The following is a 281,434-nucleotide window of genomic DNA, read 5'->3' on the forward strand; positions in this document are numbered from 1 at the left end:
TCGGCAAGCGGTACATCAATGTCCTGCAGGTCTGCTGTCATCTCGTGGCCATGAGCTCGGCATGTTACAACCCCTTCATCTACGCCTCGTTGCACAGCAAGGTGCGCATCCACCTGAAAGGCTACTTCTGTCCCATCTACCGGAGGGCAGTGGTGGACAGAGCATCATCTAGGAGCTAATCTGCAGAACAATGATTATAATGTCCAAAAAGAAAATGACAACTGCACAATAGTTTCCTGTTTATACAATATTTTGTCACTTTAAAGCATTCATTTACTTTATTTTGGTGTTTAGAAGAGTTTTCTGTAGGTTTCTGTTAATCTGCCATATCTGGATAAGAGGCTAAACACACCGTGATGCTTCAGAACTTGCCCAGAGCAAATAAACTGGACAACACAGAGATTCATACAAGATAGATGGGAATGGGAATGTTAGTTTGAGTTGGGTTGCCAAAATAGAAAGGACATGTGTGTCAGATTTACATTTTGCATTGAAATTTTATTTTATTGCATTCTAAAATAAAAAAACAACTGGGATTCACCAGCTTCACCAGTGTGAGTCAACTGACAGACTGATGCTGTTATTAAAATCCAGATAGTAGAGGGCTGATGGCACAAACTGGTCTTTTTAGCAATTGCTGTCATGCGTTTATTGGTGTAATCCCATTAGTCTATGATAGATTTTGTAAAGACAATAATTTTACAGTCCATTTTACACTTCCTTCTGTAATAGTATTGTATTTTTTAAGTGTAAAGTTGAGTCTGGATGGTTGATTCCTTAAGAAAAGACAAACACTTCATGCCAGTGCCTTGCCTTTGTGGTTGTAATGATTGTCTTTGAAATGTCAAATTTTAAATGGATGTCAAAAGTTAATTCATAGCCTTGTCACCAACAGCTCTTCGCTAAAACAACATCTGGGCCCTCTGCTTTTCTGTCAGTTGGTTTTGGGAATTTCAAATCCACGGCTTCCATTATGAAAATCGGTGCTGATGTTTTCTGGTCCTCATATAAACAGATCTATGGCCAACTTCATGTGAGAGCCAACATTGGCTCAGGCTATCCTTCCCTTGAGTTCAGGTTGACCAGGTAAATGGCGCCTGTGTCGCAGGCTGGAAGGAAAATCTGATTAAACTTTAGTAACCAATGAGTGACTCCAGGAAGATGAACATGAGACCAGCATTCCCAGAAACAGGCAAGAGAGGAGGATGTGCTAAAGACACAGTTTTAAATGTCTGTGTAAAGGACACTATTTATTTTTAGCATACTTCTGTTCCCAGTGTTGTGCAGTGTTCCCTCTCCACACTAAATAACTGTCATCTGTGCAGGAGGATTAATGTGTCTTGTTTCTGTGTAACGTGTACAGTTAATCTGGAACTTCTGTGTCAACATAATCCTCATGAAATAATAAAAAAGAATTAATGCTGAGAATAAAACTCATTAACTCTCAAAAGTTATTTCAAAAGTAAAAAGAATTCATGTTGAGTGTCTCTAAGTCGGTCTAATAGCTCGACCGCAGCAGAGCGTTGGCGCCAACGACGGTCGCCATGTCACGTTTTAAATGTGTCATCTGTGAAGACTCAGCAGAGATAATGCTGCCGCTTTTACAAGCATAATTTAAGCATGTCATCTGTAAGTGCTGTACAGTGCTGCAGTTGATTTAATTAATAACAAGCCTTCAACGGCCAGTCAACTCAGGAATCAAATATTTCAGAGTAACTTCAGTCCAAACTGATGAGTGCAGGCTCCTGAGGCCCAAATATCACGTTCAACAATCAGATTATTTTGCCTGTTGCTCAACAACTTGCCCCGATGACTCTCTGTCAGTGAATCTTGAGGCTTCATTCAGCTCGACTGGGTGTTTGCCTTGATTTTGCCCTCAGAAAAGAGTTAAAGTTTCATTTAAATTGATGATGCGGCTTCCTGCACACTCGCTAAAAGGTTCTTCATTTTCCTTCCGTCATACTCAAATAGACGTTCTCTGGTATTTTATCACCAGGCAAATCTAAGTTCAAATTCAGTCGATGAGAAAATAAATAATGATTGCTGCACCCGATTGGTGCAATTTCGCCGAGTGAAATTTCAGACATTCAGCTCCCTGTACTCACTTGAATGTAATTGCAGTGGGTCTCACAGCATGTGTACATTATTATTTCTCTCCTGCTGCAGGTTGCTGCGCCAGCTCTCCTTAGCATTTCATACAATGAAATGTTTTCTTGCATTTTAAAGCTACTAAATGATGTAAATTGAGGTTTGTGCATCAGGAAACTGCATAAACAGGAAATCCTCCATTGGTGAAAAAAGCCACAGTACAGATGTGTTTTCCTGGATCCGATCGCTGTTGAGGGGAACGTCTCAGATTTGATGCAGCCTGATCAGTTGCTTCTCCATTTTGTCCCAAAGGGCAGAAATCCCAAAATGCCTTTGAGTGAATAGATAGTAAAGGATTGATAGTTGGATTTGTTAAATGCTGAGTTAATTATCTTGAGTTAAACCCTCGGTGGAAACTTGGTTTTGACACAAATGTCGAAGGTTGTGTTTTGAGTCTTCCTATGGGCAGCTCTAAATGGAGTTTGTTTGTTCTGTCTGGGGGGGGGGGGGGGCAAGAGGAAGTTTGTCTCCTGCAAATGTCTGTTTTCTTCTTCTTCCCCTAGATGTGCTGAACTCATGGAAACTGATTTTATGAGTCAGGCATCTCAGAATGATTTGTGACAGTTTGCAAACCATCGCTGGGGCATTTAGCAGACGCAGACAAGTGTGGTGAGGAATCTTACCGCTTCCACAGGCCAGGACTGTTTGTTTATACAGAACATAATACAGCGTTCCATTAGCCAACAAGGGAGAGAGGGAGAGAAGCTAATTTCTTAAAAAATGGACTGTTTCAAATGTGGAGCCAAAACAAATTATCAGGCAAGACAGTTGTGGCAAGCTTTGACTGCTCAGAGTGCTGGATAATGTGGAGAAAATCCTAAGGGACAAAAGATTCTGCAGAGTGGATCACCTTGAAAGGCTGCCGTCAATCACCAGTTTCTATTTGTCGTTTTGCTGCTTCAGAAGTTCACTGTGTAAATTAATATTTTATTGGTTTCATTAAGACACAAAGAACCCAGCGTAATATTTAAACCCTGACAAGAGTGTACATATATTTAGTTTATGATGCATAATTAATTAAAAACAGTAGTTTTTTTAGTATCGTATCTGCTTAATATTATTGTGTTTTGCTCCAACCACCTCAACTTTTTTTTAAAAAGGTAGTTAAAGGAGCCATATGTACACAATGTATTCAAAGTAATGATAGAATGGCCCTGATATGTCACCAGACATTAAGGAATCATGTTAATTTCATATCAACAATAACCCAGGCAGAATATTTTTCATTTTAAAAGCAAAGTGTCAGCCCATAGATTGCGTTGATGCCATTTTGTGTTTTGGCCTGTTGCTCCCCCTCCTCCAATCGATGAAGTCTGTATTGTCCAGGTTTCCAGATACCACTGAGCTTCTACTACAAACATGTTTGGATTAAAAGTGTCGTTCAAGCATCTTGAACGTACTGTGGTACTGCCATTGCAGTACCACTTTTGGCCACAGACATACATATAGAACCTGCTAAATTTCATATACAATTATTTGTATCCCCTGTATCTTCTCTTGTGTGGTTACACTAAATAAACTAAAACTATTTGAACCCTTTCAGGGGAATGCACAACACATTTATGTGCAAATGCATAGAAGTGTCTTTTTATATGTTGGACCAAGCGACCCTGCTAACCAAACAAATGTTAACAACAGTAACTAAGCGCTTGACAAAGGGTGTCTGGCAAGCGTTGGCTTCTTGAGCTAAATGCATTCACCAGATTTGCAAATCCGATTAAACATATCTACAACATTTGAGTGATGTCTTAATTTCTTTCTTCCCAAAACCGAAAATGCAACATGGAGAAATGACGAATATGGACTATTCAGCATGGAAGATGTCACTTGCAGCTGAATCCACGTTTGCTCCGAGGTTTAATGGTAATGCTAATGAGCATGCAATCCTTATCTACAAGTCAAGCAGATTAATTAAAAGTTACTAATGTTTTAACATCAAGTTAGCATGATAGGTACAACTTCATGCTAAAAAAAATAAAAAAATAAACTACAGTATTTATTCAATGTATTGCTCAAACTGATGGCATGGAAATAATATTGGTACATGATATTTTAGCTCGTCATCCATGTTTAATTGGTCTCCCCGATCTCTTGTCTGCCTGTATTAGCAGATTGTCATTTACTGGACATCTGAGATCTATTTGAGGGCTTCAACTTGGTCAGAATAGCTGTAGCTGTGGAGTATTTGGTAGATGTGCCATGAAGGAAGTCTGGCGTTGCTCGGGTGCCTGGTTTGTATCCTCTTCTATTGATTTAGACAGAGCAGAGAGCCTCACCAAACCAGGCTGAATGTCAGATTATTCTGTTAGCCGTGTGATGCTCCTGCACCCAATTTCTGCACTCCATAGCATTGTTAGTCTGAGCTGTTGGGCGAGATGTCAACCTTCTCTGGCCTAAAACTACAGTTCCTCTTTTGACCGCTAGGGAGAGACAAACAAAGACTTTTAAAATGCCCAAAATGACTAAAAACATTTTTTAGCGTAAACAATAAGTATTTTATTATTTTGTAACATACAGTTTCCATTCCTACACGAATACAGAGATCAAAAACATGAATGTAAGTTTATGCAGTTATCCAATGAAAAGTCATTATTGGGGCAGTTTTAGCGTGGGCCGGGGCTCGGGATTCAGTTCTCTGATGGCTCTTAATGGTTTTCCAGATTGCAGGAGTGCAAAACTGTTAAAAGGGTTCAAAAATGACTTCATAAATATGTTAATTTTCTCCTCCTTTTTTTATAATTTGAATGAAAAGTGGACTGATTTGTAATTCTTTACGCTTTAAACTCGAACTCTGCCACTACATGTTTTATGTAACGTGTAAGTCAAAATATACTCGGAGTACATGTTATTTAGAGCTGCACTGATGACAGTTTAATAGTTTGCGGGCTGAGCGATGAAGAGCCAGCTGGCTGAGGCTGTGAAAGCTGCTTGAATACATTTAGAAGTGTGTGTTCAGAGGCAGACTTTGCAATTGCAGCAGTCCTCTATATGCTTGTGCATCTTTAAAGATACGTCACCACAGGTTGCCCAACAACTCTCTTGCAGGAGTTTTGTATTCCAGATTCATTCACTCATTCAGAAGCAGCAACCGTCAGAACATTAAATTAAATTTCACATTGAGAAAAAAGTAAAAACAGACACAACATAAACATAAGCTCCAAAAGAGAGAGGAAGTCATACACCTATGTACTTTTTCGCTGCAGAACAAGATACTGAATATCTATTTTAACAACATGCATTTGCTGTTGCTGCTGTTTGCACGCCTTTTCCTTGTTTGTCTCTTCGGTGTAGAGTGTCACCGCTGTCTGTTTATTCATCACACGCTCTGATGTCTTGATGAGATACCATGTCACGTCTCTAATTTTTATGTGCTGGAGGAGGCGAAGATGAATTTCACTTCGGGTTGACAATAAAGTCAGTCTAATTTGCATGCCGCTGAAGAGAAGGGTCCATCTTGGGTCCAGAATCGAGTGTGTTTACACAGATTTGTCAACATCACTTGGGTCCCGCCTCAGGTTTGGATGGTTGGCATGTTTATTACCAGGGTGCGTCTTCCAGGAAATGAATACACACGGTCTAGCTGGAGAGGTTTAACACATACTGGCGTGCAACACTGCACTCATTTATGAAGATTCCTTTTCTATTGTTGGATGTTGGATCTTATCAATTCCCTAATCTTATCCTCCCTATAAACCTACTGTACATCTACTGCCAACTACTAAAAAAAACTGACCATAGTCATTTCTCCATAAATATCCTCATCATGTGGTCAAAACACTACTGTATTTAGATTTACTGACCCTGTCACAATGACAGCGCAGTCATGCTAATGTCAGCTTATTTTCATGGCATGCTTTAGAATGATGCACATCAAACCGTACCAAGCTCGTACAGCCGCGCATGTGAAGTCTTTGCTTACATTGGCGGGGCGGGAGTGAAAGGGCTTTTCAAGTCTGTCGTACAAAACTCCAACCCAGAAGAGACCACTGGAGGACTGAAGAGTGTGTTTCAATTACAGAATGCCTTCCAGATGCATGTTAAAGAGCCATCCCCTCTATACTGTGCAGGGTGTGCAGGGGGTAATTATTGTCTGTATGTAGAGGGTTAGGGTCGTGTGTGTGTGTGTCTGTGCACAAGTCCAAACTCAGCCTCTTCATTCACTTAAATAACATTTGCATTTGCTTTTCCTCTTTTAGACACAGTTAAAGCACACTCGGTGTCTGTCTTTGTACTTCTGGGCCACCTGAAAAACTGCTTCACTTCGTCTTGGACGCCATTGCTGACCAACACATACAGCACAGGGTCCACCATGCAGTTCAGACTGGACAGGGCCAGAGTGAATGAGAAGAAAAAGTGTATTTTTTGTTCAAACTGGCAGTAACTTCCATTATGAGACAGGTCATCGCTGTAATAGTAGAAGAAGAGTGAGCGAATGAGGAGGAGGATGTGATACGGCGCGAAGCAAAACGAGAAGATTCCAATTACTCCATAGGACAGCAGACGGACCTTCCTCTTTGTCTGGCTGTTTAGGCCCGGACTCTGGTCCACCGTTGCCAGCACCCTCCAGTAGCTCACGGCCAACACCAGCAGGGGCAGAAAGAAGCCGATGCCCACTCTGAGCATGTTGAACAAGGCGATGGGTCTCTTCATCGGGTAGGTCTCGTAACAGCGGTCGTTGTTGTTGAGGTCATCGTGGGCGTCTTTGAGGTTGTCATTGGCCAGCACTAAGATGTGCAGCACCACCACCACAACGTAAACAGCTGAACACTGTATCCAGGTGCAGCGTGTGGAGCGATGGGTCTTCGGGCGGAGCGGGTAGCTGACCACGATGCAGCGGTCCACAGAGATGCAACACAGCAGGTAGATGCTGATGTACATGTTGGAGTAGTAGAAGAAGCCTGCTATGCTACAGGAAAGGACCCCAAGCTGCCAGTGGTGGTTCTGAAAGTAGTAGTTGATCCACAGGGGTATGGTGAAGATGAAGAGCATGTCGGAGATGGACAGGTTCAGGAGGAAGATGCCCAGGATGTTCTGCCGCCGCATCTGCTGCCAAATAGGGCCGAGGGTCAGGATGTTGAAAATCAAGCCGAGGACGAAGGCAATGGCGTATACGGAGATCAAGAGGTCGCTGATTGCGCTGTCCCCAATTTGAACACACACAGAAGTGAGGTTGACAGTTGTGGTTGGCAGAGTGACGTTCATGTTTCCGTCTTGTTTTGCGTCAGTATCTGTGCTGAAACCTATGAGTAAAAGCATCAATGTCAGAGGAAAATAAGCGTCATTGGAAACATAAAATACTGAGGGAGCCTGATGTATACCATCGTATTTTCAGAGGCACCCTTCACTGATAAGCCAGATTTAAGTGGTCCCTGAGGAACAGTGAGCGATATGACCTCCATACCTCTAAATGAATTAAACATTTTCATTCCTTCCCTTGTTGCAGTCATGAAAGCCTTTGTCACACAGACAAAACATGTTTGCCATTTTTCAGTTTAAAACATCAGGCGCCTTCTTTTCACTGAAAGTTTCCTTTTGAGTGCTCTGAGTTCTCTGTAAAAAGAAGGAAATCATCCTCTCTGAGCAGATTTTCATTTTTGTTCCCATGTTTTATTTAATCACTCAGCCCTGGTCCTGGTGTGTTTATGGGCACAGGAAGCAGCTAATGCCATTAGGGTCTGGAGAGCGATTTGTTGTCCCATCCAAACCCAATAATGGAGAAGCCATTTGGAGATCATCTTTGGCGAGGCGTAATGTGTTGCCTGCACTGCTGCCTCTGATTGTACGGGCATCATTTCATGGATTATTGATAAACCATTTCAAGGAATTTTGGTTGGGAAAACACACTAACCGATTTCCCAGAAATCATAAATCAGATTTTTTTTTTTATTATTCATCACCTTCTACTTGATCTCTGTGACCTTCTCTGACCAAATCCGACCAATATTCCCCTCCCTCCTTTTTATAGGTTCCTGTTTTCCACCTGGAATGTAATTAATTCTCTTGCATAACCCCTGATGCAAGCTTCCACAGCTGCTCCAAGTATCTGTCCTGCAGTTCTGAGCCAACTATTAGTTTGACATTATACGCTCAGCTAAGCCCAGCTGTCAGCACAGGCTCGGAGAGAGGGGCGCCGTGTGTAATGTATGTATGATTTCATGTTTCAGCTCCCCATCTTTTCTAAAACTCTTTAGTCCATATTCCCCTTCGTGTTCACATTCCCACTGCTGTTGCTGTGCTCGCCACTTTGAGAAAACACTCAAATCTGGACATAATCAGCACGTCTCTCCTGTTGTTCTGGTAAGGTTGAGTCACACATTTTCTGACTGGTCTTTACTTAAACCGTATGCTAGCGGATCACTTCAGTTTAGACTGTGGAGTTAAATAAAGACCCTAAAATAATGTCTTGTTTTTACTTTTACTTATAAATAAGTTACAAATATAAACAAATTGTCCTTTTGTTGATCTATAGCACTGTCATGGTGGCCTCACCTCTGTTGAAGCGTCCTTTGATGTCAAATGTGAACGGTCCGGTGTCCAAAGCTTTCCACCACTTTCTGACACATCCCAAAGCTGCCAAACATTTGGCAGAGTTCAGTCCGTTAGGCACTCCTCTGAATTGCTGTCATGAGGTGAAGTGACGGCCAAACATGACACCTTCCTCGACGAGAGACGATCAGCCGGCGACGTAAGCCCACGCTGCAAAGGTTGTAATGTGTGACTCTTTTTTTCCCCCCCTCTACTTCCCAGCTCAGACAGTTCCCGTCTGGACGGCTGCAGCTGAAATGTCAATAAGGAGTGCGTGAGGACAGGGTGAGGTTAAGTATTACAAGGGGAAGGCACGTGTAGGAGGAGGGAGGTTTGGTTTTTGCACACGGGCACGGAGGAAGTAGGCTTCAGGGGTGGGGAGAGACACTTGAATGTTCATACATGGTTGCTTCAGCAGCTAAGAAATGACATCATGTACTGGACGATCACTTGGATCCTGGCTCAATAAATTTAGGATAAGAGACCTGAGACAGATTTACAATCAATCTGCTTTAACTGCAGTATTTTACTCAGTCTGATATCCTTGACTGTACAGGCTGTGTGATTGATGGTCAGGGCCAATCTGTTAATGTGCTGAGTAAAGGTATGCTTCAGCTGCCCGGGTCGTTTATGGAGGGAGGGTGAATAAATGAGGTCGGTGGCGTCGGATGGAAGGAAGATTGAAAAATGAGACGGTCAATACTTTTCCTTGGGGAGAAGACAATTTACGGCTGGCTCTTTAAGCATTTCAGACATTGACACTCCTAATCAATAATCACATCAAGAAAAAGGTTACAACCAACCAACCATATGAAACATGCAAACTCCCCCTCCATGTAAAAAGTTTTTTGAAATGCGATGAATCAAACGGGGAGTTTCCCAGAGATAAATGGAGCTCAGCTTTCACTTTCAGTATAGGCATGTGCACACATCCCACAACCTGTATCGCATTTTACAGTGGAGAATAAAAAGCAATAAAAGGTCTTTACCCTCACAGATATTTTCCACTTTTTTGCTTGTGTAAAGTGAGTTAACCTTTTACCCTCCACATCGTCCACTGGACCGGAAAAGATTACAGGAATAAGACACAGGTACATCTGCTTAAAATACCATCCTCACTGACTGGTTGCAGCATCAATCTAGACCAATGCTTCAATGGATGTATTCACATATGATTATACATCTGAATAAATGATATAAGTTAATATGAATTCCCCATGGAGGGGGAACATATCTGGGCGTGTGGCGTGTGCTGTTGTAATTCATGTGGCGATCTGCACATCTGGTTTCTAGCCATTTCCAGACACTTATCATCAGATGATTGCTTTTGCTACCCCAGAAGAGCCAGATCTCTTGGTGGTCTGTTCCTTGGTTAATACTGTTGTGTTTGTTTGTAAATATGTTTATAGAGATAGTTATCAGAACTGTTTTAGTTGTGTTTAGATATTAGAGAGAGTTCGCATTTAATCCTGCTTAACTAGTTAATTTTACTTATAGTACAGGGTTGACTTTTGGTACTTATAGGCTATGGTTGTAGCAAGGGTTGTTGGGATAGTTTGACAGTAGTAAAGACGGCTCATATCTGTCTTAAAGCAAACCTGGTCTTGTTTTGTCGTTCAATAATAGGAACAGAACAAATTAAACTCCTGCTTACAGGAAGCTGCATGTTCCTCAACAATCATCTGCCAATTATCACTTTTTACACATGAAATGAAAACTGACAATGAAATCGAGAACTAGGTTGTGATACATGGAACAACTGAATTTTCCCCACAGTCAAATATTTTCTGGAAATAAGATGAATCAAACGTGGACTTTCCCAGAAACACAGGTGAGAGGAAATGACCGAGATTGATATTAAACGCTTTTGTTTTCAGTAATAGCATGTGACACAAACTGTAATGGAGATGTCTCTCCCCCACCCTGTTAACCACATTTTACAAGGGAGATTTGCAACCTTTAGTTCCCAAATGAAAAGAGTAGGACCAACATCAACAATATCAAACCCAGCCCACCCCAGTAGTTGCTCTAGGTTATTCCATATGTACACCAATTTGCAGTTTTCATATAGTTCCTACTTCTTTTTCAGTGCCAATCCCAGCATGTCCTCACTTCTAACTGTATAAGACGCAATATAAATAAAGATTGATTGATTGATTAGCTGTTTTTATTGGCCGCGAAAGTACAACAAACTAATCTTTATCTAATTAATTGCATAGAGAATGACCGTGCATTATTATATGTTACTTTTGTGTCATTTGGACAAATATAAAGTGTCGGCGGAAGCTTTTCACTGTCTCACATGAGGGTCAGTGCTTTTAGACACCGGGAAGACCAAGAAAGCTGCAGAAAGTGAATACTGCTCCAGAGATGAGTGATGTGAACTCATACATTGGTATTCTGGAAACCCTTAGGTTTAGATTAGCCTGGGAGGCTGCTGCTTAGAGATTATTGGAGTTCATTTACAATGATGCAAACACAAGAATCCTTGACTTTTTGATCACATGAGCTAATGTGATTCAATATATCAAGTGAAAAAGCAGATGATTCAGAAGAGTTTCTAGTCCTACCAAGCCACGCTGATGATTTTTTGAAATCATCAGCAAAGGCCTGCTGCTGTGCCCCCTCCACAGGATCAGCCTGGATAACTCCCTGCTTGACAAAATGATAAATTAGATTTTACTTCCCACTAAGCTATAAATAAAGACTGCGAATCTCTCTGAAGTTTGGCCTATCCCTCATTGCTCCCACACCCTCTTGCTGTGGTGAAGACAGTATGCAGGTCAGCAAAGAGCACCTGATGGAATAGTGACAAAGCTGCCTGCTCTCCAGAGACATAAAAGCTGCCCGAAAGAGCAAATGTAACAACTCTCATTGTTTTCCAGCGATGATGGATGTTATCCAGCAGGACTGAGGATGTACTCTGAGCTGAGTAGCTGGCTTAAGGGCACTTCTCACAGAATGGAACCGTTCTCTCACTTTGCCTCCATAGCCACAGGATCCTCTTGAATACCACTTAGCACAATGAAATAAAGGTCTCTTTTCCTCTGATAATTGAGAATATTTGCTTTTGTGTGAGCACATTATAACACATGTTGCATTAATCAAATATAACTGTCTTGAATTAAAAAAGCATAAAGGGAGAATTTCAGAGGGGTCCATGAATGCATCAGTTACACATTAATAGAAGAAACTTTCAACACAAAATTATTGTTCAAGTTCTGTATTATCTCCTTTACAATGCTAAAGCCATGCTTCGGTTGGCATTTAAAATCTCTACACATATATGACAACTACATAAAGTTTGGATTACATGTATATATTGGACCTTTATACTACAGTATGTTTGACGTCATATCTCCATATACCTACTTCACAGAAACATGCAACATATAAAGTGATCAATAATCAAGCTACATACAATCTCTGCCCCCACAAAGCGAATCTTTTAGTTGCACATGTGGTACTTCGGACCTCCTGACAGCAGAGATCTGTACTTCTTTCACAACAACGAACGTGGAGTTGTGTAAAATCCTTGAGCAGTAACGACGAAATAAAAACATCATGAATTTTTTAATACTCTCTGGACAGTCCTGCTTTCATTTAAAACCGCAATACATGGCGTTAAGTGCGTGAGTTGTTTTTTTTCTGAGAACCCTTCCGGTGGCTTCGGATGAGTGGCGGATTAGCTGTCACCGCATAAATGCTTTCCCGTACTTCGGTATTCCTTATATCCAACAGAACTGCATTTACAGAAAAGAGTAAGTGCCCGCTGATGGTTTTGACCCCACGCTGACAAATATGATTACCAGCACAAACCTACAGTTCACCAGGTTTTCAGGCTGATCACTGGTGCAGTCATGCTATTTCCTGTTTGGCTTGAGAGCAGAAGGACATCTGGAGCAGAGAACTGTAATTTATTGATGGAAAATGAAGTCCTGCCACATTGACCGTGTGCTGTGAAAGTCGCATCATTAGCTTCAGACCCATCCGAGCCCTCCTTCCTTCCATTCCTCGATCCGAAGCATCACCTGCTTTGTCTCCACATTTCTAAATGCGTCCTGAGGACCTCTGGTCAGAGGATGCTGACTCTCTCCGTGAGGCACTGCACGTCTGCATCCTCCCCTCCCTCATCATCGGAGGCCGGCGCGGGGGGAGGAGGCACCAAGTGGGCGGGGTAAGGCAGCGTGTGCTCCTGGGCGAAGGCCTGCCAGCGGCTGTCGTCGCTCTCGTGGGTGATGTAACGCTCTCCCAGTTTGGTCTCCAGCTCTCGCAGATCCAGCCATGCCTGATAGTCCTGAGCAGTGAGAAGAGGGGATGAAGTTACAGCCGCAGGCGCTTCAGATCATGGCAAATGGGCTTTTATTGCATTTAGAGGGCATCATTCGATATTCAGCTTTTCCGTATATACCGGGAAGAACTTGAACGACCCTTTACTGCTCTACATGTTTCACCCAAATAGGGAAGCTGCGAGATGGGACACCTGTTTAAAGTTGCAGCGAATCATAAATAATCTGCAATCAGCAGCTCATTTATTTCCAAAAACATATGCCTTTGGAGGCTGCTGGCTTACATCTGTTTAGTACTTACTTTGCTATTTACATTTTCAAGTAACACCACACTCCAAAAGGTTGCCATATTTGGATAGAACATCAGCAAAGATAAACTTTAAACAATGTTCCTGGCGACAGTGCAGGTTTCTGTGAATGTGGCTGGAGTTCGATGCCCCACCTGTAAGTAGACGTGGCTGAGACTCTTGTCCACGCTGTAGCGCTTCCTCATCTTGACCTGCAGCAGGTTGTTGATCAAGTCAATGGCTGAAGGAGATGGAGAGAGATCAGCCGTTGATGATGAGTCATACAGATCAACCGTTGATGATAAGTCAAATACATAAATTACTCTGTAAAGCCACAAAATCCCCTCCCAACTCTTACCATCACTTGAGATCTGTTTCCATGGGTTGGGAGGGTACATGAAGGCAGCATTGTGGATCTGGTCGTTGATGTCTTCATCCTCGTTAAATGGAAATGTCCCGCTCAGGCTGACGTACATGATGACACCAACCGACCACATGTCCAGTGAGCGGTTGTAGCCCTGGTTGAGCAGAACCTCCGGCGCCAGGTAAGCTGGGGTCCCGACCACAGAGCGACGGAAGGACTTTTCGCCGATGATGCGTGCAAATCCAAAGTCACACAGCTTGACCTGGAAAAAAAAAGAAGGGAGAATTCATACTTACAAAATAGAGGCTATTTTTACACATCAACTTGGTGGCACAAAAAAATAAGAATTCTATGATTTCCATCACAGGAGCGCTGCCGTTGCTGGCAAAGTTGGGCTCAGCTGTCAATTTCTCCATGTTATTATAACATTAAACACATCATTAAAACCTAATTAGGAAGATGAATAAATAATTTAACATTTATCAGCTTGATGAGAACTACCTAAATAGACCCCCGTTAACCATCACTAATTCCTGATCAAAGTCACAAGTGATGCTTGAGTTCATCCCTGGAGACGTGGGGAGACAGACAGGAATAGAGAGCCCATTAGGCAGGTCGCTAGTGTTTTTCAGAGCACTCAGTTGATTCACTCATGCCAATTTGGAGTTTTTAATTACTGTTGTGGTAATTTCTTTGGATTGTGGGGAGAATGTTCCAAAGAAAAGGCATAGAAAGACCAATATAATAATAATAATTACTATGAGCATCATTGGGTTCAGTGTTTTGTGGTGTGTTTGCTAGGTATATGCTACTTTTCCATCAGACTAAGTGACCTCAGTCATGCAGTTAGCAATGCAATCTAAGGCAATAAAAGCTCAGAAGACTGTGGTGAGCAGATACCATCACCGATACATCATAGCTGATAGTACTGTGATAAAATCCTTCACAGCCTCGTTCGTTATGTTCTTTTATATATGATTTCCTGACTCAGATTAAATTCATAAGATAAGAGTTGTCCAATTTACTCTTTTTGTGAACCTCATCTCATTACCACAAGAAAATGCATCGCTATGATAGGATATCTTGCTAAAATCGCACTGTGTTATGGAATAATAAATTCAAGCCATGTTTATTAATTTGTTTCAAATGATAATTATGTCATATTGTGGAGTGACTAAAAACAATGAAGGGTTTTTAACTGAAACAAATTTGAGAAACTTTACCAGTCTTCAAGGCAAAATCTTGACTACCGGTAACTGCAGGTCCACCCAGACTTGTGGTCCAGACATACGATGGCATGTGGTGAACTGACGAAGGAGGACGTTTTGGTCCTAAAACTATGTGTAAAATGTCACTGAGCCCCCGCAGCTCTCACTCTAAAGTGTGATGTATGTCAGTATAAGGGTTATGTGCAGCAGAACAAGTGTCAAAACCTTTGCATGTGTGTACCTGTGGGAAGGGATCCGCAGAGGCGAGCAGCACGTTTTCTGGTTTCAGGTCACAGTGAACAATGTTCTTAAAGTGCAGGTGCCTCAATGCTACGAGAATCTAGCCGTGAAAGTACACAAACAGGATATGAAAGTTTAAAAAAAAAAAAATCAAAAGTGGAGTGGTGACGTGTGGAAACCCAAAGTCTGTTGGCATCTACAAAAACCACCAGCGCACCTGTGTGATGAGGAACTTGGTGAGCCTCTCGGGGAGTCTGCCTTTTTCACTGGAGAGGATCATCTCCAGCATGTCGCCATGGAGCTTCTCCATCACAACAAACACTTTCTCCGGGGTCTCAAACATGCGCTCCAGGTTCACGATGCCTAAGTGACGTAAACCCTGGCGGAGGGTTGTGAGGGGGAAAAGAAGAGGGCAGGTCATGTCAAATGTTTGAAAAATGGGGTGAATGAATTTGGTGTGAAAGGGTAAGAAAGAGAAACCAAATACCGCAGAGACATTTAACACAGGGGAAGGATGTCGGGTCAGAGCCATAAAATGTGTTTGGACCACATCCAAGAGTAAGTGTCTCCACCTGCTGGTCAACTACACTGATTTCTGTTCTCATTAATGCAGCAGTTGTCTTCATTTTGGTCGCACAGTAAAAATGAATAATACTATTAAAGATAATAATAGTAAAAACTGAAGTGAAATAACTCTGATGTAAATGTTGTCCTCTAAAACTATTGGTTCAGTGGCAGCACAGTGGATGTAAGGAAAGTTGCAGATAAAGTAGGAGCATACATGATCATTTAAGCTTTTTTATCTGCCAAACAGGCAGGTGATCATGTTCAAACCAGTTGTTAAACGATAAACAGCAAGCAAAGATTTATAAAACGTTTTGTTGCGAAATAATAGCAATAAATTGAGTGTTGCAACCATTGTTTTCCAGTTTAAAATTCAACTTTCATAAATGCCGTACTGACAGATGATATAAGGCGGGGGGGGGGGGGGGGGGGGGTTAAAAGCAGGAGAGATCCCGTTGGGATGCACCTTAAGACGATCCTTTAATTAAACAGACAGCAAGTTTGCTCTGGTTTTCCTCACCAGAAATATGAAACATACACATGCCCTAATTTTTATTAATCCCATCTATTACATTGGAAGGGTGACCCACATGGCACCATGATGCCTGGTACCACAATAAAAATTTGTCAGGGTTTCATTCAGCGTTATGATTGAGGGAATTACTCTTCTCCACAAAAGGTTAAAGGGATTTCTCAGACGCTTAATGAAATAGTTTTCTAGAGAAAAAGTATTTTACACTTCCTTGGAAAATTACTTAGTTGATGTTGTGGTTGTCTGGCATCATGACTCATGTCTACCAACATCACATGTGTCATCATCATTATGTTACAAAATATCTGCTGCTCAGGGCCACCGGCAAACCTGCACTGATGGTGTGTTTTTACCTGCAGTATGGCCACTTCGTTCCTCAGCTGGCTCTCCTGCTTGGTGGGGAAGCGAAGCTTGTCAATGACTTTGACGGCTACATCCCTGCCCGTCATCCTGTGCTTTCCTAATGGACAGTAGAAGTTTGTGTGTTTAATGCACGTGAGATATTTTAATGAAGCTAACATAAGGCAGCTAGTATTAGCTCAGACAGCGTCATTACACTTACCTCCATAAACCACTCCAAATTGGCCAGATCCCAGGACTTCATCAGCAAAGATCTGGTAGACTGTACCAATGTCCTATAAGAGAGCATTCAGAACTCAATCTAATGGATTTTTGAAGCTTGTGATAAGTTCCAAAGATGAACAAAAAGGTCGTACCACGTTCTCCTGTATTTGACTGTTGGACACAGATATGCTGATGGAAGCTTGTCCTGAAAATAAATGAGATTGGTTTTACAGTTGCTACCTTCAAAGTGTACCGTAAGTTCCACAAACCTTCTGATCAGCTAAAACAAAAGACCAGAAAGTATATCTCCAAAAACTAAAACAGATGGGAGGTGGCCAAAAAACTGCATTTTCACATCTTATTGTTCATCAGGAATTATATAAAAGCCAATATGAATGTAGTTCAAATGTCAGTAATAGTTTATTCAGTGGTGGGCTCTCAGGGCATTCGAGGCCTTCTCTGCTGGCCTAAAAAGTATCCTAATCACATTAATTATATTTTTTTATACTTAAAAAATAATTCTAAATGGTCTGTCTAGTTCTATTTCCTTTTATTGTGTTTCCGATGGTGATGCTGCTTCTGGACATGTATTTTCATATTGGATGATTTAACCAATCACATTTCCGCTATCCTTTGTTGCCAGGCTGGGTCAAAGTCAAAGGCCTTCACTATCCGTTCTGCAGGCCCTCTAAAGTGAAATCAATGTTGTTGCAGAACGAGACTTTGTTTGTTTGTTTATTCAGTTGAGGTATTTATTGTGGCTACAGAAATGTTCAATATGCAACATAAGGCTCATTTATGCATAATAAACTGGGGTTGTTTTTATAACAAAATGGTTAATGAGGGGTTGAGTGATTCAGACGGAGCACTACTGAAGGCCTAGGTGTGAAATGCACGGTTCGCCACTGAGTTTATTAGTGTTAAAATGTTTACACGGTCCTTCAGTGTAACACTGTTATTTTTTACAATTTTGGTGTGTTTTTGTCCTTGTAAAGTACTTTTATGTTTCTCAACCTTGCAGATTTACTCACTATGAGTTGTGTTTCCTGCAGCCGGCGGCGCATCCTGAAAGCTGACAGGCATGAGGGCTTGGTGGATGGCACTGGCCCACGCCTTGGCCACCTCCCGGCCCACGCCGCTGTTGGGAGCGACCTGGCTCGGGGAGGGAGGGGTCGGGGGCAGAGTCTGTGAGTTGCTCGGGGGCAGAGGAGGGAGGGTGTTGGGGTCCTCCCCGACAAAGTAGCACATGGTGCCAGTAATGAGCTCGAAGCAGTGAGGGTTCGTGCCCGCCGGGACCAGAGCAAAGTTTCTGGCAGGACGCACCTCCAGGATCTCTGACAAAGGAATCTCCTATGGGAGGGATGTAGAGGGTGATGTAGCGGACAGTCGGACAAGTGAAGCAGGTGTGATCATAGCTGTTTTTACCTTGTAGTACTTGTTGGAGTTGTTGTTCTGGAAAAGTATGATGCATTTACAGTCCAGACGCCAGTAGTGCCTCTTTCTCTGTTGAAGTTGGACAAGGACGGGATGAGGACGGGAACTGAAGCTATGGCAGCGCATTTAGAGTTTGCAGAAAGAGGAGGAGAGCGGTGATGTTCAGGGATCACCGAGAAGGCAAAGACGAGGAGGACGAGCAGGAGCTGCAGGTGAGGAGGAGATGGTGGAAACAAAGAAAGGATGGACAAAAGCAGAAGAAAAGACAGCTGTTAGTGAAGCCAGAAAGGACAGATGAGCAGAGAGAGACAGTGGAACGTTTCTCTGAGGTCAGACAAGTTAGGAGCCAGAACAGACTTTGGCTGGGTTTCTTTCAGTGCGCAGGAGAGCGCCGTCGCCGATAAATTCAGACTTTCTTTGACAGACGTACACTCACATGTGAAACCAAATCAATTTAGCTGCAAAGCACAGAAAGAACAAAGCAGAAAGGCGGCTGAGGACCTCAAGGCCATTTCTGTATCTACTGCAGCCTCAGAAAACAAACAACAAGCATCGGAATTCTCTATGGCGGCGTTTTATCTTTAAGTGGGATTATTACAACATTTAGCAAAATGTGGAAGCAAAACAATAATGGGGGAGAATGGCACTGCGGCAGATTTACCACACCAGGATAAAGATTTGTGCATAAGATCTGATGATATGCTGCCAGTTTGTTCCAACTGGAGGAGTTCAAGAGTGACTCATTTGTTCTACAACAATAAATAATGAAATCTGCCCCATAAAACCATGTGTTTGCAGATTACAATGGGCGTTTCTATGCTCCGCTACTAATATGAAACCAATTGAAACACACTGGGAAGAAAAGTCCCACTTTTGTTCACTGGAAAGTTCCTAATTATAATGAATGCTCATTGTGATGAAAAATAAACATAAAGCTGATTTTTAAACAGCAAGACTGATTATTGTATGTCCTTTATTGAATATGTGAGATTGACGCTACAAAGATTATTTGTGGTGCCCTCTAGTGGTCACCGTTTAACAGTTCCCCAATAGGCGGGAACAGATTACAGGGTTTAGGATGGGCACAATATTTTGCCCAAAGTGGGCAAATGTACTCTTTTTTTCTTAACCATGCCAAGGAGTCGTCAGCACCACTTTAAATTATGACTAAAATTCACTTCTTGCAGAAATATTCACTTCATTTTCTACATTGACTTTGTCAGAGATTAGAATGCGAATCAACCCAGTGTGAAAGATCTTACCAGTGTGTCTTTATCGCTGTAGTGAACCATCCATCCTTCCTTGATGGCCGTGCTGGACCGGCGTGTTGTCTGTCTCACCGACTGCACCACCCTCATTAGTGGAATGTAAACACTGGGGGGGGGGAGAACAGACCTCAGGCGATCAGTGGGGGAAACAACCATCCTTGGCTTCCAGGTTTATCTGAAAAGCCAAAACGTCCTACTTTTGATCGCCGCTGACTCCATTCTGGCTGTTGTCAGGAGAGAAGGACCCAGGGATGCTGCAGGCCTCATCAGAATCATCGATCGAAGACTTGTCCGAGGCATCATACTCGGTGCTGTAGTCCATGGGGACCTCAGGGTCTGCACTGGGACTCAACATGTCTGGGGCACATAAACCAGGACAGCAATTATGCACATCGACGTGTAAAATCTGGTGGAAAACGACGCCCTATAATCGCCATGGTGATGACTCAGGTGACCTTCACACGCATGGCTGCTGAGTACAGAGGATACTCACCAGTGTTACTTCTGTTTTCTGAGAAGATAAAAAGATCGAGTTTCAGTCATGTTAGATAGTGTTATAATGGTTAAGAAACTAGGTAAATGCATTTTGCATTAAGGAAACATGCATATGAGGAAACAACATTGTTACAATTCATGCAGGGCTAACACGCACTCGCTATCACAATGGAAAAATTGTATCTTTATTATCCCTCACCTCCGATGGTTTCCCCAAGGCAGTCATTGGGAACTTTGTACGCACAGCGTTTATGGCAGTTGAACTTGCAGTCTAATAAAACAAAGCACTTACTATAATTGTGTGAAATATGACTGATTAGGTGTCACATTGATATTCTTTGGCACCTTTGCACTGAAGGCCCTGCCGGAACAGCCCCCGCAGGAGCCGCTTGCAGTACTGGCACACGGTCGGGCGTGTGTACGAGTGGACCGCGAACGTGTGGGGCACCTTCACCTTGCTCATCAGGATTTTGTCCAAATGGACAGGCCGACCTGTGTAGAAGCGCCGCGCCTCACTGGGGGTCCGCGGCTAGCAGAGAGAGGCCATGTTGATTATTATAAAGTTCAAAACAATATCGGACTTTTTGTGTATTTACTCTTGCTTTCCACCTGAAAACCTGATAAATTCAGGGACAAACGTAGATTGATGTGATGGCCTTTACAACAACAAATGAATGGATTAGTACCATTTGTGTGTGTGAGCGGATGAGGCTGCTCTCCTCGGTGCAGGTTGAAGTCGTCCCCACACTGTACCCCGAATCGGTGATGGAGAGACGCAGGGACTGGCTGCTGCCCAGGGAGGTGGTGGACAGGCGCCGCTTGCGAGCTCCACTGCAGTTGTTCGGGATGCTGAATGCACAGCGCTTGTGGTAGTTCAGGCCGCAACCTGCAGGGGGCGGCATGTATCATAGTACCGGCAAGATGGATTCGTCAAAGTCAGAGTTCTTGTTTCACAGTCTTTGGAAGCCTCACCATCACATTTGAGCCCTTGTCTGACGAGTCCAAACAGCATCTCTCCGCAGTGGTCACAGAAGGCCGGAGCTCGGTACGAGTGCACGTTGAGCGCATGAGGACGAATCTGGAAATCTTCAAAGGTGGCTGCAGCTGAAAGGAGTTGCAAAGGACGAATGAGGTCACAGTGGGTGGTACAATACAATATACTGGCACGAGGGATTAAAATGATAAATAGTCTTCTACAGGGGTGTGACACACACTGAGAGCAGCAGCTTGCTTACCAGAGAGCACCACCTCCACCAGATCTCCCTCCTGGATATCACCGGCATTTTTGACAAGTTGCAGGATGTTGTTGGTGGATGTGTCGTGTTTGAACAACAAAATCTTGTCATAGATGCCGTAAAAGCCGCACTCAGGAAACTATGAAGACAGAAAAAGAGAAAACTGACAAGTGAGGAGGGTCAACTGACAGATGTTGCACAATCACAAAAGTTTTATATGAGAGAAGTCAGCCAATTCAGTCTGATCGAGAAGTGTTTCAGTTCCCGATGTGACCCCTGTAAACATCAGGAAGTTCAAACGTCGATGACTGAATTTTACACAGTAAAAAGTATTACCGAGAATATGAGGATTTTTGGTGTTATTCAGCAGCAAGCACAACAAAACAGGCAGTAATAGGGAAACTCTGCACTCCTGAATAGTTAACACACACACACACACACACACACACACACACACACACACACACACACACACACCTATGGAAAAGCAACTCATCTATCCACTGTTCCTTGTTGTTGTTTTTCTTTTGGAGGATACAAGATTTAGACCAGATTCTAAGAATTTACAGGAAAGGAACCTCGGTCTTCATCTTGGAAACTCACACACACACCTCCTCTTCACAACAGACACACCCGGAAGAATACAACCACGCTCCCCATTTCCTTTCATTTCCGCACATGGGTGCGCACACACACACACACACACACACACACGCACACACACACACACACACACACACACACTCCACATTGCCTTTTTCAGAGTCCAGGCCTGGTCTCAGCGCTTGCCAGGCGACACAGTACCATCCGCGCCTCCCAAATGGGCCCCTGAACGCACCATCAACACACACAAAGTGGCCTTTATTCTTTATAACCTGCTAAAGCTTCTCATATGATTTCACAAACATCGAGGACCGGGAGAATTACAAGCTCAGTTAAAAGATCAACCCATTGCAGCATTTCCATATACTGTAAACACGATTCATGCATGATAAAAAAGGTACAATAATTATTTAGAGAAGTCAGGAGGTTACAAAGGTAACTAAGAGGAACTGTGAATTTGGCCTGGTCAGACTTCTGCACGGTTTATGACCTCTGCAACCAGACTGATTTATATTTTGATACCAGACTTTAAAACTTTTATCAGATGGATTCTTAGTTCCTGATGTACAGCATTTCTCTTTAAATAAATCAGGGACAGCAAAGCACATGTTAGCCTTGAAAGGATTTTCATCCTCGGGAATGTAAGAATAGGCTGTTTGAGATGCACCCAGCATCTCTTTTAACATGAATAATCCATCAAGTTCAGCATTTAATATTAACAGTTTTGAAAACATCTCCCGTGAACTGAGGCAGCAAGAGAGGATAATATCTAATGAGGAAGTCAAATTCAAATCAAAATGACTGTCCCTTCGAATGGCTACCTCAAGTAAGAAAAGTGTGTTCGCTTGTAGGGATTTCTTTCAATTTCTAGCTTGCGAACAAGCTTTTAAACCCACCAGACGCCAACACAAATGTCAGTAAATTAGACAACGCAGACGCTAATGAGAGGAGTCTCCAAGCGTCTCCCAAGTCCAGACTGAAAACCCACAGCTACCATTGCATAATAAGTGCACGCATGGCGGCCCTGCCTCTAACTGCAAACACCATCAAAGCTGGGATCAGCGGAGCACCCCGCCCAGCTCGGGAACGACCCCTCAGCATCGCGCTGGTATTGGTAGACCTCGCTCTTTCCTGGGCATTTCAAAAACAAATGTTATTATCTTGCGTCTCCACAGCAGACCACAAGCGCAGCTGCCACATCTGTGCTGCCCACGAGCCTCCGCAGCTCGGCCCAAAAGCAAAATATGCGCGAAAACTTGTTTGACCTCAGGGAAAATGACCTTTTTTTCCTCCCCGTCTTTCTGTTTTGCAGTGGCAGTGCAGGGTGGGGTGGATGCACGGGTCTTAATGTTCATGCTGGAAGGAGTGAAAAATGGCACAATTGGCGCCGTGATTTCATCGTCACCTGTGCACGTTCGCTGTAGACGTGGGGAGATGCTTGGAGAGCTGCAGGGGCTGCACAGTGCAGAGCAACGTGCGGTTTGCCTGGAGACAGGCCTGTCACAGGCCACTTTCTTTGGTTTACCACAAAACAAGTTGCTCCACATTGGCTGCACTATTCTTGCAGCTCGGTGCAGCCATGATGAATTACAGACTAAACACTTTTCACCCCTCCCTCAACATCCCCTGGTTGTTTTTATCCTTCCCTGCTGTTTTCTTTCAGACGTCAACCTTGGAGATACAGTTTGTTTTATGGCCATGTGAGGAAGAGCACAACCTTTACAGTTGAGAGAAAAGTATTCTGTGTAGTTTCTTGAGCTATATTTTCAAAGGTAGCCCATGAAAGGATGAAAGGTGGAAGGTCAGTAAATCTGTGGCCATAATTACATCATGAACAAAGGTGTGATTCAAGGTATTCTGTGTCCTCCCAAACACGTGCATATTAAGTTGAGCTGAGACTCCCAGCTGATGGCGAAACATCTCCTGTTCGTCTTCCTGTTGCTTTCCTGGTGGCTACTGGGAGACACTCCAACATCTCCATTATGGGAACCTGGCCTGTCTCAGTTTATCTTTCATTTTGACCATATTTGGTATTTCCAGTACTTTTTAACATACCAATATTATTGAAAAGATTGCACCTTTTCATGTTTCCAGTTAATTATAATCTGTAGATCTATTCATGTCACTAAATTACCTAAATGAACCAATACTACTAACAAGGGGAGAACTTAATTTATTCCACGTTAGCGAACTACAGCAGCAGAGAAAGATGCAGAAGCCAACTGGCAGGTTTCATATTTATGTAGTTTTGTGCGTGCAAAATTCATGTGTGAAATTCCAACAGTGATATAGAGCTGTGTTATTGACCAGGAGTTTAACACAATAATACTTACCTAATATAGTAAAACATATCATATTATTTCTAAAAATCTATACAAACACTGCATTATATAAACAAGTGAATGATCCCTACAGTACTGTATCAGAATACTGTATTACCCAGTAATTTGTATATAAAATTAAAATGTATTTTGGGGCCGTTTAAAAATGCATGCATGAAGACTTTTATGTCCTGCAGAGCCATACTCTTGCTTCTGCTTTTCATCTTCCCCATCACTTCCCCTGCTCTCTCACAAACACACACACACACACACACACACACACACACACAAAATGCTTCGCTGCAATAAGCACAGGCAATAACGACCTGATTCTTGAGATGTAACCTACGCTCCACCTGCTCTTCTAGCTGTTTTATGACATCATGGCTTTATTGTTTATCCTACATAAATGAGGGGAAACTCCACAAGTTCTCCAAAACAAAGGAGACATGTTCCCAAGCGCCCTGGGCCACGAGGCCTTCGTTCTCACAACACCGCTGGACTTCTGCATCCTTAAACAGTGTTGACCACAAACCCATATCTTTGTTTTTCACGTTGAGTTATTACCAATAACCATGTTGCCACAACGACATAGGAAACGGCAACCTGATGCTATAAATGCAGTCTGGGTCTTTTCTAAAAAGTGTGAAGTCACGTGTAAAAACATAAAAGCATAGGTCTGAGGGGAAAGGGCTAAAAAAGGATGCAGAAGACACACATGCATGAACACAGAGGAGAATTCTCTGCATCAAAGCAATACAATTTCTGCTCGGTAGCAACAGGAGGAGTGTGAGGATTTACAGGGCGACAGGACCTGGATTTGTGTTTACACAGTGGAGGAGGTTATAGAAACACTGCAGGCCTGCTGCAGTTCTTCTGCGTCCAGAACAGGAGGACGTAGCGCGTGATCAGCAGGCGAGAGGCATCATGCGACGCGTGAGACGACTCTGTGACCTCCATAGCCTTACATGGTCGTCCACGCCGAGGTGCATCTGAACAGCACAGGGAACCTAATCCATCCATTTCACACGTCACGTGCCTTTAAACTATAGACGCATGAAAGCATGGTGCACGCCAATCGGCCCCATCTCGACAGAAGGCTCGGGAAGAGCCGAGCACCCTTCTCTGCAAGCGAAGAAGTGTTTAATGAGGGGTTACCTTGGAAACAGGTATGCAAAGACGTCAACACTCTGCCCTCATTAGATCCTGACAACAGCTTTAGGCAACGCAGGAATTTTTTTTCCCCCTTCTAGTGCCGACGGTTGGAGATGGAACAAAAGAATTTCCATCCTGACACTATTTTTAACCCCAGTGAGGTCACACGCTGACAACAAGGCGGAATAGATGACAAAATCTGACACCTAAACACCTGTAGAATCTTTGCTACAGGCCATGAGAGGGGAAAAAGAAACACTTTTGTTGTTAAAAGATGAACGTGACGCAGTCGAATGCAGGGGAGATTGACAGCTCTGTGGCAGCAGATTAAGAAAAGAGAGCACTTCCGTGACATCATGCGTGAGCTGGGTTTGGCCGCAGGCGGAGGACAACAAGGAGACAGAGTGTATACGCAGGGATGGCCTGAAGAATGAAGTGACGTCAAAGCCAGGTTTTGTAGATCTGAATCATTGATTTGTTGAATCTTTTTAGTCCTGTTAATCTTTCACACATAGACTGACAAAGCACACACAAACACATACACACACACACACACACAGGTGGGAAACTAGGTGACTGCACAAAGGTCAGAACTTCTAAATGGTCTGACATACTGACTGAGGAGGAATCACTCTGTGTTCCACTTTGTGCTAATGAGCTAAATTTGTAGCATCTTTTCGTTTGTACTTTCATTTTGTGAAAATATGAATCAATACAGATTGATTCAATATTGACCTTTGCGCACTCGGACGTTGTGAAATATTGTAGTCTCATACTTTCATGTTTTCCGTGTGTGAGTGTTTGTGTGCGTGTGTGAGTGTGAGTGAGAGACAGATATATACACAGATATTTAACCCCTCACCTCCTCCAGTCTCACAGGTTTCATGCAATTGTAGCATCTCTGGTATGTTGACAACAACCAGGTCAGGAATTTAAAGCTTTCTCTCTCTCTCTTTTTCTCTCCCTCTCTCTCTCACAAACTTCCCTCCTCTGTCTCTCTCTCCCTCTCCCTCTCTCTCTCTGTCACACGCACACACACAAAGACGCGTGTCCCATCTGTGTAAAAACAGATAAAATCTCCCTGTAACTAGTAACAGTATCCACACAGAGCAGTGAAGGAGGGAGCGATTGCAGCTCTGATGCTGGCATTGATTGTTAAACTTTTTTCCCAAGATGATATCACCAGTTTTCAAATTCCTTGCGGTGGATGAAGATGACAAGGTGGAAAATTGGCACACACTCGGTTTTCTAGTCACTCTAAATGTGAATTCACAGGCCTGAAAAAACTGAACGCAATATGTGCAAAATTGTGGTTGTCTAATAGGAAAAATAATCATTCCAACGCTCCAAAGGAATCTGGAACTTTATAGGTGTGTGATGGGATTGAGTGAAAACACACACCCAACCATCCACAACTGATTCTGTGATCTGAATGGTCAAAATAAGAGTAAAGGCTACTTTTTATTTGGGAAATCACAACGCTTGATAACGCTGGGTGGATAAAGTATATAAGTATGTCAAAAAAGTGTCGGTCGTCATGACTTTTGACGACTTTGTGGTAAAAATCAAAGAAAAATAAATCATTTGTATGCGTGTTTATGCACGAACACGGTGGATGACACATGAAATTAGATCAGACCCGTGTGTGTGTGTGTGTGTGTGTGTGTGTGTGTGTGTGTGTGTGCGTGCGTGTGTGCGTGCAAGCGTGTGTGTGTATTCGAGAGCAGGAGCAGAGAGACAAAGCCTTTCATTCTGCTTGAAGCTTGGAGGAGGAAAGGGAGGTAACACGAGCGCCGTGACCAGGCAGAAGAGAGGGGTTTGGGGATAAAGGAGACATACGCTGCTATTCTAGAGCCAGGCTTTGTTAGTAGACAGACCCCCTCCTCATCTTCCTCCTCCCACTCCTCCTCCCCTCTTTTGGCTTGGTTCTGAGTAGGTAAGTTGATAGGAAACCTTGGACTGGGTCCACTTTGCAAAACGAACAAGCCAGTGATTCGTGGCAGGAGAGCGAGACAGAGCACAGGCTTCGTTCGAGAGAGCAGAACTCACGTCCGTACACAAGCAGAACATTCTTTACTAATTACAGAATAAAATAATTGAAATTCGGCATCGTTCTTCTGTTGAGCGGTTAAAGGTTTAAGATTTGTTTGCGCTTTTATTTTGAAGAAAACAGAAGCGTTTGTATTCACCTGTGCATTATATTCTATGTTTACAGGAGTTCTATATGTTTATGACTGCGGGTCAATGGTGCGTTTGAGGTTAAGGTGGCTTCTGTACAGGGTTTTGTGTTTGGGGACCGCAAGGCATCCAATAAAATTTGATATTTTCCTGATTATCATTCTGCATATTATACTCAAACAGCCACATTTCTATGAGATGGCACACAAATATCCATAGTTTCATTTGTGTGCGACTACTCTTTAAGATTTTTATGTGATGGTGGAGCGAAACAGCTGCACAAAAACCAGAAATGTTCAGAAAAGAAGGGAAATAAATGCCATGTTTTTATTTCTTGATTAGAAAAGACTTCCCTTTGTGGTAATATGGCAACATAGTAATAGATCGAGTCATATTTCACTTCTTTCAGACCATTTATCTGACACGCTGCCTGTTGCCTGAGGACAGAAATGACTGTTTTTCATCCTCTGTGGCCTCATGTTGATCCACAGATTCCGTCATTTCATCATATTGCTGCTTCGGACTGAGACACATTAATAACTGCTCAATCTTCTGCTTTAATAGAAAAGATTAAAACTATTATTAGTGTGAACCTACAAAATCACCTAAAGGACATTTCTTTGTTTCACAATTTAAAATATTTGTACATCATTAAGCAAATAAATCTGCATGTTGAGACACACACACACACACACACACACACAGTGGGCACATTGCTGCGCTCTGAGTCATTCCCTCTCTTGTGGACCCCCATTTCTCCCCTGATGTCCTCTTTTCAAATTCAATTCTAACAGAGAACAAACGCTAGAGGCTGAGCTCCAGTCATATGACAAACACGTGGCCGCGTCTGTTTGAAATCCTTTCAAACAGGACTCTTTTATATTGAACAATCTACTCGACTGTGATTTATTGTGTTTTGCTCCATGCAAACACTCCATCCAAACATACAGAGGACACCTGTTTTTCTGTAGTCTGCAGCCGGCTTAGACAGAAAACTGCTGATATGACTTTAAAGTGAAGTGATCTGAGAAGGTGAATTGATCCACTTTAGGAATTTAATGTTAATGTTCTGCAGCTTGGTACATTTAGCCTCACTTACCATCGAATGTTAACATAATAAAATTTTGTTTCATCATTCTAGATAAAGAATGGGGTGGGAGAGGTGTGCAGGTCTGCTGGCATGTTGTTCTGGAGCCTCACGCATGTTTACAACATGCAAACACATTCAGGCTCAAAAGAAAATCCTACAAGAGTTCTTCAAAGCTGTTTTTTGGTTTTTGAAATGTCACTAAACCAAAGTGTAGAGAGGTGATTTCAAGGAAGCAAATGTCCGAACAAGGAGAGCTATGCAATCTGAGTAAATATATAGTCTGTGCGTGTCAGCGTTTGTGATCATCCATTTGCTGTGTCTCCCCACTCTCAAAGAGCTCTTTTGTTGGGCCGTTTCTGACATAACCAATCTTTAGCCAACTGGTACAAAGTCTCCACGTGGATACTTCCCACAAATGCTGCTCGCTTGCCACTACTCCGGGCTCTTAGCAGGATTACGGCACAGAACCGTTCGGACCGTCGCTAATCTCCAGATTATGTTATCATGAGGTCTCTTTGCACCGATGCTGGAACCCTAAAAGCACGTGAACTTTGCCAATCAAGCATCTTACAGCAAGTGATTAGCACGCATTTAAATCAAAACACTGCAGACCTACATATTTTTTGGATTATTTTTCTGTCAATACAAACCTTTGGGAACAGTTAAATGGGGGGGATGGGGGGGGGGGGGGGTTAATTAGTATCATTGAATGCAGTATTAGCCTACATATTTAAATCCAGTCTATCCTTCCATCTTTTCTTCCCTCACGCACACACACACACCTGGCACTGGGTAGCGTTGTGTTATTTGACTGATCAGGTATCTCTGCGTGCACCCAGCTTCCTAAACAATACAAAGCCAGCGGACAGAAGACACCAGGCATGGTCGATCATGCAAAGCTGTTCAGCTAGCATGCAAATGCACCAGAGGCACACACACACATACACACACACACACACACACACACACACACACACACACACAAAGGGCACGGTACATGAAAACTGACACCATTTCCTTTATAGCATTAATATTGTCGCGTGTATTTTCCAACTGAAACCCCACCTGCTAGCGTCTGCCAAATCCAACGGTAAATACTCATCAAAAGGCTCAGGACAGTGAAAGGACCGTCTTTGAATGGCTGTTGAATGGCTTTTTAATTAATTGATTGATTTTTTTTTTTTAGACATCAGGAATCTCCTGACATCAGCTCACCGTCTGACTGAAATACAGGGGAATGGAATATGCATCCACCGCCACCACAGGTTTCACACAAACAATAAAGATACTGGGCCTTTATCTGGAAAGTCAGGGCCAGCTATCGTTTTACAAGGTGTGTATGTGCACATATGTGCACGTACACGGAATTAAAGTGCAAGAGAGTGAGGTAAACAGGAGGTGATGTGTATGATCCCATTCCCAAGGTCAAAGTGCTCCTCTAGGGAAAGAGATAAAGAAAAGGGCCCTTCCAAAACGGAGGTGGAAACAATGGCCAAGGGTGTGTGTGTGTGTGTGCATGTGCATGTGTGATATTCCTTTGTGTTTCTGTGAACTAATTTGAAAAACCACCTGTTTGACTTGGCTGAAATGCAGTTTTACAGTAAAGCTCAGATGTTTAAACATGTGCCACAGGTTTCAGTATGCTCTCAGGATGTGTGTTTTTTTTCTTTTAGAAAGTCCAGCACCTCCAAAAAGAAGCGGGATGGACTATATTTTACCCTGTGGTGGTTTCATGGGTGACCAGTTCCCAACAGACCAAAAAAGATGTTTGTGTTGGACCCTGCGGGTTCGCTACCGGTGCCAGGAGGTCACTGCAACTTTAAAATAAATAAATAAATACACCTTTCCTACCCTGTTTCTTAGTTCAGCCTACGGGTTGACCGAGGACCTCAAGTGTATTTATACATTCCTGTATAAAAAAATGTGTATTTAAGAGCTTTTTATTCTGTAAGAATGTTCCACGTTGCCCAAATGTGGCACTTTTCTGTCAGTGATGCGAGTTTCTACCCAGGTATTAACTGTTATCATGTAGTTTCCATCCTGGAATCCGACAGCGTTTCGAAAGGATTTTCCGTTCGATTCGCAGCCGTGAGGCTCAGCCGCCCTTTTTAACGCATCCTCCGGACGACGCGCGTTTCTCCACAGTCGGGGGTAGGACTGTCAGCCTCACTGAAGCCCATCGAAATGTTAAATATTGCCACAGTTAAACACAAACTGCTCTGGCAAAACCTGCATTCCCACCCACGCCGGCCCAGACTCCCTGATGTTTATCAGATAGGTACAGCATTAAGATCAGAGCAGGGCTTTAATCTAATCCAAGAATTTCCCACTTTTCTCCTAACTTAGAATTATATTTCAATTCGCAACCAGTGACACATTTTCATGGGTCTGAGCAAGAATTCGATCGCATATTCGGCCATGACAAACGCCGCCGCTGCTACTGAAGCATGACGCCGCTCACAGTCCATTAGATGTGTCGTCAAACCACAGAAATGTTTCCAGTAACGTGACTCGGGCTCGCACCAACGCAGCTCGACAAGTCCGTGCTTGCGTTCGCACATGGGCTGCAACACACCCACTAACGTCACGCTAACAGCCGCCCGTCAACGGTGACTTCAAGTGGCACGTTGTTGGAAAAATAGGACTCATTAGACTGACACACCTTCGGGAGTTGGAGCAGAAGACAAAGTAAACACACCCAAACCTGAGTGTGCTGTTCTGCAAGGTCTGAATTCACTGAGGGAAAGTGGGGATGAACTGGTGGCGGAATGAGAAGGAAGCTGGAGCTCCATTGGCAGGGAGCGGAAGTAAAGAGGCGATAGTAGGTAAAGAGGGAGGGGCAGGACAGGAAGTAGAGGAGGGGGCAGTTTTCCCAATGAGGGTCAGAGGAATCAGATCAAAATTGAAAAGAAAGATAATATTGGGACTGATAGCGACATCCAAATGAGCAGAGGAAGTAGCGACTGTAATGAAGATGTGAGCGGGGCCTAAGCAGCGGGTCGCAGGGAGATGGACCTCTGGTTCTAGGCTAGATTCTAGGATGGGTCATGGCGCAGAGAATGGCCATGTGGACAAAAGGTGCTCCTCAGGGATTTGAAAGGTGGGAGTCAACGCCGAGATCCCAATTCTGCTGAAAATATAAGTCTGGGAGCTGCTCGCTGGCTGAGAATCGGATGGAAAAACGTGTCAGTGGAACACAAGGAGCCCGTGAATAAACAGCAGCGGTGACTCACCCTTTCTGGGACGGGAGGTGACTGGGCGGGGGCGGTGGGGTTCCCAAACGGCTTTCACAGCCCCTCTAAATACACCAATGAAAGCAGTCATGCATGTGCACAGGGTCCAGTTCATGTGTCACATGCAGTCAGCGGGACGGGGACAAGCTGTCTATTGTTCAGTTGTCATACCTAGAAGTTGGACCTCCTCGCTCAGCAGGAGTTCAGCATGGAGGAGATTTGGGGGGAGTTGCGTAGCTTCCTCAATACCCATGAACAGGCCATCAGACTTGGAGCAAACTTTTCTGTCTGGCTTCGGGAGTCTTTATCTTTATGTACAGCAGATGCCGCCGAACACGGCCTGCTAATTTGTGCCGAATGTTTACAAAATAAATACAGAAGACGTTGAGTCTTGATTGGACAGGACATCCATAATAGAGCTGTGACATTGCTTGTTTAGTACTTTCACTCTGCATGTCGAACTGACCTTTCGACTTTCTGCTACCTACCGGCTTCTTTTCCAACATGCTAGCATGTAATAAGAACTACATACGAAACTCTCACGCATGTGAAAAACTGTTTATCTGGGATTATTGGCATAACGACCCTTAGAAACCAACTAAAACTAAAAACGATTTGCTTTCATCTTCAAAAATAAAACTTGGCTACATTAAAATCCATTAATCCCTAAAGTTGGTTTCAGCCGGAGTTTGTTTGAGTTCAGCGCGTTTGTCTTTAATCAATCACTGAATATTCTCCAAGCAACAAAGGCCACAGACAAGCTGGCCCAGGGCAGGCGACCAATCATATGAGAGGGACAAACAAAGCCCACGTCAGGGCGAATTAGTAGGGCAGCTAAGGTGGCTGCTGAGGGCGCCGAACGTTTCCCGGATGTGTTGGCGCTGGACAGTTTACCAAAACCACTCTGAGAATGAAAACTGGTGGCCCATCTCCCATGATGCCATTACTTCCTGTTTTAAAAAGGACATTATCACTTAACTGGTTGATAACGAAGTTCTGTTATAGGTATAAAAAGCATGCACACCAGGGAGTAAAACTGAAATCTTCTGACATAAATGGTTATTCAAATTGGACAGAAGGAATCGCTGGAGCGTAAAAGGCCAAATTCGCCCAGATGTGCGCTTGCGATAAATATGCAAAACAGCCTAAACATCTTGATTTGCAGAGGAGTCACAACCTTCATCTGCATGGCTGACTCCCACCGCACCCATGCCCTGCGTTTCAACTCCCCATAGTGCTGAAATCACCCTGATGCCTTTAAAAACATTTAGCTGCACATCTTTTTGATATTTTTAACCAAATAGAAAAATAAACAACACCAGTGAGGGAAGTCGTGCCACAGGACAATGACTTTGTTGACGTTGGTGTGAGCTGACAACATCCCTATCCTGCTCCGCGCTGCTAGATGTGGCATGACAAAACCAACTGAGCTGCCGTTCTCTGCCCACTGTGTGAATGGGAATAACTAATTGCTGTAATTACAACCAAAAAATGTGGTTTTCATGCGCTTGAGTGCCGCAGCTGCTAGGTTCGCTTTTCCTGCTTCGGAGACTAAAACGCTTCCATTCACCTGTAAACAAACGATTTTGTGCCCACTTCCTTTGACACCCAGACCCACACGCACTTTCTACCTTGGTGTCGACGATGGAGCAGGCAATCTGTTTCACATAGGCCAGGTCAGCAGTCAGGGGCATCAGGACCGATTCTCTGGTCAGGCCGATCTGGATGATGAAGGAGACGCCGGCTGGAGTGGGAGGTAAAGATGGCATCACGACGCCGCCGGGACCCTGCCCGGACGACAGGTCCATAGCTGGGAAAGTGCCCTGCACGGGCATAGGAGCCACGGGTATGGGTGTTCCTTGCTGCATCACAGATGAAACGGGCGGCGAGGAGCCCCCGGGAGGAAAGAAGACCTGGGTCATGGCCCCTGAGGACATACAGGGGCTCGCGTTAGCCATTCAGAGTCCTGTCTGCAGCTCAACGCGCTCACAAAGACATGCCAGGGTGTAGTCTGGTCACAGTCATTCAAACTGTCTTAGTGGAGCCAGAAACACACAATGACACATGGAAACACACACACACACACACAAACAGACACGCTGAGGAACTGGCTGGGGGCTCCTGCGCGTCCTGTGTCCACAAAGAAAGTCTTTTCCTGTACGCTGTGTGAATCCTTTCGAGCTGCTTCTCTTGACTCTTCGGTCCGGTTGCTCCTGTTATTGCAGAGGCATCTCAAGCATGAGCAGCGCGTGAAGGTTCCTGAAGAGACGGATAGTGAGTCTGTGGCGGGGAGGAGGCTCTACCAACCTCCCACCTTCTGCCTTCTCTTGGCTCTCGTGTTCCAAAATGAAAGTTGCCCAGCAGAGGAGAAAGTCCAAAGTTGAAACTCGCCCGGCGAAGGAAGGAGGGGGGAGGGGGGCTGGGGAGAGAGAGAGAGGGAGGGAGGGGGTGTTAGCACAAACCAAAACAAACTTAGCTGTGCCTCCAAGCAGAGTTACAAAATGGCTTCCTTAAACAGGAAACAGTAAGAATGAAGGAGAGCAAGAGTGCTGCTCTGCTTTTACAAGACTTACCCTTTTTCAGTTTCAACCCTAGTTCAATGGGGGTTTTTTTTATGAAAAAAGAAAAAAGCTCAGAGAGGGCACCTCCCTCTTCCTCCTCCTCCTCCTCTCCGGTGTGCTTTTAGCCAAGGAGGAAGTGAAGCGACCACCGCAGCCTGAAGCCAGTAGGTTCTGATAAAGTCCCTCTGTTTGAGTCCTTTACTACCAGCCTTCTTCCTCCCTCCCCTCATTTCCTCCCTTCCTTGAGTTTTGTTTGCTCTCTCCCTGAGTTGAAGCCATCAAAGGATCCCCTTACACTGCCCGAGGGGCCATTCCAATCCACACACAGGGGGGAAAAAGTACTACCTCTCCATCCCTTCCTTATCATCCCATCCTCTTTTTCCTCTTTAACACATTTTCTCTTTGTGTATTTAAGTGGACATGTCTGTGGCAGACTGCAGGCCAAAATCACCCTGTTGGAGCTGTTAGGAACAGAAACAAATCTGGCATATTTATTTACCCACGCAGCAAGATATATAGCATGTTTAACAGGCAAAGCTGAGAATCGGAGATATCATCACCCTGTAATGGAGCCGCTGAAGTTTCAGGTCATTCCCTGAAACAATAAACCCGAGAGGAATAGGGAAATGTTGCCACTAGAGGGAGCTGTTAACAGATTTTGGTTACATGTTTATCAACGACAAATGTACAGAGAGGAAAGGGAAAATGCAGCCTGTGTGTTTGACAAAATCGTAAGAGATCTGCAGTATTTCCTCAAAAAAGAACCGCACTAAGCTCTACGGTCATCTTATCCAGTGTAAAGGACTTTTTTAAATCAGGGTTTGACTGACAAGATGGGTTATTCATCAGCCACCTGGAGGCAATGTATTGGCACTGCAATTGCATTTTTAAGCAATTAAGCATTTTAAAGATTTTTTGTCATATTTAAGGAATTTGAGATTCTAGTTTCTTCATTATAGTAAATTGTTGTCAAGAAACTAAAGTTGAAGTAATCTCAGACCCTTAGATCATCTGGGCTGTCACCAATATTATTAGAACTTTTATTACAAGGAAAGAAAAGACTCCAATGCCTTGAGTATCATGGTTTAAGGTTTGAATGACTTTCGGTAGAAGTGGTCAAAGACTGCACTGTTCCATTAGGGAATGTGTTTAAATTGCAAGAGATATAGTTCTGTATCCCTTGTTGGGCTGTAAAAAGACTACACACACATCATTCTCCTGTACAAAATCTTTTTTTTCCGTTTCATCCTTAATGACATACAACAGGACCCGTAAACAAAAACAGTCATTTGATACAAGCTAGAATGCAGTTCAAAAATAGATAATAAAACAAAAGTAATAAAAGCAGGTCTCTCATCCCTTGTAGATGCAGGAAATTGTTTGAATACAGCTTAATATGATGTACAAAGTATCACACAGTGATAAATTGCTAATAAAAAAATAAAAACAAAGAAATGAGTCCTTTACCTTGGCCTCTGACTGGTAACATTTTTTTTTTACTTTTCTGATTATTTTTACAAGCTATACATTGCCATTATCAATCACAAGCAAGTTCTATGCCTAAGCAAGGAAGAATGATTCACTTATGATACTACAGCATTCTTACATCTTATTAATCATATTCAAAATTTAAAAAAAAAAAAAAAAGCAAAAAATAAAATAAAATTGATGGACACTGACAGCACATAATGGCATCTCTAGTCATCATTTACAAACTGTTTTCTTTTTTTTTCCCTCCCACTGATTTGTCTTGATCCTTGCAGAGAATGAAGAGCAGCCCAGAGTTTAAGGAGTGCGACAGCTCGGCCGTCTGCAGCTCTGGACAGAATGTTCCCAGAAGGTTCCGTCCTTTTAGGATCGACTACAGGTTGTAGAAGAAATACCTGCAAATGGTTATTTCTGCACCCTGTCTGCAACCGCTCGCCGCTCCTTGTGAGGTGTAGTGCAAAGTGAAGCCAAAACAACATTTAAATGAGATAGCAGGGTGTTACAGCTAGCAGCAGTACAGCGCTCGTGCACTTAACGATGTAGTTGTTCGTTTCAGTTGACCCTGTTTTAGTGGAAACATGAAGGCTAACGACGAGGAACTGAAACAGTGTTTTCTTCTACGCTACTTAGTAGTAAGATCTGACCTCTGACCTCCCACCCTGACCCTGTAAGAAGGGAAACACGGCTTAAATCATCCAACACCAAATTTCCGACAAAGTCATTTGAACTTCAGCCCTCTAAAATGAAATGATCCTACACAACAGACATGAGTGAACACTGTTTTGACTTCAGTCGGGTTGAGAACAGCAGAACCAGAATTGAGCAGTTCAAATCAATCTTTCCTGTTTTCCACCTGGGAGCAGCCTCTTCACAAGAGGTCCCTCCCATCATACGGTGTGACCATGCAACTGATGCACGGCAACGGGCCGCGACACACAACCTGAATAAATAAAAAACTACACGTAACACACACGTATCCAACCCTCCCGACATGATCAGAGCTGTTCTCATCTGGTCACCATCAGACCACGCAATTTCTCGCAATTTCACTTTTAAATGTGACCACAATCGAAATGAATCATTGATGAAATGTTGGTATAACTCACGCAGAACTGGTCCCTGATTCTGATGAGGTCTTTCATAGCACCGTGTTTTAACTAGTGCATAAATGCACGCACTCCCTCCTGTACAATAAAAAGCACTAAATGACGGCGGCGTCATTTGCCGAGCGTCACGCACCTCCGCGGCCTTTAGTGTCTATCTTTAGTCGGTTAATGTGGCATGAGAGCATTGGTCCACAGACCGGCGCATCTGGAAAAATAGGCCCGTGACGACGTGGGTTCACCCGCCTCGCGTGGAAAGAGAGGACGATTATTGTTACGCTGACAAAACAGGGACGGATTAAAACGCGCACACACACACGCCATGAGACCGTAAATTTAAAATTAAAGCTTTTTGTTCCAACACTGGTTAGTGGCTGTCTGGCGCTTCACCACGTCACACATCCCTATGTTCAACATCCTCCAACTGAAAATATAAAACACACGCACACACACACACGCTACCCGGAGTCCTTGGAATGTAATACTTTGATTTCCAAGAACGGGAGGTCAGCCGACTGGTGCCAACACTTTCTGGTAAAGGCCACATCAAATCCTGCTGCCTACACATGTATGTCATCCAAACGCAATTAGTTAGTGACTCAAAATATCTGCACGCCGCTGAAAGGACTGGGGTGCGCTATGCAATCCGAGGTTATACTTGGTGAAATGTGAGCAGTGTATCAGCAAGCTCAAGCGCACGAACACACGCGCGGCGCCAAGTTATATTCGGTACACTGAAATTTAAAAAAAAAGGTAGAACAGAGAATTGTAGTGTAGGAAAGTGTTGATTCAAAGACGATTATCTGAAAGCAGAGCCCCCAGGACTAGAAAAGTTATAAAAAAGCAACATGATTAGTATTACAAGAAGTCACTGAGGCGTCAGACCAGTGAGGGAGAGTGGGGGCAGTTGACGTCCCGCAGCGATGACCCAGCCAGTGGGGCGCAGGACAAATGTGTGCAAGTGCATGTGAAAGCTGGGGATGTTTGTCTGGGGTGGTTCTCTTCAGTCTCTTTTGGCCCAGCTTCTTTTGTAGGACTCTAGAAGCAGAAAGTGACAGTAGAGGCAGAGAATTTAAATAAAACCCAAGGCTTTTGAGGTCAATGTCATGTCAGCTCTGGAGGAAAGGAGTCCTCCATTTCATCAGGAAGCCCTGAAGTGTCTCATTAATAAATGTAACGCCACTCTTTCAAGTTGGGCTGCTTTGGAAAGATTTAAAAAATGAATTATCAAAATCAAAAAGCTGAAGTTCTCAGAGTGCAACTCAAGTTTTAGAAACTCTACAGCACATATTTCTGTCGGCATCTCCTCGTGTGGGTTGCAAGTAATCACCAGAATGACGGGAGCAGTGTCAGACAAAGATTTTGGCGAGTGCATCTGCACCAGCACTGGCGATGAAGGGCTGGGACGGGTGGAACGCCACGTCGTGAATGGCCTCGTCGTGTTTCTTCCGGTGGGCTGTGATCTCCTGCACACAGGTCCTGTTATCCAGCATCCACAGGCGCACTGAGCAATCGTGGCCTGCAGGTGGCAGAGTGGGCACAAAAAAAGCTGACTTGAAGCACACTGGGGGGTTTAAATTAGGATCCTAAAGTACAGAGGCTGAGTGCTACTTACTGCCAGAGATGAGGTAAGTGCCTTTAGGGTCGGTGGTGAGACAGGTGACGGCGTCCAGATGAGCCACCATCGAGTGGACAACTTTTCCTGTTTCGATGCGCAACACGAACTTATTTAGCTGCATTCAGTCACCCTGTGCAGATATTTAACCCTGCTGTACACACCTGACTTGTTGTCTAGGAAGCGAATGGTGCGGTTCTCGTGTGCAGTGATGGAGACGGGCTCAGTCGGGTGACTGACCACACGGTTGATCAGCTCGCTGCCTGTAGAGGCAACAGGGAATTCGCTGAACGTCTGATATTATTTGGCTGCCGCAGATTTGGACAGGAACGTACCATCCTTGGTCTGCGTCTCTAGCGCTGTGGCGCTCTGCTCTGTGGTGAGGTCATACAGCACCGTCTCGCCGCCGTCAAAAGACACCACGACCTGATTGGGGTCGGTAGCCACGAAGGCCACCGAAGTGGGCGTGCCGTGCTCTGCGAGAAACAGAAAGTGGTGAAGTGGTAAAAGTTAAACACGCAAACGTGACCCAGTCACAGATGGTCTACCTCTCTCCTTGTTGAAGACAGAAAGGCAGGGCTCCGAGTTCTGCGGGTCCCAGATGCGAACGGTGCCGTCAGCCGAGCAGGAGGCCAGACGGTGGTGAAACGGCGAGTAAGTCAGACCCCACACGCTGTCCTCGTGACCTGCGAGCACGCTGCTCTCGATGCCGGGATCTGGTTGGAGCGACAGACAGGTTAAGTCACGACTGACAGACGACTTTGAAGGCTAAACTGCGGCGGGAGGGACGGCTAACCGTAGTTATCGTAAGGATCCACGTTGAGATCCGGCATCTTCCAACACCTGACGGACCCATCAAGACCTCCACTGTAGCAGGAGTCTCCGTTTTCACCCATCGTCAGTGACAGAACGGCTCCGCTAAAAACCACATGCAGATTTTAATGGGATTTCTCGCCGAGTTGCTGCTTTTTGTGCACCATGAGGACAAAACAACAAAAAGGTGTGCAGCGTACCTGTGTGCTCTAAAAGTGTAAATGGGCTCAACATCCAAAGCAGCATTCCTGAGGAGGGACAGGGATATTTTAAATGCTCTTTGTGGGACTGAAACTTTTCAAGGCTCCCTAAATGATCCCTTCTTACTTCTTAGAGTGCATGGCCTTGTTCAGATTCCAGAGTTTTAGCGTTCCGTCCTCAGAGGCTGTCAGCAACACCGCCTGGCCCGGGTGAAAGGTCAGCGCGCGGATGGCGTCGAAGTGGCTGCGTAGCGTAAAACGGGGGTTCCACGTCTTCTTGAACTCCTCCCTGTTGTCTTGCATCTGATGGGACAAACAAGGTTCACGCATCTGTCAGACTGTGGGATGGAACACATCCTATGCATTATTCCAGAACAGAGGTGTAATTACATCCATGGAGAGGTCGTTGTCATTGGCAACAGTCAGGTCTGCCAGTTCGCCCAGGTTCATATCCCCTCCTCCAACAGCATCCATAATGAAGACTTCAGAGGAGAAACCTAGGGCGCCACCTGCACGTCAGGGAAGGAAACGCAAGAGTTATTGAGGCATCCTGACAAAATACCACACCACCAAAAGAAGCCGAGACCAGTGGAAAAAAATATCCATGACCGTGCGACCTCTCCCGTTTCATTACTCCCACACTGTGTTCCAGAGATTATATTTATAGGCACAGAAACAACTTCACCCCTACGCAGGTTTCATCAGGGAAAACTTAGATGTGATAGCTGGTAAATCTGGGATGCAAGTCTGAATTACAGTCAGTGGAGAAGTCTTACCTTCCCCTGAGCGAGACTGTGCTGATACAGAGGGAGGTTTGGCAGGTTTAGAGGGAAAGTCCGACATCATGCCCTGTAACTTGTTCCTGTGGTTCTCTGAACCCGACAAGGGAGACACAAAACATCCAGTAATGCAGAGATGTAAAGAAGAAAGGGTGAGGCAGGTGACACACAGGGAGGTGACAGACAGGCTTCATTGTTTGGATACAGTACGCTCGGTTTTGGAAAGGCTCTTTGTGGACGGGTAGGAAATCAAAGCAAAGGCACACATGGTAAAGATGATTGGCTATGTAATGTGGACGCTTTGAAAAGAAGGTGGCATGCATGTTGGCAGCGCTGTCACATGACCTTGGGTACACATCACGAGAACATTCACAAGACAGAGATGACGCTACAAAACTGCAGAGATTCACAGAACGACAGCTTGTGAAACAGAACAGAGAGACGGGTGGTTGGGAAAAGACTTTGGTTTTATTCACAGAAGGAGACACAATGAGAAGTAACAGATAAGGTGAGCAGAGGGGAAAGCAAAAAAAAACAAAAAACAGATACACTTGTGGCAGTGATTCTAGCAAGGGCTTATGGGTGTCACTATGGCAACAGCGTACCTAGCTCCCGTCCATCCCCTGAGATCCGGGCCTCTCCCGCCCCCTCCCCATCCTCCCCCGAGCCTAGGAAGTCAAACTCTCCGAGGGCGTCCTCGGAGTCGTCTTCGTCTTCCTCGTCTTCGGGGTCCAGGTCTGTGGTCATGGGTTCTGAAGCCATCTGCAAACAAAGCGCGGAATCTGGCATCAGCTAACCCAGCCGCTGGACGCGAGCGCGGCTTAGATTAAACTCTCCCCGACCTTTACACGAGACTTCTTGTTTTTACGCGGTCCGTCAATGCAGTCGGTGGCCATGCCCTGGAAGTCGTCTTCTTCGTCGCTGTCGTCTTCATCGTCATCCTCACAGCCGTGCAGAAAGGGGATCTTATCGAGCACCGAGCCCCCCAGACGCTCTTTGGTGCTCTCCTTACCCGCGTTCCTACAAATGCAATGCAATGTTATGTGGAATTATTATAAATGTGAACACGCAGCGATCGGTCGGTGGAGGTTTGATAACCCGGATACCCTGTATGCGTAAACAAAGATATTTCTGCCGGCGTGTTTGAATATAGCCGAGCACACAGAGTGTGCAGAGTGCTCTGTTGGCTGTGCATGAGTGGAAAAAACACAAATACCCGAGGCTGCAAAAGAGAGAGATATTTACACTATGATAACAAAAGACTTTTTCATCTCGATAGATGAAAAGCTCCCTGAGCTGCAGCGCACACCGATACGTCACCAGCCTCACCTCTTGATTTGCTCCTCTATCTGTCTCACTAACAAAGACTCTCCGCCTGCGTGGGGCTCGGGCTCTTGACACGTTTCTGCGGGTGGTGGGCCGTTGGACTCGGGGCTACTCCTTCCAAGCAGGGACCTGACGCGTTTGGAACGCATGTCCAGGATGGTGTCTGAATAACCGACTTCCTCCAGATATCTACAGCGGCAAAAAATAAAATGCTCAGAAATGTAAATTTAGAAAGGGATTGATTCACTCTGACAACCCGCAGAGCATAAAAAAAGAAGAAGCCGATGGCCAAGGGGGTCTTACTTGCGTAATAGCTGGCGTCCCTCCTTCCAGGACATCTGATTGGCTGGTTCGGAGTCTGGCTCGGCTGGTCCATTGGGAACTACAGTAAAACAGATTTATTGATAACAGTGCAACAGAAAACAAACTAAATATGTGTTGTATTGAGGAACGCGGCCGCCAACGTTCCTCAATACAGTGTTTGAATTTACTTTGGTCCGACTCGGCCTCTGTCTTTTTGTCTCCGGGACTCTGGTCACTTCCTGTCTTGAGCTTCTGGTGCTTGGCCCTGCAACCACGGAAACGACCACAAGAGGGCAGGATGTCAAAGGAACAGAAGAGCGAGGCAGCGAACTGGGTACCAGAGGAGGCGATCTTACCTCTCCTGTTTGAGGGCATATTCTAGCATTTTGATCCGCCTGACTAGGTCCTGTTTCATACTCTCCTGGCCTTTCCTCTCACCCTGCAGGAACGCCACTTGAGCCTGCAAACACACACAGAAGGCTAAGGAACCCAAGTAGAGCAATTATGGGATGATGACGAGCCGCCATAGCACAACAGTCACAACATAAAGGCCAGAATAAGAGCAGGGTTGTGAAAACTTGGTTCATATTTTTAACTTCTCAGTGAAGTAATAACGCAGGCTGGTCGAATTCAAAAACCCTCTTTGAAAGGCACATCCTTCCTTTGTGTGCTTCCTCTCTACATTTCCAGCAGTTTCCTTCCTCACTTTGCTGATGAAATGACTCTACCTCAAAGAGAGATGCTCATTGCTTATTAGTCCTTGCAATTACATTTGTTTTGTACGGGGGAAAAAAGTGTTAACGGGGGCGAAATCACAGGTTTTACATCAGGTTATATTCAGACAGCCAGATTTTTGTACCAATTCATTTTTTTTGCATCTCAAAAAACATGGCTGAAGGGACAGAAAAAAAATTATCACACGTGTTTTTAACATATAAAGTTACACCGTAATTCAACCACCAGTTTGTTTCTGGATAGTGTAGATTAAAAACAATCTTTAAAGGTGTAATTGTGGGAACAATGTTTCTCTCTCTTCTCTTCTCGCTCATTTTCTTTCTGGGCTGAAAGGTACTGGAGCATTAATGCTGATTGTTTTCCAGTCCATTTCTCCTCTGCGAATCCCAGTCTGTGTCTGGGAGTCTGCTCCCACACACATACGCCTATACGTCAAACTAGCACAGTCTAAAAACGCTACCTCACGGGGCAGGCGCTTGAACTATGAGAGAAGAGTCACTCATCCAGGAACAAGCTAGGATGGCTAGGATCACAAATATGATGAGGCTTGCTGTGCTGAATACACCTGATTAATTAAATGCTTTTGTTAGCGATTATCTGAGATAAACTGGAAGCAGATAGCAGGCTTGAGCTGCCAGCGTGCATTATACATAAAACCTAATTTGCTTTACACATGTCAATAGGAGGAGCAGTAGCTCAAATAGTAAAATATAACATATTAACTGTTGTTGTGACTGACACTGCATCTATTTAACAAGCAAGCAGATTTGTAAACCGAAATAAAAGTTCTAACCCTTGTTAAAACCTACTATCAGCAGCAGAGAACAGCTGATTTTATGGCAACAGAACACTATTTGTTTCTCTTGTTCTCATATTCATATATTATAAAGTTATTTGATTGTGGTGTTGGGAGCTGATGTAACATTTTCTCAATTAAAAAGGAAACAAACCATCCACAATTAACACCAGACAACACTGGTTTAATTAGAGTGAGAAATGCAAATGTATTCCAAATACATTCCTCTCAAGATGCCGACTCATTAGCATCACTGGTGATATTCAGCCCTGCTGCGGCTCCATTTCTATGTAAAAACTCAATGTGTTGGCAGGTAGAGACGTAGCTGTCACTGGCTGATGCATAACCGAGCCGGTGTTTATGAATTCTTAAAGATACAATCAAAGTGGTTTATTCGTTTCCTCCTCATCATTCTTCAGGGGTGGGGCACAGATTTCTCCATCTATTCATGTACGGACGAGCTATAACCTGCTCAAACACGCAGATGATATCACATCCTTGTGCTACAGTGTAACACCGTGTCAATACTTCAAAATCCATCTAATTCTATTGCGCCGCTTTGTTAGCAGAGAACAAAACGTGTTTACACACCTCTAAAGGCTAAAATATAAAGCCCCTAATAGCCATTATGTAACACAAGATTATATGATAGATATGCAATTGTCATTAAACAGGAGAAATTTTAAAAATCTGTATGAATAGAACCCCTAACGATTAATATTATGGTTTAGTTAGCAACAAGCTACACTCACTGAGACACTGCACAGTGTTCCCGGTCTGACTCAGACTGGAATATGTCTGATGGACTATGTCTCTATTTTACAGATAAGAAAGAGAGGGCCAGCTGCAGTGCTCCATTAAGAGGTGCCCCCCCCCACCCCAAAGAATATCACAAGAACAGCCAAAATGGAAGAGTGGGACCAAAAATCATTAGAATATTTCTATTATCATCAAGTGAAATCGAAATTTCCTTCTGCGAGGTAAAAAAATGTAAGTTTATGGTGTCGTTCTACAACAAAAATACTGAGGCTATTTTACCAGTTAGGCTGGTAAATTATGAAAACAAGAAGCATGGGTGCGTCTGATCACAGCCTACCGCTCCCAGCCAACCGCTCCCGACCTCTTTGAGCCTGATGGAGAACGGACACGTTTGGACTGTTCTGTCAGCAGCTCGACGTTTGCTGAAGCATGTATAAGACGAAGGAAAATACACCCGAACACATGACAACATTAGCAGCACTATTTGTTAGATGGAATCTTGGATGGCATTTTAAAAACCATCGTAAACACACACAACAACAATAAGGCAGTGCACATGGATGCCACATTTATGGGGATGCATTAATCAGAGCAGGGTAACCAGGGACCACATACTGTACAAGGATGATGTCACGCAGCTCAACGGTGGCCTAGTCTGTCCGACTGTGGATTACCAAACCTGAAATATTTGAAAATGAGTATAAACCAGTTGGAGATGTGGGTAAAGTCTGCCTCTTAATCATGTTACTGACCTGGCTGTGTATCTTCTACACACTCTGTTTTATTCAAATCTGATGAAGATCTGGCAAAAGATGACTTAACTCCTTTGGTCGTGTTTAGACACACTCCAGGAGCAGTTAGGTTTTGTTTGGTTTTTAACAGACTTGGAACTAGTTTAATATGTGTAAGAGCAGGAGGAATAAAGCATGGGACATATTGTGTCTTGTCCACTGGTTGCACTAAGACGTCCCACCTATGCTGGCCCTGTCACTGTGGACATACAACCACAGGTGTCCTTTCATGCTGACATGGAGACAGCACATGTTTCACAGGGTACACACACACACACACACACAATTCCCCATTGTCTGGCACAGCGTCGTAACATTTTAGCATTAATTTCTGTGAAGCTTTTCGTGCAACCTTCTGACTCACCTTATGGAGGTGATAAAGGCGTAAACTGCCTCGCGTGGGAGAGGTGAGAGCAGGAAATAGCTGCCAACTTTGTTGGACAAGACCAGGAGGAGGACATGCTGACTGGCACGTCGAGAGCCCTGCGAGCAAGCTGGCAACAAAAGCCAGGGCTCTGTGTGGCCCGTGGGTGTGAAAATGTAAGCTAGGTCATTTTTTTCCCAGCCTGACAATCCACTGATCCTTACTTTCACTAAGCACAGGCCGCAGCGCTAATTGTAACCATGAAACTAGATCGTGTCAAACGAAGCACACATGCAAGGCTTCCATAGCGAGGGCTAATGGCATATCGGACGCTGCGGTGCCCTGCTTCTGACTTCCGCTCCCGCTCTTCCCCACATACGACAATAAGCGGGAGGCACGGCGCGTTTGTTGTTGTTCATCCATATTTTATCAGGCTCCTATTTATAACTACATAGGTTTGAGTACTGCAGGAAAAGTGGCGAGCTGGTGTGAAGCTTGTAAACGGTCCACTGTAGTTCAACATAGATGGACCAGAACGTGTAGGAAAGGAGGGAAAACCTGTGAATTTAGGAATGAAATGATTGACTCTTAACTTCAAAAAAGAATTCAAATGTGTTTGTGTCGCAGTGCAACCTCTTATTTAGGTTCTTCTCTGAAGAAATGCAATTATTGGAGGAAGTGGGACTGTCTCAAAGGCATTCCTACAACAGAGCCAGACTTTTCAGGAAGTCAAATGAATGACCTTTAAAAACACACGCCTGCGCCTCCAACACAAAACACTGATTTATACGCTTGCTTGGATATGGGACAGAAATAAATAGCTCAAAATCGACCACAGCGTTCCAGAGACGAGCCGGCCATGTTTTCCCACCACATCCCTGACTCATCAGACTCTGTGACAGGTCACAACATTTCAGTAATTCCCAAATTCCACTCCGATGCTTACAAACATGCATCCAGTAACGCTACACAAGAAAAACTAGCCTTAGATGTAAAAATTGCTTCTGGTTTGACCACGTCTGTCGGGATTATTTTAACATTAGGAAAGTAGTGGAAGAGGTTTGGTAAGAGTCCCATACGGCAGGCATTGCTGCTAAATAGAATGATGTCAAAAGGAGATCACGCTTGTCTGCACGGTTGTTGTTTTTTAAAGAACTGCATTGCAACCACGGATCATTTCGATGTATTTCCGAGAACATGAAAATTCTACTACAGCAATGTCTGACATTTATATTCCCACTGGTGTCAAATAGTGGCTGCAAGGTAGCCACACCTAATCCTTGTTTACCTATTTCTTTGTAGGTTAACTTCTTTACTTATAGAATGTCCCCTATATCCCCGCGTGTGTACATTTGATCTCAGTTTAGCCTGTTTGCATGAGCATTTGAGGGGCAAAATACCTGTTCTGAGTCAGTGCCGACGGGTCATGATAGAACCTGGTCAAAGGAACGTGATGGAATAATGTTAGCCCCGTTAGCACCGTGTCACCCAGATTTTTTTTTACGGCCAGGGTGTTGCAAAGCTACGCTGAAGCAGCTTCGGTGGTAACCACTCCAGTCTTTATTCAATGGTAACGGTGGAAAACCAGACTAGAATGTGGTCAGATTTACCCTGAGTTCGTCTCTCTCCGCCTCCCAGCGGTATTTCTCGGCCTGGAAGCGTCCCCACTCGTACTGGATGAAGTGCAGGATCCCAGGAAGCGTCATGCCCGAGTCCCCGTCTTGAAGTTCCCGAGTGTGGGACGTTCCGGGCATGGCCCCTGCTGCCGCTGCTGCTGCCATCGGTCCGGTCGCGGTAGCTGATGTCGCCTGGCCCGGTGCTGCTTTGGGCCCGTTAGCGTTGCGCCCCGCTCCGCTGTTACCGCCGCCTCCGGGGTTCGTATTCGGTCCTCCGCCGGATCTGTCCGCCTCCATTTTAGTCGTTTAACCTTTCGCCAGGATAGTGAGGTGGAAACCCGCGATAAGCGAAGGATAATAACCAAAAAGTAGCCCGTGCCCTCCTTTCAATACCGCAGCACTTCAATCCCAGCGACCCTCTTTTCTTCTTTTTCTTACACGATTGGAGCAAAACCCCTATTCAGCTGGTAAAACACTTTACTTCCGCTTTCAAGCTTTCAAGATAAAACGCGGTCTAATGACATCTTTGTGCCGTCGCGGCTTGTTTATAGACTAATAATTTAGGTTACCTACTAAAATTTACATTGATGCGCTCAACGAGGATCGTTATAATTAAAATTAGTACGTGCACGTCACAGTTTTGTTACCCCAAATACGATTTTTTTTCGTTTGCCTCTTATTCTTTACGCCAACGGAAGTGTAATCTTCTCTTGTGTTTGCCTTTAAAGTACAAACTGTGGGTGGCAAATAGAGCGTCGTGTTTTCTGTAATACATATTACCTGTGTCAATAAAAGACTTCATTTCCTGCCATATAATGAGCAAGGCTCCTTGAATCCATCGAAGTTGCGATCTTTTTCAATATTTTGCTTCCGGTTTGACGGCTAATGTTTTTTAGGTAGTGTTTTGCGACGAACATCAATGGCGCTAAAATTTACGGAGGACCCTGAGCATATGTAAAAGTTACTACCGCTGTAAATATGTAAGTCCTAACTACTATATTCAGGTATGAATTTAATCTCAACAAACCAGACGCTGGATCTTTTATTCTGAAGGACCCAAAGCCGGAAGCTATTTACAACAGAGTACAGTGTCAGCATGTTAGCCAAATGGTACATTTGTGTTGTTGGTTTTCGTGGTCAGTTGTGTTGCAAAGCATTATTGCGCGGGCTGGTATTTTTGAATTTAAATATGCGTAGATGAAGACTGAATATTAAGTCCTGCCTCAAAAAAAAGCGCGGCTCACAACGCAGATGGTTTGTTTTCGTGCGCTTGCTGCAGCGCTACAACAGCTGTCCCGAATGGGGCATGAAAGCAGTACAATGCATGCTTAATTATTTTTGTTAAAGATCCTTTTAACGCACAGTGTGTTGAAATGCACGCTACGATGTGATGGGCGACGATCAAAAGCTGACACATCCAAATGTCGGTGAGTTTGTGTGTTTGCATTGATTTATGTTGCAGCTAACTATTGTCTGTGCCTGATAGGAAGCCTTTTTAAAGATAAGACTGCCTCTAGATTTGATGTTAGGTTTTCTGTATTGAAATCGCCTCTTAAAGACCTAATATGCACCCGTTATTAATGCAGCAAAAATCCTGTGATCTCTCTGTGCAGGTCCCGTATAGGTCCTGTTCCCCTGCAGCATCACCGATGGGAACATAAAACCCATCCCTTTTCAACGACAAAGTCTCCCAAGAGCCACAGGAAAGTACCATTTAGCTGCCATGCGGATCAGTCTCTGCCAGGGCCTGTTAACCGGTGCCATCGTCCTTAACCTTCTCATTCTCTACTACGTGTCCCGGGCCCAGCAGCAGATGATGGAGAAGAGGAAAGAACTAGGCAGGGGCACACGGAGGGCTGCACTTCCAGTTCCAGGTCTGGGAGTATTTATTGGAGCTGGAGGTGGTCCTGGACTGGCTGGAGTCGAGGGACATAATCGTGGGCCACGCGTAACTGTTGTCCTCCGGGAATTTGAAAACTTTGAGAATTACGTCAGGGACGTGGCGAATTCCTTCCTGCACCAAAGACCAGAGCTTCCCTTCCTTGCCGTGGCTGACACCACTCCGTATCCTCCACTGGTGCTGCCAGATGGTGCAAGGCTTCTTGTTCTCTCTCCTGCCCCGGACCAACCACCCCAAGCTCACAGGCCCGAGTTCCACATCCAGACAGAATTTGTGCTTTTGGTGCCTGACGGTGTGGAGCTGGAACAACCTCGTTCTATAGAGAGGCTGATTAAGGAATTAGAAGGTGAGGGTGGAGGGCCTGTGAGAGTAGTTGCAGCGCCCGTGTGGGCCCGATCTTCAGTGCAGTGTCTCCACCTACGGGTGAACCTAAAGGAGTGGACAGCCACTTATTCCCCAGCTGCATCTGGAAGTAGTGGAAGTGTGTGTACGGCCTTACAAGGGGACGCAGTTATCCTCATACGCACCGAAGACCTTTTTAATCTCTCAGTTCCTCTGGGACGGCCCCTGTTCTCCTCACTGTTTGTCCAGACATCTTTGAGAGGGTGGAAGGTCAAGCTCCTGGAGAGTCCTTGTTTCGCTGCAGTCCACCGGCCTCTTTTCAGCTCCGCTCATAACCAGTGGAAAGCTGACATGTGCCTAAAGGACACCACGGGGAAGCTCATGAAAAGCTTTGGTCTTAAGCGCCTCCTGCTACCTGATGGGAAGGAACAGTGGTACGGGTGCAGCAAAGAGACACCTCGCTGCTTTGGTACTGTGCAGGATGACACTCCTGATTACTTGTATCTTGACCGCTGGACACCTCCCTGCTGTTTGCGAGCTCTCAGAGAAACCACCAAGTATGTCATCAACATCCTAGAAACTTCAGGTGTGCGCTACTGGCTAGAAGGTGGGACTCTGTTGGGTGCCGTCCGCCATCAGGACGTCATCCCATGGGATTACGATGTCGACCTAGGTATTTACTTGGAGGACATACCGAACTGTGATCACTTGAAGAACCTGGACTCAGGCTCCCTTGTGGATGCTAACGGCTATGTGTGGGAACGGGCAGTGGAAGGAGACTTCTACAGAGTCCAGTACAGCGAAGCCAACCACCTGCACGTGGACCTGTGGCCGTTCTATCCACGGAACGGGGTCATGACCAAAGACACATGGACGGAGCACAAACAAGACGTGGAATTCCCTGAGCACTTCCTACAGCCACTAGTGCCCCTGTCCTTTGCTGGCATGACAGCTTATGGACCCAACAACCCCAGAGCGTTCTTGGAGCTCAAGTTTGGAGAGGGCGTTGTTGAGAACCCCCAGTATCCCAACCCTGTAAAGAAGAGGCTGGATCGAAGCAAACTGTAGAAGAAATGTGCAAAATTAATTAGTGGCATGCTGTGTTTTAGAACAAATTGTGCCAGCTGTTAATTTTTTTAAGGAAATGTATAACTTCACATCAAGTGTATTCAACACAACTATTGAGCCAATGGTTGGTTTTCTGTTTATCAAAGCAGAATATTTTCATATAAGCTGCAGCGTTCGTGATGAGTGGTCACAATTATTTAAAAATAAATGTGGAATGCACGTGTGGTGAATGAGAAATGCCGGTCATTTATCCTGTCTGTGGTGGAATGTACATTACAAATGTGTATTAATGTGTTACTACTGAACAACAATCAGATTATTTCATATACAAGCAATGTTTTCTAAGAAGTTGCACATAGAATCCATTGCCCATGTGTGTATTGATGTGTTACTTGTGTGTAAATATTGCCTCTCATTTAACTTCATGAGAAGTTTGAATAAAGTTTTTGTCACGAAGTTTTTTTGTTCTAGCAAAGTTCTAAGTGGACACTAGGTGGCGCAGCAGTTCTTCATCGCCCATAAATGGGTTTTAAAGGGGAAGATGACGGACTTGTCAGCCTCTCGTCTGCATCACAGAAAGTTGAACACGGGGTCGGTTTAGTTTTTCAAAAAAAGCTTTATTTCAAAAAAAAAATACAGTAAATAACAAACTGCAGAATTTCCTTTGCAGCCTCGCTAACAAAAAAACACACTGTCATCAAGAAAACAAACAGAACTGGGAGTTTGGAACCTGAACCTGAGGCACTCCAGGCTATGAACAGTACGTAGTAGAGATTGATAAAGTATTGTTTATACATTTTGTATTTAACATGCACTGTTAAAATATTGCCACCATTTGGTAAAGCTTTAAGTAGTTATGACTTCACGTTTGTGTGTTGTTGATGAAAATACATCACTACAGACTTATCCATGGAATGTCTATTCATCAATTGTACACTGCAAAACTAAAAAACACCCATCTGACAACACTTCCTACATGTATGTGTAGATCCTCTCTCATAAAGTATTAAGAGTAATATGACACTAAAAAGAATTGACAACCATTTTAAAAAACCAGCAAGAACAGTCACTAAAATGATAAATAACAGTATTCTTTGTATTGTCTAGGAAAATATATGACATTTGTGTAATATGTGCTCCCACCGTCACATCGTCCAGCTTAGATTATTTAAATCAAACAACATAGATACAAGTAAAAAATAACTATTGTGGAGTTACAGGGTCTTAGACGGATTAATGCTATGAACAGTAAGTGGAACAGCGTCACGTTTTCAAAAAGTGAGGTCATTTGGTGTAGTATAATCATCCCATAATGGAGAGAAAAGGTAACAGTCTTAAAGCCTTTGTAAAACCTGAGTTGATGTGTGTCCTCTGACACCACGACAGCAGCAGAAGCTAAAGCTCTACTGTCAGAATATATCATTCTGAAGGATAAAATGCTGTGAAGAGGTTTGTCATGATAGAGGTATTAGAGCAGAATAACAACAGAATGATTGGAAAATGATTTTAACCCCCAAAAAAGGGAATAAATAAATTGTACTTGCATCTTTACAGCCATTTCCATACAGAAATGACCGAAATAGTTAAAACGCCGATTGATTGATACTCTTTAAAACTATAACTATGTACAAAGATATTTTTCCTCCCCAGAATATATGGTTGTTTTCCTAAAATGATATTTTAAAAGTAACAGAAACATTCTGAAAACACGAATTATGGGAGCTCAGTACGTTATAAATCTTTGGCTTGCTATTAGAGAAGATGCAGCAAACTGTTGTCACGGCAACTTAAAGTCAGAATTTTTTATGTCACTCTTAGAGTTTAGGTGATAGCAGGAAAGTTGGTTACATGATTAATATTCCACTTTCCCAGAATGAATAATTACTTTGAAGTATTTCTAAATTTGAAATGTGCTTTGTGCAACCTGGCAAAAGAAATAAAATTCTATACAACTAATGCTCCTTTCAAAGAGTAAAGCAATCTGTGCTTATCATAGATCTGTAGTTTCCTCATTGTTTTGCATCGGCCCAGAAGACGACTGAGATCTTGGTCTTGAATTGTTTTTGCATTCTATTAACGGATAAATATTTTTTTCTATGTTCCTGTCTTCATGCCAGGGGCAGAAAAGTGGGGCTCAAATGTCAGCTGTCAGTTGTCGTGAGAGTCACGTCTGCATAGAAGATCTTTGACAGCAGCAGCTCTATCACATGGCCGACTCGGACAGGTCCACCTTTGCATCATCCGCACCGCTCCGGTCTCTCAAACCCCGTTTTTCTATGAGCGGCGAGCATTCAGGGACAGGTAAGGAATGGTCCGATTTGACGTCTCTCAGTTCGGATGCTCGCTCTTTTTCAGCCGTGCGGTCCACAAAGAACTGCAGGAGGCCGGCCCCAAAGGCGTCTCCCTCTACATTCAGCACCGTGCAGGTGCGGTCACTGAAGAGAGGATGATTTTTACATTAAAAACTGAGCACATTCTGAAATCCTTCAGACAGATTTTCTTTACTTACACAAGCCAGTCAACAGCCAGGACGAGAGAAATGTCGTTGGTGGGCAGGCCCACCGCCTCCAGGATGATGGCGAGAGTCAGAATCCCACCAGCTGGTATCCCCGCTGCTCCAACGCTGGACGCTGTGGCCGTCACACTGACAGGGAAGAATCAAAGTTAGTAAAACTCTTACAACTTTTTACAACAAATGTTGCATCTTTTATCAAAGCGGGCACTGTGCTGCATGGTCCATTAACGTGCTGTCCAGACAGCCTACAGGCCCTCACTCTCTCAATAAGAAAAAAAAAATTGTTTTCACACTCAAGAGGACAACTTGTTAATTGATATACTGTACATATACGAGAGAACAGTAAACAATTTGTTGTTATTGCTCCTGTTGTTGTGACAGAAGGTTTATTTTTATTTTTTGCTAAACTTACTGCTACCTTAGCATGAGATGTTTAGCAACTGTTACTGTTCAGACATAAATGTGAACAGTCTAATGTATAATGTCACTGGACTGGTGCCAGGCAGGTAAATGGGTGGGGACTCACAGGATAGTGATGATCTGGATGAAGTTGAGAGGAAAGTCGTTGAGCTGAGCGATAAAAACTGTAGCCACACACTGGAAAAGAGCCGCGCCGTCCATGTTGACCGTCGCCCCGATGGGCAGGATGAAGCGGCTGATTTGCTTGGAGACACCGTTCTTTTCCTCCACGCACTTCATCATCAAGGGGAGCGTGGCAGAGCTGAGAAATAATGAGCAGGGCGTGAGTCAGGGTATCCATCACAGCCGAGAACAAACAAGCGTTGGGTTACCTGGAGCTTGTTCCAAACGCGGTTGCGAGAGCCGTGAATATTCCCCAGAGGAAGGTGTACGGGTTCTTCCTCGTAATAACGAAATAAATGGCAGGCAGCACCAGTAAACCATGGATGGCATGACCAATGATGCAGCAGGCTATGTATTTTCCCAGACTGGCAAAGAGCGCACCCACATTTTCCATCTCCACGATCTTGCCAGCAACTAGGAACATGATACCGAGAGGTGCATACCTGCAAACAAACAGAAGGGATGTGGGTTTATTAAGGCTCTGAATGAAAGGACGTGGTGCCGTGTTTCTAACTGACCCACAGATATGGAGGCCGCTCTTACCACATGATCCAGGACACCAACACCATGGTGGCTTCATTGAAGCTGTTGAAGAACTTGATGAGTATTTCACCATCCTCCCCCAGCTTCCGTAAAGCTATACCAAACACGATGGCAAACACGACCAGGCCCAGAATGTTCATGCCGTCTTGGTCTGTTCCGACCGGGACCTTCCAGATTTGTCCGTCAGTAACCACAAATATACACTCCTTTATGTTCTGGATGCTTTTGAATGCTCACCTTCTCCTGTGTGATGTTGAAGCTCCCATCAGTGGCATTCCTGAGAATCGTCTTGTAGCTAGTTGCATACTGGACGGAGAAATGGACGCAAACATTTAGCAAAACTACTGAAAATATTAAAATAATACCCTTTTAACTGAAATGAGACACAATACTCACTGACTGAAAGGCAGCAGACACCAGGTTTGATGGGAAAACGTTTCTGTAGGCCAGCGAGAAGGAAAAGAATTACCATACATCCACTTCCAGGAACAATCAATAACATGTGGAGGGTTGTTATCAATTTATCTCTTGTAAAACCAATCTAGATCAAAGTTATGTGGAAGAGCACATCTAATTGGCTTTAAACACCACACATAAAATGAGCTAAAGGGAGCACATGGTTGATGTCACATGGTTGATCACATGAGATTAGTTGAGAGAGTTCAACTAATAATCTTCCCTCATTCCATCGACAAACACGCATATAGAATAACTCCAGTTATCTGCACCAATGTGCCGTTTTGTTCAAAATCAGAATATGAACTGTCCAAACTACCCCGACCTACTGAGCCCTTCCATTAGACACGGCGTGGATCTAGTTTCATGTGATGCCCCGGCGGCGCTGCGGGCCGCATTCATCCAGATCTGGTGCCTGCGGTCCAAAATAATACTCGTCTTTGGAGTTTGATATTTGGTTATCCTGACAGAGTCGGCCAAGCTCAACAAAACTCGTGCACGTGTGCAACGTCAGAGTGACAGTGATGTTCTGGGCGTGGAGATAATAGACTGGAAAAAGAATAGATGCAACGCGTCCAGATATTTACAAGCCTGAATCATCAATGAAATGCAAGCAAACCCAGAGCGTACGTAATCCAGCACCGGTCCGGCTTGCTTTCACGGGTGATGTGGCAAAAAATAAACATACAATAAACAGAAGATGGAACTATGACAAAGCTCAACAAGGATTTACTGAACCGCCTCCTGTCCGAGTAAGATTCCTATCATTTTTTTTCTTCAAATAGCGCGTCATCGCTGAACAATGAAAGGGCCACTTTCACACCCTAATGAGCAGCCCTTCAGTGGAATAAAAACATCACGCTGACTTTGTTGTCAAAACTAACTGGGACACCAGCCGAGAGGCCTCGGTCTAATAATGGGCTCATGGCCACAACGTGTGTGAGCGCGGCACTGGCTCCAGTCCTGCACGAATTAATCCCCCCCTCTCGTATTTTGTTTGCTCATCAAGCCTTTGTGTTTATAGCTTTTAGAAACTGTTATGTAACATATCAGAGAGAAGCCCCAGAAAATTCCATCTATGGAGTAGGTTGATATACATGTGTCTGTGTGTGTCTGTGTTTGATTCCAGTTTCCAAGCAATGTTAACAGGGCTGGATCCAACTGCTGCTGGCAGAGGAACAAAGTGGGCTGAGGTTTAACCCCCACGTATTAATAATGCACAATTACGCAACTATTCAGAGTTGAACCAATGAATCCCAAACTTTGGGAGCACTGCTCTGCACATACCTGCAGATCACACAAATGCTAACGGTGTAATAACAGCATAGTTAGCAGTGTAGCGGCTGGCAAAAATCAGCGACAACAGAACGAGCTGCCACATGTGCGCAAAGTGCTCAAAGCAGAGCGGGAAACCGGGAAACCGGGAAACCAGGAAATGCGTGCGACCAAAACTCGGTAGGCTGCGTCTCGGAAACCAAAACTCGTCTCGGAAGGATGTCATGCCTCCCAACCAAAACTCCCTTCCCACCACTTCTCAAAGTACACGAAACTTCCACCTCTGTATACTTCCTCAGGGGACCACGTTTGGCTTCCCTGGTGCGCTGTTGCACGGCGGAAGTACTGCGCACAAGCTTCCTTTGTACCATAAGCACGTTGGAAGGGTCCATGCGCCCCCCTAAATTACTCTCTCTCCCCAAGCTGCCCACAACGGGGCAGTTGTTACGCAATACGTGTCTTCGCACGGGAACCCGAGGCGCGCCGAATTCACAAACATTTCAACATTAGTGAGCAGCGGAAGTGGAGACAAACGCAATATATATACACTGAAGTCTATGCACGATCCTTGACGGTGGTGCTCGGAAGTGGCGCCAGGCTGAGCTGATGCAACCGGTCGTGGTGGTTACAGCACGCGTAAACGTATAGGACATAATCGGCCTTAGTTTCCGTGAGGGGCTGGCGGGGCTGGATGGAAAATCTTGTGTCAACTGATTTGTGTAAAGAATAAAACTGCCGGTATGTGTACGTTTCAAGCAGCTCGTCAGAGCTGCGACTCACCTGATCAGATCTAAAAACGAGTCGATCACTTCTTTGGGAGCAGGGACGTCGTCATCCAGGCCTTCCACCTTGGGGGTGCTCAGTGACCCCGACCCCGGGGCTAATATGTAGGCCATCACAACTCCGATGGAGGACGCGATTAAGGTGGTCACCAGAAAGAAGAGCATGGCCCAGCCACCAAGTTTGCCCAGGGCTTTAGGGTCGAGGCTGGCGGAGCCGGAGACGAGGCTGCACACCACCAGAGGAATGATGATCATCTTCAGCAGGCGGATCAGCAGCTCACCCGGGAAGCCGATGTAGATGACCTGGGTTCTGGTGAGCGACACGTTGCGGACGCCGAGTCCGATGAAGACCCCGACGATGACTCCGGCCACAGTCAGAATCACCAGCAGGTTGGACATCACGACCCTCTTGACCCGGCGAGACAGCGGCTCCGGTGCGCTCTTTGGGCTGCTCAGTCCATTAGGAAGAGGGTCTCCGTTGGATCCCGTCACTGCCTCCATGTCGATCTTCTCGGCCATTGTGCAGCTTTAAAAGTTACTAAAGATCTACCCTGAAAAAGTATTTAAAAAGCAAAACGACAGTGAAAACGGATGTTACCTATCAGCAGCTACCATGACGCGCCGGCTCTCCTCTGCTACTGCTGCATAATCCTGTTTATCTAGCTCCCACGGCGGTGACGTAGGCAAATTGGGCGTGGTCAGGGCTGTACGTTTATTTTGAACTTTACGTTGCCGCATCGGCTTATATGCGTAAAGCATTGATTAGGATTAGGATTGAAGGTCCTGTTCATAAAATATGTTTAAATACAGCATTCCTAGTCTAACTCTTTTGCCTATATCACACATTTTCTTTCAGTCAATCCCTGAACATGGAGTTGAGGATTATAAAAGGCTGTACAGAAATAAACGAGCCGGACGCTTTAGTTCCTTGATGTTTTCTTTTTAAGATTAAGATTAAGATGTACTTTATTCATCCCCGTAGGGAAATTCAATTGGAGTAGCAACCTATACAAAGTATAGAAACAGAATAGATAAATACAAATAAGATTTTATATATATATACCGGTATATATTATAAGCATTATAAGCATATATACATAAATATAGAATAAAATAGAAATAGAATTACAGCATGACCTGTCAGGTCGACCACAGGTCAGGTTTTCAAGGTTATACAGGGTATGTTAGTAAAAAACATGGTATGTCTGTAATTGTAATTTTTTTTTAAATTCTATTTTATCTTATACCGCCTAAAATGTGTCTGCAGGAAGTGGGTAAAAACACCGTGGTTTGCAAAACGAGGATTCAATATGCTGTGTCAGAATTACGCAGGACCCTGAGCTGCCTAAAGTCCCATAAAGAGAGATACTGTATGAGCTCCCAAAGGCAGTAAAATCATACATCTGTGGAGGTATTTTTACATTTTTCAATGTAATGAGTATTATTTATCTTAATGTGAGCAACAGAAAATAAAGATGTTTGCACCCACTCTGTCACGCGTTCGCGACACTTTAGGCTGCACTTCAGCAGCAAACCATCACTGGGTGCAGTAGAAAATTGCACATAAACTATGACCACTGGGAGGACGTCCTCGACCTCTCTGTTGCTAAATCACAAAACACCAAGACTAAAAGAAAAAATGAAGTCCAATATTTAAAAACAGAAACATAAAAGAAATGTGCAAAATCTAAGAAATGCAAACACGTTTTAAAAGTTTAGGGTCATTGGTCGCCCCCCACATCCCACTGCAACTTGTTTTTAAAAACCTCTGTTTGTGGGTCTTTTCTGGGCTGAATTAGGTTCCAGAAGAAACTAAAGGACTCCTATTTGAGTCATCAGTCCAGAGCAACTGCTGCCATTTTTCTGCACCCCAGTTCGGACGTTTTCATGCATATTTTATTAGCAACTCTTCGCTGATGACCACTTCTGACCAGACTTCCCAGGACAGTTGAAGGGTCTACCTGGGTCCCACTGGTTTCTACAAGTTCTGAAATGATGGCCTAGCTGGACAACTTCCAATTTTCAAAGGGAAACAAGCTTGATGCATTCTTCTTGGCTGACCACGGCATCTCAACGGTGCCCCTTTTTCAAAAGAGCTTAAACAGCACATTGTAAAACGCCAGCTGGCTTTGAAATGTTTGTCCGATGTTACCTTGTGTCTTGGTGCCATGATCGTTTCTTTCTTTCCTTTTTCATCCCTGCTTTATTCTATTCGGGGGAGTCATCGGGAGGATACTGGAGACTATCCAGCTGCATATGGGTACATCCCTGAATGAGTCGCCAGCTCACTACACTGCCCCATGTGAGCATTAAGGGTTTGGCCACCTTGCTTAAGGGTACCTCAGCAGCTTTCTGACGGTGTCCTGGCACCGCCCCCCTTCAACAAGAATGCCTCCCAAGTTTTGTTCACTTTTCAGCCCAGTTCTGGGACATGACACTGTTCCACAGCATTAACACACCTGCCTACAACGTTTGTACGGTACTGATACATTGACCGACTGTCGGGCCCCTCTGGGCTCAGGGCCCTAGGCAATTGGGTCGCCTGCTTCATTGCAGCAGCTCTGGACAGCAGAGATCAGAACCATGGACAGCGCAGTTTGGGCGTTGGGATGATGTGTGTCTGTCCTCATACACCAAAACCCTTCAAACCATTTTCACATGATTAGCATTACAAATAGATGCCAGTATTGTTTTACCTCTGTGTTGATATTAAGAAATAATGAACCTTTGACTTGTGTCTGTTACACACTCGTGCACACAGTTGGGATGGACTGCTACCCTGATCTTGAACTTTGACCCTTTTGACCTATTTCTACCTGAGCAGAGGATTATGGGTAAGAACAATAGCCTGCCAGGTTCGTACACTAGAAATACATTTTTTTCACCCATCTGCTTTATGAAAAAATCAAATGGAGGGGTACGTGTTTTGTTTTTACTAAATCCAGAATAAAGACATCTGCTCTCTGCAGCTGTGTCTTTCTACATTCCTTCATTTGGGTTTTTTCTCTATTTCTCTTTGTGGCAGACCCTATTTCTGATGTAATATACAATCAGAAAAATGTGTGAAACAAAAAACATGACATGTTGCAGGTAGTTGTTGAGAGTTTACCAAACTCTTAAACAATTTATTGATAAAGCTTCACGATATAAAGTCAAAGTCCTGAAGGTGGTTTATTATCCAGGTTTTTCAGGTTTCATTCTCATATTTGCAGATTTTAAAAGTCATGGCAGTGATCCTGATTGCACATTTCCTTTGGATCTGCTTGACAAAACATAGACCAACATGCAGCGCTTGGCTGCTCACAGGAAGTGGAGTTATGCTGTCTGCAGAATCCTGCCCCCTGGTATAAAGTCATTATAATTGCTACTTCTTTAAGTTATTATTTAGAGTTTTCTGACGATGGAGCACTCGCCAGTTGGACAGCATTGCTTTCTCTAAACTTGTCTCTCATTGTTGTTTATTTTAGATTAATATGGGAATAGTAACACACTATAGAGCTCAAGCTCAAAACCGAAAATATAGCAAAAGTCTTTGTAATACACAAAAATCTAACTACGGACATGATCTCAGCTTGCATAGATCCACTCGAAAATCTGGGAAAGAGTGAACATACTGGTTCATATCTAATCGATCCACCACGATGGAAGGAAACTGCAGAAAGAAAATATTATTAGCAAGCGGTAAAAAGGAATACAAGAAGGACTTGTGGACTTACAAAAAGCACTTGACACCAGTGACCACAACTTTTTAATGAGGAATCTGGAAAGATATCAGATCAGGTGTGTTGCAAATACAGGGCTGAAGAATATCTCAATAATATACAACATATGCAGCTAAATAATGAAAAATCTGAAATATTGAGGGTTACATGTGGGGTCCCATAAGGTTCTGTGCTGGGTCCAAAGTTATTTATTATATACAATAATTATTGTTTTGCTGATTAGCTTTGCTCTGGTAAAGATCTGATGCACCTTCTAGACACAGTGTAGAGAGAACTTGGAACCATTAAAAATGGTTTGACATTAATAGTGTCAATAAAGGTAAAGAAATCTAAATATATAACATTTGACAAGTTTAAATCAGAATTATGGGAGATGAGATATTGAAATATAAATCACAATCTAAGCTGGAATCCACACACTAATCATATATGCAAAATATCAAAATGTATTGCAAAAATCAAAAAACATGTTGATGAGCTTATGTAGAAATTTGTGGACACACATAAAACAATTAAAAAACAATTTTCATATTAGTTAAGAGCAATGAGGATAATCAACAAGGATATTTCAGACTCAAACTAATAGATATGAACCAATATATTTTCCTTTGTACACAAAAGCAGAGGTGTGAATAAATGTAAAACAAAGATGAATATTATTAGCTTTACCGTTTAATCCGTTTGTCAGACACGCAGGTAAATTGTTTGGCAAATAACTGACATCGTAGAAGCATGTAAGGTATGTCCACAACAAATTACCAATCTGTCTGACACAAATTTTAGAAAGTAAATCTATTGAAAAACAGACATAGTTGGAATAAGATGTATATCAATATAGGGATTCAATCTATGGAATATTTTACAAATGGAAATGAAAATATGTAGCACACAATAAATGTCAAAACTTTAAAAAAAAACAAGTACTGGATTATGAACAACCTGGTGTATATTATTATACACCAGGATTTACAGTATATTATAATGTTTTTCATTAGTTGGTTTTATTGGTGTGTAACCTTGACCTAAATCAACCCACTGAATTAAAAAAACTACAAACAATTTAGGGCAGAAAGGTTAGGAAGAGCTTAAAAAGAAGAGCTTGAATGTCAGATATCAGTTGCCAGGAGGGTTACGCCTGCAGAGGGCATCTTGAACGTCAACGCCTCGATCACGTGACCTACTCAGACAGGTCCACGTTTGAGTCATCCGCAGCGCTCTGGTCAGTCAAACCTTGTTTTTCTCCAAGCGACGAACACTCGGGGGCAGGGATTAAACCGTCCGTTTTGACGTCTCTCAGCTCGGATGCTCGCTCTTTTTCAGCCGTGCGGTCCACAAAGAACTGCAGGAGGCCGGCCCCAAAGGCGTCTCCCTCTACATTCAGCACCGTGTTGATGCGGTCACTGAAGAGAGAGTGAATACAGTATATATTCAAATGTGAGCAATTACGTCATTAATTTTCAGATTTGTCTTACTTACATAAGCCAGTCAACAGCCAGGATAAGAGAAATGTCGTTGGTGGGCAGGCCCACCGCCTCCAGGACGATGGCCAGAGTCAAAATCCCACCAGCTGGTATCCCCGCTGCTCCAACGCTGGACGCTGTTGCCGCCACACTAACAAACAAAAAGGAAAAAGATTATTAATAACCACTGAGTCACTCAGCTAAAGTTTATACTATAGATTAATTCACAGAGACCGATATATTTGAGGCGTTAGTTTGATTGAATTTTGATGATTTAGGCTTACCCCAAATTCATTGTCTCTGAAAATCAGAATTTTCCTCGGCTAAGTAAAGAATTTTATTGAAGAAATGTATAAGTTTGTACATGTTTCATTCATTCTTGGCACTGCTGACGCATTAGCTCATGTTACTATTATGGGGGCCCTCAGCTCTTGTGCATTGTTGGGTTTGATGTCGTCCTCTACAAAACACTCCGTAGAAGCTCTTTCATGTTTAGGTCAGGTGAGTTTGCTGGCCAAGGGTCCCTAAATCAGGTATAGTTTAGGCAGGGTGGTCCTGTCTCTGGTGCTTTTGTAAGTTTTCTATCATTTACTTCTTTTCAACTTCCCACGATGGTGCTGGGAGCCCTCGGAGAACAGCCAGCTTCTTTAACACTGACCTCATGTTGCACTGACCACCTTATGCAGTGTCAAAACTCCCAGGTCAGGATTCTTCCCCATGATTGTGGAGCCAACTGAAACAGCCTGAGCCTGAATTTCTGTATTTAATTAGCTGTGAGCCATAACCATCAAAATTCAAACAAGCACTTGAAAATTGTCAGTCTGTGTATGTAGTGATTCTACATAATATACAGCTTTTTTAACTTAACTACTAAATTAAATCAGCTTTTTCTTATGGTCGCAAGAAATAACTGCCCTTTAGCAGGAGGAAACCTTGTGCAGGACCATGGTCATGTGGCAACACCCTCCTGGTATACTGTCGAGACTGCAAGTAAATGGGTGGGGACTCACAGGATAGTGATGATCTGGATGAAGTTGAGAGGAAAGTCGTTGAGCTGAGCGATAAAAACTGTAGCCACACACTGGAAAAGAGCCGCGCCGTCCATGTTGACCGTCGCCCCGATGGGCAGGATGAAGCGGCTGATTTGCTTGGAGACGCCGTTCTTTTCCTCCACACATTTCATCATCAAGGGGAGCGTGGCAGAGCTGAGAATTGCAGAAGGCAGAGTTGAGTATGTGTATAATTGATGCGATTCTTTTTGCCTGTTCATAGATTTTATCACTGGAGAGAACAAAAGTGTGTGTAACCTGGAGCCTGTTCCAAATGCAGTTGCAAGAGCCGTGAATATCCCCCAGAGGAAGGGATAAGGGTTCTTCCTTGTAAAAATGAAGTAAATGCCAGGCAGCACCAGTAAACCATGGATGGTATGACCAATGATGCAGCAGGCTATGTATTTTCCCAGACTGGCGAAGAGCGCACCCACATTTTTCATCTCAGTGATCTTTCCGGCGACTAGGAACATGATACCGAGAGGTGCATACCTGCAAACAAACAGAAGGGATGTGGGTTTATTAAGGCTCTGAATGAAAGGACGTGGTGCCGTGTTTCTAACTGACCCACAGATATGGAGGCCGCTCTTACCACATGATCCAGGACACCAACACCATGGTGGCTTCATTGAAGCTGTTGAAGAACTTGATGAGTATTTCACCATCCTCCCCCAGCTTCCGTAAAGCTATACCAAACACGATGGCAAACACGACCAGGCCCAGAATGTTCATGCCTTCTTGGTCTGTTCCGATCGGGACCTTCCAGATTTGTCCGTAAGTAACCAAAAGTATACACTCCTTTATGTTCTGGATGCTTTTGAATGCTCACCTTCTCCTGTGTGATGTTGAAGCTCTCATCAGTGGCATTCCTGAGAATCGTCTTGTAGCTAGTTGCATACTGGACGGAGAAATGGACGCAAACATCTAGCAAAGCTCATCAAAATATTGACAAATGGGTTTTTAATAGGACTGAGACGCAATACCCACTGACTGAAAGGCAGCAGACACCAAGTTTGATGGAAAAATGTTTCTGTAGGCCAGAGAGAAAGAAAATGAACAGATGACTCTTTGCATATCTAGATTTAAATGTATGTAAAATTATGTTGTCTGCTCTACTTTGGAGTTGTTTCTTTTTTCACTTTTCTGCTGTTATAAAAAAGTGCCTTAAAAAAAAACTAGCTATAAAAATGTTCCAAAGAAGTTTGTTGTGGTGTGGTTACATTTACACTTCTAAGGGATACAATTAAAAAATTTTAGGTTAGAGGAGTCCTATGTATGAAATGTCTTTTTAGTAATCATTAGATGGCCGGTATGTCAGCAGACATTAAGGAATAACGTTCATTTCAAATACTCATATCACTGACAACAGTAGTCCAGCCAGAAGAGTCTAGTGGCAGCCAAGTAAAAATTGATGTCATTTCATTTTTTGTGTTTCCTGCATGTTGCGCCACCCTCCAGGTTGCCAGTCACCACTGCGCTTCTGCTACAACCCTTTTAAGTCACAAATATCAGGCGTTACTAAACCTAAAAGGCCTCGCTCTGAGTCTTTACACAGCAAATTTCCCCCAGGGCAGATAAGCTTTAGCTAAGTTGAGCTAATTTCATTGTACTTAATGTTGGCAAATTTTAAATTTTCTAGAGACGAATAACATCATGCTCGTTCATTCATAGTACCCTAGCACATATGCTAGTGGGTCAGCAACGTTCTTGCTGGATCCTGCAAAGTGACTGGTAATGTTTTCTCTGGGGGATGGGGAGGGATACACTGCAGTACCAGTTTGGTCACATACTTACGTACAACCCCATTAAAAAACTCTCAGTGATGTAAGACTCAAAGCTAAAGAGCCAGGAGTGACTCTATGTTGACTGTTGCCATTATGTCCAAAAGCTAAAAAATCTAAGAATTTTGGATGATAATTGGAATTTTATGGTTGTGTAGCATCAGCTTATGATGTCTGGGTACAGAGTGGAAAAAAAACTTGACGTGATCTGGCTCCAAGCCTATGCAGAGAGGGAAACATCAGAGCTGCGACTCACCTGATCAGATCTAAAAACGAGTCGATCACTTCTTTGGGAGCAGGGACGTCGTCATCCAGGCCTTCCACCTTGGGGGTGCTCAGTGACCCCGACCCCGGGTTTATTATGTAGGCCATCACAACCCCGATGGAAGACGCGATCAAGGTGGTCACCAGAAAGAAGAGCATGGCCCAGCCACCAAGTTTGCCCAGGGCTTTAGGGTCGAGGCTGGCGGCGCCGGAGACGAGGCTGCACACCACCAGAGGAATGATGATCATCTTCAGCAGGCGGATCAGCAGCTCACCCGGGAAGCCGATGTAGATGACCTGGGTCGCCGTGAGAGGCACATTGCGGATACCGAGTCCGATGAAGACCCCGACGATGACTCCGGCCACAGTCAGAATCACCAAAGGGTTCGCCATCAATACCTTCTTGACTTTGCCAGACAGCGACTCTGCAGTGCTATCTCGGCTTCTCGATCCATTAGGAAGAGGGTCGCCATTGGCTCCCATCGCTGATTTCATCTCGATCTTCTCGACCATTGTGTGCTTTTAAAGTTTCTGCAGTTATACCCTGGAAACAAGTATTTTAGAGAATCCGTTATCAGCAGCTATCATAATGGGTTGTCGCTCCTCTGCCACTGCTGTCTCTGACACATCCTACTTATCCATCCCCATGGCTCTGTTGCAATCGACTGGGTGTCATTTTGAGTTAGGAATTACTGCATAAGCACATTACAGGCTGAAGTTTTTGTACTGTCTGCTCATGTCAATTATGTTCAAATACATTTTTCTTTGTGTCTCTTCATTTTTTTGACTACTGAGTAAAAGTAAATACTAAAATCTTTGCAAAAACAAAATTTAGGGGACACTTGATATATTTTCGCTCATTTGTGGAAGGAAAAATCTCAAGGGCCAAAATCCAACAGGGTTTTCTGATATACCAGCGAGACAAATCTCACCTGGGTTTCCACAGCCCAGGGGTTTAATTACCGAGGTGTCTTCTTCTTAAAGGAAAATGGAGGGAAACAAACAGGAAAATTACATTTGGGCTGTAAATACTTGAGTTTGTGAGATCAATATTGCCTCAAACAGCAAATTCCATCTCTACCTCTACTGTATAGAGAAGGTTTCACCATGGATTAATTTAATAGAAATGAACCTGATGGTGCCCGACGGTGTTTCTGTCCCGTTTCGTTTACCTGAACCCTCGTGTTGTGCAAAGTTCTTACCACCATGTGATGGAAATGTTTTAAAATCATCTAGAGTTGAACTGCAATGAAATGGCTGATCATCCTAGCAAGTTTAACAAGACACAACTGCAAGTGAATTAATTTGACCCTAAATTTGCAAACAAGAATTATTTTAAAAAATGCAGATACAAGAAAAATAACTGGGGGGACATTGGATGTGACCTCCTTTCTGTCATTCTGGTGAGGATAAAATAACAGGAAAAGAAAAATACACCCTGTTGTTCTTTCATTAAATTACAAAATCGGTTGAGCAAAAAAAAAAAATTGAGCAATAAAGAAACTGCGATTCTAATTTTACAAAAAAAAAACAGTTTTAAGTTCCTTTTTCTATAGGACATTCACTTGAATCAGGAAGGAGGTCGTGTTGGTTTGTGTTTCCAAGCACTGTCTTTGTTCCCCCCACTGGGTCAATGATTTCAGGGCTTGCAGTTATTCCACGAAACACTGCCTCCCCCTGTGAGAGAGGGCAAGATCAATGGGTGAACCTACGAGTGCAGAAAGTCTGGAGTTTATCTAGAGAAGCCCCACCTATGAAAACACAGACACATGTGCGCCACAGATGCCCCGAAACTAGTCCCAGTGGTTTACTGAACGGCAGTGGGTTTTCAGCTTAATTAGTTCCTCCTTAAATTGTTAAACTAATGTCTTGTCTGTTCTTCAGTCCAGTTAATTTATTGTTATACAGGTTTTGTCCGGCAGACCCTAACTATTATATCTATATACGTCAAATTAGGGCCTATATAAGGATTTTGAACTGGTCTTCAAACTAAAGAAGTTTTTTAAAAACAGGAAGAAAATGTGGACTGGCTGATGAGGTGTTGGGTGGTGGATAACATAACATGAATAATGTTAAGCTGTTTGTTGAATATACTCGCACGGCTGACTTTTCATAGCCATGACAAGGTGGAGGAGGAAGCTGGGTGGAACATGGGAGTCTAGCATAGTAGCCACAACACATTCCGTGCGAAGCAACAACGCAAAGAGAGAGTGAATAGTGCTCAGACTGTAGATCTAACAAAATCTGATTGGACGGTTGTATGAGGTCGTCTCAGGTGTCGTGAGAACAACCAGATGAGAGAAGCCTCGACAAAGAAAGTTGGACAGAGAGAGGAAAGATAATACAGCGCTGCTGTGTGCCAGGGCCTCTACAATCATTACAGTTGTGCTGCTAATTCACAAGATTATAAAGGTGGAAAAAACAGCTTGTCTGATGACTGCATAACAGCCCTGCACACACACACACACACACACACACATACACACACACACACACACACAGACTGCATTTCAGTCTTATGTATTAAAACTTTTTTTTTTAAAAAGCTCTGCTAATATGTCACTACATGTGGTGTGAAACCACTGTGAGTCTACTAAAATGATTGACAGCATAACAGTAAAGCTCACAATCTGTCCCCACCACCATCCATTACCAGTTCAATCCAGCATTTCTTGTACAGAGTTCACCGATCAGTGATTGGGGTGAAATCTAATCACCAACATTGCTTTTATTGTGCAACCTTTAATATTGCATGGTTCAGAATGTGCTGTTCACCAGGAGGAGCTTCCATTACCCTCGCCTCTCCTCTAAGATGCGTTATTACGACACTTGCATGCTGATGACTTCCCTCTTAACTTCCCTCTTATCTGTCACAGCCGAGCTGGGAATTTTTAGATTTAGTGGTCGTTTAAAGAGAGATGGGTCATGGTGTCATGGTGGCCTCAGTGCGGTGCTTTTCTGATTGTGAGGGCAAAAAAGCAGGCACCGAGTTGAGAGTCGACACGTGTAGTTCATGTCCTGCAGGAATCCAAAATTATGTAACAACCTAAAGATTACTTGGTTTTTGTAGGAAAGTCAGAGTGACACATTTACACACTTGCCCTCCTCCCTCTGAGACCTTTGCAGCACCTGGCAACACAACGAAGAGCCCCATGTGTCGGACAGCTGCTTTTGGGCCCCATATTGGGGATGCAGCACAGCGTTTCCTGCACCCGCTGATGTGTGAACAAAATCTTTAAATCCAGACAGGCTTTTCAACATTTCTGCTTGTTTAGTATAATTGTTAATCCATTTTGCCTTTATCTCCATGTCAAATAGTCCCTTCTTTCCTTTTAAACAGCATGTTCCAAATATCTTAGAAAATAATTCCTAAATATTGATTAAAAAATGCGTTAATCTCCTACAGCCTCATAACTCTCTCATTACTGTGCGTCCTCGCCACCTATTCGTGGATTTGGTATCCTTCCTCCTTTTATCAAGGGCTGTAAATGTCAGTGGAATAATGTCACCAGTGTGTGAGAGAATGGAAGAATCCACAGAACAATCACCAGACTATGACAAGGAAAGTTCAGGTCCAAGGGAACCTAATCCCGACTGAGGGAGAGAGTGTTCTTATTGGCTGGGAGAAATAGTCCCTTCTGGTTAAGTCCCACCCCTCCTTTACTTACAGTCCCACTGTGTCATATGATCTAAAGCAGATAAAATCAGAATCTTCTGTTACCCAGCCCACCCCACTACATTCTTCCGACCCTCTTTAATTGGCACAAAGAACGCCAAGATCTGAGGAAAACCTGCAAAATCTCCTTCTGCTGCTGCATTTTATGGCTCCTCTGAAGTCTGAAACTTTAGAAATGGCACAAGTTTCTCGGTCTGAGCGAATCTTAATCAGTTTAGGAGGAACAGTCACTCAGTGCTGGAAGGATTGTGATGAGGACACTTTAACTGTGAGCTGTATTTACAGTGTAAACAGTGTGTGCGTCAAACTGTACACACACTTGCCCTCCGAAGATCCTTCTATGTTTCCTCTTTGAGGGCTGAAGGAAAATGAACAACCAAATAGAATAGTCTGTATCAGGTGGACGCACTCAATGAGATTGTATCATAAGACATAGCTTCCTTTTAATACATGCGTTATATACGTGTGACCATGCAGATGTTGCGATCACAGACGTGCAGCTTTACCAAAAACACATCATACCTATTGGTATTTACCTAAGACTGAGCCTATTGTTGCTCGACCTATAGAGGCAAAGTCTTTCACATCCGCCACCTATGAGTGTTTGAGCTAGATAAGCAGCGCTGAAGGTGTGACCGTCCTGCTGCGTTGTCCTTCGCACAGCCTTGACAACAACATGGTCCCATTAAAGCGATTCGCACAGAGGTGGAAGCCCGTAGAGGATCTTTGTGCAGAAGAAAATCCCATAATCGCCCTGACTGTAACTATTGTGTCAGCTTATCTAAAGGATTCTGCAATAAATGTAATCACACAGTTGGGGGGGTCTGTATCCTAAAGTTGCAGGTAATAAACTGTTAATACCTCATTGCCGTGGGAACCCAGTGTTGTGCAGAGACAGGGAGAGCCTGTTCAAATTAAAAACATATCTCTTAATGTCTCATTGCTCAAACTCCAGATTAACCTGCTCATTCCCTGCATTTTTCACATCATCACCCCCCCCCCCCCCCCCCCCCCCCCCCATTCCCCTTCCTTCCCTCCCTCAATCAGCAAATAAACCATTCTAGCTGCTTAATCCTCTCCTGCAGCTACTAATGCCTGTCGGCTCTGGCTTTTGGCTGCAGTAGTAGATTAAAGTGAGCAGGGTGCAGCCTGCTCTTCTCATACTGGCCCAGTTCCCTGATCTCAGAAGCCACCGGGAAAGATGTTCACTCCACATATTTGCTGTCAAATTCGACAAATTTGACTCATTTTAGAGCTGACTTTCTGAAGATTTCGTAGCATCCTGTGTGTAAACGTGACCTGGTATTACAATAAATGTTCCTTGAGTCCTTAAAGGGGTTGAACAGAAGCAAATGTTTCATAATCACTACAGCAACATGACATCCCACCAACTGTAGCCACACATGAAAATTGAATTCTGTTAAATTTTGCGGAAGGCTACTAAAAACAAAGAAACACGATCTACAAACAGGAAAATTATGACCGGCCTCCCTCCAGCTTTGTTTGCATGACATTTCCTTACACAACACTGCTACTTTTATTATTCTATTAGCATTTCTATCACATTAACTGATGATTTAGACAGGTCTGGGCTTTTGTCTTGTACAGTGCCCATTTGGCACAGTTTAAGAAGTGGCAAACATAATTTAGGCATTCCCTCCTGCTTTATTAAAAAACAAATTTGGACTAATCCAGGAGTCAGGGGGGCTTTAAGAGGCACCAGCAAGTGGGGCCCAGTGGAGGGACCCGGCAGAGGTCAGACGGGGGGAGCATTGAGCTGATCTAAGCCTGAGCTGTGTTGGAGATGCCTCTGGGAAAGGTGCTCAAACAGGTCCCATGAGAACCACCACAATGTGAACTCAGGGACGCGGCACGCGTTGGTGTATGAGCGGGACTCAGCCGACCATCCAGGTCTGTCATTTCACTGTCAAAATGGACATTAAAAGCACATGCAGAAAGCGTGACTGTTCACGTGTCCGTGACATGTATGTGACGTCCTTGTGTCTTCATGTACACATGAATACTACCTCACTAGATACTAACGTGAGCAGAAGCCTATTGATTTTTACAGGCTAAACCTGGCCCTTCTATCTATAATAAATCAATTATTCTGACGTATATCATGGGGAAGATCAATTGCCATGGCAACACCAGGTGTCACCTTCAAGTAGGGGACACGAAGCATGAAGCGTTAAATAAATGGTTACATTTTCAAAATCAGAGCAGCATCTCATCATTCCAACGGTTTAAAAACACCTAAAGCACCTCATGTTCAGGGTCTGACGCGGCACCTGACAGGTGGAAGTGTTAGCTTTGTGGTAATTTTCAATTTATATGCTAACTCCATGGACAGTTTAGAGCTTTTTCAGGCTAAACCTTCATTTCTGGTGTCTCCTCCTCTGCAGTCACATCACAGGTTGGTAATTGACAAAGGAAGGCTTTGACCGTCCCACACCTAGTCCCAGGAATCAATCTCATGTGAGGTGTGCCAAGTACCGACTCAATCGCCATGGCAACTAGGTGTGACATGGGACTAGAGGAGAGAGTAGAGGTCATTCTTGCAGATCAGAATGTGATGCACGCCTGGACGAGACAGCAAATCCTCACAGCTACACTGTAACACTGTGCAGGATCCAAAAACCATTGAGTAAAAACTCATCTTTGAGCCATAAAGTTGTCTACAAATAGTGGTTGATTGAAAATACCTGTTGTTGAACAGAAAGATTAAAGATTACTGAAAACAAATAGGGAAGGCACAACAGTAAATTGATATTTAAATGTGCTATTTGGAAGACGTAAAGCAAAAATAAAGTTAGTATTCGCAGGAAACAAAAAAATAAAAACTCCACGTTAATTTTGTTTTATGCTATAACAGCCGAGGGTAGTTGGGTTAACGTGACAAGCTCGTGCCAAGTTTCACTGATGTCTCAACCAGCGCTTATAGCCTAAGATATTTTGGATGGTTAGAAATATGGAAGTGTGCAGTTTTGAAGGGAAGCAAAAGTCCAAATCCAAAACTGACCCTGCAAAGACTCAGGTCTGCAGCCTGTTATGAACAAATTCCCCCTTTAATTCGGAGAGAGAGAGCATATAAACTACACCTGTGGAGTAGAACAGCCATTCAGCGTCGAGCAAGAGTTTAAAGGATTGCATCACCGCAACCTGAGATCAGTCAAACCCTAAACTGGGTGACCAGGCAACAGAACACCAAACAGGTAGAGACTGTTTCCGTTTCATAGATGAGGAAGAGTTTAGGTATTTATTAGTATTTATAGCTCTTCTTTTTCGTCAACTCCCCAACTCGTGTGTAATACTCATTAATGATTACTTGATTAATTGATTGGTTGGTAGCATTTCATTACAGTGAGTGGACTGCAAATAATAATTTATAAGACAAAAACAACACTGAAAACACAACACAACAAGGCCGTCATGTCAAATATCCAAACTCGAGTTAAAGCAACTGGGCCGGTGTTGAGTTTCTGCACATACTTTTCTCTGACTGCACCTGCTAATATCACATGCACTGCATATGTGTGTATGTGTGTGTAGGGGGAGGGGAGGTCTCACCACCCTATACAGTCTCTCACAGGCACATGTGCAAGTGTAAGAAACAACTTGTCTGCATAGTTCCACACTGGGGCCATTAATAGTGACACGTGAGTAGGTTTGCTCAGAGCCAACTCCCCATTAAGGAAATACCCTATTGGCTGTCAAACAAAGTCGCTACAAGTGAAGAAGAGTGACTCAGGGGACTCAAAATGTGAGCAAAAAATACCTTAAATATTTTCTGAAGTGCAAAAAGACATCTTATATGTTGATTCTGTTTGGTGTTTTTCTATTTGACCATTGAAATGGCTCAACTTTACATTAAAACTTCATATGAGTACATTTCAATTTTTCCTTTTTAACTGAATGATAAATTGATTAAAAAGACTGTGGGGGTGACATTGCAGATGTTACACACCCAACCATCTCCTTTATCTTGCCTCCCCCACATAGCCAAAACATATATTTGTTCAGGAGCCCTCCAGACATACAGAAGGAGCAAAAACAATTAATAAATATACATTGTTTGCTTGCCCTTCGTCCCTGTATTTTAGTAGAGGATAGAACAAGATTATACAAGTTATTTTCACTCAAGTCTTACGATACCTTCCTGTATTCTGAATTTCCGTGGTTACTGACTGTGGTTACCAGCTACCAGTAGATGCCAGTAGTATGAGCAGTGTATTTTTCCTTTGATTAGTGTAGATGTATGACAATGCATAATAGACAAGGATAATAGATGCCATTGGAACTAAATAGTACGTATTATAACGTGGCATATGTCAGAAGCTGACATAAAAACGCCTTCGATCTTTAGACTGTGTTACCTTCAAAATGTTAAACATGATTTATGATTCATGGCTCAGCGGCGGTGTTGCGCATGCGCGGTGCTGGATGCTTCTCCACCCAGACCACGGACTCCTGCGGGAGGCTGCTAGGAGCCTGGAGCCCGGAAGTGCTTTGAAACGGACGAGGAGCTGACTGCAGCACTCGCTGACAGCAACTAACAGCGGAACTATACGTGCTTTTACGTCAGTCTCCAAAAGAGCAGAAAAGTGTCAAACGACACCAGAGAAATTCGCCAGATAAAATTAAGTCACAAAGGCGATTTGTAAGAATCTTAGGTGTCGGCACAAGACGTTCTGGCTTCTACTGCCATCTAGCGGCTAGTTCTAGCACTACAGGAGCAGCCAGGACTCGTGTGCTGTGACCCAAAAGAACAAAATCCTGGGTCTTCACGTTGACTCTCCTGAAAAGAGACCAACCCTAACTTAATTTTGGCAAGGGTACGTCGGTCTCTACAGAGGTTGAGGGATCTCTTAATATACTCGACCCTCCACAGAAAAACACAACTCAAATTTTACTTTAGTATGAATTTTGAACCATATAATCTGTTCAATTACACACATTTTAATCAAATGGGACTATGGATGCCTGTTCAGCGTGACCTCTCCGTCCCTCCTTGTAAAGGAGGTTCAGCATGACCTTTACCACGTCACATTGTTGTCCAGGTTAGTCGATTTGCAGATGACATTTGATTTGTTTTTCCTGATGCACATCATCTGAACCCAACGTCTGACCCGGGGTCAGTGTGTTCTGACATCGCTGTGATAAGATTGATTCCTGGAGCAGGATGATAATGAATATGTTAGGCTGCATTAAATAAAGATTTTAGCATTAAATGTAAATGTCAAATGTAATCAAAATAAAAACATCAAATGTAAAATATATATATATATTTATATTTATATATATATATGCAGTCGTATATATGCGTCAATGGAGTGCAGTCAGCTGCACTCCATGAACGCCTGGCAGCACAAATGAACCAGCTGCTAACATCAGGGGACCACCCAGAGTGGCTAACCCAAGGCCGGACAGTCCTCATAATGAAGGACCCCCAGAAGGGCACAATACCGTCCAACTACCGGCCCATAACCGGCCTCAGCACCACATGGAAGCTCCTATCAGGCATCATAGCGGCTAAGATCAGCAGGCACATGGATCAATACATGAGCAGAGCACAGAAAGGCATAGGGAGGTGCCAAACACCAGCTACTGGTCAACAGGGCAATCGCCCAGGACTGTAGGAGGCAGCACACCAACCTGTGCACTGCCTGGATTGATTACAAGAAAGCCTATGACTCAATGCCGCACACATGGATACTGGAGTGCCTAAAGCTGTATAACATCAACAGGACATTAAGAGAGTTCATCCAGAACTCCATGAAGCTGTGGAACACGACTCTGGAGGCCAACTCAAAGCCAGTTGCGCAGGTGAGCATCAGATGTGGCATATATCAAGGAGATGCTCTGTCCCCCCTGCTGTTCTGCATAGGCCTAAACCCCCTCAGCCAGATCATCACCAAGAGTGGTTATGGGTACCAGTTCCGAAGTGGAACAACCGTCAGCCACCTCCTCTACATGGACGACATCAAGCTGTATGCCAAGAACGAGCGTGACATCGACTCCCTGATCCACCTCACTAGGATCTACAGCAAAGACATCGGGATGTTATTCGGGCTAGACAAATGTGGGCGGATGATATCTAGAAGGGGAAAGGTGATCGCAACTGACGGGGTTGAACTACCTGAAGGGAACATCACAGATGTGCAGGACAGCTACAAATACCTGGGGATCCCGCAGGCAAATGGTAACCATGAGGAGGCAGCTAGGAGGTCAGCCACAGCCAAATACCTGCAGAGGTTAAGACAGGTCCTGAAAAGTCAGCTGAATGGTAAGCACAAGATCCAGGCCATAAACACCTACGCCCTGCCAGTAATCAGATACCCTGCTGGCATAATACCCTGGCCACTGGAAGAAATACAAGCCACTGACATAAAGACAAGGAAGCTCCTCACCATGCACGGAGGGTTTCACCGTAAGTCCAGTGTCCTGAGGCTGTATACAAAGCGAAAGAAAGGGGGCCGAGGACTAGTAAGTGTCCGAACTACTGTCCAGGAGGAAACAACAAGCCTCCAAGAATACATCTAGAAGATGGCCCCCACTGACGCACTGCTGAGTGAATGCCTCAGGCAACAAAAGCCCACCAAGGAGGAGGAACCTGAGGGGCTATCATGGAAGGACAAGACCATGCATGGAATGTACCACCGACAAATTGAGGAAGTGGCTGATAAAGGCCGGGCTGAAAGACAGCACAGAGGCACTAATCATGGCTGCACAAGAACAGGCCCTGAGCACCAGAGCAATAGAGGCCAGGGTCTACCATACCAGACAAGACCCCAGGTGCAGACTGTGTGGAGATGCCCCTGAGACAGTCCAGCACCTCACAGCAGGGTGCAAGATGCTAGAAGGCAAGGCTTACATGGAACGGCATAACCAGGTGGCTGGCATAGTGTAAAGGAACATCTGCACTGAGTATGGGCTGGAGGTCCCAGGGACCAGGTGGGAGACACCCCCGAAAGTGGTGGAGAACGAGCATGACATAGTGGTGGTGGATAAACACCAGAAGACAGTGGTGGTGATAGATGTAGCAATCCCAAGTGATAGCAACATCAGGAAGAAGGAACACGAGAAGCTGGAGAAGTACCAAGGGCTGAAGGAGGAGATGGAGAGAATGTGGGGCATGAAGGCAACAGTGGTCCCAGTGGTGATCGGGACACTAGGGGCAGTAACACCCAACCTGAGTAGATGGCTCCAACAGATACCAGGAACCACACCAGAGATCTCTCCAGAAGAGCGCAGTCCTAGGAACAGCTAAGATCCTGCACAGAACCCTCAGACTCCCAGGCCTCTGGTAGAGGACCCGAGTCTGAAGGAAGGAGGCACCGCCCAGGAGGGCGAGGAAGAGATATTATATATATATATATCTATATATAAAGGTCATATATATATATAAAGGTCATATATATTACAATAGAGCATTTCAAAGATTAACAACATCATGCCACTTGTGTTTTTGTTTATGTGAAATTAGGGTATTTATATAAATAATCAATACAGGAAGCTTTTGGATATGATTGCTGATATTACTGATCAACTATAATCTAGTAGATTTGTAATATCTAAAACAAAATAGTCTGAATCCTAAATACACTATAAGGTTTTCAGCTCCTGCAATCTATATTCGTGCCACTAGATGGCACTACGTGTTTCTCATTGAGCAGGAATTGAGCGATAACCCGAGACACTAAAAAGTCTCCAGTGACACTTTTTCCGGACAGTAATACTGATTATGTATACTTTGGTATACAGAAGGACCAGGACATCCTGCTAGGCTGCTGCTAAAGGCTTTAAATATTTACCTTAGTTAATGATTAAATGGCTTAAGTTTCTGATTTCATGTTACTACTGAGCCCACAACCCTGCCCCCACCCCCAAAATAAATCAAATGCAAGTTTTTAATGTACAAAACCGATTTTAATTAAATAATCCAAACAAAAAAGAAATAAGGCATTTCATTTGTTCATTGTTTTAGGTTCCGTTTGGGCGACCGTATTATCCACAGTTGAAAAGCAATAATCTACATTTTCACTTAGTTAAACTCTGATTCACACATCACTTCCTAACAATAAAGTGCTTTGCTTCAATGTTCAAAAAAAAAAACTTCTATTCAATCATATATGCTGGCAAAACATCCGCAACCCTCGATGAGACGGTGGAAATAGTCACACACAAGCGGCCTACATCGAGTGTGTGTGCTTCATGCTGTAAAGTCTTGTGTGTTTCCATTTCAGACTATTAATCACACACAAGGACATTGACGCTTGCTCCGTTTTGATGTCTTTGTCAGTGCGTCCACATGGTGTTAAGATGATAACGAGGACTTCCTGTGAAGATGCATTTGATTTCGGCTCCTCGCGCTTTTCATTTTTTCCCCCCTCTTCTTTTGGCGTTGAAATAGAAACCCGAACAGATTTCAGCGTTTTGTAAGCACGCCAACCGACACACAAAAAATCTCCACTCAGATGAAATAAAACTAAATTTGTCTTTTTTTTTTTTTCCAGTTTGACATCTTTTCTAAGCGGGACGTCAGTGTCACTTTTGTTGTGAAGTGTGATCTCAGCGCTGCCGCACATTGTGCTCCATTGTGCTCTTTATGTGCGAAGCTTTGATCACATGGCGGCAAACGCTGCATCGCGAACCCGTGAGATGGATCCAAGATGGACGCCGACAGCTCGCTGGAGTCTCCTACACGCTCCCGACGCTCCTTCACAGCGGAGGAAGGCACTTTATTATTTCTAGGTGTTCTCCAGTCGCTTAATGGGATTTACGTCCTGCTGCTTTGAGTGACAGGCACTTGAACACCTTTCTGCCCTGTTGCTATGGACGAGAGAGAAAATGTCACCATCCTTTAATAAAATATCTGAGACTGATGCACAAATGATTCCACTTGCGGAGAACTTACCCAGTTTGTACTTCTCCTTAGCTTCAGCTCTCTCTTTGGCATCAAAGTACCAGACGGTGATAGCGTATCTGCAAGACCAGACAAAAACATCTAAATAACTCGCAGATTACAGATAATCTCTGTGGTCAATCGGAAATCATTGAATATTTGCAATGGTGCTATAGGAGAGAAAATTATCCAACGATATATAAGGCTTCAAAATAATAATTAAATACTAATAATTTTCCACTTAACTCACTGAGCTAGCCTGACAGTTCACCTCTAAAGTCTTGTGCTAACGGCTTACAAATAGATGACCTCTAACAACTTTTAGTGGAGAGTTAACTTCCCCTGTTCTGGACGCTCCTGTGGGGCTGCGTTGTTTATTCCTGTCTGCCGTGTCTGCACTTCTCCAGCACGAGTCTTGCAATTGAAACCCCCCCCCCTCCCTCCTGCAGAAGCCCTCAGGAAACACATACTTCCTGATCACGGCTCCACCTCACCCGTGAGCAACGACACGGACGGGAGGAGAGGAAATGCTCTCTGACTTGTCTCATGCATCATCAAGCGATGTAAACCAGCATGGGGGCAAGTGTTCAAGTCAGCGTCACCTCCATGAGTCTTGTATTTCTTTTGACTGAACCTGTGTGTGCGTGTGTGTGTGATACAGAGTGCGTTCACAAACGCTCGCTCACCGGGTGGCGAAGGCTGGCTTCACTTCATGGGGGTTCCTGCGATCGGACCAGAAGATGAGCAGCCGATCAAACAGAGGCTCGATGCTGGCCACCACATTTTTGCCTTCGGGGTAGATCTGCAACATCCCTCCTTGTGTCTGTGCACATACAGGCGGAGCAAAGAATGTACCAAGTACGGCACAAACGACTGAAGCTTGTGGGGCCGGTTGTCCTCACCGTCTTCTCAACCTACCTTAACATCCCAGTTCTTGTTGAGATAGTAGATACACGTGATGAAGCGTCCGTCGCCGTTAGGGTTATCGACATGCCGCACGTACCCTGCCCCGTTACCCGGGTAACAAGCAACCATAGCCTACCGAAAGACAAAGAATGAGACCTTTAGTGGTGCAAAAATTGACATTGTGATGGTATATGTTGTAGTTTTATGCATTTTTAAAGTAATGACATTAGCTTACGCGCTAATTGTTGTTTAATTGTAAAAAAAAAAAAAAGGGTTGGGAATATGTCAGGTCTGCGTTCGGGCAGGTGCATTTGTCACAAAGGATCAGTGGTTACAATATTCACAGTCAGCAGCCCAGTGCTGGCATTTCCTGTGCTCCACATCTAAACGTTGGTGTGAAAGCGGAGACGCTCCCGGGGATTGTGGGAGAGCCCAGGCCTGCTCAGGGCAGCCAGACTGTGCATTTCAATCCAGAACAACAGCAGCAGCACCTGACTACAATCACGCTACGAAACACAGAAATGTGCTCACGTTTTAGCGACAGACGTGACATCAGGCCGCACTAGCAGAGGATTCTGGGTGAAAGCCAGCGGATATTAAGCTGTAGATCAGCAGTGGGATCGTTCGTGACTAACAGCTGCAGCATCGAAGCGCCCGACGTCGAAGCTCCGTGTGAACATTTCCATCTTGAGGAACTCAAACAGCGCTCGCCTCCGCTCCTAGCAGGATGGCACCTGTTCTCAGGATCCTTCTCATGGAGCCTTTAGAACAAAGCAGCTAATTGTTGTCCTCATTCCTTCCTTGTTCGCGGCCAAGTGTGTGTTGGCTGTGTGTTAGAGGCCAAGCTGTCATCTGTCATTACTGAGCGACGCTCACAGTCGGAACTCATTAACCTTCACCTTTAGCGGCGTGTTCCATCTAACAGGCAGAGCTTCTGCTTCAGGATGAAGAGATGAGACGCACACAGGCACAGTCATGCAGACGGAATCTTCAGAAATCCTTTTGAAAACATTTCATTGTCTAAGAGTTGCAAAATATAAATAAAGCAAGCGTTCACTGATATCTAGGATGTATCATGAATGGGAAAAGGGTATTCTTTATACCAGGGGTCACCAACCTTTTTGAAACCAAGAGCTACATCACGGGCTACCGCTTGACACACTCCTCTAAAATAACAAATTGTGTGTGTGTGCGCGTGTGTGTGTGTATCAATAACTTAGAGTGGGTAACAGAAAGATCAATATTCAACACTTTATTATTATTAATCTCAGCAATTGTTCAGATGATCACTAGACCCTCTCAACCATAAGAAACTAAACCATTTTAACAATTCATAAACTATGTTGAACCATGTTTTAAAAAGTTATGCAACATTTAAAAAAAAAAACTTTCATATTGAATAAATCTTAACTGAACAAATCTACTGCAATTCTGCTCAAAATCTGTTCCATTTTATAAAGACACTTTTTAGCTCATGGGCCTTCTCTGACTGTAGAATGCTTCCCGGTGGGTCGTTAGCATTAGCATTGTAGCTTTCATGACGCATAGTGAAGCGTCGCTCCACATTGTGCCGCTTCGCCGTCATCACAGTCGCCCCACAAATGCAACATACACACCTTCCTTTCACAGTAGTAGAAATTACTCTTCCTCCCATTCACTTTGAAAATGATAAATTTAATTCTTCTTTTTGCCATGTTTTTGGGGTAGAAAATTGCACTCCAGAGCGGGGGACTGCATACTAACCGTTCCCAGATCAATTCTCTCTTTCCTTAATCTACCATCCTTCCTCCTCACTCTTTACCCCATTTATCCCCTTTCTTTCCCTCCCCGCTCTTCACTTTTTCCCAATGTCCTCCTCTGCTCTGTTCATCCTTCCACTTCCTGCTATGTGCCCCCCCTCCCGTCACCCCATCTGACACATTCCCTGGTTTATCCCCCTGCTACCAGGCTGGAAACCCAGTGGGAAGGAAAATGATACCTGAAGGCTCCAGGGGAGTGGGCGGCAGGCTGTGCCCTTGGTCAAGGTGTCTGACCTTTGCTAAGCCGGCTAAGCACCTCTCCCCAACCCCTGTCAGGGGAGAGGTCCGGGGTGTAGGCCAGGAAAGAGGGGTCAGACGAGGGGGACAGACGACGGCAGGGTGGGGGCGGTCCGCAGGGGCAACGTGTCCTCAAAAAACAAACCACCGCTTACACGTTTTCACTCCGAATATCATTTGTTGGTCTGTCCTTCCCTTCTCCTCAGTGGCCGTCCTCCCTTTTTCTATGTTTTCACAGCATGCGTCCATGAACACACTATATATTCCCTCTCACACTTCCCCTTCAACTCCTCACTCCATTTGCCCTTTTGGGTTGCCTCTCTTCCTCATCATAAAGCCCCTCTGGCCCCCTGCTCCCTCTCATCTTGTGGGGTAGGTAAACGCTCTGTTGTATGTTGAAGGTTTTGAATGTAATCTTCAATCATAAATAATTTCATTAGAATGCTGATGGCTTAGGCCGTGTTTGAGTTGATGTGATGGGTTAGGCCATCTGCTCAGCTGATAAGAACAGCTCTGTTTTATTAGCATCTCCACCAAAGCCTCAACTGTCTTGTTTACTGAGGCGATCCCAAGGCGAATTTCATTCCTACTGCACATTTAAACTCTATTTACACACTCAGACTCTCCTCCTCTTTACCACTCTCTCCTTTCCTCTCCTCTGTACCTCTCCTTTGTTTTCTTTTTTTCCTCATGTAATTGTCAGTCTACTTCTGTACATTTTTTCTCCCGCTCACGTTCTCCCCCCTCTGGCCTCCACTATTTATACTTATAGCTATCTATATTTGCCTTTTTATACCTGCAAGTATTTGTCCTATTTTTGCTCCGTGTCTTTGTCTGGCATTGACTCCCTGACCTCCATATTTGAGTCAGTTTTCTGTGGCTACAAAGTAACATGCTGATGTTACAATAATATTCCAGGCTTTGCCTTTTCTCCACATGTTGTTGCAGGGAGCTAAACCTTCCACTCTGGTTTTTCCTGTTTAGTCCTTCACCATATTCGATTTATCTGTACCGGTAGGTCAAATCTTATTCCAGTGGTGGGTTGGTTAACATTAGCAACAGTATTTAAAGAAAATAATAAATGAGTGCGAAATTTGTGTTAAGAAACTAAAATCCAAGTAACAGTACCTAAAGTGGTTCTGGAACCCCTTTTAATGCTGTGGCCGGTCTGCTTGGTCTCTATGTAAATTTTAGAGTGTGAATGAACAATGTGAAAGATTTAAAAAAAAATATATATTATTAAAAATAAAGACTGAAATGCACTTACAGTGGGATGCATTTGAGATTCAAATTTAGAGCACCTGAAGAGGGGGAGAGAGCTGAGAGAGACGCATTGTCCCCCTGAGAGTTACACTCCAGGGATCTGCGCAAAGAGAGCAGTCAGATATTCACACACACACGGAAAGAGGGAGAGAGAAGAGACACTCTCAGGTAGGGATTTGAAAGTGTGAGCAGAAGAAGATGGGTTCATGTGGGAAAATGCACTTGTATACAAAGAATACTCAGGCGCGCGCGTATGTGTGCGTGCGTGCATGCGTGTGTGTGTGTGTGTGTCTTTGTGTGATTGTGAGTGCGTGCTTGTGTGTAGTGTTACCTGTGAGAGGCCCAAGTAGATTGAAACTGTCTCTGAGATGTAGAGGAACCGTCCCTCGTGACTGACCACGAACACAAAGCCATCTAGAGACTGTGTGCATGTGCACAGACACATGTGTGCATGTGCACAGACACATGTGCGCACGTGGACACGCACACAAAAGGCAAACAGAAACAAGACAGACAAATTAGAGCAATTAGTGGGTATCGAACAAATTACAATGAGCTGGTGAGCAAACAGCCCATCACCCGTTGGCTTCTTCTTTAAATTTCTCACACTCTCCCTCTCTTGCTCACATGCACACACATGCACCTTTACAAGTGGGTAGACATGAAAGGACTCCCACAGATCCAAGCTGCATCTACAAACAACTGTCAACAAGAACTGCATCCATAAACAGACAGGAAGCAGCAGCTGATATAAAATATTGCCCACAGACAGACCAGAGCGATGTGACAAAATAGACTGGAGTCGAATCAATCAACTGTAATAAACTCAGAACCGCAGCTTTGTCCTGGATCTCCGTCCGTGTGTGCGCACACTTGCTCACGCACCTACGCAAACACATGTGAGACAGACGGATCCGCAGTCATTACGACCTCCTGTGATTCTAATGAGAAGTGAAAGGTGTACAGATAGACCATTAGAGAGGACTACTTCAGAGAATAATACTAATCGTCATAACAAGCATCCAGGAGTGAGCCGACGGTGCCTCTCACACGCACACACACACACACACACACACCTGGACCACTTTGCTCTGCAAGAATGATTGCTATTTTGGCAGGCCAGCGCTTAAAGTGGCAGCGGTAATTTATGCAACTGACACATCCAGTATGCAAATGTCTGGCCAGGGTGTGGGGCGTCATGTGTCGTCGTGAGAAACCAGCCGCCTGAATGTCGGGGAACTAAAGTGCAATTATCAGGCTATTATGGCAGGAGGACGGCTGGGAGTGAAGAATCATACAGTTTTTCTGGAACGTTAATTTGATTTCTATCAGCGGCGCTCCCTGAGCATCCGTTCCTCTTTAAAACGCTGGTGGAGAGCTGAGACGTATGTAACCTCTCTTTGTTTCAGCACAACACTTTCACTACCAAGCTCTCAACCTCTATACTCTCATTCTTTTCTTCACTGCCACATCAACAAGGTGTTTACTTAAATATATATATAGCGCCTTTCAACTTCACAACACATAAAAGCATTTTTCCTCATCCCATTCTACTACAAACTGTCTCCCCTTCCTCCTCCGGTCTAAAGTACAAACTGCAGTGTTACCTTCTTCCTCAGCCTTTGTAATTGGAATTTTATGGTTGTGTAGCATCAGCTTATGATGTCTGGGTACAGAGAGAGTGGAAAAAAACTTGACGTGATCTGGCTCCAAGCCTGTGCAGAGAGGGAAACATCAGAGCTGCGACTCACCTGATCAGATCTAAAAACGAGTCGATCACTTCTTTGGGAGCAGGGACGTCGTCATCCAGGCCTTCCACCCTGGGGGTGCTCAGTGACCCCGACCCCGGGGTTAATATGCCATCACAACTCCGATGGAGGACGCGATTAAGGTGGTCACCAGAAAGAAGAGCATGGCCCAGCCACAATGTTTGCCCAGGGCTTTAGGGTCGAGGCTGGCGGAGCCGGAGACGAGGCTGCACACCACCAGAGGAATGATGATCATCTTCAGCAGGCGGATCAGCAGCTCACCCGGGAAGCCGATGTAGATGACCTGGGTTCTGGTGAGCGACACGTTGCGGACGCCGAGTCCGATGAAGACCCCGACGATGACTCCGGCCACAGTCAGAATCACCAGCAGGTTGGACATCACGACCCTCTTGACCCGGCGAGACAGCGGCTCCGGTGCGCTCTTTGGGCTGCTCAGTCCATTAGGAAGAGGGTCTCCGTTGGATCCCGTCACTGCCTCCATGTCGATCTTCTCGGCCATTGTGCAGCTTTAAAAGTTACTAAAGATCTACCCTGAAAAAGTATTTAAAAAGCAAAACGACAGTGAAAACGGATGTTACCTATCAGCAGCTACCATGACGCGCCGGCTCTCCTCTGCTACTGCTGCATAATCCTGTTTATCTAGCTCCCACGGCGGTGACGTAGGCAAATTGGGCGTGGTCAGGGCTGTACGTGTATTTTGAACTTTACGTTGCCGCATCGGTTTATATGCGTAAAGCATTGATTAGGATTAGGATTGAAGGTCCTGTTCATAAAATATGTTTAAATACAGCATTCCTAGTCTAACTCTTTTGCCTATATCACACATTTTCTTTCAGTCAATCCCTGAACATGGAGTTGAGGATTATAAAAGGCTGTACAGAAATAAACGAGCCGGACGCTTTAGTTCCTTGATGTTTTCTTTTTAAGATTAAGATTAAGATGTACTTTATTCATCCCCGTAGGGAAATTCAATTGGAGTAGCAACCTATACAAAGTATAGAAACAGAAAAAATAAATACAAATAAGATTTTATATATATATACCGGTATATATTATAAGCATTATAAGCATATATACATAAATATAGAATAAAATAGAAATAGAATTACAGCATGACCTGTCAGGTCGACCACAGGTCAGGTTTTCAAGGTTATACAGGGTATGTTAGTAAAAAACATGGTATGTCTGTAATTGTAATTTTTTTTTAAAATTCTATTTTATCTTATACCGCCTAAAATGTGTCTGCAGGAAGTGGGTAAAAACACCGTGGTTTGCAAAACGAGGATTCAATATGCTGTGTCAGAATTACGCAGGAGCCTGAGCTGCCTAAAGTCCCATAAAGAGAGATACTGTATGAGCTCCCAAAGGCAGTAAAATCATACATCTGTGGAGGTATTTTTACATTTTTCAATGTAATGAGTATTATTTATCTTAATGTGAGCAACAGAAAATAAAGATGTTTGCACCCACTCTGTCACGCGTTCGCGACACTTTAGGCTGCACTTCAGCAGCAAACCATCACTGGGTGCAGTAGAAAATTGCACGTAAACTATGACCACTGGGAGGACGTCCTGGACCTCTCTGTTGCTAAATCACAAAACACCAAGACTAAAAGAAAAAATGAAGTCCAATATTTAAAAACAGAAACATAAAAGAAATGTGCAAAATCTAAGAAATGCAAACACGTTTTAAAAGTTTAGGGTCATTGGTCGCCCCCCACATCCCACTGCAACTTGTTTTTAAAAACCTCTGTTTGTGGGTCTTTTCTGGGCTGAATTAGGTTCCAGAAGAAACTAAAGGACTCCTATTTGAGTCATCAGTCCAGAGCAACTGCTGCCATTTTTCTGCACCCCAGTTCGGACGTTTTCATGCATATTTTATTAGCAACTCTTCGCTGATGACCACTTCTGACCAGACTTCCCAGGACAGTTGAAGGGTCTACCTGGGTCCCACTGGTTTCTACAAGTTCTGAAATGATGGCCTAGCTGGACAACTTCCAATTTTCAAAGGGAAACAAGCTTGATGCATTCTTCTTGGCTGACCACGGCATCTCAACGGTGCCCCTTTTTCAAAAGAGCTTAAACAGCACATTGTAAAACGCCAGCTGGCTTTGAAATGTTTGTCCGATGTTACCTTGTGTCTTGGTGCCATGCTCGTTTCTTTCTTTCCTTTTTCATCCCTGCTTTATTCTATTCGGGGGAGTCATCGGGAGGATACTGGAGACTATCCAGCTGCATATGGGTACATCCCTGAATGAGTCGCCAGCTCACTACACTGCCCCATGTGAGCATTAAGGGTTTGGCCACCTTGCTTAAGGGTACCTCAGCAGCTTTCTGACGGTGTCCTGGCACCGCCCCCCTTCAACAAGAATGCCTCCCAAGTTTTGTTCACTTTTCAGCCCAGTTCTGGGACATGACACTGTTCCACAGCATTAACACACCTACGTTTGTACGGTACTGATACATTGACCGACTGTCGGGCCCCTCTGGGCTCAGGGCCCTAGGCAATTGGGTCGCCTGCTTCATTGCAGCAGCTCTGGACAGCAGAGATCAGAACCATGGACAGCGCAGTTTGGGCGTTGGGATGATGTGTGTCTGTCCTCATACACCAAAACCCTTCAAACCATTTTCACATGATTGGCATTACAAATAGATGCCAGTATTGTTTTACCTCTGTGTTGATATTAACCTTTGACTTGTGTCTGTTACATACTTGTGCACACAGTTGGGATGGACTGCTACCCTGATCTTGAACTTTGACCCTTTTGACCTATTTCTACCTGAGCAGAGGATTATGGGTAAGAACAATAGCCTGCCAGGTTCGTACACTAGAAATACATTTTTTTCACCCATCTGCTTTATGAAAAAATCAAATGGAGGGGTACGTGTTTTGTTTTTACTAAATCCAGAATAAAGACATCTGATCTCTGCAGCTGTGTCTTTCTACATTCCTTCATTTGGGGTTTTTCTCTATTTCTCTTTGTGGCAGACCCTATTTCTGATATAATATACAATCAGAAAAATGTGTGAAACAAAAAACATGACATGTTGTTGAGAGTTTACCAAACTCTTAAACAATTTATTGATAAAGCTTCACGATATAAAGTCAAAGTCCTGAAGGTGGTTTATTATCCAGGTTTTTCAGGTTTCATTCTCATATTTGCAGATTTTAAAAGTCATGGCAGTGATCCTGATTGCACATTTCCTTTGGATCTGCTTGACAAAACATAGACCAACATGCAGCGCTTGGCTGCTCACAGGAAGTGGAGTTATGCTGTCTGCAGAATCCTGCCCCCTGGTATAAAGTCATTATAATTGCTACTTCTTTAAGTTATTATTTAGAGTTTTCTGACGATTGAGCACTCGCCAGTTGGACAGCATTGCTTTCTCTAAACTTGTCTCTCGTTGTTGTTTATTTTAGATTAATATGGGAATAGTAACACACTATAGAGCTCAAGCTCAAAACCGAAAATATAGCAAAAGTCTTTGTAATACACAAAAATCTAACTACGGACATGATCTCAGCTTGCATAGATCCACTCGAAAATCTGGGAAAGAGTGAACATACTGGTTCATATCTAATCGATCCACCACGATGGAAGGAAACTGCAGAAAGAAAATATTATTAGCAAGTGGTAAAAAGGAATACAAGAAGGACTTGTGGACTTACAAAAAGCACTTGACACCAGTGACCACAACTTTTTAATGAGGAATCTGGAAAGATATCAGATCAGGTGTGTTGCAAATACAGGGCTGAAGAATATCTCAATAATATACAACATATGCAGCTAAATAATGAAAAATCTGAAATATTGAGGGTTACATGTGGGGTCCCATAAGGTTCTGTGCTGGGTCCAAAGTTATTTATTATATACAATAATTATTGTTTTGCTGATTAGCTTTGCTCTGGTAAAGATCTGATGCACCTTCTAGACACAGTGTAGAGAGAACTTGGAACCATTAAAAATGGTTTGACATTAATAGTGTCAATAAAGGTAAAGAAATCTAAATATATAACATTTGACAAGTTTAAATCAGAATTATGGGAGATGAGATATTGAAATATAAATCACAATCTAAGATGGAATCCATACACTAATCATATATGCAAAATATCAAAATGTATTGCAAAAATCAAAAAACATGTTCATGAGCTTATGTAGAAATTTGTGGACACACATAAAACAATTAAAAAACAATTTTCATATTAGTTAAGAGCAATGAGGATAACCAACAAGGATATTTCAGACTCAAACTAATAGATATGAACCAATATATTTTCCTTTGTACACAAAAGCAGAGGTGTGAATAAATGTAAAACAAAGATGAATATTATTAGCTTTACCGTTTAATCCGTTTGTCAGACACGCAGGTAAATTGTTTGGCAAATAACTGACATCGTAGAAGCATGTAAGGTATGTCCACAACAAATTACCAATCTGTCTGACACAAACTTTAGAAAGTAAATCTATTGAAAAACAGACATAGTTGGAATAACTACTGCATTTTGTTGCTCTGTACCTGTACATGTGCAATAACAATAAAGTTGAATCTAATCTAATCTAATCTAATAAAATGTATATCAATATAGGGATTCAATCTATGGAATATTTTACAAATGGAAATGAAAATATGTAGCACACAATAAATGTCAAAACTTTTAAAAAAAACAAGTACTGGATTATGAACAACCTGGTGTATATTATTATACACCAGGATGTACAGTATATTATAATGTTTTTCATTAGTTGGTTTTATTGGTGTGTAACCTTGACCTAAATCAACCCACTGAATTAAAAAAACTACAAACAATTTAGGGCAGAAAGGTTAGGAAGAGCTTAAAAAGAAGAGCTTGAATGTCAGATATCAGTTGCCAGGAGGGTTACGCCTGCAGAGGGCATCTTGAACGTCAACGCCTCGATCACGTGACCTACTCAGACAGGTCCACGTTTGAGTCATCCGCAGCGCTCTGGTCACTCAAACCTTGTTTTTCTCCAAGCGACGAACACTCGGGGGCAGGGATTAAACCGTCCGTTTTGACGTCTCTCAGCTCAGATGCTCGCTCTTTTTCAGCCGTGCGGTCCACAAAGAACTGCAGGAGGCCGGCCCCAAAGGCGTCTCCCTCTACATTCAGCACCGTGCAGGTGCGGTCACTGAAGAGAGAGTGAATACAGTATATATTCAAATGTGAGCAATGATGTCATTAATTTTTAGATTTGTCTTACTTACATAAGCCAGTCAACAGCCAGGATAAGAGAAATGTCGTTGGTGGGCAGGCCCACCGCCTCCAGGATGATGGTCAGAGTCAAAATCCCACCAGCTGGTACGCCGGCTGTTCCAACACTGGATGCTGTTGCCGCCACACTAACAAACAAAAAGGAAAAAGATTATTAATAATCACTGAGTCACTCAGCTAAAGTTTATACTATAGATTAATTCACAGAGACCGATATATTTGAGGCGTTAGTTTGATTGAATTTTGATGATTTAGGCTTACCCCAAATTCATTGTCTCTGAAAATCAGAATTTTCCTTGTAAGTAAAGAAGTAAAGAATTTTATTGAAGAAATGTATAAGTTTGTACATGTTTCATTCATTCTTGGCACTGCTGACACATTAGCTCATGTTACTATTATGGGGGCCCTCAGCTCTTGTCCATTGTTGGGTTTGATGTCGTCCTCTACAAAACACTCCGTAGAAGCTCTTTCATGTTTAGGTCAGGTGAGTTTGCTGGCCAAGGGTCCCTAAATCAGGTATAGTTTAGGCAGGGTGGTCCTGTCTCTGGTGCTTTTGTAAATTTTCTATCATTTACTTCTTTTCAACTTCCCACGATGGTGCTGGGAGCCCTCGGAGAACAGCCAGCTTCCTTAACACTGACCTCATGTTGCTCTCCTTATGCAGTGTCAAAACTCCCAGGTCAGGATTCTTCCCCATGATTGTGGAGCCAACTGAAACAGCCTGAGCCTGAATTTCTGGATTTAATTAGCTGTGAGCCATAACCATCAAAATTCAAACAAGCACTTGAAAATTGTCAGTCTGTGTATGTAGTGATTCTACATAATATACAGCTTTTTTAGCTTTTTTAACTTAACTACTAAATTAAATCAGCTTTTTCTTATGGTCGCAAGAAATAACTGCCCTTTATCAGGAGGAAACCTTGTGCAGGACCATGGTCATGTGGCAACACCCTCCTGGTATACTGTCGAGACTGCAAGTAAATGGGTGGGGACTCACAGGATAGTGATGATCTGGATGAAGTTGAGAGGAAAGTCGTTGAGCTGAGCGATAAAAACTGTAGCCACACACTGGAAAAGAGCCGCGCCGTCCATGTTGACCGTCGCCCCGATGGGCAGGATGAAGCGGCTGATTTGCTTGGAGACGCCGTTCTTTTCCTCCACACATTTCATCATCAGGGGGAGCGTGGCAGAGCTGAGAATTGCAGAAGGCAGAGTTGAGTATGTGTATAATTGATGCGATTCTTTTTGCCTGTTCATATATTTTATCACTGGAGAGAACAAAAGTGTGTGTAACCTGGAGCCTGTTCCAAATGCAGTTGCAAGAGCCGTGAATATCCCCCAGAGGAAGGGATAAGGGTTCTTCCTTGTAAAAATGAAGTAAATGGCAGGCAGCACCAGTAAACCATGGATGGCATGACCAATGATGCAGCAGGCTATGTATTTTCCCAGACTGGCGAAGAGCGCACCCACATTTTTCATCTCAATGATCTTTCCGGCGACTAGGAACATGATACCGAGAGGTGCATACCTGCAAACAAACAGAAGGGATGCGGGTTTATTAAGGCTCTGAATGAAAGGACGTGGTGCCGTGTTTCTAACTGACCCACAGATATGGAGGCCGCTCTTACCACATGATCCAGGACACCAGCACCATGGTGGCTTCATTGAAGCTGTTGAAGAACTTGATGAGTATTTCACCATCCTCCCCCAGCTTCCGTAAAGCTATACCAAACACGATGGCAAACACGACCAGGCCCAGAATGTTCATGCCTTCTTGGTCTGTTCCGATCGGGACCTTCCAGATTTGTCCGTAAGTAACCAAAAGTATACACTCCTTTATGTTCTGGATGCTTTTGAATGCTCACCTTCTCCTGTGTGATGTTGAAGCTCTCATCAGTGGCAGTCCTGAGAATCGTCTTGTAGCTAGTTGCATACTGGACGGAGAAATGGACGCAAACATTTAGCAAAGCTCATCAAAATATTGACAAATAGGTTTTTAATAGGACTGAGACGCAATACCCACTGACTGAAAGGCAGCAGACACCAAGTTTGATGGAAAAATGTTTCTGTAGGCCAGAGAGAAAGAAAATGAACCAACAGATGACTCTTTGCATATCTAGATTTAAATGTATGTAAAATTACATTGGCTGCTCTACTTTGGAGTTGTTTCTTTTTTCACTTTTCTGCTGTTATAAAAAAGTGCCTTAAAAAAAACTAGCTATAAAAATGTTGGAGAGCCAGGAGTGACTCTATGTTGACTGTTGCCATTATGTCCAAAAGCTAAAAAATCTAAGAATTTTGGATGATAATTGGAATTTTATGGTTGTGTAGCATCAGCTTATGATGTCTGGGTACAGAGTGGAAAAAAAACTTGACGTGATCTGGCTCCAAGCCTGTGCAGAGAGGGAAACATCAGAGCTGCGACTCACCTGATCAGATCTAAAAACGAGTCGATCACTTCTTTGGGAGCAGGGACGTCGTCATCCAGGCCTTCCACCTTGGGGGTGCTCAGTGACCCCGACCCCGGGTTTATTATGTAGGCCATCACAACCCCGATGGAAGACGCGATCAAGGTGGTCACCAGAAAGAAGAGCATGGCCCAGCCACCAAGTTTGCCCAGGGCTTTAGGGTCGAGGCTGGCAGAGCCGGAGACGAGGCTGCACACCACCAGAGGAATGATGATCATCTTCAGCAGGCGGATCAGCAGCTCACCCGGGAAGCCGATGTAGATGACCTGGGTCGCCGTGAGAGGCACATTGCGGATACCGAGTCCGATGAAGACCCCGACGATGACTCCGGCCACAGTCAGAATCACCAAAGGGTTCGCCATCAATACCTTCTTGACTTTGCCAGACAGCGACTCTGCAGTGCTATCTCGGCTTCTCGATCCATTAGGAAGAGGGTCGCCATTGGCTCCCATCGCTGATTTCATCTCGATCTTCTCGACCATTGTGTGCTTTTAAAGTTTCTGCAGTTATACCCTGGAAACAAGTATTTTAGAGAATCCGTTATCAGCAGCTATCATAATGGGTTGTCGCTCCTCTGCCACTGCTGTCTCTGACACATCCTACTTATCCATCCCCATGGCTCTGTTGCAATCGACTGGGTGTCATTTTGAGTTAGGAATTACTGCATAAGCACATTACAGGCTGAAGTTTTTGTACTGTCTGCTCATGTCAATTATGTTCAAATACATTTTTCTTTGTGTCTCTTCATTTTTTTGACTACTGAGTAAAAGTAAATACTAAAATCTTTGCAAAAACAAAATTTAGGGGACACTTGATATATTTTCGCTCATTTGTGGAAGGAAAAATCTCGAGGGCCAAAATCCAACAGGGTTTTCTGATATACCAGCGAGACAAATCTCACCTGGGTTTCCACAGCCCAGGGGTTTAATTACCGAGGTGTCTTCTTCTTAAAGGAAAATGGAGGGAAACAAACAGGAAAATTACATTTGGGCTGTAAATACTTGAGTTTGTGAGATCAATATTGCCTCAAACAGCAAATTCCATCTCTACCTCTACTGTATAGAGAAGGTTTCACCATGGATTAATTTAATAGAAATGAACCTGATGGTGCCCGACGGTGTTTCTGTCCCGTTTCGTTTACCTGAACCCTCGTGTTGTGCAAAGTTCTTACCACCATGTGATGGAAATGTTTTAAAATCATCTAGAGTTGAACTGCAATGAAATGGCTGATCATCCTAGCAAGTTTAACAAGACACAACTGCAAGTGAATTAATTTGACCCTAAATTTGCAAACAAGAATTATTTTAAAAAATGCAGATACAAGAAAAATAACTGGGGGGACATTGGATGTGACCTCCTTTCTGTCATTCTGGTGAGGATAAAATAACAGGAAAAGAAAAATACACCCTGTTGTTCTTTCATTAAATTACAAAATCGGTTCAGCAAAAAAAAAAAATTGAGCAATAAAGAAACTGCGATTCTAATTTTACAAAAAAAAAACAGTTTTAAGTTCCTTTTTCTATAGGACATTCACTTGAATCAGGAAGGAGGTCGTGTTGGTTTGTGTTTCCAAGCACTGTCTTTGTTCCCCCCACTGGGTCAATGATTTCAGGGCTTGCAGTTATTCCACGAAACACTGCCTCCCCCTGTGAGAGAGGGCAAGATCAATGGGTGAACCTACGAGTGCAGAAAGTCTGGAGTTTATCTAGAGAAGCCCCACCTATGAAAACACAGACACATGTGCGCCACAGATGCCCCGAAACTAGTCCCAGTGGTTTACTGAACGGCAGTGGGTTTTCAGCTTAATTAGTTCCTCCTTAAATTGTTAAACTAATGTCTTGTCTGTTCTTCAGTCCAGTTAATTTATTGTTATACAGGTTTTGTCCGGCAGACCCTAACTATTATATCTATATACGTCAAATTAGGGCCTATATAAGGATTTTGAACTGGTCTTTAAACTAAAGAAGTTTTTTTAAAAAGAAAGGAAGAAAATGTGAACTGGGTGATGAGGTGTTGGGTGGTGGATAACATAACATGAATAATGTTAAGCTGTTTGTTGGATATACTCGCACGGCTGACTTTTCATAGCCATGACAAGGTGGAGGAGGGAGCAGGGTGGAACATGGGAGACTAGCATAGTAGCCACAACACATTCTGTTGTCGTGCGAAGCAACAACGCAAAGAGAGAGTGAATAGTGCTCGGACTGCAGATCTAACAAAATCCAATTGGACGGTTTTATGAGGTCGTCTCAGGTGTCGTGAGAACAACCAGGTGAGAGAAGCCTCGACAAAGAAAGTTGGACAGAGAGAGGAAAGATAATACAGCGCTGCTGTGTGCCAGGGCCTCTACAATCATTACAGTTGTGCTGCTGATTCACAAGATTATAAAGGTGGAAAAAACAGCTTGTCTGATGACTGCATAACAGCCCTGCACACACACACACACACACACACACACACACACACGCACACACACACACACACAGACTGTATTTCAGTCTTATGTATTAAAACTTTTTTTAAAAAAGCTCTGCTAATATGTCACTACATGTGGTGTGAAACCACTGTGGGTCTACTAAAATGATTGACAGCATAACAGTAAAGCTCACAATCTGTCCCCACCACCATCCATTACCGTTTCAATCCAGCATTTCTTGTACAGAGTTCACCGATCAGTGATTGGGGTGAAATCTAATCACCAACATTGCTTTTATTGTGCAACCTTTAATATTGCATGGTTCAGAATGTGCTGTTCACCAGGAGGAGCTTCCATTACCCTCGCCTCTCCTCTAAGATGCGTTATTACGACACTTGCATGCTGATGACTTCCCTCTTAACTTCCCTCTTATCTGTCACAGCCGAGCTGGGAATTTTTAGATTTAGCAAGTGGTCGTTTAAAGAGAGATGGGTCATGGTGTCATGGTGGCCTCAGTGCGGTGCTTTTCTGATTGTGAGGGCAAAAAAGCAGGCACCGAGTTGAGAGTCGACACGTGTAGTTCATGTCCTGCAGGAATCCAAAATTATGTAACAACCTAAAGATTACTTGGTTTTTGTAGGAAAGTCAGAGTGACACATTTACACACTTGCCCTCCTCCCTCTGAGACCTTTGCAGCACCTGGTAACACAACGAAGAGCCCCATGTGTCGGACAGCTGCTTTTGGGGCCCATATTGGGGATGCAGCACAGCGTTTCCTGCACCCGCTGATGTGTGAACAAAATCTTTAAATCCAGACAGGCTTTTCAACATTTCTGCTTGTTTAGTATAATTGTTAATCCATTTTGCCTTTATCTCCATGTCAAATAGTCCCTTCTTTCCTTTTAAACAGCATGTTCCAAATATCTTAGAAAATAATTCCTAAATATTGATTAAAAAATGCGTTAATCTCCTACAGCCTCATAACTCTCTCATTACTGTGCGTCCTCGCCACCTATTCGTGGATTTGGTATCCTTCCTCCTTTTATCAAGGGCTGTAAATGTCAGTGGAATAATGTCACCAGTGTGTGAGAGAATGGAAGAATCCACAGAACAATCACCAGACTATGACAAGGAAAGTTCAGGTCCAAGGGAACCTAATCCCAACTGAGGGAGAGAGTGTTCTTATTGGCTGGGAGAAATAGTCCCTTCTGGTTAAGTCCCACCCCTCCTTTACTTACAGTCCCACTGTGTCATATGATCTAAAGCAGATAAAATCAGAATCTTCTGTTACCCAGCCCACCCCACTACATTCTTCCGACCCTCTTTAATTGGCACAAAGAACGCCAAGATCTGAGGAAAACCTGCAAAATCTCCTTCTGCTGCTGCATTTTATGGCTCCTCTGAAGTCTGAAACTTTAGAAATGGCACAAGTTTCTCGGTCTGAGCGAATCTTAATCAGTTTAGGAGGAACAGTCACTCAGTGCTGGAAGGATTGTGATGAGGACACTTTAACTGTGAGCTGTATTTACAGTGTAAACAGTGTGTGCGTCAAACTGTACACACACTTGCCCTCCGAAGATCCTTCTATGTTTCCTCTTTGAGGGCTGAAGGAAAATGAACAACCAAATAGAATAGTCTGTATCAGGTGGACGCACTCAATGAGATTGTATCATAAGACATAGCTTCCTTTTAATACATGCGTTATATACGTGTGACCATGCAGATGTTGCGATCACAGACGTGCAGCTTTACCAAAAACACATCATACCTATCGGTATTTACCTAAGACTGAGCCGATTGTTGCTCGACCTATAGAGGCAAAGTCTTTCACATCCGCCACCTATGAGTGTTTGAGCTAGATAAGCAGCGCTGAAGGTGTGACCGTCCTGCTGCGTTGTCCTTCGCACAGCCTTGACAACAACATGGTCCCATTAAAGCGATTCGCACAGAGGTGGAAGCCCGTAGAGGATCTTTGTGCAGAAGAAAATCCCATAATCGCCCTGACTGTAACTATTGTGTCAGCTTATCTAAAGGATTCTGCAATAAATGTAATCACGCAGTTGGGGGGGGTCTGTATCCTAAAGTTGCAGGTAATAAACTGTTAATACCTCATTGCCGTGGGAACCCAGTGTTGTGCAGAGACAGGGAGAGCCTGTTCAAATTAAAAACATATCTCTTAATGTCTCATTGCTCAAACTCCAGATTAACCTGCTCATTCCCTGCATTTTTCACATCATCACCCCCCCCCCCCCCCCCCCCCATTCCCCTTCCTTCCCTCCCTCAATCAGCAAATAAACCATTCTAGCTGTTAATCCTCTCCTGCAGCTACTAATGCCTGTCGGCTCTGGCTTTTGGCTGCAGTAGTAGATTAAAGTGAGCAGGGTGCAGCCTGCTCTTCTCATACTGGCCCAGTTCCCTGATCTCAGAAGCCACCGGGAAAGATGTTCACTCCACATATTTGCTGTCAAATTCGACAAATTTGACTCATTTTAGAGCTGACTTTCTGAAGATTTCGTAGCATCCTGTGTGTAAACGTGACCTGGTATTACAATAAATGTTCCTTGAGTCCTTAAAGGGGTTGAACAGAAGCAAATGTTTCATAATCACTACAGCAACATGACATCCCACCAACTGTAGCCACACATGAAAATTGAATTCTGTTAAATTTTGAGGAAGGCTACTAAAAACAAAGAAACACGATCTACAAACAGGAAAATTATGACCGGCCTCCCTCCAGCTTTGTTTGCATGACATTTCCTTACACAACACTGCTACTTTTATTATTCTATTAGCATTTCTATCACATTAACTGATGATTTAGACAGGCCTGGGCTTTTGTCTTGTACAGTGCCCATTTGGCACAGTTTAAGAAGTGGCAAACATAATTTAGGCATTCCCTCCTGCTTTATTAAAAAACAAATTTGGACTAATCCAGGAGTCAGGGGGGCTTTAACAGGCACCAGCAAGTGGGGCCCAGTGGAGGGACCCTGGCAGAGGTCAGACGGGGGGAGCATTGAGCTGATCTAAGCCTGAGCTGTGTTGGAGATGCCTCTGGGAAAGGTGCTCAAACAGGTCCCATGAGAACCACCACAATGTGAACTCAGGGACGCGGCACGCGTTGGTGTATGAGCGGGACTCAGCCGACCATCCAGGTCTGTCATTTCACTGTCAAAATGGACATTAAAAGCACATGCAGAAAGCGTGACTGTTCACGTGTCCGTGACATGTATGTGACGTCCTTGTGTCTTCATGTACACATGAATACTACCTCACTAGATACTAACGTGAGCAGAAGCCTATTGATTTTTACAGGCTAAACCTGGCCCTTCTATCTATAATAAATCAATTATTCTGACGTATATCATGGGGAAGATCAATTGCCATGGCAACACCAGGTGTCACCTTCAAGTAGGGGACACGAAGCATGAAGCGTTAAATAAATGATTACATTTTCAAAATCAGAGCAGCATCTCATCATTCCAACGGTTTAAAAACACCTAAAGCACCTCATGTTCAGGGTCTGACGCGGCACCTGACAGGTGGAAGTGTTAGCTTTGTGGTAATTTTCAATTTATATGCTAACTCCATGGACAGTTTAGAGCTTTTTCAGGCTAAACCTTCATTTCTGGTGTCTCCTCCTCTGCAGTCACATCACAGGTTGGTAATTGACAAAGGAAGGCTTTGACCGTCCCACACCTAGACCCAGGAATCAATCTCATGTGAGGTGTGCCAAGTACCGACTCAATCGCCATGGCAACTAGGTGTGACATGGGACTAGAGGAGAGAGTAGAGGTCATTCTTGCAGATCAGAATGTGACGCACGCCTGGACGAGACAGCAAATCCTCACAGCTACACTGTAACACTGTGCAGGATCCAAAAACCATTGAGTAAAAACTCATCTTTGAGCCATAAAGTTGTCTACAAATAGTGGTTGATTGAAAATACCTGTTGTTGAACAGAAAGATTAAAGATTACTGAAAACAAATAGGGAAGGCACAACAGTAAATTGATATTTAAATGTGCTATTTGGAAGACGTAAAGCAAAAATAAAGTTAGTATTCGCAGGAAACAGGAATAAAAACTCCACGTTAATTTTGTTTTATGCTATAACAGCCGAGGGTAGTTGGGTTAACGTGACAAGCTCGTGCCAAGTTTCACTGATGTCTCAACCAAAAACGCTTATAGCCTAAGATATTTTGGATGGTTAGAAATATGGAAGTGTGCAGTTTTGAAGGGAAGCAAAAGTCCAAATCGAAAACTGTTTCCATTTCATAGATGAGGAAGAGTTTAGGTATTTATTAGTATTTATAGCTCTTCTTTTTCATCAACTCCCCAACTCGTGTGTAATACTCATTAATGATTACTTGATTAATTGATTGGTTGGTAGCATTTCATTCCAGTGAGTGGACTGCAAATAATAATTTATAAGACACACAACACAACAAGGCCGTCATGTCAAATATCCAAACTCGACTTAAAGCGACTGGGCCGGTGTTGAGTTTCTGCACATACTTTTCTCTGACTGCACCTGCTAATATCACATGCATTGTAATTGTGTGTATGTGTGTGTAGGGGGAGGGGGGGTCTCACCACCCTATACAGTCTCTCACAGGCACATGTGCAAGTGTAAGAAACAACTTGTCTGCATAGTTCCACACTGGGGCCATTAAAAGTGACACGTGAGTAGTTTTGCTCAGAGCCAACTCCCCATTAAGGAAATACCCTATTGGCTGTCAAACAAAGTCACTCCAAGTGAAGAAGAGTGACTCAGGGGACTCAAAATGTGAGCAAAAAATACCTTAAATATTTTCTGAAGTGCAAAAAGACATCTTATGTGTTGATTCTGTTTGGTGTTTTTCTATTTGACCATTGAAATGGCTCAACTTGACATTAAAACTTCATATGAGTACATTTCAATTTTTCCTTTTTAACTGAATGATAAATTGATTAAAAAGACTGTGGGGGTGAAATTGCAGATATTACACACCCAACCATCTCCTTTGTCTTGCCTCCCCCACATAGCCAAAACATGTATTTGTTCAGGAGCCCTCCAGACATACAGAAGGAGCAAAAACAATTAATAAATATACATTGTTTGCTTGCCCTTCGTCCCTGTATTTTAGATAGAACAAGATTACACAAGTTATTTTCACTCAAGTGTCTTACAATACCTTCCTGTATTCTGAATTTCCGTTACTGACTGTGGTTACCAGCTACCAGTAGATGCCAGTAGTATGAGCAGTGTATTTTTCCTTTGATTAGTGTAGATGTATGACAATGCATAATAGACAAGGATAATAGATGCCATTGGAACTAAATAGTACGTATTATAACGTGGCATATGTCAGAAGCTGACATAAAAACGCCTTCGATCTTTAGACTGTGTTACCTTCAAAATGTTAAACATGATTTATGATTCATGGCTCAGCGGCGGTGTTGCGCATGCGCGGTGCTGGATGCTTCTCCACCCAGACCACGGACTCCTGCGGGAGGCTGCTAGGAGCCTGGAGCCCGGAAGTGCTTTGAAACGGACGAGGAGCTGACTGCAGCACTCGCTGACAGCAACTAACAGCGGAACTATACGTGCTTTTACGTCAGTCTCCAAAAGAGCAGAAAAGTGTCAAACGACACCAGAGAAATTCGCCAGATAAAATTAAGTCACAAAGGCGATTTGTAAGAATCTTAGGTGTCGGCACAAGACGTTCTGGCTTCTACTGCCATCTAGCGGCTAGTCCTAGCACTACAGGAGCAGCCAGGACTCGTGTGCTGTGACCCAAAAGAACAAAATCCTGGGTCTTCACGTTGACTCTCCTGAAAAGAGACCAACCCTAACTTAATTTTGGCAAGGGTACGTCGGTCTCTACAGAGGTTGAGGGATCTCTTAATATACTCGACCCTCCACAGAAAAACACAACTCAAATTTTACTTTAGTATGAATTTTGAACCATATAATCTGTTTAATTACACAAATTTTAAACAAATGGGACTATGGATGCCTGTTCAGCGTGACCTCTCCGTCCCTCCTTGTAAAGGAGGTTCAGCATGACCTTTACCACGTCACATTATTGTCCAGGTTAGTCGATTTGCAGATGACATTTGATTTGTTTTTCCTGATGCACATCATCTGAACCCGACGTCTGACCCGGGGTCAGTGTGTTCTGACATCGCTGTGATAAGATTGATTCCTGGAGCAGGATGATAATGAATATGTTAGGCTGCATTAAATAAAGATTTTAGCATTAAATGTAAATGTCAAATGTAATCAAAATGTAAAAATCAAATGTAATATATATATATATTTATATTTATATTTATATTTATATATATATATATATATATATATATATATATATATATATATATATATATATATATGCAGTCGTATATATGCGTCAATGGAGTGCAGTCAGCTGCACTCCATGAACGCCTGGCAGCACAAATGAACCAGCTGCTAACATCAGGGGACCACCCAGAGTGGCTAACCCAAGGCCGGACAGTCCTCATAATGAAGGACCCCCAGAAGGGCACAATACCGTCCAACTACCGGCCCATAACCGGCCTCAGCACCACATGGAAGCTCCTATCAGGCATCATAGCGGCTAAGATCAGCAGGCACATGGATCAATACATGAGCAGAGCACAGAAAGGCATAGGGAGGTGCCAAACACCAGCTACTGGTCAACAGGGCAATCGCCCAGGACTGTAGGAGGCAGCACACCAACCTGTGCACTGCCTGGATTGATTACAAGAAAGCCTATGACTCAATGCCGCACACATGGATACCGGAGTGCCTAAAGCTGTATAACATCAACAGGACATTAAGAGAGTTCATCCAGAACTCCATGAAGCTGTGGAACACGACTCTGGAGGCCAACTCAAAGCCAATTGCGCAGGTGAGCATCAGATGTGGCATATATCAAGGAAATGCTCTGCCCCCCCTGCTGTTCTGCATAGGCCTAAACCCCCTCAGCCAGATCATCACCAAGAGTGGTTATGGGTACCAGTTCCGAAGTGGAACAACCGTCAGCCACCTCCTCTACATGGACGACATCAAGCTGTATGCCAAGAACGAGCGTGACATCGACTCCCTGATCCACCTCACTAGGATCTACAGCAAAGACATCGGGATGTCATTCGGGCTAGACAAATGTGGGCGGATGATATCTAGAAGGGGAAAGGTGATCACAACTGATGGGGTTGAACTACCTGAAGGGAACATCACAGATGTGCAGGACAGCTACAAATACCTGGGGATCCCGCAGGCAAATGGTAACCATGAGGAGGCAGCTAGGAGGTCAGCCACAGCCAAATACCTGCAGAGGTTAAGACAGGTCCTGAAAAGTCAGCTGAATGGTAAGCACAAGATCCAGGCCATAAACACCTACGCCCTGCCAGTAATCAGATACCCTGCTGGCATAATACCCTGGCCACTAGAAGAGATACAAGCCACTGACATAAAGACAAGGAAGCTCCTCACCATGCACGGAGGGTTTCACCGTAAGTCCAGTGTCCTGAGGCTGTATACAAAGCGAAAGAAAGGGGGCCGAGGACTAGTAAGTGTCCGAACTACTGTCCAGGAGGAAACAACAAGCCTCCAAGAATACATCTAGAAGATGGCCCCCACTGACGCACTGCTGAGTGAATGCCTCAGGCAACAAAAGCCCACCAAGGAGGAGGAACCTGAGGGGCTATCATGGAAGGACAAGCCCATGCATGGAATGTACCACCGACAAATTGAGGAAGTGGCTGATAAAGGCCGGGCTGAAAGACAGCACAGAGGCTCTACTCATGGCTGCACAAGAACAGGCCCTGAACACCAGAGCAATAGAGGCCAGGGTCTACCATACCAGACAAGACCCCAGGTGCAGACTGTGTGGAGATGCCCCTGAGACAGTCCAGCACCTCACAGCAGGGTGCAAGATGCTAGAAGGCAAGGCTTACATGGAACGGCATAACCAGGTGGCTGGCATAGTATACAGGAACATCTGCACTGAGTATGGGCTGGAGGTCCCAGGGACCAGGTGGGAGACACCTCCGAAAGTGGTGGAGAACGAGCAGGCCAAGATCCTGTGGGACTTCCAGATCCAGACTGACAAGATGGTGGTGGCCAACCAGCCTGACATAGTGGTGGTGGATAAACACCAGAAAACAGTGGTGGTGATAGATGTAGCAATCCCGAGTGATAGCAACATCAGGAAGAAGGAACACAAGAAGCTGGAGAAGTACCAAGGGCTGAAGGAGGAGATGGAGAGAATGTGGGGGATGAAGGCAACAGTGGTCCCAGTGGTGATCGGGACACTAGGGGCAGTAACACCCAACCTGAGTAGATGGCTCCAACAGATACCAGGAACCACACCAGAGATCTCTCCAGAAGAGTGCAGTCCTAGGAACAGCTAAGATCCTGCACAGAACCCTCAGACTCCCAGGCCTCTGGTAGAGGACCCGAGTCTGAAGGAAGGAGGCACCGCCCAGGAGGGCGAGGAAGAGATATTATATATATATATCTATATATAAAGGTCATATATATATATAAAGGTCATATATATTACAATAGAGCATTTCAAAGATTAACAACATCATGCCACTTGTGTTTTTGTTTATGTGAAATTAGGGTATTTATATAAATAATCAATACAGGAAGCTTTTGGATATGATCGCTGATATTACTGATCAACTATAATCTAGTAGATTTGTAATATCTAAAACAAAATAGTCTGAATCCTAAATACACTATAAGGTTTTCAGCTCCTGCAATCTATATTCGTGCCACTAGATGGCACTACGTGTTTCTCATTGAGCAGGAATTGAGCGATAACCCGAGACACTAAAAAGTCTCCAGTGACACTTTTTCCGGACAGTAATACTGATTATGTATACTTTGGTATACAGAAGGACCAGGACATCCTGCTAGGCTGCTGCTAAAGGCTTTAAATATTTACCTTAGTTAATGATTAAATGGCTTAAGTTTCTGATTTCATGTTACTACTGAGCCCACAACCCTGCCCCCACCCCCAAAATAAATCAAATGCAAGTTCTTAATGTACAAAACCAATTTTAATTAAATAATCCAAACAAAAAAGAAATAAGGCAGACAATTTTTCATTTGTTCATTGTTTTAGGTTCCGTTTGGGCGACCGTATTATCCACAGTTGAAAAGCAATAATCTACATTTTCACTTAGTTAAACTCTGATTCACACATCACTTCCTAACAATAAAGTGCTTTGCTTCAATGTTCAAAAAAAAAAACTTCTATTCAATCATATATGCTGGCGAAACATCCGCAGCCCTCGATGAGACGGTGGAAATAGTCACACACAAGCGGCCTACATCGAGTGTGTGTGCTTCATGCTGTAAAGTCTTGTGTGTTTCCATTTCAGACTATTAATCACACACAAGGACACACTCATTTAATCAAACCCTGTGTTGCCGTACAAAGAGGAACCACTTGATGATTTATCTCTGCAGGGGCGGCTCGAAAAAGTTGATTCTCTCACAGAAAAGGACGCCCACGCTGGAACACCTTGTGTTTTCGTTTCCAAGGCCAGACTTCCTGAACTCTGCTGTGTGCTGGACAGACTGAAACCACAGCGTTCCGTTGTCCTAGTGCATGTGTCTAATGACTCCGCGTCCCCGTGAGATTTAGCGCTGGACTGGATTCATACAGAAGCAGCAGCAGCCGTGACGCTTGCTCCGTTTTGATGTCTTTGTCAGTGCGTCCACATGGTGTTAAGATGATAACGAGGACTTCCTGTGAAGATGCATTTGATTTCGGCTCCTCGCGCTTTTCATTTTTTCCCCCCTCTTCTTTTGGCGTTGAAATAGAAACCCGAACAGATTTCAGCGTTTTGTAAGCACGCCAACCGACACACAAAAAATCTCCACTCAGATGAAATAAAACTAAATTTGTCTTTTTTTTTTTCCAGTTTGACATCTTTTCTAAGCGGGACGTCAGTGTCACTTTTGTTGTGAAGTGTGATCTCAGCGCTGCCGCACATTGTGCTCCATTGTGCTCTTTATGTGCGAAGCTTTGATCACATGGCGGCAAACGCTGCATCGCGAACCCGTGAGATGGATCCAAGATGGACGCCGACAGCTCGCTGGAGTCTCCTACACGCTCCCGACGCTCCTTCACAGCGGAGGAAGGCACTTTATTATTTCTAGGTGTTCTCCAGTCGCTTAATGGGATTTACGTCCTGCTGCTTTGAGTGACAGGCACTTGAACACCTTTCTGCCCTGTTGCTATGGACGAGAGAGAAAATGTCACCATCCTTTAATAAAATATCTGAGACTGATGCACAAATGATTCCACTTGCGGAGAACTTACCCAGTTTGTACTTCTCCTTAGCTTCAGCTCTCTCTTTGGCATCAAAGTACCAGACGGTGATAGCGTATCTGCAAGACCAGACAAAAACATCTAAATAACTCGCAGATTACAGATAATCTCTGTGGTCAATCATTGGATATTTGCAATGGTGCTATAGGAGAGAAAATTATCCAACGATATATAAGGCTTCAAAATAATAATTAAATACTAATAATTTTCCACTTAAGTCACTGAGCTAGCCTGACAGTTCACCTCTAAAGTCTTGTGCTAACGGCTTACAAATAAAGCTGGATCAAAAATATATATATTTGATAAAGTTCAAATCTGGACTGACCCAGTGATAGAGGTCAGATGACCTCTATCAACTTTTAGTGGAGAGTTAACTTCCCCTGTTCTGGACGCTCCTGTGGGGCTGCGTTGTTTATTCCTGTCTGCCGTGTCTGCACTTCTCCAGCACGAGTCTTGCAATTGAACCCCCCCCCCCCCCCCCCCCCCCCCCCTCCTGCAGAAGCCCTCAGGAAACACATACTTCCTGCTCACGGCTCCACCTCACCCGTGAGCAACGACACGGACGGGAGGAGAGGAAATGCTCTCTGACTTGTCTCATGCATCATCAATCGATGTAAACCAGCATGGGGGCAAGTGTTCAAGTCAGCGTCACCTCCATGAGTCTTGTATTTCTTTTGACTGAACCTGTGTGTGCGTGCGTGTGTGTGTGATACAGAGTGCGTTCACAAACGCTCGCTCACCGGGTGGCGAAGGCTGGCTTCACTTCATGGGGGTTCCTGCGATCGGACCAGAAGATGAGCAGCCGATCAAACAGAGGCTCGATGCTGGCCACCACATTTTTGCCTTCGGGGTAGATCTGCAACATCCCTCCTTGTGTCTGTGCACATACAGGCGGAGCAAAGAATGTACCAAGTACGGCACAAACGACTGAAGCTTGTGGGGCCGGTTGTCCTCACCGTCTTCTCAACCTACCTTAACATCCCAGTTCTTGTTGAGATAGTAGATACACGTGATGAAGCGTCCGTCGCCGTTAGGGTTATCGACATGCCGCACGTACCCTGCCCCGTTACCCGGGTAACAAGCAACCATAGCCTACCGAAAGACAAAGAATGAGACCTTTAGTGGTGCAAAAATTGACATTGTGATGGTATATGTTGTAGTTTTATGCATTTTTAAAGTAATGACATTAGCTTACGCACTAATTGTTGTTTAATTGTAAAAAAAAAAAAAAGGGTTGGGAATATGTCAGGTCTGCGTTCGGGCAGGTGCACTTGTCACAAAGGATCAGTGGTTACAATATTCACAGTCAGCAGCCCAGTGCTGGCATTTCCTGTGCTCCACATCTAAACGTTGGTGTGAAAGCGGAGACGCTCCCGGGGATTGTGGGAGAGCCCAGGCCTGCTCAGGGCAGCCAGACTGTGCATTTCAATCCAGAACAACAGCAGCAGCACCTGACTACAATCACGCTACGAAACACAGAAATGTGCTCACGTTTTAGCGACAGACGTGACATCAGGCCGCACTAGCAGAGGATTCTGGGTGAAAGCCAGCGGATATTAAGCTGTAGATCAGCAGTGGGATCGTTCGTGACTAACAGCTGCAGCCCGACGTCGAAGCTCCGTGTGAACATTTCCATCTTGAGGAACTCAAACAGCGCTCGCCTCCGCTCCTAGCAGGATGGCACCTGTTCTCAGGATCCTTCTCATGGAGCCTTTAGAACAAAGCAGCTAATTGTTGTCCTCATTCCTTCCTTGTTCGCGGCCAAGTGTGTGTTGGCTGTGTGTTAGAGGCCAAGCTGTCATCTGTCATTACTGAGCGACGCTCACAGTCGGAACTCATTAACCTTCACCTTTAGCGGCGTGTTCCATCTAACAGGCAGAGCTTCTGCTTCAGGATGAAGAGATGAGACGCACACAGGCACAGTCATGCAGACGGAATCTTCAGAAATACTTTTGAAAACATTTCATTGTCTAAGAGTTGCAAAATATAAATAAAGCAAGCGTTCACTGATATCTAGGATGTATCATGAATGGGAAAAGGGTATTCTTTATACCAGGGGTCACCAACCTTTTTGAAACCAAGAGCTACATCACGGGCTACCGCTTGACACACTCCTCTAAAATAACAAATTGTGTGTGTGTGCGCGTGTGTGTGTGTATCAATAACTTAGAGTGGGTAACAGAAAGATCAATATTCAACACTTTATTATTATTAATCTCAGCAATTGTTCAGATGATCACTAGACCCTCTCAACCATAAGAAACTAATCCATTTTAACAATTCATAAACTATGTTGAACCATGTTTTAAAAAGTTATGCAACATTTAAAAAAAAAACTTTCATATTGAATAAATCTTAACTGAACAAATCTACTGCAATTCTGCTCAAAATCTGTTCCATTTTATAAAGACACTTTTTAGCTCATGGGCCTTCTCTGACTGTAGAATGCTTCCCGGTGGGTCGTTAGCATTAGCATTGTAGCTTTCATGACGCATAGTGAAGCGTCGCTCCTCATTGTGCCGCTTCGCCGTCATCACAGTCGCCCCACAAATGCAACATACACACCTTCCTTTCACAGTAGTAGACATTACTCTTCCTCCCATTCACTTTGAAAATGATAAATTTACCGTCTTCTTTTTGCCATGTTTTTGGGGTAGAAAATTGCACTCCACCCACCATCTTCACTGCCTGCTAGTTTATTCTCCACAAGCGCAACGGTTCTTTCATGCGCACAATACTGACCTTTGAACTAGATCAGAGTTCACCTTCACTTTATTTAGATTTTTATTTATTTTTAAGACATTGTCATTTTAAAATCTATGTAAATGCAGGTGTGATTTTTTAAAAAATAGCGGTAGAAACCTCACTTGCGAGTTTTGCTATTTTTAGAACAGGCTTGTGGGCGACTCATGTGGTCATTGCGGGCGACTTGGTGCCCACGGGCACTGTGTTGGTGACCCCTGCTTTATACGCAGCAACAAATGTGATTATGGGTGTGTGTTCCAGCTTTCCCCAGCAGCCTAGCATGGCTACGGTTTTTTCGTATTCAACTTTCAAGCAGCCCCAGCAACTGTAATTAACCACATGCCATAGGCCACAGCAGACAGCTCAGCCCTCGCCTGCAACATAAACATCTAAAATACATGCACAAGGATTTTGAGAAAAACAAAGAACATCAGAAGAGAAACATTTACTATGCCGTTGGATCCAAGTTGTAAAACCAACTGCAATAACTTAGCAGTCATTAGCCGTGTGTGAACCACATCCACGAGCTTTCAGGACACCTCCGTCTGTCTTACACTCGCACACAAAGCATTCAGGCGCACGGCCAGATCCAGGCTGTCGTCTCTGCCGTCCTGGCTCCTCCATCCTTGCCAGAATCGGTAATGTGGTGGGTTAACTTCAGGTGCCTGAGGGGCCTCCACATTAGCAATACTGGGATAGAGTTGACGGCCAGACGGGCAGAAAAAGACCAAACCCTGATCTGGACACAGATCCAAAAAACCCTGATCTGGACACAGATCCAAATAAACTCAACTGCTGCAGAGCAACTACAGATAAATTAAAATGTGCAATGTAATCACAGCCTCCTAAAATATACTTTCACTTTGCTAAAATCAAAAAATGTGAAGCTATTGCAACAAAGTACCCGCTGTAATAAAGCCTGAACGTGGTCCAAACAGCTGAGGACAGCATAAGGTCACTGGTTGAACCAGGACCGAACCCTAACGTGCACAAACATTAACCGTACGGAAGAGCAAAACCAGGTTCTAAATTTGTAACGTGACGTTCCCGAGGCTGCCACCGGTACAGAAACCTGCGATGAAGAGTGAGTCACTGCGGAGGAGTGCGCGGGGGGGGGGGGAAACAGGCCCGGGATCCTGCTCGTGGCTCAGCACAACCCTGGAAGGTACAGCAGGGCGACGCATTCAGGCTGAATGTCAAGAACAGTGATCCAACACGTTGGCAGGAACTCGGGCTTAAATATCAGCCCTGCTATGACGACAATGGCCCATATTATGTGTGACTCAGCACAAACACAGCGAGCCGCACGGGCGTGCTTACGTACGTAGGGCTGCGTTTATCAACCCTGTGTCGCAAACGCCGACTCTGACACCTGACTACGCAAATCCAAAGTACAAACAGGGTGGATCACGTTACGTTTCAGGGGACAGTTTGATCAAGCTGCCCGAGTGACTCGTGAAGTCTCGGACGTGTCCTAGGACACGATTGTGCTGCCGGACACACTCTAAAGTCATGTGCTGCTCCGTCCTCCCACCTAACCACCGAATGTCGGCCTCTTCCAGTCAGTTCCCTCCCTCCCATCCTCTTGTAAGTTTCCCTGCACCAAGACAGTTCCCAGTAATAAAAGACATTACTCCCAGCCATCCCATAATGCCGTTCTGCCGGTAATATGCTAACCTTTCCAGATAAAGTTTAAAAGGAAGTCTGGCCCAGCTCCTAACACCAGATTCCCTGAATAATCTTTTTTTTTTTTTTTTCAAATATGTCGTTCTGTTCCTCTGGCTATCATACACCGAGGTTAGCTTTGTATCCGGCCAGTTACTATGGTAACAGCTTTAAAATACTTCCTCTGTGTCATATTAGGCTTCTGGTCAGGTGAAGAAGAGTGTGCGAAAGACAGAAAATTACAAAAAGTCAGTCACAATCGCTTTAGTAGTTTTAAAAGGCAAATGAAAATAAGGATAAATAAATAAGGATAACTTTCATTAAAAGAAAGACTGAAGCAAAGTAGTGTCCTTGGGCGTGTGCCCTTCCTGAGGCCTCCTCTCCACACACCCAGTTGGTAACCTGCCACGATCTTTCATAATGCAGGATTAAACAATATTTATTACTCGGAAGGACAAGATCAGCTACCAAAATGTCATATGTGTCGCTAATAAAGTGAGCTTGATCTGACTGGAAAAGTAACATTAATTCAGCCACGCTGTCAAGGCAACCAGAGTGGACACACGTCAGCATAAAGGAAGCAGCTTCCACCTCCTGGATCCACTGGGATAGATCAGTGGAATCACATCGGCTTCCTAAACAGTCCCTCTAGTCCCTCTCTTTATAGATCCAGGCAGCACATCATGTGTCCGCCTGACCGCTGAAACGCTGAGGACCTGTTGGGTAAAAGTCCGCACGCAAATGTAACAGCCGACGCACAGCTGATAGAGCGAGGGACGGCCACATCGATTCGCTCCGTTCCTCTTGTTTTCTGCACTTTTCATTCATTCAGTCTGAACCGAACGTGCGCACAGAGGAAAAATTGCAAGTGCTGAGCCACGACAGGGAACAGAAGAAGGGAAAAAACTATAAACGCGAGGAGACGCCGGATGACGTACGGACTAAAAACCTATGTGAGGAACGGCTGAAAGGAAATAAACAAGAGAAGACGTCAATCAATAAGGTTTGCAATATGGTTTGAAAAGCAGGTCTGCATCAAACGTTGCCAATAGGGTTTTTTTTCCAAAGGCAGAGATAAAGCGATGGCAGAGGAGATAGAAGCCGAAATGGGATTTTTTTTTTCTTCACAAGGAGTAAGAGGTGGTATCAAGCACGGGGCAGGTCTGAACACAGATGGTAAGCCAGTTCAGGAGGACAGCTCAGCCCCTCTTACCACTCTTCTAAAAACTAGAAACGACTCCTGACTCTGCTGCTTCCTCGTGTGTGTGAAACGTCACGACGCGCCCAAGATCCGAGGAGGTCGAGAGAGCGATCGCCTTTAACGGACGGAAGACGCGATCCCGGCACCACCTTAAACCCCCCTCTTACCTTGGTGCGCCCGTTGATGACGCAGTCCCCGAGCTGCCCGTTGGCGGCGCTGTACATGACGGCTTCGTCGATGTGAGCCATCAGGGTACCGATGCTCTCGCATCCGGGCTCTCGTCCCTCCACCCAGGCGATCTGGTCCCCGCGGATGTTCCGTGAAGGGATGCTCTTCTGGCTCACCAGCTGCCCGCCCCGGAACTTCCCCGTTTGGTTTAGGAGCTCCACCTCCTGCAGGACCCTGTCGCCCAGCTGAGGGCCAAGAAAGCTGTCCTTCACGCAGATGCCGTAGTATTTCATGCAGGGGACGATGTACTGCTGGGCGATGCGCTCCGCCGACCAGCCGGACCCCGCCTGGGGGATGCGGGCGGGGATCATGTCCGCTTCGTCTGAAAATGTCTGGCTGGGGGCCGGTGGCAGGCCCGGCGGTCCCGCGGGATGTCTGTGGTACTGATCACTCAGAGGTGCGGCGGAGGTGAGGGGCGACTGGGAGGTGGCATAGTGCACGTCATTGATAATCTTCTGAGAATTGTTGAAGGTGACTGAAAGAGGGGCCACTGCTCGATTCATTCTGGCAGCGCTTCCATCAGCCAATCTTCTCCTTTTGGCGTCCAAGCCTCCTGAAGGGAAAACAAGGTCCACAGAATTCACCAACCCTGACATGAGGCCATTAAACTGACCCGAGTCCAGGTCCTGATTCTCTCCATTTCTCCGTTTCTGTGGCTGGACCTGTCGGGCTCTCAGGTCACCGTTGGTCCTCCTCACTACAAAAGGGCACTTCTCGTGCGTTGTCCAGTCCCCGTTCTGCACCAGCCAGCCTCTGCTGGTGAGAGGGTACACGGGATCGACTGTTAAACCAGCCATCCCCTTCATTTGTGCTGGATAAGCGTTCGGCGTGTGCGCCAAAACCCCCATTTGACTTCCTTCCACGGTGGCGGACGGAGACACCACACCACCGTTGTAGAGAGGCAAGCCGGTTTTGGACAGCTTTGTCGGCGTGCTGATAGCCGGGGAGTCGGTCTGAGAGGCCAGACCCCCGAGGAGCTCCTCGGCTGTCGGACTCCCGACAGGCGCGGCGCGGAACCCGTTCAGCCCCATGTCGTCCCGGCTAATGTCGGCGGCTCCGGGGGGGAACTGCTGTCCCCCCGTCCCTCCGTCCCACTGAGCTCTGGCTGCCACGGATCGACGGGATGAGCTTGGGTTTAAAAGGTCCGTGCGTCCCAAGCTCTCCATTTCATATCGTCATCGGCTGGATGCGCACGTAGCTCACGTCCTCGCTTCATTTTCTAGCCGAACCGCTGCTTCCTTTAAAGAAGAGGATTTTTGACAGAACTTTCATCTCCAAGTCTTCTTTTTAGCCGGCCTGTCCACAATCGATGCTTTCATTTGTTTGTTAGGATCCTTCTTTAAAACATGTTGAGGAGATCTGCGAAGGGTAAACGGCACACTTTAGGCCTATTTATAGCACAGTGCAGATCAGTTGTCATGGTTATCCCAAGTTATTACATTTATGCGCTATAAACAAACACATAACGTGTAAAAAAAATGCGGCTAGGGGCAAAAAACGGTCGACAAATGATAATAAAAAACCCTGAATGAACACATCGTTTAGTCCCCCCCCCCCCCCCCTTTCCACTCAGTCGTTTACAACATTTTAAAACCAAGCTGAAATTCCTACTTAAATGCAACATTTGCCCATTTCTGCATGTTAAAACACTTTAACCCCTCACCTTTATCCGCGATTGATAAGCAACTAAACAGCCTTCACAGGGTCGACTCCCTCCCAGCATCAAACGCGCGTAATATTAATATTCGTTGGGTTAGAACGTCTATCGGGAAACCAGTCAGCCGTGTGCATGGTAAGGTGACATAAACCACTGTTACAAAAGCCACAAAACGCCCTTGAGCGGAGCGGAGCGCAGCTCCCTCTTACCTCCAGCCCACAGCGGGGTAAATCCACACCGAGCCTACGTGACCGGCTGAGAGTACGCATGTTATTTCCGGGATTGTCTCGCTCGTGCGCGCTCGCGGCGACCCGTCCAATTTTTCTTAGCGGTTATAAATAAAATCCGAAGCCGCCCTCAGCGGGAAGGGGGGGCGTCGGGCACCCATACAAGGCACCTCCAGTCACCCGAAAAAGAGTCCTGCGTCGGGTCGGAGAGCCTCCACGTTCTCCGTGAGTCTGTTTCTCGGCGATGTGCCCCCTCTCCTCCCCCTCCCCCGCCCCCGCTTTTTCCTGTCATTTACATGCACACCGATCACGTGACCAGCTGCTCCGAGACATCGCCAGAAAAGCGTCGTTTATAATAATAAAAATATTATTTTATTATTATTATTATTAGTAGTAGTAGTAGTAGTAGTAGTATTAGTAGAAGTAGTAGTAGTAGTAGTAGTAGTGTTCTTTGTCCAAATCTTGTGGAACACCCCCCCCCACACACACACACACAAACACACACACACATAAATTCTATATATTCTAAGACTTCCACACCGACTTTTCCTTCCCACCAATCAGCCAAGGCCCACTTAACTCTTTACATTAGAGCCCAACAACATATTTCTATAGCAGGAGGAAGTGAGATAATGTGCTGTTTTAAAGCCAAGCCAGGGGTTACTGTGTTGGATTAAAGACTCATCCTGGGGGATTAGGGACAGGGTCTATCAACAGAACATTGACATACCACATCCATCAGTGCTGCAGTGCGGGTCACATATAGGCTGAGGCGAACCCACAGAGCAGTGACAAGGGTCCCATTCTAGTATGCTGGCTATGTAAATACAGACCCAGTACAATTACAGGACATGACTAGCATCCAGGGGTCATCATATTTTGCACATGTAAATAACCACAAGGTTACAGACCCTAGGAGACTATGAATATGTCATTCGGAGCTAGGAAACCCTCCAGGCAGAAGACAAAGACATCAGCATGTATTTATTTTATTAATTAGGAAGAGCATTGGGGAGCACAGAGTGATCTTGCACAGGAAAAAACAGGTTGGAAAAAAGTGTGATACACAGATTACACAGTATAACTGGAAAAACCAACCAAAGTGCAAACTTTGACCTGACAAGCAGGGTCACAGTCTAAGCAGCAGAGTCGGTTCCTCAGCCTCAGGCAGAATGGAAAAGTTCTCAAAGAAGTGAGACCCTCAGGCTGTGGGCCTGGGGGGCACAGCAGAGTCCCTCAGGTGGGGTCTGAGCATGATGCAGAATGCAGAACTCAAATAGGGATGTAGTCGGGGTATGCTGCAAGGATGGAGATCCCTGAGGGTCTGGACAAGAACTACAAATGCTGCGGAAGTGTCTGCAGCAACAGTTCTGGAGGACAAAGAGGTCCAGCACCAAATGGACAGGAAGTACAGACTGGAGGGTGATTATACAGAGTGGTAAAAAGGTTGATCACTGGAGGAGTGTAAGGGGGGAAAACACACTTCTCACTGTGTTATTGACCACTTTGTGGACCTTAAACTGTAGACATTGTTTCAGTGAGTTTACCTTTCCTGCCAAAGTGGAATTATTTCAATCCATCTTGGTTTTCAGCTGTCAATCAGCCAGAGAATAAGTCATTGTTTGGCATTCACTGTAAAGAATCTGCACCTTGTTCCTGAATCATCAACTATGATGTTGCGCTTGACTTACTTGCATTTTTATGCTTCCAGAGCCCTCCTGTCATAATAAGCACTGAACAGGCAACCTTAACCTTCAATTTGACTTGACAGGCTGAAGATGCAGAAGAAGAAGAAGAAAAAGAAAGAGAAGAAGAGGAGCACCGATGGAAACCTGAACACAATGCACAGTTTGAATTTCAGTGTCAGTGAAAAACATACTTACAGTGTCTGGCATTGTTTTTTTATGAGATATTGACATTTAAAATTTTTTAACCATGGCTACAATCCAAGCGCAGATTGAAGAAATTGAGATCCAGATGAATTTATTATATTTTTGTTCATGTTTTGGGTGAATAAGTTATCAGACACTTTCACAATTCCAAACCTCAAAAAGTAAATCTAAAATATAAAGAACATAATAGGTATTGTGACGCCCAGGCAGACTCCATAGTGATTTAATTAGCAAACTGAAAAGAAAAGGAGATAAATATTTAAATCTCCTAAATGTAGTTGAGTAGAAGCCTGATAAAGGATGTCATACATCGGACGTGGCTCTGTGGAAGCAGTTTTATCAGTGTTTTTCTTCCGATCAGCGGAGGTAAATCATCAATCTGCTGACACATCTGTCCAACACTTGTTTGTCTGCGAGGCTTAAAAACAGCAAACTTTCTGCCAAGGTCAGTGCTCCCAACACAGCTGGCTGGAATCCCCCAGACTCTGAGCAGAAAAGTGCTGCTCTGCACGTATACAGGCCCCCCCTCTATCCTCTATCTCTCCCTCTCTTTCCTCTTTTCTGAAGAAACACAGATAAAACAACAAAGAGTTAACAGATGTGTGTGTGTGTGTGTGTGTGTGTGTGTGTGTGTGTGTGTGTTATTACAATAATCACTGAAATTCTCGAGTCACTGGAATGTCTACTTAAATTTGATCATTCCTTATTGTTTACGATATTTACTTGTCGTTATAGAACAAACAGACTTCTCATTACCCACCATTCAATAGACGTTGCTAAGTATAACATTAACAATCTAAAGCCAATTATAATAAAATAATTACATTTAGAAGTGTTTTGTAAAGGCAATTGAATAAGATTAATAATTATTTTGAGCATGTGTGTGTGTGTGTGTGCGTGTGTGTGTGTGTTTAGATGAGTGTACACTCAAACATCAGCCTCCCATTGTGTTAGGGACAGTAGCGTGAGAGTGACCGCAGGATCAGCTGCATATCACATCAAAGATTTGGCTGTGTGTAAAACACACACACACACGCACGCACACACACACACACACACACACACACACACACACACACACACACACACACACTCCCTGTAGATGTTTTTGCACTTCTTGATGCTCCTCACACCGAACAATCAGGTATGACAGGTGTGGTCATTTGGAGACCCAGCGGAAAGAACCAGACAAAAGGTCTCAATTCCAGTCCTACACACTCACACACACACACACACACACACACACACTCACACACACACACACACACGCACGCACGCACGCACACACACACAGACAAGCAGAAAGAGAAAAATCAAAAAGCACATTCTGGGTTTACATTTACATGAATTTGCATAAAAAATCTGATACCAGAATGCAGTAGGTATAGGATTTCGGACCCATTTGAGAAGCAACAAATAAAATACATACATTCTTTTTATGCTGCTTTCAATTATTGTCGGTAATGAATCTCATTCTGTTTTCTTTCATTATAGTATTATGATTATTTAAGATGGAGATTTAAGTTTAAAATGATTATTTCCGAGTACTTAGTTGAATTTGGAAAATGAAACGCTTGGATGCCTGACAACATTGTAATATGTCTCCATCTGGTGGACATAAGGAGACAGTGCATGCATTTGCCTGATTTTACAGGAAATAAACGCGGCTGAAAGAAAAGATGGATGAAGTTTGATTACAGGTCCGAGTCACCTGTAACCTTTTTACAACACCCCACAATTAGCTGAATCTAAAAGAAACGGATAAATTCAACAAAAATAAGTTGGCTGAGCTGTTTGCTCTTCTTTGCCACATGATGGCGCTGTGTAAACTGGGCTTTCTTTTTCCGCAGCGTCTTTGAGGGAAGGGCTTCCGGGTTTTCGTCGACCAGGTGAGAGTTCACAGGTCACACAGACAGCCACAAGCCATAGGTATTACTATTAATGTCTCTGGCCACGAGCCCGGGGACTGATGGCTTTCCTTGGTTTCTGTTTTAGGCGACAGCATTTGGTCCCGATAATCAAGTTGTTTCGGCAGGCGTTTCCCGAACCTCCGCTGAGGCGGCTGCACGGCTCTTGGCCGCTCCGGGTCGGGAAGGGACCCTGGGCGAAGAACCATGGTCCGGAAAAGCAGCGTGAGCACCCCGAACTGGACAAGGCGGAAGCTTTGGTAGGTTGAACCCCTTTACGCCAAAAAATGGTTTCACTTTCACTTCACCATTAGATTAAAGTAGCTTGACAAATTTATACCAGATATTTATAAAGTTGTTGTTGGCCTTTAAAACAGTCTTATTTCTAATTTCTACAGATGCTGAGAAAGTCCCATGAAACAGGTAAACCGATGGAGATGACTGCAGTAAAAGTTATCAGGAACCTTTTGTAAAAACGTTCCACCTTGTCCAACTTTATGTGTTTAATATAAAAAATTGGACATCTTTACGTTTCGTTCGCATGTCAAAGAAAATATTTTCTCAGGCCCAATCCAATTGAAGAGATAGAACATTTTACATCTGATTGATATAGTCAGCCTCTTTGGCTCTGGCTGCTGTTGCTGATTCACATCAGTGAGGTGGAATCTTTCTCTTCTGCAACTTCTTTAGCTGTTTCTCAGCTGACGACTAAACTCTTCCTCGCAGGATTCCTCTCGTGGTTCAGAAACGGTCTGCTGGCGACGGGGATCGGAGTCATCTCGTTCGTGCAGAATGATGCGGGACGAGAGGCGGCGTATGGTAGGAACCCTTTCGTATTTACCCAGCACACTGGGAGTTTAAGCTCTGAAGCGGAGCCTTAAGGCATCATAGGTGCCATCTTGACATCCGAATATAAGACAATCAACTAAGTTGATATCTTCTTTTTCCACTTTATGAGTAAAAGTGCGCCGTACTTTGTTTTATTTGTGTCGCTGAGCTCCAGAGTGATGCCAAGGTTCTCTTTTTCTTCCAGCCTTCTTCGTCCTGGGGGGTATTTGCGTGTCGTTTGGCGGGGCTTCATACCTTGGCAGCCTCTTGTCCCTGCGGAGGTTGATGTTGCTGCCTGTGCCCTCTTTGCTGCTCAATTACACCATAGTGGGAAGCGTGGTCAGCTTCTGGCTCTGTGCGGTGTCCCTCTACATCGGCAAGATGGAGGTGGAGATCATACACGAGGATGAGGAGGACGAGGACCAGTGTCGGGAGTGCAGAAACAGGCGCGAGCAGCAGGCTTTCCGCATCTCCAGCGACGGCAACAGTAAGGGCCCGAGCAAGTAGATGAGTGACAGCGTGTGTGTGTTTGATCGGAGACCTTGGGAAGACTGGATGGTAAATGGAGAAATCAAAACTTCCCTTTTTATAAGATTTTCTATAATTCAACTATTTCAGAGCTGCTAAATCTTCAAAAGGTGGATGTAAACTCATCTTCGCTGTAGGAGTGAAAACTCATTTTTCGGTGCACTGGACAGTGTTGGGCTATTTTTTTTAAAATATACTTTTTGGGGGATGTGTTTTCTCAGTGATATTTTATTTTGTTATACAAGATTAGCTTTATTGAAGTTTTGAAATAAAGTTGTGATGTACACACGCAGAGTAGACAAACAGATTTATTCTGTTGTGTGTGTCTGTTCCTGTCACGTGTAAATAAATCTGGAGTTGTAATAAATGAAGACACGTCCGAATCCATCTGTGTCTTTATTTACAGTCAGCTTTAAACATGACTGATACCTATCAAGCCAATTTTCTTCTGGAGCTCTGGCGCCCTCTAGTGGCCGCTACTGCGAACGTTCTGTTGAGAGAACTTGAGAAGTAGCCTATTACCAAATTATTTTGATTTTCGACTTTCAATCTGAAGCATTTGGAATTTGAAAAAATAACAACCTGTGTAGCGATGACCCCTCCAATGTTTTTTTTAAATAGATGATAACGTGACAAAATCCAACCAGCATATTTGAAAGACTAAAACATTAGTGCGAGGAATGAAAATGAGATGACAGTTCTGAGATTTTATTATGAGAGAGATTATTGGCAGGAACAGGTTCTGCTTCTTCTGCGTTATTTGGAGGCATCAAGTCCCATTTTAAGAACTGAAACTCGGGAAAAGAAATAACAGCCTGCTGCATAATTCCAGCACGCGCGGCCCCTTCAGTCCAAATATGAGGAGAGTAAAACTCCCTTAAATGAAGCTGGGTTATGCAAACAAGTCTGGATTTAATGTCAACGCTGTCGGAGCTGGTTCAAAGTCTGAATCCAAAGATGCTCAAGCTGTCCGCACCCGCGGCTGCACGGGAATAATTTTTATAATGAGCTCCTCATGTGTGAGCAAGGACCTGCGCCGCGCGTGTGTGTGTGTGTGTGTCCGTGCATGTGGTGATGAGGGGGCTCTGTGATAACTATCACTGTGTGGTTCAGGGCTTAGGTCTGTGGTATCTCCCAGCCATCGACACGTGGGGCTGCTGTCGAGGCTCACCTCAGTCTCCCACTTCCTCACCCCTCCACCTCCACCTCACCCCCCCCGCAGGGTGTGTCTCCGGATGGCTGCTGCTGTGTGAAAAGTCCTCCCTCAGATCCGCGTCCACCCTTCTGCCCTCCAGTCTCTTTCTTTCAGGCGCCCCCCCCCCCCCCCCCCCTCCCCTCCCCTCCCCTCCCCTCCCAGCTCTCCTCCTGACTGCACAGGTCTGCTTGACATGCAGGGGGGCTCCTGAGGCCTGGCGCGTCTAAAGGGCAGGGTGCCCAGAGGCAGCGGACGCGCCCGCACTGACAAACACCAGCAGCCGCAGCTCTGGGGTCCGGGTCCGGCCTGAGCGGCGGGACCGCGTCACCCCCCGGATTATTTTGAGGGCTCCTCCGCTCTCATGTGTTAAATACCACACGTATGGATCAAAGGATCTGCTTTTGGGAAGCGCATACAGACTGGCCTTCAGGGGGGGCAGGTGCAAGTGGTCTGCGCCCCTCACATATTATCACTTATATGGTAGGGGGGGGACTATTGCCAAATACGAGAGAGTGGAGATCAGTGTGCAACACACGCAAACACACGCGCGCGCAGAATTTGCGTTTTTTTCCACGCACAATGACGTTTTCTCCCCAACAACTGCTCTTGTTTAGTATGCGCTTCCTTTGGTCCTGAGGAGGAATGATCCTCACTCTAATGAACTCGGGCCTGCCACTTGAATGTAAAACAGGATTTAACCCGTCTTCAATGTCAGAGCCCCTCCCCTGGGCTGCTTCAGACACGGCGCACACTCCGATTCAAAGACGCGCGCACCCAGGCGCGCACGGACGCACGCCTGCTTTGTCTACGCTCTTAAATCAGACACGCGTGGCGCTAATGACGGGATCTTCCAAGTCCTGGCGTCGGACAAAGAGGCGCACCCTCGGAACCCAGTCCTGGAGGTTCGAAATCCAGCCGCGTTTTCTGACCCACCAGGTAGAAACTCGTTCACCTAAATTCGTGCCTGGGAAGAGAGAAAACCTGGCAGGATTACGGCCCTCTAGGACTGAGATCTGACGTTGGATGGCTCCCGTCCGATGAAATCTCACACACCTGAGCAACATCTGGCGCCCCCCATCGCTCATTAACCCTAACCCATTAAAAAATAATCCTACAACAGTCCATCACCGCGGTTGTAGTTCTGGAACAGATCCTGGAGTAAAATGACACAAAGCCTCTCAAACAATATTGTTTATTTGACATCTGATGCAGTGTTAGCATTTTTCCCTTGAACTGTTGATCTCATGTACAGTGAAGGTTCCCGCCCGTCTGGCACGTGCCTGCACCAAAAGTCAACGCCATAATAAAGAAACAAACACAACTTTGAGTTGTGCTCCCCTATTGGGATGTTTTATTATTACTGTATCACAGTTTCTTCTTCTTTACACTTGTTTGTTGTATGTGATGAGCGGGTGGGGCATTCACAAAGATGGGGGTGGGGGTTAGCTTCACAGTGATGGGCAGGCGGTTAGCTTAAGTCAACCAAAGTCTAAAGAGAAAATAAAAAAAGAGCAAACACACGCAAGAGACACAGCCGCTCACACACACACATAAAATCATATGCAATTAAACACCCAAGACACACACATACACACGTGTGAGGGTGTGAAGTGCACGTTTTAATCTCCATTTCTGATCAGTTTTGCATCTTTAAGATAACCCTCGAATTTTATTATTTTTAAAGTTTCCATTTCTGAACAGTCAGCGGTCAGGTGGTTCAATGGGGCTGAAACCGCCATAATTTGAGCGCTGACATTATTTTAACAACCATACGTCGGTTCGTTTGGTTCCTGGTCTCTTTAGTTGTGACCTTGTTTCCCCATTTCGCAGGAAGGCAGTCGGCCTTAAACGACTTCATTTAAGTGCTGGAGGAAATCTAAATGATAAACTTCTTCACTGGTGTTGGGCTCCCCTTCTGGAACATTTCCTCTTTAAAAAAAATGAACAGTAAAAATGTTTTAAGATGATATTGTACATCCAATAAAATATTGTTATTCTGTCTTATTCCCCCCATCTCATTCCATCTTCCTTCCTAATCAATAAAACCTTTTAAAAAGAACAAAAATATGGCTTTTATACACAGACACCACTGCAGCATCATAGACTATAATTAATACTCGGTTAAACAAAAGATCTTCTTTTGATCAAACAATTGCATTTTCTTCCCTTATACATAATGGAATGTCTGGGACTGAGTTATTCACATTGTGTCCCAACAGTGTGCTTTAAGAATGACTGAAGAATCATTTTTAAATTATTGTTATTACTATTATTATTAGGAACCTCAATACAAAACAGCAGAAGCTCGTCTTCTCTCCCTTGCAGAATTCTGAAATACCATTATTTGTCCCAAAGCCACGGCGATTTGTATACAGACACGTCTCTTTCTACTGGTCTGGGGGTTAACTGGAGGATGTGCGCTGAGGATCTTTATGGTTTCGTTTCTATGTACAATAATATGGCTTCTCTCAGTGGAAGAGACACGGAAATCACAGTCGTGTAGAGAAAGACGCAGGCTTCATTATTGTTATGGAGATGAAAGTCTCGAGCGACAAGCAGTCACAAGTTTCCACGTCCCGTTTTCTGAGAGCCGCTGTCACTTGTCCGTGGTCGGCCGACGGGATAATCCCTCATGGCGCCGACTTGTCACATGTTTTAGATTGCAGTTATTCAACTCATCGTCCAATTAGTACATCCTTGGAGGCTTAATGTCCTGCCACTTCTGTCTCTGCTGCCCTTTTCAATGTCTCTTTCTGGTGTGTCACTCTGCCTTGTCGCCCCCTCTCCACCCCCCCCCCCCCTGCCCTCAGTCTCAGTCCTCTTCCGAGCCTGCGGCCCCCCTCAGTCCGTTCATACAGAAGGGCAGGCTGGAGGAGAAAGGGCTGTCGGATGGGGAGAAACCGCTGAAGGGTGGCAGGCCAGCCAAGCGCTGTAGGTGAGGGAAGAAGGCTGGGGGGGGGCCCTTGTGGTGGTCCGAGCGTAGCTGCAGGCCGTCGCTGTGTCCTGCGCTGTGGTGGTGGGAGGGGGGCAGCTCAGGTGGAGCGTAGCGGATAGTGCTGGGGGCGTAGAGGCTCTGAGGACCTTGGGGGCTGAGGGCCAGGGGGTGGAAGAGGACCCTCCCCGCTGCGCTGCCGGCAGCCAGTCTCTGGAGGAGTTCAAAGTCGGGCCCGCTACCTGCGCCGCCGCCGCCGCGACTGACCACCCCCGACACGGCCCGCTCGTCACGGGGGAGCGGGGACGACACGGACATGGCGGGAGACAAAGCCGGAGAGGGGGGAGTGAACAGGACTTTCGGGGGCGCCTCATTAGTGGAGTCGGGGATGGGTGTGGTGGGGCTGTCGCCGTTCAGGCTGCTGGAGGGCGTGTGCGCGTGCGAGGGCTGGGGTTGAGAGGTCTGTGTGTGTGGCGCCCAGCGCCCGCTGGTGAGGGCGTCATGCTCAGTCTTAATGCCGGGACTCCCCGGCAGGGCGGAGGGCGCGACCACGCTCTTCAGGTGCTGAATCACAGCCCGGCCATTATGCGCCCTGCCCACTCGATCCCCTCGAGTCGGGGCGTCTGCCGCCCTGCTCAGTTTCCCTCCGGCGCCTCCGTCCTCTTGTTTCATCCTGTCGCCGCTGCCCCCCTGCTCCCACTCCGTTTCCTCCTCCTCCTCCCCCTCGCTGTCACTGGCCTGGTCAGAGGACACCGACACGCTCTCCTCCGTGTGGCGGATCTCCTCCAGACGGCGGCGCGTTTCAGCGGGCGCGCCTTCAGGATCGGACCTCAGCTGGCGCTTCCTCCGGTCCTCCGATTGGACGGCGGCGGAGAGGAATTTGTCCCTGCTTTTAACATCGGTGTCACTCTTCCCCCCCGAGCCTGAGGAGAAAGGTTTGATGAAACGTTCAAATTTTACGGTACCAGAACAAATAAAGTTACACTGAAAACCACCAGAAATGTGTCAAAAAGTATCGCAATAGTGGACCAGCAGGTCCTTATTTTCTGTTTATCGGACTGACTGAACGCCATCTGTGGCGTCCTACCTTTGGTCTGCGGGGAGCTACTGGTGGGTGACGAGCTACTCCGCAGCCTCTCTGCCCTGATGCTCTCTGGCAGCTGCAGCAGATCCAGAGGAGTGTCGGCCATTTCGTTTCGACTGCACAGACGGAGGCAAAGACGGATGTGAAAAAGGTAAAAGGCAGCGAGAAAAAGTGGATGTAAACACAAATGGTTGTGCACTTAAAAGCACTTTCACTTTCAAGGAAAAAAAAAGAGCACTGCGTTGATTTGCGTGAATACTAAGAGTTGGAAACAACATATAATCAACCTCCTCACAACCTCTAATATTCGAACTGCCTCACACCTTTCTAACCTCTATCAAACACACACACTCTTTTCCCTTATTGCACCACCTTCTCTCTCTCACACACACACACACACACACACACACACACACACACACGCGCGCTTTAAGCTGCACTTAGCAGCCCACCTATGCACAGTAAAGCTCCAACAAGGAGGAGGCTGTTGGAGAAGTTAATGAGCTCTTGTAATTACAGCTCTAATTAACTAAAACACCATTCAGCACCAAAATTCTGACATCCATTTGATGTAATTATATAGCTTCAGTCCAATTAGCGCTGTAATCCAGTCTACTCCTCTTGCTTTTGTCTCATCTGTGCACAAATGGTTGGACTGTGTATGTGTGTAAGGAGTATTTAAACTGGCATCTGGGGAGAAAGGTGTGTGTGTGTGTGTATACAAGGGAATTATGAGAAATACTCCATTGAGATTCCTGGTGCTGAAGTTGCTGAACTGGTAAGTAAAACTAGTTTTGCATTTGCAAGTAAGGTTGTGAAGTAAAACAGTGTTTGTGCTGACCTCAACACATAGTTCACCCAAATGACGTTGCGTTCATGCGGCGCTTTGTGGTTTATGGAGACAGTGGCGGTAGACTGGATCCACAGGTAGCCCCCCCTTCTCTGAAGCCAACGATAGTATCCGGTCACAACTTGACCTTTCCTCAGTACTGAGTGGAAGAGGGAGGAAAGGAATCGAGAACACAGCACAGGAAACGATTGTGTAATTAGGTGTGCAGTTCACAGCCTCGTCAGCAGAGGGCGCCGATCGCAGGAAAGAAGTCGCGTCAGTGACTAAATAGTCACACATGCACGCGCGTATGTCTGCGACTCACAGTCCTCGTGGCTCTGGCGCAGGTTTTCCAGGTCTTCTACATGGATGAAGTGGTAACATGTATGTCCAATGACCTCAGCTGGGGTGAGATCCATATACTCTGAGATCCTGTAGCCATACGTTTACACACAAACGCACACACACACACACTTAAAATGTGATCTTCTCAAGACTCATTAAAAAAACATGAAGGAGAAGCATTTCAGAAGTGAGATAAATAAAAAAAAGTGTTACCTGTTCTCACAATATATGACCTGTAGGTCCATGTTCACTCTGAAAACAAACATATGGCTCTCCATGCGGACCTCATTAAGTGTGGATGGCGGGAGCGTGTGTGCCAGCACAACTAAACCCATCGGTCGGCGCACGGAGCGTGTGGAACCTGGGACGAGAGCAGGGCGGCAGCGGATCCGTCCTGTCACGTGGATCACCTGACCGTCAGAAGACAGGCACGTACGCGATGATTCATAGGTGGCAAACCAGTTTATACAAAAAGACACAAACAAGATTAAATATTGAAACAAAATCTGAAGTGAAGGAAGCAGTAGTGGTGTTGCAGCAGTTATTGCAGAACCCCTTAGCATGAAATAAGATACAGATGTCCCGTCCAACGTGATTACCATAGTGCTGACTGATAAATAGTGGGGGTGCGGCTGTACCTTGTATCCGGACGACTTCACATGCAGGCCTCTTTTAGTGAGTGTGGACTTCATCCGGATGAAGAAGCCACGATCAGGACAATCATCAGTGGTGGAATGAGGACTAGAGGGAGCTGCTGTGAATGAGGATGGATCATAAATGCCATTGTTTTTCTTCTTTGTTTCTCTGTTTTAACTATTCGACTCGGTTCGATTTATATAACAGCACTTCTGTACGATGCGTCATGTGTATATTTTAATCAAGACCTGGTTCAGGAGTACCAGACAGGGAGGAGGTGGAAGCCGAACTGGAGGCGCTTTCAGGGGCCGTGTGGCAGCCGGCCTCGGCCCTCAAGTGAGGCCTGATTCCCAGTCGCTCTGCCATTTCCACGTGATCCGCCGGGTGGATGTAGTCGAACACGCTGCTGCCGGTCAGCTCCACCTGAAGCGAAACGCGCGCGCTGATCAACAACAGGGGCTCAGGCATGGAAAAAAAAAACTCAAGCAGATGAGACACTTGCAGCCAGCCACACACAGGAAAAATCAATATGTGCTCTGACACAAAAATGAAAGCACTGCTCTGGGTTACAACTCAGTGACGGGTGTGAAGGTTGTAAGACAACCCCCCCCCCCCCCACACACACACACACACACAGGCATGTAAATGAATCCTCGGAGGACCGAGAGACTTCAGCCAAACGCAAATAAAACTCAGGGAGATTAAAATCAATTGTATTTGCTGATTAAAAACAGGTGAACTCCAAGTATCTCTAAAGGTCACATTACTATTCTTCTTATTCCCCGTCTTCCTACCTGCTCCTTCATTTAGTTACAGTCTTTCCCAGAAGGCATAAGGAGCGCGACAGCTCATACAGCTCTATACCATCCCATCATCATAATGCATCAAAGCTGCATTTCTAATCATTTAAAGGTAATAGTGGCGCTGCTCCTGCATGGCATCCATAAAAGCTGCACAATTGGAGATGTGATTCAATCTGAAGCTGTGTAAATGAGCATGTGCGGGCGCGTGTGTGTAGGTATGCTTATCCGCACGCATTCAGCCTCTATTTCATTTGTGAATGAGTGTGCGCATCTGTGCGTGTGTGTGCCAATACCATTCCATCTGATAAAGCCGTGGCTGCAGCAGCCTCACACCCTTGTCTGTAGGACACAGCCATTTATTACCGGATTAGAGCCATTTACTGCAGGCTTTATGGGAGCTTCGGCAAGCCCTCAAGGACATCACAGCCGGGGGAAAGAGGAAGAAGTGGGAATGGGGAAGGAGGGGGGCCAAAGCATGGACGACAAGTGAACAGAGAACAGGGATGATAAGAGGAGAGACTGAGGTTCTCAGCCCCAGAAAGGGGGGATTCTCATAGGGTGCCCTTTTTTTGGTAGCTGTAACCTGTTGTAAAACACACAAACACCTATAAGCCCCGACACTCACCAAATGAAGGAATTCCTCCATACTTTCGTTGATGTATTTTTAGAATCAATAAAATATATGATCAGAAGGCGAAAAATTATGAAGAATTTTTCACTGGCCCTGAATAACTCGATGCTTCCAATCAGAATGTGTAAACTTGTAATTAAGGTCCTGTCCTTTAATGCCCATCGTTGTTAATTTGTATTATACCACTATACGTCCTGCCATGGAGTCAGATTAGCCATTACTACTCAATTTAGCATCGCCTTGAAAGAAAAAAATGATCAATTTTTTAAGTAGAATTGTATAAAAATTCAGGTTAAACTGGTGAGGAGGCAGCATCTCCCAGCTTTCAGTGATTCTAAAAACTCAGTGATTCTAAAAACAGTCGCTTTTTTGCAGGTAGAACCGCAATAAGCTGTGTAAATGACTTTTAATTTGATATATGTTTGCTTTTAAATGGATGTGTTACAACATTAACTGTATACTGACTATGGAGAGATTTTTTTAAAAAGGACTATATACAGCGTGTAAAAGAATTCTTCTTTTCTCCCTTTAAAGCCTAGACCCACCTCTGTTCATTAAAGACGGATGACAGTGTGAGAGAGACAAAAAAGCAATAGGGGGCTACTGGTCTCAAAACTTATTGGAATTGTATCGTTCCATCAAGAGCAGCAGAGAGATTTTTTTTAAAAAAATGAGACGGGAATGATGAGATGAGAAAGAGACGGAACAATTACGGGGATGAGTCGGGCTCAGGCGTGGAAAACAGAAACAGACAGTTGTGTGACCGCAGACGTCATCATTCAAAACCTGGGCCCGGTCGTGCGCGTGTGTGCACGCGAGCGGGCGGCAGATCAGGTGCACCTTTGTTTCTATGCGTATGTGACTAGACTGACTGTTTTTGTGTTGCTGCGTGTCATTGTGTGTCACCGTTTGTGTGAGCGCTTGTCTGTCAGTGCAGCTGTGCAAACCTGCGCGTGCGTGTAGACATACGTGTACACGTGCGTAGGGCTGGGGGGGGAGGGGGGCTGGGGGGGCAGCAGGCGGAGGAGGGAGAGACATGATATAAATAATAGCAGGGGCTTTAATATGTATGAGGCATCCGGGCAGTGGTCCACAACACACTCTCAGCCTCAGCCCTTACTGAGTGATGGGAGAGAGCAGAGGGGGAGGGGGGGGGGGGGGGGGGGGGGAGGAAGGGGAGCGGGGACTGCATACTAACCGTTCCCAGATCAATTCTCTCTTTCCTTAATCTACCATCCTTCCTCCTCACTCTTTACCCCATTTATCCCCTTTCTTTCCCTCCCCGCTCTTCACTTTTTCCCAATGTCCTCCTCTGCTCTGTTCATCCTTCCACTTCCTGCTATGTGCCCCCCCCCTCCCGTCACCCCATCTGACACATTCCCTGGTTTATCCCCCTGCTACCAGGCTGGAAACCCAGTGGGAAGGAAAATGATACCTGAAGGCTCCAGGGGAGTGGGCGGCAGGCTGTGCCCTTGGTCAAGGTGTCTGACCTTTGCTAAGCCGGCTAAGCACCTCTCCCCAACCCCTGTCAGGGGAGAGGTCCGGGGTGTAGGCCAGGAAAGAGGGGTCAGACGAGGGGGACAGACGACGGCAGGGTGGGGGCGGTCCGCAGGGGCAACGTGTCCTCAAAAAACAAACCACCACTTACACGTTTTCACTCCGAATATCATTTGTTGGTCTGTCCTTCCCTTCTCCTCAGTGGCCGTCCTCCCTTTTTCTATGTTTTCACAGCATGCGTCCATGAACACACTATATATTCCCTCTCACACTTCCCCTTCAACTCCTCACTCCATTTGCCCTTTTGGGTTGCCTCTCTTCCTCATCATAAAGCCCCTCTGGCCCCCTGCTCCCTCTCATCTTGTGGGGTAGGTAAACGCTCTGTTGTATGTTGAAGGTTTTGAATGGAATCTTCGATCATAAATAATTTCATTAGAATGCTGATGGCTTAGGCCGTGTTTGAGTTGATGTGATGGGTTAGGCCATCTGCTCAGCTGATAAGAACAGCTCTGTTTTATTAGCATCTCCACCAAAGCCTCAACTGTCTTGTTTACTGAGGCGATCCCAAGGCGAATTTCATTCCTACTGCACATTTAAACTCTATTTACACACTCAGACTCTCCTCCTCTTTACCACTCTCTCCTTTCCTCTCCTCTGTACCTCTCCTTTGTTTTCTTTTTTTCCTCATGTAATTGTCAGTCTACTTCTGTACATTTTTTCTCCCGCTCACGTTCTCACCCCTCTGACCTCCACTATTTATACTTATAGCTATCTATATTTGCCTTTTTATACCTGCAAGTATTTGTCCTATTTTTGCTCCGTGTCTTTGTCTGGCATTGACTCCCTGACCTCCATATTTGAGTCAGTTTTCTGTGGCTACAAAGTAACATGCTGATGTTACAATAATATTCCAGGCTTTGCCTTTTCTCCACATGTTGTTGCAGGTAGCTAAACCTTCCACTCTGGTTTTTCCTGTTTAGTCCTTCACCATATTCGATTTATCTGTACCGGTAGGTCAAATCTTATTCCAGTGGTGGGTTGGTTAACATTAACAACAATATTTAAAGAAAATAATAAATGAGTGCGAAATTTGTGTTAAGAAACTAAAATCCAAGTAACAGTACCTAAAGTGGTTCTGGAACCTCTTTTAATGCTGTGGCCGGTCTGCTTGGTCTCTATGTAAATTTTAGAGTGTGAATGAACAATGTGAAAGATTTTAAAAAATACATATATTATTAAAAATAAAGACTGAAATGCACTTACAGTGGGATGCATTTGAGATTCAAATTTAGAGGAGTCCAGAGCCTCATAGTGAGCCACAGCTTATGACGACCCACTTCAAAGAAGTCCTCACCACAAGTGTAAGTAGCCATCATTAGTTTTCTAAAGCCCAGTGACATTTATTAAAAGTGGATTGAAGTATTCAAGCAAGTTGTTTTCCATTCCTCTGTGTGCCAGGATCTACTCCAGGATCTGCTCTCTTATTTTTAATGGCAACATCCTGGACTCTGCACACAGCTCCAGAAACAGCTTTTATATACGACGTGGTCACGTCAAGCAGTCAGGGCAGGTGTGCAGGCGCACTGTAAATCTAGATGTACACACATGGTCGTCAGGACACGGGCTAACAATCAGGCTTGAAGAGAACAATAATCTCCAGCAAGTAAAGCATGTAAACTCCTTTTTGTCCCCCTGTCTGTCACGCGGCAGCTGCTGCTTCAGTGGCCGGGAAAATCATAAAAAAGTTTACACTGACCAATGACTCCGAATGTAAATACAGCACAAGTGCTCTGGATGGAGCAGAAACTCATCCAGAACCTATTGAGTGTCATCAAGGGTAACCGCTCAATCAGCAGAGCCAGTTTTGTTATTGCAGCACTGACTTCTCTCTTTTTCTCCCCCTGTCTTGCTGTACCGATTGTGCGTACTTGCAAACATCTCTCTTATCACACCTCTCCTCCTTCTCTCCCCCGCTCTTTCTCTTGCCGGCTGTCTCTATCTATCTTCCCATCCCCCTTGGTGTTTTTTTCCCCTCCCTACAATCAATGTGGCTTTTAAGATGCCTATCGATTTGTTCCCCTAGACAGGCCCAGTGCGCTGGGGCGACACTTTGATTGCTGGGCCAGTAATTACTGTTATTATTTATGCATCTGGGCAAAATGGCAGGACTTAACATTCACAGTACAAGAGGCCACAGGCAATCAACAGAGGTGAGCACCTGAAGAGGGGGAGAGAGCTGAGAGAGACGCATTGTCCCCCTGAGAGTTACACTCCAGGGATCTGCGCAAAGAGAGCAGTCAGATATTCACACACACACGGAAAGAGGGAGAGAGAAGAGACACTCTCAGGTAGGGATTTGAAAGTGTGAGCAGAAGAAGATGGGTTCATGTGGGAAAATGCACTTGTATACAAAGAATACTCAGGCGCGCGCGTATGCGTGCGTGCATGCGTGTGTGTGTGTGTCTTTGTGTGATTGTGAGTGCGTGCTTGTGTGTAGTGTTACCTGTGAGAGGCCCAAGTAGATTGAAACTGTCTCTGAGATGTAGAGGAACCGTCCCTCGTGACTGACCACGAACACAAAGCCATCTAGAGACTGTGTGCATGTGCACAGACACATGTGTGCATGTGCACAGACACATGTGCGCACGTGGACACACGCACACAAAAGGCAAACAGAAACAAGACAGACAAATTAGAGCAATTAGTGGGTATCGAACAAATTACAATGAGCTGGTGAGCAAACAGCCCATCACCCGTTGGCTTCTTCTTTAAATTTCTCACACTCTCCCTCTCTTGCTCACATGCACACACATGCACCTTTACAAGTGGGTAGACATGAAAGGACTCCCACAGATCCAAGCTGCATCTACAAACAACTGTCAACAAGAACTGCATCCATAAACAGACAGGAAGCAGCAGCTGATATAAAATATTGCCCACAGACAGACCAGAGCGATGTGACAAAATAGACTGGAGTCGAATCAATCAACTGTAATAAACTCAGAACCGCAGCTTTGTCCCGGATCTCCGTCCGTGTGTGCGCACACTTGCTCACGCACCTACGCAAACACATGTGAGACAAACGGATCCGCAGTCATTACGACCTCCTGTGATTCTAATGAGAAGTGAAAGGTGTACAGATAGACCATTAGAGAGGACTACTTCAGAGAATAATACTAATCGTCATAACAAGCATCCAGGAGTGAGCCGACGGTGCCTCTCACACGCACACACACACACACACACACACACCTGGACCACTTTGCTCTGCAAGAATGATTGCTATTTTGGCAGGCCAGCGCTTAAAGTGGCAGCGGTAATTTATGCAACTGACACATCCAGTATGCAAATGTCTGGCCAGGGTGTGGGGCGTCATGTGTCGTCGTGAGAAACCAGCCGCCTGAATGTCGGGGAACTAAAGTGCAATTATCAGGCTATTATGGCAGGAGGACGGCTGGGAGTGAAGAATCATACAGTTTTTCTGGAACGTTAATTTGATTTCTATCAGCGGCGCTCCCTGAGCATCCGTTCCTCTTTAAAACGCTGGTGGAGACCTGAGACGTATGTAACCTCTCTTTGTTTCAGCACAACACTTTCACTACCAAGCTCTCAACCTCTTTACTCTCATTCTTTTCTTCACTGCCACATCAACAAGGTGTTTACTTAAATATATATATAGCGCCTTTCAACTTCGCAACACATAAAAGCATTTTTCCTCATCCCATTCTACTACAAACTGTCTCCCCTTCCTCCTCCGGTCTAAAGTACAATCTGCAGTGTTACCTTCTTCCTCAGCCTTTGTCTCTACATCCTGCATTTCATTATCCCCGCAGCCCTCCTGCCCCAGAATCCCCCTCAGGCTCCATGCATCTGTCATTGAGAATGGAGGCATTCTCTGGCAGCCGTTGACGCTGTCCATGCATCCGAGGATTCACGCGCAGGCGTCCGTGTGTGAAAAAGTGAGAGCATGTGTTTGGAGTCTGCACTGAAATGTAACTTTAAGAGACAGAAGGCTGGAAATTTTAAACCTGCATAACCAAAACAACCACCTAGGAGATAGAAACGCTTGCTAGTTTGAGGTTTTATGTGCTTTAAGCGGCTTCACTACTGGGATTCTCCTTCAGTCTATCTAGTTATTATTTATTTGACTAAAAATATTACAAATCTGAGCTTGAGAAAAAGGTTTGGAGGCCTTTTTCAACACGCTGGTGACACAGTGTAAATGCTGTTACACAAGATCCCTTTCATCTGGAGAATAAAGGAAGACAGAAAGGTTGCTGTGGCTGTTACCTGCAGGAGATGTGCCCCCAGGTGCTGCTCAAACATGTCAGTCGCCAGCGAATGAGATGATCGTCTTACTGCATAGAGAAAAAAGAGACAGGTCAGTATATTTACCTGTCCTAGATACGTTTATCCAGACGTGATGGGAGAAAGCTGGATCCCACAGTCATTTCTACTTCTCATACATACAATTTCAATGTTTTATACTGTAATACAGACAAAATCCACTTAAAGAATAATGCAAGAAAAAAAACGTATTTATTTAAATTGTAAATGTATGTTAGTCTCAGCTAAATACCCCCAAATGTTCTGCCTGGTTTAATTTTGATTTGAAAAGTGAAAAGTAGAAAAGCGAAAACAAAAAGGCGGCATAAGGATGGAGCTGCCATGTGACGTGCGCTGCCTGGCCGCTGCCAGACACACAAACAAACAAGCATGCTGGCGCACAGACATTCAGTGTCTGCATCGCCACTCTTAATGCATCCCAAACACAAGCTATCAGAGCTGCTTCAGTGCCAAATGGTGCTGTTTACCAAGGCAATTACAATACAAATAGAGTTGGAGGTGGTTAGGAAGGGGAGGGGGGGGGGGTGGGCGAAGATAGGTAGGAAAGGAGTAGAGGGGGTACGGCCTCGAAAATGAGAAAACACTGAGGAAGATGAGAGTGATCTCTTTCCTCCAAGCAAGCCGGGACGTAGGGGACTGTGGTGACGTGGAAGATTAATTCAGCAATCAGCAGTATTTACTGTTTTATGTCAAAACGAGTACGTGAGTATGTATGTGTGTGTGTGTGTTTGTGTGTACCTGTAAGTGTGTGATGGCAAGAGCAGAGTCCATACCTGAGAACTAATCTCAGTCCAACAGGACTGCCTTTGAACACAGTGTTCCTTATCCGACAGAGACAAACTATGTGTGTGTGTGTGTTTGTGTGCATGAGTATATGAATACGTGTGTGTGCGTGTGTGTGTGTCACTGCAAGGCTGAGGGAAATCAATAAATGTTATGACAGGAAAATGAAAGCACTGCTCTGGGTTACAACTGAACACAGAGGGAGGTTTGGAACACACACACAACAACACACACACACACACACACACACACACACACACACACACGCACACACACTGCCCAGTTGCCTGCTTGTGATGTGGGTTGGTGAATAGAGGAGGGAGGCATTCCATTAGAGCTATAGACACACATACAGACACACACTTCAGGAATACACACAGCAATGAATTCTCATGCCCAGACTACATAGGGGTAGCATGCCCTCCGATTAAACAACGCAAATACCCGGGGACGAGCGCAAACACACACACACACAAACACACACATAAATTTAAGTTGCTGGACAAAGCCACAGTGGCATTGTGAGATTGGGGTCCCCCCCGTGTGACAGAGTGTGAATATAAATAAGCAAGTCCATTCAGAGCTGTGAAAAGGGGGTCTGATGCTGGGACCCTTCAGCCCAGCCAGTTGCTGCCTGGAGGGGGATGGGGAACCCATCTCGATCTCTGCTTGGCTCTCAGGCTCCCTTGTGGGGCTGCAACGGTGCTGCCGAACTGGGGGAGTCTGGAGGAAGCAACCCCCATCGAGATAATAAGAGAACGAACCAGAAAGGATACGCGCGTGCTGCGATGATAGTCCGAATGATTCACGAATCGAAGGGAAAGATTCGGCGTGTGTGAAGGTGTGTGTGTAGGGTTTCTTGTCACAGAACCCCGGAGGAGTGAAGGTGGCGGTGGGTGATCAGTAGTGCTGAGCTGTGTCAGTGGGGAGGAAACGCTGGATGTGACATGAGGCCAGGAGGGCTGACGGATGAGTCCACACACTCACACACACACGCGCACACACACACACAAATGCACAGAGGGCCATTTATTAAAGGGTAGCAGGGTACAATAGGGCAGCCGGGAAACCAAAACACCGGACCTGGTATGTGTGTGTGTGTTTGTGTATGCACGCGTGCATGTTGGGATGTGCGGGAAAGAGTGCACATGTGAACATTGTGGGTCTTAGTGGTGTTAATACCAAGACCTGAGAACAAAGATCCTTCTGTAATGGTGTTGTGAAACCCTACTTTTGTGTGTCAGAGAGAGAGAGGGGCAGAAAAAAAAGAGGAAAAAACCAAAAACAAAGTTGCCCACCTGATAAATAACACAACTAGCCTGGCAATATCAAATACTGAAGACAATTTGCCGGTATGCAAAATTCTTCATTCCTCGTAAAAGTGAAGAACAGCAAAAGGCACAAAGTGGAAAAGGGAAGATTGTGAGAAGAGCTGTCAATAACTTGACATATAGGCCATTTGTGGCTGTAGAATGAAGTCAATCAGAAAACAGTTTTAGTGTCCAGCTAAAAATGATGGCCCACCATATAACACTGACTTCTGAACGGCTTTGGCTTAGCGGCACGTCCACTTGAAAGACTGTCAGAAGCAGAAAGTGTATTAATGTCAATAAGTCACAGGAGCTGAGCTGATCTTCTTTCTACTGATAAAACATATTAAACATCCAAACTCGGGTAACTAATAGCTGGATTTTGGCTGCTACCATGACTTGTAATGAGAATAAACACCTTTCCAAACATTCCGGTTTATATCAGCATCTTTAAATGACCACTTTAATGGACAAAAAGCTAATAAAACCATTTTGGTTGGTGCTTTTCAGTTTGTCTTCAATAAACCGATGTACCTACGCAGGTGTAGTTCTACGTCTGAGATCTGTGATCAACACTTTCTGTCACACGCGTGTTTCATTAGCTTCCCAGCACGTTACAGAGGCCCCATTCTACTGTGGGAATAAGAGACAGAATGGGAGCGGGTAACATCGGGCGCGTTAATTATGGTCTGACTCGTAGGTCAATTCTCGGGGTCTCCCAAGAGCTCCGCGAGGGGAAAAGATGGGGAATCCATTTGAATGACATTCATTCTAACTGTGACTGATACATAATTCAGTCTCAGATAAGTCCAGGGGTAATCACTCCTACACCCATACAGCACATGGCTTGTCCCTTTCACGCCTACAGGGTGGATCACTGAAGCCAGATTAAGATGGTAGCCAGTCAGGTAGTGGATATAATGGACCCCTCATTCTTCTAATCAATCTGCATCTCTGTTATCTGCTCCTCAAGCCTCGCTCACTTGCTGTGGTTTTACCCTTTTGAATCCTGAGCGCGATCACATGCCAAGCTGTTTACAACAATCCAAATGTGACGGTCAGGCTGTTCAACAGACGGAGGGAGAAAGAGCGAGCCTAATCGTAGCCTCCCTCCCCGGTGCAATTATCTTCTCTCTCTGACATCTATCCCTCCTGCCATCCCTCTCCGTCTCTTCCTCACTTCTTTTGCGGTCGAACATAATTTGAGCGCAATTAACTTCCCTCAAATGCCCAAGCTGCTTTAAACGTCGTGAATTAGAGGCCAGGCAGATGCGGGGACAGCGCGAAAGAGTGGGGGAGTGGGGGGGATGAAAGTCAATGTCACTAGTGTTCAGAAGCAGAGAGGTGTGTTTGACCTCACTAACAGACATACTAAAACACTTCAGACCCCGTGGCTGCCGACTGCCATTGTACTGTACCCGATAAAGACTCTTGGGGCTTTTCCAGCAGTGAAGCGGCTGTGATTTAGGCTACAGCTTTTCAGAAAGAACTCAGGCCTCGAGGTGATAGGTGATGGAGACACCTTTGCCTCATAGTGTTCTTACAAAAGCTTCTATGTTCGTTTATGTATTCATTTTCATAACTCATCCCAGGTAAATGCATGAGTAACCATCGCAACTATAGTGGATCATTAAGCAAGTGACTGTATGAACCAGACACTGAAGCATCACTTTATGAGACAGTGTCAGCAGCTTAAGATGGAATCCCCTCTATCCCAGAATTCAGTGCTTTCTTTACAACCTGCAAAAAATAGGTCTTAGCTGATTGCAGCAACTAGTATTGATTAATTCTGTGTGTCCCTGTATTTTCCCAACATGTAAGGGATGCTTCTGAATCTTTCTTCTTTTCATGCCTGGTTTATGATAAACATCTTTCTTTGCTTCATATTGCAACAAAAAAAAAAAAGATTATTCTGGCCATTGTTGTTATTAAAACATGCTTTAAATGGATTAAAAATGTCCCTGGCTGCAGCACTCGGGAGAAACATTAAAAACGGTAAAATGTTATATAGGATAATATTGAAATAGAACCCAATTCAACAATCTGAACCAGTAGTGAGAATAATAGATAAGAAAAGGACAAAAAAAAACCATTAACTGTGACCATGTGTACTTTTGTATATTTTATCATTTTGCACAGATAAGAGTTTCATCCAAACACAGATATTTAATACTCTTTACACTTCACAGACTCTCAGATTAATGTTTGAGCTACTCAGGTTATACAAGTGTCCTGTCTAATGAGGTGTTTTATCTGTTCACTTTTGGTTTTACAACAATTAAAATACTTTTACCATTCAGACTAAACAATCCATCACACCTTCTGACCACGATAAGACTGATTAATAGCAAACATTTAATTAGTGCCAAAGGAACAATTTCCACCGGGAAAGTTGAATTGTACTTTAATGTCCTCGCGGGTAAACAGGAACACACAAAACTGGGCCTGGGTGTGAAAAAGTGATGGTGATGTGAGGTGTGCTAATAACTATCAGAGGATTTAGAGGAAAAGATTTAATTGTCACCGAGCTGCACAATTAAGAGGAACAAACATTCTTGGTCATTTTACTTCCTCTCCATTGCTTTTTGTTCCTTCCTTTCACGATCTGTTCCTCTCCTTTTTCACCCCCCCTTTCTGCTCTCTCAATCTCTCTTTCTCTCTGTGAAGGTCATGCAATTGATTTTCCTCTGTCTATTCATTTTTCAAGACTGGCTTTGAAACGTGGGAAGCAGACAAAAGCCACACCAGCCCCTCCTTTCCATCCGTCTCCTCCACCCTCCGTTCTTTCCTCTCCTTACTCTTGGCGCTCACCATTTCCCAAAACCCGGTAAACAAGACCCAATGCGGAGGAATGCCACCCCCAAACTCTTTCGCCAGCACTGCCGTCACCCAACACTCCGTGTCCTTCCTCTACACTTCTGTCTCTATTCCTTCTTCATTTGTTCCTTCCCCCCTTCTCTCACCCTCCTCTCCCTTTAAGTTGGCTATCTGACCACATTCCACTAACAGAATTAAAGTCATGCATCACACTTAAAACCCCACCAATGCATTGTGGGTAGGCTTGTTCATCCAAATTAGCATTTGCAGCCTCCCTTAAACTGCTTGACCTTCTTGTATCAGGAAGGGGGGGGGGACCCTCAAATTCTAATAATAATACAAATAGTCCCAACAGGTTGATATAATGCTTAGAGTATCAGAATGATGCCCAGAGTTCACATTGAGAATTCCTTGTAATTGATAACTGCACTGAAAATATAGTGCAGTTATCAATTACAAGGAATAACTTGATACATTTATGCACTTACACCTCACACTGCTGTGCAAAGTGCTTCTTATTAAACAACTACTCACATCCGTCTTTCAACAACTCTTCTTAGCTTTAATGCTGTGAGGCTACAACTGGGTGCAATCATGTTAGCATACGGGTATTGACCAGACATTGTGATGCTGATGGAACCGATGCAATTACAACCCTGTGTACTTTGCTTTTGCCGACATGTGTTCAGAAATTTATTATTAATTTCAGTGGAACTTGGAATGATAATGATTAGATTCATGCTTTGCATACGGTTAACTACTGGCCAGAGTCCAATTAGTACACAAAGGAAATCAATTAACCAATCAATGCGAAGAATGTGTACATGCAACAATAGACGTCAGTGGGCCTTTTACAGCAGAACAGGCTCATTGACATGGAGAGGAAGCACATGTTTAACAAACACAATTAGTGCTGGCAAATTTCCATTGGGTTGTTGGAGTGTTTTAAGTCCTGTTTTTGTACAGTTATAAGTAGTTATTATGAGCAGCATCTGCACTTTCCTGTATCGAAAGGTTAAATGTCAGATGTTAAAAAGGCTCTTGAATCTGAAGAGCCATTTAATTTTCAGAGTGACGGAGGCACAGCTAAAGTTGGAAATGTAATAAAAGTTTTGTTTTTAAATGAATGTGAATTTTAAATAAAAATAGGACATAAATGTCCTTCTTAAGTTAAGTTACACATATTCTGTGAATCTGGATTTTACATGCAGTGTTCTTAAGTGTCTTTATGTGCAAACATTACATGTAGAAGCTGGGGACGCACACAAAAAGTGGGAGCTGTAATTGTACTATACTAATAGTAGCAATTACACAGGCTTCATAATTACACTGTCCTTGCCATTTAGTTAATTTCTCTAATTACAAATCACACCACTCCTCCCCCGTGTATCATCTACTTTGCGTTTCAGTCATGGCAGCACATCAGTTTGTCTTAAATTAATTTATTCTCACTGTACATACATGTGTATCTACACTGGCTTGTCAATGAACATGTGTTCAAGGAAGGAACGAGTAATTACATTTGTGGATGAAGCGCTAAAAAATTGTCCCAAGTGTTTATGGTGTGTATAGAAGGTGGAGGTGTGGAGAAAGGGATACCTGGGGGCAGAGTCTTGCTCTGAGTTCTGTGTGGATTTGAATGCACATAGTTTACTTTTCTGGACAAGAATTCCTTTAAAAATCTCAAAATATTTTTAGCATTTGTGTTGCAGAATATTTATATTTGAGGAGTAATTCTGCAAGACAACTTTTCTCTTGAAGTGATTGTAAGAATTGCAAGAAAATGATATGGTGCTATATTAAAAATGCTAAAAATAAAAAAGTATTTAAGAGACTGAGGTGTCACTCGTGCTCACCTTTGCTGCAGTTGCTGTCTCCCTCCATCAGTGGGCTCCAGGGTGGGTCTCCCTGGCTGGCGAAAGTGCGCATGTGCAGGTAGCTGATGGTCAGCCGGATGACTGAGGCCTTGTCCAACTGGCTGGTGATGGCCCCGGGCAGAGGTAACATCTTGGCCAACTCAAAGAACTCGAAATTTTCTTTGCCTCGCCTTGAACGTGCTGCATTTCGTGACTTCTCTTTACGAAGGTTCTGCAGACTGACAGTTGAACATTGAGAAGGCGTAAGACAAGCTGTGGGAGCTTGGCGCAGGGAAGAAGACACATTAACGAGAGAAAAATAAACCAAAAACCTGATGAGAAAAATCACGGTGAATGAGTTCTATGTAGGGCCGGAGACACAGGTCATGGGTGTCTCATTCACTGACAACCTGTTGATTGATTCGAGCTCTATAGACAACCTGAGAATCAATCCTGAGAACTCATTTCATAAATATATATGTGGGTAATGGCTCCTGCAACTCAAGAGAAACAATCTCCATTCTTACCCTTTAGAGATTGGCCTGGTAATTACGGACAAACTCCCTCCTTCAGTCTGCCACAGTCCGAAAAATGCCATTTGCTCCAAAATCCATATGTGAACACACATTCGCCTGCTCTTTCTGCCTATCCCTTGCTTTGCACCCTCCCTCTCTCTCATCTGGTCCCGGGCTACTGAGCTGAAGCCGTGATTGAGGGATCAATAGGAGAGGGAGGGGCAGAGTGACAGAGGGAGGCCGGGGGGGGCCCAGGTAGCCTGTCTCTCTGATTGGGTATTGACTCTCCTCAATGGGGGCTGAGTGGTGGAATTATGTTGTCACAGCCACTTCACAATTTGTGTTGGTCGGTGTTGGAATAAAGTAGTGTGTGTGTGTGTGTGTGTGTGTGTGTGCACGCGATAGAAGAGAGAACCTGATCTCTGTTGCTGATTCTAAATCCAATAAATAAGTGAGAAAGAGAAAGAGAGAGGGAGAGAGAGAAAAGGGACGACAAAAGAAAATAATGAGAAAGAGAATGTTTTTGAATCATGTGTTTATGTCTTAATCAGCTGATACAGTTGTATTTAGCCTTTTTGTTCTTCAGTAAGTGCACACTCGTGTGAAAAGTGTGTGTGTGTGTGTGTGTGTGTGTGTGTGTGTGTGTGTGTGTGTGTGTGTGTATGTGTGTTGCGGACTGCCAACCTCTATAACATCTCATTATTATACTGACTCGACCCCAGCCACCGAGAACAATCGATACACACACATTGATCCTGCTTAGTATTTATATCCGCCTGTAAATGACTGCCCATTAATAATTCTGGCCAAATTTACTTAATCTCCCACTAAGGGGAGGGGATTCACCACTGACAGGATTGGCAGGAGGGCAACAATGGAAGGGGTCTGTAGCACTGAGGATCACGCTTGTACTGTCTGGATTGTGTTTCATTGATAGGAAATTCTTCTTCGGGCTGTCAGTGTGTGCAAGGGTGTTAATGTATAGATTTCACCTTGCTGAGATTAATTCAGGGGCATGCACGTAGGCTTATGTGATTCGTGTGTGTGTGTGTGAATGTGTCTTACCAGGGCAAGGTGGGAGGCTTGGCCAGGAGTCCTTGTAGGAAATCCCACTCCACACTCACGCACTTCCCCTCACCCACAAACGGCATGGTGGCCATCCTACCAATCACACGCCGTTAACGAAGGCTCTGATTGGCTGCGGATGTATCGCACTCAGATCTGGAAGTTCAGAAGCAAAAAACAAAAAGGAAACAAAGTCTTTTTTAGACAACAATACGCATTTTGTTTCATCACCCTGATGTGGTAATTGTTCTAAAACAGTTGCCCTCCCTGCTGTTTTTCTTAAACCGGCCGAGTTAAGAGCAGGCATCTGTAATTAGGCCTCAGTGGCACAAATGGGCATTTATTGTAGGGATTGCACATACTTCTCACATAGTTTTGGTAGGTTTAAAGAGAGTTTCAGGCAGACACCAACAGAAGATGATGCTATACTGTTCTCCAGTGGACATGATGGAGAAGCCAATATTCTTCCTCAAAGAAAGTCCTGCTCCTTACCCATGGCCCCCCCTCCATGCTGTGTTGACATTTAAAGGGCTAGCGTGGCCCCGAGCACCACAGTGTCATGCCCTTGGGCCTGAGCTACCCTCTCCCTCTTTAACTCCATGTCTTTAGCACAGTTTGGTCAGAACAATAATCTGAGAAGAGCTTTACCCTGGCAACTGGAAAATGGATTATGTCTCCAGTTTGAATGTGGCTACACTGACCTCGGCTAAGAGGGGTCAGCACAAGCCGGGCAGGTTTTGGCCGATATCATTTTACAAATCTTCCCTAAATCAGCCAACATTACATGCGTGCATGCATGCAAACTTCCACAACCAATTTCAGAGGCAGCACAGTTGATGAGGAATAGCTAATGAGAGGGGAGATGGGGTCAGGTACTTATGTTCAGTAGTTTAGATTTATGATTTCTACAGCTAACAGGGTCTCAGGTCAGTGTTAAAGAGGTTGACCTCAGTGGATATTAGAGGACAGGACCATTTTGTCTCACTATATCTCCATCCACAGTGACACGATCAGAGTGGACACATCTGTTTACCAAATTAACGTACAAACCAATTTACTTTGATTTAAATAATTGGTTGTAATGTTTGTTCAAGATGGCAATGACAATCCTGTGATTTATGCATTCACTTACAGAACTGGAGGGTGAGTAATACTCTTTTAATTACTACTTGTCTGGATAAAGTTGTCTGAAATTTGGTCTGGTGCTCACGGATGTGGGGTATCTGTTGTACTGTGGAGCAGAAATAAATAATTATTTATTACGGGTGAAGGGAAAAATGCTCCAAAATACATTTTCTTAAGTAATGCTGATGAAATAGCAGATGACTGTGCAATAATTTTAACACCATCCTCAGTGTACACAGACTTTCCCTCGTCGCTCTCAAACCCGAGACCTTGAGGGGTGAAACATCTTCAAGAACCTAAAATAAATTAAGTCCAGTTGTCTTCCAGCACTCAAGACTAGAGACACTCTTCCACCTCAGTATGTTTGTTCTCTGTTGCACATGCCAACACAGTGTGGTCTGATTTTAGAGTATAGTGTTCTGACAGTCGTACTTTCCCCCCCTGCTGAATCCTGTTGTTCATCATTTTACTGAATACATCTGAACCTTTGTCCACCCAGTTAAAGCTAAAACAGCCAGATGTTTGTACGGCTGGATGGCTGGAGGGTTAAATGCTGCTGCTGCTGCTGCTGCTGCCTACGTTCCCAGAACATTTTGCCTTGTGGAATTTTAACACTGACAGCAGTCTTTTCTAAGAGTGTGATGAAGAGGAGACGGGGTCGGAGCGAGGGCACTGCACCTCTGTCTAACAACTTAACCTTTGTCACCTTCTCTAGATCACCTCGATAAATGTGCTGCATGCCAAATGATGCTGTATACAGTAGGACAAATAGAGCAAAAAGAAGACCTGGGCGGGAAACAATTTGCTGCCATATTTTCACCTCCTCACAGTCACATGCAGACAGCCCTTGTCCCCCCTCCATACCTGTATGTTTATCTCTTAATTGACCCTATCGGAGCTTATCTAATCTCACCCTCCATCTTTCTGTCTCAAGCTATCTCTCCATCTCTCTCTATCTGGGCGGACACAGGCGTAATGGACAGGGGCCTCCACAGTAATTATTCAATCAGCCTCATAACCTTGTCGCAGGTTGGGCGGCCCATTAATGCACTCATCCAAATGGACCCCCGCCACTTTGACTGCTAATGCTCCGCCTTGCTACCAACACAACAAGCTGAATGTCAGAAATGTCATCTAGACAGAGAACGTGAAACAATCCACTCAACAGAGCTGAGTCAACACATCCTCTAATGTGGGAAAAATGAAAAAGTGTGACTTCCGATGGTGCGGCAACATACAGTGCACACGCAGTTGTGGCTATTGGCTTGTATCAAATGTGGTCGTAAGAGTTCATAATGTGTTGCTGCAGTGCTGCATATTCATAAATGTGGGCTAACCGTGTATGTGTGTGTTGGAGACCCATGCCCTATAGACCAGGGCTCTCTTGGCACAGTCTCAACAGCAGCAGAGAAGAGAACCGCGGCGAGCATTCTCATCATTTACCGTGTTTTTCTCACTCGCTGCCCATTTTGGCTACTGCTCTGTTTATTTTCAGCGGGGACGTTTAATTAGGGCTTCCAGCTGTCAGAGGTTCGTTAGCATGCCCCTCCTCTCACAGAGCTGCCCCCTCCCTGTAGGGAGCCAGGGGCATCAGGCAAATGAACACATTTAAGTCAAACAGCACGCAGACAAACAATAGCCCCTCTGCCACGCCACCAGCTCCCCTAGGTAGAGACATGGTTGTTTTATGCCTCATCTCCCCGGCCCCTGGGGCCCGATACACAGGCTGGCCAAGGAGGTGGATGTGGAAGCAAGGAGGGCTCATGGCCCACCAGAGACGGTGTGCACGAGTTGATTGTGTGGAGGTGGGGGAAAGGACCCTGCCTAGGTAATGTAGAGAAAGAGAAGTTCAAGCTCTAAAGGTCAAATCTGATCAATTTTCCTATTTTTTTTTTTAAAAAAAAACAAGAATTCATCTCCATCTATTTTCTGAACCCAGTTGATTAACAGAGATGCATTAAAGAGCTGACATTAGCATTCACTCGACATGCGACCTGTCCGAATCGCATATTTTGGGTTAATTAGTTTTCAGACCTTGTCTGTAGGTGTGAACATGAATGTGTGATGTTGTTTGTCTCTATCTGTCAGCCCTGTGATGGACAGACAACTTGACCACCTTCACCTAATGAATCGGGGATGGGCACTCCTTTGTAAGGAAGCAGTGGTAGAAAAGGCATGATAGATGGCTCGAATGTGTTGATACGCCTGTGTTTTTGGACATTTTCTTGACACGCCCTTACAGCTAATAGTTTTTAGACAGCTCCCTCCCAGCTCTCCAGCCCACCACCATCTTTAATTATCTCCAACACCACATTCAACAGTGATGAATGATTTTTTTCTCTCAATCATATTTTATCAAATAGAGCACCCTTGATATCAGGAAAGATGCAGAAAACATGGTTGGAAATAACACGAACAGAATATTTGATGTAACTAGTTTTCTATCTAGCCTTTCATGTTGTTGAGTAGTTGTAAATGAGTGTCTGGAGTGTCTGGGGAGATGAAGTTTGGTATTCTGGTTGGAGGGCTAAAAACTACTTATCATGCATTACAGCCCTGGTTGGACCTCCGGATTTGGAAGTCAAAAGACTTTTTAATGTACAATTTTTCAAACGCTGATCAATCGACAGCTGCTGGTCATGAAGACCCCCCCCCCCCCAAACCCATCTCTATATCAGTATTCCATATTCTGACTCGTTCGGCATTCTGCTTCCATATCACAACTCTGGCTGTGGTTGACCTTGACAACTCCTGCTTATTCCCAAGCCAAGGTTCTCTTCAACTCTCAAGGGCCTCTGTGTACCGCTCTCTCCATCCCCACCATCCCCTTTTGGCTTTCCCATCATGCTCAACCCCCACATGTCTCCTAACCCTCTCTTTGCTCCTCCCTTGGCCCCTGCTTGGGTCATTAATTATCTAATGGAATCAATATGGTGTAAGATTGGACCAGAGTGACCCTACCCGCCCCCAGGTAGTTCTGCAGCGATGAGGAGGCAGAGGAGGGCTCAAAAAAGGGTGTAAAGGAATGATGATTACAGCCTGCAAGCGTGAACCAGCAACCCACAGTTGCAGCATTGGCCAAACCTAAACTGCGTGAATACATAATAAAGAGATCAGTGATAAATAAATTATTAGAGGGGGTGGATGGAGTCAGGGATATAGGCAGGGGAAAAGAGGCAAATTAGAGATCTAGTGGGCACAAAAGGAGTGAAAATGATAGACAGGTAAATAAATGCATTAAAAAGGAGAAAGAAAGAGATTTGCTAATGTTCACCCTCACTAATCAATATCTCTCTCCTCCTCTTTTATTACACAGGGCTCTAGCAAGCGTGCTTTGATGTCCACTCCTCACAGACATGCAGCCGGGCAAAATCCAATCCATGCCCGTCACACTTAGCGTCAGCTTCAACGTACAAAGACATAGTCATTTTTAGCCTGAACTGTATTAAATTAATGGTGAGGTTTAGAGGTTTTACGTGTACTCGTAATTTTGGGGGAAAAAAATAAAAACATATATTTTTTTAAATTTAAAAACATTAAATAAATACATATGGGAATAGAATTAGCTTTAATTGTAATTGTGGTCCTCTTGGCTGCTGTAAGATAGCGGCCCTGGGGCAAACAGTGTGGGGTTAAAAGATGCCACAACCTAAAGAAATCCAGTTATACAAGAATTTGAGATTACTCTCTAGTAAAGGGAACATTTCCAAACTGTTCCCTATAAAACAGTAGAAAGACAACATAAACTTTTCCCTCTGACTGTGAAATCCTCAGCTAAGTTGATGCAGGTCCTTATAAGGCTGAAGATGATAAATCCACTCCAGCAGGCGGAGACCACATCACCACTGACCTCCAAATAACCAGAGGCCAAAGCGCCGCGCACAGGGTCACACTGGCCAACGTGCATGTCTACAGCGTGTATGTTTGTGTGGACTTCAAAGCGCATCGTTTTTCTGCACCACCAGCAGAGATGTGCACATGCTAATTCAAAAAAAAACAAAAAAAAAAACCCCATCAATTAGCATGGTGCAAATGTCAGAGTTCAGAACGGTGTCAAACTCTTGATAAGAGTTGCACAAGTTGTGTAGGTGTCTTGCAGCACACAGGGGAAACCAGGATACCCACTGGCTTCTTACTATATTCCCATACACCGCTCATAGCTCAGCGCTTTGTTTCACCATTTAAAGATTTAGTACTGTTTCTGGAGTTTCTGCGGTGCCACACATTGCGGTAAGACAACAAGGCAGAGGGAGAGGGGGAAAAAATCGGCAGTGAATGTGACGAAGAGACCGCACTTGATCTGACGTCCAATTCAAAGGAAAAGTGAATATGAATATACTGTAGATGCCTATACATCTTGTCCACGTCACTGAGTAAGTGCATGTGTGTGGGTGAAGCAGATCCCTTCAGGCCGATGTGTGAATGACAGCAGGGGTTATGTAAGGAGCCACAGTGGGGCCGAAGTGGACAGTCTGACCGGAGATCAGGTCAACAGAGTGTGACACTAAACACATCTCCCTGACACCACGCTGACACCCTCTGTCACAGACCCACACGCTGTCTGTCAATGCTCTTCACACGCACGCACCATGAGAGCAAGGCGCATGTGAGGGGCTGTCTGTCAGGAAGACGCTGACCACTTCAATGTGTGTGTGCGTGTGTGTGTGTGTGTGTGAGTGAATGAGTGGGAGTCCATCTTTGGGTAAAATGATACAGAAAATGAAAATAAAAAGTAGATTGTTGACCTCAAAGAGTTTTCAGAAACGTATACAAGCGGATCAAATTTGGATATAAAAGCGCAGCTCTTCTGCCAGCGTTTCAAGGAGCGACGCCAGATACTTTTTATTAAAATCGTTTCAAATTTTTCTGCTGTCTTCCAGCTGCTGACTTTTTTCTCAAGCAATCCAAGTTAGCGTCTGTGACACAGTTGCCTGTTGGCATGAAGCGGAGCTCCTAAAATCCAAAAGCCAAAGGATAAAACCTGGGTCTGCATCAAATCAAAACGGGCCTAGCAGAGGGTCACGACCAGAACGCTCCGCACACGCGAGAAAGTGAAACGGCTGGAGACGCTTAGTGGCTCACTGGGTTAAGGTATAAACTGAGATGGCATGGTTTCACCCTGCCCCTGTCAGTGTTGCTCTTACTGCTGTGACATGGCTTATTTTCTGAGTGCAAAGCAAAAACATTCCTTTCATTAAACATGGTGAAAATTACCGATGACAACTGACGGCTCCATTGTGACCTAAGATAAAATTAAATATGACAAATTGTTTGATGGATCTGATATATCTGTAGATGTCAGTTTAACTTCTCAGCACCACAGAATGGCAAAAGCACACCACAGATTTGTCTTTTGCTCATTGCATTATAATTGTCCTCACTGACATGCCTGACATTACATGTCCAAAATCCAATTATACCCCTTAAAAACAGAACACATCCTCAGGTGGAACGTGTCAGTGACACACACTGAGAGACAGAGCTGCACAAAGACAATTAGAACCATATAAATAAAAATTTTCTCTATTAAAAGATAGTTTCCTGATTTTAAAAAGCCTGAGAAAATGGGACAGAATTATAGGATAAACACCAGAGCCAAAAAAACTCAAAATATTCTCATGCTCCGCTGACTTCGGGGACTGTAATCCTCCTCTGTAGAATTCTTTTTTGCCTGAGTGAAGCTGCTTTTTTTTGACCTAACGCATCAGTGCAATGTGATGTTAAATTAGGCAAAAATGACAATACCCACCTGTTTGACTATCAGGCCAATGTCGCACTTTGTTTATCGCAAATTTCTGCCAACCGGCTGCAAACAACGTAAAGGTGCCAAGTGTTACCAAACCAGTAAACTGTGACCAATTCTGCATCTGCAGGTGGAGACGGACACAAAGCCGCTGGCTCTCTGCTTCTATATGTAAAACTTTGGCGCGCACACAAGTGTGCACACACAGACACACAGAAAGTGTTTGCTATTAGCGCTATAACTGAGGCTATTCATTGTTGCACATAAACACACACATAAAAGCTTTCAATATTTGCAGCTTGAAAGTCTGAATCAAATAAAGTCGGATACCAAAAGAAACTAAGGAAGAAACCTTTGGTACATTTACCAAATCCTATCAAACTTTCCATTTAAAGGCAATAAAAATATGTGCTTAAATGTGTGTATTTATCTCTGTTATATAAATTGGAGATCAACCATGTTACACTATAAAAAGACTATTCAAAAATAACATAATTCATTCACATTTTAAACCCTGATCTGATCTCAACTAATCACTGGTACAGTTGTGAAATATTTGTTCTGTTGCTTATAGAATAAGAAAAAGTTCCAACTGCGTAGATAGAAAGTAACTTTAAAATAAAATGAAGCAAGTAACAATGAAGCATATTCTCTAAATAATATCATATCAATCAAAACCAAAAAATATATATGACCACAGGTGTAACCAAAATTAACCCGATTGAGAAAGTGTGTGTGATAAAGTTGTCAAGTCTGTTATTTTCCACTTACCTGACAGGCATTTCCAGTTCTCACTCTATCGCTGTGCATCTCATCCACTTTGTCCTCTTTTTCTTCTCTTCCTATTCTCCCGAACTCCTTGTTTCGTCCTGGCGGTGCCCCGCCGCCACCGCCTCCTCCGCCGGCACCTCGGGCTCAAACACAGCAGACAAACACCGTGTGTGTGTGACCAGCGCGGGCTGGAACGGCATCAATCTCCGTCACTTTCAGAAAAGCCTTGACCGTGCAGCTGGACACATTGTGGACTCCTGTTGAGACTCTGCGCGTGTGTGCGCGCGCGTGTGCGTGTGTGTGTGTGTGCGCGCGTGTTGGAGAGAGCAGGAGTGTGTGTGTTTATGTGAATGCAACTAGGTGATGCAGCTCTCCCTGACTCTCACACTCACTTCACCAACACTGCTCGGCTGCTTCTCGGAGATGGACTCGGATTAGGACACAGTCACTGTGAGAATCTCTTCCTCCCTCTCCCTCTCTCTCCTGCCGGCATGCTCCCTCCCTCCCTCCCTCCCTTCCTCTCACTCATTCACTCTCTCCGCTGAGCTTCTTTCTTTTCATTTCCTCTTGGGAAAGCCGTGCACACCAGTTGTCTCTGCCTTCAGCTGCTCCCTCTCTCTCGCTCTCTCAGTCACTAGTAAATATAAAAGGCATGCTTGTACAGCCCCTCGCTTCAGTCTCTGGCTCTCCCTCCCTCGCTTGCTCGTTGTGTCTCATGCGTTCGTTTACCCCCACCTCCCTGTGCCCCCCCTCCCTCACTTTCTTTCTCAGTGTCAAAGCTGCCTTTCAAATGCTGATTAGCAGCCAGAGTAAAAGAGAGACGGCAAGAGGAGGGATGACTGAAACAAGTGGGAGATTCCATCACATGCACACATATTGTAAAGTGTGACTCCTGTCCTGTACAAACACACAGCTGCAGAAGAAGACAGCCCCTTCAACATTTTTTCCACAAGTGTATTCACTATTGTCTATAAAATATTGGCATTTTTCAAACTCTACAATCTTACAGCAGATGCACAAAATTAATTCATTCATTTACAAGGTTTAATCAACCAAGACAATTGTGTTCTGTCAGGGCTTTTTTGGACATTACATCATCCATGCAATTTTAAATTTTTCTAATTAAAAAACAAACCAAAAGCAAAAAGGGAACGTGACCTCTTAAAGCCTGATCCACAGGTATCTGATCCACAGGTATCTGATCCGCAGGTGGCAGGACTGGTTGTGAAGAGGTGATTGTTTGGAAATATGATTAATGCAACAGAAAACGTCATTTTACCTACACTCAAGCCATACACCCCAGAGCACTTACTATGTCTACCCACAAAGTGAAGAAGCAACAAGAGGAATACATTTGACTTCAGCATATGTTCTCTAATCATGGAGTTATTTTAAGAACATAATCTTAGAGAAGGGCAGAGAAGTGGCTGATGTTTCTGTTCTCAGCCAGCACATTTATTCCTTTTAAACACTAGCTTTCTGGCATTATCTGAGGGGAATCAATCGATCCATTTAAACTGAGTCAAATGAAATTGGAGCGCAGCTTACCATCTTTCTAACTGCATGATGTCATCAGGAAGGCAGTCTCAGGAATTGATTCTAGAAGCAAGTACATAAACTATAGCGGTATTCCATTAGGTCAATAATCAGAAAACATCCTGGGGACCTTTCCGTCATTACACTGATCAACACAGAGTGCTATGACCTCTTACAGGTCAGCGGTCGGAATGGTCGAAGGTTTAGCCTTTCTTCTACATTACAGCACTTTATCTAGTGCCATTTTATTTATTTCTCAGCACCCAGGATCACCCCTGTGAGGAAAAAATACACTGCTGAATAAGACAAACTGAAACGCTTGCCCCCTCTGCTTATGCATGCTTACCCCACACCAGCGGCTGCTCCTGTCCTGTTGTGCAGAATCACTGCAAAATGACCCCAGAAAAAAAAAAAAAAACACCGTTGGCAAAAAGCAGCAGATGTAAATTAGTTATTTGCTTGTTTTGCTAAGTTTCGACAATTTCTCCCAAACCCGTATTTAAATGGAGCATTTCGTTAAACTCGCTCTCTTCCTGCAGCAGCACTGCTGTGGTGGCTCGGGTTTTGCTCCTCAGCTCTTGCCGTTTTCAGGTTTGAAGAAAGGTGGTTTATGCACTGTGGCAGCTGTATGTTTTTGATTTTGTTGGGTAGTTTGAACACAATAAGTCAGCCGGAGTTTGAGTAGTTGCGTGTTCTACAGGACCATCCCCTAGATGCCATCTGTGGAGTGGTCTGACAGCTGTACCAGGATACCACTGCCTGTTGCTAACACTAAATAATAAAAATAAACACCAGATGTGAATGTAAATGATTATCCAAACATATTTGCTGAGAAACATTTGAAAACAAAACACTAAATCAGCTTCCAAAAAATTACTGTCGCTATGCATGAAGACCCGCAACCACATAAAGAAAAGCAAACAAAACATATGATCACAGATGTGCATGCACACACACATGCTGGTGAGCATATACGTGTACAAATAATCAGTCAAAGACTCACTCAAGTACTCTCTCCCACCAGCCCCCCCCTCCTCCCCACATTCTCCCTCTCCTCTGTTCGTTCCCCTTGCCCTCAAACACTACTCAGAATATTGATACATCACCCCCCCCTTTCTCTCTCTCTCCCTCTCCATCACTCACTTTCTCTACTGAATACTGATAGGCTGTCTACTCCGTGGTCTGAGTTTCAAATCTCTTCTCCTTCAGTCGCTGAACCCCTACAAAAAAACAGCAACATAAAGGAGGAAACTGCAGAAGTTAATTCACTGGGGTAGACATAAATTCACTTAAGGACCATTTCAGATTATGTCAAGCTAAAAATGGGCTTACATAGTGGGAAAAGGAGGGGGACAGGACGGGGGTGACGGGGGAGGAAAAAGTGGCTGCTTTGGTTGGTTGTCTTGCCAGCGGAAGCTGGCCGGGCCGATCAAAAACACTGTAGTGAAGGAGCAGGCTGCAACAAAAGGGAAAAGACGTGTGAAAAGTTCAGGCAAATGAAGATGCATTCAGAGGTTTCGGTCCCGCTCCCACCCTCCAGTCTCATTGTTGGGCATGTCGACTGTGTCCAGGCCGAAGGCAGTAGCGGGGGGGGGGGGGGGATGAATGAGGTCGTCAAAGAGTCCCACTGAGCCTTTTCCACTTCTCACACACGGACACGCACTGAACAGTCTGAAACAGCTGAGAGCAGCAGAGGGCGGCAATAAGCGAAACAATGCAGACAGAAAAAAGTCCTGCTTCTCTCATATGGATGGGAAGGTAGAAGAGCCTTTCAGACTGTTGTGTGTTTAAGCGTGTGCGTGCAAGTGTGTGTCTGGAGGGGAGAGAGTTTGTGTGTGCTGAGTATCTTTGGAGGAGGCTTTCTGTCTGCATTAGAAGAGCAGCGCGTCTGAGACACTGGGAGTGAGTGTGTGATTTTGTCCTCCAAGTCTTCCAGAGTCGTCCTTGAAGGAGACTGGCAGGGAATATGTGACTGTAGTGTGTGTGTGTGTGTGTGTGCGTGTGTGTGTGTAGGCATGTGTGCACAAACTTAACAGGCTATAGTTCCAGAGGAACAGGTGTTCCTCTTCTAAAACAGGGTGTTTTTGGGAGGAAAATCAGCTGAAGAATAAGAATAATCAAATTGAGTGGGTTAATAAAAGAGATCCTCACACCTGTATGTGTGTGTCTGTGTGTCTCCGCATTTGAAATAGTGTGTGATAGAGTAAGACAGTCACACCCTCCTCTAGCCTTGTTTCGCAGCCCGTCTACACATGCTCTCAGCTGTGGTCCAGAAGTCCCAACCCCACTGACAGGAAATTTGTTTTTGTCCAAATAGCCGGCGACGGAAAAGAAGTCCAGTCTTCAGAAATCCCCTAAAAGTATTGCTCCGCGTTCAGAAATTCAGTTTTTATGTCTAAAATAAACCAAGCATGCTGAGAATATGGAAAAGTAATGAAGAAATAATTATTCTGTTCAAAAGCACAGTTTGTTCTTGACAGTAAAATAAACTCAAATATTCACTAAAGAAAACCATCTGCTGACACTTTGAGTCCCACTTTGAACCGTGTGTTCATTCAATCATCTGCAAATGATTTCTGCTTGTGGTCGGGCGCAGTCAGCTCAGCAACATTTCCATTTAAATTCTTGATTAGAGAATTGTCGGAAATATTTACAGTACCACCACAACAATACTGGGGCGCAGTGCACAATATTTTCTTCATTATGACCTCAGCCATTCAGGGCGGGTGATACATTTAAAATGGGTGTTTAACGATAACAGCAGTATAGAGTAAGATAATTTTCCAAATCTATCAGGCAATAATTCTTTGAGGTCATGTAGCCATTAAGAAGCCATTTTTCCTTTTGTTGAGTATGCTCCTCCATATTTCATTGAGATTCATATCTGCCTTTCACACTGTCTGCCTACTCCGCTATTCTCTATTCAACAGTGACCCATTGCTCCCTGCCATACAATCCTTCACCTTTCTGGGCTTAAAAGTAATTACCACTTTAATTTGCTGTCTGCTTTTGTGCATGCCTGAGTGTATCTGCAGCTGACTGAAGTGCTTAGACTGATTGTGTGTGTGTGTGTGTGTGTGTGTGTGTGTGTGTGCGCTCATATACACCTGAGCTGAAGTGAAACAATGACTCCAATGTGAGAAGTAACTGATGAAAATCTACTTTTAGTTTATCGAGCCACCGTCGTTGCAGTTGTAATTGTAATCATTTGCTTATGTGATCACATGAATTAATCCACTTTACATTGTCAATCAGGTGAAACAGTTAATGTTAAGCAAAACAGTATTTTCTGCCTTTGTCCTACACACATTTTAGAACATTATTGTAAAATGAAACAAATATAATTAGGCAGTTAATGTTTTTTGTATTTACCAGCCATGCGTGTGAAAACATGTAGGAAAATGCACACTTATATAAACATTCTGGTTAAGTGTTGAATTTTATGTATGCTCCTCACATCAGTGCATATAAATGTATGCATGTGTCTATTAAAAAGTACATATGACCACGCCAGTGTCTGATTTTTTAATGTGATGTGCGTGTTTGTCTAGCCTCCCATTGGCCCAATTACTCCAGAAACAAACCCCCTCTGCTTCACTGCATCCCCCTAAAATCCCTCACCCCTTTCACCTTCAGGTCCCAGCAGTGGAACCCCTGGACACCCCACCTGCCTTCCCCACCACCCCACAGCTCTTTAAAGCCAGAATGTCCATCACAATATACCCCAACCCCACCGTGGGCCTCCACCACCTCCACTGTACCTTCTGCTCCCATTTGCCTGCTGAACTCGCCCCCTAATTCCACCCCTCTCCCCCCACCTCACCTCACTTCTGCATTCTTCCCCCTCTGCCCTCCCCTGTCCCAGGTGAGCTGACGACACAAGGAGAGCAGAAACACTGGGCGAATATTAATGGTTTGATCTGAATATTAATAAAGCATGCATCTTAATGATTAAAAAAGGAAACAAAGAGGCAGAATGAAGCTGGGAAATGTGCACAAAAAGGTCCATGCAATCACACACACACCCACAGCTGAACTATCTGTCCTGCACAGTGCAGATTAGTTAAAACAGGGCCTTATCCTCCAACCCGCTGTTTAAATGCTGAGCACCACGTTCAAGACAAATGTGTTGTCTTTTTTCCCTCCCAGTAAATGAAGATACTTCTCCTTTCCCACGTCCTTCTCCTCTATCTCCTCCTGTTGCTCTCCTCATTTTCTTTTTATCTCCTCTTACTCTTTAGCTCTGGAAGGCCGGGCCCCTCCCTTTTCGCCGTTGCCCCATTTCACCCCCCCTTTCCCGCTTTTACCTACAACCTCCCCATTCTCTCTCCTTCCGACTATCTCACCCTTTCTTGCTAGATCACCCCCGTCTCTCCCCTCTCTCCCACCCTCACCTACTCGATATTCCAACCTTGTTCTCCTGCAGTCTCCAGCACAACTTTCTGACCCACTTCCTCTCCTCTCCCTGGCCCCCTGATCAAAGCCTGCAGGACGGCATTGCCTTGGGCGCAGGAGAGGGAGAGCACGAGATGGGGGGATGAAGGGATCGGAGCTTGAGAGAAGAGAGGAAGAGACAGATAGAGAAGGGATAGAGAGGCACGAGAGAGAGGAAACAGAGAGATCACAAGGACGGGAAGAGGAGCCAGGTGCCCTCTCAGCCCAAGGACAAAAGCTTTTCCTGGATGATCACACTCACACACACACTCACACACTGGCGTGCAGAAAGTGAGTCCTGTCAGCCCCGTCACTGCTGGTCATGTACGTCATGTGCAGACACAGCGCTGACATTAATGTGTTATGATACCAAAACATCACTCTTTTCAACACCTCAAAACAGGCCATCTTTACAAGTGATGGCCATTAAAATTCAACAGGATGTTTAATAAATTACACTTTCAGATTGCATGTTGTCCTAGCTTGTTATTCTGTTTTACATTCAGGCGTTGCACCGGTGAGCATGCTGACAATATGTATCCGTGTCTCAGCAGGTGTCAGTCAGGATGTAAACTCGCCTTAATGCTAAGCTTTTGTCTTGGCTGGATTCTTTCCAAACAAACCCTGAGTGGAGAAAGTTTTTGCGCGCAGGTGTGATTTTGCATGATCAGTTGCAGTGTTCCACTTCCTTTTCAAATACACAATTTAGGCTGTATCACCCAATTTGCACTAAACTGATCAGGAAAATATAAACCTGCACGTACCCAGACATGAGACGGTTAGATGCACTGCAGCGGGCAGGCGCCTTTAGTCTGAATTTTAAGACGCCGTTTGTGTTTGGAAGCTCTGTCCACCCCTGTGGCCACGTCAGTGGGAAGCCGGTGCGTGAAACAGCAGCCCATTTGTACCCAGAGTGAGGTGGCATGTACTTTAACATTCCCCTCGCATCCTTACAAAGAGCACTAATTATAAATAAATTAGGGACACGACACGGTGTGCCACAAGGGGACCAGCCAGAGCATTCGCGGAATAGAGAGACTGATAGAAAAGAGGAGAGCAACAGAGAGAGGGAGGAGAAGACAGGAAAGATTTGGCGATGATATAGAGGAGTAAGTAGGAGACGAATGGAGATAAGAAAATGGAGGAACCGAGCGCAGGGAGGCCTGTGGATTGAGCGAGCGGAGGATGTGTACATGGCTTGAATCAACAAAATAGTGTGAACATAAATCCAAAAAAAAAAAAAAACAACTTACTGACAAGACTGAGGTGAGGCAATATGTTCAAAGAGAGATAAAGACGGGCAAATTAACAACTAAAAAGAATCAGGGGACAGCAGACGTGGGACGGAAGTCCAAGGGAAGACAAAACCATTTGCTGCGTGCATGTCAGAAAGTCACTGCTGTTATTTTAGAAGTAAATAATGTATACTTTAATCATACGGTGCCAATATCTACCAGAGTATACTACACACACGGGTAGTCATCACTCTGTACCTGTCACTCAAGCTTATCTGAGATGACTTGTCAACCAAGCAAGTGCATGTCAAGAGACTGTCCCGTGAGTGTGTGTGTGTATGTGTGTATGTGTGCGCGTGCCATCTGTTTCTTTGCATCCAGGTTTGTGTGCATGCACGCGTGCTGATGTCTATGTTTGTTTGTTGTTGGTGTGTGTTTTTATCGGATGTGTGCGAGCGGAGAACTTCGCCGTTATCTAAATGGATCACTTCAGAACGTGCTGCCGTTTTTCCGAAGCTGCCATCTCCCAGACAGCCAGCCAGCCAGTCAGCCAGCCTGCCAGACTGACTGACTGACTGACTGACTGACTGACTGTCTGTCTGGGCGGTGACAGTGGTGGGGGGTGCTGAGGGGAACTCAAGGTTATGTGTTGCCTGAAGTTGAGGAGTGATGACCGTCGCCACAGCAAGAAAATGCGCCTGTGTCCAAGAGGAAAAATAACCATTGTCTTTACTCGGGGGCATTCCTGTCTGTGTGATGTGTTGTGAGTGTCTGAAATGATGGAAGTTAACAACCTGCACGGACGATAAAGCCGGGAGACATAAATAGTCCCTAGAACAACTGCTTTGTGTCTCTCTTCTGGGGTGGGGGGGTCAGAGGTCAGCCAAATGCGACACAGACAGAGAAAGGTCGATTGACTGGCCTGCGCTTGGCCCCCTGACATGGAGACCCACCCCCAGCTGACACCGCGGTAGCCATGGCTACTGAGCTCCAGACAAACACAGTTAGTTGGTATAAGGCATGATGTGGGGGTTGAGGTCACACACAACGACTCATCACGGTTCCCCCAAACACACGTTCACACGATACAACCGATCTCCCATCAAAAATCACTATTTTAACATGAGACGGTGGAACATTTTGGAATATTCAACAAATGGTGGCAAAGACTCAAGGGTCTCCATTATCAAAGTCTATGCTTGTGTCTATATAGTCTCTAAACTTTCTGCACAGAGGAGAGCGAAAGAAGAAAGGTAAAGAAGGGAGGGAAGACAAGAGAGGAGCAGCTTGTTGCATTAGCATTCCGGCAGCAGAGAGGCTGTCTGTTTGCCTCTGGCAGCAGCCGAGAGAGGGGGACACTCTCTGCATCCTCATACAGCTCGTCTGTCTCTCCCTCTGTCACTGTCTATCTCTCGCCCTGCCTGTCTCTCTCGCTCTGCCAGCCTGTCTGATACATTTCCTCCCGCACCTCGCTGCTGTCTCGCGCTCTTTTCTCCGCTCCCGATGATTTTCTTTGTGGGTTTTGTCTATGTCTTTATCACAGTGTTGGGTAATTATTATAATCTATCAACTATTTTTCTAAATGCTCACTACTGCTCACGGCTCAAGGCCTTAGAAAGAATCCCAATGCTAGCGGGGTGTTACGTGCCCAATCATCTGAAATTATTAAATAAATGTATGAAAGATAGAGCTCATTTCCCAGACAAACATGTTGCAGATAAACAGTCACCCAGGTACGACCCTCAGATGCTAGCTGAGTACAAACACCTCCTTTGTTGCCATGGAGATTTTAACAAACACAAGTTCTGACCATTCCAGTCATGCTAAAACATAAAATAATTCCTGTTAAATAGAATCGTGTTCATTTTCAATTATTCATTGGATGTATTAAAGATTGTATTTTGCATTACTGATTTAATGCTGAAATTCCGTCTTTAAATTACAAGAGAAAAAGAAGAGTAGCCAAAACCAAAATTGATGTCCTCTTTCCTCATGCAGGGAAGGGTTAGGGTCAACAACACATGTTGCATAAAAGAGCCCTGTTTTTTAAAAAAAACAGGCCCTGTGGGGCTAATGCTAACACCTTGGGTCAACCAAAGACCCGCTGCAAATAAATGACAAAACACCCACATTAAAATGTAAAAGCAAAACCTTGAACAGCTAAAAAAAAGTGTCTCTATCTAGATACTTGTGGACTGTGCTGTTTGTGCGCTTGTTTGAGTGAAAGTGTCTGAAAGTGACTTTGACTTGTCAAAACGCCTCCTGTATTCTCTGCAGTGAAAGAACAAACATTGAGAGAATTTCAACTTTTGTCAGCGGATTTCGCTTGTGTGCACGTGTGGAAGGGCGCTCCGTTGCGACTGTTTACCGTCTTTCTCTTCCTGAAAGCATCAAGCATCAGCTTTGCCCTGAACCGTGCTCGAGGAGAGAGGCGACTGAGCGCCGTACTCTGACACAAACGCGGGGGAAAAAAAGATCTTTTAATGAAAGTATTTAATCATATCAGTGTGAGTGCTTGCTATAATCCTGGGATGATTACTCTGCTTTATCAAATTTAATTAGATTATAAGGGATTAGCCTCCAAATAAGCGTGAGTAAGCGTCCAGGATGCTGAACTACACCCGGTCTGACTCTGCAGCCACAGACACAAAACACATTTGAACAAATTAATAGTCCATTAAATAAAAGAAAAACTCTGCTAGCCTCCCTTAAAAGCATATTAGCATAAGACTGGGATAGTGGCTCATTTGTCTGGGAGCAGAGCGAGAAACCAGCAGCCTTGTGACTCTTTCTTTACATGTGACATCTTGTGGAGGACTTTATCCCTACTGTGCTGTGAGCGATGCTCTAACCTGCCCCCCGCATAATCAATTCTCTATTTTTTCACCCTTTTCTTTCCTTTTCCTCTGTTGTCACTGAAACTCATTCTTCTCATTTAAAAGCTACTGTATCTGCCTTGTCTCAATTAATCTCACTCGTTCACTCCACTTGCCTTTCCGCTTTTCCAATCCCCCGCATCCTTGCATCCATCTTGTTGCCCTCCCCCCAACCAATACCATCACCAGCAACACCGCCGCTGCCGCCCCTGCCCCCCAGGCCCAGCCACCACTCTGGTATTCCCAAAGTCATCTGCAATCAGACATCTTCAATGGATTAATTACACTGTCCTCGCACGGCTTGATTGAGCATCTAACATCTGCACCCCACCCTGCCAGACCCCCGGCGCTCCCTCTTCACCTCCACCCACTTACAGACCTTAAATGCCTAATGCTTTCTTCTCATCTTTCCTCCCTTCCAGAGCCTCTTGCTCCCTCCATTTTCTCATCTCGCCTCCGCTAAAGCTCTGCCTTCAACTCCAGACCCCACCCTGACCTCCTGTTTGCCAGGATGACCACAGCGGTCGTCCCCTCGTTCTCTCAGCAACGGAGCTTCACTAATTGGACATCGATTGGCAGGATGCTCGCCATGATCTCTCCTGAATATCGGGATCACTCTAATTGAAGAATTAACTTAAATGCAACTTGGGCCCGGAGAAGGGGAAGACAGACAAAATGCTTCAGCTTAGAGAAATACAATACCGTCCGCAAAGGAGTTGCATTAAATCAGGAAAATACTGTGTGAATGAATGAGTATAGACATTTTGCCACATGCTAGGATTCATACATTAATCATTAATATCTGATTTAGAGTCACCAAGCAGTTAAGATCCCATTAAATCCCTTAATATAGCAAGGAATGAGCAAGAGGGAAATTAAACAAAGTTCCCCGTAGGAAGAGTTTGATTCCAATCTTTATTTGTGCACGTAAACGCGCCTCTTCCTCGCTGCTCTCTTCAACAAACGCATGCACCTCGCATCAATCACGGATCCCAGACCATAACCCCAAAAGCAGAGTGCTGCTTTTGACTCATTCTAAAATCGTGATGGATGACATCTTCCTCAAGCAATCCCTCTGCGTGCCAGCACCATTTAACTAAAGGCATCAACCTGGCCCAGCCAATACCACTTTTCCCCGGCCTGAGAGCGCAGGACCCACCGCTCTTTAAAAGAGGGGGAAAAAAAAGACGGTCCTGAGGAGACATATGAAGGCTGGCATGGAAAAGAATGAGCTTCGCCCAAGTTTCTGATTGTGAATCTGTGTCCCCCCCCCCCCCCCACCCGACTCCTCTGCGAGCGGCGCAGATGATGAGAGACAAGATTGTGAGGAGGTTAAGTCGACCTCGGGCTCGCGCTCTGGAGATGCCTACCCTGCAGTGCGAGATGACAAAACATTTAGGCCGATCTCGCTTGCAGCTCGCTGACAGGCTGAAACAAAAGAACGGCCTCGGAGGAATTTAAAATCATTGAATGAATGTCAATTAATTTCACAGGACAGAGTTGAATTGATTAGAATATAAAACAATCTTTCTTGAAAGCAGAGGGGAATTGATGTCCGAGGCCTTCAAACAATCAGACTGAGGAGACGAAAAAAGAGAAAAAGGAAGGAAGATGGAGGTTTTTGTGTTTAGCGGCAGGTGTGTGTGTGTGTGTGTGTGTGTGTGTGTGTGTGTGTGTGTGTGTGTGTGTGAGCTCAGCAGTTGTGTTGCATGCTTGGCTGGCAGGGTGTGTGTAAAGTAATTAACATGATAGCCTTCCTCTCAGCCTGATAGCCCGTTCCCTGCAGCGAGGTCGTTCCACAGACACCAACCGACACCTGAGCTGCATCTCAGACACGAGCCTCTAACGCAAACAGAAACGCACATGCACAACCACCTTCGTGATACCAACAGGTAATACAAACCTGAAAAAAAAAAGCGACGCATTTCACAGAATAAATCAGTGGCACGGTCGTGTTTACTAATTTACCTTCGTCCAAATAATTAAATAATACCAAACTAAATTATATTTTGATAACTTTCTTTTTTAAATATTCAGCAAAAGACATTTCTAATTAAAACATACCAGAGATGATGTGAGGAAACGGTGACGCGATGTTATTTGTGATGCTACAAAGAGTTCTTATTAAATTTGTGTTTTAGGTTTCCTGCTCATTGTTTTGCTCTTCGGCTCGCAGAAGCAAAAGAGACATATTTCCCTAAAGGGTTGATTATGAATAAAACACAGCTACAAATCTGAGTGTGTCCAGACACACAACTGAAAGGAATAACAATTTGGCTCCGATCAAGCCCATCTACACAGTTTCCCCAGGATCTGTAACCTTGAGGAAAAGTGCTCCTTGTTTTGTACCCACACCACACGCCAGCTGTTTTATTTGTAAAATACGAGCTACAGCAACTATCAAAAATATTTTCAGCCTTGCGGTTGCTCCTATCAGCTTTAAGATGTCTCAAAGTGCTAGTTCAGATTAGCATACTTTTAGCAAATCATATCAACCTGTCACTGAGACTTTGATGTGTGTATGTAGATAATCATCCATTCTTAGGAGGTAATGTATCAAACTTAAATTAAAATTGGGCTAAACAAGGTGAGTTTTGTCAGGTAACTCTGGTTTTGTTCAACACAAAGACAGATTTAAGCAGATATAAATAAGACGAAGGTAACAAGACATTTGTCAGCGATCACTTTTGGTCGACTAAACTGCTGACAATATCCTTCCTTTTTCTTTCGGTCCAATCTTTTCTTTACCCCCCTTCTTCATCTTTTATATCCCCGAGACCTTCGATCTGGTCCTCTAATCCTAAGACACTGGCCTGCTGCAGACCCCCAAACGACCCCCTTCAACACTGCACAAGTCTCATTTGCTGAAGGATTAGAGAGAGGGCATAGAGGTCAAAGCAGGGCCACCACCAGAGAGCCTCCGTGAGGAGAAATGCAGGTGCGTGCGCGCACACACAAAAACCCAGGCACGCACACAGAAAACAGTATTATGTATTCACATATTGTAGGTGTGCAGGACACTCAACTGTGGAAGCACAGAGACACATTTGCATGAGTATATGCAACAAAATAAGTTGACCTTAACTCTCTGAGATTCCTATTTGCACAACTACTGGGGGGAGCTACTGATAAATCACAGCAGCTGAAAAATGCCATGAACACATCGAAAGAGGTCTGAGAGACGATGATGGGAGGGAGAGTCAGCGAAAGAAGAAAAGTGATTGTCAGGGAGAGAAGAAACATCACTCTGAAAACTTCTAAAGGCCTGATCTGGGTTTTAAATGCTCTCCTCCCTCGATCACTCCCTCTCTCTTCGCATTTTCCTCTCATCCCTTTCATGAATTAAAAGCACAGCCAGTCTGTGGGGAAAGGCATAGTTAATTCTGATCAGATCTCCCCCTCCCCTTCTGCTCTCCTCCCAGGGCGATGGTTTCCATGCAGTCTGACAGACGGAGATGGGATCTGACGGTAAACAGGCGTGTGGATGCCCAGTGTGTGATTGACACGTAGGCAGGTTGGCGGGGGCCCGCCCCCCTCCTAATCCTGCCCTGTCAGCTCTAATTGGGGAGGTGGGGCTCAGTGTCACCAAGGTGACTGATTGACAGGACCCCAGCTTTGCATAGATATGGGGGAAAGGTGGGGAGGTTCACGCATGGGATAACACTGTTAACACTATTATACTGCTAATAGAGGTGTGTTTTGTGTGTGTGTGTGTACATTCGCAAATGCCCAAATGCATGTGAACACAGTCGTGAACATGACCAAGCACACAAATAAACCAACAACAAAACTGACACGCATACCCAATGACTGAACAAAAGCATAACAATAACACGCACGCGCGCACGGGCACGGCGCCATGACGTGCTGTGATGAGGAGCAGAGGTTGGTGCGCGCTGAGATACGGGAGTCAAAGAGGAGCAATGGGGAGGGCGCCATCACATCGAGGTCAGCGGGTAGCATGGCAGAGGTTAGACAACCTGCAGACGCAAGGATGTTGGGTCTGTGCTAACATGTTAACTAGAACTGTCTTTGTGAACACATGTGATCTTGAGGGTCAGGAACGGTGAGTTCTGAAGCAACAAAAAGAACCTACACATCTATGAGTGAGGACCAACCACAGCGTGGACCAGCCTCGAGTAAAGAATGAGAACAAACTTTGCAGACCGATTAATTGGTCCATTCATCCAACTTCAACCGGTTTATCCTAACGGGGTGGAGATGGGGGGGCTGGAGCCAATTCCTCTGCCTTCAGGTGAGAGACAGGTACATCCTGAACAAGTTGGCAGCTCATCACAGAGCTGCCATTTAGAACAAACAACCATTAATACTCACATTCACACCTAAGGTCACTTAGCGTAGCCAGCCTGTTCATCCCCAATGTGTGTCTTTGGACTGTGGGAGGAACCTGGAGTACCGGGACAGAACCCACACAGGGAAGGGAAGAACAGGCAAACTCCACAAAGAAAAGCCCCGGGCCCACAGGGAGATTGAAACCTGTGACCTTCTGGCTTCACTTCACTGTAAATCAGTTCAGCGCGTAAAATCTTTAATCTCTTCAAATACCGCAAACAAATGAAGCTCCTCGACATCTCTGCAATAAATTTCTGCTTTTAGATGGCCGCTAATGTCCTAGAAAGGTGTTATCCCAAAATTGACTCAGTTGCGGATGCTAAACCAAATTAGGTATTGTTTATCTGCATTTCGAGAGAAATAATTATTACTTTTCTCCTGTGAACTTCTGGTCATTTTAATTAAATCCAAACGTCATGCTGTGCGGTGCAGAATTCTAATAGCCGCCAAAATAAGTAGGATATAAAAATATACTGTTATAACAGGATAGAAAGAAGCACTCTGCCAGCAAGCACTTTATTCTGTCTTCCTAATTATAAAGTGTTAATTGTAAGAGAGCACAGCTCTGAATTATGAGTATGAATTTATTTTAGTATTACAGTAGTGTATGTGAATGCCTGTGCAGTTGTTTTGATTGACAGCTGCCACTGACCTGTGCCAGTCAGAGTGCCATGCTGCGGGGCGGTGGGGTCGATCGCTACAGAGATGACCTTCGCCCTCATCTGCATCCTGCCTTCATTAGCAGAGCCAGGCAAGGAGAATAACAACCCAATAAATTAATAAAGAGAAAAGGGGAGCGAGGACAGGAGGAGCGAGGGAGGAAGCGAACAAGAGGGGAGCGAGGGTAAAACGGGAGGAAAAAGGGAGGGAAGGAAGGAAGCAGGAGGGAGGAAAGGGCAGGGCGGGAGAGGTATGAGAGGAAAGAGCAATGCACTCAAGTATAGAGAGCAGGGATATGGAAAATAGTGTGTGTGTGTGTGTGTGTGTGTGTGTGTGTGTGTGTGTGTGTGTGTGTGTGTGTGTGTGTGTGTATGAGTGAGAGAGAGAGGTTAACTCAGCTAGAAAAAAGCTAATGAATGAGGAAAAAGGTGAGGAAGATGGGTTGAAGAAGTGCAGGCTCCATAACTACAGTTTATCCTAAGAACTAACATCCAAATGCAAAACAAACAGCCCAAAAACAGATGGATCTGCATTTTATCGTGACACAATGAACAGAATTAATCATTTTCAGGCACTGGACTAAATCGGTGGTTAAAAATACTGAGACATTAGTGTCTGCTGGTTCTTAAACACCAGTTAAGCACAGATATGCTAACTGGTGCGGGGAAGAACTCTAAGGTCTGACCATCGACCGCTATAATTCATGTCTGACGCGCTCTCTGCAGTGAATAAAGCTTCAGGTTTACTCATCCGCTATTATATCAAACACTTTTTCTCACTGGTTCGGGTTCCTGAGCAGACAGATATTGAGGAATACCTCCCGAATACTCCCATATGTTCAGTAATGCACAGCAAAGTCCAGCAGAAAATGTATTATGAATAAATAATGGACGACTATGATGTGTACGGTAGACCGCTGGTTGGGAGCGATCTCAGGAGGATTCTAATGATGCTTTCTCATTCTCCAGCAGAGTTGCACAGCATACACACCCTTCCATATCTCCATCTTCCTCAGTGGGATGGATGGAAATATGACCTCTTTTCAAGCCAGGAGAACTACAGTTTTGGAAGAAAGTCTCTTTGAACTTCCTCTATCTCATCCTCCTAGTTTCCTTCTCACGGCGAGTCTAACCGCTGCACCACCATCTAGCAAAGGTGAAAATGACCATTTTAACCAAACACAAGCCTGTGTTTAACACCTCTTTACAGCTCTCCACTCAAATATGGCTGTACTGCAAAGTACCAGAGCGATTGCACCACGAGGCCTGTCGATGACACGGCCGTCTGATTCAGACTCCATGAGGACGGCTCTCTTAACACCTCGCCTCTCCATTGGAGGAGAAGCGGTTGAGCTGGAGATCACCACTAAACGCGTCTGTTTGAGAAGGCTCACCAGTGCCTGTAGGAAGCTAAAGCAGGCCAGCCTGCGTGCTGCTGACATATTTATGGGTTTCTAGTAGACAGCGACCTTTTCTGTAACTGTCTGGTGCGGCAACCGCTCTGGAGCTAACACACAAATCTTGCTAGGAGTGCTTTTTTTTTTAAAAAAAAAAAGTTAAAGTACAGTAGAAATATAGCACAACCAGAGCAAAGAAAATGATGGACCCCAACTAGCCAACCAGACCAATTTTCCACCCTCCTCCCCTCAGGCTGAAGGCTGCACAGCATCAGAACTCTGACAATAAGGCTGAGGTGCAACTTCTTCCCCGAGGCTCATGAACTCTCTCTCTCCACCTTTACTTCTTTGTCGCCGAATGTGCGAAAGATGATTAATGTAGGAATACCTGGCTTCGGGATATGATGCAGTTTACTTAACTGTGTATGTATTCTGGAGATGTAAATAGGTAACATAACAACACAGCTATTTTATGCAACACAAATGTCAGAGACTGTCAGAAGATCTGTTTCAGGGTTACCCACACAGAGAAATCCAAGGAATAGAGGACAACCGAATGGAGAATATTAAAAAAATGCTAATGTTCTAAGACGAGAGACAACAAAGGACTTTTATTGGTTAACACCATGTTTGGCTGGTGAGCCCTGATCATATTGCTGCACAAAAAAAGAAAGAAAAACTTCCAAAAACAAAGGGGAACCGGTGCTTTAGAACCCAATAGGAGCAACCAAAGAGCGGAGAGAAGGTCAGAGATCTGGAAATCTGTCCAAGCAATAAAATAAAGACACAAGTTTGAGCACCACAAATTTGAAGTAAGACTGAGGTTTATACAGCAGAATCATTTTAGGGAGGAAAAAGAACACAATCGGTCCTAGATAGAAATAACTTGGCCTTAAATTCATTTTGAAAAACAACTCTGTTGATGGACTGCAGGAGTGAAAACAGGTAGGCAAACAAATTTGACATTCCAACAAGTTGGAGTTTGTGTCTGGAGAACGTGCAAATGAGAATGCAATAGTTTGGCTCGCACAGCCCAGTCTGGCTCTAAATGGTGTCCCCTGGACAAAGCCGTAGTTTGCCAGGAATATCCAGGACTAGGAGTCTGTCCCATCAATCAGCCACGAAGTTGAAACCACAGACATGAACACCCACCAAAACGTTACTGCACATTAATACAACTCATGAATTCAATACCAATCTTGTGGGTCCGTCTGCCGAGGAGCATGACAAAATGAAACCTGGGGCATTGATCTTACTTTGGAACTCAGCGGCCCCCAATTCTATTAATCTGAAACACGGACAGAAGTGAGCCTCAACCCCCACCCATCCCACTCCACCCTAATATCCACTGCTATTGTCCTGGATGCAGGTATCAGAGGGCATGCCCAGAGGTCACCTATCTATTTCCTTACAGGTGAAGGACTGATGCAATAGGGGAAACCATCAAGCACAGTTCTAGACCAGCAACCTGTATTCTATCAACATGTCAAAAGCAAGCTTAATGCAGTTTATAAAGTTTAGGTGAGGTAAAAGCCGCAATGTTGCCTCTCTCATCAGCATCTGCCTCCTGCAAAGATTTAATTGCACACATCCCACCAACGAGACCCATCTAGAGAAGACAGGTAATTTGCCTGACCCTATCGTTTCTGTCTAAGTGAGAAGAGCCAGCTCTTCAGGGTCATGGAGTGTGTGTGCTCAGGAACCCGCTGTGCCGGTGAGGAAATTCTCAGGGCGATCGATGAGGAGGATTAGGGCTGGCTTTGGGGCTCAGAGGCCGGGATCTGAGCGGTATTCTCAGTGGGGCCCCTGGGAGAGCGAGGAAAGAGGAAAGTTAGGGGAAAGAGGAGAGGAGGGCCAGGGAAGAGAGGGGTTGAACGCTAACCTGGAACTGTCAGGAGGCTGACAGGGGGCTGCCCAGGCTGGGAATAGCAGGCCAGCCATGGTCCCACTTCACATTATGGCTGATGTTGTAACTCTGCCACAGACACAACGGTCACTTGGATTGGCCGGAGCTGCGGCTCTAATATAACAAGAAAAAAAAAAAACACAGCTGAAGCCGATCATGTTTGTTTCCTCACACACGTCTTTTAATTTTCTTTAGACCAAATGGGAAGTTGTCTTGTAAGTCGATGAGTGCAGCGCAACAAAAGGCTCACTTCGTTTGTGCGTCTGCCTCTGAAGCTCGTGATTGGTCAGCCCGTCCGCCAGCTTGCCGCTCTCCCCCGGGTAAAGACGGTTGGATCCATGATTCATTTTGCAATGAAGGGGGGGAAAAAAAGAAGAGCGCATGTGAGAGAAGAAACACCCCGGACCACTGGGAAATTATACGGTGGAACGGCGTGGTGGATGTGGAATTAAACGGCATAATTAATCAAGCAAAAAAACAAGCACGTTGCTCATACATTTATTATTTGCATGTTTTCCACTTCAAGAGATGTAATAAGCAGATATACGTAGGGGCCGCTGATCTGTGTTACAGGCACCTGGAGGCCGGGATCCCATTTCTGACCACTGACCCAAAAAGCGCCAAGTGGGATCAGATCTGCTCAGCGCTTTTTTCTCTCCCGCACCGACTATCATCTCTGCACAATGCTCTCTGCCTCCAAAGTAATCTACACAACAAGCAGAACAAGTCCCACAGAATCACGTTGTTTTCTGCCCGTCCTTTAAATTAGGGTCTCGGCAAAATTGGGTTCACGACTCATCGTCTCTCTGTGGAACTGATCCGCATTACGGACCGCGTGCACTCGCCCTGATTAGGAAGGACTTGGCCATTTTCATAAATTCAGTCTGGAAATATGCACAAAAAAATTAGGATGGGAAACAAACATATGAATGTATATTTTAGACTCTTATACAAAGATCTTCGCTGTAACAAAGCAACCACTCTGCACTTCCTTTTTTAATCACGAGATAATATCCAGGCATCGCAATGCTGCTGCGCATCCTGCCAATGCAAACAAGTGCAGCCCCGGAGTCAGCTGAGATGTCCTCAAATGTGTCACTGGCAACAGCACTTTGTAAACAATGCAATAACATGAGAATAAAAACCAATTACATAAAGTGGATACTCCCAAAACACGGTTTGTCTGTACAGTTTGTGAAGGTTGGCAACAGTGATTCCTCTCGGGGTTTGCTGATAAATGCTAAATGCTGCTCCCAACCTCTCAGCAACAGTAACAGACCAATATTGCCTGTACAGGCTGCCTCCTGGCAATTTTTGTTGTGATCAAAATACCATAACCTTTATATTTTCATTAATAGTTGGTAAAGGGAAGGCTGGAATCTACCCACTGTTGCTATGTATGGTCTGCCATTTGCACCTAAAGTCTTGCTCCATAGTAAAAAGGCTTTCTGACGTGCCCATATGGGGTTTTATGTGTACTACATATATCGCAGCCATAATGAGGACACAGCATTCCGGCTAAAAAAATGTCATCTTCTTTCTGAAATGCAACAACGGCGTCAGATGGTGAGGTCAAACAGCCACCACTGATGGTGTCCAGTATACGTGAGGTCACTGACGCCTCGTCGTGTACAATTAGCTCTACTTTATAGCTGTAAGGTCAAATCTAGACATGCGATAGCACATAAAGGAGTCAAAAATAGATCTACAAAAAGTGCAACAGTTCTCAATATTACTATTTGATATGACAAAAAGCATTAAAAAAAAGCATTAAAATTTGTTTTGTTTTCTTTGTTGTACAATTAGAGCATCTTCCCTGTTCTCGTACACTGAATTACATCTTAGTCCAGTCTCAACCCCTTCTTACAGAGTAGCCTCACACATTGGTGTGCAATAATTCTTGATGAAACTAAAGACATCAAGAATGTGTACATAGGTTTTTTGTTCTTATATAAAATTGCCTTTGTCCTTGCCCTCCACCTAAAAATGTGGTTTTGTTAAATAAAATGCAACAAATTAGCAGACTGTTGAGTTAAAACAAGCACATCCTCTTCTCGATAGCTTTTTAGACTTGTTTACTCTCATACGGATGCTAAACTTGGTCAAAAGCACACACCCTTGATATTCTTCTTTAAACAAACTGGATTTGATCTCTTATTCTGTGTGTGCATTACCTTGTTCATCATCTCATAATCCCTCTGAATTAAACTGCAGGGGTCTTCTTCAGGGGCCCAATTTTGGCAATGAGCTTAAAGCTGCAAAAATAATGACGTTTATCAGTTAATATTAAAGGACTTCATGCGGATAGTCTTGGAATATGTGTCGACTAAAAACAGGGCACACAAAATGCCATCACACCTCTCCTGTCTTTACTGTTGACTGGAATACATTGCTGGCCCAATACAACACGTCCTAACAGGATATTTCATGAGCTTTCCCCACACGAATCAGAGCATAAGCTCCATCTTTCGCCAACACCACATGTACCTAAATCATCCTTTCCCCTTAAAAACATGGGCCTCTCACTAGCTGGTCAATGCGACTTGTTCCTGCAGCGCCGTCATCAATCGAGGTATCAATATGGAAATACCACCATGACCCAGACATTAATCAATTGGCTCCTCGGGGAGGGGAATGGAGGGCAGGGGGGCCCTAAAATCATCAATGAGACGGATCAGCACGTACTCTGACTCGGACAGTCCGTATTGATAAGAGCATTTCCACCTGTGGCGGCCGGAACTGAGAGACGGGCCGCATCTAAATTCAATACCCGCCACCGCAGCTGCGAGCTCGAAGCCAAGAAAGACACGCTTGAGCGGAGATACGTGCCTCGACTCATCATAAGAGCAGCCTCCTTGTCTCCATAGTCTATATATGTCCCCCTCCTCCTTTGTCTGTGCACAACTTATTTTTTCCCAGTTCCCCCAGTAAAGACACAGAGCGACAACGACTTCCAATTAACTTCTTTGTCTTCGTTCCGCGGCTTAATAGCACTTTCCCGCCTTATTCTCCCCCTCTCAGGACTTTATGAGGCTCTTTTCCTCCTCTAACTTGGGTGGAGGAGAGGCTCCTGAGTGAGAAAGGCTATCGGATGCGTCTCTCACGCATTCATTTCACACTGAGTGCGGGATTAACGCGTCGGCTCACACGCCTCCAATCAATTCCGTCCGCGCGCTGCGCCGCTCTTCTTCGGCGGAAGGCCAGAATGGGACACGCCCGCCGCCTAGTGGTGAGCCGCGACATGTGCAAGGGAAGCCTTCCGTGTGGCTGCACGGTCCAAGTGCGAAGCTGAAAACACAACAAACACTGGAACTAAGATGTTAAGAAAATATTTAATGCCACAAAAAATAACCAGTTTGTGTTCACATCGATTTTACGGTTGACTCACAAGGATTTGTTTGATTATCATGGCTTGACTTTTAATATATTTGAGTCTTCATGATTTTTTAATTGAGCTAAAACGTGTAATTCTAAAACTTTTCTGTTCACCTAATAAATATTCTGTATAATGGAAGGGATATTTTTAATATATGGATCCGTCCACATACTGAAATTATGTCATGTCCATGAGACATGTATACCTCCTAGACAGTTTTATTTAAAAGGCATTGTCAGAAATAAACTATTTAATTTTGAATTCATGAAGCAATCTGCAGTCTTCTTTTAATGTTCTCTGAGGTATGAAAACAGATTAAAAAACCCAAAACCGTTTTTCATTTGCTATATTTTTGAAAAAGAGTAATTATTTAAATTTTCGACTTTCCACTCTCATCGTGAACAGAAAAAGTAATGGCAAACTTAATTTTAACACGGTAGTAAGTAAACGCACAAGACAGGACCACAAATGTTTAAAATCAACTATAAATGGAGGCATAGATGGCTCTGTTTTGTTTACTTGGCAACATATTCCCATCATCAGCATATTTATGTAAACCAAGCTTCTTTGACAGTATTGACCATGCCTGAACGCGTCTTCCAATCAAATCCCACAGCATCTCTCCCTCATGACATACTGTAAAGGTTAGAGTTCAAGGGTCACGTGTCCTGTGTGCACACCGCTGTGCCCTTTTCATTCCCAATCCCACTTTTTTTTTTTCTTACTGTGCCAGAATGGAGAGAAGCACCACAAAGGTCATGGACATGGATTTCCTTTGGTTTGACTCCATGAAAAGGTCAGAGGAGGGCACCATGAAATGGCAGTGAGGCCTTCACGTCGCCCTCACAGGGACTGCAGTTGTTACACCAACCCTGAAATGGCAGGGGCTGAAAACATTCCAGGGACACACTCACCAGAACCAGGAAGGTTCCCCTGAGCTTCATGTGACCTCATCTTGTCCCTAATTGGCCTAAATGCCTGTTCAAAAGCGTGCACAGAGTACAGCAACAGTCTGGGCTAAATCACCATGTTTAAGGGAAAAGTTACTGCTCATTCCCCTCCTCCACCCTCAAATTAAATTACTCATAAATCACAAGGTTTGTCAAGATCTCATTCTTTCTGATGAATGTACCATAGCACAATAAAGTGCTCAGCAGTCTATAGAAAACATCTGGAACATCCAACCATGATGTAATGCCTCTCTTAAGGAACCTTGTGAGTTTAAGCGATTATGGAAAAACACAAACGTCTCCATTGTTTTACCTTTGTTATTGTGTTTTCACTTATAACCCTTTACTGTACAACATTCCTACTTTCACCCTGCGGCTTGAACACAGGATAAAAGTTAAAAAAAAGACAAGAACAAGACCATTTACAAGATTTGATTTATTAACTATGATACAGATCACATAAGGCCTTGCTGTACGCACCGTTCCCGTTGAGACAAATTTCCATACATACATAGTTACACTAATGACTTTTTTTTCTTTTTTCTAGTATACAGTACTTCATTTTATTTTAATGTTTTCTCCCCATTGTTATTTTTTTTTTTATCTCTTAAATAGTGAGAGTGGTGGAGCCCCCTTCCTTGCTCAGGAAGAAATCATGCACTATACTGGGCGAGTCTCTCAATCGTTCACAAAGAAACTGGTTTTTAAAAAAAGCTTTGCATTTTTTTTTTTTTTAATTAAAATAAAACATTAAAAAGAAACATTTTTCTATCACCACTGACTAAAGGGCAAAGTGTTAGACCCCCAACATACCAATAAACAACCATTTTTAATATAGTTTTGCTTGTATTTCACTTTAACTTAAACATTTGTCACCATTTTGGAGAAAAAGAAAAGAAAAAAGCAATGCAGCCACTTATTTTTAATAAACCAGTCACATTTTGAAGTCAATGTTCTTCTGTTCCGTCACTTTGCTTTTTTATTTCTCTCTCAACTGTTTTCCAGTCTTTGGCTGCCTCACAGTCAGCTTAGTATTAACACATTGATATACACAGAGAACGCCGCTGGCTGGCGTCCACACACAAGTACCAGTGGTCCTTCCTCCCTCCGTCTCCCAAATAAAGATCCCATTCACCCACTTCTGTCCATCTTCCCCAGCCTCTCCCCATCTGTCTCACACTTTCTGGAAGGTCAGTGTGTGTAATCCGGATGAACTAACAGGGTTGCACAGCGGGAACATAACTGCCAGGAGAACCACATTCCTCTCCTTCACGTCTGTTTGGATCACGTTGTTGTCTGGCTGCCTGCCAATCACAGCCCGCTAGCACGTTAGCTCCAAACCGTCCATCCACCCGAACACACAATTAATTCCTGTATCCACCCAGTCATGGTAAATAGGTAGCCTAGGCTGACAAAAGCTCTTTTAAGGGTTCAGTGATTAGTAAAAATGACCATTTTTCTATCTTGTGGCCAGTCTGGACAGATGTGCGCAGTCAAACAGAAGTGAACCTCAGTGAGCATCTGCTTAAGCTTAACACGCATAAGTTCACTCATGATTGATAAAACTCATGCATTCATGTGTGCACAGACACGCGTCAAAAGCTGCTTATGTCGATGCTCAGTGGTTCTCCTCAGGCCCGGTCTCGCTGGGTTCTAAGGTAACAGCAGGGTGAGCTGAGGAATTCTGTGATGCTTCTCTCCAGTCATGCAGACCGATGAATGAACTGTCTGTTCAGGCTGCCGTCTCTCTCAGATCCAATCATCCCTCTTGGACAGGGAATGAGGGGGACTGGTGTTATGGCACCGGCAGCAGGGGGAGACTGGTATAGTGTTTACACTCTTCTGAAAAATACAGCGAGTGCCATGGTCTCGAGCAGTGGCAACTACTTATTTCAGATGATAGAAAAGCATCCCGACTGTCAGATCTTACCAATTCTCGGCCTTGAGAGGCTACACGTGATGGCCTAAAGTTGCCCAAATCAAAAAATGTAGTATCCAAAAGTTAGGCTGTACTAATATCGGAAGATTTGAGAGCTCTAACAAAAATATAAACTAAGACAGAATTACTGCATGTCTGATCTACTGCGACGTAACCATTTCCTGGTTGCTCTGAAACAATGTAATCTCAATTTGTACCAGATTAAAAGCAGCTATTGGTCTCAGTTAATTTGAACTGGCACGATATTTTAAAAATAAAATAAACTTGACGGATCACCTCTGAGTGTTTGTGACATAGCAGAACAAAACAAGGAAAATGGTGCTACGCCCATGCAGTAAAGCAGGAAGCTATGGCCGCAATACACATTTCTTCCTCCAGATGTCAGTGGTGTGCTCCCAGTGGAGAGAGAAAGAGCGAGAGATACAAATAAAGTGAACTGTAGCTGTCATGTCGTGGCAGCACCGATTTTAAATGTGCCTCAAAGTGCTCAGGAAAGTGCTTTTTGAAAAAGGTCCTTACTGAGGAAAAACGCAAAGCCAACCCGCTTGTAAAACCACCAAAGCAGGAAACAAGTTACATGACAGGTGAGGGCCCAACCCTGGAGGAGCTGCACACACCGTCTATCCCAGGAAACCTTAGGTAACAGCAAAAAGGCTATGGATACATGCGCATACAGTCGTGCAAACACTCTTCTAATGATAGGTCTGGCTTGGTCTGAGCTTTTAGACTTTGTAGGATGAAAACTGGAGTTTAAAAATAACCATGAGGACACCGTAAATGTAGAAACAAGATTTGGGAGCAATAAAAATATAAATTTAAAGATGATGTATCGCTTAAAAAAAAAATAAAAAATGGGTGAGACTGGGTGAACCCTGCCCAGAATGCCAAGGGTGTGAGAGTTAGGCAATTATTAGCTCCATTTTGCAGCCTAGCTAATCCAGTCAGTTGAGTTTCTTTCCCATGGTTGGCATACTCCCTGGACTAAACCAAAATTAGTCTGCATCTCTGTGATGAGTTGACAGATAGGAATGTCTTCATTGGGAAGAACAGAACATCCTCTCAGGTAAGTAGTTTTAGCGCGCAGGTGAGCTAATCAAACGTGATCAGGACACATTGAACTCCTGTCTCGGAGAAGATCTCCGGGACAGGGTTGGTGGATCGGCCACCACACTGCCCAGCAGCCAGTGACACTCCCAACACTGTGAATCTTTTTCACGTCGTGTGTGTGTGTGTTTTAAGCAACCTCACAAAACAGAGCTTGTGTCCCCTAGACTGAGTCCCTCGCTGTCCCCAGACCGAGTCCCTTGCTGTCTTCACTGTGTGGAGATTCTCCATAAGGCAAGGAGGATGTGTCTAGCTGAAGTGAGACTAAAAGTTAAAGTGGCCATGAGGGAGAAATATCTGAATAATTCACAGGCTCTTCGATGTTTTCCATCCGTGGGTCCATTTTTCCAAAAGCAAAGCGGACTAAAATGTCCCCTTCTCTCCCAAAGATGTCAGTTTCTCCCTGTAGAAACTGCATCCCAAAGACTTGTCGACGTACTGTACTTATTTCATCTTTCATTTTCTCCAGACTTCTTCTTAAATCTCTCATTAATTGGTAGTCTTCTTTATTCCCTGTTTCCCTTGATGTCGTGTTCACAGTGTATGCTGTTCTGCAGGGGGGTGATGAGGGTGCAGGGAAGGTGGAAGCAGGACCGGGATTGGTGACTGAGGAAGGGGAGGTGGCGAGCGGGGTGGGGACTGGTGATGATGATGATGGTGCTGATGGTGGTGATGGTGAATGGGAGGCCCGTAATGTGGGATGACGGGAGGGGTGGCGGGGAGGACGTAGGGAGCTGGGGACGGAGCTGGTGAGGACGAGTAGCCCCCGGTCATGCATGAGTAGGCGGAGGTTCCTCCACTGGAGAAGGTGGAGGTGGGCGAGCCAGGGAGGCCGTCGGCCAGAGGCTGATTGTAGAAGAAGTACGTGCACTGGTGGATGAAGCTCTCGATGATTGTCTGGTATGTGCGGGTGGCGGTCAGGGCGTCCATGGTGGTGAAGTCTGGTCTCATCAGCGTTGGCCAGAAGCAGATTGACAGATTCTCGCTGGTCATCAGGTTTAACTTGTTGTTCTGACTCACCCTGAAGAACAAAACATAAGTGCATTTTTTTCCTACTGAAATGTACAGTATTTTTAGAAATCTTCAAGGTATGTCTGGTTTTCTCAAAGTCTCCCGATAAAATGTTGGTGCACACCTGTAACCAAGGTCAAGTTGTGAATACAAGATTAAAAGGGAGGGAGTTATATTGCATTAAAAAGGCAACCTTATCTCCTTATTGCCTTTCCTTAAGGAGTTACAAATAATGATTTGTAGACTGACTCATCATTCTTTGCATATGTCACCGTCATGTGAATATATTAAATGTTTTTCATTACACACAGGGGAAAAAAAGAGTTTCAATAAAAGCAACCCAACCATGACTCAGCCTGAGGAACACTGTTCTGTCACTCTTTTTGGTGACGTCACTGGCAGATCTCTGGACGACCCTGTGGTGTCGTCAGCATAGATGTCGCAGGCCGTCTCAATCACTCACTTGTTCAAGTGGCTGATGACATATTTGAAGACCTCGTAGTTGTCCTTAGGGAAGCGCCGTAGGATGTCCTTCATCGTCTGGAAGCGCTGTTCCCTATCGTTGATCTCTGAATGGAGGTGAGGGAAGAAAGGAGAATAGAGGAAAGAGTAAGGCATCTGAAATGGGCCTGGGAGCAGAGAGAGTACAGGATTCAACAAAACAAGGATATGGTTTCAGTGACGGAAGACTCTAGCAGACGGAGACCGCACACATTCACATAAACCCATCATCCCGACCCACAACGCGCGCACACGTACACAGACGCACACACACTGGTTGTGCGAACCCCCAACGGCAGCAGCGAGTGAGTCACAAATGCTGACGTCACTGCCTGACTCGGTCCTGCCTGTGAATGTGAGCGAGCAGCCCTGAGAGCAGCAGATGTTCTCGACCACTAAACATGATTTACAGTCAATCGAAGTATCGTTTCACCTAAGTTGGGTCAGCGTGGATCAAAACCAGGCTTGGGGCAAAGACTAGCCATGGATTAAAGCGCAGCTAACGCTAACGAAAGCTTCTCCGACGGGACGCCGCCGTCCTCTGAATATTTCCTCACCCTCCTTTCCCCTTTTTCGCCACCTCCCAGTTACAGAAATGTCAGCTGAATTGAATCGCTCTTCACACTTTTTCCTCTATTGTTGTGCCGACTGCTGGAGCGCTATCAGGTCTCTGTCATGGCTGAAGGCTCTCGCTGGGCCGTAAAAACGCAGCCTCGCACACATGCGGCGTTAGATGAGTGACAGCAGCCCCGCAGCCCTGCGAGCAAATCTCTCTGGCGCGATACTAAACTAAGCCATGTCTTAAATCTCTATTCTGGCAGATTACAGAAGACAAAGAGAAAGAGAGGGGCTGTAGGAAGCATGGGAGCACTCTCCTAGATCTAAAATATGGCTGTTTTCTCAGGACTTTACCCCAGCCTCGCTATGCTTAGTGCTGCTGCATCCCTCCATCATGTGCAATCATCCCCACATCCTCTTCCTGAGGCTTTACATATTCTCTCCTCTGTCCACATTTCCTCTTCTCCCTGGCTCATGGCCAAGGACGGCAAATCCAATTTTCCCCATGGATTTGGACTGCTTGAGTTTTGCATGGTTAAAGAAAAGTTACAATAAAAGGAAATGGGATTTCAGGCAAAATCCAGCACATCCCCTCCCCTCTACCCCCGGACACCCTCAGACAACAGCGGGGACTTACTGAAAGCCTCCACCAGCTCTCCCTGCATGTTGTATGGCACCAAAGGCTCGGGTAGCTCGGAGAAGAAGGCCTTCATGGCTCCGGCCACTGTGTTCATGGTAAAGTCCTTCTCCACCAGGTCCAAATTGTGATCTGTTGAAAACATGTTGAGGCAAAGAGAAGGCTCTTAAAGACTGAAATCAAGAACGATGCAAGGGCACATTCTACCTGAGGGATTCATTACTGAAGACATGTTCTCTTGTATTTTTGCACCATGTCGATTTTTCTGGATAAATAAACCGACAAAAACGAGGAGAAAGTTCACGTAGCGCAACAGTGACACTGTCTTCAAAGCAGCAACGGGCTCCAGGGACAACTGTTTTATAACTTTCACCTGCTGTTGGGTCCAAAACTAAAAAAAATAGGCCAGAAATCACCAAACAGCAAACCTGTCATCAAGGACAAGCTGCTGAAATTTAGGTCAGGATCCACAGTTCAGCAGATTTTCTTAAATCATCAGGCTCCAAGAGGCTGCTGGCCAAGCAGAAAATTCCTGATCCAGATGCAGACACTTAAAGTTCTTCGGTTGGGTGTTCCTCTGGGCACTGATCTTAATTGAGTTACTGAAAATTAAAGGCCAAAAAAGTCCTGATCAGAAACTTATGTGAACTGAAAAAAACAGCAGATTTACGTTTATTATTATTACTTAAAATTGGCCGTGTAATGGGATAATCACCTTCAGAACCGGGTTGTTTTTAAAGACAGTGCATTTACAATTTTGTTATTGCAAAATTAAACCAAATCACTGGCTAATTTGGTAAAAGCAGAACAGACACACTGAAAGTTCATTTAAATAAACAGTTCAGGCACCAAAACTGCTGAAATGTAGCTTTTATATCCGAGAGAAGCTTGATATTAAAAAAGAAAGAGGCCATCGTGCCAGACTCGTGACTTTTTAATTGAAAAACTTGGGGAAAAATGAGTTGAAAGGATCCGGATCTTTCATTTTAACTCTTCAACTGAGATGATCCTCTTGATGCTGTCCTTTCCTAGAAGGAGCGAGTGGAATCTGTGGTGAGCTGATTAAATGTCATCCTCAGTATGGCTGTGAGACATCCGTGCTGTAGTTTGGAGTGTAATTGTCTTGTCCCATCGGCCTCGGGCTCTGAATGATTCAATGTGGGTTTCAACTCTGATTACCTGTGTTGGATTTTAACCTCAACCAGGCGTTGATGCCCACGCGCACACACACACACACACACACACTCACAGTCCATCTTGCTCCACTATCCATCTTGGCAGCGACATGCTTCATTAACCAAACCAATCTCGAGGTAATTAACTGCCTACACCAAAGACACACGCGTGGCGACATACATCGAACACGCTCCTGCGGTACGTGCACAAGTGTGCAGGAGCAGGTAGAAGATTGAGGAGGTAGCTCTGCAGTCTAAAAAAGAAGCCAAGGGTAAGTCCTGCATTAGAATTAATGCCCCCAGGTTAATTAAGTGGACCCAGATTTATTATAAATAGAGCCCAACATGCACACAAATAGGGCCGGCTGAAGGTACTGAACTCATGTAGGAATAACAGAGGAATCGGTCACAGAAATGTGAAGGTGAGGTGTTTTCCCCTAAAAACAGGTGTGCCTTGCCAGCACTTTCTTAGAATTAAGAAATATTGGGTGAAGGCTGCAGAGCTTGATTGTTGCTGATTTCCCAAACACACTCAGCAGCTGCAGTTTCTGGATGGTGATTGGAGACTCTTTGTTCCCAAGACGATTCTGATTCTTGGCAGATAAGTTCCAGGGACTAAAGTTAAAGATACTGGTGGGGAAAAGAGCTGAAGCTCAAAAAGAGAGGCAACCTTGTTCAAACTGCCGCTGCATGCTCTCCATCTCTGCCTTGTTTCCGCTGACCCTGTAGATTCCCTCTGTGTTCAACCCTGTTGGTGAGGGAGGCAAAAGGAACATCATTAGCTCAGCGTTATTTCTATGGGTTTTATTTGTTAGCAGTATTTACATTAGCTAGTGAATAACCTCAATGTATCCCCACTGTGTAACATCTTGTGGTCCAGATGCACTCAAAAGCACCAAAAGGCTGAAAACCATCTAATGGCTTCTCCCAGTGTCCCACTGCATCTCAACACACTATTAGCACTATTTATTAAACTCATAAAGCACTCCTACAGGCCCACTTACAGCCCACTGGTGCATTGTGACAGTCCAAGCACCACACACTTTGAAATGAATCAGAACAGCAAATTACTTTTTTCCCCCCACATAACTTCAGGATATGTATTTAAGGATTTCAAATTTAACCCCTGGACAGATTAAACATTATTATTTTTAACTATAATAATTAAAAAAAGAAATATATGCTTTGCAAATGTGAAAGCAAAACTTCTGGTAATAATGAATAATCCAAATGGGGAACTTTTTGTTTGGTTGCCATATTTGCTCACACAATTCATCTGAACTTTATGTGATTTAATTTAATCTAAACACAAACAGATAAGGTTCTGACCCCCACCCTCTCAGCCCATCCACACTTTGGTGGTGAGATGGGAAGACGGAGATCAATCCAGGGGGAGTGAGGGAGATAGGGAGTGGCAGAAAAATAAGGCGAGATTAGAGAGAGTGAGGGAGGAAATGAGAGCGCTCTCAGTCTAGGCATAGCCCGCATTGATCGCCTCCTACCAATCAATTATCCACAAAAGCTTTTCTCGCCAGATGCTAGCAACACAGGGATGGTGCAGCGATAGGGAGAAGGCACCGGTGCGGGAGTGGTGGGGAGAGATGGTGAGAGAGGGTGTGTGAGATAGGGGCAAAATAGGACAATCATCCAAGTATGAGGGAAAATAGAGGAAAGGAAAGCAACGACACACTGGTGAAAGTGAAAAGAAGAGAGTGACTAAGATAAGGAAGGTTATATAGAACAGGAGGTCTGATTGGAAAAAAAAAACCACAAAAGATGGAAGCAACATATAAAGAATGGAGTAAGAGCCCAATAACACCTAAGACATAGACAGCATTTAAGAAATGGAATTGCTTTAAAAATTACCAAGCCTAAGCTAATAAAAATAGGTTAGAATAAAAAATTAAGTTATGTGTATTTTAAGTATCTATATGGGACATATATTGAATACTAAAAATCATTCACAGTTGCCTCCTCTTCCATAAGTGCAACCGCCACACTGAGAGGAGATATCACACATCATTGTGGATTGACTGATTATGTGGGCTGAAAGTTTTTTACAACAAAAAAATGGAAATAACCATGTCCAGCAACATAATTACAGTCCAAAACACAGAAGCATGCGGTGACTGTAATGTGGAGTTGTACTACATAAAATAGGGTTTTCAGAATGAATTCTCACAGTATAGCTCATGCTAAATCTGATTTGTTATGAAAAATGGAAAAGAGAAGGATGTAGGTCAGATCTTCAGGTCAGCCTCACAATGTCAGTCATTATCAGCTCAGACAGTGATCAACATAACGCTGGCATTGTTCCGCAATTTCCTGTAAGTGCTTTTACAGAAAGAGATTCTCGCCAGCGATAGAGATTGAGGGAGGCCTGACTTACAGCAACTAAAATCAAACCTCAATGACACATTGTGAACCATTTCCGCTTCCATCCATGCTGACTTTATGCTGGCCTCCGCCACACGTGTTCATATAATAAACTGTTCCTTATAAGAGCATTTGCACCCAAAACAAAAAAGAGCTACATTAATTTGATATTGATTGGACAAAGAAAGTAATGGAGTGAATATTAGCCGTTGTGACCAAACCCCCCTCCCTCAACAGGAAGAGCAAATGTAAACACAGGGAGAGAAAAGGAAGAATGCGTAGCATGAGGGGGAAGAGTGAGAGGGCAACGACAGGAACGGGAGAGGTAGAAATATAGGTGACCAAGAAGAAAGACAGGAATGAAACCTGACAAGTGAAGGTAGAGAGGCTAAATGCATCCCAACACTGGCACAGAAGAGGACAAACCGAAGATCTCAGGTGGGAAACACTCAGCATCTATGTGCGCTATACTGTTTTTCTCATTCGTGTAGAAGCAACAATAAATACGGCAGGCGATGTCTGAGCGGAGAGGCGCTGTATCTAGCATGGTGTTTGTTGTCCACAGCTCTCCCCTATCCTCCAACAGGGAGGAAAACACTCGGTGTCTTGTGTTTGCCGTCATCCTCAGAGTCAGAGAGATTACAGTGGAATGATCGGGCATGTTGGGAAGAAAGCGATAAGCTCACGCACTACCGAGGACCTGCTCAACAAAGTATGTCAGGAATGTGTTTATTGAATATTAAATGACTTTATAAACCTTCCTAAGAGAGAATTCCTATTCAACTATTCAATAAATATTCAAGGTAGAAATAACACTTTCTGTGACATTCTATTTCACTACATATTAAACAGCCAGTCTGCTGGTGACAAAGTAGAAAAAAAGGTGGAGGGAAAGAATGGTGTGTGGCTCACATGATGTGCCAAACCTGTGCAATAAACACACTGTGTGGCATAAAATAATGTCATTTTGTTTTGGAAGGTGTTGCTGGAGCTCAACCAGACACTACCGTTTATCACACACAGCGCGAGAGGCACAATAGAAAGCAAAACTGGACAGAAGACACAAAAGCTGTGATTTCAGGACCAGAGAACAGCCTTGGTGGCAAAAGACCAGAGTATGCAATGATTCCGCCGAGGAAGAGGATTAAGATAATGGAGAAATGCAAGGAAAAAGGAGAGATTAAAGCAGGTAGGTAGAGGCTGAATAGATCCACTGAAGTCACTTTAAAACTAAGTTAACCCTTGAATGACTGAAGTCCGTCTGTGCTGCTCCACACTTTGCAGCACAAAGCGGCGGTCACGTAGCTTCTTACCTGTTGTTTCAATGAAACGGATGCACTTCTCAATAAAGACTGGGATGGGCCTCTCAGAAGAAACCACCGATGACAGCGGCATGCCAAAGTAGTTGCTTTCAATTGGCTTGGAGATGGAATGCCTGGGTTTGGAGCGTGGTTTCTAGGAAACAAATATTGATTGTTGAAAACCCTGCTCATGTTGGAACTCTCAAGGCATAATTCTCGAAAACACTTAACATAGTAGGATAATACCAAACATACAGATCATGTTTCTGCATAGACAGATACAGTAGAAAACTCAAAAAACACCCACCCGGACATTCCTTCAAACCTCGAACTGATAGTCATTCATTCCTGCCTTTATTTACCGGCAACTCTATTCCGTGCAAAGCCAGATACACATCAGCTCTTTTGTCACTCCAGTCTTGTCATGTCTTTCTTTGTAATCTGCAGTTCTTCTTTCTCTACGAGACTCCAGCTCTCAAACAAATCAAACTCTATTACACGTAGTTTAATTACACTCCCTCTCGTTCTTCTCTTTTAAACAGATCTATAACGCACTCCGGCACTGCTCCTTGCATGGCAGAGGTAGCGAGAGTAATTGTACGGCACTTTAATAGCGTTCATCGGGGCTGCTGTGAATGGCCCCCGAGGCCTGGATCTCGAGTAAGGCGTCGAGACCCCCCGAGGCTCTTCCCTGGCAGGCGGGGTGGTGAAGCAGGGATGTATGGTTGGCTGGGCACATACACCACAGCCCTGACAGACAGACGCAAGGAAGCAGCAGAGGATGCTCATTAGAGAGGAGCCCGGCGAGGCCTCTGCTCCAGATATCGGGCTCGCTGCACTTCAAACATTTTCAATACCACAAATACACACTTACTCACAGGGGCACACTGAAACACTAATTAAGAGAAGATCAGCAAAGAATCACCTGGACCTTTTCTGCACCACCTGACATTTGAACAGTTAGTGAATTGAATCAAGTGTTCCTCTACAGTGAGTTTAATTTGACTCAAAAGGTCTTAAGTGGGGTTTTTTTTGTTGAATATGATCAATATATCTGCAGGCTGCCATTTAGCCTTTACAGATGAAAAGACTACGGTCATGCAAGAAAGGAGGAAACTGCACAATTTTTCTTAAACTGTATTTTAAACTGTTCATGACCCATATCTAAAGACAATTTTCATTCAATGTCTAAATATCTTATGACCTATTCTCGAGTCTAATCTATTAAAAGGCTTTTTAAATACAGACATAGCTGTTGACATAGATTAGCCATCATTCAAGCTCTTCTGTCGAGGGTGTTTTCAAAATAAACTCCGTCTGTCAACTCAACTGTCAGGAAAATAAAATGTCAAAGATAACTCCACAATGTTGACTGGCATACTGGGGAAACTGTCTCAGGCGAACAGGCTACTTTAAATCATTTCCCTACCAGGTCAGTAACTTTTGCCCGCTTATCTGTAACATAAGCCGAGTCCTAACTGGAATTCCTTAACTTATCACTGCCTCCTACGCTCTCCCCTGTAATGTTCCGCAATGAGGAACTAAACCTGGGGTTATTTTGCACATAAACAGAAAGTGTGTATTCAGGCATTAGCATGTGTACACAAGAGCCACGACAAGCCAAACTGAACAAAGGGAGAAATAATAAACAGTCACTGTTGTAGCAGAGACATGGTGCGTCATGACTCAATGTCAGACTGGGCTTTGCAGATTCCAGCTGCACATCATAATTTATGTCCAAGCACAGGGACTGCTGTCGCGTCTGCGCCCTATCGTAGCATTGCAGACAACAACATGGAGCACTTTTCACTTGTTTCTCATCCCGCAGTTTTGCCTCCTGGCCAGCCCTTTAATTGTTACGTGAGTGGGGATATGGGGCCAGCCCTGAGAAGATAAGTGACCTCTGCTAATAAAGAGGAACAAAACATCTTTAACAACAACATACACCATGGGGAGCATTTACATGCTGAAAATGGCATAACGCAAAGCCAAACACACACACACACACAAAAAATTAGTCTATTGTCGTCTTATTTCTCTTTGGCTCATTTTCTTTCTGCGGCTGAGTGGAATTAGAAGCACATTCTTCTTGAGGGTAGAAAAAAGCTTTGGCGAGGAGAAGGGAAATGTTTCGGGCTGAGGGATGGTTGGCTGGGCAGAGACGCAGTTGATCGCTGCCTGGGGTAAGGTGTGTAGTAAAAAAAAGAGATAAGAGCCTGGTCTCAATTATTTTTACTTATTACATGACTCAAATTTGTATATTGGCCCCTGAGGCTCCAACAAGGGAAAAAGGTGTTTACGCTGCAGATATCCACACCTTCGTCCTAAACTTAAGTGGAATTCTGAGGTTGTATTAACCCTGACGAGCCTGTAACAGAAGCATATCCCGATGCTACATCATTAAGTGAGCACATAAAGACAAACACTCAATAAGCAGTTTGACTGCTTGGTTCATTACAAATCTGTGTGATTCAAAACCTCTTGTAGGAGTTACTGAAGCAGGCATACTTGCTACCCCCCCCTTAAATTTGCAAATCATCCCAACAGCTGGTGCCTCATTGCAAACTTTGTAAAGGACAAATGGCAAGGAGCATATTGACATGATGAGACAACAGACTTTACAGATAAATAAATCTAAGTGTGGAAGGTCAAAAATATCGTCATAACATCTGAGACATAACAGAAATGAACAGATTGGGGGGGAGGGGGGAGCTGAGGAAGGAAATGTAGAATGTGTTTTAAAAACTTGAATTACTACCTTGTGTTTAACCACACTTGTGTCATTCTGGACGTGAGGGTAATGCTACAGCGTGACTGCTGCACCTCACGTCATTCAAAGAGCTTTTTTAAACATAGTACACATTAAAATAGAGTTTACAGTGTCATGCGTACACATTAATGTTCCTGGCATCTTTGTACACAGAGCAGAGGATCTAATAAACCAGCCCTTCCAAAATTAGTGCTAATTTGTGTTTAAATTTGAAGTTACAATGCAAAATTGAGATCTGCATAACAGGAATGGAGGAAAATAATCACCATCAAAGGATTGCTAGTATTTGGTTTTGCTGGTTTTTCTATTTATTAAAGCATTCAGCTATACCTGTGACATCACTCATATTAAAAAAACAAAACAAAAAAAAACTCACCTTTGTATTTCTCCGCAGGCTCTTAAGGATATTTCTCCTTTTGGGGTCCTCATTTTCCTCGATTGAACTGTCCTTTTGGGCTCCTCCCTCATCCTGGCTGGCTTTTGGTGGGCCTCCCATTTCATCATCGCTGCCGATGGAGAAGCTCGTCCTAAAGCTGCTGAACTTCCCGAGCCGTTTGGATCGGTCTCTGTAAAGTTTAGGCTTCACCCCAATGGCAGACAACTTTCTCCTCCGTTCCAGTGAGCTGCTGTCAGCCTCACTGTCTGAACCATTTCCTCCCGCGCTCCCATTGGCGTGACCTTTGCTTGCATTACGAATGGTGATTATCTTGCCCTGTGTGCTGTCATGAGGGACAGAGTAGATATTTTCCTCTTCAGTAAGTCGAGGTTTGCTCACAGCATCCATGGGCTCTGCGTAGTCTGAGGGGTCATAGCCACCATCACTACCTGGTGCCCAAGTGACAGCTTGCGGCAAAGAGCGGCGGTTGGTGCCACCCTGCTGGTCCATATAGGTGTTAAGGTGTACCTTCAGAACAGGCTTGGGCTTCACTTGTGGTGGAACCTTATTGTTCAACTTGCTTTCAAAGGTACTAAGCTCAGAAATGACAGACAAGGTGTCACTTGAATCCAGGTCTTGTGGCTTAAAGGTTACCAGGGGACTACTCAGACTGCTGTCCTCTCTGTAACTATGGTAAGGTGGTGATGGGTCTATATCATCCTCTGAGTCCAAACAAATGTTGACTGGACTTGGAGAGCCACAGCGAGAGCTGATGCTCTCATTATTACACGCCTCTGCAACATTGTCATACATGTGCGTCGCTTCAACAATTGTGCGCTTCTCTACCACCTCTTTGAGAAAAGGCTGGAAAAGGTCCATTTTGTGAAGCCCACCTACGACCCCACCATGTCCACATATGACTGTGTTAAATCTGGCCTCTATTTCATGTGCCAGATCTTCTCCCTGACTAAGCTGCTCCTTAGCTGAATCCGAGTCTGACAGTTCCATCTGACTTTCCCCCACTGCTACCAACTGGATTGGGATAATGTCTTGGACCTCACAAAGAAAAGCACATAATGTCTCCATAGAGGCTTTTCGACGAGCAGAATACACCAGAATGAAGCCATGGACCAGTTTGGTCTTGCGGAGGGCGAAGGAAGAATGGAATGACAGCACTGAAAGGTCAATATTTTGCTTCTGGCCTCCTATTGTTAGATCTAAGAAAACAGATGTGCCACTGCTGAGGCTGGACGCAGGGCGGCAATATTGGGGTAGCAGAAAAGGAGCAAGAAGCTGGTCTAAATCATATGTGTCTCCACACATTAGGCACATGACAATCCTTAGGTCTGCCTCTAGAATTTGCTGGGATTGAGAGTCTCTGAAGGCGGAGGAAGTAGAGTGCAAGGGAGGAGAGCTGGTCCCTATGCTTCTCTTCGACTCCAAGAGGCCCTTTAGCATGGCATTGATCTGCTTTTCATTCACATTGCGCCCATAACCCATACCTGGAGATGCAGGGTCTAAGTAAACACACTGCAGCTTTGCAGCCACCTGCAGCCCTTGTTGGATAAGAGTCTGAGCCGTCTCTCCCCCAATATCACCTATGGACCCCACACCCCTCTTAGTGACCAATAGTAGAGACAATGGGAGTTGGGCTAAGCTGCTTTCCCTTTCCCTCCTGCTGATTGTTGATTCCCTGAGCTTCTCTAAACTCTCAACAACGTAGCAGAGGGATTCTTTTGAGTTGTACAGACATAAGCAACCATGAGGTGCAAAGGTTGGTGTCTGGAAAGAATTGACTGGCAGACGCACATTTCCCTCTATTGGGCGTAGAGCTAACTCATATATTTTGCCGTCCAACACGTATCGGTCATCACTAGAACACAAGGCTCTTATCTCGTTTGCCATCTCTCTCGCAAGCCCATCTTTTCCTAAAATGACAATATTTATCCGCTCAGCCCTCCCACCTTCTGTTCGCGAGCTTTCTGACGATGAATAGCGTGTAGGGAATCTAGAAGCCAGTATCTGTTCAATCTTGCTGTCAACACAGTGGGGGCTGTTGGGACAGGTGTCCTTTGTAGGGTGGTAAACAAAGTGGATATGTTTGAGTACTAGAGCATCCCTCTCTGCCTGCAGCTTCTGAAGGGCTTTAAACCTTTGCTCCTCACCCAACAACTCCTGAATGGCTCCCATTTTCTCTTTGCTTGGTTTTGCATCTACTTCTAGTTCATAGAAGAGTTCAGAGTATTCAAGAAGCAGCTCCTGAAAGTCTTCTTTGGCTCGGTCAATGATTTCTTTCTGGTGTTTGTTGTAGATATCCAAATACTCTGCCTCTTCCAGCCACTGGTAGAACTCTTCATTCATGATGAAGCTTCGGGCCTCTTCCCAAGGCTTCCCAGGGGTGATGAAAGGTGAGACACTTAGCTTTTCCTTGAGTTCCCACCTCATCTCAGCCCGTTTGCGGTCATTCCTCAACTGTTCTAGGTGTGTCTCGTAGATCATCTCAGCTGGGGGTGTCTCCAAGAGGTCCTGGGGGATTCGATCGTCTTCCATGTTATCGATGTGCGGTGTGATCTCCCAAGGGGTGTCATCGAGCACTACAAACCACTGACAGAAATCTCTTTTTGTCTCCAAGACTTTCTGAACTCCAGACCAGCTGAGGTGGTCAATCTCATCTAATTCAGGTAAAAGTACAGACAGAACCTGTGGCAGTTTACTTAGATAGGTCTTCCTACGTTTTTCTATATGCTCTTGTTTTAGTCTATGCACATGCTGCTGGAAGAGCTTCTTGGCTTTAGGCGTCCCCTCGAGGAAGACATAGCCCTTGTATTCAGGGGCAGACTTCATTCTGTGACTGACAGCGGGCCATGTCTCATTGTGGTTCTTCACAATTCTGTTAACTAGCCATTCGTAACGATCTTTGGCTGTGGCAATCTGCTGACTCTGCTGTTTCAGCGCCTCAAAGTACGGGATGATTTTGGGCTTTCCCCTACTCTTGTCTATTAGCTGAACCAATGTAAGAAAAGCTAGTTCAACATTGACATTGGAGCGTGCCGATGTCTCTACCACCTGTAGATTCTTCTTTGTTAGGGCAAAGGTGTGCGAGTCTTTTATATAGCGCTCAACTCCTTCATCGCATTTGCTGAGAACCACCACCACGGGTTTCTTCGTTTTAGCTAACTGGTTGTACAGGTTGGTAACAAACTTCATTTGATCCTCAAAGCTACGGTTCATGCCCCTGCTTACATCTATACACAGTAAGAAGCCATCAACCATTAACTTCCCCTCAGGCATCTGTTTCTGCTCAAAGTCCTGTTCGAGTCCCAGTTGATCCGTGCAAAAGTACATGAGCTTCTCGGCCGAAGCCAACTTGGTGGAAGCTGCCCTCTTGATGTAAGGCTGCAATGCCGTGCTTCGATGTGGTTGGAATGTCTGATCATCAATAAATTCAGTCTGTTCCACCACATTTATACGGCATTCCTGCCCCTCCTCTGTGGTCCGCCCAGCCTCGCCCCAGAAAAGAAAGTGGTCATTGTTCACCACACGGCCTCCAAAGTCACTGGTACTAAGAACAGAGGTGTGGTCAAGGTAGAAGTCGTCCGCGCTCGGTCGGACAAATCGGTTACACAGGCAGGACTTGCCCACACCACACTGGCCTTTTTCCTTTTCTGTGCCGGACAGCCCAACCACGACCAGGTTGTAGGTGGGCGCCCGGACATCTTGCTTTTTGGCCATCATCATCGCTGGCGGAGCATCATTCTGCCTTGTTGGCTGCTTGCTCTATGGAGAGAATATTCCCAAGGAAGAAGGGCTTCTGCACAAGAGGAGCTCACTGTGCTGGGGTCTTGCACTGCGGAAGAGAGGGTAAGGGATAGAGGGCATTAGTAATGCAGAGGTATAACAGCTTCCCGCTAACAGGCTTATGATTTAAGAATATCATTATGCTTCTAATCTAAATCTAAACTGTTAATGATGTTTAATCTAATCTGTGATCCTATTTCTCTGCTTAGTGTTTCCTGAAACGATTGAGGTCAATGGAAAAGCTGCTGAAATGTGTACAGTATTTAACCCAGCTATGGTTCAGTTAACTGTATCTTTTTTCCCTCCAAAGAATTGAATACATTAATGTTTTATACTAATGGGGAGCGCTAAGAGTGGTGTCTGCCTTTAGCATCTATCCCAATGGCCACTGTGGTACGGTATAATGCATGTTTCCGATTGTGGTGGGTTAGCTCACTGCCGGCAGCGTTGGAAGCACGACGTGCGTGATTTTGTTACTGCAAAAACAGACATGGAGCTATGCCCGCTGCACTTTGAACTAAAGACAAACATACCGAGATAAAAAAGAAAGTTTTCCCAGAGTTAAGTTACTAATTGGCCAACTAGGGAAAGCCATTCGCATTATAAAGGGCTGCAGTGACTGTTGGCTCACCAGTGCTGATTAAATAAAACATGTTCCTTGCCCAGCTTGGTGCAAGTAGATCAAAGATAACTGATCCATTATGAGTTATTTGTCAACATATCTAATTCAGTGAATGCAAGAAATGTGCAGAGTAGTGTCTAGGTGGTATATCTAAAATACCTCAACTAACCATAACGACTAATATGACTTGATCATAGGAACATCAGATTTTAAAATGAGCAAACAAGGAAAAAAATATGTCTTCTCAGACAGGCAGAACACACACTTGGAGTGTCTTCAACCCCCTCAATGCTACAACTGAGATAATAATGCAGTAAAACAGTCATTAAATCCTCAATTAAATGAGTGGCTGTTTGATAAGGCGCACACTGCTCTTGACTCGGGTTTGTCAGAGAGCATAGCCTGTGAATAAACACAAAGTTGAATTTTAAAGACCGGCAGTTCCGCACCAGAGGGGAAGCCATAAAAAGGAAGGAGGAAGAGAAGGAAACACACTTCTAAAGAAAACAGCGAAGATGTAAAGAAGCCTCACACCTGCAGCTGCTAGTCTGACTTCTATTTCAGAGTTTTACTAAAAAAGCAGTGGCTATTATTCCAAGTGAAGTCCTACAGTTAAGACAAACCTTTGAAGCAAAGCAATTCACCTGGTATATTAACCTTAGCAAACTAAACAAGGTCTCCTGATTTGATTTTGGAGTGGAATAAAAGATCCGAGGATGGATGTAACAAACAAAACATCTATTTGTTTTTTGGGAAAGTTACTCCTATTCACAGCAAACGCATGCAGGCACGACTTTGTGTGTTGAAATGAAACTGGAAATTGAAGAAAAACTATTGGTATATACTAAAGAGACAGTAAGTTATGTGCATTTCTAATGGGATCACATTCACAGTGCAATTCGGGTACCTTCAGCTGGATAACACATCACCTGCTACTTCTCAATATGACCCGCTGGCAAGTATTGAGCATAGTAATGCCCATTTTATACTGTATTTTATTTCCACATGGTTATTTTAATTGTCCTTTTTTGTGACCGGCCAATTACAGCGAGAACAAGTTAAACAGTTACCAGAGTACAGCTGCTAACAAATACTTCAATTTTAAATGTTTGTGCCTGCTATTTTTATGAAAGGTAAAAACCTCATGTTCAAGCAAAATCATATTTAGTTGTGAGTGCGCATGAAAGCTTGTGGTTTCTTACACTACATGACATCATACTTGTGGTTCCATGTGTGAAATGGGAGGTGTTTGTGAGTGCTTGTTTTGTAGGGGTGTCTGGATTAAAAAAGGCAACCACTCCTAAGGATTCTATAGACCTGGAGGCTATCCAGACTCGATGCATACAGATGCACTTGCCAACATCTGCTTTACTGACCCCACATTCCCCCGAATGTAGTATAGTTTCTCAGCTAGTTACTTGAGTCTTTTGTTCACACAATAAAATAAATTATTGGATTTTTTTTTTTAATGGATCCTAAATAGGAGGAAAAGAAAGGGAGAAAGAAGTAGAAGATAACCTATTACCTTGAGGTGATAAGTTTGCACGGGTGGAGAGGATGAGAACAGACAAGAATGAGCTGGGGGAAGGGGAAAGAGGTCAGCGGACCGGGTCATGTGAGCTGCACACTGGAATCCTCCAGTGCAGAGGGGCTAGGGTGTGGCATGGATTGGATGAGTTAAGTCATGGTCTGAACATGAACACAGCCATCTCTGAAACATTATCCTCCCAATCTATTGTAATTGGACTATTTGCCAGCACTGAAAACATTCACAGGGCAAAAAAAATGATCATTAATGTTAAAAGCAGTACACATCTACAATTGTTGAGTGTAATGATGCACATGCATCAAAGTCGAGTATGAGGAGAGATCGTGTAGACCTCCTCGGGGTGGATACATTCTTTTCGTTGCAAGTTTGGCTAAGCAGCATCACCGAGGGTGAAGTAATTGTTAGTCAGGCAAGTTTCAGTGCAAAAAAGGATGAGATTAGATGAATTCCATTCAGATGAAGATGAAGATTAGATGAATTCCATTCATCTAATCTCCATTTCGATTTCTAATCGTTCTGCAAGACCGAGTTAAACTGTTGGATTTTTCCTGAATTCAATGTGGCTTATATGTCCAACAGGAAAAGAAAGAGAAAGGAGACGGTGCGCTTGTATGGTTTCCCAGCAAGCCCTCCGGTTGTACAGTATTACACACTCGGGAAGGCTGGGAGCAGACCGAAACAAAGGTCATGAAATAGTCATGAGGCAGTGCGATGGCAGCGATTATGATGACAAAGATGCAGCAGGGAAACCGTCGTCCTCTCTTTTATTCGCCGAAAAGTGAGAATGACGGACCAATCCAATCCTCTCTTTGACCAACACCTTCTTTGATTTTCTTTGTCTGCACGATTAAGACTTGTGCTTCTATCCAGCTCCGCCTTTATTTTCTGTCTGGTGTTCTCAGCGCCGACATTATCCACATCGTACAGATATTCTCCCTCAGATTTGAACTCTTCTGTCTCCATCGCTCTCTCCGTCAAACACTTCCCCTCCCTTCTCTGGAGACTTGTCGTCCATTAGAAAGAAAGTAGGGTTGTGGACAGAGAATGGGGCTGGAGGAGGGTGGGGCACTACTTAGGCTGTTAACAGTGCTCAGACAGGCTAATACATACGACGACCAAAAGGCAGACGGCTCAAATTTACAGCACACTATTGTCGTTGCACAGCCTCGAAAGTTAAATAATTACTCCCAAATGTAAATGTAGGATAATCTGCCTCGACATGCTACATTTAACACAGTTCAGTACAAATTGTTCCATGGTGCAACACTCTCAGTGTCATTTATCTCTCTCCATACATGCGATGCATCCATCTATCATTTACAAAAGAGGGGGAAAGGTAGATGGAAGAGTGGGGAAATGTGTGCACACGCCAACCAAAAGCACAAACACTCGCAATCACATTCCCGCTAATGCATTTCACATCTGGTCACACGGACGCACAGAGCAAACCGCAGCAGAAAATCCAACAGCAACACGTTATTCCGACCAGAAAGCACTTACGTTTACCTGCAAATGTCTGCACATCCTGAATCTACTGAGTGGTCTTATGAACATATTACACTGCAACATAAACATTTCATCCCAAAGGCTCATGTCATATTCAGGTCCTGATCCTGGAGAACTGCAGGGATTATGGGTAGTGGATTAGCTGCGGCTATTTTCATCTTTCCATTTGTAGGATCACAAGCCATGTCATGATTAGAGTAGGGCGATATAACCGCATCTGAGGACTAAACATACAGATAAACATATAAATGTGCATGGAATTATGCAGAAACTTATCTGACCTCAGGTCAGTTGTGTACTAGAATCTTGAGCAAGTTTGACTGCAGCAAATACATTATGTAGGCAGACTAGAAGCTATACGTTGGCTTCGACTTCCTCTCTGTGCCTGGCATTGCAGAGATAGAGCAGTCAGACACCCTGAGGACAGCGGTGGACAGGGGGAGGAAGGATGCAGGATAAGAGCAGAAAAAAAGAGAAGAAGAGGAACAAAGACTATAAGCAAACACGTTACCAACAGTTAAGAATGCAGGGTGGCAGGGAATGAGACAGGAGCGAGAGGGCAGGAAATGATATGCGCAGATTCTGTTCCAACAGTCAAAATTATAAATTCTAAAGGCGGAGATGGAGAAAAGTTCAACCCAGATAAAGAAAGGCGCGTGAAACAGGGATGACTTATTTAGAATGTGGAAGAAGACTGTGTTACACCAAGGTCTGACCTCTTCAACCGCATCAGGAAGATTTGCTGATAGATTAGTGGAATAAAATGTGCTGGAAACAAACAAAGTGCCATAAATCTCAGGGGCCGGTAGAAACACAGATTCTGGCATAAATAAAAACACACACGCTAGGCTTTGGCATGTCTGCAATGCAGCTACATTCAGGGTGATCTTTAAGTAAAATAAATGTTGATTAACATCATTTGTCTCAATAAATGATGTACATTTCCCATGAAATGGCAGAACAGTGATGAATTTTGAACCTTTCATAGTTTTTTCCCTGTGTACGGGCTTAGACCCAATGAAAAAACACTGGCTGAAGCCTATCAAATATTTAAAATGCACTTTTATAGAGAGAAAGGTTTCAGAGGAAGGGAAACAGGGAAAAGATACTAACCAAAAATGTCAACAACCACTGCTTTAAATGCATAATCAGAGAGACAACTAAGCCTGTGATTCACTTAAGGACAAAAGCTCCTCTGTGAGACTCCAATTTCCTCCTGCCAGGCAGGAACTGCCTTGCTCTTCATTCCTGTCCGTGTATTATTGTATTCCACATATTCTCTCTGCTCTTCCTCTCGTCAGCTGCGTCTTATCCAGCACTACGACCTAACGTGTCCATGTCTGACTAGTGGACGTGCGTTATTATCATAGATCTGATCCCTGCTTCTCAGCCTCACTACAACTGGACATCCAATATAGGTGCCGACTCATCTTAGAGAAACTCACCGCACCAGCGCAAACAAACCATGGCAGCACCACACGGTAAATACGTCCAATACATTCGTCAGGAGACAGAATTCGCTCAGATAAACAGCTATGTTATGTCTGTTTCAGTCAGTGTTCTGTCCATACCACAGAGCCAAGAAATGATATAATCTTTTCCCCGATGAGCCTCTAGTTTGGACAGCTAGTCTAATTATGGTGGTCTTGTTGTTTTTGTTTGTACAAACTGCACCTTTCATTTTCAGGGATCTATCTATCTATCTGACTTGGTGTTGCCATTTTATAGATCTTTAATTACTAACAGAGAAGGTTGCATTCCACGTGGTGACTCAAACAAAAATGAGCGATCGGGGCAACGTTGCCGCCCCGACACTTTTAATACCGCCAATTTCAACAGATTTGGAACAAATACTTGTTTCGCCTTGTTCATAAAAACATTTTGAATTGTGCAACAGATGCCTTTTATTTACCCGAGACATATCTAATAAAGATCCACAATAAACCAGTGCTTGCTAAAAGCCATTAGCCCAGTTGCATTATAGCATTGATAGCTACATTCAAGCTACTGGATAATAATAATTTGCTTCTGATTATTACTGACAATACGAGAATAATGTTGTTAAATCCTTTCCATCTGGACATGCAACCTGCAGGCTTTGAATATAATCAGGTCTTATGATCCCTTCAGGGAGATCTTACATCATCCAGAGATCACCCAAACTGTTTCTAAGTGACAGATGGTCATCTCACACACACAGTAATCCTACACCTACACCATATGCTCCAACATAGATACGGCACGTTCTCCATTCACAGTGAACAACTGTCCTTTATGTTGCTTCCTTTCTCTGGTGTTTTTTAGACATATAAACAGCTAGTTTTGTTTTTTTTTAATGTTCTGCTTTCAGCTGAAATGTTGCGGCGATACTAAATGGTGGCACCAATTAAAGTTGAAAAAGGGACAAGGAGACCGTGAGGCAAATGACAGAAGCTTCAACATACCAATTTACAATCTGCAGGAACTCTGACAAAAGGTGATGCTGGTTGTGAATGTGTTACGCTTAGTTACGGCGCATCAACATAAACTAGGATGTCAAAGCCTCGCCATATGAGATCTGTTCCTGTCATGTTCTCACGTGTGGAGCCAAGGTGCTAATGGGCTGGCATATACAATAGAGCTGTTGCAGCATCTTCACAACCTGTCAGTGGCACGAGATAAATAAGTCAATAGATGCACGTCCACCCACACAGCCAGTCAATCCTCTCAATCCTCCTCTACTCTGTACAAGCTTAATACAGCCGAATGTAGCAATAAAAAAAACATTACAGTAGCTGCACGGCCATCTGGTTCGAACAAACTTAAGGCAAACAAAGAAAAACCCACATATTCAAACAAAAGTTGCAGACATTTTTGGTGGATGAACAGTGAAATGTGTGAAGTCATAAAAATGATGAGGAGAAAGCAAAAATAGTTAAAGTGACTTTCAGGGGAGGAACAGCACTGGTTAAAACTGAAAGCAAACACTGCAGCTCACAATAACAGCTAAACTTTCCAGCCTCGCCGTGACACGCTTCAACATGCAGAGTCAATAAATAGACCACTACTTTCCCCACTTTTTTTGTCTTCTGTTCTCCTGGCAGTTATTTCCCAAACGCTCCCATTGATTTCACCAAAGTAATTCCCATCATTCTTGGCTCGTCCAATTTCTTCCATCAACAGCGCATCTAAAAGCACTGTGGAAACGTGCTACATGACCTGGGGACAGGATTAACTCACAAGTACCTCAGACACGCTTGTACAAAAGCATGCACAAGCAGTGAGGCGCCCAACAGATGGCAGATATGAACACGGCCGCAGAGACATGAAGGGTTAAAAAAACAACTCAAGAAGCCAAGGATGAAGTGGAAGATGGCTGCCAAATATGGATGAGTCACCTCGGAGAGAAAAACAGCAATTGACATAGTTGAAAACACCTGAACCTGCCTCAGCGTAAATTGAAGCTAATGACTTTTTACCGGTTGCCACAGTAACCTACTGTTGGCGCAAAGGCACATGGTTAGACAAGCTTTTTTCCACATGATTCACCAATCTCTTCTCCTCTTCTTCTGTCAATTTCAGCCCCCCAGAGAGCTTCAGTCTCTTTCTAGCATAAACTCTGCCAAAGTGCAGCTCATGCGGAATTAATTGCAAACAGTTTAAATGGCCCTCAATTTTAGACTGAGCGTTTGTTTGGTGTTTCTGTAAGATTAAACCTACTTTTCCATCCTTAAAAGTCATTAAAATACAAAATGAAATGTAATGCATAGGCTGTAAAACAGTATGAATATTAAAAAGACATTTTTAAGGCGGATTGTCTCGAGGTCATAAGGGTCATTCGGTGCCTTCATTTAATAATCTGCCTCTAGACACTTGTTGGAGCACCGTTACAGCTCACGACCCAGCTGCTTTGCTGCCTACAGCAAAATTATTGTGCAAAAACAGATCTGCTGACTGTTGCTCCCTTACTGGTCAGAAACAGACAGACTGAAGATCAACAGGTCAGCAGAGTTTTTTTATAGATGTCTATAATTAAGAGGAAGATGTTCGCATAATTAAAAAAATGTAGTGTCATGGATATCAATCGTGACCCATGGTGACCTCTTCCACCTACTTCCTTCAAGTCAAATGTCTAACATGTAATTTTCCCCCAAAGGTGTTTGTTTCTCTGTATCCTCCTTTTCTAGGCCAAGAGGAAGAGAAGTGTGTCAGGAAACACAGAGCAGGGAATTAAACCATTTGCCGAAACAGAAAAGGAATCGGGTTGGATTTTAAAGCAGCTCTATTGGCTCTAATCCCAGCCTTAACCCCCACCCCATGTGCACACACTATTAAATTCCTCTAGTCACTAGTGATGCCAAGACTCCTTTCCTTTTTCCCTCCCTTCCCCTCCACCCATCCCTCGTTTCACCTCTGACTGGCACTGTTGCTCCGAATCCCATGGGCCTCATATGAAGCCACTTCAGAGCAGATAAGTGCAGTCTTTGCTGTGGTTAGTGTTCTTTAACCGCCCCAAAAAATGGTATCTACATCAAATTACATGTCAATACAATATGGTTTTCTGCATAAACACAGCATGACTGCTGGACGTATATTCTGGATTGTACAGTCTGATGTTTGGACACCTTCAACCAACCAAAAAGTGTGAAAATGAAAAGCCTTTAACCATTTTAATGTAGAAGGAACTTTCTCTTTGAGTACGTGGGCGATGTAGTCATAATAACCTCACAAAAACATTTGCAGCTAGAGGTACCATCTTTGTCTTTATAATCCTTGATTTCAGACAAAAGGGAGGGGTCTGAAAGGGTGGTGCATGCCCCTCCCACCCCCCCTGTAAAAAATACAGAGGTCCATCCATGGAGGATGCTCGCGAAGGTCGTTGCTATCCTGAGAAGGTAAGGAGGGATTACTGTGCCGGTGACCAGTCGACACACATAAGGGCTTACGGTTCTCTGCCTTGTCTCTTATCTCTCTCTCTAGCGTCCTCTGAACATCTCTCCGGCTCGCTTTGTTTTTGTTCTCTCCTATCTCCTTGAGGATTTGAACTGAAAGCGAGGGAGGGGGCGTGAGTCAGCCAGCGTCTCATCCACACCCCCCCCCAACAATGATGAGATAAAGAAGCTATGCGTGACCCGGGCTGTGAGTGCAAGGCCTCGACCCACTGACCAAATGACCTTGGAGAGGCTCATTCAGAGCGCTTTAACACCCTGCAGCAGGGCACAATCACAAATACGAACACAACAGGACCCACTGAGGGAGGAAGGATATGAAAAACAAATGACTTAAGCCAGATAAAGCCCGGGTCCCCTCGCTCTGACTTGCTGCCACGGTGGAAAAGAAAGTGAGAGACTTTAAAAGGTAGTGTAATAAAAGAAGGGAGGAAAGCTGAGTCATCCTCTGAAATATGCCCCTGCAGTTATTACAGAGGGGATTCGTTTACAAAAGCCTTAACACAAACCAGTAAAAAACAACTTTTTACTTCATAATTGGTGTAAGCAATCTACCGACAGTACATGACAGGAATTAATACCCTTTTGGTGACTGTGGCTGCTCCTGGCTTCTATCCCATAATCCATTCTGACATTTCAGTCCTCAAGTGAGGCTTCTGTTTCAGCAGCAATGCTCAATCAAAGTCTTGGCACAGTAAAGGCATAACGAACAAGTAGAATTGAAGAAGACACATTTAAAGACAAACCACACTGGGAAAGAAAAGCAAGGATAATTTAAAGGCAATCTAATACTGCCCCGATGGGTAAATATTGTCCTGTTTAACACAGGCAGGTCTTTCTCCACCGCCTATTAAACCCTATCCCATCATCTCCCCATTAACTGGCCTGTCAGGTTTGCTGTTTGCTGGGCTGCTCAACACGGTGACATGTTTACCTCCAGTCAGATTCCCATTTAGATCGCTGAAGAAACGCAGAGAGGCGTCTGTGTGGTGGTGTCCAAGAGTCACACGGCTCGCTGAGATTTGGTTATTGTTGCCTTTGTCACCATAAACGCTTTGAAAAAATAAACAGCGCAGCCAGATTAGTCTGGGGGAAAAGCTCAGCAGCTATTTATTACTAATTAGCAGATGCATTTAAAATCAAGCGCATTAAGCTTCAAACTGGTAGGTCAGTACCCTGCATTAACACACATTAATAGCTTGGATTCTAAAAATAAAATATGCACATATGTATATATATCATCTATAATGTCAAAGAGTACTGGACTGGGCAGAAAAACGGGATTGCTACTTAAGGAGCGTTTAGTTTGGCCACTTAATGACTTTCGTTTACATGGTTTATAATGGTGTGTTGCAAGTTGTTATGGAGACCGGTTCCTCAAAGAATTGGTTTTCAACAAATAAGCCCACCTGCATCCAACCAATTCTCACATTTCAACACGTGCTGCTGCTTTTCGCCAGAAGTTGTGATGTACAGTACATCTGAATGTATGGTACACGGCAAACGTCAACTTCATGCTTGTCATGGGGAAAGAAATTATATTCTGCATTTCACTTTGCAGATTTTCAGAGGTGCTGTTGGCTGTCACAGCTTTGAGATTGACATATTTGTCTAGCAGCATGACGGAAAGTGATTGTTTTTGCAGAAAGTATGTGGGGGAATGGGAATTTTACTCCCAGACCAGAAACCCAAACCTGTAGCATTGTAAAGTGTCATGATATTCTTGGGCTCTCCTTCAAACTAGAATGCATTAGCACAACAGTGGGTAACACACTGCCACCGGTAAATGTAAGCTGCTGAAGAGCTTCAAAGAAAAGACAGCGAGTTGTGTTTTATACATCTGTATTTATGTCATCCGATTCGGAATGATTTGGCTTCAGTGCCGTCATGTTACTGCAGGGATACAGAAACATAATAAGCCGGGATGATGCTGTCAGAGACCCCATCATCCCAGTCATATCCACCTCAACGTGCACTTGGAGCTGTACCAGTTTGCCTTTAAAACTGCCTGACAAATGGCAACAAACCAAAAATGATATAAAACAGTGGGTTTGTTTCAGACTCTGCTTGAAACTACAGGATAAGGCATGAGCAGACTTACAATCATCACAAAGACACAATTACTTTGTCTCTGTTTGTGTTATGCAGCGCACAATTACAATCTTTACGGCACAAATGGAAATACAGGAAACTGCTGTTGTGATTACAGAGAAAAACCAGAAAATGAACAGAAAGCAAGGATGACACAAAAAGTGGGGAAAAATACAATGCCCCTCTGCTCCTGCTGCAATTAATGTACAGCCCTGTGCAAGCAGCTGCAGCTCTGATTTACAGACACATTTAAGTCCACTACAGGGCTATTAGCCTTTTTAAAACAATCCCCGGCAGCACAAAAGGCTCTAATTTGTAGCCTCTAGCATAAAATGGTCAGTCTATCCTGTTCGCCTCATGATTATGAGTGATTAATAAAACTTACTTTTTGCCACTACATGCTGCGATAGCATCTAGTTTGTCTGTAATTATGGGCCACATCAGATACACACTCATGATGAAGTAAAATGCATATAATACAATTGGAACATTCATTTGGAAAGTTTTATCTTATCTCACTGTATGATTAATCTATTCAACTAATGTGGAACAAAGTTAATCCTGCCAACAATCTGTATGGGATGCGGGTAGCCATCTAGATCCCCAAGGACCTGAATATTTTTATCTTGACCACCAGCTCTTCCCTGCAGTAGGTGTAAGACCGAGGGGCCACTCATCTCATGAGTTTTTTTCTACTCGTGTGTAAATTGGAGGGGGAGGGGGGTATCCATGACTGTTACATGTGCAAACAGTGATTATACACGTGTAACCTGTGAACATCTCGCGTCGCCCAAGAGTTTTATTTCACGCAGACTTGCATGACGCACTGTCACACCAAGAGTTCTTGCTGTAAAGACAATGCAGCTGGACCAGACTGGTGACAACACTGCCATTCATCACTGTGCCCCCGAGACTCTGTGTCCTTCCACAGTGACAGCGAGGCATGCAAGCTCACACAAACACACAGAGTTGTGGTACAGAGAGTACAGATGTGCAGTAGAGGAACCCATGAGAGCGTTGCTATCAAATGGTTACTTGTCCGTGTTGGGGCTAAAGGATTTATTGCATCTGCAATAGTGTTGTAATGTGTGTTGTAATGTCTTAAAACCGTAACTGTTTGTTACAGGCGAAGGACACATGCAGTTTCCAGTAAAAAAATAAATAATGAAAGAGGGTTTCTAAAATGAGGAAAAATAGAGCTGTAGGAAGCTCTGCTTTCAGAACTCGATAATAAAAGCTATTAAACATGCATGAATTATTATGGTGCAGTGCAGACATCCCGGGATTTGTTGTTTCAGCGTCGAGTCCAGGACTGCTGTGGCCTGCGACAAAAATGGTACACTAATAATGTGCGTGTTGTTACACACGTGCGTGTCGACAGGCGGGAGGCGCGCGCGAAAGCCCACAATGGAAAAGTCGGTCAATGAATGGGAGGGGGCTGACCGAGTAGCAGGTGCTGTGGTGGCGGAAGATATGGCTTCTGTCCACCTCAGCATTTCTAAACACTCACAGTTATCTTCCCTCTTCACTGGAGGAGAGGTCAATCCATTTTTCTTTTCTCCTCCTGCTCCCCTTCCTCGTTCCCTCTCTCTGCCCCAGCTGCTTCTCCAGACTCATTTATCTAGTTGCCACCTCTCCTTTTATACTTCCCTCTCTCATTTTGCAGGTTTTTTTTCCCAGGAGTCTCTGGTGTGTTTTTTCCCTTCCACTCTACCCTTCGCCTCACTATCCCCTCCTTCCTCTTTTACTCTCAATGGAACAGCGCATTCAGCAACAAAACAAAGCTGCCTGGAGCATCACACGCCGGCTAATCAAGCAGGGCCAGAATTCAGCAGCCTTCAGAACCACTCTAACATCAGGATACCAGGCAGAGCTGGAGTGGAGCGGTGGAGGAGAGTCACCAGAGGAAAGAGGGAAGGATAAAAATACAAGGAGCAATGATGTCTATTAAAGACGATGCAGGTGATGACCAGCAAGTGTTTTAATTTCAATTGCTCTATCTGTGTCTCCATTTGGGGTGTTTAAAAATGGATGCGTTAGCACAGGAGGGAGAACGAGTCTGACACTGTATAGCCACTGTATATAAAGAGGAGCTTTGGAGGAAGGCTAAAGAGGAGATAACAAAGGGTTAAAGCTTTATTCTTTGAGATGCCATCGCCCAAAAGGAGGTGCAGGTATGATCATGAGGAAACCCAACGACAGTCAGCTGCAATGTCCTCCCAGGCAGAGGAAGAACATCTACAGTTTAGGTTTGCCAAACACTCCTGTTCAGTTGGGGGGAAAAACAACACCGTTCGGCTTCAGGGAGAATTCAAAACAACAAGAGACGCTGGTCCTGAAAGATGCAGAGATAGGAAGAATATGTAAACATGCCAGAGCAACAACTGGAGGGCTGCTTCAGAAATCCTGCATGAACAATGAATTTCAGCAGCAAACCTGAGCTGGGAACAGAAATTTGTGTTGCAAAAACACGAGGAAGTCGGGCCCCTTTCACTCCAGAAGGAATCTGCAGGTATAGACGCTATCCCCAAAGTTCCAACACTCGTGCTGTACACCTTTTTAAATGTAATTATAGTAACAGACATGTTTTTCAAACCACAGAAGACCCTCATTGTGCTCCATACATGCCTCGCTCTGAAGGAAATCTGCCATATAAACTCTACATGTACATGATTCCCCCTCTTACTGACAGAGTAACAATGGAGACCAAAAACGGATGGAACCGGGCTTTTCCTCTGTGTTGGCCTCTGCTTATACATCTATAGAGCTGTGTAAATATCCTGGAATCTTTTAGGTCAAAGTGACTCACCAGATGATCAGCGGGGCGTCCAGGAAGTCACTATACCAAGTCACGCTATACAGGCTGTGGGAGTCTTTGTGTCTCAAAACTGATCCACATTCAAACGTTCAAATCTTCCCACATCTTATTAACCGCGTCGCTTTTCCCGGGCATAATTTAGCATTCGCGCTACAGGATACAGAGGTAAACTGGTAGTCTTAGAACATTTTATGTTGTGCACAGCAATGTCTCAGAGTGTGGCTGGGCCAGAAACACTAATGATGTTAATAGAAAAGCAGGAATGGTGTATGTACGGGTAATGGTGGCAGGCAACAGAGGGGAGAGCAGTGATGAAACTGAGCGGCGCAAGTGATGGTGTGGGGGAAGAGGGTGTGATGGTAGGATGGGATTTGAGTCTTTTAACTTCATTAGTTCCGCCTCAGTCTGGGGTCTGTAGATTATGTCTAATTAAGCAGCTTAACATGGCTTAAAAAGCACCACACAGAAAGCGCAAGCGCTTTATCTGTCAACCTGCTCAAATGATTCCTCGCTTCTCCTTTTATTCCTGTGGCAGGCTAACAGAAATTCCCTTTGCATGGCCTTTATGCTCAGGAGATTAGAGGCTCCGACATTGTAGCATGAGCCGGATAGCTAGCAGCTGTGGCGATAGCGGTGTGGGCTGCATGGAGAGAAGGGTAGACGGCATGTGTGGCGAGTAGGGAAAGGCAGAAGGGGAGCCAGATGCTTCCTCGGCTGCAGGGGACAGAGACCATAAAGAAGGGTGGGGCCCACCTAACTCGATTTCTCCAGCCATTCCAATCAGAATTGGCAGACCAACCGGAATCAGTCACGATGGTCTGCTCACCGTCACAGGGTATTAACTCCATTACCAACCAAGTAATAGCATAACCACACAGAGCAGGGGCAAATTTCAAATTATGGCATCGTCAGTAAGATAAAGATTTTTTTTAAAAACCCTCCAATGGAAGAGATTAGTAAATAATAATACTATTGAAAGGAAAATTTCATCTTGGATTTGAGAAACCTCTCAGGACTAATTTTCAAGGCCAGACAATTCTATAAAGTCACATCGCTCAAAGAAATTATTTTAATCTTTCAAAAAAGTGCTAACCTTCAGTCCTTCCACTTCTTCTTTTAGAGGTTTTGGTGGTTTCATAGCCACAGCCACAGCATTAGTAACAGCAGCCACAGCATTAGTAACAGCAGTAAAATTAGTAGTAGTATGTGTTTTTACTGTTTATTTTACCACTTAACATTACTTTAATTTTCCATTTTAAAATGTTCAAATAAAAGATTTTAGAAAAGCAGCAACCATATATTTACATGCTCAAAGTTACTATCATAACACTTTTATGCATCCGACTGATGTAATGACCACTATATCGCCAAATTTTACTGAAGAAATGCTACAATTAAATGCATATTTAATTGCCTAAAACTAATATATAGTAAGGTTAGGGGGATATAATTAACTTTTTAAACGTTTCTCAGCTCTTTTATGAGACATTAATGCTAAAAGCAGTGCAATAAAAAAAGAAAATGCTGACTTCCTGTGTATCACTGGCATATCGCAGCCTTGTTGAGCAACATATGTCAAAAACGTGATCCACTGAGGTCAGCTCTCATACACACGTGCACACAACCTTGATAACATAAAAACTCTGCACCTCAAGCTCGATAACCTGGTTTGGAAAAGAGCTCAGTGTGGATGATCTGTCAACAGTAGACATCTCTGAGGAGTCCAGCTTATATCAGCTTGCAAAATTAGAAGATTTTTCAGTATCGCTCTGGTTGTGTCATTTGCGACTGGCCCAATTTCTGCACCCAAAACTGGTACAGACTGTTAAAATACACACACACATACTCGCAGTCGTAAACAGATTGTAATGGGCTAATGCGTCATAAACTTGTGTCATCCATTCTAGGAGCAATGGCTCTTAGCGGAGAGAGCCGGGTTTATTGCACACAGAAAAACTCTGAATTGGAAATTAAAGGAGAGACAACAAAAGTTGTAAAGCAGCAACTAATACAGCACTGAGGAGAGGAGAGGAGAGGAGAGGAGAAGAGAAGAGAAGAGAAGAGAAGAGAAGAGAAGAGAAGAGAAGAGAAGAGAAGAGAAGAGAAGAGAAGAGAAGAGAAGAGAAGAGAAGAGAAGAGAAGAGAAGAGAAGGGGAGAGGAGAGGAGAGGAGAGGAGAGGAGAGGAGAAGAGAAGAGAGGAGATGAGAGGGGGAGAGAGGAGATGAGAGGGGGAGAGAGGAGAGGAGAGGAGAGGAGAGGAGAGGAGAGGAGAGGAGAGGAGAGGAGAGGAGAGGAGAGGAGAGGAGAGGAGAGGAGAGGAGAGGAGAGGAGAGGAGAGGAAAGGAAAGGAAAGGAAAGGAGAGGAGAGGAGAGGAGAGGAGAGGAGAGGAGAGGAGAGAGGAGAGGAGAGGAGAGGGCTAGGTAGCCATAAGATAATAATTCAAAGCTGGAGAGAAAAAGTGGAGGGCTAACAATAGAGGGACATGAAGACTGAGCTGCAATCTGATAGAAGGGATTTGTCCATCCCTGGAAGAGTAATTTACTAAAGCCATTCTACAGAGGCCCATCATGGCGATCTGCTGGCAGATTAGGAGACAAAACCTCATCCCTCGCTTTCTCCCAGCCAATCAACACCCGTCAAATAGCCCAGTGCAGAGGATGGAGGGAGGACGGTGAGGGGAGGAGCAAATTTCCTGTCTCCGTCAACTAAATTTGGGGAGCTCCGTAGACACAAGCAGTCAAGCACAAGTGTGAAAAATGCATACACAGGAGAAGATTGGACTGGAGTGGGAGCCGTTTCTGTTGCATTTCCCCACCCTCAGGATACGGCAGAACAGGCTGCTTTGATGCGAGAGCTGTCGTTCTGTCATTGGGAACGCATTAACGGCTTGTTTCCTCCACACTTGCTTGTCCTCTTTTTAACAGTTTGTGTCCTGCCCCGGAGCCCTCGCTACATTCCTCTGTTGTGTCAGCCCCTTTTTCCCCCCCTCTGCCGCCTACCCGGCTCATTTCTGCATGCGCTGCAGAGGCAAGTGTTTCCCAGCTGTGCAGGCAGCAAGACATATTTACCACGATGCATCGTTAGGCAGCCTCAGGAGCGCCGCCAACATTACCATCAAGCCCTAGCAACCTTCATCATATTGCTTCAAAAGAACTCAATGGGTCAGCGTAAGAGCCGTGACCGAGTTATATCAATAATTTATGTTGATGTCACCCAAAATAACCCTGTAATTGTTTTGGGACTACTGACCAACCTCACAACAACCCCAAGGACGCCCAGATCCCCCAAGGATTATGGCCAACACCATCCACCCATATCTCCTGTCAACTTTGACCTCTGGGTGGAGAAAAAAGGAGAAGTGAAAGTATGGCGCGACGATCAATCATTTAGAGACCACGCTCAGCCAAAAATAGTGTGGATTCCCACCTTGTGTGGTGGTTACAGGACAGGTTAAACTCCTCCCAAAGACCAGTTTGCTTGTATTAAGGAGAAAGAAGCGAGTTCACTACAGTCAACACAGCATGTCACAAATTAGCCCACATGTTTACAGCAACACCTACTCCGACAGCTCCGACACAGACCTACTTTCCCATCATTTCCTTTGCCATTCTTTTGTTTGTCTCGGTGACTGTTGAAAACCCTGTCACACATACACACACACACACATGTTTTACACAGTATGCACAGCAGGAGGTAAAAATAATGAAAGCATCAACTTCTCTTTCTGGCAGGAACTCCAAATAAGCAAAGTAATTGCCAATTACTGGTATCGTGGTGACTTTTATCCCTGTTCATTTTTCCAGGGGTGTATGACACGTTTCAAACATTTCCATGACATGACAGAGCTGCGACTTCATCTGAAAACAATATCTTAAAACCCTTCATATGCTGCACAACTGGGGGTCTCATTCATTACCCGCGACACAAGAAAGATGTCACTCAGTCAACATGTGCGTTTCAATCGTGTCAGAATACAAAAAAGAAAAACTGACACATACCAGAACACTTTTGATTTAATGGAAAGCAAAAACATATTTAGGATTGTAAAGAAAACATCAAATCAAACAAAGCAAACATGGGATCTAACGTTCTTTAAAAAAAATCCAAAAATTTGCATGGTGGGAAATAACAGCTGGCATGAAGGATTACCAAAACAGTAGCCGTTTCTTGGAATAACTCCCTCCTCGACTGATTTACTGGAGTTAAAGCTGTGAATGTATGAACATTTTATCACCATGGTGAAAAATAGCGCCAACATGGGCAGTACCCACAGTGCCCTTTGACACCGCTAAGCCCGCTAACATCCTTCTACCCAGCAGCTGTTTCCTATACACAACACAATTTTCCCTCCGAGTTGCACAACTGCATACCGAGCATCTGCACTTCCCTGAAAATGGGTTTCTCTCTGGCGATGCCAAGACTGGGAGAACACTTGCTATCTGCTAGCTGCATTATTATTCTGCTGTGCTGACACAGTGAGCCAGCTGCTTAGCCTGGGTGCTAAGCTAACTAAATGGGGTCATTGACTGGGAAGTTGAAGAAGGCCAAACAGCAGCCAATATCTTCGGCTGCTGTTCAGTCTGGTCTGGAGCTCACACTTGCGTTAAATTATGAAAATTGACAAAGTTTCTGTACTTAAGTCATTGCATTTTACAAGATCCATGGATTATGGAAGAGATCAAATTTCAGCTGGGGGGGAGTAACCCTTGTGGTGCATGTTGTGATTGCCTGTTTCTAAATAAGTGTGTTTCATTGTGAGGAAAGGAGGAATATAAGTTTCAACTAAAAATTAAAATTATGCCTGTTGAGCAACCATTTGGATTTGAGGTTAGCCTTAAAAGAACAGCCAGGACAACCTGTAAACACTGCCAGGCATGAAATAAATAAAACCCAAACTGCCCCTCACCTGCCAGAGGATCTGGGCGGGGCCTATTGTTACACAGGTAGCAGCCACAATGAAAGGGTCACGTCCGAGTGGTGGAAAGACCGGCGAGAAGGACCAAGTGCTTTAACACAACTGGAAAAGAAAAAACCTTTTTATCAGGGTTTTTCCCTCTAAAACTGATGTAATCGAGTTACGTCATATATGAGGAATGGAGTAGGTTCTGATCTCAGTGCCGTTACCGTCAGTTATGACGGACGCATCGTCATGCATTACTGGGATTCCTGAAAATAATTAAAGCAGAGTGAAGGTGTGTTAGCAGACCAGTGTCACCGACTGCACATCTCATCCTGCTCAAAGCTCAGCTTGTGATAGTTCTGCCCCTTTTTATTACCAGTGTCTAACCGGTAGAATGGATTAAATGATTGTCTTAAACCAGTGCTAACCAACACTGCTTAAAGTTTGATGTTACAAATATCATAAAAATATGATAAAATGTCAATGTGTTAATGATTCTATCCAGGCTTGCAGATTTCAGCACTCACAAATGCGCACACACAGACACACACAGACACACACGCACACAGATTAACTGGTGGTTGAGAGAAGATGAATGATAACTTACATAAAATTGAATTAACAAGTCATGGGGGGACGAGACAGCCGGTAAAAACAGTTGAGGTTTTCTGTGGCTTGTGTGGCATTTTGTCAAGTCTGACACAATAATTGAAGCGGGCTTGGACACAGCTGCATTGTGGGCAATGTAAGATCAACTGTTTTGGGAGTTTGACCTATACTGGGAACAAAAACCTCAGTGGCTCTCCTCAGCAGATTTTGAGCAGTGGCCTCTCGCAGCTCCTTGAGGTTTATGGGAAAAAGGGATGTGAATCATTTCTTGACTGGTTGGCAGAGGAGATATTTGACGCTTCATTTTCAAAGATCACATCTACCTATACAAATGGCAAATCTGAAATGGTAATCCCAAAGTAAAGAGACAAAGCATGGTTCCCCAACTTGGATCCTCCGCTCCTCCGGCAGGTCACAGAAATGATCCCAGTCCGGCTTATCGGTGAAAATATAAAACCAATCATAGCTTACGCCAATTAAAAAAAAAACCTCAAACATGTTGACAAAAAAGCCAACGAGAATGTTCAGTGGCAGTTATGATATTTATGTCCAGTCGAGGTTTACCTTTCTCATCGTTATGTTCCATCTAGTCATGTAGATTTAAGCCATGACAGGTCTGGCTCGCCCTGACCTGACAAACTGCATTCCCAACGACCTTTTCTCTCATTGGGCAAAAAGTTCTGCACTCCTCTTCCCTCCAATGACTGTGACTAATGCAAGCCGTGGTGCAGCGAGGCTGTCCGCTCTCTGAACAACCGAAAACAACTCCAAGAACTGTTTACATTCCTCGCCCGTGTTTCCCTTACTTTTATCTTAAAACATATTACATGTATAGCAGGAGTCTTGGCAACGCAACAGAATGAAGGATTCAGGTCTACGATTTCTGATTGTTCATAACCAACATGTGGGTGTTTCAAATATTGTTATAAATGAAAACTTTATTTCCCCTCACATGCTGTAAATTGCGACACATTTCCACAGTCCATAACGGGAATTTAACAAAATGGTGGATCCTCAGGAGCCGAGCGCTACAACAGGAAATGAACTCTGACTTAAGAGCTGTGGACCTCGGGGCCCCCGCTGCATCCTGGGAAATTACTGAACTAAGAGAAATGACCCATGTCACCCCCAAGAAAACACAAATAGGAGCAAAATTCATTTACAAAAAACTAATGGACAAGAGTGATATTTGCATCCATACAAGCATGTGCCTCTAAACAAGCCTTCCGGCGCAGTTATCGAGTGTTTATTTAGTAGAGCAGACAACAACAACTGCCAGTAACAAGGTCAAAGCCTTGCCGATCCAGAAACTCGCTGCTCTGTTTTCTGTCATGCAGATGGACAAACAACTAAGACATCTAACATGCAGGAAGGCAACGCGGCAGAGACAGTATGGTGGCGGTCATAAAAAGAATGCTGGCAGATGGCGGGACGCTCCACCAACTGGCCTCCTGTGCGGAGGGGAAACATCTTTACTTCAGATGCCACAGCAAGATTCTGCTTTCTGCCTGATGACCGTGTTCCAGCCATGAAACAATAATGTGGATATCATTAGCTAAGTGGTGGCTGGATGACAGGCGACCGATCGATAATGGCAGGTCCAGGCGTCCGCAAGCCAAGCCAATGCTTACTCATCCCCCGTGGGGCTGGACGCAGCCGGGCCTGGGCCGGGAAGCCGGGACGAGACCAGATAAGTGAAGCGCAGGTGTCAGAGGCTTGCTGCCTGGGATACATATGGCAATGAAGGCCCACTTTATCCTCTCACCTTAAAGAGAATGTGATGGCAGTTGTCAAAAAGCTGCCAAATGACCAAAACTGCCCCGGCGCTGATGTTATGAGGACAGGGAGAGGCCAGCCATTAGCTCCCTTTACCAGCATGCTCTCCACCGCACGGCCAAATTCTGATTTCAGAGAATAGGCGTTTTACAATTAAAAAGTGGCAAAACAGAAAAGGGCAATAGCAACAAAGTTAATTACAAGCAGTGCTGTGAAAGTAGAGCGATATCATATCGTATGTCCACAATGCGTTTTGCATACCAGCGTTTCCAGCTGTTGCCCTCTGAGCGGGTTGCTTACAGCTCTTAGCTGCTTTCAAATCTCCCTGTTGTACGTCAGACTCAATAAAACATCAGCGCCTTGTCAAGTCATTCTGGGACACCAGATTACCAATTCAAACAGCTGGCCACTTCGCCGCTGTTACTACAGTGCTGTATCAAGCATGAAATCACTTGGAAGCACCCCAATTATGCTCCTGATGTCAACACGCAGAATCAAGGTACGGCAGAGATTTAACAGGCCCGTTGCACGTTGTAAAACCTTCCATCGCTCTTTCTTTTCTTTGTCTTTCTGCGCGTGGATGAGGCGTGGACACATGTTCGCCAGGGCGATGCCAAAGGCCACCACGGTGCAGACCAGATCTCCCTGAAGTGCCATCTGAAACAAACATCTAGTGACAAGGTGATGCCTTTTCTGTGTCCTTCACCCTTGCTGAAAATAACACTGTGCTGTGGAGCAAAGGCGGACGTGAAGACTGACAGCACGCCTATGTGAAGCAGGCACGATAATGAAGACCGCAAACCGGAGCGGAGGTAAGAGGAACGAACTGGAGGCCGCTGTCTGGGCCTGCAGGTCATGCAGGAAATGTGTGCAACAAATACTAACCCAGCAGGTATTAAACAGGAGTGCCGACTTCCATGTTTCATGAAGCACATACTGAAGCCAACTGACAGATAAATGCCTAGCATAGCTGCTAACTGTTTTCACTCGCTTTTTCACTAATTTTCCAAACCCAGCTCTTCGTCTCTAGGCACGCGCACGAGGAAAAGCAGTAGGACTTCCTCAAGGAAACACGGGGGCGCCGCAAGGGAGAATCTCCAAAGACAAACAATGTCACGCAGGGACTTCATCCCGATTTAGGCAATGAAGTGTGGAAATTTTCAAATGGGACGTTTGGAGGTCGGCGAGACAGGTTACGGACGTGTATGGGTGGGAAATGTGCGAGCGCGTGATGTCCACAGACTACAAATATGCCCACAGTTATCCTTTAATATGTGTGTGGGTGGATTTCAGGGCAGTCTCGCCTTGTTTCTGTCTAAATCCTGAGTAGAGTCAGCATAAACAGTGACTCACTCAGAAACAGCCAGAGCCTATTGAACACTTAAGTTAGAAATGTAACAGGATACAGCAACCATCGCTCTGCGGCCTTTTCCTCGAAGAAATCTGTAAAACTTGAGCATTTAAAACAACTCTTGACACTGTTTGGAGGTGGCTTAAACTTTCGGTGCACAAGTCCAACCTATTGAACTCCAGGCAGTGGCCTCATTTTGCTGGCAGCGACTCAATCATAACATCTTATCGGTGGACACGCTGAGTCATGGAATTTGGCTGTGACCAACAGCTAAGCAGCAGGGTTACTTATGGCTGTCATTGATTGGTTGATCCCCAAGCACAAAGCTGAAAGGGCACATACCAGTAACACAGCCTGAAGCGAAAACGGCCAGCAGTATGTTTGTGCTTAGCTTCACGCTCACCCGTTTCTTGGAGACTATTTTTTTTTTCCTCACCTAGTTTTGTGGTGTCCTTTCCAACTGCTGCTCCTGTTCCTGTACAGACCTTTTTAAATGTACCATTGCCCCCCTGACCCTTGTCCCTCTGTTGTGTAATTCTATCCGAAAAGCAAAGCCAGGCTGCTCGTGTCCAGGGGTCACCATTCCACTGTTGCTTACATCCTGGTTCTGTGTCTCCATGGCAATAGTCTTTTTTTTTTCTCTTTAAATCAATCATCGAGGGTGAGCCACAATCATAGCGAAAAACCCTTCTCCGTATAGCTCATTTGTATTGGAAATGCAATGTGAACATCTGACGCAGCACAAATCCATTCTTTATTACTGATGGCTTTCATTAAACATCAACTTTTAAGGTTCAGGATGAACCATTTGTAGACAAATGCTGACTGTGTTTGTCATTCTGGTAAGAAAAAGGCCACCCAGGATTACTGGTTCCATGTCATGTCCTCTAATAACTCATACATAATTTGTCCATTTAGGTTACATATTGAAAGTGGCTGGGAAACAGAGCGGGGGCACACTACACAGGGCTTTAGATCAAGGCATGCCCATCTGTGAAATCTGTAATGAGCACAGGAGCTAGAGCCATTGGGAGAGAAGAGACCCTCAGTTCAACCGAAGCAGGCACACTTTCTAATGGAAATTCAGATACAATCATCCCAGAATGCACTTCTCTCTGCCTAATAAATCGGCCACTAGAACAAGGCTGCCATTGAGAGAGGAGTGACTGTAATCTGGCCCACCGAACTCCAAAGCTGCCCGGTCGGCTATAATTAGCTCCTTTCTCCATCAAACACTGCCTGACAAGCAAACTGCTCCTGTAATACAAGAGACAGGAGGAGATTTAGCCAAATCTTCAGAGGAGCTGATGTAAATTTCCCATCTGTGGTGCAGGACTTACCCTGCTCTGACAGGTCCACCGCCTGTGAAATCTGAAGGCCACCGTTTCGCTAAATAATGCAGAGGTTGGCGAAAATAAACACCCGAGTTGACATGATGTAAAAACCTTGTTATGCAGCATGATTCCAAGCTTAATGGTGTTGTAGACACTGATTCTTCACAACAGCTGGGCTTACTGCTTAAGAGCATATTTCACACAAAAACAGTCATTTTACCAGTTAACATCGTCTTTTTTTAGAAATCCCTTAGTCTTGAGAAACCAAAGGTTGATGACAGCAACTTTTTCCACCAACACAAACTTTCACTCTTGAATTTCCAGAGGACTAAAGTCCAGCAAATTGTGCAAATCAGGGAGACAAGGTTGTTCGTCCTCGGACCTGGAATTCTCTTTTTTTTTTTACAATTTCGCTACCTCGGATTTCCCTACACTTGTTTCCAAGTAGGCCGAGTGTTCTGCTCAGCCAGCTGTGCCGATATCCTAGATTAGAGTCAGTCACCTTGAGACATCGTCCACCATCTATAATCTTATCGGCGCCGTAACCGCACACTCAGTCTACCACAGCTTTTTAAACCATCTCACAGAAAAACCATTGTCAATCCATGGGTAATAATAATGCCCAATTTCCTAGACCCAGGTTGGAAAAGTACAGATTTCTGCTGAAAGTTCTAGCAATTGTCCACTGGAGACATTCCTAAATGCAGCAGCAATGTGTGTTAAACGCCGTTTTGTATTTGCTAGCATTAAGTGGGATGTGAGACTGAATCCCTCTGCCACGCCGCCTTCAACAAAGGATGAATCTGCATTTCTGGCCCGCATCCTGGCGAACAAAGCCTTCACTCCTCTAATCCCAGGAACACGTTCTAGCCGAGGGAATCACAACGCGATCCGGGGCCCACAGGCGAGCTGGGCTAAAGCTGGTAACTGCCCTTCTGTCAGGACAAGCGGTACAAGCTATCATAGGGAGAAGGGACTTCCAAATTCAGACTGGCACCACTGCCATGAGCCCAACCCAGCAGAAAACAGAAGTTCTGACAGCTGCCCGTGCATTTACCTGAACACAAATGGAGCAACCTCATCAAAGAACATCCGTTTGGGCTTATATGGAATATATGGTGGCGTTCCAAGTCAACTAGTCCCTCTCTTTCAGCACCACCTCTGGAAAAGCCCAGAATCACCCCAGCATTAAGGCACTCTTTCAGTCATCTAACATTCACCCACAAATCACACATCCTACCCAGAATCACAACCGATAAAGCAGAGACAAGTCATTTTAAAAAGCAAAGGAGCCATTTAAAAGGTCCCTGTGAAAAGGGGAGCGGCATTAACCACTTAGCTAAGGCAAAGACACACCATTGACTAATTCTAGCACACAAATATGCTGATGGATCAGCTATTGGGGGTCAATCAAATCAGACCATCTGTCCTTACCTACAACAGACAGAGGCACATTAAATATCACCACCTGAGAGACTGAAGTGGTGGAAAAATAACTCACTTAAAACCTGTGAAGAGTTACAGTTCCTGGCAGGGTGTGCAGACCTCAGCTAAGCAGGGCACCGAGATGCCCTTGGACAGGCAGTGTTGGAGTTTACAAAAGTTACTGGAGAATTTAATATGAAGGGGAAACTAATTACTGGGCAGAAAGCCTTTTCCTGTCATATCAAGACCCAGATCTGATGTGCAAGACAGATAAAACTTCCACATCCTTTAACTACATCTCTTCACTTATACCACGCAGGCCAATAATTAATAAAGGCGGTTTGACAGTCGCTGTAGATAAAGCCAACATTACTATTACCTTTCTATTCAAATCCAAGACAAGTTATCCAGGCCTGACAAGCCCCAATGCGTTCCAGGTGTCGAGTGTTTAAATCCGAGATTCCATTTTAACGCTCTTCCCTCTCGCCTCTCTAAACTTCCCATTTACGCACGCCGAGGCTTTAATCTCTGAGATTCTGATTATTTCTTCGGATCACTGCTAAATGAAGGGTTTCAAACCACACCAACCCTCGGGGGGGGACCGAGGTTCACTCCCAGTTTTGGCTTCTTCGCAGCACTTCGAGTGTCGCTACGGCGCAAAGAAGTAAACGCCTCAAATGGGCTTTTTTTTAACAAAACCAAAAACGCGATGCAAGGTATTTTTGACGATTTAATTTGATGTACTTACCATAACATTCCTCCTCTCCGGCTCCTGTCTTCCTCTGCGACTCACTGCCGGTGTTAGACTTTTGAAAATGAGACAAAAACACTGTGAACGCTCACGACGATGGTCTCTTTTCTGTCCGCTGCTCCCATTAAGAGGTGGCTTCGGCCAGTCTGAAGTTTTCAGAAAGACACCATGATCTCTTTCTTTCCCCCTCCTGACCGGAGGAGAAGAACGAAACAACTAAAGGACGAAAAAGAAAACGTTGTTGAAACTCCGGTCTTCTCACTACGACTGGAAACGGAAAGTGGGAGGCGTTGGAGAGCACTGTTTTCGGTGTGAGTGTGTGCGTTTTCTCCTCCGTGCTCCAGCCACCACGTTGTTTTTGACCAATTATTATTTCCTTTGTTGTGTCATTAAAAAAAATAAGAGTCCGCAGAAAACGCGAGTTGAAGCCGCGTCACTGTGACGGGGGGAAAAAACGACGCTTTTGGGGGACAAACGGCTCGACCCCGGGCGCTGTGTTGCCTGCTAATGTTAAGTTCCGTACATGCTAAATGTGTGACGGTGTGTTTAAGTCTGGTTTTTTCAGCTTCCCCAATAATGGCGGACCTTCTCTCGAATCCAGCATCAACCCTCCTGTTGGGAGAGAGAGAGAGAGAGTCCCAGAGAGAGAGAGAGACTCACCCAGTGGCTCGTGGATACAATTGCAACACACACTATTGATAAATTTAGAGAATATTACCGTCCTCCCTGTCTGCGCTCCCATTATAAAGCAAACATGCTACAGCGGATGCAAAAGTTGTGCAATTATAGGTTTTGTTTTTAGTGGTAAATTGGTTCATTAGGTTTGTAGCTGCGCTGTGCGAACCATAAGAGAGCCATACCAAAGTGCGGTGTTCCTAAACGCACCACGGACAACAACACAAAGAGCATATGGCAAATCGAGTCACATTTTTGTTTGTATGTTTGTTATTGGTATTCTATGAGAGGGAATAGTAGTTTTAAGAGCTACTACATTTTGGTTACAAGTCTTCACATTTTGGTATTTTCTAGGTGTAGTGAAATAAAGAGGAAGCTCAGATTTAGAGCTAATTTCCAATTTGTTTACTTCACTCTTCTGCTTTATGTCATTTTGTGAGGAAACATTTTCTGTATGATCTGTTTTGATGTTTTCTAATGTAGATTCATTTGGTAGGTCACAAGATTAAAACCAGGTACACTTAAACATCATATTTCTCTGTATCATCTTTAATCTTAAAGCGCTATTGTGACCTGAAAATACACCTGAAATATTTTTCACGATCGAATACTAAATAGGATGAGATACGTGCATTGCTGTGATGATGACATGCTGTCTAGACATTTTTACTTTATAGTGCTCTGTATGTGATATAAAAAAACATTCTTGTTGCAACTATACGTATTCACAAGCGAAGGGGAAGCAAGAACTATTTGGTCTCACCTCCAGCAGATCTGAAAGCTCTATGACATAATACATACAAAGTGATTCCACCTACTGATTCCTTCTTTAAGCCTTGGACAGCAAAGCAGAAGGAAGCTAATGATCACAAAGGTTAGTCCTTGTGCTCTGAGCAGTTGCCGTCCTTTGAAGACTGTAGTAAATTACACTCAATGAAAGAATTACATAAACTTTAAAGTAGATTTCTAACTTTTATGAATCCAGCAATGTAACATTGACATTCTATGAACTGTCTGTAATATGTAATGCAAATGTAATACAAGACTACAGTTGCACAAACAACCCAAACATATGTTTAGTGTAGTCTACAGCAACTGAAATTCTGCTCTCTCCCTCTCTTCTGTTCTTCCCTTAAACCTAAAACATGCATTCCCAATCTTGCAGTATTTTCTATTTGGGGTATTGCATTAGTAGAGGTAGTAGATTATTCTTTTTTTAAAATTAAATAAATAAAAATACAATACTGTAGGTATAGCAAAAACTACATTCTCTATAAAGAAAAAACACTGTTCTCTTGAGGTTGAACTGTTCTATTATTGCGAGTTATAATATAGTACAACTCTTCAAAAACTGCTAAAAAAATTGTGACCCACTGTCAGCTACGGTTGTCCCGAGGTGCATCGACCCCATGATTACAGATGGTTATTTGTGCATGTAAATTCTTATATATATTTTGGTTACTGTAAGCCCTATACAGGGTGGAAAAACACCCTTTATTGTATAATTTCATCTTCTTCATGGCTCCATCCTACCAAAAGCTTTATTTGTAGCTGAAATGTTTCTGGGTCCTAGGGGTAAGCACATTCCTCTACTAGCAATTGTGCAATTTCTGACAATTGCACTTTCCCCATCCCCCCTCTGACTCCCTAAATGCTCCGAACACTCGCTGAGGCAAGCTGTCCAGGCTGTCTATGCAATGTTCTTTAGTGAACTGGTGGCCCATTCAAATTGGATTGAACAGTAAACAAACTGTGGCCTGGCACTGCAAGAGACCACCACATGATGTAACCTCAAGAATCTACCATATATTGCAATTTATTGTTTAGCCTGGAAACATTCCAGTATATTCAGTCCATTGTAAGGATACGCAACGAAACATCTTCCAAAAAACGACAACAAAAAGATTCTTCAAACTACAATTAAACTTTTTGCCATTAAACTGCATAAAGATATTTTTTCTTATGCTTTGTCACTATTATATATGTTTATGTTTAATAAATTACTGAAAGGTGCAACCTTAACAAATCCTATTGAACACAGAACAAGTATGTGATCAGGGGTTAACGATATTATTAATTTTAAAACAGTGATAAAATAACATCAAACTAAAGACTGCTCGGCGCATGTTACACACAATACCCAAAATTAGTAGTAGTATATTAGTACCATCAGTATATAGTATATGATATACATTAGTACATTGTAACATGGAAAATGTTTTGCATTATTATACATCTTTACTGAAGAATACAGTTAGTCGTCAACGTTTCCGTACGCGTTCTCATGTGACTCGAAGAACAAGAATTCGCAGAGGGACGCTGGTTCTTGTAGTGCATAAGAATATTTTTCTGTGTTCAGAATATGAGCAGGACTACATTACCCAGCAGTCGTGTGCACTTCCGATTAGCTCTAAAAAGATAGCGGACGGACGATTCAAGATCCTACTGATGTATCTATGAAAACCATACAATAACATAGTAGCAACGTTAAATTCTGGAGCCCCCGACGTCCCTACTTATCCGAAGACAATGGTAATTTTATCGCAAATGGGCAGTTTTAATTTTCGCTTGTAATAGCAGCGTTTTACCTTAAAGTTGTTAGCATTGGGGCTTCGCTAGGGGTAACCTTTTCATTCAGCCAGTAGGCAACGTTAGCTGGATAGCTAATTCATCGTCTACATTTGACATGTTTAACACAACACCAGCTAGACCTTAATTAAACTCGTCGTTTGACGATGACTTGCACTTTGTTAATAATTTTACACAATGGAGATGTCAAAGTATTGGGTGGGGTTCAATCAACGTTATCATAGCAATGAGCTAAAGCTAATGCTACCCTTTTTTAAAAAAAAAAAATCTTCACAGTTTTATATTGGCAGGTATATTTGAATATAATTGACGGTAAATTTCAAGAATATCCACGTTTAAATATGATGCACATTTCTGACAGTTTCCGCAATATTGATTTCGGATTCATCGCGAAAGTAATTTTTTCTTTACGTAGATCCGCTTCATTCTCATCCAAAACCGAGCCGGGAAAACACGACTGGCCAAATGGTACATGCAGTTTGATGATGATGAAAAGCAGAAGTTGATCGAGGAAGTTCATGCAGTAGTAACAGTCAGAGATGCCAAACACACCAACTTTGTGGAGGTATGAGTGAGTAATGTACAGTGTAATTATTGCATGTCCACTGTACCATTTGAGACAATGCATATTTGTATTAAAGGTGTCTTTAAAGAATGTTTAAACCCATGTGACGCAATAATTGGAATAATCAAAATGCACGTGGATAAATAACAATAATGTTGATGCTTTACATTGAGCTGAGGTAAATTCCAGATTGTGAGTTGTTGATGTCTAACTATGAAACTCAGTGGTTAAAAGACTGTGTATGTTGTTTCCACAGTTCAGGAACTTTAAGATCATCTACCGGCGTTATGCTGGTCTGTACTTCTGCATTTGTGTGGACGTGACTGATAACAATTTGGCATACCTCGAGGGAATCCACAACTTTGTAGAGGTAACGGACACGAGCAGCACATGACATAAGCCAAGGACTTACATCTCGTGGTCTGATTTGTTTTCAGGAATGTCAGGAAGAAAATTGCTTCTGCGCTTGAAGATTAATTTCAAACTAGCATTTTTGTTGATGTATGGTCTTTCAAATGACCTTGTAATATTCTAAATTTCACTGCAGTTCTGCAAGATTTACACAAAAATAATTTTATTACTGAAATGGAATTATATAGGATGCCTATTTGTTTATTCTTTGACCTGTACGTAATATACTAAGAATCTTTAGTCATTGGTATTGGTCCAAATTTAAAATCCTAGACTTGCACTTTAGTCAGTTTTCCAGGTGAGCAACGCACTAGGTTTCCACGTTAATCACATATTTCCTGGTGGATAATGGATGACTTTGATTACAATGTTAAATTATGCCACTAAAGTCCTCTGGAAATGAGCCTCATCTGTGAATTTACAATTTAATTGCATCTACTGATGGCTGCCTGCACGGACAAGTGACTAAAATAATGCAACAAATGACAGAGAACAATTTGATTGACTTTAAAATACCTCATTTTTTGTCGATTATCTGGAGGCAATAGAGTCAACACCATTCATTTAGTTTATGTAAATTTCTGTTGGGTAACTTTTTATGTGTCCTCATTTGGTTTTATTATTTATATGATCCTCTGAACAGCAGGCGTAAAGTACAATTTAATGTTTGTTTTTGGCAAAGACAAACAGAATATGTTCCGTTCAGAGCTCTCAGGAGTGAAGGTCATTTCAGCTAATGCTTTACTACAATGGAATGTGCGTAAGTGCCTTTTGAATCCACAGTTGTGATTTGGACAATAAGAAAAAGCATTGAAAATCCCGAATGTTGACGTGCATCCCGGAAAATCAATTCTGTCGCTGCAAATAAGATTTTCTGTGCTTGAAAATAGGTTCTGATGAACATCACTCAGGAGAAGTTTATAAATATTAATTTGTCATGGTTTGAAAAGAGGTCTTTATAGTGGAAATCACATTATTACTCACCAGTGTAACCTTGCCATTTTATTTCTGCAGTGATGCATCACTTCAAGATGTAATTACCAGCGTCTATTCAGAGAAAGACGCTGACAGTATCAGAGTGAACTCCAATTTCTTTTGTTCTACTTCAGGTGCTGAATGAGTACTTCCACAACGTGTGTGAATTGGATCTGGTGTTTAACTTCTACAAGGTAAGATTATTTTTCCAAAATATTCAAGGCTTTGGTTTTTGATCGTCCTAGATGACCAGCACAGTTCTGAAGCCCGCCTCTGAAGTGCGGCTTGATTCTTGGACCAAAATTATTCAGACACTAGTTTTCCACATGGACGAAGGCACAAATCTCATTGCTGTGTGGCTAAGAAAACATTCCATCATGGATGTCCCGCAGATGAATGTGGTAACATTAGCTCTTATATTGAGTCAGTCACTGGATATTTTTAGATTGCAATGACCTAGAGGTGGGGTTGAGTAACCACAGGCTGGATGATGATGCCATTGTGTTGGGACAATTTTCCAGGAAATGCAATCCTTTCAGCCTCCTGCACATAAGAGAAAACAATGCTGGTGTATGTTCTACCATGCTACTCTTTTTCTTGTTTTAACTCTTGACCTGGTTTAATCCTCTCATTTCCTGCCTCGCATGTGCTTCCCGCATCTGCAATTAAAGGTGTACACGGTGGTGGATGAGATGTTCCTGGCAGGGGAGATCAGGGAGACCAGTCAGACCAAGGTCCTCAAGCAGCTCCTCATGCTCCAGTCGCTCGAGTAGACAGCGGTGATCTATCCTTCCCAGCTGCCCCTTAATCCGCCCTGGCACCCAAACCAAACCCCAGCTGAAAAGACCCTGGAATCATTTGCCCATATCTGCAGAAAAAGACTCCTCACAGAACTTGATTTTTCTTTTTTTTTTTAAAAAAAAATGGAAATCACACTATTGTTTACCTTTATGCATATATATGGAATATGTTAGCTTAATCAGTTGGCCAGCAGCTAATAAAGTCATAGACAGAAAGGTGAACATTTCAAACCAAGTAAAGTGCTCATATACTATTTGCTTTACTCAAAGCCAGTGGCTAACATCAGTTATTTAATATAATGTAACTATTTGGTATCTACATTTTATCTCTGCAGTGTGGAACCACTGAAGTGGATTCCTGGCCTTCCTCTTTATTCCCTTCTTACTTCCCTGAACATTCAATCAGTGGCACTACTGTAACTAACAAGCACCACACACATACACACACCCACAGAGCGTCTGTAATGAAAATGGAGCACTTACACCAGCGTCATTGCCGGTTCTATAAATCCACATAAAGGTTGCGCCTGTGAAGTGGCTGCGGACCGGTCACGCCTTCTGCTCTGAACAGCAGCGCAAGCAGAATACCAGAGTTCTTCAGAGCTATTGAACCGCTTTGGCAGGTTCCTTAATGAGGAGCGTGATTTTGACAATGTATCGGCAGCCTGCGCCGTGCCTGACGTCCTCGTGGCTCAGTAGATAAACACGTCGGCTCAGACGTCGGCTCTGCTGGATAATGGCAATGTGACGTACGTGTACGATGGTGCTTGTTGGTCACACCTAAACTATGTGAGGCAGAAAAATTCCTGGATGTTTTACAGAAAGCAGTACTGTGACGTTTTTCGTGTGTAGTGTGTACATACGGTGTCTTGCGTGTTGAGTATTGTGAAATTAACGCATTCATTCCAGAGGGGGGGTTATGGTGCTTTGTGGTCTGACCAGTGTTTGCTTAAATTCTTTGGCATTCTATAAAACAAAATGGCTTTTGCAGTCGAAACAAGCCTTGTGCATTGGAGTGGGGGAAATACTCCTCACAAAAGGATCAAACTCTAATTGTGATTAATGAGAGTCATCAAAAGTGGATTGAAAGGTTATTTTTTTAAATAAGGCCATTTAAATGTACTGAAGTTGTCCACCTGTTTATTTCTGTCTCCTCACATATAAACATCATATATATGTAAATAAACAAAATAACTCACCAGATCTGTTTTACTGTTGTTTAATAGTTTGTAAAACGATACTTGGGTTCTTCGTGACATCTGGAATTAAATCCTGGTCGTTTCTACGCCCAACGAGCGGAGTCGTGTACTTTAGCACCATCTAGTGGTAAAACACCGTCACTTTTTATGAGGTCATTCTGGCTCACTGTGAAGGATCGATAAATCAGTCAATATATCCACTTCGGCTCTATTAAAGTTCTCCAGCGCAGCTCCATTGAGCAGAGAACATTAATCGAGGCGATAGAACAGAGAGGGCGTTTGCCCTCCCCTCTGATATCCTAACCCCATCTTGGCTGCCTTTAAGAGAAATGATGTGACTGAAAAATGGACGAAACAGCTAATAAATCCTGTACATGGGTTTGGCCGTTAGAGTTTCAGGGTCTGTTGAGCCTATAAACCTGATGTGACGCCTGTTGCTTACAAGGAGAAAAAAAACCCTCTGCTCTATAGCATGGAAAGGAGAGCACATGCACACGATGCCCAGAAGATCAACTAAAAAAAACAAGCCTTTTAGTGGGAATTGCATAATCATTACAATCAATGAGCACCAGGGACTCTCACCTGACAACAGGCAACTCTGATTTACAGCAAAACTTTATTTAACGTCAGTTACTAAGCAACAACTGAGTTGGATTGCACCAGCGCGATTGAATCTGGAAACATATGGCTTTAATATTTATTATGGACTTAACTCAGACACGTTCAGCTGAATAGGAGAGGTACGACAGCTTGTTGACGGGGTTTGGGTCAGCTGCTGGAGTCGTGGCACCAGTGCGCAACAAAGGGGTCAACGCTCGCTTCAAGACAGTAAGAAATCAACTTCAGAAGCTCAGTTGTTATTTAGTAAGAAACGACGGCCACTACAGTTCATTATTACACTCTGCTACTCAAGATAAATACTTACATCTGCAGCATATTTACAAAAAACATGAATATTCTAAAGTAAAAGTGCACTTGCAAAAGGAGACAAACTGTCACATGATGTCCGCATTTTTTTTTTTTTCTTTTACCCATCTGACATCCTACATAACCTCCCCACCCCCTCCCTCGAGTGTGCTCACAGGAGGACATTTGTTTGAGCAGATGAAAGAAATCACGTCTGGAGGCAGTTTGTCTGGATCTTCTCCTGCCAGGGTCGGAACAACCAGCAATCCGAGGTGGGTTGTTTACCTTGTTGACAGCTCAGACCGTGATACTCGCCACAAAACCACCGCGGCTCTGAGGTTACGCACGGAGAGGCGGGAAAACTACCTGAATAAAGAGAAGTCGGATTTTTACGGGCACACCGACACGCTTGACCGTAAAGTGCGTCTTTGAGGGGAAAATGAAAGGGTTGCGTGAAAGCCTCCCAGTGTTGCGAAAGCCTTTGCGGTCGGTATAACCTACAATGGGAATTATCAGAGAAAAACTTTGTGCTTTTAACCCAGAAATGCTGGGAAAGACTCTTTGTCGGCGCCAGGTGACTCACAGGAAAAGAACAAGGCTCCAACCTCCTGCCAGAAACCATCAACAAGCTCCTTTCCTTCGACGTATTTACAGGTTTACACTCTTTCCATTTGGTTAATTGAGACCACTTCGGATAACAGATAAAACAGACGTGATTATGAACATTAAAAAGCCAAAAACACTAACCAACAATGGTGAATCACGTTCTGACAGCTTCACTGAGTATGCACGAAACAGCATACCGATAATCACTCGAAGGAACCATGTGCAAATATAGAATAACGTAATAAACAGAGCACGTAGAAGGAAAACAGGTGCACGACAGCCCGTGCACACGACCCTTGAGTCGTCCCCGTGTGTCAAGGACCCGAGAAACCACTTCTGGTATTTTCCTCTTCTCTGATCCCAGCGTGATCACGCCGAGGGTTCCAGTGCCCGTATGGAAAGCTAAAGGGGTTGCGGTGAGCTCCGCGACTGCTCTTCCAGGTGGTCAGAGGTGTGTGAGACTGCAGCGAAGACGGTTCACGCACACCAAAAAACACCTGGAGCTGAGATGTGGGGTGACAGAGGAGACGACCGCTTTCAGTATGCTGCGTTCGCTGATGTAGGTTGTGTTGTGTCATACCAGTGACTTACCTGTAGGGGGCGTCCTGTCCTGTCTGGATTAGAGCAAGTCGGTCCCTAGCAACTGCACTGCTGTTTATTCTGTGCGGTGGAGCCTCTCGGCTGTCGTAGCTGCCTCAATGATGCGTCTCCATACTGAATCCCAGAGCCCATCCTCTCTGGGTCCAACTCACCTGTCAAACACAACCCAAATCAGAACATCCCACACCAGGGAGCTGACTCGCACGCACAGGCGGGCTGCTGGTACTGAATAAACCATGTTCACCGGAGTCTATCTTGTTGAGGATGGTGCGAGCGCATTTCAGGAACCCTTCCTCGACGTTTTCCCCAGTCAGAGCGCTGGTCTCCAGGAACATTAGCTCTGCAACAGAGGAAACATAAGCGTGGAGGGGGGCAGGCAAGCAGGACAAAGCCTCGAAGAGGACTTACCGTTCTCCTGAGCAAAGCGCGACGCCTCCAGGAAGGTCACCTCTCTGTCGGCATCCAGGTCTTTCTTGTTGCCACAGAGGATAATGACAATATTCGGGCTGGCCAAGGTCCTCGCGTCTGTCAGCCAGTTCGTGAGGGCGTTATACGTCTCCCGACTGTGATAGAAAACAAACTAAATCCTTTGCTGTTAAATGCAACTACTCATGTAATGTCAAACTTTTGCTGCTCAGCCTACTCAATTATTATGAAGACACGTCCTTTAGTCAATAAAAATGTTAATATGCGAGAAGATAGGGAGGCTGGCCTTTGTGTCCATGGTAACAGGAGGGAGTTGGGGAAGAGTAAAATGGTTAACAGCTGCTTCCAGGAACAGCCGAAGGATGACATCACTGTTGAGTCATGGCTGTGATTTGCACCGCCCGTCGCACTAACCTGCACTCCTGTTTCACTCTCAGTCTTAATTTAAATAAACGAGTTAGTTCTGCTTTCACGTGTTGTGGGGACTTTCACTACCTGTTAGCAAACCACTCTGCTACAATCCAGAACACCAGTAAAATATGCACTCTGATGAGCGCATGTGTGTCTTTGAGGGCAGAAATATTGGTGATAATAATCAATCAATCGGTACATTTACCTTTAAACTAAACGAAGCTGGGGGAGATCTTAAATGAGTGTTTTACCTGGTGATGTCATAGACGAGGAGCGCTCCAGCGGCTCCTCTGTAGTAGCTGCGTGTTACAGATCTGTGGAGAAAAGGCAGGATTTCAAGGTCTCCACAGCCTCCACGTACGACAGTAATAATTGTTGAAATCGGGGAGGTTCTTACCGAAACCGTTCCTGGCCGGCGGTGTCCCAGATCTGCAGTTTGACCGTCTTCCCACCTACGTTGACCACTCGGGAGCCGAACTCCACGCCGATGGTGTGGTTGGAGTCTTGTTTGACTGTGTGGTGGTGAGAGAGACCTTACCAACGCTTTCATCGCGGATATTGTGATTAACAGGACGAGCAAATGTCTCTGGCACTCGTCCGAGTGGTAGAGAAAGAAAAGATAAGAAAAGATTTTGTGACTGATGATTCAGCAGCAGTGTTGAAGTGAAGAAAACAATGACTGGAAACGCTTCAAGGTCTCATTCATGACAAAACTGCTTTCCTTGTGAAGCCAACAGGACATCGAGGGGAAAACTTACACTTGTTTTCGATAAACTGGTGCAGGAGGCAAGATTTCCCCGTCCCGGCGCTGCCGATCACCAGAAACTTGAACAGGAAGTCTGAAAGAAAAGGAGAGGGAGCGAGAATGAAGCTACTGCAGGGTAGACGTTCCCGGGACAACACTCAGATCACCCTTAATCCTGTTTACCTCCTACTTTATATAACCTGCCACTGTGATTCTAATTCTGCCTCGCTGGATGTGGCAGGGAGGACACCAGCATTTATGCACCATATGTCATTAATGACATTTGGGGGTCACTGAATGAGGGTCAGGCCAAGCGGGCCAAGGATTGGACAAGGGCTTGGATATCCGCTGACATCTGGGTGTGCAGATGTTGTCTGAAAAGTACAATCCCGCCTGTTCTGGGGAGGACAAAGGTAAACAAGGCAGGGACGAGCATCGTCCACAGAGATGACCCTTTCGTGGTTAAAAACAGCAACTGCGATCACAGACGAGAGGATGGTCGACGGATACTAAACTCGATCCTCTCCAGCGCCGTCTTGCTTAGCTGAAATATGACACCGTGACAATTTTAGCGTGCGCGTCGTCCAACATGCTGGTACAACAAACGATTGGCGACTTGTGTCGAGACGAACAGCTTGGTGACCAGGCCGTGTTTGTTCGGCGCCACGCGAGCTCAACGGAAACGGGTTTGGCAACGATCTCTCCGAGCCGTCTCCGTCGGATGTCACGCCACATTACACCTTTGTTTGTCGAGGCGGGTGTCGCTGGATGAGACCGGTTAGAGGTCAGCTTCACGGTATCATCAAAGCCAACAGGTACTAGAGCTAACATTTTTCTTTAGGCACACTAGATCCGTCACAGACTGGATCACCGAGAGCTGTGATGACGGTATCAGAAGCCGCTGGCTCCTGTTTGAGAGCCTGCCTCAGCGTTTCAACAGCTTCCCAGAGAAGGGCAGCGCTACATCACTACAACAGCATCTCAGGCTGTAATATCATCACACATCAATATTAAATAACCCCAGGGAGCAAACCACTGTTATCTGAACTCTCATACAGCGCGGAGACCCTTAACACAAATCCAGGGATACCCAAGGTTAAAGTCTGCACAGGTGTTTGCACTGTGAGAGAAAATTGCTTTTTTCCACATACAGATGGAGGCATCCTGGGAAAAAAAACACCCGGAGAGATTAGATATGGTGATGCATTATAATATCTGTGACCAATCGACTGAAATGGAACACTTTAGTGAGTAAACAAGCAAACCATTTTCCATGAATTACATCTAAGTCAAACACACATGTGCTTCTTGTGTTCTGAATTCATTTAGCCAGTTTTGCTGCTGCAGAGAAGAATTAAGACAAATCAATGAAAGGTTCTTACAGCGGCCATTAGACCTGGTGCTTGTGCATCGAAACTGGCTGCTGGGATACGGTTACATACAAGAAATGGAGAAATCTGGGTGAGCAGTGAACAGGATATGATGATGGTGTCTCATTTCAAAGAGCTGGATCGAAGGTCAGGGTCACTGTGCATTCTTGTGTTAAACAGGGACTCGTGCGAAGTTGAATTCTCATGCAAGTTCATCTGAAATACAGATGGGGACGATTGAAAGAGCTGTTCTTCAAGTAACCAGTGAGTTACAAGCTGTTTGAACTCCCTCCTTACAGGCCTGGTGGATGAAGGACTCACCAACACCATACACCAACACCCCACACGTAATATACTGCAGGAAATGCAACTTTAACTGTTCAGCAGAGCACATTTGACATGTAAAACCACGCCATCGTGCATCTGCATCCCCAGGTTGAGGCAACTATAACCAGGAAATAAAACCTACCTGTTTGCCTAGGTTCATATTGACGTAAACCTAAGGCTTTAATCGCGGTAACACAAGCATCGCAGTGGGCAGAAGATGAAAATCTTCTAAATGCGTTCCTCCGAATAGGATACGAGCATTCAGCGACAGATAATCAACAGTAGAAGCCCACAGGGAGGCGGCAGCTAAACTAAGCTAACGATGCTAGCGACGCTGCTAAGAGTCACATCACAGCAGTCTGTAACGAGTTTAAAGCGTGTCCCTCGACCGGATCATACCGTATGTTTCAGACATGTTGACCCTCGCTGCGTGAAGGGCTCAGTCTGACGTTTATTCACTGTTCTTTGGGTGTTGTCACAGCTGTAGGGTCGCGTTGTTCACACCTCTTTTGGGTGTTTATCTTCAATGCTAGCGGTTTCCTGATCCTTCCTAGCATTCGCACCGACCGCAACCAAACGCGGCAGCTGCGCGTTACGTCAATGCGTCATCGTGTGGTGCGTTCATGTGACAAGGGCAAAGTATGAATTTTAAACGCTTGGCAGCCGTTGATATTTTATTGTGGTATTAATTTATTTTAAACTACAAACGGTGTTTTATTCCTTCAAATGGTTTCAGTTTTGCATGGAATGTCCAATTTTTATAGAGGAGGAAGATTATCACAGTGAGGGTCATCAGAAAAGCCACACTTGGAAAATTTCGGAAATTAATGTAAAACACAGAGTGATATGATGACGTGACTATCTATAAAATTGATTGTTTTTGTAATATCTGAGATGCAGCCTCGATAAAATATATTAAAATAATTAAGAGACAGTGAACCAGCATCGGATCAATAGTCTTGTGTCTTTGACCTAAAATTGAGCAGTGTTCAACAGCCAGCCGCAAGGGGGCAACCAAAGACAAAGTAACGCAGTAACGACCTCGCCAACGTTCTGGTGAGGTCGTCTATGTATTGAAGCCTTAACATGAGAGGATATCGCGATCTTATTATAATTTTATCTTATTAATCTTATATAGAATATGAAATGATACTTGTTATAATCACTGCTGAGGAATAGAATTTAGAAATTCTCTGCAGAATATGTACGGTAATGTATGAAACATCTGTTTCCTTCTATTATAATAAACTTGCCCATACAGACATGAGGCCATTCTGTAGACTGCAGGGCTACTCAAGGGCAACAGGTGCGTCTTACAGCACCTTCCACCCTCCAACTATCCCCTCCAGGCCTTTGTATGGCTTTGGCAGATCCTCTCATCCTCCCTCTTCTTGTTAACAGCCCTTTTCACTAAGATTAAAGACAGAAGGAAACACAGGGCTCAGCGTCGTGTGGGGGCACGGATGTTTTCCTAAGGTGGGCTGCAAGAAAGACCTCAAAGGTGTGCAGCAGGCGTAAAGAAAAGACTGATGTTTCTGCTTCCGTTGGGCGCTCTGCTTACCTTTAAGGGCGTCCCTGTGCTCATTGTGTCTTTGTCCTCATTCCTGCCCTCTCATCCATTGCCGGTGTCCTCAACACAGGATATATTTGTGTGGACCCTAAGTAGACAAAGTGCACATGTGTATCTGTGTGAGGGTTAACCAAGAGATCAAGATCAAGAGATTTGACTGTGGATTCTCCTGTTATTAATGGTTAGGACAAACGTTCAAGGCACATGCATTTAGCATCAGCAAATCAAGCACAAAATGGCGAAAACAATGAAAGGAGGATGGCAGGAATTACATCAGACCGGCTCGATCTGAGATCAAAACCAATGTGTTCATCATTAGCATGCCAGGGAAGTCCCCCATAAAACCTTAGCAACACGCCGATGTTCAGGACAAACTGAGTCATTTTGCAGAGTGCAGTTTATGTGAATCATATCTTGAGTCAGCCAAGCTGAGCTGTTGCCTGGCATCACCCGGGAGGATTGTACATCGTTTGTCCTCCAATGAAAACAAAGGGATGCGTAACGACGTGCAATTCAAGGAGCACAACGGCGTTCCGTGAAGGCCTGGTGGGTGTGACTGAAAACATGAGCCCATTAATGAGCCTCACAAACAATCTCACAGTCTTTCACTCCAGTTGATCGACGCTGGGAATAAAAGCTGAAAACTTCAGTTGAAGACTGAAAGAGTCTTTGGTGTTTAGGTGCGTTGGAATGGGGAGAGAACAGTGCGGCTCTGATTCAGAGCGAGGGGGCGTATTTATGTACATACCTCTGCGCAGCAACAATTGTACAACTGTTTGTTTGCACACCACGCGTCCTCTCCACTTCAGCGCAGCACTGGAGCCTGCGAGGCATGAATCAGTCCGGCTCAGTGGGCCACCTCATGTCAGAGCGGAAAACGCACGTTCCTGAGGGTAAGAGAGGATAAATGCAGGCTGAGATATGAGATAGAATCTCTTAGGAGTGTCATGGACAATAAGAGTGGTTTGTTTCATCACCGTTATGGTGTAAAGATACTAAGTTCATGATGACATTATTTAGATTTTGTGATGAACTGACCCAGATTGGAAGCGCTCACCTGTTGAAAAGACTGTAGAACTGGATCTGGATTGTGCTTGAAGAAGACGCCATTTCCCTCTAAAGTTACAGGCCCAAGGCCAAAGGAGACGGGGGTTGGAATGGAGAGATGGTCTAAAATAGACTGAAGGCATCGCAGACTACCAAGACACGCGCCAACATGTGCTCATTTCTGCTCCCTTATTATTACAACTCCAAAAAACACAAATTCATATCATATGGTGAGAGTTTAAACAAACAAACCAGCAAACTTTGAGATGAAATCAGGACATGGACAGATGTTGAGTGCTGAGAGTGAAGAATGGACCGACTGTCAGGCTGACCGGCCAACTGATCGCTATCTAAAGGAGCCTTCTTCTCTGTAAATCTTCCTCATCTTCAGGTCACAGTTCTGCCCTAGATCCACCTTTCACGCTGTCATCACAACACAGCCTGGAGGAGGAAAAAGGAGGGCGGCCAAAGGTTGAACTTTGGTGTGGCAGAGCTTAGCTCCACGGCTACTTTTTCCATTTTAAAAGAAAAGGGAAATCAATGACCGGCAACTGAAGTCCCCACCATACTCCTCTATAAATGCAGCACTGTCCTCCCCCGGGTCCTTTTTGGTAGAAGCTCCCTGATGTTCAGGTGCTTCATTCAGATTTTATTCAACGCCTAATTGTTATTTTCCCATGTTGAAAGCTCTGTTGCGTAAAAGGTACGAACCCATCAGTCATCGCTGTTTGATACTTGGATCAAACATGCCCTGATGCGTGCCTCGTCTCCTCGCCGGTCCCATTCCCCTGTGTCGTAATCGACATGTGGAAGGTCTTATCGCCCGCTTTCCCTTCACGCTGGATGTAGCTTGTTTAGGAATCTTTGTGTGATGTCATTCGCTCTGCTTGGAATTCAAGAAATATCTGCTGCAAAGCTCATTTCCTCCATTCCCCTCCTGGGGTTTAAAAAAGAGAGGGTGGGGGGGAGTGGTAGCCAGCCAGAGGCGCGATATCTCCCTCCTTCTGTCAGTGTCGGTTTCGACTTTTGATCCTCAGAAGTGCAAATAACATAAACTTATATTTCATTATTTGGTAGCATTCTGCCACTGTGATTGTCAGCTCTTTCATCGGGCGCTTAACTGAAAAAATCCCCTCCAGAAAGCATCAAGAATCACGCCAGGCTGCACCTACACAAAAGGTGATGTTTGCTGCAAGTAAAGCCTCTTTGCTTCCCATTGTGTCTCTTTGTATGCATGTGCGTCGATATGAGGGAGGGAAAAATTCCTGCTGCCCACAAAAGCCTCAAGACCTACAATCTGTCTCTCATGAACGCATAAATGGTATCTATACATACAAAGAAGACATCATAGCCTAATTATTAGTTCTTCTATCCGTAATCTGCCTTTGATTTCCTCCGCTGAATCGCTTTCTTTGTTGCCGATTCCTGCTCAGAGGTTATCTCATCTTCTCATATGTCTCCCTCAGGTGCGCGCTTATAAAGTTTCCCACTGGAAACTTTTCAGGACAGCTTGAATCAGTCTTTCCATGATCTTTTGCATGATTTTGAAGTCACATCATCAGGTTGCTTCCTAAATATGCCTGAAACAGCCTCCCTTTTTCATTTAAATGTGCAGCTTTTTTTTAAGACCAGTAAAATAAATCAAAAGTCTATATTTGAAGAGGAGCCCATGTATGAAGAGGAGCACTCATGCAAGTTCAGGCGAGTGTCAGTGAAACACAACAGTCGTCCCCTAAGGAGGATGTCAGGGGCCATGATGGATGACATCATTGACCAGAACGCCCATGTAAATCACAGGGAGGCCCGTGCACATCCTCTTTGTGTCTCCAAGAGTGGGATAATTGCGCCTGGATCAGGCAGCCTTGATTCAGCTCCAGCTTCTCTTTTTCAGCGTCATTCTAAACCGCAGCGTAAATTAAGCAGAACTGTGATTCTTTAATCAACCAGATAAACCAAACATATAAATGAAAGTTTGATTAACTTCATATGAAAAGCATCTGGATGAGTCTGGTTGTTTTCTTCATTTAATCCAGATTGTGTTTGCTTTTCTCTAGAGAAATCAATCAAATCCTGCCTTGCTTTCTGCTCCTCTGTGAACTTTAAAGACCTACTGTCCAAACTTTGAACCCGCTAATGTGTCCTAATTCCACCCCACAAAACCCAGTTTGTTTGTAACAGAAGAGACGGCCACTGACCCCAGTCAGGCAGGCTAATGTCTGCCTAATGTGGACCCCCAGGGCCCAGGTGTGCAACACCTGTGCTGGCGCAGGTGTGCGTCATCCCCTGACCCCCCCCCCCCCCCCCCCCCTCAGTCTCCTCTAATTTGTGTTTGTTGTCTCACATCCCCTCCATAAGCTCCAAAAACAGTCTGGGCCCGGCGGGGCGCTTCAGTTCCAATCGTTCTTCTGTGATTAACTGACTCTAAACATCGCTCATTTTAGCTAGTTATGCAAAAAAGCCTTCATGGGTGTACATTATTGACGCGTTTTCTGGATGTCCACAACAGTTCAAAGTGTTCGATTGTGTCTTCAAAGGGCCTCGGAAGATAAGAACCTCTCATTGTGGCGAGGCGGTTGCGAGTCCAGCTGCAGTTCTGCCCACACGTCCTTTCACTTTTACCACAAATGATGAGGCGTTCACAAACAAAGCCGCCTCTCATTTCCAGCCGCAGTGCACCTCTGTCGGCTTCTCCTCTGTGACCACCTTCTCATTATCTCTCTCACAGCCTCGTGCCCTCTCTACAAACACTGACATTATTACAGACTTGTCATCTTGTCTTAATTTAGCCCCCCCCCCCGAACCGTCTTTAGCCACAATGTCACAATTTCCTTGGGTAATTTCATCATTTCCTTGAGGGGTCAGGCTTGACTTGACTACCTCAAAGGGCTCTCTGTTAATAAAGTTAAATCCTGGCCCACCTCTAGGCCTTTAGAAGCCTGGGGTTAGATTAGCTGGCCTCTCCGCTCTGAGTGGCTCACCCCTGAGGTCCTGAATAGAGGCTGAGCAGGACACAATGGTGCTCAGGGATTAGTTTTTGTGGAAGTGACAAGTTTTGTGGCTGAGTTAGAGGGTCAGGAGTCCTTTTGAGTTCACATGGGAAAGTGGTAATTTAACCTTAGCTTTATCCACACACACACACACACACACACACACACACACACACACACACACACACACACACACACACACACACACACACGTACAGTGTAAGCACATTATAGTGCACTCTATTTTATCACTGTGCCTCCTTCATCTGCTCTGACTTCCGAGTTCCTTCATTTTTGATTGACCTGCACCTCCTTTGAAACAAAAGTAGACCTTTATGCCACATCAGCCTGTCTGCAGTCCCCTTCCCACGCACACACACACACACATACACACTCCACCCCTCTTTTCTTCAAGACAGAAAACAAATAACCTCCCTGGAGATTTCTCAGTAGGAGTCTTCCGCGGTGCAGAGCTCCTGATCATGTTCCCGTGTCCAGCAGCTACAGAGATGAATACCTCTTTCGGGGTGTGTGTTTCTCTGCTTTAAGCTTTAACTTTATCTGCCGTCAACATTTTTGAGAACATGTGGGCAGCATGTGAGCGTGAGAGTACCTGACAGAGGACTCGCCTCCTTCGCCTAGAGTGTAAATTTTAAAAGAAAAAGTCCTTTTTTTCACGTCTAAGGTTCGTCTTTGATGAGATGCCAAGAAAAAAAATATTGCCTCCTTGATGGGATTGCAGGGGGGAAAAACTAGGTGTTTATCTCTAATGGTTTCCTAGGTAACTAATAGCAACCAGGTACACCCGTGCATATGCATTTATCCTGAATGAAGCGCGGGACGCCTGATGTAAATGGTAGCCACATGGATGTAGGAGAAGGTTTATTTGGTTGGTTTTTCTTCAGTTCTTGAGTCAGAGCTTCTCATCCATCCTCTATGACCTCACTTCTGGACACAGGGAGTCGCCCGGCCCGACTTTACACTGTGAGAGCCATGCATACATTCAAGGGCTGGAGCAGAAATTGCTTCTGCGGATGCATGTGTGCGCTAAGCTTTTTCATTTCCCTGATAATCTCTTAATCACACAGCCTACCTGGGGGTGGGGGTGGGGGGTGCAGGTTTCCATGATGTCACTTCCCCACCACATAACCAGTTCTCACCACTGACTGCATATAGAAGCTTAAAAGTCAAAAGCTCAGCATCTGGCTGACATACTTACAGATATTAAATAAAGGAAAGTCATTTGTCGGATGAAAGTCATTAATTTATCCATTTAATGTAATCCTATTTCATGCATATGTTTTAATTTTCCTCAAATGGAATTATTGATAAATCTCCTAAACCTGATGGATCTTCCTGTTCGGAAGACGTGACGGCATGTGTGTGCATGTGTGTGTAAATAAAAGCACAAATCTGTCAGCGCACTGGTTTTTTTTTTGACTTCATGCAGGTGTTTTCCAAGACTAATTATATGTTTTGGCATTTAGAGATGATGAGACTCACAGTAGGAACATTATTGTCCGGTTTAATACTAGTATAATAAAAACACATGGGAGCTCCTGTGCTGTGAGCACAATGCCTGAAAATAACTCCAAAGCAATTTAAACGCTGCTGAAAGCAAGGTGGAGCTGAATAGAGCTGTAATTTTTGTTTGGATAAAAGGTTCATGTAGTTTATATATGACATTTTACTGCATTTACATCATAAGTAATTACATCACACTTGTATGCTTACGGAATTCATAGTTTCAGTCTGTGTCTCTCTTATAAGCATATTTTAGTCTCATATCATTGGTCGAGCTGTCTGATGCCATTATTAAAAGCGCCTCCCAGCCAGGCTGGTCACCTGAAACAGAAACAGGGCCGCTATTTCTAAAAGACACAGGTAAAATAACCTTCTCCCACTGGCCATTCAAATAAATCGCCGTAAGTCCTCCTGACATAGCAACGGCTAGACAGTCCCTAATAAATGCCTGAAGTTAAGACACACTCGGCTGAGGATCCTTCCCGGCACATATACAGACATCAGACATATTTATGCACGTGTGAGTGCGAGTACACACGCAATCTTTTGCCGTCATCCTGCTCGGCGTCTCTCTTGATCCCCCCCCATCCTGAGCTAGTCTGCTGCGCCTCCCCTCAACCCAAACAAGCTCTAGTTTGGAGAAGAAATTGGTCCAATAAATCACAACTGTAGGCAACGCCAGCAGTGTGACGGCGTTCCTCTGACCTTCCGGAACGCCTTCCTCCCTCGCCCGCTCGGTTTAGTGAAGCAGCTCAGCGCAGCACGTTTCCCACACACTGTCTGGGTTGACCTCTGACATTTCACCCTGCTGGAGAGGGGGGAGGACCACCCAGTTGGAGTCTTAGGGGGGCCCCCCGGGGATGGGACAGCCGAGGGGTGTGGGGCTAAGCTCTGCGGGGACATCATTATGGTAGGTTAAAGAGGGGGAAGATCAGAAAAGGTATATTTTGTGAGGATGGGGAAAACAGAGGAGGGGTTAAAAGGGCTTTAAACTTTGTGAATGGGTGTTGAGGTCACTAAGTGCCTCTCTAAAAGGAGCAGGAAACACAGCGACATCCGGGAAAACTCCTCTTCGGAAAGGTGTCACCCTCGTGCCTCACCTGAGACTGTCCTGCTCTGCTTCTAAGACAAACACAGAGCGAAGTCGCTGCGGAGCTGCAGGGCGAAGCGATAACTTCAGAGCTGGAGAGGAGCGATCGAGTGAAGATAGACTGATTCTGTCACTGCGTTGTAAATCTTTCTTTATCACCAACAAATAACCACAGGGCATTCGCTCGGGCAGGAAGCCCCCCTCCCCAATAAAGCTGCCACTTTGTCTGAACACATCATCGGGCAGGTTACTGTAGCTGCGGCCATTCACGCCTGACTTTTAAGGTGTGAAACATATGTTTGTTTTTCTTTTCGTGGGATCAGACAATAGAATTAATACTTTTCAGTATAAGTATATCAGTTTATACGTTTATGACTCTCCACCAGATAGTCTACAACTTATCATCCATGGAAAGATGGAACTAAACATCCAAATTGTTGTGTGGTGCAGACAAACCAGTGAAACCACAAACAAACAACCATCTAAACTCATTAATGCCCATATCAAGAACTTCTGTAGTTATCTTTGACCAATCAGGGCACATTAAAAGTGTGTATCCACCCACCCACCCACTCACACACACACACACACACACACACACACACACACACACACACACACACACAAAGCTTCAGAAGTTATTATGAGGTTCAGTGTCTTGATCCAGAACACTCTGACATATATGCAGCGTTCCAGGATTGAACCAATGACCTTTCAATCAAAGAAACTGACACTGGAATCAAAGAAACAAAGCATCAGAACACAGAGATTTGACAGAACAGCAGCAAGAATGTGCTGGTAGGTAGCGCAGGGGCCCATGCAGGAGGCCAACATGGGAAAATATGGAGGTGTGCGCACGTGGTGTGTGTGTGTCAGTTGTTGAAGGTGTGGTGCAGCAGGAGCAGATCAGTTTACCTGCTCGGCGCGTCTCTCACACCAGCATTGGGGGCCCCAAAGGTAAACGCATCAATGGTTGCCATTCACATCAGTGCACAAACGTGCGTGTTTGTGCATGTCCGCGACAGACGCGAGCGGCTGATTAATTGACGCAGAGATAAAGCGGGAAGGAAATCTTCCAGACTTTTGTCACCGTGTTAAATAAATACTGATGTTTGAATTATACCCCTGTGGTTTTCTTTCATCTTCGTAGTTTGGCCAAAAAAATAAAAAAAGGGGGGGGGGGGGATTTCTCTTCTGCTGCTCTGTAATTATACTAAGTAATACTGGGTATTAACACAAAACAAAGATCAACGCGGCTGTACGCACAGTAGAACTATTTTAGATAATAACAACAGCGATGATTTACTGACACAATTATCATAAATAAAAATTTGATTTACAGGCTGGAAAGATGGGAGGGGGGTGAGCTTGGTGTGGGGTTTCCTGACAAGAAAATAAATTTAAAAAGCCTTATGTTGTTATAAACTCTTTATCCCTTGTGAAGGTCGAGTCTCATTTATTATGGAAACTGGTCTGTTCAGTACTGGGTGCTTTCCTGTTTAATAACTAGCTAATACAGAGATAGGTATGAATACATTAGTACTAAATGAATTGTAAAAGAAATATCAGGTTCTTGGTTTCTGTGCCATCTGGGGTAACATTTACTTTTAGAGACATATAATTGGACATTTTTTGTTCATTTGTACCAAAAAGGATGCCAAAATGTAAAAACTAGCATAACGCTTCCTATTACAAACGCATCATTTTGCTTTTTGCAACAGTCATGAAATGTAGTTCAGTATCAAATCAGAACTATAATAACTACTTTATTACACTGCCTTTACTCCACTATAGAGAGAGCGAGAGAGGGAGGGGAGGTGAGTCGAGTCTGGCAGATGTTGGCCTGTAACACAATCCGAGCTGTGGTTTTCTCCAGGACGACATGGGTCACACTGACAAACACAAGTGGGCCGATACGGCAGCTGTGAGTTTGTGTGTGCTGTTCCACGTACATGCGCATGTTATGTAGGTTGCTTGGACGCGGGACACATGATAGCGGCCGGGCCAGATGCCTGAGTCAGAGATAGCCAGTTGTCAGGAGATTCCCAGGCTAAATCTGCGAATCAAGAGCAAAAACCCCTCTAACAAATAATCCACATAATCATAAAGGAAGAATAAACCGCTTTTTGTTTTTGTAAGACTTAAAGACTCGGCTGTTTTTTGGACTCGACAATTAGCCACAGATTAGAAACAAAAACAGTTTTAGTCGGAAAGTTAAACAAAACCATGTGTAGCTTTTGGGTTGTTGTGCGACTGAGTTTTTCCTCTGTTGACTCAGTTAAGTATCGTTATTGTCAACTTGTAGGAGTTTATTACTCATCACTATTATTATTTCACTCATGTCTACGCATGTCCTGGATTAATTTCCTGTCCGTGAACAGCTTTCCAAATTCAGCAATAAATTAGCTAAGGCTAGCAGCTGTTTTAGCGTCAGCAGGTGTGTTCTCAGGTATCAAAGTTTGTTGGATTTTATCTGTTTGATTTCTGAAAATGTTGTTTTGTATTTGGAGTTTGGAAATCACAAACTGCACAAGCCTCCTACAGGGTGTCACTTGTGGCCCGTTCTGTGATGGCAGTAACCAAAAAAAGAGGGTCGATGATATAAAGTAATTACCTGATGTGGAGGAGGTGGTCGCCGAGCTCAGACGACAAAGCTGAGTCAGGAGAGCACCTTTTGACTACAAACATGAAATTACACGGCAGCGTCTTGTCCGTGTGCTCATACATCCTCCAGGAGAGGTCGAGGCGCAGACGGAGAGATGCTGACGACATCTTTGTTTTCTAAACACAGGAAGCAATGCAGCTTTTTTGACGACAGAGGTGGGGAAGAGACGAGAAACCAAATAAGCATGGCCATTGATTCTGGAAAACATGAGTGGCATCATAAATGATGGGTCAAACCAATTTTGGGTGGTCCTACAAACTGATTTTGATGAACTCAGGCTGTAACTGAACAGAACTGTTTGTTTGCTTTAGCTCTATCAGACATGCGTAAGTGTTTATCAGAAACACCCAGACTCAAGGCCATGTAGGACAGGTTATCGTGCTATTCATTTTTTTTAAAAAGAAAAATAAGAGCGTTCTCCACTTTGGGATCATATTAATCTGGATTATGTGACATCTTGCAAAAACTGTGTGTTCAGTAATAGAGCATGTTTGTCCTACATTGAATTAAATCGGACTTTTGGCGTCGAGACCAATCAGTGGTTTTTAAAGCCCTGAGCTGTAGGATAAAACCCTGATATCGGGCTTAAAGGGTCTCTGCTCTCAGCAGCGTTACATGCCCTTTGTTCGGCCTTACTGCCCTGGCAGGGGTTTATAATCTCCCGCGGTCCCCAAACCCACCCCCCCGGGGGCCCAGGAACAAATGCGAAAGAGTGATCTTTATAAGGTTTTGCATGGTAGCCTAAATCCAGAGTGGATGGTCACACTCCAAACCCAAACATTATCCCTGTGGTGTTTTCAAAGCTCCGACAGGCTCTGAGGATGAACTTTGAAAATCAACAGTTTGGGCCAGAGGCAAAGTTCAGAAGACTTTAACATCCAACCCGTAAAGTTATCATTACAAATAAACACCAGGATCAGGAGGCACAACAGTCTCTTTGTGTTTTAGCCGTGATATAATTGGCCTAAATTACTCAGATTACTTATTTATTATCCTGACAGGAGACAACTGATAAACAGTTTGACCTTTGTTCTCCCCAAAACAGCAAAAAAAAAGCAGAACTCGGCTCAAGATTCATGCAAATTTACATCAAATATTTCCTATTTCACCACCGTTGTTTTACTGCGATATATTTTTAATGCTGTCGTGTCCGTTTATAACAGGAACAAAAGCACATATGCACTGTTCAAGAGTGTGAACACACATCACGGCACACCAGCTCTGCTTTTAGTCCTCACTCACATGACGTGACTGACGAAAGCCACTTTGTTCTTATCTGCTCAGAGGGGCTCCCACTGTTCTCGCGGGGAACAAAGTCCACCAGTTTCACTATAACCACCCATTATAGTGCGTGTGTGTGTGCATGTGTGACGGAGTGAGAGAGGGAGAGATTGTGTTTGACTTTCAGTAAATGCCCTTGCAGACATTTGCTGCGGCCGTCGGGGTAAGCAGGTGCGCTTTGTTAAGGCCTAATCCTCACAAACCTGCTTCCAAACTGACCTGATGTTTACTTTTCTCCCCCCCGGCTGAGCCTCTCTGACGTCAGCGCTGCTGAGGAACTGACAGGCCTGAAGTGTGGGGACATTTTATAACCAGTATCTTTCACTGAGGACAGAGGATTTATTACAACCAGCTCTGCGCCGCTTGACTCCACTCATTTTTCAAAATAAAACAAGAAAGAAAAAAAAACACACCTCTCTCCTCCCACCTCCTGATCCATCTGCTTCCCTCCCCTGTGTTCCCCTTATCTGTCCTCCTTTTTTTCCCTGGAGCTCAGGTTGTGTTGCCTGAAGTTGCACCGGTGTGTCCATCATTTATTTTTCCTACCCCCCCCTTTTGTCATACACTATGTATGTTGACCCCTCGAACCAATAGAACCACTTCCCATCAAACCAGTGCTGCTGTGGTTCCCAATAGGCCTTGCACCTCTGATCCCAGTGAGGTGACCGTTCTAACCAGCGTGTCCCAAATGGGCCTTTATGTAACACAGCAGAGTCATCCAGCAGGTTGTCAGGCCTGTTTATCTTGTCGTATTTATGTTCCGCTGCGCTTCTGTAGACCGATTTGCTCAGCGGTTTGTGGGGTCAGGCGGCAGCTGCGAGCGCCTTTATTAGATAAATGTTTGTGGAATCATGCGCTCACGCCGCCTGGGAGTCTGCAGGAGGTTGCGTCCCCGACTTCCCGCCTCGTGTTTATCATAAAAGTGTGTCAAGATTGTGTGAGTCCACCTCTGATATCCAGGGTGGGTCGTATGATGGCGGGAGGAGGGGGGGAACTGTGTCACCCAAGAGGTCGGACACACGCCGTGCTCCGACACGTCGCGATACAAGAATGCCTTGTCTTGTTTATCCATGTCTACGTGCCGCCACTAATCAAATCGAGCTCGCACACGGCGGTGCTGATAAACCGTCATCCGTCAGCTCGGTGTCGAGGACAACCAGCTGACCTAAAAACTCCCTGACAGCCTCCTCTGAGCAGCTTTTTTATAAACTAAAAAGACCCAAAGTGCCTTTTTCAGGCCTTTACAATACAGTGGGGTAGGGTCCTAGAGGAGGGGGTGTTATTTTGTTGATGTTTTTTTGGGTGGGGGGAGACGCCTTGTCAGATTTTCAGCTATGAGATCATGCAACAAAAATGGTAAATAGTAATTACAAACAAGACTAGATGTCAGCGTTGTGCCGCTGTTGTTTTCCTGTGTATAAAAAAGCACGGCAGGTACATTCGAGGGTCTGTAATTACCAAATTGAAAACACGCACAAACATATTTTTCTCCGCTCATTATCTCCACCCAATGGATAAGAGTTTGCAGGGGTGGGACAGCACACCTCCAACCCCGACACCGACAAAAACAGATGTCGGCTGTCACCTGGAGTCAGATTTTCCACCGTCGGCTCCCCTGTAACTCGCTCACAGCCGGCATGATACTGATGACGTCAACCAGATTAGCGCATTCGTGCTGCGTAGCTCTGAGCTGGTGCAGTTGTTTCGTGCGTGTTTGAGTGTTATTATAACCGGGACTCCTTCGGGGACTTGTTCCATTCACCAGCTGGCAGCTCGTGAAGGCAGTTTTTCTTACTGAGAGAGGGGGGGGGGGGGGGGGGGGGGGTGTCTGGACTCAGTCCTACAGTATGATGCACCATCACGTCCCTACACACAGTTAAAACTACAGGGCAGCTTTGACAGAGGACAGCTCTCTCACTAATCCCTGTAAAACAGCGTACACAGGCAGAGGTTGTTGCTATAAACTCACACCAGATAAACCTGTAATGATGGAACCTAGCACGATAAAAAGTGAATATAAGAACGAGGATGTAATAGAATTAGAGAGCAGTTGTTTATCCCAAGCCGAGGAGGTTGCGTAAGAGCTGCGAAGTGGCCGGAGGGACGTTTGTCTTACTCTTCCACAGCTATCAACACTCATTGTGTGCGACGGCAGAGAGGAGAAAAACATCCTGACTGTGTCCGCATCCAGAAACTGGGTGAAGGATACAAACTGCTGCGGCTGGCTGTCTGATCCAGCAACAGCATGGAAGCGGACATACTGTGTCCCTGCAGATTTGCATTGGATGCGAACAAACGTCGGACGCACAATCCTCCCCAGCGCACACACAGACACAAACTCTGAGCGTGCCCTGACCGACAGAGAGAGCGCTTGTTCCTCCACGTTCAGTCGGCAGCTTTAAGAAGCCGTGGTTCTATATTTCAAAGGCCAAGGTCACAGCGGCCCGCATTCACCAGGAAGTTACACTGTAATGAGACCAATTAGGAGGCTGCTGCAAGGAGGTATTCAATCGCTTTCTCTGTCTCCAGCCATCTTCCCCAAATCCCACCAGGAATAAAAGCCTCGCTTTGTCCTCAAAAACGAAAGCATTTTTTTTACCCAAACCTTGAAAAGAAGAAGGAGAAGAAAAAAAAAATCCCCATGCTTAAATTGACTGACTCTTTTCCCACAGCGCGCGCTGCTTTCGCTTCGCCATCTCGTTTCCACTCACATCACACTCCCCCGCTGTCCTCTGTCCTCCATCCTTACCTCCCTCTGTCTCTCCCAGACCATCTCTATCTCATTTCGCCCTCCCTGCACGTCTCTGCGCAGCTCACTCCCGTGGCCCAAGTGAGATCACACACACACACACACATACACACACAGACACACACATTCCCACAGTGTTCATTAACGATCTGTTCAACCTTGACTGAGACAATGAACCACTGTGGTCTCATTTGGTGAGAAAAGTGGAACAAAATATTCTGTGAAAAATATTCTTATCATAGTCATCATATGTTTGTTGTGTATTGCAACATTAGTATATTAATTCCGGTGAAGTTTTCAGTTTGGCTCTACTTATCTGATCAGGGCGACAAAAAAAGACATCTGCGGATGCTCCACAGTCATTAGATCATTCTAATATAGTATAGTTGAAGCCCACATAACAGGCCAAATCTGTTAATTCAATGGTTTCCCCCCCCAAAGGCACAGAGGTCATGGGTCAAAGGTCAGACAGGGGTCAAAATAAGATAAAGAAATTCCCAAACTAAAAAGAAACACAAAAAAATAAAAAATCCAAAGAAACAATGTTGCAAATGTCAGTTTTGAGACCGGGAACTTGTGAGCAGAGCACACACACACCTGCGGGTGGAGTAGCAGGTGTGTCACCGTGGACAAAAAACAGGAAAATGAGGAATCAAAAGAGGAGAAAAACAGGACAGAGCTGAATGTACAGATGCAAATCTATTCAAACAAATGACATATGGAATGAGAAGTGCAATTTTGTTTGGCCTTTTTTTAAACTGTCAATAGCAAAATCGTCAAGGCTGCACTAATGTGATCTTTTCTATACTTATGAGGACAATAATAACCACAGCCATCGTGGCAGCAGAGAAAACTATGCAGGATATTGAGAAGCTTTCACAACGTTGCAGTAACCTGGTAACTGGAAGCGCTTAAAGATTCAGTAAGTTCCCATGGCCGGTCTTTGGTCGCATTCCTGTAGCGGTGAAAGCGGCTTTGCCGCTGACACACACCAGACATCACGTCCCCGTCTCGACATCTCCGACCCTGTTTGTAACCGTTCAGCTCCTCCTGACGATTTGCTGGTTGACACTCCTCAGATCAACAATGACAACGACAACAGTGACGACGACAGGAAGTATCTACAGTCCAAACTTAAAGGAATTAAAGACACAAAATGCATGAAAGCATCAAAGCAGAATAGAAACGTTTAGACAGCAGTTTCACTACCTTTCATGGAGCGTTCAAGGAAAAGCCCTCTGTAAATACTGCCAGAAAGGCGAACGGATGTGCTTTCTAAGACTGAATAAGACAAACAACATGCTCAACAAACAAGTCTTAAGTATAAACTCTTAAAACAACAGTTCCATAAAAGTGAATACTCAACTTTATATGACTTCAATGCTTGACGTCAGTAATTTAGCATCATCAGTGTGATGTTAAGCATATTGTACTGTTCACAAACACCCCTTTGAAGATCTCAAAGTAAAATGAAACAAAACCTGCAAAAGGTTGTGACGGAGGGAGAATAAAACATTTCATCTAACACGAGATGTTCTTGTGTCTTGTCAGTTTTGTCCAGATCAGGTTTATCCAGACAGTTAGTCTGGACAGTGTCTGGGGTCACGGCCCTCCTGTGGAGCTCCTCTCATGGGTCACATCCTGTCCGATGGGGGAGAAAGAGGGGGCTGCTTATGCCGTGGGAGGTGAGAGGCTGGAGGTTAAGGGGTCGGGAGCGCTTTCTCAGGTTTCAAAGCTTGCTGGAGGCTGAGGTCGCGGGGGTCACAGCGGGTGGTTCGGCTCTAGCTGAGGCTGCCGTGCTGTTGTGGATGGCAGTAATGGCTTCCGCAATTAAACACTAAAAATGGAAGCATTTATATCCTCTGGTGAAGGGGGGAGATTCGCCAGGGGGACTCCTGTTTCAGCCAATGGTGTGATCCTTCCCTGGGAGCCAGATACCAGTTGGGCGGTGGAGCCCACCCCAAAACTGTGATTTCAGTGTGCGCTGTTAGCATTTCTTAGCCATCAATCATTGATGACGGGCCAGCGTTTGACCCCGCTGGACAAACACAGGCTCAGCATGAGCTCTCAGGCACAAATAATAAAGACTAATAGCTGATTCAGTCACTTGCATGTTTATGTGAGCGCATGCGTGTGTTTGTGGTTTTGGAGGACACTGTGTGTAGTTTATGGACCCCAGATGTTCTCAGAGTAAAACAGCCGGGGGGGAAATGACGTCTGTTTAAAGACGATCCATCTATCCGTACATCCATCCTAATTAGGCTCACTGGGGTGCTGGAGCCTCTCCCAGCAGTCAGGAAGAGGCAGGAATACACCCTGGACAGGACACCAGTCCATCACAGCAAACCTAGAGGCAAATAAGAGCTCCAGTTGCCCCGATGTGCTGGAAAACCTGAGCAACACTCACATGGAGAGGATCCAAACTCCACACAAGAGTGCTTCAAGATGTAATCAAACCATCCAGCTCTGAGGCGACGGCGTTGTCCTACTCAGGAGCGACTCTTCATTGGACAGGGGACGGGGTCACCAAGGTCCCCCTGCAGCGTCAAGCCTCCAGGTTCAGTTCCAGTCTCCGCGCCTTTTCCTGTCTAAATGCGTCCTTTCAAATCTAAACGGAGACGGCGAGAGTTCAAACTGTAACACTGACGCTCGAGGACGAGCACACTCTGTTTTAATTTAAGCGTTACACAATGTCCCAGTTTCTTGGAACCACTGTGGCAGAAAAATTTAACTGTCACCATGAAATTTACTTAGAGCAGAAAATGGAGGGTGGGGGTTAATTTCATCCCCCAGGCCAAACTCGCCACGGTGGAATAAAACAGAGGGGAGTGCAAAGAAGGTAAAGGTCATTCTGATGGAGAACAATTCGAAGTAACAGCAAAAGTGTTTGCAGACACTCAGATAGGGATTAGAGAGCTGAGAGGGCAGCAGAGAGGGGAAATGGGAGGAAGTACGTGTTCGGTCTGAAAAGTGTGAGCTGAAGAGCTTTGAAGAGGATCTACATGAGCAGACACCAGAGGAACCTGCAACAAAGCCAAGAAAAAGAAGCAAAGAAGAACTACAGAAGTACGTGTCACGCCCAGATGTTTGCCAGCCGGCTCTAAAGCTGCTCTTTTGCACGGGGAACAGGGAAGCGGAGCGTTTCTGCAGGTGTTATCTCCGTTACTGATAAGGAGCTTTACATGCAACATGGCGTGAGGCGATGAGCTGGGATTCACAGGCGGAGAGGGACACGTTATGTAACCGGCCCTGTAACTACCAGCAGCTGGCTCCACAGTGGCTTTCAGAGTTCAAACCTCCCTGGGTCCTTTTCCAGATCTCATGTTTGTACCGGCCAGTACTTAAGAGCCCAGCAGAGCTCTCAGTAGAACAGATGTATTGGTGTGTGCCAGGAGCTGGTCCAGCAGAGACTTTAGCGCAGTGATCCACTTCTTTTCTGCTTCACACCAAAAGAAATGGCCAGAGGAAGTGACTGGTTCTTCAGGAGAAGGTGGATATCTTCAGTGGGCAGGAAGCTAATGGCAAGAAGAGACCAAGGACCCCTTTAGATATCTAATAAAATCCGTTCAAACGGGCTTGAATCTGCAACATCGCACTTCCTTCATGAGCTCGTCCAAGTGGATCATGTTTGAGCCACAGTCAAAGACTAATTTGGCTCCCATCATGTGCACTGGATGCACGAGCCGTTAGCAACAAGCTAACTTTGTAAAAGCTTACATGCAAGCAAGTTTGGGTTGGCCCAGCGGTAGGGCAGTCCTGCTTTGCTCTCTTGTTAGTAAGACTTTCTTTGAATGTCTCTGTGAAAGTGAAAAAAAAAGCCCGTTTGCTTCTATGAGGAAGAACCCTTCGGTCCGTCGGTCCTGCTCAGCTGGTCAGGCCACCAATGAGTCACAGGGTTGGTCAATAATCAGCCATCACCTTGGACATTATCAGTTACCATGAAAGTTGGGGAGAGGGGGGCTTTTTGTAAACATATCGATGCGTTAGCGTAGAAACTGATCCGAAACTGGCTTCTCTCTCAGGTGTCTCGCAGCAGTGAAAACAGCGGTAAGCCACAAGGTGACATCAAGGGAAAACCTTTAGTCATATAGGGGTGTGTGTATATAGCAACATGCACACACAAACACACACACACACATGCCCTTATCTGTGCCGCACGATCAAAGCAACTTAAGCTGTCACTAATCAAACAGAGAATGATGGAACGCCGAGAAAATAGACTGATAATAAAAGAGCTGGCACAAAGGGAGCGAGGAAGCAGAAGGTTAGCGGCTCCAGACAACGCAGAGGGACAGAGACACCTATGTGTCCTTGCTACCTGGTGATGTGTCTCAAGTGTTTGAGCAGCTCGAGATACTCCACACGCAACAGATGCTGACCGGGTGGTGGGGCGCCCGGCATCTGCTAAAGGTCTCAGATATGAACCGTAAGTAGTCACAGCTGAAACTCGCAGGCAATATGTAACATTCTGACACAAGTCGAGTCAGTTATTAACTCCAGATCTCTGCTGAGGCGACCTTCTATTGTGCCTCTGAGCTGCAGATAAGGAGCAGGAATGGAAACGCTGTCATCGCTGCGTCGGGCAGGTTAATTATCTTTTCAGCTGCGCTTCGACATGAAGGTGAATTGCCCAACGTTCCTGCAAACAATAAATGCCCAGACATGCGATAGGGGCCTGTGTGTTCACTGGTTGCTACGAGAACTGGTGGCTAATGCTAATGCTGGACGAAAAAGAACATCAATGTGAACCATGAATGCATTTTCTGACTTCCTAGGTATGAGGAATGTGCTACAGGGACTGTGACAAGATGGATTTAATCTCCCTTTTTTTAAGGTTCTTCTGTGTAGCTCAAACCTAGTAGAGCTGCGATCTTCCCTTGAAAAGTTGGGAAACATTGGTTTGCCAAAATGGATTTGATGGAGAATGCTTCACAATTGCAACCTCCTGAGACAAGGTTGTATATTCTCTCCAGAAATAATTGAAATTGTTGAAAAGTTGTATCACTTTAATGTGCGCTGAGTACAATTTAGCACGACAAAACTCAATAACCTAACAGTGTTTCTCTGCCCAAAAGAGTGCAAGTGCAAAAAGACAAACATGTGAACATCCAAACAAAGTGCTTGAGGAAACACAGATGCTCTGAAAACCCACAGGACAGATGTTTCTGGAGGGAGAGAAACGGGCCTCTTTCAGGGCAAAACACCGAGTTGTTCAAAGAGGCCCAGACGACCTCAGGACAGAGTGACTCAATTAGCTTCCCATAATGAGCCCACAAGGTGGGGGGGATGTTTATATAAGCTTATTAAACATAATCCTGCTAGCAATGCCATAGTGTAGCATGGCAGAGGGCGGCGCGGCTGCTTTGTTAGTTAGCAGCAGGTCGGTGACTGCAGAGGGCCACTTGTTCTACCTTTGAAGGGACAAAACAAGGCTTAATCCTTCTGAAATGTTTTGAATTACAGTGTTGAAAGATATTGGAAGCTGCTTTTTTGGACTCGTCATGTTCCCCATAGGCGTAAACACAGCAGAGTCGGACTTACCTGCAGGTCCGGCTGACGTGTGGGCCAACTTTTGCCTGTTTGTGAGCCAGCCAGACGCAGCTTTTTATTCGCTCTTAATTTGAGCTTGGGTCTAAGCCGCTTTAACACGGCCCGTTCAGCGAGAGCCAGTCGCGCCTCAGTTGTCTCTCAACGGTCTGCATAAACAATATGAAGGCGTGATTAAGGCCAGTGCTGATCCATGTCAGACCAGAATCAGCGATGTAGGGTCAACAAACACAGACCTTTGAGGCTAGTGACCTCAGTCCGTCATCATTTTTTATGCTAACGATTAACGATAACGAGTAGGACGTAGCGAGACACGCTCCGAGTTTAGCATAAAGCTTGTTGTATGTCTCTGACCTTCCTTCTATCCCTCAACTGACAGGATTATTGTCTGAGTTTGATTTCCATGAGTTTAGAACAGAGTAGGCAGTCAAAAATGGACGACCCGCCTCTGCACCACCTACAGTTGATTTAGCATGTCAGGCATTACCCAGTATAGGGCATGATGATGGGGGATAAAATATGGCAGAAATGCATTCAGATCAAGTTCTATGTTTCATTTTCAGTAATAAAAGACACTTTGTTTGGTACGAATGTGTGTAGGAGTCTCTTAATCGTGACCCAGACGTATTGCATCACATTACCAGAGCTTGGGAAACAGTTAATCCTGAAGACAATGTACAAAGTGGACTAGACTAAGAGCTGGATCTCCTCCCACCATATAGACCCGATCAACATTGTTCATGTAGCTCGGTAATCCCGAGGAGGGGGGAGGGAGGGGGCATCATGCTGGCAATTATCCATGAGCAGTGAGGGTGGGATTTAGGGTTAAGGGTGTAGTTGGTGGGTGGAAAGAGAAGGGAAAAAAAGTGCCTCCATCCAAACTGAAGCCATCAAAACTGATTTTAGAGCTGCTCTTTCAGGAGGAGTCAAAAGTTCAGCTGTTACCTAAAAGATTCGGAAGTTATGCAAGAAGGTGCGTTTGCACGACTGAAAAGTCGGCCATTTACAGCTGAGTGGGTCACCCAGTTTGGGCCATTAGCTCAGCCAGTACAAAAACCCTTTGAGCATCATTTCTGGAAATTTGAGCACTACTATAATGTAGAGTTCACACACATGCACAAGCTACACCCTAGTTAGTTATTATAAACTTAAACTAGCTTTACTTTAACATTTTCAGGAGAAAGAGTTGTCCAAAACAGTAGAAACTGTGATATTACCTCAGAATAATATGGTTTTACCTCGTTTACAACGATTTACGCTAAGCTGGATGTTGTCTCTCCATTTCTGATGTGTCCAATTCATGTTTTTGAGTATTTTCTCAATTTTTAAAAGTGAAAAGCTTAAATGTACATATAGAGATATTTTGACATCTGTGTTGATTTTTATATGGCTTGATTGAGACCTCAGGACTCAACTAAAAACCACCTTTTATCAGACAGGCATTATCCTCAGACGAGCCGCGAGGCTTAATCACAGGGCATTTTGCAAGATTGCTGCCTTGTAAGGGCACACCAGTGCGTCCTCCAGCCAAAACACTGGTAGAAAATGGAACCAGTTAGAACACGTGGCGTCCGTTCACTCAGTCTGTACAGCTCAGACTGCCAGACAAACTCTCTTTTAGCTTCTCCCTCCTTTAATTAGCAGTTCTAAACCAGCTAACTGTTGCTGTGGCGCAGACGTGTAGCTTCGAATAGAGGTTAAAACTATTTCGGGAGGTTGTAATCAGCTCAAAATGGAAGCGTGGACAAAACGGTGGGACACTTTTAGACCATTTCAACATTTGAGTTCAGGAATCAGACAGATCCACAACCAGAAATGGTGAAAGATTTCACATTTTATTTGTGCTCCGCTACGACAGCCCAACAAACTGATCTCAGGCACAAACTCAAACACCTCGCGCACCATTCGGAGCCGCGCAGCGCTCACAGGGTTGCCCCCGGCGACGCGGCACGGTTCATAAACCGTGACTGCGCACCACGCGTAGAGACAGACGGTAATCTTTGATCAGTGTTTGGCCCAGAAGCAACAGATAAACGCACAGAGCTGCAGGCTTCTGAAAAATAAGAAGCAACAATAGAATCAGTCTCTTGCTTGATTTCACCTCATTTTACTCACAAAAGTGTATTTAAGGCCTCGGCAACAACGACCACGAGAGACCCTGCGATTATCCGAGCGGGCAGCGCGTAAACTCGCACCCTGACCGATTCGGCTTCGGCGACACGAACACTATATTTAATTCCCGTCCTCGGTCAAAAGGCCGTCGCGTTGCAACGTGTGGCGATTGTGCGTGATAAGTGCAACAACCAGCGACGCCACCAAACGCGTTCTTTCTGGCGCAGCGAAGCTCTCCGCTCGGCCAGTTTAGCGGATTCACTCGGGGTTTGGCACATTTCGCTGTTGGATGCGTCCTGTAAGGAGCTTAGAGAGCTCTGAATGCAAACTGTCGCCACCATCGGTACCGACAGCCGCCGTCAGTCCCATCTGAGGCTGGAGAACGAGCATTACAGTCTTATTGTTGTTAATGGTCCAACGTGACTAAATCTGCTGCGTATTTATGTGATTGCATGTTTGATTGGGCTTCTGCCTCTACCTTTAGTGGCATTAAAAGGACGGTTTTGGTGCGTTTGGTGCTAAAATACAGTGTACAACATCATATATTTGTGACAGAAAGGGAAAATCGGACTCTTTTACCACACAGCGTCGCCACATTCCCTCTCAGTTATCTCACATTTTATTTGGATAATCCAGTATAATGTGCTGCCTATGTGGCATTAATCTAAGTAGCGCCGTGTGTTTTTGGTTAAATGCTGTTCACAGTCATTTTTAACAGTTCAGAAAGGGCGGGCAGCGGCTGCACCCCCCCCGCTCTTATTTTGGCAGCAACAAGAGGATCTCTTCAGGTGAAAGCAAAGGGGAAAAAAAATCCTGGCCGACGATGAGTCACTCTGGGCACCGCGTCTTACGTAATCCAGGGAAATATGCAAAAAAAACCCGCTGGCGTCCTGTTCTCTGCCAATCAGCACTTCTGGTTTTATCAGCAGTCTACTGCGCGCACACGTACTTCTTCCACCAGGACTTGGAGAGCATTTTCATCTTATCAGCGGTGCTGCGGACCTTCCTCTCCCTCCTCGCCCGTCTGTCAGAGTGCCTCAGCCCCACGGCGATGGCGGCGTCGAACACCTCCTTCAGGTTCTTCTGCGTCAGCGCCGAGCACTCCATGTACATCACCGCGCCCACTTTTTCCGACAGCGCCCTGGCGTCCTCCTCCGGCACCGGCCTCTCCCGCCGCCGGGCCAGCTCGATCAGCACCTTGACGTCCTGCCGCAGGTCGCACTGCGTGCCCACCAGGAGGATGGGGGTCAGGGGGCAGCGGCGGCGGATTTCGGGGACCCACTTCTCCCAGACGTTCTGGAAGGAGGCCGGGCTGACCACGCTGAAGCAGAGCAGCAAGGCGTCGGCTCGGCTGTAGCAGAAGTGGCGCAGTTTGTCGAACTCGTCCTGGGGGAAACACCAGAAACAGACACGATTCAGAACAAACAAATCATGGTTGAAACTCCACTGCTGCTGCTTCTGACCTTTCAAATTAAAAGCATAATTACTGTTCATGCCAGGCTAATGCAAAGTACGTACAAAGAAGCCCCGCCCTCTCATTACGTAATCTACATTCTATATCTCTGATTAATCCGCTGGAGCCATTCGAAAAAAGCCTCCCTCCTTTTAACGGTTTCTCACACACGACCTCTGACCCCACCTCCTTTAAAATGCTCTGCTGAGCTAAAAAACCCAAAAAACTTTATCTGCGGTCATTACTCTTCTGACTGTCTTCTTCTTTCCCCCCTCCACCTATATTAAATTGCATAAGTGAACAAGCTGACTCTTCACGCGCCCTCGCGTTGCTCCCGCAGGGCTTGAGTGTCCGCGTGCTGCTTCCTGCCCTGCGTTTCGTGATGCCTGTTCCGAAATTCCCGAAGCGACGTGGCCGCCGAGCCGATTCCGCTCGGCACTTTGTGGGTGTCAGAGCGTGCACGCACGCGGCTCCCGGGGCAGAGCTCCATTAAGCTGCATTACGAAACAACGGCGCTCGTTCCAAAGGGGGGGAAAAAAAGCCTCTTTCACAACTGTTCCTTTCAGTGCCAAATTATTAACTGGTCCATAACATTTGCAACCATTTACCACACATGTGGTGAGCAGCAGAGAGAAGGAATGACTTTTCGGGGTAGCCTGGCGCCTCACCCACAGACCCTCTCTTCTCTGTCAACACCCTGTTACAACGCGCTGTCTCACATGGAACGACGTCCTTATCATTCTTGATCAAACCTGACAGGTAGCTGAGAGCAGCATTATGTAATCCCTATACAGAGGAGCCAGTGGAAGCCTGCAGGAGCCCTATATGAAGGATATCAGGCAGAAAACCAACTAAGTCTATCTGTTAATTTCGCCTAAATGCTTAACGTTGAATCTGAAGCCAAATAGGCCTGACCTTTTGTGTCTGAAATAACCTCATCCGAGGGTCCATGTGATTCAACGGAATCGTGCTGATTTGGAGGGCGGTTTGGTGTTTTTTGGCGTGAAGGAGACTCACCTGTCCGGCCGTGTCGCACAGCTGTAACCTGACCGGGCTTCCGTCCACCTGAACCACGGCTGCAGACACAGAAAAAGAGAAAATAAGGCAGCTGTCAACATTACACTCTGAAGTCCCCCCCCACACACACACACACAAAAAAGCAGCTAGTTAAGGAGCACAAAGACCCCCAGAAGCAGCTTTTCCTCCGCCCACCCACTGGGCCGGTTACTGTCCCAGGTTAGATTTTACTGAGCCCATCCCGAAACCCAGAACAAGCTGTTTATTCTGCGACTCTCGTTTGCGCCCTGTCATTTTACAGCCAGGTTATTGTATCGTCTTTTACTTTTTTTTATATGAGCGAACACAATGAAGAGCAGCGGGCGCATGGAAACATTTATAACCGTGTGTGGTCGCCTGTACCACCTGATCAAAGGCCCGACTGGATCCATTCTAAGAAGAGGACAGGCATCATGGTGGAGCAAAGGAGATGGAGCTGCCATTGTGTAATCATTTCCTAATCCCTGACATATGACCCTCCTTTTGATTCCCACCCCCAGTACCCAAACTCTCCCTAATAGTCCCCACGGCCTCACGCTCCCCTGCGTCGCCGCCACCTGTGGCCATTGCGTAACCGCCAGGCCTCGGAGAGCGAGGGAGTCTCGGCAACAGAGGGATGACATCACCGTCAAGGGCCCCCGACTGCACAATCGCTCTCTGTCAGGCGGCGGCGAAAGACAATCTCTGCTGTGAGACGCTGCAACAGATGTGACGGAGGAGAGGGCTTGTGGGTCAGGGCCCACAACAATAGGCAGAGTTGTGCAACCCAAAACCCCTGAAGCGCTCTGCGCCGCGCTCACAGAAGTGCCGTGATTTTTCAGTGTCCATGGGGCATTTGTTTGTACTTTGTACTGTTTGTACTTTAACTGCTGGATGGTAAAACAGTTTAAATTTATAATGAAGTCACTTAAGTTCAAAGAGAACAATGACGGAGGTTGGTTGTTTAACCCTAAAGTAGCAGAGATCCGTGTTCCGTTGCATGGGTTGCGACCATTTGAGCCGCAGGTGTTCAGATTTCCCTGAAGAGAAGCTGTAAACTACAGATGTCTGACATATTTACTTTTTTAATCCCACACTTTACAACATGTTCCTCCTGGATGGATCCTGCACTCGCTGCTTATTTTGCGGTAAACAACGCCTGCTGGGACTTGGTAAGACGGTTCGGAAAGAGGAACTGTGCCAAATGGAAAAAGGGCATGTGCTTTAGTGCTGATGAAAGACAGATAAGAGGGGAAACATACACATCAATCAGAACAATGGAACAGCAGGTCAAAACATGCAAAGGTGAAGGAGAACACAGTGGAAATTACAGGAGAAAGTCTTCCAATGAAGCCATCATAAAGCCTGATTTGGGTCAGCAACTGATAACACAGTAAACCAGAGTGGAAGAGTTAAACATGGATACAAGCGTTCAGAATCTCTGATTTTACTATGAAGGTTTGAAACTTTTCCGTTTTCTTGCGTTAAATCAATGAAACCCCATCATCATCATCATCATCATCATCATGTTTGATCTAGTTGCCTTTGCTCACCAGAAAAGTCATCAAAAGCGGTGGGGACGTATTTGGTGGGGTATCCATTCGTCGTGTAGCTGACAACCAGGCTGGTTTTACCCACCGCTCCGTCCCCGAGAAGGATGCACTTCAGAAGTCGCTCCTGCGGCTGCCCCGGCCCCGCGGCCACGGGATTGTGTGGGGGCACCGGGGGGGCCGTGGTGCGTCCGTAATCCATGGTGGGGGGGCAGTTCAGTCTAACTAGATGAAGGAGCTCGCATGGGAACGGGGGTCCGTCCGACTGCGACGATCGCGGCTGCCACTGGTGCGTAAAACAACTACCGTCCTGCGCTTTACGCGCTGCCAGATCCAATGTGACCCACCGATCCAACTACTCACACTACGACCCTGCAGTTCAGAAGGCGAGGGCGGGGCCAACGCGCCTTTATATCGCCGAGTGATTTGCATAACCCCGCCTACTTCACCTCGGAAGACTGACCAGTCTCAGGTCTGCAGCTTTTACTGCAAAACCCTCAGTATTATGCAGATTCCTGTTAGGAATAAAAGATAATATTAAATATAATCATAGCTGTCGTTAGAATTTGAGCCACACTAAGAAGCTCTGTAGGCCTCTTAGTGTGACTGACTGGTGACTTTTAGCCTGCAGGGGCACGTCTAAACTTGTCCTCATGCACCAAAAAAGTAATCGCCAATATCCATTTTGGACGTGACACAGAAGAAATGGTATTTCAGGCTCACCCAGGCACCAGTGGTCAGACGCAGAGACCAGTTACGTCAGCCCGAGGCCAACCAGTGGCCCCGGAGCTCCTGAGAAATGGAGCTCAAAATGAAGCGCAGGATTTAAACAGACGTGGATGGAAAACGAGGGGTTCACTGCTGACTGCTCCCAAACTTGGGTGATATTCTTTCACCCAACTTTGAAGGGAGTCAAAACTAAAACAGTGTCGCCCCCTTGTGGAAAAAAATAATTTCGAGCGCCACAACCTTCAACTGTAAGTGTGATAAAATCAGAAATAAAGGTTGCATGCAGAATTGATTCAAATATATTTACGGTTAAAGTACGCCATAGAGTGACAAAGCTAACATCCTGTAACATTAACTTGAGGTGGGGGTCATTTTCATGAAGACACCAATACAATTTCCTAAAAGTCACAGCTTGGCCACAGAACAACGTTAAATGAAAGAGAAGATGGATCTGAAGAACATCCAGAGCTAATTTTTGTCCAGCATTTTTATTTTTTCAAGAGTTAAAATCCTAGATCCGATACAAAATTATCCGTGTACTACCATAACGAAACTAACAACTAGCTCTGTTCATTAACACAGCAAATTTAAAAGCCTCAGCAGTGCCGCGTACATTTTCTAGTACAGTTCATTTTATACATGAAATGAGATTAAGGTTTATTCCCCCCTTGCTGCTAATGCAGAGGTCCTTGGTTGCAGGGATACAACAAAAATAAGAGGCAGCAGTAAAGATAAACTGCTACAGAAGAACAGAGTGCAACAGTCTTAAAACTGAAACCATCAGGGACGTCTGGAATAAGCAGCACTAACATGCATTCGAGGCTGACTGCAAAATAACCGCAAAATGGAGTCAGGAGACTCTCATCTACTGCAGCAGTAATGCAGAATTGACTGAAAATGGCCTAAGATTAGTTCATGTGATTTCAACATAATGGGGACACGTCATAATGCATATATTATTACATATCGTAATAGATCCTCCAAAATCCCACATGTGAAGTTTAGCAACGGCACTAGCAGTTTCACGGCAGCACATGAAGCCAATTATGCTGCGATAAGGCAAAGAAATGGACAGGTTTTGGTGAAAGCTTTAAATGTAAATGGTGAAGATGGTCATCAAAACCGGTCCAGACTAATTCTAATTCATTGGTGGGTTTTTTTTTGTCAGATGAACTTCAGTCACCAGCGATCTGCAGAAGGTCGTGGCTGGGGACAGCTAGAGACGTGGGACATGGTGAGGTCATGCTCTATTTTAAAGGCACCTGCTATAAAATTTCACGCCCCCCTCCCAGCTCCGAGAGATTCCCCGTCCGATTAATGATGAAGCCTTGTGACATTTCGCCTGATCCGTTTCAGCGAGACGTGAAGAGCAGCAGCACATGATGAGGATACTTTCAGAAATTTGAACAACTCAGGCCAAGAACAAAGGCGATCTGCCTGGTGAAGAAGTGGCAGAACATTTTGGACACTTTAATTGCTTTTACATTTTCCAGCATGATTGTATGTCAGGAATCACACACACACACACAGATTCACACACACTCGCTCTTCTCTACACACAGGTAAACACATGCATCCATCACTGCCTGCTTTATCCTGCCATGGATAATGATGTCACAACCCCCTCCCCCCACCCCACCCCCACCCCCACCCCTTTACATATGTCATTTGAGCAGCTGCTGGTGTGGGCACTTCCTGTTCCTGGTCTTGGTGACCTTATTTGGACTGCAGCTCCAACCCGTCGCCGTTTCTCTGTTACACATTACAAAAAGTGCACGATTCCAAGGATGCTCTGTGACGTCGGCAGCATCATATTGGTTGCGGTTGACTTCCACCCCCCCAAACTATTTTCCATCCCATAACTTAGATACAGTTAGAGTATAAAGTACCATGCGTGATTCCTCATTATTGTCCTTTGTGAGAACCTCCCTTCTATCCTCCAGCCTCCGGAGCTCCGGTTCTCTGGAGCACAGGCTGCAGGCTAAGACGTCTGAGTGTCGGCTTTGAACTCTGTGAGCTCTGCTGCTTCACGTCCAACGGGGTTTACTGATTTTTGGGTTTGGCGCCACCGGGAGTTGAGTCTGGAGGGGGGCCACCTCCCTGGGCAAGTCTCTGAAAGCTGCGAATGAAAAATAGGAGTTAGTAGTCGTGCAATCGAAGCAACAAGAGATGTTAAAGTCAAGACCCCACAAATAACGTTCCTTATTCAAACACCAGAACAGACTTCTTATGAGAACTGTTTGAGAAATCTAAAAATGCTAAATGTTCTCCTATGAGCTGTGATTACTTCTGTTCAGGAAACCGATATTTTAATGTGCCAGTAGATGGCGCCACACTTACATGTCCTTAATGTTGTCAACATGGGCCTGGATCTTTGCAAAAAAGCCATCCACCTTCTCCTGTGAAATCAAAAAATGGGAATGTTTATGCAGGAATCTCATAAATTCACAGCATAACCAGCTGAAGAGGGCCGTTACCTGATGGCGCTTGTAGAAAAGTGGCAGGGAAAACACAGCGATCACACCTGGAGCAGAAACAAACGTTCATCTGCTAGAAAAGCCAGGCGCTGTGTGTTTTTTTTTTCTGTCTTACCAATGATGAGCACAGTCAGACCATTGCAAAGGCGTCCCAGGTACGTCACCAGGTACATCAGAACCAGAAACTGAGAGCAGGAGAAGAACATCAGAAACTGGGCAGGTACAATTTTTTCTTCAATAAGCAAAAAAAGGAGCCAAAATCCTAATAAGGGTTTCGGGGTTTCCCCTTTCCTCTTATTGGACACAGCGGAGCCTTGACACGGGACACCCCTAACTGACCCATTAGGAAAGGAATCGGAGAGTCCCGGCGTACCTCATCCCGTGTGTCATGTCACATACCAGCAAGGTCAGGGTTGAGACTGTGCGGTCTATAGGTTTGAGGGTCTCGCTCAGCTCCCACTGACGCTCTACCCAAAAGGTTAATAGACGTGTCAGGTAATAACCGCCTATTTATTACCAGTTATATCCATCATTTCACAGGACAAACTGCCTGTTAATCAATGCACATTTCATGGCACCTGTCTTTTCATGGCAGTGACAGACTTATCAAAATAGATACATTTAATGATTTACCTGATTTATTTCTCCTTGTACAACATTATTTACATTTTATACATTACTATAAATGCCCTAAAGTAATTATGTTTTATGTGGATTACTGTATTATATCACTTTATTTTTACTTTTTTAAAGAAAAGATTTAAAGATTGTATAGCAGGATTTCAAATAATAACACTGAGGCTCTTTTTATTTAGGTTGGCAGTGACTGCCACGAGTTTCTAAAGAGACTTTTAGCTTGATTAGCTCAAATATGTCACTGCAGCTGACAGCTGCCTTACTGAAGAGCCCTGATTTAGCAGCCGAGCCTTCAGCCCAATTACCATAATGACAGAGATGGCAGCCGCGCACGGAGCCGGGGCGATGGGGCTGGAGGATGTTAGTGATGATGGAGGGGGTGAGGAAGAGGAGGTCGCACAAGAACCAACGCTTGGAAGCGACTCACCTTGAGCGATTCAAACAGGCTTTTGACAAAGAAGAGCCCTTTCATACTGTCGATGGCTGACAGGAACATGACGATGGCTTTCTGCGTGCAGCGCTCGGCTTCCTCTCCGCTGAAGGAGATGTCCAGGTCCAAGTACGTCCTGGGGGCCAGTTAAATAAGACATGAAGTGCAAAAAAAAATTCAAAGGTCCAGAAACTATTTTTGTTCTATAAAACCACCTCTCAGCACCAGGTGCTCAGATATTTGAAAAACTGACGTGCACCAGCCCTGACAGGTGCTTCCTGCTGGATCCCAAAGCCAAAGTGATTTCACCTAAGAAATGTCATTTACTTACTACTTACTTAAAAGGGTGCTCTCCGTCGCCCCACTTGAGAGCGTGGATGAGGCCATAGTAGATCCGCACGGAGATGGTGCAGCAGACGATAGCCAGGGAGACTGTGGAGACCACGGTGATGATGCTCAGCTGGAACAGGGACAGCAGGCCCACCACCAGCCCCGTCAGCACCATGCCTGTTCGCTCCGTGTCCTTCCAGTAGATCAGGTCCACCACTGGAGAAGAGGAAAAAGTGAGAGAGAAACTGTTGATATAGTTATAATAGTTTGAACAAATGCCGAGCAGTCCCAGACAGCCAGCTGTAAAAACCCGAAATAGCTTTAATCCCCCACGATCTCCATCATCTAGTTGAGGAGAGAGAAGACCGACAGGAAGAGAGCATTTCTGACGCGGTTCCGCAGGAAGAGGATCTGAGGTCAGATGAAGTGAGGGATGGGCAGGGGGATATCCAGCCTCAGGATGACAGGACGCGTAAAGCAGCTATGGGGACACATCGGCCCCCCAGCTCGGCTAAGTTTAGCCCTCGGATGAAAAAGGGAGGCCAGCAGTGCAGCCGAATTCAATCAGCAGCTGTTAACAGGCGTCAGGCTGTCAGAGGAGCTTTTCCACAGCCTGTCGGAGTCCCTCGGTGTCACCCAGCAACAGCTGCTGTGGAGACTGAAGCATCCATGGAGTCCTGGATTAATACAAAACAATGTGACATTCTTTTATGGCGCGGACGACCCATCCTCGTCCAACAAACGTAGCGGCAGTGGTGCTACTGCGCCCTGCTGGTTCAGATGCGTGAAATGATGCAGAACAGTTCGTTTTTCCTGCTCCATCACAAAAAAACAGCTGGTTGACAACAGGTGAGTGAATGTCGCTGCGCACAGCAACCCAGGATGAGCACGCAGGTGTGTGTGTGATGTCATTCTGAGTCCACGGGACAGTGGACGCGCACGTCAGGATGCACTTGAAGTGTGCGTGCAGACAGGACAACTTCCTGGTGTCTTCGCTGGGGGTCACATCATATTAGAACTTCAGAAAGCTCCTTTATATTTGCTCACAATACAAAGATGATGATGAAGAAGCACTAAGGATTCAGTCAAAAATATCATTGTGGGGGGGGTGTCTAGTATAAATACACGCAGCCACAAAGGTTGCATGTTATTAGTGTTTGTTACTATGACGATGCTGCAATATATACCTCCCATCATGCCAAAATAAGACTGGACCGGACTGTTTTAGTGCCAATATTATTATGCCTGCTTGAATAAAATAACTCCTTCAGTGTAGGCTGCTATGGAGACGAGTCATGGATGCCACAAGTCTAATGTATGAATTACAAAACATGGTTGTAATATGTACAGTTTACCTCACTACAACCTCCAAGTGCTTTCACCCCCACGTTTCACCTACTGCTGCAATAATGCATACTCATTATTGATTAGAACATAGCGTAAAGTCCCTTTCTTTAGCCCTCATGTCCCCTGTGCATCACAACCCTCTGCTGATAACAACAAGCAAGCAATATGCAAATATCACCCAAGTGAGATCAGTCTACAGAGAGATGATGAGGTTATTCTGCAATCAACTCAAGCGACTTCAGACCACGTCGGCCTCGTCCCGTGAGGCGGCAGCAGCAGTCTGGCATGACAGACCAGCAGAAACTTGATCGAACCCAACTGGCGGAGTTATTTCACACTGTATCGTCACCACATCGGGACAGTTTAGACCCGTTTCAGGGGCTGATGGTATCTGAACACTCGTCGACTGCTCGGAACAGTTGATCTTTGCTGAGATGCAATAATTTCGGTGCCATGACAACGTGACACCAAAGTAACGGAGTAAAACATGTAGCACAGAACATGAGATGAACCTCGTCACGCTCGACTGTAAACTTCTCTGCACTCATTTTTCTCACTTGGATAAAACACAACGCAGCCTAAACTTGATTAATGCGAATAAAAGATCCCTGTTTTGTTGAAACTCTCACCTTTACTGGCCATTTTAGTTGCTTCTCCGGTGTTTCCCCCCTCGGGCTCTGTCCTGCTGTGCTCCCCTCACCCCTCTGAGGCTGTTTTTGGCCACCCCCCCCCCCCTGCTCGCTCAGCAGTCCAACGACCCGACGGCCCAAAATAATCTTTTTGGCGGCGCCGCCCCCTCGGATTGAAAAAGAGCAACTCAATCACACTTCAAATGAAGAGATCTCCTTCCTCGGGAGTCTTTTGAGACAGTGTGATACTTTTTTTTATTTTTTTGGATGCAGATTTCCTAAACAGGATCACCAAAACTTTGACCAGAATAATACTGTAATATGAACGTAAGTTGACCCCATAATTCTCCAGCCATCACACCCAATAAACTTGTGGAAAATACGATGCTCTGAGAGATCCGAGTGTGCTATTTATTCAGGACACCCTAAACTCTGTCGTCGGCCCGGAGCAGCCATTCATCAGCGGTCCGAGGCTTCAGTCTGTCCACTAAAATAGGACGGAGCTCCAGCCTGACTGAGGGTCCACTTAAAATGCCACCGTGTTGGACAACAGGCAGTTATCTGCGCTTTTGGTGTGTGTGAGACAGAAAAATACACTCTGAGCGGCTCTGGTGACACAGTTGATTAAATGGTCCATTTCTGAAGAGAAATCTGATATTTCCCTTTGGTATTCAGTGGGCCGGTACCTGCTACGAGTTTGCGTGCCATGGGGTCCTCTGACAGGTTCGGCGCCGAACACCAGTGATCTCCAGCCGCCTGTTCCTGAGAATGTGGGCCGACGGCGGCGGCCAGTGAAGACGTCGCGCTTTTGGGTGGCACGGATGTGAGCAGCTTGACCGAGTTGGTTTCCCTGGAGACGGGGGCATCCAACACCGGGGCTGGTGAGGACTCTGCTGCTGGAAGACAGAAGATGATGTCATGATCTGGGTGATGTCAGCACCGACTCAGTCGGCTTGTGTCCAGCTGAGTCGGTGCTGGTTTGTGGTTAATCGGCCATCACAAACCTCCATTTCAAAGTAAACTGCTTCCTCTCACCTTGATGTGCGTGCGAGGTGCTCTGATTCTGCGAGGACGTGGATGGAGGGGGAGCCTGGATAGTCCTTCCACTCACCAACTCCTCTCTTTGGACCCCTGTGTCCCTCTGACTGTCTGGGGTTGGACTCTGGGGAGACGGCTGAACGGTAACAGTCTCGCTGTCTTTGTGCTCCCCACTCGTCTCCTCTGCGCTCACGCCGCTGGCCTCCGCACACCCCCACGCTACCTCCTCTTCCTCCTGGGCAAGGAAAGAATTAGGGTCCCACTCCACGTCGGGGGAATCCAGCAGCGGTTCCATGGTGTCGGTGCAGATCACGGAGGCGCGGCTTCCCCGGGAGCCGGCCCTGCCGCGCCGGTCGCGGTGCTGCCTGGCAGCCCCCGTCGCTTCGGCAATGGCGATGTAAGAGAAGGTCTGCTCGAAGGAATTCTGACGTGGCGTGCCCCAGATGGAAGGAGAAGACGCCAGCCCGTCGTCTTCATCTGGACCTGCGCCGTCCTCATCGTCAGACCATTCCCTGGCTGTCTGAAGCTCACACAATTCAGACTCCTCATTTCCTCCTGAATGCAAACAAAAGAGAATCACAGGTGGCCTCCCCAAGAACACCTAAAACACTTAGCAACAGTCCAATTACAGAGGCTGTTGCTAGGGTACGAGCGTGTGAGCGGAACCATTTAGCTTTGAAACAACTCTGCCAGATGAAGCAGCCGGGATATGCGACTGAAGTCCGAGCAAAACAAGGCTGAAAGAAATCCTCTTTGATACGCAGAAGAAAAAGCTTCGGTGGCATTTTAGAAGACACGTTACAACGTTTGGCTCAGAATCAGGCTTTCAAATGAGAGGATTTCACGGCGGTGTTGCTTTACCGTCAGTGCAGGGAGGCGTCGAGTCTGGAGTGGACACCACGGAGCCATATTCCTCTGGAAGAAGACAACATTTTAGTCAAAACGTAAACACTCGCCGACTCAACCGACGGGTGTCAGAATTACAAATGTCCTGAGTCATTCCCCTCATAATCTCACGTGAGCTTCCAAATACTTTCTCTGACGCCGGCACTCATGTGAAATGATTACAGTAACAGCATGAAAAGCAACGTTGCCCACCGCGGTGACTTGTTGTGAGTCATTCTTCAGCCCTAAAACACCAATTAGCAAATATCAACCTTAATAGTAAATGTCAATATGAATATTCTGTAAGACTATGAAGAGAGATGTGCAGCAGCAATGGCCTCCATTACATTAGAGCGCTAATAACCCTGCAAATCATATATATATATATATATATATATATAAAAGTGGAAATATGACATATGATAATAACATTTGAACGTGTTTTCTTCAAAACCACGTCAAACATCTGCAAATCTGTATGAGGCCAACGGGATCTGATTCCTCTCTGCGCTGCATCGTCCACTCAGACGCGTGTTTGTTAAAGGTGGGAGCAGAGGAGAGCCACGAAGAGTAGACAGGGAGTGGGGGGGGGGGGCGAGCTGGAACATGACCACGGCCTACAGAGATCCACACACGTAAACCTCCCACGTCAAAGTGGAAAAGATAGAATAGAAACAGACTCACGGCAGTGAGAGAATCCTAAAACCTGGCCCATGCTCCATCAAGGCATCGCTGGGAACCATCCAGTCTGAAAGACCCCCTCCCTCCCACCCGCCAGCACTCACGCCCAGTGGGTATCCTCCTTCACACCGTCCCTCTGCCTCTGCTTCTTGGTTGAGCCACTGTGTTGTTCTCCTGCTGCCACTGGTACTCAGCAGCCCCGCCCTGCCAGCATCAGTCCACCCTCCATCCTCCCTCCTCTCCTCATCTCCGCTTGCTTCCGGGCTGCAGTGGAGCTAGCATGCACTTTCACAGCCTCGTGTCGTCTCTTTTTCAGGGCCAATCCGTCTCTTTCTTCCCTGTCATGTGACCTTGTCTCAGCCATATATAGGGGCATCCTGTAAGAGGAGTAGCAAGCTATTAATAATTAAACAAGCACCAAGGAGAAGGTGTTGAAAGGTGGTAAGAAATTCAGGGTCATAACAATATGTTAGGTTTGTAAGCTTTACGTTTTAATTTTATGTATTTATTTATTTTACAGTGAGGTGAAGGTCGTGCAATGGACAGCAGGGGGCAGTGTTGTAAAATATATAAAGTAATTATACATGATTTTAAATAAGCCTCAAGCGCAAAACACATATTTGCAGGTGAAATTTGATAAATAAAACATTTTCAGGGGTGATTAAATTCTGCAATTAGATGCTGGAACCTTTCAGCATGCTTTCCCTCAAGGTTGTTGTTTTTTAGTCATTTCCTGTTTGACTTTCGCACCCTCTCTACTCATGTTCCACTTCCTGTTTGAGATTAGAGGATATCTAGTCATCCAATATATGTTGTACAGATAGTACAAATAGATGTAAGTAAAATGAACAATAGATAGGGTGAAAAATATTCAACATTCATCATCTATTTAATACACTGTACTATGGGATTTAAAATAAATTGCGCATATTTTAGGTCATATCTGCCAGCAGTTTTGTTACATAAATGTGCTGGGAGGCATAAAGGATGGGCCAATATTGAATACAAAAGTTTTGTGGAGGTTGTCAGTGCAATTATGTCTCTGTTTTATTATATTTTATTATCTCATAGCATAGAAGGTGAAACCATCCTTCTTAGGGCTTATATGAACTCACCGCATGGTTGTAAATACGCATTGTACATGTATCCGATGAAAGGTTTAATCCCATTTGTAGCTGGAGAATGGCACATGCAGAACTTCTACAGAGGTTTGTTTAATTCATAATAACCTCAAGAGTTCAGTGGTGTAAACCGGACCAAGAGATTCAAGTAGTAAATGTGATTTACAGTGTTGGTAACGGTTTGGGTTTTTGTTAATCTACAGAATGTTTGAGATTACATCTACTCTTATGATACCTAATCTAAGTCAAAATTAAATAAAACCTGCCCTTTTTTAGGTTTGATCTTTTTAAAGATTTAAACCTGCAATTATATACCGTATTTAATTTCAGTCTAAGTTGACTTTTTATTGTACAAATTTTCTACACAAATAATACAGAGATCAGACTGGACCTGTGTAGTGGTGTGTTTTATTTCAAAGTGGGCCTTCCTATCACTGTTTTTGCTACTCTATAAGAGTAGCATGTTAATTTTAACACCAAAAAAATGTACAAAAGTGTCAACATTTTGCTTTTTGTTATACCGTAACACTATATGTGAGACTGTAAATACAGTTGAACACACTGATAAAGGTCATGCACATAATCCTTATGTGTAGAGGCAGTCCAGGTGATTAACCGGCTGTGTTACAGGGACGGAACAGAGAGGCAGCAGGTAGGACGGAGGGATAAATGACAGAAATAGACTGTCCAATGGATGCCCGGGGTGGATGCAGGGGGGCTAAACAGGAGCAGGAAGAGTCAGAAACAGAGCCAGTGAAGAGGACAGGAGATGAATCCTTTCGTTCATGCAAAGTGATGGAAAGATTTTTAGGGGAAACAGATTTGAATTGAAATTAGAGAGAATAATTGACTATTCACCTTCTTGTTGGGCCACAGCTGAACTGCTGCCCTGGACCTGCTGAGGAAAACGAAGGGCCGCAATAGGGGCACCAGGAGGAGACGGTCAAGCAGGAAACTAGAACGCAGACTCCAGAAGGTGATGAGGACAGCTCGACGCGCCAGTAATGTGGAGGTGCCGTCCTTCCTCCGTCAGCTGGTGAAAGAGACGGAGAAGATGGTCACCTTCTTCTTTAAGGGAGGCACCAGGGAGGCAACTCCTGGGGAGGAGGACAACTCAGACGAGGATGACTTGATGCCGAGCCCCTACCTGGAGCATCCCATTTTGGAGAAGCGTGTGTCAGAGGGCGGTTCTGAGTTGGGAGTGAGCTACGCTGTGGCGAGCATGCAAGGTTGGAGGGCTCAGATGGAGGATGCCCACGCCTGCATTCCCCAGCTGAAGGGAGAGCTGAAAGAGTGGGGTTACTACGCTGTGTTTGATGGACATGCAGGCACCACAGTAGCACAGTACTGCTCTAAAAATCTGCTGGATCATATCCTTGCAACAGGTAATCTGGAAATATATTCACTTTACAATAGAAAGAAGTTGTGTTTCATGCTACTAATTTATAATCTGATCCTAAAAATTACATTTTTTTCATACCTTCTGCAAACTCCTGACTCAGCAGTCTCACAGAATTAGAGATAAAGCAATAACATCAAATTATAAATTAGCCAAAAAAATAATAGGGATGGGTATTATTGCACTCTAAATGTGTTGTTTCTAAAAGTTTAACATTTTTTCCTGCAGATGCTAGTAAACAACAGCATTTGTGAGATTATATGGGAATGAAATTCCCTTTGAACATAATATTGCTCTCTGCAACCTCAAGAACAGAGTCAACCTTTCAACCGGTCATAATTCAGCAGAGAACAGTTCAATGGGGATCAATATTGAATATCTCCTCTCACATTTCAAAACAGGTGGAATTCAAATAAATGATGATCCCAATCAGGTGAAACAGGGAGTCCGCGAAGGCTTCCTGGACATCGATCGCCACATGCACAAAATGGCTCGCCAGGATAACTGGGATCGCAGTGGCTCCACGGCTGCAGCGGTGATGATTTCACCCCGTTACATTTATTTCATCAACTGCGGGGACTCCCGCACCCTGCTCTGCCACGACGGCCAGGTGGCCTTCTACACGGAGGACCACAAGCCGTTCAACCCCAGAGAAAAGGAGCGGATCCAGAACGCTGGTGGCTCTGTGACCCTGCAGCGGGTCAACGGCTCGCTGGCCGTCTCGAGAGCACTGGGGGACTTTGACTTTAAGGAGGTGGACTGGAGGCCTCAGACAGAGCAGCTGGTGTCACCGGAGCCAGAGGTGTACGAGCTGGAGCGAACGCCGGAGGACGAGTTCCTCATCCTGGCGTGTGACGGTGTGTGGGATGCCATAGGTAACGAAGAACTTTGTGCCTTTGTGAGAAGCCGTCTGAAGGTGTGCAACGACCTGAGAGAAATCTGCGCCCAGGTCATCGACCTCTGTCTCTACAAGGTGAGCAGTTAATGATTCTTTGCAATGTCGTCTCAAAGGAATTTTAAAAAGATGTCTACAGAGCCTGTAGTAGACCCCACTCTAGTGAGTCCCATCAACTTTCAAAATAAAACACCTTGAATAAAACCGTCATTAAAAACCCACAAAAACATTGAAAAAAACAAATTAGTAAATAAACAAACATTAAAGTGCTGCCGGTACATAAAGGCAGCCTGTGTAATGGCACAAATCTGCTGCGCACGTGTGACGTCTCAAAGCTGCATCTGATTCCACTTCAGGGCGGCTTAACGCCAACTTAGATAGTGAGAGATGACTAAAGTTGCAAGATGCAACCCCAAATAATATGAATGGAACCCGGCTATAAACTGTACAACCCACAGCTGGTGTATTTATGAATGGAAGAGTTTACAGTAAGGCTGTTGCCCAGGTAACCGGCTGCACCCAGGGTCCATCTGTCATTGATAATTACGCTGACGTTGTTATGCAAGTAGATTTCTCCTGCAGGTCTTCTTAATACTTGAATGGAACACTGACCAGCATTAGCCCGTCCTATAAATAACTGCATTAAGGTGACAAACGGGCTACACATGGCTCAGATTAAGTTTGAGTGTGAGTCTGTTGGCCAGCAGCTCAGAGGTTTTATCCTGATGAGGCAGGGACGCTATTTATTTCAGCTAAAAAGACTTACTGTTCTGTAAAAAGACTCTGGTATGACACAAATGGATTAATCTGGGTGGCTTATGATAAAAGACAGAGAGCAACACGTCAGAGGAAGCTAATTTCAACCTGATTCCAAAGCGTCTCTCTCTACAGGGTAGTTTGGACAACATCAGCGTCATTATCATCTGCTTCGCTGGCGCCCCCGAGCTGTCGCAGGAGGCACTGCAGGAGGAGGCAGAGCTGGAGCAGCGGATTGATTTGAAAGTGGAAGGTGACATTTTCTTCCTTAACAAACTGAAGGACCGACAGCCCCGCTATTTCTAACCAAGCCGGATGCAATTTGACAGAGATCATTCAAATGATGAAGTCAAGAGAGGAGGATCCAGACCTGTTGTACGTGATCAAGTTTCTGGCTGCAGAGGAGTTGCCTGGCCTTCCTCCAGGAGGGGGCATCACCAGCAAGTGGGTAACATCCACTCACTCGCTTTGCGTTTAAAACAGTCCGTAACACAACTGTTTATGTCTTCTCAGGCGGGACTGCATCATGTCTTCATACCAGAAACATGTTATGAATCTCAGATCTCAGGAGCCAATGGTAGGACGGACCCCAAGGTCATGTGACGCTGAAATTAGATTTAAGTTAAACCTAACATTTCCCGTAATATACATATTAGAAAACAACAACTAATTCCACTGCCCATGACAATCCAGTTACATTTTCTTGCCAATAATTCAGTTGTGTTTTGATGTTTCAGGATATCGAAGGATCTGAAGAGTCAAACTAGACCTTCATCATCCTCATCATCCTCACAGAGAACAGTTTCACTGAGTTTTAGATCCAAAAAATCCAAGAGGACAACAAAAACACCCTGTCTCACATCTTCTGCTTATGTTTTTATGGTGAAAAGTGAATTTTGACTCCATATCCACCGATTCAACAAACTGCCCGCATGTAAACACAAGACTAATCCTCCTTATGAGCCCCCCCCCCCCCCCCGTGACCTCTGGGGGCACGTGCGTGTCAGTGAGTCTCATGAGGAAGGTGACAAATCAGCATGCACAGTGAGGGCAGGTTACAAACACTGATGCTAAACAGTTGAGGGGGCTGAAGGTGGGATGTTCCAGGACATCACACACTGTACATCACATCCCTCAGTGAACACGAGCCTCGTTTGGGAGCTTTAGAGCAGACGTGTCACTGCAATACCTCCCAGAGTGGTTTAGCATTTTAAACTATAATTCATTGTGAAATGATTTTACATTCTAGAGATTTCAGCGCTTGTTTGACCAACGTCCACTGTTGATGCATTTTCTCAGGTATTAGCTAAAAGATCAAATGTTTTAAGCCCAGACATGATATTGTTGACTGAGGGTCTTCAGGGGCACTTTTCTGTCACCGTGGTGTGGAGGCTTAACACCTCTGTATTAATTGACTGGGTCCTGCTTTTATTGGATGGCATGTCCTTCTCGCCTGCTCATTCCTGATGAGTTCAGGCTCCCAAGGACTCAGCCAAAAGCTCACCTGGGAACACTTTTGGATAGAGACAAAAGACGTGGAAGGAAAAGAACCCAGAAGGAAGGGAGAGAACGCTGCACAGGAGCGAGTAAGTGATTTTAATCAGTCTGCAAGCGGCCGATGACGACACGGTGGTTAAAGTTTGCCATCCTGGAATTGAAGCTGAAAAACCATCAAACGCTGCCAGGTGCTGCTTCATATTATTAGTTTAAAAAAAAAAACAACATCAGTGTGTTTGTTGTGTCATTAAAGCTTTTATAATTTAGAATTTAAAGCTGCATACTTGCATTAAATACATAAAAACCCATCACAAATGAATGTAATTATGGCGTATATGATGTCTTGATATGATATGAAATACGTGACCTATGATAACCTGTATTATATAACATAGATTTTGACAAGAGGTCACTGTAAAAACTGTAATTATATACAATCTGAGCACTGCACTGTTCATTTGGTGAAATGAACATGGACGTTAATATATATATATATATTGTATAACGTAATAAGTTTATGTTTTCTCAGACCAAAAATCTGCCCTGTTTGATTCATCGGTGAAGTTTATCTTTCTGACTTTATTTAACGGATCTTTCTCTCGCGCACTCGTGCCGCTTTGATTATTGGCTGTTAAATCAAGTTTATTATTAAAGTGATAATAACTATTTATGGAACTCGAACTATTTTTCCTCCACAAAAGCCTTTTCCGGGCTCGCACAGTCTTCACGGGTGCGCGTGACTGATTAATTGACACACCTGGGTGAAACCGGAAGAGGGGTTGTGGTAAAAGTTTGTCTCTGCTCGTCTTACCCGAGCACCACCTGGGGGGCTTAAGCGTCACCTCTGGGTTAATCTCTCTTCGCAAACGGTATGAAAATGCACGGTCAAACATTGTTTGCTTATGTTAAAATCGGTTTAATTAACCTGTTTGGGTGGCCGCCCCTCAGACAGGCAAGGATGCCGCTTAACGCGGGAGACGGAGGGTATGGTGCCGCACCGGGGGCCAGGTTAGTGGCCGGTGAGGAGTCGGAGTCGGCCCCACTGCTCGTCGCCCGAGACCCTTACCAATGGAAGCCCCTGACCTCGGAGGAGCTGGAGGTCGCCGCTGGGGGTCCGGGCTGGAAGAAGATGCGCTGTTACCTGATAGCAGTGTTCTGGTTTGTCTGGTTGGCCATGCTTGTCGGGTCCGTGACCGTCGTGGTGATGACCCCCCGTCCGGTGGTGACCTCGCTGACCTGGTGGCAGAAGTCGCTGTTCTACCAGGTGCAGCCCAGCCGGTTCATGGTGAAGGATGCTGATGAGTCCAGCGGCTTCAGAGGTGAGTGAAAGTCTTATGTCTCCTATAAATTAAATTTGTATTTTTCCCCCAGCCCCGCTTCCTAAAAAAGTTTTCTCTTGGATTTAAAAGAACAGTGCCTGCCACCTAGCGGTGTCTTGGAAGTACGACACGGATAAATGAGCGTGCCTTGGCAGATTACCCGAAAAAATGGGAAATAAAAATGTGATTTTGTTTCTGTCGATTGACATCAAATTGATCCTTTCAACTTTGCACGATAGCCAGTATGAATTCACCTATTCAGAATGTGTTTTTTAATACAATATTCACGCTATATTCTGTTGCACAATATTAACGTGCGTGTCATGACAGTCTTGTCTTAAATGCACATTATCTTCATCAGCGTTGCACTAATGTGGAGAGCAGATCGGCGTAGCTGCAGGATATTGAATTTATTCCCTTGTTCTCGAGCTTTGTGTGAGCAGCTCGCCGACTTTAAGGCCCTGAGTGCGGGGGCTCTGATCCTGCAGGGCGTGTTTGGTGACGCGCTCTCTCCTTTCCGCCCCACCCCGACCGATAAGTTCAGGGCCAGCGTCGCTCAGATCCAGCATCTGCTCACAGATAGCAACAAGTTGGGTGAGTGAGAGAAGACCAACGCAGATTCCCTGCAAGGTTCTTCCAAATAAGCACATTTCTTTTGTTCCTGCAGGTCTAAAAGTGGTCTTGGACATCTGTGACGTGAATGTAACAGGAGATGCAGATGAGCCGTACAACCGCTCCACCTCGGTACACACATTTCTCTGTTCTCTGTGGTAGGTCGCGTTTAAATCGCCACCTGGTCCAGAGTTTCTCAAGCATGCAAACATTTTTCAACAGCACGCTCTCCAGTTCTGGCTGGAGCAGGGCGTCGCTGGCTTCGCCATCTGCGACACAGATGCAGCGTATTCAGAGGAGGTGGAATGTTGCCCGCTAATTTGTATCCTAACAGTCTTCACAACCTCCTCACAAGGTGTGTCCTTCACAGACCCTGTTGGAGTGGAGAAGCCTCTTAAAGAAGTTCAGTGATGAGGAGGAGAGGTGGCGTTCGCTTTCAGAGACACTTTGATTCTTCAAGTGAAACAGGAGGGCAGTTATTTAAAAGAAATCCATCTGATTTTAGGATCCTGGTGGTGCGGCAGACGGGCCGGATTCGGTCTCCGATCAACGCCACCCTCGTGGATGTGGTCATGAGGTCGATTCTGCCTTCTTCCCCTCAACACCTGTCTGCTTCTGATGTCAGGGATGCCATAGAGACACATCTGCAGACGAGAGAAGAGGACATCTGGATCGGATGGACAGTAAGAACTAATTGAAGAATATTCCAGAAGTTGTGTTTAGGTTCACCTCAGGTGAGTTTAAATGTTATAAATGTGGACGATGTCGGCAGGCTGGACGTAAAGTACCCCAGGAGTTGGAAAAGCTTCTCCTGGTGTTGATGATGACTCTTCCCGGCTCTCCTGCCGTCCAGTATAATGGAGACATCGATCAAACACAGGTGACCGTCATCTCCTTTCAAGACAGTTTTTAAGTTCGGGTCGTGCCAACCAGAAATCATTTCCCCTCCAGAGCATCGACATTAGTTCATCATCACATGGAATGAATGAAACGGGCTCTCCTCCGGTGAGTAATCGGCCAAGATCTTCAGAAATGTGTGGTAAAGTTTTAACGTGCTGGTCGTCTCTCTCTCTCAGGCGAGAAGATCATCTCTGGCACTCTTGACATCTCTCAGTAACTCCAGGTCCAGAGAAGAGGCTCTCCTGTTTGGAAGTTTCTTTTCCCTTCCCTTCAGTTCTTTGTCTAACTCCTCGTTCAACTCTTCTTCTTCTCCTCCTCCTCCCATCTTGGCCTTCCTGCGCTCTTGGAGCTGCGTCCAATTCGCTGTCCTGCTGAACGTTGGACCAGAGCTTCGTGCCGTGGACCCTGCTTGGGCCTCCAGCTTACCAGATACAGGCATGTTTGTGGCCAGCACAGAGATGGACCGTCTGGGTTCCACCACGCTGAACGAGCTGCACCTTCGGCCCTACGAAGCCGTCATCATCAAGCTGTTGGAGACGAGAAGCTAGAGAATCAGTGTTTTTTGCTATTGTACCACCCCCCCCGCACCCCTAATTTTTACTGTAGATTCTCTACATGTTTGATGAAATGAGTCCAGTTTTACAAGTTCTTTTCAGTGATTCTTTTCATTAACATTGACAAAAGATTAATAAACTTGATAGACAAATGATTTGGTTTAAGGAATAAATCCCAGAGTGAACTGGGGGAAAAAAAGTACATGGTATTGTGCCGAAGAGGTTCTTAAATTCTAGTTTTCGTGCTGCTTCAGAAGATAATTTTTTATTGTAAATTAAAAGGATTCATCCAATGGATTTTTGTATTGGCTGCTCCAACTTCCTCCTTAACATGGAGGCTGTGTTGTGAACACGGTGAAACGTTTGTAGCAATGTTGCAATTAAATGAAACCGCACTGAGCCTCGATTTAAATTACTGTTGCTCAACCGCAAACCACGAGCGCCAACTAGTGCTGAGGAGCTGTTCAGCATGTGGCCACACGGTGGTGCTGTAGGACTTCTGCTAGTGTAAAATTGGGAAACGCAATATTTATTCAAAAATTGCAGATTTTATTGACTTTTTATATTGAGGATTTGACTCGTTATACTGCTTAAATTATGTAGTTAAATTAGTTCCCAGTGAATAAAATATTCCAGTGGGAAAAAAAATTAAAGGGTGATGGGAACCACAAAAGTCAAGCCACAGTGGACTGGATTCTGACTCAAAGGGTAAGATCAAATCAGAAGTTGCTCCAAATTCTCTGAAAATTACCTTTTTTACAGTGTGGAGTGATGTGGCAGTGGTGAATTCAGCAATACACAGAGGTGCTCGATAATGGTGTACCAGACAATAACTGCAATGCCTTTGTCATACGGGAAGTTTTCCAGCCACATGAAGCAGGACATCATGCACAAAAATGAACCCAGGGCCCACCGCTGGTGAGGGTCAAGTTGAAAGTTTTAAGCATATCACATCTATCTATGTGCCTCTGCTTTTCGGCTCTCCGGTGTTTCCATTTAATCAGTGTTGATGTTACTGTTAAAACAAGAGTTAAGAGCAAAGGATTATTTAAATTTATACACAATCATCTTCTGTTTATCTTGCCAGTGTCTACGTTACGTCTACTGTGACTGCACAGAAGTTGCAGAGACGTCTCTGAAATGCAGACCAGCGAGCTTTTGCACTGCAGAAAGAATGTTTAACACATAAAATCAGTAAAAGGCAAACAAAACAAAAGGCGACGCAGTAACATACACAAGGTTGTTTTTTTGTTTTTTAATTAATACTAAATTTCACATAAACAACATACCGTTTAACCTTTTAAAACTAAAATCTAGTCTTTCAAGTAGTCGTATCCTCAGTGTTCTGGTGATAATGTGACTGATCATGCATGGCTGGGCGACAGTAAAAGCCAACAGTGGATGTACAACACAACAGGGAGGAAAAACAAAAGAAAAGCCCTGAAATCATCAATCACAGTGCAAACCAAGCTGCCATTATTGTACAGATACACAACAACAGAGTCGCGCTTGGAGTCTGAGCAGTCAGAGGCATATCTGAGAGAATTAAAGATGCAGCAGCAGCAGGAAACGCTGTCTCACAGTTTTCCTCCCCAACCACTCAGGAACAATCACAATAGGTAGCTTAGAGATTAGTGAGGGAGACAGACGAGTAAAACCAAGCGCTCCTGACAAACCGCCGAGGATTTAAGACAAAACCAACACCAAAGTGGCTTTTAGAGGCCAACCTGACTGGTTTGTCCTCGGGGGGAGTCATTTCTCAGCAGAAGGGAGAACAGTTTCAGAGTGCAGGGAAATCAAAATAAACACTGTTTTCTTTGTTTTGCTGCATTTGCTGAACACACCAGTGACAGGAATTGTCACTCCCGCTGCATTCACGTTCTGGTTTCTATTGTGTGAATCCCCCTTGTTGTACAACAGACATAATGTCTGAGTTATGGCAAATAAACCAAAAAATCCCAAACATGCAGTCAATTGCAAAAATGTTGCTAACGATACTCAACTAAATAGATGCAACCAAACATGAGAGGGGTGAAGGCAGGGAAGGGCTTAGGCTGCATGAATTTGCCTGCCGGGACATTGTTTGACAGTTAATCATGACACCACAATAGTCAACAGCTCCACCGAATTGTCCTTTGCTAGTTTTGGACTCAGCGTGGTCTTTTCACCGGAACAGCAGGAGTGACCTCGTCTAGAGGCCTGATGTCTCGTTCAATATATATACAGTATATATATATACTGTATATATATATATTGGTACAGATTTTCCAATACTTCTCATCAGCTGTAAACTGCATCTAAGGGGGATGGGAGCAGACAAAAAAGACATTCATGCAAGTATAACTATACTGGAGTGCATATATGGTGATTTTTTTAAAGATATGAGTTCATAGACATGGGATGCTCGGACCCATGCCCTAATGCTACATTACAGTGCCGTCTGTTTATGGCACCAGCTTAAAACTGTTCCCATCAGACAATTAGTGCGTGTTTGTAGATCACATGGAAAGAATCGGTTTCCATGGCGACGTGCCTTGGAATGATCGGCATTAAGTCCCAGATGAACGTGGTCCAAAAATCCCCCGAGTCAGTGCTGAGCCGCCCCGACTGGGAGAAGGGAGCGCATCTGCAGGGTCAAGGAGGTAAATTGGGATACAAGCTGGTCTGCTGGACCGTCCCGTTGGGAGGGCTGGACTGTGCTTGGATGTCCAGAGGCGACGACAGGGCGCAGTGTGCCGTGTTCTTCACCGCCCGTCTGCTGAAGTGGCAGCTGAGCAGGGAGCGGAAGTGCTGGAGGACCGACTTGCGGCAGATGATGAAGACCCAAGGGTCCACGATGGGGTTGAGGGCGTAGAAGCGGAAGGCCGTCAGGTTCTCCTTGTCGCCGCAGAAGGGGCGGACAGAGTTGATAAAGCCAGCAATCTAAGAAAAGGAGGAGTAAACGTTCAATAAGAGTCAGACTCTTCAACTCGTCTGCATTAACAGCTTATTTGGCAGCAGGCTGAAGATGAATCTGGCAGCTCAGCAGATGACTTTGCACTGACACGCAGACTGCTGGGACTCTGAATTACAGACTGGAGGAGGATGGTTGCGGTTTCACTGAGTAATTGCTTTTCGACATTAAATCTGCCACGAAAAAATTCAAAGTTTGGCTTTGGGACTCCCGGCTCACGCAGAAAAATAAACAAACTCTTATTTTTTGTGGTTCTTCAATAATAAAACATATTTCAAGTTGGCAATAACAGTTTCCTTCATGTTTCACAGACCTGGAGCAAGAGCAACTAGAATAAAGCACATAAATAATTTCCAAACCCAATAAGATGCTATTCTGTGAAAAAGAGCCTGTATTATTTGAATCAAATCACACAGGTCATCCATGCTTTATTTTAAAATGGCAAATAACTAAATTGTGGATTAATAAACATTCAGTCAAAGCAGACTGTGTCTCCTCCAACAGCACACAACAACCTGTCAACGCCGCCGTGAAAACCCGGAGAGAATGTGACTGCGTTTAGCATCAGCGCCTGTGGTCCATCTTGCTATGAAACCTTTTAACAACAAACATCAACCACGCATCTCCTGGTACCCATAAAACACACGCCTGGAGCGGGTCTCTCCATTTCTGAGAATGCAGACGGGGAAAATTTTTAAAAAGTCCGATCGTTTATAGACATTTCTGATAGGTGGCACTCAGGCGGCCGGAAGAGCTGCTCATTGGTCGTGGCAGCAGCTGGTCTGTGAGGCTCGTGCGTCACCCCCATTTCCTCGATTAAATATTGGACGAACAGCGGAATAATTAAATGATTGTGGTGACTGAGTGTTTCGGTGCCATAAATGTGTTCCTGTTGACAGAATGGAGACAAACTGATGTCCCGGATGGATGACTGGGACGCTAGAAGCTCACACAGATGTGGCTTCTGACATAGTGATGTACAAATATGCTAGGGAAGAGGCTACTGATGTTCCAGCCAAAAACACCAGCAATTATCTGGCAGGGCTACCAGTAGAGCCGACCCAGCAGGAACAGTGCTGTCACCATCCACGTGTCAGATGCGGTCCAACCCAAAGTGGAGCAAAACAACGCCCACGTGCTCTAGATTTTTTAAAGTATTTGAGGTTTGTGGAAGTTCTCGGATTGCAAAACTGGTGTTGCCTGAATTAGCCCCCGGTTTCACTGATTTTCCCTCACGCATAGCAGGATTTGCGAGTACCGTTGCGTGGTTTTTCTACGAGTTCTCTGCATTTTATCCTTTGTTTCCCCCCATTGTTGACACAAGCTCGTGTCACATTCAGGACATTTTTGAATTCTAATGATGCCAAACCCTGTCTGCTCATCCACGCTGTCCTTTTTCTGTGACCTCTAGCTTGACCTCTGAAGTGTAGTTCTATTACCTGTACTGGCTCAGGTACACGTGTACACCCCCACTCAAAGTTTAGACAAAGTGCATCCGGCAGATCAAAATCCAGGTTTTTTTTATTTGTGATAACAGCAAATGCAGCTGTTAAAAGCCTTGGTGGTGATGGGCCTGCTTATCTTTTACCTCTAAAATGTCCATTTCAGTTGAATCAATACGATGCATAAAAGGGAAGATTCGGGCAAAACACACACAGGGAAATCTCTGCACCATTATCATCACCCTCACCCACGTCGTGTCAGCATTATCACCGAAGCGCTGCTTCGGTTCAAGGATGCCACCCTGCCTCTTATGGTACTCTCAGAGGGCCTTGAACGCAGCACAGAAGGGCATACAAATCATGCGCTGTCTGCCCCCGGCGCTCCAAGCTGTGGGGCCAAAGACGAGGAGGTGTCACGCTCTCCTTAAGCTCCTCCAGGAGCGTATTAATGTATCGCTCTGTGGATGAAGAGCAGGCCGGGGAGTGATCGCAGTCGGCCAAGAGCCGGAGGAATATTTAGGAGAGCGGAGAGTCACGAGAACGTACTGTTAGCGGAGCTTATCGATATATCAGTCTGGCGAAATTGTTCACGCGAACAACATAAACAGATGTTGAACACTGACATGCTGCTGCTCAGGCACGATGGCATTTATCACCCACAACATTAAAACCGTCAGCAAGTAAGGTAAATGTTAGCGTTGATGTAGCAACAATGCAGCACTCTCTGTGGAAACTTCAGATCCTGGAATGCTAAGCTAAGCACATCCTGCCCATGACCCCCAGGCGCCCTGACCAAGCATGTTGTGCTTGAGCAGCATGTGCATATACACGACATTGTGTCATCACGACTCAGCAGAGTCCGCACATCCAATATCTGTCATTTCAATGATCCGGAAACGTTTTGGCTCCTGATCGGCGGATTGATCGGCCGCTGAGGTTCTTTGTCTGGACGCTCTGATGATGGCGCGTCTACCTGGACGCTGCTGTAAGTGAGCACATCCTGTCTCAGACACATAAGATGCTATTTGGGGACGATGTCCACGGCCTCTTTCAGGAAACAGACCACATAATGGATGTCTATGTCGTCACGGCCCATTATTTTCCATCTTGCCGGTCCTGGAGGAGTCTTTACTGCTTCTTCTTCCTAATCCATGCTGGCTACAGAACCATTATGCGGGAAGGGAGGGAAGGAGCAGCGTGGACATTATGGGCCTTTTACAGACGAGTGTTTATAACAGAGGAGCAAGGAGATGGAGAGAAATGCTGCAGCGGTACATAAATCCCCGAAGGAGCAGCCTGACATGTGTATAAATATACTTAACTGCTCCTCCAACAAGAGTAATGATAATGATATATTGTTTTTGTCTGTTTGTTGGCAAACAGCTGATTGTTTACACATCATGAGGATGAGTGATGTATCGATACTGACTCGGCTTTGACACGTTTTGTCCTATCCGGGGGGGGGAAACTGACATATTCTCTTCAGAGCGTCAGTGGAAACAAAGCAGACTTCAAAAAGCGCCGCAGATTCTTCTCCTGCCCCTCGCTGCCTTTCACACAGGGAGATCTTCACAGGCTGAATTTAACTGCCTTCTGTCTGGATTTCCGAGGCCAATTAACAATTACTGTGGGTAATGATATCAGCCTAATGATGTCTGCAGACCAGAGAACTCCAGGTCTTGGGAGAGCTGACCAAAGCCTTCCTGCGTGTTCATTGTAGTTATTTTCTACGTGCTCCTCTAAACAATTTCACCAGCCAAAGTTTCAGGTGCAGCCTTGTTATCGATCGCGTCGATTTCATTTTCAACCACAGTGGATAACAACGTTTCCCCTGTTTCGATACAGAAAACACAGGTCTGTTTGTCAGGTGTGTAAACAACGCTTCCATTCAGAAAAGGTCACAGGTCTAAAAGTAAATGTGTTCCAGGAGCAACAACATGAGACAATGACGTCAGCATGTTTATCTTAAGATGAGTTACTTCAGGGAAAATCCAGTGTCTGTAGGTCCATTAGTGAGCCTCCTCTTGTAAGAGGTGCTTAAAGCCAGTTACCTGGAGCCATTAGCGCCTCTGAAGCCGACCGTTGTGCATAAAAAAGGGGGCAAAAATGAAAATTCTCAGAGCATTGCTCACACTGACTCATTCACCCGAGTGCGGAGGGAGAAGTAACCACAAAAAAGCTAAAAGCGCTATTTACCATATGTAAACACAATCTGGCTGCTACAAATGAGGCGTTTATCCTCTTCCCATGGTGATGGGAAGTTGGAAGTTTAACAGCAAAGCAAAAAACAGGCTTTTTGAAACCAAATTTAGGACAACGTGTAGAAAACTACCTCCTCTGTCTTCCGCATGTGTGATGAGAGTAGGTTTAAGTTTCTGTCAGGCTGGCAACAGGAAACATACACACATCTATATTAATACTCTATCGTAAAGAAATAATCCCCAAATCATGTTGCAACAGGCAGATTTAGCTTCAGTTCCTCAGGTTTGAGCCTGTTATTGCTTGGCAACGTCAATGAGGTGCGATGGTGCGTGGCATCGGCAATGCAAGGGTGAAAAGAAGGATGGAAAAAAGGCGTCTACACTGCAAACGAGCTCAGGTGAACCCGGGTTTACTCAGAGTTAGTCTCACCAAACATAGTCTGATTATTCTCTTCCCCCTTTGTTTAAGAAGAACAAATGGTATAAACTAAAGAGTGACGTTTCCCTCTGGGTAAAAGGACAGTAAACACTTTAAGAGGTCAAAGTGAACTCAGAAGAAAACCTCTGGCCATTGTTTGGGATTAATCCCCAACATAATTTCAGTAGTTGGTTCTGTGAAAAAGTTCAACCCTCCAAACTCAGCCTACAGCCTCGCAGCCTTGGTGGTCTGGTTGCAATCACACGATCTGTTTGGTCCCCTGCATTCCTGGATCAGGATCTGTTTAAAGGCAGCGCCTAAATTCACTGGAAAATTATTTTGGGAAGTTGACTTTTAAAGTTTCCCAGGTGATTTGCCAACTTGATGAGGTGAACCTCTCCTTTTTACCTTTGTACCTTTTACCTGGCTGGAAGGCGTCGCTCTCAACCACCGGCCCAGTCTAGCACCAGGAGTCCCAGTGTGATCATGGATACATCTAAATAAATAAAAAAATCACCAAATACCACGATCTTTGCTGCATTCAAACGCGCTAAAACAGCGCAGATGCTTTCAACAGCCAACAGCTCACTGCATCACAGCTCAAAGAAAACAAGTGCAACTTTAAGAAGGAACCGAACTATTGGAAAGAGCACACAGAGCAACGGTGGCAGTTGTGGCCCTCAGGCCTCAACTAAAGTACATACATTGTCCTATTACGAGATCGGCCATATACATTTCAGCATAGACCAGCTGTTTCCCTTTTTTTTAAAACATGTCAGTCGGCAGATGATCGTCGCTTGACTTTATTTGTCGTGAGGGTGTTTCATTTCTATGCCGCTGCTCACTTTTATTGGATTATAAAACACCTGAGAAGCATCTCTGTCAGTTTATTATGTCACCAGGGACGAGTTCATACAACTCTTTGAACCTACTTCCCATTCTGGAAAACATCCGGATTTGCTCAGCTCGCTCAATTCATTGAGAACTCAAACACATCTTCTATGTTTGCACAGAACAATACCAGAACTACAGAGGACAAACAAATCAATAAGCCAATTAAACCAGATATACAGACAATGCTAAGTAAACAAGCTTGCATACAGATGGCCTATACAGTATTCCAATTTGATCAGGTTACAAACAGAATTTCTCTGTTCTCCAGGTTTTAGTAGTTTTCTATAGAATTTAATCTAAATGTGAAATAATGATTACATGAAGGGATTAAATAAAACAAAGATAAAAAAAAGAAATAACACATTCTTCAGAATTCTGACAGCTTCTCGTCTTCCTGTCCTCCTGCCCTCATTTCAGCTCTCTCAAGGTTCCACCAGCGCGGTGTCGCGCCATGATCGCCGCCATCGCTGTTCGGAGGAAGCGCACCTCAAACTAAACTACTACTACTACTTCCTGTGATGAGCAGTGTCTCGTCACCCGCTCTGACTGCTAAGACAAGCTGCGACGTGTCGGCCAGGTGATCCACTTAAGATGAACCCAGACAGGAAAAACTGACTCAACTTTACACACAACTATAAACGGTTTTCTGTGCATGTGTGTGTCTATATTAAAAGTCCACAGGCAATGCTTTATGTTATACAAGAAGCAGAATTCTTTGGATAGACAGAAAATGGTTTGACTTTTTATTTGTGTTCAGATTGAGAGCACAGTGCTGCTCTAAAACGGCTCCCTTCGTGCTGCAATGTTAAAATGTTACTTTAAAAATAGATTTTTGCTCCTAGAGATGGCTACAAAAGGGCAGCATATCCACCATAAAAGCGCCAATAAATAAACAAAAAGTCTGAAGGCACTTATTTACCAGGGAAGTGGTCCCTTCTCTCTCCATCCATAAAATCTCCTAATACCCTCTGTGGAAATTAATGTGAGCGATCATGATTTTGTCACTGAGAGGGAGCCTCCATAGCTCCAAAGCTACCTGCTGACTCTTAAACCTCCAGGAGCAATTGAGTCAAAGCAGGTCTAGGGTGGTTCTTCTGGCAAAGCTGTGGCAAAATATCTGAGTTTAAACTGTATAAAAGTTGATTGTTTTGTGATTGCATTGAACTGTGCGAGCATGGTTTCCGGCTGCGCTCATTCATGCACTCTCTTTGCCCAGTGGTGTCGGGACATAAAGATTAAAGAGCTCACTATCGTCTCCGGACTCATTCGTCATCCTGCCACCTTATAGACATTCTCGAGATCGTTCTGATGTGACCTTTGATCTCCACTGTTGCAAACATTGACAGGGAGCCAAAAGTGAACAAAGCTTACAGAAATCAGAAAATGTTGATGCGTCCGTTGAGCCTTTTTAGAAGAAAGCTTTTCCATAGCTGGATCAGAGAGATCAGAAGGACTCTGACCTCAGTATGGATCAGTTCATCAACACATATGGATTTCGGTAAAAATAAACTCCCTGTCACTCGCCAACCTCATTTCTTTCCACTCATGCCTGAAGCCTGACGGTAGCCAACACACCCAACAGTCACTCCAGCGGTTTAGAAGCATCGATGCTGCCAATGCTCATCATCCCCATGTTGCTCAAATCCGGTTACCTGCAGCAAAGCCACACAAAACAAGAGCAACAGGTATAGCTAATCCCCAATGTCTGCACATGCTTTGAAGGCAGGATAAACTGTCTATTAAAAATGTAGCACAACCCTCATTGTGTCCCTGACAAAGCTGTGAAGCGATTGCGGAGCATCACCTTTCCTGACTGCAGATCATCCCGCTGGACACAAAGCAGCATCTTTTATTCCGTCACCATTGTGAAACACAATGGGGGAGGCAGGTTTCCATGCTGAGGGTAGAGTAACCGTTCCACACTGGCATGACCAACATCTCAATCTCACACCAACATCAGACAGAAGTCATCTGGAATATCAGGAGCCTCCTCCTCTTCCTTCTCCTTTGCCATTTCCTCATCAGTTTGAGTTTGTGAGCCTCAGAGTATCATCCTGTATTTGAACATGTTTGCAATGGAATCTGAGTCTGGGATTTGCCCAGACCTGTCAGGACACCTACAGTTAGAGCTTCTGGTTATTTTTGTAAAAGATTTCTGTTGTTTATTTAGCCGTATGCACAAGGTAAAAACCCGTAGCAGGTTGTCAACTAAACACATTTATCCTAATGTTTTGAAACAGGAGCTAGAATTTGTTTAGACCTGAAAAGTCTTGGAGTCCCTGCCCAAATTATTAAAACTGCTTTATTTTCAGCCGCTTTGTTTAATTCACAGTGGCTCCCCATTCAGACTGATTTTAAACCAGACCTACAACATTATTAACTGCATTGACTCATGATTGCCTGAAGCCTTGCAGCATTCTCAAATGTGTCAGAGTGGTTGTTCTTATTTCCTAACAGTTATGGTTTCATGATGACTTCCATCTTTAATCAGACCACCTCTGCTCTTGCGAAAGCCCCCCTCCCCTCCCCTCCGTCCCTTGGGGACATTAAAGACAATTCAATTCATTTTAATTCAGCTCAATCCTTTGGCAAATGGAGAAGAAACAGATGAAAAGCAAGGGGATTTACACAACACAGGTTTCCATTGTACTGAAAAGCAAAGTGGCCAAAGCCAGCTTGATATGTTCTGTAGTTTAACTGACATGTGATCCGCCCACAAAGGTCACAACTCTGTGATCGTAATCTGTTTCAGGCGGCTGCGCTGTTCACGTTTGCAGTTTTTATCTAAAGCAAAATCTCCCTTGCTGCTCTTGAAAGTTTCCCTCTGTGTCTCCTGATCACATTACTGATTCTGCCCATAATGTGTCATATTTTGAGCTTCATATGGCAATCTTTAATGCATTAATTGATCTTTAATGCGCACATTGATCGGGGTCATGACCGAAAACGCGGGAGCTCCCGTGTGACTTCTGTGATACGCAGTGGTTGATACCTGGAGATTGATTCATCAGTTAGTGCCGATAGTGAAAATAGGTTGTAGCCCTTGAGAAAGACGGGCTGGTGAAGAAAGTCAGGCCAAGTTCCCTTTATAAGAGAAAAAAAAACATCAACTGAAAGGGGAAGTCCATTTGCTGGCCTCACATGCATTCACCATTATGGGAGAATAGCTTAAAAAAAAACAATTACTCACCTTTTTTTCATGTAGCAGGTCCCCAATCACATATTCCATAATTAAAGATTGATTAAAGCCGCAC

General features: G+C 44.7%; 21 protein-coding genes and 4 long non-coding RNA genes across 42 annotated transcripts in view; 8 read left to right on the plus strand and 17 right to left on the minus strand.

The window, feature by feature from the left end:
- Nucleotides 1-1,420, plus strand: part of LOC101073225 (prolactin-releasing peptide receptor) — a 7,159-nt gene extending 5,739 nt beyond the window's left edge. The window contains exon 4 of the mRNA XM_003968440.2: nt 1-1,420. This exon is cut by the window's left edge and continues 43 nt beyond it. Within this exon, the coding sequence (XP_003968489.1) occupies nt 1-179 (179 nt within the window). The 3' untranslated portion in view covers nt 180-1,420.
- A 3,199-nt stretch (nt 1,421-4,619) lies between these two features.
- Nucleotides 4,620-8,974, minus strand: gpr184 (G protein-coupled receptor 184). Its single transcript, XM_029843279.1, has 2 exons — nt 8,638-8,974; nt 4,620-7,388 (listed from the first exon to the last, which is right to left on the minus strand). The coding sequence occupies exon 2, from the start codon at nt 7,348-7,350 to the stop codon at nt 6,310-6,312; it is 1,041 nt and encodes a 346-aa protein (XP_029699139.1). The 5' UTR covers nt 7,351-7,388; nt 8,638-8,974; the 3' UTR covers nt 4,620-6,309.
- A 2,906-nt stretch (nt 8,975-11,880) lies between these two features.
- On the minus strand, nt 11,881-34,455 carry prkd2 (protein kinase D2). The gene is made up of 20 exons (XM_011608400.2): nt 34,307-34,455; nt 33,365-34,152; nt 21,154-21,292; nt 20,891-21,022; nt 20,605-20,804; nt 20,264-20,447; nt 20,118-20,189; nt 19,917-19,934; nt 19,621-19,780; nt 19,418-19,529; nt 18,147-18,224; nt 17,753-18,071; nt 16,874-16,926; nt 16,720-16,792; nt 16,511-16,617; nt 15,279-15,440; nt 15,063-15,161; nt 13,608-13,875; nt 13,405-13,490; nt 11,881-12,970 (listed from the first exon to the last, which is right to left on the minus strand). Exons 2-20 carry the CDS (start codon nt 33,689-33,691, stop codon nt 12,749-12,751), a joined length of 2,811 nt encoding a protein of 936 aa, XP_011606702.1. The 5' UTR covers nt 33,692-34,152; nt 34,307-34,455; the 3' UTR covers nt 11,881-12,748.
- Nucleotides 34,456-35,507: 1,052 nt separating this feature from the next.
- strn4 (striatin, calmodulin binding protein 4) lies at nt 35,508-47,469 on the minus strand. The gene is made up of 18 exons (XM_011608398.2): nt 46,977-47,469; nt 42,278-42,381; nt 42,110-42,186; nt 41,922-42,000; nt 41,622-41,807; nt 41,135-41,312; nt 40,898-41,054; nt 40,290-40,385; nt 39,904-40,022; nt 39,641-39,816; nt 39,514-39,561; nt 39,297-39,418; nt 39,049-39,216; nt 38,836-38,976; nt 38,665-38,763; nt 38,501-38,587; nt 38,216-38,404; nt 35,508-37,923 (listed from the first exon to the last, which is right to left on the minus strand). The coding sequence occupies exons 1-17, from the start codon at nt 47,277-47,279 to the stop codon at nt 38,235-38,237; spliced, it is 2,310 nt and encodes a 769-aa protein (XP_011606700.1). The 5' UTR covers nt 47,280-47,469; the 3' UTR covers nt 35,508-37,923; nt 38,216-38,234.
- Nucleotides 47,470-47,806: 337 nt separating this feature from the next.
- fkrp (fukutin related protein) lies at nt 47,807-50,748 on the plus strand. Of its 2 annotated transcripts, none has more exons than XM_011608397.2 (2): nt 47,807-48,405; nt 48,596-50,748. In XM_011608397.2, the coding sequence occupies exon 2, from the start codon at nt 48,706-48,708 to the stop codon at nt 50,290-50,292; it is 1,587 nt and encodes a 528-aa protein (XP_011606699.2). In that variant the 5' UTR covers nt 47,807-48,405; nt 48,596-48,705; the 3' UTR covers nt 50,293-50,748. The 2 variants fall into 2 exon arrangements, with proteins under 2 accessions (XP_011606699.2, XP_003968485.2); XM_003968436.3 differs by having other exon boundaries at nt 47,942-48,409.
- A 140-nt stretch (nt 50,749-50,888) lies between these two features.
- Nucleotides 50,889-57,109, minus strand: slc1a5 (solute carrier family 1 member 5). The gene is made up of 8 exons (XM_029843276.1): nt 56,444-57,109; nt 54,329-54,371; nt 54,170-54,238; nt 53,933-54,099; nt 53,599-53,832; nt 53,334-53,528; nt 52,802-52,936; nt 50,889-52,727 (listed from the first exon to the last, which is right to left on the minus strand). The coding sequence occupies exons 1-8, from the start codon at nt 56,962-56,964 to the stop codon at nt 52,496-52,498; spliced, it is 1,596 nt and encodes a 531-aa protein (XP_029699136.1). The 5' UTR covers nt 56,965-57,109; the 3' UTR covers nt 50,889-52,495.
- A 3,067-nt stretch (nt 57,110-60,176) lies between these two features.
- Nucleotides 60,177-65,411, minus strand: LOC101071892 (neutral amino acid transporter B(0)). The gene is made up of 8 exons (XM_029843278.1): nt 64,714-65,411; nt 63,664-63,706; nt 63,506-63,574; nt 63,269-63,435; nt 62,935-63,168; nt 62,638-62,832; nt 61,644-61,778; nt 60,177-61,567 (listed from the first exon to the last, which is right to left on the minus strand). Exons 1-8 carry the CDS (start codon nt 65,232-65,234, stop codon nt 61,345-61,347), a joined length of 1,587 nt encoding a protein of 528 aa, XP_029699138.1. The 5' UTR covers nt 65,235-65,411; the 3' UTR covers nt 60,177-61,344.
- A 6,024-nt stretch (nt 65,412-71,435) lies between these two features.
- Nucleotides 71,436-77,285, plus strand: LOC115251387 (uncharacterized). Its single transcript, XR_003889923.1, has 2 exons — nt 71,436-71,612; nt 76,914-77,285. It is a non-coding gene; the product is annotated as an uncharacterized lncRNA (long non-coding RNA).
- LOC115251385 (egl nine homolog 2-like) lies at nt 76,777-79,397 on the minus strand. Of its 2 annotated transcripts, none has more exons than XM_029843280.1 (5): nt 79,108-79,397; nt 78,221-78,340; nt 77,989-78,125; nt 77,315-77,382; nt 76,777-77,229 (listed from the first exon to the last, which is right to left on the minus strand). In XM_029843280.1, exons 1-5 carry the CDS (start codon nt 79,183-79,185, stop codon nt 77,177-77,179), a joined length of 456 nt encoding a protein of 151 aa, XP_029699140.1. In that variant the 5' UTR covers nt 79,186-79,397; the 3' UTR covers nt 76,777-77,176. The 2 variants fall into 2 exon arrangements, with proteins under 2 accessions (XP_029699140.1, XP_029699141.1); XM_029843281.1 differs by lacking the exon at nt 79,108-79,397 and adding an exon at nt 78,740-78,839.
- A 2,120-nt stretch (nt 79,398-81,517) lies between these two features.
- On the minus strand, nt 81,518-84,069 carry LOC115251386 (neutral amino acid transporter B(0)-like). Its single transcript, XM_029843282.1, has 3 exons — nt 83,259-84,069; nt 81,839-81,928; nt 81,518-81,607 (listed from the first exon to the last, which is right to left on the minus strand). The coding sequence occupies exon 1, from the start codon at nt 83,773-83,775 to the stop codon at nt 83,359-83,361; it is 417 nt and encodes a 138-aa protein (XP_029699142.1). The 5' UTR covers nt 83,776-84,069; the 3' UTR covers nt 81,518-81,607; nt 81,839-81,928; nt 83,259-83,358.
- A 2,891-nt stretch (nt 84,070-86,960) lies between these two features.
- LOC101075869 (neutral amino acid transporter B(0)-like) lies at nt 86,961-91,646 on the minus strand. Its single transcript, XM_029843277.1, has 8 exons — nt 90,941-91,646; nt 90,535-90,577; nt 90,377-90,445; nt 90,140-90,306; nt 89,806-90,039; nt 89,509-89,703; nt 88,505-88,639; nt 86,961-88,428 (listed from the first exon to the last, which is right to left on the minus strand). Exons 1-8 carry the CDS (start codon nt 91,459-91,461, stop codon nt 88,206-88,208), a joined length of 1,587 nt encoding a protein of 528 aa, XP_029699137.1. The 5' UTR covers nt 91,462-91,646; the 3' UTR covers nt 86,961-88,205.
- Nucleotides 91,647-102,431: 10,785 nt separating this feature from the next.
- On the minus strand, nt 102,432-111,715 carry egln2 (egl-9 family hypoxia-inducible factor 2). 2 transcript variants are annotated; one of them, XM_011608394.2, is made up of 6 exons: nt 111,436-111,715; nt 109,509-110,928; nt 104,703-104,822; nt 104,471-104,607; nt 103,722-103,789; nt 102,432-103,636 (listed from the first exon to the last, which is right to left on the minus strand). In XM_011608394.2, the coding sequence occupies exons 2-6, from the start codon at nt 110,733-110,735 to the stop codon at nt 103,584-103,586; spliced, it is 1,605 nt and encodes a 534-aa protein (XP_011606696.2). In that variant the 5' UTR covers nt 110,736-110,928; nt 111,436-111,715; the 3' UTR covers nt 102,432-103,583. The 2 variants fall into 2 exon arrangements, with proteins under 2 accessions (XP_011606696.2, XP_003968483.3); XM_003968434.3 differs by lacking the exon at nt 111,436-111,715 and adding an exon at nt 111,233-111,429.
- Nucleotides 109,006-113,340, plus strand: LOC115251388 (uncharacterized). The gene is made up of 2 exons (XR_003889924.1): nt 109,006-109,143; nt 113,165-113,340. It is a non-coding gene; the product is annotated as an uncharacterized lncRNA (long non-coding RNA).
- A 1,151-nt stretch (nt 113,341-114,491) lies between these two features.
- tmem160 (transmembrane protein 160) lies at nt 114,492-116,991 on the plus strand. Its single transcript, XM_029844140.1, has 6 exons — nt 114,492-114,498; nt 115,196-115,274; nt 115,341-115,512; nt 115,651-115,675; nt 115,979-116,071; nt 116,286-116,991. Exons 1-6 carry the CDS (start codon nt 114,492-114,494, stop codon nt 116,585-116,587), a joined length of 678 nt encoding a protein of 225 aa, XP_029700000.1. The 3' UTR covers nt 116,588-116,991.
- Nucleotides 116,992-119,128: 2,137 nt separating this feature from the next.
- On the minus strand, nt 119,129-147,399 carry npas1 (neuronal PAS domain protein 1). Of its 7 annotated transcripts, XM_029844256.1 has the most exons (13): nt 146,893-147,399; nt 146,128-146,184; nt 139,254-139,409; nt 137,674-137,912; nt 130,851-130,918; nt 129,064-129,153; nt 123,878-124,052; nt 123,632-123,747; nt 123,207-123,403; nt 122,974-123,080; nt 122,661-122,808; nt 121,823-121,935; nt 119,129-121,658 (listed from the first exon to the last, which is right to left on the minus strand). In XM_029844256.1, the coding sequence occupies exons 3-13, from the start codon at nt 139,346-139,348 to the stop codon at nt 120,616-120,618; spliced, it is 2,391 nt and encodes a 796-aa protein (XP_029700116.1). In that variant the 5' UTR covers nt 139,349-139,409; nt 146,128-146,184; nt 146,893-147,399; the 3' UTR covers nt 119,129-120,615. The 7 variants fall into 7 exon arrangements, with proteins under 7 accessions (XP_029700116.1, XP_029700117.1, XP_029700115.1 ...); XM_029844257.1 differs by lacking the exon at nt 146,128-146,184 and having other exon boundaries at nt 123,632-123,744; XM_029844255.1 differs by lacking the exon at nt 146,128-146,184.
- Nucleotides 147,400-147,664: 265 nt separating this feature from the next.
- On the minus strand, nt 147,665-167,455 carry LOC115251586 (uncharacterized). The gene is made up of 8 exons (XR_003890123.1): nt 165,539-167,455; nt 165,265-165,402; nt 149,761-149,884; nt 149,572-149,648; nt 148,922-149,199; nt 148,775-148,814; nt 148,441-148,491; nt 147,665-148,110 (listed from the first exon to the last, which is right to left on the minus strand). It is a non-coding gene; the product is annotated as an uncharacterized lncRNA (long non-coding RNA).
- A 2,580-nt stretch (nt 167,456-170,035) lies between these two features.
- arhgap35a (Rho GTPase activating protein 35a) lies at nt 170,036-213,448 on the minus strand. 3 transcript variants are annotated; one of them, XM_029844429.1, is made up of 8 exons: nt 212,820-213,448; nt 205,583-205,693; nt 183,363-187,209; nt 180,229-180,370; nt 177,210-177,287; nt 175,365-175,496; nt 174,132-174,237; nt 170,036-173,678 (listed from the first exon to the last, which is right to left on the minus strand). In XM_029844429.1, exons 3-8 carry the CDS (start codon nt 187,098-187,100, stop codon nt 173,192-173,194), a joined length of 4,683 nt encoding a protein of 1,560 aa, XP_029700289.1. In that variant the 5' UTR covers nt 187,101-187,209; nt 205,583-205,693; nt 212,820-213,448; the 3' UTR covers nt 170,036-173,191. The 3 variants fall into 3 exon arrangements, with proteins under 3 accessions (XP_029700289.1, XP_011606695.2, XP_029700290.1); XM_011608393.2 differs by lacking the exon at nt 205,583-205,693; XM_029844430.1 differs by lacking the exons at nt 205,583-205,693; nt 212,820-213,448 and adding an exon at nt 212,451-212,812.
- A 2,421-nt stretch (nt 213,449-215,869) lies between these two features.
- Nucleotides 215,870-219,077, plus strand: ap2s1 (adaptor related protein complex 2 subunit sigma 1). The gene is made up of 5 exons (XM_003968362.3): nt 215,870-216,029; nt 216,502-216,651; nt 216,908-217,021; nt 218,172-218,231; nt 218,709-219,077. The coding sequence occupies exons 1-5, from the start codon at nt 216,027-216,029 to the stop codon at nt 218,808-218,810; spliced, it is 429 nt and encodes a 142-aa protein (XP_003968411.1). The 5' UTR covers nt 215,870-216,026; the 3' UTR covers nt 218,811-219,077.
- On the minus strand, nt 218,958-226,023 carry rab4b (RAB4B, member RAS oncogene family). Its single transcript, XM_003968361.3, has 8 exons — nt 225,827-226,023; nt 223,744-223,824; nt 223,383-223,497; nt 223,237-223,299; nt 222,557-222,711; nt 222,393-222,488; nt 222,140-222,300; nt 218,958-222,051 (listed from the first exon to the last, which is right to left on the minus strand). The coding sequence occupies exons 1-7, from the start codon at nt 225,840-225,842 to the stop codon at nt 222,185-222,187; spliced, it is 642 nt and encodes a 213-aa protein (XP_003968410.1). The 5' UTR covers nt 225,843-226,023; the 3' UTR covers nt 218,958-222,051; nt 222,140-222,184.
- Nucleotides 226,024-226,988: 965 nt separating this feature from the next.
- On the minus strand, nt 226,989-230,275 carry LOC115251467 (uncharacterized). The gene is made up of 3 exons (XR_003890021.1): nt 228,055-230,275; nt 227,746-227,884; nt 226,989-227,085 (listed from the first exon to the last, which is right to left on the minus strand). It is a non-coding gene; the product is annotated as an uncharacterized lncRNA (long non-coding RNA).
- A 17,426-nt stretch (nt 230,276-247,701) lies between these two features.
- Nucleotides 247,702-252,435, minus strand: rhoub (ras homolog family member Ub). The gene is made up of 3 exons (XM_003968431.3): nt 252,041-252,435; nt 250,470-250,528; nt 247,702-249,385 (listed from the first exon to the last, which is right to left on the minus strand). Exons 1-3 carry the CDS (start codon nt 252,237-252,239, stop codon nt 248,930-248,932), a joined length of 714 nt encoding a protein of 237 aa, XP_003968480.1. The 5' UTR covers nt 252,240-252,435; the 3' UTR covers nt 247,702-248,929.
- Nucleotides 252,436-253,235: 800 nt separating this feature from the next.
- rtn2a (reticulon 2a) lies at nt 253,236-261,303 on the minus strand. 3 transcript variants are annotated; one of them, XM_029843229.1, is made up of 10 exons: nt 261,223-261,303; nt 260,515-260,568; nt 259,651-260,208; nt 259,302-259,508; nt 256,648-256,855; nt 256,307-256,445; nt 255,359-255,428; nt 255,244-255,290; nt 255,107-255,165; nt 253,236-254,885 (listed from the first exon to the last, which is right to left on the minus strand). In XM_029843229.1, exons 1-10 carry the CDS (start codon nt 261,251-261,253, stop codon nt 254,810-254,812), a joined length of 1,449 nt encoding a protein of 482 aa, XP_029699089.1. In that variant the 5' UTR covers nt 261,254-261,303; the 3' UTR covers nt 253,236-254,809.
- A 1,714-nt stretch (nt 261,304-263,017) lies between these two features.
- On the plus strand, nt 263,018-266,597 carry ppm1na (protein phosphatase, Mg2+/Mn2+ dependent, 1Na (putative)). 2 transcript variants are annotated; one of them, XM_003968430.3, is made up of 6 exons: nt 263,018-263,725; nt 264,141-264,712; nt 265,526-265,643; nt 265,720-265,834; nt 265,904-265,967; nt 266,128-266,284. In XM_003968430.3, exons 1-6 carry the CDS (start codon nt 263,320-263,322, stop codon nt 266,155-266,157), a joined length of 1,305 nt encoding a protein of 434 aa, XP_003968479.2. In that variant the 5' UTR covers nt 263,018-263,319; the 3' UTR covers nt 266,158-266,284. The 2 variants fall into 2 exon arrangements, with proteins under 2 accessions (XP_003968479.2, XP_029699732.1); XM_029843872.1 differs by having other exon boundaries at nt 263,115-263,725; nt 265,904-265,984; nt 266,128-266,597.
- Nucleotides 266,598-267,594: 997 nt separating this feature from the next.
- LOC101070290 (4F2 cell-surface antigen heavy chain) lies at nt 267,595-270,427 on the plus strand. Of its 4 annotated transcripts, none has more exons than XM_011608392.2 (10): nt 267,595-267,756; nt 267,836-268,206; nt 268,636-268,800; nt 268,874-268,950; nt 269,041-269,118; nt 269,189-269,241; nt 269,324-269,501; nt 269,591-269,698; nt 269,770-269,827; nt 269,893-270,427. In XM_011608392.2, the coding sequence occupies exons 2-10, from the start codon at nt 267,846-267,848 to the stop codon at nt 270,264-270,266; spliced, it is 1,452 nt and encodes a 483-aa protein (XP_011606694.1). In that variant the 5' UTR covers nt 267,595-267,756; nt 267,836-267,845; the 3' UTR covers nt 270,267-270,427. The 4 variants fall into 4 exon arrangements, with proteins under 4 accessions (XP_011606694.1, XP_029699734.1, XP_029699735.1 ...); XM_029843874.1 differs by having other exon boundaries at nt 267,596-267,756; nt 269,770-269,823; nt 269,895-270,427; XM_029843873.1 differs by having other exon boundaries at nt 267,607-267,756; nt 267,840-268,206.
- ptgir (prostaglandin I2 receptor) overlaps nt 270,381-281,434 on the minus strand; it is a 14,460-nt gene continuing 3,406 nt past the window's right edge. The window contains exon 3 of the mRNA XM_003968428.3: nt 270,381-273,194. Within this exon, the coding sequence (XP_003968477.1) occupies nt 272,907-273,194 (288 nt within the window). The 3' untranslated portion in view covers nt 270,381-272,906. The remainder of the gene's footprint in view (nt 273,195-281,434) is intronic.

The sequence above is a fragment of the Takifugu rubripes genome, chromosome 11 (assembly GCF_901000725.2).
Source record: "Takifugu rubripes chromosome 11, fTakRub1.2, whole genome shotgun sequence".
Classification (NCBI taxonomy): Eukaryota; Metazoa; Chordata; class Actinopteri; order Tetraodontiformes; family Tetraodontidae; genus Takifugu; species Takifugu rubripes.

What these genes read in the sequence shown, in the direction of transcription:
- gpr184 (XM_029843279.1), bottom strand. Translation starts at nt 7,350, where the DNA reads ATGAACGTCACTCTGCCAACCACAACTGTCAACCTCACTTCTGTGTGT.
- prkd2 (XM_011608400.2), bottom strand. Translation starts at nt 33,691, where the DNA reads ATGGCTAACGCGAGCCCCTGTATGTCCTCAGGGGCCATGACCCAGGTC. An exon ending in GGAGTCAGCGGCGATCAAAA is followed by an intron (nt 19,530 to 19,620) that starts GTAGGACGTTTT and finishes CCCCCCCCCCAG; the next exon opens with TGTTTACATTCCACTAATGA. An exon ending in ACGAAGTGGCCATACTGCAG is followed by an intron (nt 15,441 to 16,510) that starts GTAAAAACACAC and finishes ACCCTCCGCCAG; the next exon opens with GGTTTACGTCACTTAGGCAT.
- strn4 (XM_011608398.2), bottom strand. Translation starts at nt 47,279, where the DNA reads ATGGAGGCGGACAGATCCGGCGGAGGACCGAATACGAACCCCGGAGGC. An exon ending in AGAGGCCGAGTCGGACCAAA is followed by an intron (nt 42,001 to 42,109) that starts GTAAATTCAAAC and finishes GTTTTACTGTAG; the next exon opens with TTCCCAATGGACCAGCCGAG. An exon ending in ATAGAGGAGCAAATCAAGAG is followed by an intron (nt 41,313 to 41,621) that starts GTGAGGCTGGTG and finishes TTGCATTTGTAG; the next exon opens with GAACGCGGGTAAGGAGAGCA.
- fkrp (XM_011608397.2), top strand. Translation starts at nt 48,706, where the DNA reads ATGCGGATCAGTCTCTGCCAGGGCCTGTTAACCGGTGCCATCGTCCTT.
- slc1a5 (XM_029843276.1), bottom strand. Translation starts at nt 56,964, where the DNA reads ATGGCCGAGAAGATCGACATGGAGGCAGTGACGGGATCCAACGGAGAC. An exon ending in GCGTTTGGAACAAGCTCCAG is followed by an intron (nt 53,529 to 53,598) that starts GTAACCCAACGC and finishes ATTATTTCTCAG; the next exon opens with CTCTGCCACGCTCCCCTTGA. An exon ending in ATCCAGATCATCACTATCCT is followed by an intron (nt 52,937 to 53,333) that starts GTGAGTCCCCAC and finishes CTTCCCTGTCAG; the next exon opens with TGTGACGGCCACAGCGTCCA.
- LOC101071892 (XM_029843278.1), bottom strand. Translation starts at nt 65,234, where the DNA reads ATGGTCGAGAAGATCGAGATGAAATCAGCGATGGGAGCCAATGGCGAC. An exon ending in TCAACATCACACAGGAGAAG is followed by an intron (nt 63,436 to 63,505) that starts GTGAGCATTCAA and finishes CAAATCTGGAAG; the next exon opens with GTCCCGATCGGAACAGACCA. An exon ending in GCATTTGGAACAGGCTCCAG is followed by an intron (nt 62,833 to 62,934) that starts GTTACACACACT and finishes TGCAATTCTCAG; the next exon opens with CTCTGCCACGCTCCCCTTGA.
- LOC115251385 (XM_029843280.1), bottom strand. Translation starts at nt 79,185, where the DNA reads ATGACTGTGCCTGTGTGCGTCTCATCTCTTCATCCTGAAGCAGAAGCT. An exon ending in GATGGAACACGCCGCTAAAG is followed by an intron (nt 78,341 to 79,107) that starts GTGAAGGTTAAT and finishes GTCTTTCGGTAG; the next exon opens with GCTATGGTTGCTTGTTACCC. An exon ending in AAGCCAGCCTTCGCCACCCG is followed by an intron (nt 77,383 to 77,988) that starts GTGAGCGAGCGT and finishes CTGGTCTTGCAG; the next exon opens with ATACGCTATCACCGTCTGGT.
- LOC115251386 (XM_029843282.1), bottom strand. Translation starts at nt 83,775, where the DNA reads ATGGCCGAGAAGATCGACATGGAGGCAGTGACGGGATCCAACGGAGAC.
- LOC101075869 (XM_029843277.1), bottom strand. Translation starts at nt 91,461, where the DNA reads ATGGTCGAGAAGATCGAGATGAAATCAGCGATGGGAGCCAATGGCGAC. An exon ending in CTGGTGTCCTGGATCATGTG is followed by an intron (nt 90,040 to 90,139) that starts GTAAGAGCGGCC and finishes GTTTGTTTGCAG; the next exon opens with GTATGCACCTCTCGGTATCA. An exon ending in CTGGCTGTTGACTGGCTTAT is followed by an intron (nt 88,429 to 88,504) that starts GTAAGTAAGACA and finishes CTCTCTCTTCAG; the next exon opens with TGACCGCACCTGCACGGTGC.
- egln2 (XM_011608394.2), bottom strand. Translation starts at nt 110,735, where the DNA reads ATGGAGAGCTTGGGACGCACGGACCTTTTAAACCCAAGCTCATCCCGT. An exon ending in TCATCAACGGGCGCACCAAG is followed by an intron (nt 104,823 to 109,508) that starts GTAAGAGGGGGG and finishes GTCTTTCGGTAG; the next exon opens with GCTATGGTTGCTTGTTACCC. An exon ending in ACAAGAACTGGGATGTTAAG is followed by an intron (nt 104,608 to 104,702) that starts GTAGGTTGAGAA and finishes GTATGTGCACAG; the next exon opens with ACACAAGGAGGGATGTTGCA.
- tmem160 (XM_029844140.1), top strand. An exon ending in GAGAAAGTCCCATGAAACAG is followed by an intron (nt 115,676 to 115,978) that starts GTAAACCGATGG and finishes TCTTCCTCGCAG; the next exon opens with GATTCCTCTCGTGGTTCAGA. An exon ending in GGGACGAGAGGCGGCGTATG is followed by an intron (nt 116,072 to 116,285) that starts GTAGGAACCCTT and finishes TTTTTCTTCCAG; the next exon opens with CCTTCTTCGTCCTGGGGGGT.
- npas1 (XM_029844251.1), bottom strand. Translation starts at nt 138,301, where the DNA reads ATGTGTGTTCACATATGGATTTTGGAGCAAATGGCATTTTTCGGACTG. An exon ending in GTCATATATTGTGAGAACAG is followed by an intron (nt 123,081 to 123,206) that starts GTAACACTTTTT and finishes GTATGGCTACAG; the next exon opens with GATCTCAGAGTATATGGATC. An exon ending in GCGCCAGAGCCACGAGGACT is followed by an intron (nt 122,809 to 122,973) that starts GTGAGTCGCAGA and finishes TCTTCCACTCAG; the next exon opens with TACTGAGGAAAGGTCAAGTT.
- arhgap35a (XM_011608393.2), bottom strand. Translation starts at nt 187,100, where the DNA reads ATGATGATGGCCAAAAAGCAAGATGTCCGGGCGCCCACCTACAACCTG. An exon ending in GCCTGCGGAGAAATACAAAG is followed by an intron (nt 180,371 to 183,362) that starts GTGAGTTTTTTT and finishes TTTGTTTCCTAG; the next exon opens with AAACCACGCTCCAAACCCAG. An exon ending in GCAGCGGCAGTTTGAACAAG is followed by an intron (nt 175,497 to 177,209) that starts GTTGCCTCTCTT and finishes TGTTTTCAACAG; the next exon opens with ATCACAATTTGGACCTGGTG.
- ap2s1 (XM_003968362.3), top strand. An exon ending in AACACACCAACTTTGTGGAG is followed by an intron (nt 216,652 to 216,907) that starts GTATGAGTGAGT and finishes TTGTTTCCACAG; the next exon opens with TTCAGGAACTTTAAGATCAT. An exon ending in TGGTGTTTAACTTCTACAAG is followed by an intron (nt 218,232 to 218,708) that starts GTAAGATTATTT and finishes CTGCAATTAAAG; the next exon opens with GTGTACACGGTGGTGGATGA.
- rab4b (XM_003968361.3), bottom strand. An exon ending in CCAGTTTATCGAAAACAAGT is followed by an intron (nt 223,498 to 223,743) that starts GTAAGTTTTCCC and finishes ACCACCACACAG; the next exon opens with TCAAACAAGACTCCAACCAC. An exon ending in GCCGGCCAGGAACGGTTTCG is followed by an intron (nt 223,300 to 223,382) that starts GTAAGAACCTCC and finishes TTTTCTCCACAG; the next exon opens with ATCTGTAACACGCAGCTACT.
- rhoub (XM_003968431.3), bottom strand. Translation starts at nt 252,239, where the DNA reads ATGGATTACGGACGCACCACGGCCCCCCCGGTGCCCCCACACAATCCC. An exon ending in CGCTTTTGATGACTTTTCTG is followed by an intron (nt 250,529 to 252,040) that starts GTGAGCAAAGGC and finishes CTGTGTCTGCAG; the next exon opens with CCGTGGTTCAGGTGGACGGA. An exon ending in TGTGCGACACGGCCGGACAG is followed by an intron (nt 249,386 to 250,469) that starts GTGAGTCTCCTT and finishes TGTTTCCCCCAG; the next exon opens with GACGAGTTCGACAAACTGCG.
- rtn2a (XM_029843228.1), bottom strand. Translation starts at nt 261,253, where the DNA reads ATGGGCCAGGTTTTAGGATTCTCTCACTGCC. An exon ending in TTTAGGATTCTCTCACTGCC is followed by an intron (nt 260,569 to 261,222) that starts GTGAGTCTGTTT and finishes GTCTTCTTCCAG; the next exon opens with AGGAATATGGCTCCGTGGTG. An exon ending in GGCACGCAAACTCGTAGCAG is followed by an intron (nt 256,856 to 259,301) that starts GTACCGGCCCAC and finishes CCTCTTCTCCAG; the next exon opens with TGGTGGACCTGATCTACTGG.
- ppm1na (XM_029843872.1), top strand. Translation starts at nt 263,320, where the DNA reads ATGAGGACAGCTCGACGCGCCAGTAATGTGGAGGTGCCGTCCTTCCTC. An exon ending in GGATCATATCCTTGCAACAG is followed by an intron (nt 263,726 to 264,140) that starts GTAATCTGGAAA and finishes ATTTCAAAACAG; the next exon opens with GTGGAATTCAAATAAATGAT. An exon ending in TCGACCTCTGTCTCTACAAG is followed by an intron (nt 264,713 to 265,525) that starts GTGAGCAGTTAA and finishes CTCTCTCTACAG; the next exon opens with GGTAGTTTGGACAACATCAG.
- LOC101070290 (XM_011608392.2), top strand. Translation starts at nt 267,846, where the DNA reads ATGCCGCTTAACGCGGGAGACGGAGGGTATGGTGCCGCACCGGGGGCC. An exon ending in ACATCTGGATCGGATGGACA is followed by an intron (nt 269,502 to 269,590) that starts GTAAGAACTAAT and finishes CGATGTCGGCAG; the next exon opens with GCTGGACGTAAAGTACCCCA. An exon ending in GAGACATCGATCAAACACAG is followed by an intron (nt 269,699 to 269,769) that starts GTGACCGTCATC and finishes TTTCCCCTCCAG; the next exon opens with AGCATCGACATTAGTTCATC.